The sequence below is a fragment of the Microcaecilia unicolor genome, chromosome 3, assembly GCF_901765095.1.
Source record: "Microcaecilia unicolor chromosome 3, aMicUni1.1, whole genome shotgun sequence".
Classification (NCBI taxonomy): domain Eukaryota; kingdom Metazoa; phylum Chordata; class Amphibia; order Gymnophiona; family Siphonopidae; genus Microcaecilia; species Microcaecilia unicolor.
In genome coordinates this window covers 45146731-45390523 of record NC_044033.1, presented here as the reverse complement: position 1 = coordinate 45390523, position 243793 = coordinate 45146731, and the positions used below count along the sequence as shown (strand labels likewise).

General features: G+C 44.6%; 2 protein-coding genes across 5 annotated transcripts; one reads left to right on the top strand and one right to left on the bottom strand.

The window, feature by feature from the left end:
* Positions 1 to 3772: 3772 nt before the first annotated feature.
* Positions 3773 to 118136, bottom strand: GTPBP2 (GTP binding protein 2). Its single transcript, XM_030195863.1, has 12 exons — positions 117878 to 118136; positions 88971 to 88997; positions 72115 to 72299; positions 69088 to 69196; positions 64606 to 64803; positions 48672 to 48846; positions 47371 to 47590; positions 38929 to 39064; positions 38495 to 38553; positions 38226 to 38397; positions 16517 to 16681; positions 3773 to 5084 (listed from the first exon to the last, which is right to left on the bottom strand). The coding sequence occupies exons 1-12, from the start codon at positions 118067 to 118069 to the stop codon at positions 4920 to 4922; spliced, it is 1803 nt and encodes a 600-aa protein (XP_030051723.1). The 5' UTR covers positions 118070 to 118136; the 3' UTR covers positions 3773 to 4919.
* Positions 118137 to 118557: 421 nt separating this feature from the next.
* On the top strand, positions 118558 to 239274 carry LOC115465411 (multidrug resistance-associated protein 7-like). 4 transcript variants are annotated; one of them, XM_030195856.1, is made up of 23 exons: positions 118558 to 118591; positions 132866 to 133073; positions 140053 to 140220; positions 158104 to 159484; positions 179071 to 179298; positions 180378 to 180534; positions 182216 to 182373; positions 182626 to 182705; positions 186262 to 186433; positions 190664 to 190762; positions 192399 to 192588; positions 195483 to 195560; positions 202046 to 202285; positions 208164 to 208281; positions 212048 to 212237; positions 214802 to 215145; positions 220790 to 220959; positions 226042 to 226202; positions 226833 to 227086; positions 228554 to 228699; positions 228825 to 228922; positions 233958 to 234070; positions 238726 to 239274. In XM_030195856.1, exons 3-23 carry the CDS (start codon positions 140060 to 140062, stop codon positions 238859 to 238861), a joined length of 4674 nt encoding a protein of 1557 aa, XP_030051716.1. In that variant the 5' UTR covers positions 118558 to 118591; positions 132866 to 133073; positions 140053 to 140059; the 3' UTR covers positions 238862 to 239274. The 4 variants fall into 4 exon arrangements, with proteins under 4 accessions (XP_030051716.1, XP_030051717.1, XP_030051719.1 ...); XM_030195857.1 differs by lacking the exon at positions 118558 to 118591 and having other exon boundaries at positions 132858 to 133073; XM_030195858.1 differs by lacking the exons at positions 118558 to 118591; positions 132866 to 133073 and having other exon boundaries at positions 140149 to 140220; positions 159359 to 159484.
* The last annotated feature ends 4519 nt before the right edge of the window (positions 239275 to 243793 follow it).

The window sequence follows — 243793 nt, the reverse complement described above, 5'->3', positions numbered from 1 at the left end:
CCAAGGACCGATCCCTGGGGAACACCAACAGATAAGGGGATGGGGTGGAGGAAGAACCATGAGAGTGAACTTTGAAGGTGCGGTGGGAGAGATAGGAGGAGAACCAGGAGAGGACAGAGCCCTGGAACCCAAATGAGGACAGTGTGGCAAGAAGTAAGTCATGATTGACAGTGTCAAAAGTGACCCATGCAGTCACCTACAAAAACTGCTAGTGTATGCAGCAGCTTAAACACAAACCATGTTCAAAGCAAACAGCCTTTAAAAAACATGCTTCATACCATACCCTACTAATTAGAATATGCTCAACATATAAAACTTGAAAATATACCTTTAAAGGACAGGCAGGGCTTACCAGTACTCACAGCATCCCTTTAGAACCATTAAATGTGAAATCCAAACAGTTACACAAACTACTAGTACCTGCAGCAACTTCAACATAGACTATATTCAAGAGGCAGTGGAGTGCATATTCAGCACCAACAGCCTCTTAAAAAAAGAAATTGCCTCATATCATAATCTGCCAGTTCAAATAACTTCCATCCTTTAAAACTTAATAATTTTCTTTGTTTTTTTAAGAGACAAACAGCAGCATGGACACAAACTGTTCTCAATAAAAACAGCAAACAGAAGCCATGCATGATGGGAAGGTTTAATCTAACACTTCCTGGTGTGCTCTCAAAAATGGGAATGCTATTTAAAACCATTATATGTATAAACCTTATATTTATTTCCTTTTTTTATAGGGGCTGTTTGCATTGAATGTGGTCTGTGTTTAAGCTGCTGCAACCACTAGCAGTTTTTATAGGTACCTGCTTTGGGTATTATTATATTCAATGGCTGTAAGTAATGTTCTCCGAGGACAAGCAGGCTGCTTGTTCTCACGACTGGGTTGACGTCCACGGCAGCCCCCACCAACCGGAACAAAACTTTGCGGGCGGTCCCCCACGCAGGGCATGCCCACCGCGCATGCGCGGCCATCTTCCCACCCATGCGCGACCGTTCCCGCTCAGTCTTTTCCGCGCTGAAGAGAACCGTGTTCGTCTCTCTCTCTGTCAGCCCCGGAAACTGGATCGCGCCCTTGACGCGAGCTTTTTTCTTCGTTTTTCTTTGTTTCTTTTGTTTAAATTAAAAAAAAAAGAAAAACTTTGTTTCCCCTCGTACTTTTAGCGTGGGCGCCTCGTTGCGGCCTTGTGGCCGCGCGGTCGATTTATTTTTCGAGGTGTGAGTTTTACCGCCACCATCGACGACTTTGACTTCGCCGACGCGATTTTTCCGTCGATGTCCTCGAAGGTCCCGAGTGGATTTAAGAAGTGTGGTCGGTGCGGCCAGCATATCTCGCAGACCGACACTCATACTTGGTGCCTCGGGCCGGAGCACGATACTAAGACGTGCACCTTGTGTCTCGGTTTACGTAAACGGACACAGGTGGCGAGGCAAGTTCTTCGGGACCGTCTTTTCGGAACTTGTGCCGGCCCCTCGATGTCGACTTCGACGGCATCAGTGTCGACGGCCGCATCTTCGGTACCGGTACCGATGTCCACGAAATTGTCACATCCGACAATGGATAGTCCCAGGGGGCCTGTATAGCAGGAGGCCTCGAGATAAGTGGAGACCCACTCGATTCCTCAGTGCTCCCAGCGTATCAAGGCCTCTCAGCAGCCATGTGTACCTCTGCTCCCCTCAATGCGTCCCTCTGCTCCCCTCAATGCGTCCCTCGATGTCGACGCCAGCACCAGCCCCAAAATATTTCTCTCTTTGGGCCTCTCGAGCAAGTTGGGTCCTTTTCTTCATATGAAGACAAAGGGCACAACGAGCTGGGCTATAGTTGGGCACAAGGCACTGGATACACCAAGAATGGGTATCTGTACCTGAGATGGTCCGGTTGCACCGAGTATGTTTGAAGCCGCTGGGTGTCTTCGATGACATGGAAGGAAGAACCGCACCGGTGAAATCAAAGGACTCTATTATACCTAATTTGTAAAAAGGGTAGAAACCTGACCGCGCAGCCTAAACCCGGCTGCCGTTGAAAAAGAAAGGAAACTTAAACAAAGGGGAAAAAAAGAACTTGGGAAAATAAAGGACTCTCTTTATAAATGAGAGAAAAAACAAACAACTAAATGTCGAATATCAAAAAAGAGAAGGCTGTTTTCCCGGGTACTAACAAGGAGCACAGAATTAAGTTGCCGCTCCTCATTGTGGAAAAAAAGAAACTGAGGTACGTGCTCGCACAGTGGGCGGGAAATTAGTCTGCGCTTGCTTGGTGCACGCTGCACATGCGCCAGAAGGCTCTGGCAAAGTTTTTCTTTTTGCTATTGCAAATGGCAGTTCCCCAGCCGACACGGACGTCGACCCATGTGTGACTATTTCAGCCTGCTTGTCCTCCAAGAATGTTTTTTTACTTCATGCACCATTAAGCTGCAGAATTTGTTACTGAAGGAGGAGACAAGGCAGTTAGCATATCTAGATTTTGAAAAGGGTTTAGAGAAGGTCCTGAAGAAAGAGTCCATAGACCATTATTTGCTATGTAGGCTTGGGGGGGTGGGGGAACAGCTTTTCTCTGGGTATAAGAAATAGATCTACTCTACAGCATCATGACAGATACTTGTGATCTGTACTGGCCACAACTGGAGACAGGAGGTCAAGCTCAGTGAATCTTTCATCTAAATTAATGTAGCACTTCTTATGTATTTATTAAAAGGCCTTCAATTGTAGATACCTGTTATATAAGTAGTCCAGGCTCTTTATGCAAATCCAGGGTTCAGTGCCACCAGAAGTGAAAGCCTGGAAAGCATGGTTTGCTGCTGGCAACTCAGGGTGTGTCTTGCAGCAAACTAAGGAAGAATGTTGAGGTTTATGTAACTGTGTCTCCTGCTGCCTGGTTATACTTCTTGATGCCATCCTTCTCTTGAATCCATTCACCTCCTGCCATATTGGAGAGGGAGAGTGAGGAGGGGAAACGTAAAGATGCTAGGCTACAAAGTATGAATGGAGACTGATAGATGAGATGGGCTACAAGGATGTAGGGAAGAGAGGGATATGCTTGGTATGGTGGAAACGTGGGAGAGATGAGTGAGAGGAGGATGGCGAGTACAGAGGGTAGAAGTGTGGTAACAAGGAGGCCAGAAAAGGATTGAGACAGGAGAAATGAATCATTAGAATTAGTGATACTGTTGTATGGTATATTTGCTGCATGTTAAGTAGGGATTTTTTTTTCAGGTTTTGTATTTCATAATGTGCCTGGTAGTGGAGAGATTTATGTTGCTATTACTCAGATGACATGAGAATCAGATATGTGTGTGTGTGTGTTTGTATGGTAGCATCATGGATAAATGTGCTAGTTCTGATCAGCACCTGTTGCTAAGAAGAGAAAGGGTTTTTGTAGATGCGGAGTATATTTAAATTTAATTTATAAGAACTGCCATACTGTGTCAAACCAAAGGTCTCAGGATCATGTATACAGTGTAACACATGCAAACATCATCCCCTACTGTAATATGGATAATATTAACATTTTTCTAATGCAGGGGGCATCTACCAGCAGTCTTATGTATTTAACAGAAAAATTCTGAAGATATTTCAGATACTAAGGATTGTGTGCAGTTCTCTCAGGTACCTACCAAGGGCTGTGCACCACTTTCCACCATAGGGATCTTGCTTGTTATTATTTACAATAACATAAGAACATACAGCAGGAAATGTGAGTGATCAAAAACTATTCTCCAATTTCATAATCCTATACAGACAGATTAAAAAAAAAACCCAGAAAGCAATCTTTCCAATAAAACCTCTTTATTCTGTACAATATATATGTAGTAAGAACATATTTAGACATACAAATCATAGCTATATTACTGCTTTTAAAGTGAAGGGCACAGTACCAAAAGCTGCCCCTTCTTAGATGGAAATGAACAGCAAAGGCAGAGGGGGCAGAATGCACCACTCAACATCCTTTCTAGCCTAGAAAACACCTGACAAAATGTAAGGAAAGATTACAGATAGTTGCTCTTTGACCAGTTGCCTGCTGCGACTGTAACCAAGCTTTGATAAGTGTGCTTGTGCTGTGCTCCAATGAGAAGCAGGCAAGTGACAGCATTGTGAAGGACACATGCCTTGCAAGAAATCAATCGACTCAAAAGACACAAAGAACATCTGACTACGTTTCTCAGTAATCACTCAAATTTTGAGAATGTTTTAATCCCATAGCTTGTATTCTTTTCAGTTACTAAGGGTGCTACTGTTGAGCAGATAATAAGATGAGAACCCCTTCATAACCCAGGGTCTCTGGCTTTTCAGTTACTGCAAAGTAAAAGATGTGTGTGCCACGACCTGTTTCACAAGCACACATGAATTAAAATAGATATCAAGATGCTGAAACTTTCAGTCCAGTAAAACAATTAACTAGTTAAAATCCTTCCAGATTTAAAATATAACGTCAAATTTACATTTCCATTTTTTTTTCATCTTTTTAATATTTTGAAATGTTTGTTGCTATCATATGGTGTATAAAACCAGCCATGCTAAGAGGTAAGTCTGGTATGAGGCAGAGTTGCTGGTGTCCTGTGTCTCTGCCCTCACTCCACTAGGGAAGGGCCTACAGCAGTACAAAGGGAACAGCCCAACACTCCCACTGCTCCACATGAACCTAACTAGCCTTATTAGAACAGCTGTGTAGCCTGCAGCACCTGCCCTGTATCTATTTGAGGAAGTTCATGAAGAAAGCTGGAACAGATCATAGTGCTCTGCAGTGGGAAGCTCAGAATGTTTCCTGATACTGAAGAAGAGCACAATGGCAGCAAGCTTTCACTGACATGTATGGACACTTCTGTAACACCAGGTCTCAATGCCTAGCAGCAGCTCAGCCTTCAATGTGGCGTGTGGACTCTACAACTGCGAACAGCTCAGATGCCTCTTGCAGACCCTCAGGCGTCACTAGCATCGGTGCCAATGCCCCGGAGATTTGTCACATGACCTATGCCCTTTGTGACCCCTTCTCTGAAGAGTAGTTTGGCTCCCAGCTTCAGGTATTCAGGATGCTTAATAAAACGGAAGCGGACAACTGCTTTTTCTCCTGTCCGAAGCTTGTCCTAATGGAGACGGAGACAAACGGCCATCATGTTAATTCTTCCAGCCCTCAATTAGCAAACAAAATAGGATAGGCAATGATATATATAGGTATAGGAGGACATCAAGATTGTCACACACACTGAAAATTTATTTTAAAAATGTGTTATTTGCCCACTTGCTATAGATCTAGGTGAGATACAGAAAAAAAACAAATAATTCCCGTATAAAATTTCAAATGAATAATGATGCAAAAACAACTTCATAATTCAAATGCATAAATGTTTTACATTTTTTTTCTGAAATGTATTCAAATCAGACAGTGCTCTCAGATCATTTGGGAATACATTCCATAAATCAGGTGTGAACATTGAAAATGCTCTTGAATTTGTAACCTACTTTCTACCTCTTAGTGAGGGGCCACTGATGTATTCTGTTGAACTGACATATAGCAATGTAGCACAGATAAAAATTGAGGAAAAACTGTGAATAGATTTAAAAATCATTAGCAAAATCTTATATTTAATGCTGAATTCTACTAGCAAAACAATAGAGCTATACCTGACAAGGTGTAATGTGATCAAATTTCAGTTTATCTAACAATACCCTTGCAGCTGAATTTAAAACCATTTGTAATGCCTTAAGGTAGCCCAGCAAACCACTACATTGCCATAGTCAAAACAAGGAAACAAAACAGCTTAAAGTATTATATGGAAATCAAATTCAGATAAGAAAGGATGCAATTAGCACAACGCCCTCAATCATATGGGGCCAGTGGGCCAACTATTTGGGAATGCTGAAGCAGAGAAGTGGTGAGGGAGAGCAGCCCTAGTTTGGAGAAAATCTCTTCCCCCCCCCCCCCCCCCCCCCCCCCCCACAAGGCTCTCAGACTCAATCTTCTGCTTTTTTTGATAGGCCCAAAGGCTTAAGCTGACTTGCTTAAATTGGTGGTGTACCTGAAAATTTGTTGCTGCTATGTGATTAAGGAACCAATTAAGCATATGCTAATTATTTAAAGAGGGATAATGAGTTTCTGAGGCCCCGATGATCAATTCCCCGTGGCTGTTCCAAAATAGCGCCAGAACAGCACAGGGAATTAACTCCCCAATGATAAACATTAATAACATGCAAATTTAGGTGTGTTATTACCGCTGATCACGGGGGGGGGGGGAGGGGGGAAGCGGGAGGATTGTGCTTGGGCATGCACTCGGCACAATCCTCCTGCATTTGACAGGCTGGGCAAACACAGGAGCTAGAGATCTGTAGACCCCCCCTCGGACACACCCAAAGGCAAGGCTCCCACACCACCCCAGACAGTGACAGGGGGGAAAGGGGCTAAAGGTCTGGTGGACCTTTAGGCCCCCTAACCCCAACACAAAAATTAATTCCCTGGTGGCCCAGTGGGCTACATACCCCCACCCACCCTGGTGGTCTTGTGGCCCCTCACCCCTTCCCCGTACCTTGTGGGTAAGTAGTGATGAGTAGGGAGAGCACTCCCTCCTTCCAGCGCTGCCTCCAAAATGGCGGCACCCTGCTCAGTTCATCCTACCACGTAAGGGAGTTGTGTGTCGTGGGGGGGGGAGGGGTTAGGGGGCCTAGAGGTCCAACAGAACTCCAACCCCCCTGTTGCTATCTGGAGGTGGGGGCTTGGAGTGGCACTAGGCCACCAGGGCCTCAGCCAGCCATTGGGAGGTCCTGGGATCTACTGGACCACCAGGACCAACAGCCCGGGCTGCCTCGCGGGGGGGGGGGGGGGGGGGAAAGGGAGGAACAGTCTAAAACCTAATGCCTGCTCCGAGCTAAGTCAAGTCGCTGTTTGGCCTGTAAGATCAGAGAGCACTGGTCTCATCATACGGGCAGAATACTGGGGAGCTACCTTATTTTAAATGAGCTCTGCGGTATTCGCTGTGCACTCATGGGTAAATGAAGCACTAGTGGCCTCTAGTGCCAGCATTTACTTTGATCATCGCACCCCAAATGCATTAACTTTCTCATAGCCATGTAACTGTAAGAAAATTAATGCTAGTGGTGTAGGACAGTGACATGGAAAAGGCTAGCATACTAGCTCTGGATCACTGGTATCACCCTCTTTGGCAACTATTCTAACACAAAAATGGCCACCTAGATGCTGACTGCTTAACTAGAATTGTGAATTCATGAGCACACATTTGGTTAGATTGGGAGCCTGTATGCACATATAGCTATGAATTAATGCATGTACAATCAATTTCCATGCTTAAAAGAAATACTTGCGAACAATGCATGCCTAAAATATAGGTGAAATAAACCCAAGAAAATACCTGAAAACTGAACAAATAATTTTAAACAAGCCTGAACCAAACTGATTTGGCTGTGCACACCCCTATTTATCTCTCTTCAATACACAACAAATTTATTTATTTGCATTTGTATCCCACATTTTCCCACCTATTTGCGGGCTCAGTGTGGCTTACAATACATTGTGAATGATGGAAGTACAATTGGTTGCAAACCTGAAAAGACCCAACATTCCTACTGATCCCCCAAACACAATAATGCTGCGCAGAGCTCCTGAAAATCTACCACCCAATTCCCTGGTTCCCACTCCACAGACAAGAAAACATCGCCTGCTATCTTGCTCGTCATTGACAAAATCATTATCAGTTCCATTCCAGCGCAGGCTCTGTCCATATGCAGAACAAAATGTGAAGCACTGCTGAGCAGGCACCAGTTTAACAGTGATGGGCAAGATGACAGAAGGTAAGCACCTCTCCTGCTGGAGGGAGGGAGAAGTGGGAGGCCTGGAGCCTCAGGCAGCTTGAACAGCCCTGCTACAGGTAGCCCAAGCGTGGACTGTCAACCTCAGAGTGATGGACCGGGGCAGGGTTGATAAAAGAAGCAAAAGTTAGTGTTATATACACATCACCTTCAAGGCAGAAAAAGTAAAAAAAAAAAATCATTAAAAAATATTGCTAAATACTTCAGGACAAAAATTAAAATATCAAAAGCAGTGCTGCCTATCTGAGGCCAGTTGTTATGCTTAGACATTCCACATGCATATGTAGGAGGTATCCCCTCAACTCAATGATATGTCTACACACCAGCCAATGCTAGGAATTAAAAGGAATTTAATACCGATAATATAGGATGACATAGCCACAGGGAGGCCTGCCCCCCTCCCCCCCCCCCACCATTTTGGGTTCAGGCCCCCCCTTCCCCCCCCCCCCAAAAAAAAAAAATTGTAGGACTGTTGCTACGGCAGGGGTCCCCAAGCCCCACCAGCAGAAGAGCTCTGGACACTCTCCAAAGCTCGTGGTTGGCAGCATTTTCCATGGGTCAGTACCATCCTGGGTCCCCCCTCCCCCGTGCGCATACTCAGTTTTTGCACAGGGTGGGGGAGGTCTGGCATGACTGCAGCCCATGGAAAGTACCACCAACTGCTAACTTTAGGGAGTTTCTGGCCACCAGAAAATCTCTTCAGCTGGCGGAGGTTCCCCACTAGCTGAACATGGCAGAAACGAATGTCATCTTTGATAACAAAAGGAGCATAAATCATGTCATCTGCAGAGAGATAATGAACTTCATGCAGCTTAATTTGCACACACGCTGAATATATAAGATTGAACAGCAAGGGCAAAGAAGGTAAAATTATGTATAATCATACCTGATAATTTTCTTTCCATTAATCATAGCTGATCAATCCATAGACTGGTGGGTTGTGTCCATCTACCAGCAGGTGGAGATAGAGAGCAAACTTTTGCCTCCCTATATGTGGTCATGTGCTGCCGGAAACTCCTCAGTATGTCGATATCAAAGCTCCATCCGTAGGACTCAGCACTTAGAGAATTACACCCACGAAGGGACACTCTGCCCAGCTCACCACCGCCGAAACGGGGGAGGGGAATTAACCCAGCTCATCCCCACACAAGTGGGGGAGGGGAATCCGTCCAGCTCATCCCCGCGGAGCGGGGGAGGGACACCACACCCGCCGATGCGGGGGGATCTGGCTTATCCTGCAACCGCAACCGCGGGAGGAGCTGACTGACCCTAACACCGCCGAAGCGGGAGGGGTACAAAGCTGCCCTACAGCCGCACGAAGCGGGAGGGAGTGCCGGCAGAATTTATGTCTCAATCCAGCCCCGTAAAACGGAGGGGAGAGGAATGCAGCAGCTCACTGTAACACAAACTCGTCTCAACTCTTGAAGAATCCAAGTGAAAGAACTTGAACACGAAGTCTTTCTGAAATAACTGAAGACTAAACTTGAACCTGAAATGCAACCAGAATAAAAACAGAACAGATATCTGGGAGGGGCTATGGATTGATCAGCTATGATTAATGGAAAGAAAATTATCAGGTATGATTATACATAATTTTACCTTCCATATCATCAAGCTGATCAATCCATAGACTGGTGGGATGTACCGAAGCAGTACTCACCCAGGGCGGGACATTGAAATCCCTGACCTCAACACTGAAGCTCCAAACCAGGCCTCCGCCCGTGCAGCCACAGTCAAACGGTAATGCTTGGAGAATGTATGAGCCGAAGCCCAAGTTGCCGCCTTGCATATCTCTTCCAAGGAGACGGATCCGGCCTCTGCCATCGAGGCCGCCTGAGCTCTCGTGGAGTGAGCCTTCAGCTGGATAGGCGGCACCTTCCCCGCGGCCACATAAGCCGCTGCAATGGCTTCCTTGACCCATCTTGCCACTGTAGGCTTAGCAGCCTGCAGACCCTTACGAGGACCTGCAAACAGGACAAACAGATGATCCGATTTCCGGAAATCATTGGTCACTTCCAAGTATCTGAAGATGACTCGTCTCACATCCAGATATTTAAGAGCAGAGTACTCCTCTGGGTAGTCCTCCCTACGAAAGGAAGGGAGACAGAGCTGCTGATTCACATGGAAGCGAGAAACAATCTTGGGCAGGAAGGAAGGCACTGTGCGAATAGTCACTCCTGCCTCAGTGAACTGCAGAAAAGGCTCTCGACATGAGAGCGCCTGGAGCTCGGAAACTCTTCTGGCTGAAGTGATAGCCACCAAAAAGACTGCTTTCAACGTCAGGTCTTTCAGAGATGCCCTCGACAAGGGTTCAAAAGGCGGCTTCTGCAATGCTCTTAGCACCAGGTTGAGATTCCACGCAGGCACCACTGAGTGCAGAGGAGGGCGCAGGTGATTAACTCCCTTGAGAAAGCGCACCACATCTGGCTGCGAAGCCAGGGAAGCACCCTTCAGGCGGCCCCTGAAGCAAGCCAGAGCCGCTACCTGGACTTTAAGGGAACTGAGCGACAGGCCTTTCTCCAGACCTTCTTGCAGGAACGCCAACACTGAAGAAATTGGAGCAGTGAAGGGAGAAAGTGAGCCTGCTTCACACCATGCTGCAAAGATACGCCAAACCCTGGCGTAAGCAGTAGAAGTAGAGCGTTTCCTCGCTCTCAGCATAGTGGCGATGACCTTGTCTGAGAAGCCCTTCTTCCTCAGACGCTGCCGCTCAATAGCCAGGCCGTAAGACCAAAGGGAGAGGGATCCTCCATCACCACGGGACCCTGATGTAACCGGCCCTGCTCCACTGACAGCCGCAGAGGATCGTCGACTGAGAGCCTGATCAAGTCCGCATACCAGGGACGTCTGGGCCAATCCGGACCCACCAGGATTACCCTGCCGGGATGCTTTGCCACCCGGTCTAGCACCCTGCCCAACATGGGCCAGGGCGGGAACACATAGAGGAGCTCTTGTGTCGGCCACTGTTGGAGAAGAGCATCTACTCCCAGGGATCGAGGGTCCCGTCCTCTGCTGAAAAAGCGCAGCACTTGGCAATTGGCCGATGACTCCATCAGATCTAGGCTCGGCTGGCCCCAGCGCTTCGTGATGTCCAAGAACGCCTGAGCAGATAGTTGCCACTCTCCGGGCTCCAAGGTATGGCGACTGAGAAAGTCCACCTTGACATTCATGACTCCGGCAATGTGGGCCGCTGAAAGCTGCTCCAGGTTCGCTTCCGCCCACTGGCAAAGACTCATAGCCTCCTTGGCTAGAGGGGCGCTCTTGGTACCTCCCTGGCGGTTGATATAGGCCACAGCCGTGGCATTGTCCGACAGGACCCGTACAGGCTACAACACCAGTACCGGGATGAACTCCAATAACACCAACCGAATGGCTCTGAGTTCCAGGAGGTTGATAGACCACTTGCCTCTGCAGGAGACTAGAGCCCCTGCGCTGTCCTTCCCAAGCAGTGGGCTCCCCAGCCCATCAAAGAGGCGTCTGTCGTGACGACAATCCACTCCGGGGTCACCAGAGGCAATCCTGCAGACAACTTGTCTGTCTGCGTCCACCAGCTCAGCGCCTTGCGCACTGCTGGGTCCACGGGAAGGCGCACAGCATAATCCTCCGACATCGGAGTCCAGCGCAGCAGCAGAGATAGCTGTAGTGGTCTCATATGAGCCCTGGCCCAGGGCACTACTTCCATCGTGGCCGTCATAGAGCCCAACAGCTGCACGTAGTCCCAAGCCCGAATAGGAGAGGCTACTAGGAACTAGTCCACCTGAGCCTGAAGCTTGACAATCCGATTGTCTGGCAGGAACACTCTGCCCACTTGGGTGTCGAATCGAACTCCCAGATACTCCAGGGACTGAGTCGGGCGCAGCTGGCTCTTCTTCCAGTTGATGATCCATCCCAGGGAGCTCACAAGAGCAACTACCCGGTCCATAGCTTTGCCGCACTCTGCATAAGAGGGGGCTCGGATCAACCAGTCGTCCAGATAAGGATGGACTTGTACTCCTTCCTTTAGCAGGAAGGCCGCTATGACCCCCATTACTTTGGAAAAGGTCCGCGGAGCAGTAGCCAACCCGAAAGGGAGGGCTCTGAACTGGAAGTGTCGTCTCAGGACTGTAAAACGCAGAAAGCGTTGGAGAGGAGGCCAGATGGGAATATGCAGGTACGCTTCCTTGATGTCCAAGGAAGCCAAGAACTCTCCTGCCTTCACTGCCGCTATAACAGAGCGGAGAGTCTCCATGCGAAAGTGCCTCACTTTCCAGGCCCGATTGACCCCTTTGAGGTCGAGGATAGGCCGGACAGAACCTCCTTTCTTTGGAACCACAAAGTAAATGGAGTAACGTCCCTTGCCAATCTGATTTTTTGGCACCGGAACGACCGCACCCAGGCGGATCAGGTTGTCCAAGGTCTGCTGCACTGCCACAGCTTGACCGGAGACTTGCAGGGAGAGAGTACAAACCCGTCTCTTAAGGGTTGGCAGAACTCTAGCTTGTAGCCGTCTCTGATGACTTCCAGCACCCACGCGTCTGAAGTTATAGTGGTCCACTCGCCCAGAAACGAGGACAGCCGTCCTCCAATCTGCACTGGGGCGTGGACCAAGGCCCCGTCATTGGGTACGAGACCCTGGGGGAGGACCTGAGGGAGCACCTCCGGGACGGCGGTCTCTGCGAAAGGAATGCTGCTTGGGGGAGAAATTCCTCTTGAAGGAAGAGGGGGCAGAGGAACCCGACTTGCCCGGGCGGTACCGACGGGCTTCCAGCAACCGTCCTCTGGAGGTACCGGGACGAGTACTAGCCCGAGCCCTGACCTCTGGTAACTTCTTGCCCTTAGACGTGCCGAGATCGGTCACGATTTTGTCCAGCTCAACCCCAAAGAGCAGCTTGCCTTTAAAAGGCAATCTAGCCAGGCGGGATTTAGAGGCGTGGTCAGCAGACCAATGTTTCAGCCAAAGCCACCGCCGCGCAGAGACTGTCTGAGCCATGCCTTTAGCTGAGGCTCTCAAGACATCATACAGCAAGTCTGCCAAATAGGCTAAGCCCGATTCCAGGGCCGGCCAATCAGCCCTCAAGGAAAGATCCGAGGGGGAAGCCCGCTGCACCATAGTCAGGCACGCCCTGGCCACATAGGAGCCGCAAACTGAGGCCTGCAAACTTAAAGCAGCTGCCTCAAAGGACGACCTTAAGGCCGCCTCCAATCTTCTGTCTTGGGCGTCCTTTAGGGCCGTGCCACCTTCCACCGGCAACGCCGTTTTCTTAGTCACCGCAGTGATTAAAGAATCCACGGTAGGCCACAGATAGGCCTCACGTTCACTCACAGCCAAAGGATAGAGGCGGGACATAGCCCTAGCCACTTTAAGGCTCGTTTCCGGGACATCCCATTGAGCCGCAATTAAGGTGTGCATGGCATCATGCACGTGGAAGGATCTAGGCGGGCGCTTCGTCCCCAGCATAATGGCAGAGCCAACAGGGGCTGAGGGAGAGACGTCCTCCGGAGAGGAAATCTTCAAAGTGTCCATGGCCTGTAAAAACAGGTTGGGCAAATCCTCTGGGCTAAAAAGCCGCGCTGCAGAGGGGTCATCCGCTCCATCCGAGCGGGGATCTATCTCCTCCAAGGAATCCGCAAAGGACCGTTGGGAGACCTCAGACACGCTGCCCTCATCTACATCGGAGGAGACAAAGTCCTCCAAGGCCTGGAAATCAACCCGAGGGCGTTTACCTCTGGGAACCTCAACCTCTTTATCAGAAGAGGGAGCAGGGGCAGCGTTTTGCATGAGGAAAGCCTGATGCAGCAGCAAAACAAACTCGGGGGAGAAACCCCCCAGACTGTGCACTTCCGCAGCCTGGGCAACAGCCCTAGACGCACTCTCAACCGGCGCTCGCAATAGCGGGGGAGAGACATGCTGCGCATCCAAAATGGCGTCCGCTTGTGCCGTCGCCCAAATTAAGGGCGTTCATGGCATTAATGTCTCCAACCTCAAGGGCGGCCCACGAAGAAGCCGTCCGAGCCGCGTGGCCGGCCAAGATGGCGGAGGCGAGGAGCGGGGGATGGGCGTTTATGGCGGGAAAAAACCGCCACGCCGGAGGAACGACCGGGACATTCATCGGTCACTAAACTGTCACCCATCAAGGGCGAATCAGGTTGTAAAACCCCCGCATCCCCTCTAGAAGCGCTCCAGCGATCCGGGGAGCGACCCTTTGCGCCCTCGTCCTCCGACGCCATATGCCACGAGGAGAAGAATCGGGGAACCCCCTGCCCGCTATAAAAAGGTAAAATTACCTGCTTGCCGCTCCGAGCTGTAACGAACTGGTGTCCCAGTGAGTAGCTGCAATGAACGTTTAAAGAAACGTCGAATTAAACGCCTTTAAAGACGTTTAAAATTTTTTTTTTTTTTTTAAACGGAGCCAGCGGGAGGGGGAGAAAAGGAGGGACCTGGCACCACCAGGTTTGCACTTGCTCAAAAGAGCCCTCAACCCCAGGCCTCAACAAAACCTAAGGATTAGGCTTGGAGGCCTAGCCAGAGCTGCTGCTGTGTGTGACCACCACCTGCTGAGATAGAGAACATACTGAGGAGTTTCCGGCAGCACATGACCACATATAGGGAGGCAAAAGTTTGCTCTCTATCTCCACCTGCTGGTAGATGGACACAACCCACCAGTCTATGGATTGATCAGCTTGATGATATGGAAGCCAACCTTTGAAAAATCTCCTGATCATCTGCGTACCAATCAGAAACAAAGACTTAATCCATATTTGTTATAACTATCCTGTCAAATACGCTGTAAACCAGTGCAGCACCTTAGACCCTATATCCAAGGCCATCAACTGCTCCACTAGGAGCTGGTAAATAATAGAGGCAAAGGATGAAGATATATCTAAAAATAAAATTATACAAACGCTGTTCCAGTCCATAATAGAGTAATAAGGCCGTGTTTCCTCACCATAACTTTTACAGAAACCACATTTCTAGCTATCCAAAGGATGATATAAATCTATAAAACTTTATAATTACTGTAACACCACACATACAATTTCACCAAAAATGACCATATGAACTCGAAAGAGTAAGGTCCAAAGAGCCTTTTTCTTTTTTTCTCTACAGCTTATCTACTGCAATCAGGAGCTAAGGCTGAAGCTATGCACAGAAAAGCACAGGGAGACATGGTTGTGGTTAATGGGTATATGTTGCTGTATGTTAGCATTTCTTTGAAAACCATGTGAAATGTTTTAAAAATACAATTATGGGGGGTGGGGGAGGAGGGCAGAGAAGAGCTAACATCTTAAGCAGCCATCTTGTGTGACATCACATCCCTCACCCAATTGTTTAATTTTTGCATGCTATTTTGGAACTTTACTAGACTTGAAAATAAAGTGGGATATAAATTGTTGAAACAAAAAGATAAATAAGTAGGACAAAAGTTAATTTTGTCCATTATGTCATGTCCTGCTTGCATGCTATTGGTACTTGTATATTTCACTTCAGAAATAAATTTTTAAGAAAACAAGAAAAGGTGGTTCAGGGTATGAGCATCTCCCCCCCCCCCCAAGGGGTATTGAGGAGTGGGTTCTCATCCACTTGGAATTTTTAACATCACTTTGACCAACATTGACTGGTGTGGCAGCTGCTGTATCTGAAAGTCAGGAGTCTTTTGACTTCTATACATGAAGCTCACCTTCTTCGTTTATTTATATATATTTGCATTTACTACTACATAGCATAAACAAGAAAATAAACCAGTACACATTAAGGAAGTTCACCTTCTTAATTTCAGGCTATAGACAGAGAAAAGAAGTCTCCCATATTTTTGTTTGTACATCCAAAGGATTTTGTAGCTGGCACCGTCATGCCATCCTTAGAGGGGCTGAGAAAAAGGAAACTATTCAACATTTCTGCCTTGGGCTCTTCATCCTCCTCAAATGTAAGTAGAATGGACTTAGCCATTATCTTGATGAAATCCACAGAGAGGTCTTCCAGTAGAGACTCACTCTTTTCCTGTGTACAGTACCATTCTGTTCAAAGATTATCTGATCTATATTCTGAAAACCAGGACTGCTCTGGCAGTCAGAAAAATTATTCTGTAGATGTCTGAGTGTGTGCCTAACTAGTAGACAAAGCCTTTGTAAGCACTTCCCTTGGCTGTATTCAGGCCTAAACTTCGACTGCATATCACTGCACTAGTTATGCTTCCTTCCTCATGCACTGGAGATTCCAACTGCCTTAGTTTTTACTAATACCTTAGAATCGATTCTATGCCTCCGCACAATGCCATAGTCTCGAAGATTAGTTGAATATGCATCAATGCAATTGATGTTGTTCCAAGGATCCAATCCAGATACAATGATATGAAAAAGTTACTCTCTCCTGATTTACCCTATTTTTGCATATATGTCACACCGAATGATTTCTGACCTTTAAACAAAATATAATATTAGACAAAGGGAAACTGAGTAAACACAAAACACGGTTTTAAAATGATTATGACATTTATTTAAGGAATAAAGTTATCCAGCCCACATGAAAAAGTAACTGCCCCACTTAAATAATTAGGTTCAGCTGATTTAACACAGCCAGGCTTGATTTAGAGCTTTGGGGGGGGGGGGGGGGGGGGGAGGAACCAAGGCTTCGCTCCTAATAATAGAATTAGAAGAAGGGACTATTGTATAAAGCATACCGATAATTCCCATCCCTATTAAAGGGTATCTTGCCTCTTACCTTGCCATGGAGCTCCTCCACAATGGCTGTCTGCCGCACATTTCCTACATGCACCGTCACCTGGAAACCCTTTCTGAAAGTTGTAGCATGAAAGAGCAGCACAATCTCTGCTTCAAATACTGAACAGATGGTGGGATTCATCTCAGGGCTCACCATCACCATACCCTGCCCAGGAAACAGACAACATTATTATTCCACAGTCTCACAAGCATAATGAAGCTACTCAACTGCTGCAGCTGTTTGCAGAGTTCCACACTGATGGGTGATATAATCTGCAGCCCTACACGGGATACACTCTCCAGCAATTTTGAGAAACCTTAGAGGGTGGCATACCATGCACGTGTGCGCCTTTGCGCCCACTGCCATCACATGGGACTAAGCCAGTCTAATAGTATAGCAAACAGAATACAACTGCAATGGGAAGTGAGCAGCGCAGTGTGGATATTCATCTTGCTGTCCTTGGAGAACACCTGCTACAGATGAGTAACTTTGACAAGCAGGATGAAAATCACTATGCTGATGGGAATTCCTAGCTACCAGGCTGTCTGAAATATATATTAAAAAAAAAAAAGAGAGACGACCTGCAATAAAAGTAAAGCTTAATGGAGAACTGGGAACTGAAATCTTTTTTTTTTGGACAGCCTGAAAAAAAAAAAAAAGGGCCTAGGAGGTTGTAGTTGGATTATCATCTCCAAATAAATTCTGAAGAACTGTCTGACCAAACCGGCTGCTTTGTCAGGAGTCTTGCATTAAGCAGTGGTGAGATGTGAATATGTGGACTGATGAACATGTTGCATCCCTGCAAATCTCCTCTATGGAGGCTGATCTCAGGTGGGCTACCAAAACAGCCATGGCTCAGACACTGTAAGCTCTGACATGACCCTCCAGAGTCAGCCCAGCTGGGACATAAGTAAAAGACATGCAGTCCTTGAGGCAATTGGGCAATATGCATTTACCAGTGGCAGCCCCCATCCCGTTGAGGTCAAAACAAAACGTTTTACTTGCTCCAGATAGGACAAGGCTATTTTGCAGTCCGTTTACACTATGATGGGCATGTGGTCTTGGGAAAAATGATGTCAGAACAATTGTCTGGTCAAGATGGAACTCCAAAATTACTTTGGTAAGGAACTTTGCATGCGTACACAGAATTGCTCTGTTGTGATGAAATCTTGTGCAAAGTGGATCAGCTACTAAGGCCTAAAGCTCACTTCCTCTGCAGGCTGAAGCGACTGCTACTAAACATAACCTTCCAGGTCAGGTACATCAGATGATAGGTGCAGGGGCGTATCTGCGTGGGGCCACAGGGGCCTGGGCCCCCGCAGATTTCGCCCTGGACCCCCCTACCGCCGTTAACCCTCTCCCGCCTACCGTGGTCACCTACCCCCGAGGTCCGCTCCTGCCGGTTTTTTAAAATATTACTTCAGCTGGCGGGGGACCCCAACCCCCGCCAGCCCAGCTGAGGTCTTTAACTTCTTCATCCTCGTGCTGTTAAACCTGCAATGCATCCTTCCAGTTAGACGGAGTTTGACGTCGCAGTTACAACTACATTGAGAAGTACAGAAAGGCAAGACCTCCCTTGCAAAAGTATTACAAAAATATGAAGAAAACTGCTAATAAAAAATAAACATGGAGATCGTTAGAAATATAAAATGGGTAAACCGGCGTTGATTAAAACCAGTTATAATCAAAAACCGGCAAAAGTATGCCAGCTAACACTTTACAGCCGCAAACGCTGAAGAAACAGAAAAAGACCACTAAATATATATATATAGAGAGAGATACCAGTTACTTACCAAGAGAAGGCGCTAAACAGATGTGGAAGCCAAAACAATCACATCAGTTGGAAAAAAAACTGACGAATACGTATCGTATTTTAATACGTATCTCATGCATGTTGATATGCCAGTGCTACGTATCACATACATATGTTAATATATCAGCGCTCCCATATTACACATAAACTGCACAAAATAAAAACGGTCAAATTGAAATCCGGTTAAACCAGATAAAAAAACCGGTTAAAATACTTCTACTCATAAAAGAATAAAAAATGAAAAAAAGCAAGGAGTAGGTGTTTCAACAGTATTGAATGAAGGATAATCACTTTATAGAAAATGTATAAGATCTAAATCTGTAATTAAAAACATTGTGGGTATAATGAATTCATATTGTAAATTTTCCTCTGTTCTTCTCTCAGTAATTGTTTATGTCCCCTCCTCTCTATGACAACTTCAACGTTTTGAACACAAAAAATACTTAATATCAGCAATTGTATGGTTATTATTATACCAGTGTTCAACCAAGGGTGCATTGACAACCTAATGCAACTTCTGTGATCAATAATACGAGTCTTTATGGCACATTTGGAGGGGCATAATTGAACACGAACGCCCATGTGTAAAAACGTCCATCTCCGGAGACGGCTCTGCGAAGAGGCGGAGTGAACCGTAAAATCGAAACGAGATGGCCGTCCATCTTCGGTTTCAATTATACGGTTCGGCCCGCTGAAATCCCATCATTTGTGTCGACTCTAGAGATAGACGACACAAATGGTGAGATTGCTGGACCTAGAGATGGCCGTCCGCGGTTTTCAGCGATAATCGAAACCGCTGCCGGCCATCTCAAAAACGGACCTAATCCAAGCCATTTGGTCGTGGGAGGGGCCAGCATTCGTAGTGCACTGGTCCCCCTGAGATGCCTCCATGCCAGCCTCAAATATCATACCTAGCTCCATGACAGCAGTATGCAGGTCCCCGGAGCAATTTTAGTTTAGTTGCTGCTGTGCGGGACCCATGCAGAGAGCAAAAATCGGAAGAAAAAAAAAAAAAACATGCAAGTGCAGTCAGGGACGTCCAAAAAAAAAACATGCAAGTGCAGTCAGGGATGTCCAAATTAAAACAATAGTAATAGGGGGATTTGAACCAGAGCAATTTTAGTTTAGTTGGTGCTGCGCAGGACCCATGCAGAGAGCAAAAATCGGAAGAAAAAAAAAAAACATGCAAGTGCAGTCAGGGACGTCCAAAAAAAACAAAACACGCAAGTGCAGTCAGGGACGTCCAAATTAAAACAATAGTAATAGTGGGATTTGAACCACCCACCTTCTGATTACAAGACCTGTGCTCTAACCACTGCACCACTTATTCAGCTGCCTAGACCTCTTTCCCTTTCCATTAAGTCCCTCCAAGTTTCTGTCAGCCAATCACAGCTCGTTTAGCTGACACTGGTCAGGTAAATGAGCTGTGATTGGCTGACAGAAACTTGGAGGGACTTAATGGAAAGGGAAGGAATGTCTAAGAAACTGAATAAGTGGTGCAGTGGTTAGAGCACAAGTCTTGTAATCAGAAGGTGGCTGGTTCGAATCCCCCTATTACTATTGTTTTAATTTGGACGTCCCTGACTGCACTTGCATGGTTTTTTTCTTCTGATTTTTGCTCTCTGCATGGGTCCCGCGCAGCACCAACTAAACTAAAATTGCTCGGGGGACCTGCATACTGCTGTCATGGAGCTAGGTATGGTATTTGAGGCTGACATAGAGGCTGGAAAAAATATTTAAACAGTTTGTTTTTTAGGGTGGGAGGGGGTTAGTGACCACTGGGGGAGACAGGGGAGATCATCCCCGATTCCCTCCGGTGGTCATCTGGTCAGTTTGGGCACTTTTTGGAAGCTTGGTCATGAAAAAAACAGGACCAACTTTGTGTGGACTAAATGCTCGTCGGAGACGTCTTGCTTCTTTCCATTATCAGGCGCGGAGGTCCATCTGTTAACCACGCCCTGGAACGCCCCTGTCCCGCCTTCGCTACTGTTCGGCCACGCCCCCGAGAATGTTGCCCGTCCCCATGACGGAAAGCAGTTGGGGCCGTCCAAATTCAGCTTTCGATTATACCTGTTTTTGAGACGGACGTCCATCTCCCGATTTGTGTCGGAAGATGGGCGGCCGTCTCTTTTGAAAATAAGCTGGTTAGACATGGGCAGATGATAATATAAACCACCTGGCTTGTATTGCAGTTGGATGAATGTTTCAACAGATACTCTCTACTGGTTTGTGGATGATGGAACTTAGGTCTTACAGTACAAACGTTTGCTCACATGCCTTGGAAATCACTGTGTCTCAAAAATAGATCTTCCAAAAGGTCTCTCTTGCCATCCAGGAGTGCCAAGTGTATGAGTCTCTCTTTTAAATTCTTATTCTTCGAATATTCAATCACAAGATTTTTGTTGCAGAAACAAGACTTTTTCACTGGAAACAACCCTGGAATCAGCATCCACCCAGAAGGAGAGGGAGATTTTATCCCAGGATAACACAAGGCAGGTTCCCCCCATACTGTAATCAACAACTACCGTGCAAAAACAGTTGGAAATAGATATTCCAGTTTACAATTTGTCCAAGGCTTCTCTATCTGATCTACAAATTCATATTTTGCGTAAAGCTTTGTCAATTGTACCCACAGCTAAATATAATGCTCTAAAAACCCACACTGATCTTTTTAAATTCTCCAGGAAATTACAGATCCATCCATACCTTTTTGAAAAGTATGACGCTACATATGATTACCCTCTAGGACCCATAGGTCCCCTCATACATACTTTTAATGATTGTGTTTAGTGTGACAGTTCTTGTTTAGAAAAAAAGAGGAAGGTAAAATTATGTATCATACCTGATAATTTTCTTTCCATTAATCATAGCTGATCAATCCATAGACTGGTGGGTTGTGTCCATCTACCAGCAGGTGGAGATAGAGAGCAAACTTTTGCCTCCCTATATGTGGTCATGTGCTGCCGGAAACTCCTCAGTATGTCGATATCAAAGCTCCATCCGCAGGACTCAGCACTTAGAGAATTACACCCACGAAGGGACACTCTGCCCAGCTCACCACCGCCGAAACAAGGGGAGGGGAATTAACCCAGCTCATCCCCACACAAGTGGGGGAGGGGAATCCGTCCAGCTCATCCCCGCGGAGCGGGGGAGGGACACCACACCCGCCGATGCGGGGGGATCTGGCTTATCCTGCAACCGCAACCGCGGGAGGAGCTGACTGACCCTAACACCGCCGAAGCGGGAGGGGTACAAAGCTGCCCTACAGCCGCACGAAGCGGGAGGGAGTGCCGGCAGAATTTAAATCTCAATCCAGCCCCGTAAAACGGAGGGGAGAGGAATGCAGCAGCTCACTGTAACACAAACTCATCTCAACTCTTGAAGAATCCAAGTGAAAGAAGAACTTGAACACGAAGTCCTCCTGAAGTAACTGAAGACTAAACTTGAACCTGAAATGCAACCAGAATAAAAACAATACAGATATCTGGGAGGGGCTATGGATTGATCAGCTATGATTAATGGAAAGAAAATTATCAGGTATGATACATAATTTTACCTTCCATATCATCAAGCTGATCAATCCATAGACTGGTGGGATGTACCGAAGCAGTACTCACCCAGGGCGGGACATTGAAATCCCTGACCTCAACACTGAAGCTCCAAACCGGGCCTCCGCCCGTGCAGCCACAGTCAAGCGGTAATGCTTGGAGAATGTATGAGCCGAAGCCCAAGTTGCCGCCTTGCATATCTCTTCCAAGGAGACGGACCCGGCCTCTGCCATCGAGGCCGCCTGAGCTCTAGTGGAGTGAGCCTTCAGCTGGATAGGCGGCACCTTCCCCGCGGCCACATAAGCCGCTGCAATGGTTTCCTTGACCCATCTTGCCACTGTAGGCTTAGCAGCCTGCAGACCCTTACGAGGACCTGCAAACAGGACAAACAGATGATCCGATTTCCGGAACTCATTGGTCACTTCCAAGTATCTGATGATGACTCGTCTCACATCCAGATATTTAAGAGCAGAGTACTCCTCTGGGTAGTCCTCCCTACGAAAGGAAGGGAGACAGAGCTGCTGATTCACATGGAAGCGAGAAACAATCTTGGGCAGGAAGGAAGGCACTGTGCAAATAGTCACTCCTGCCTCAGTGAACTGCAGAAAAAGCTCTCGACATGAGAGCGCCTGGAGCTCGGAAACTCTTCTGGCTGAAGTGATAGCCACCAAAAAGACTGCTTTCAACGTCAGGTCTTTCAGATGCCCTCGACAAGGGTTCAAAAGGCGGCTTCTGCAATGCTCTTAGCACCAGGTTGAGATTCCACACAGGCACCACCGAGTGCAGAGGAGGGCGCAGGTGATTAACTCCCTTGAGAAAGCGCACCACATCTGGCTGCGAAGCCAGGGAAGCACCCTTCAGGCGGCCCCTGAAGCAAGCCAGAGCCGCTACCTGGACTTTAAGGGAACTGAGCGACAGGCCTTTCTCCAGACCTTCTTGCAGGAACGCCAACACTGAAGAAATTGGAGCAGTGAAGGGAGAAAGTGAGCCTGCTTCACACCACGCTGCAAATATACGCCAAACCCTGGCGTAAGCAGTAGAAGTAGAGCGCTTCCTCGCTCTCAGCATAGTGGCGATGACCTTGTCTGAGAAGCCCTTCTTTCTCAGACGCTGCCGCTCAATAGCCAGGCCGTAAGACCAAAGGGGGAGGGATCCTCCATCACCACGGGACGCTGATGTAACAGGCCCTGCTCCACTGGCAGCCGCAGAGGATCGTCGACTGAGAGCCTGATCAAGTCCGCATACCAGGGACGTCTGGGCCAATCCGGACCCACCAGGATTACCCTGCCGGGATGCTTTGCCACCCTGTCTAGCACCCTGCCCAACATGGGCCAGGGCGGGAACACATAGAGAAGCTCTTGAGTCGGCCACTGTTGGAGAATAGCATCTACTCCCAGGGATCGAGGGTCCCGTCCTCTGCTGAAAAAGCGCGGCACTTGGCAATTGGCCGATGACGCCATCAGATCCAGGCTCGGCTGGCCCCAGCGCTTCGTGATGTCCAAGAACGCCTGAGCAGATAGCTGCCACTCTCCGGGCTCCAAGGTATGGCGACTGAGAAAGTCCGCCTTGACATTCATGACTCCGGCAATGTGGGCCGCTGACAGCTGCTCCAGGTTCGCTTCTGCCCACTAGCATAGATTCATAGCCTCCTTGGCTAGAGGGGCGCTCTTGGTACCTCCCTGGCGGTTGACATAGGCCACAGCCGTGGCATTGTCCGACAGGACCCGTACCGGCTTCAACACCAGTACCGGGATGAACTCCAAAAGCGCCAACCGAATGGCTCTGAGTTCCAGGAGGTTGATAGACCACTTTGCCTCTGCAGGAGACCAGAGCCCCTGCGCTGTCCTTCCCAAGCAGTGGGCTCCCCAGCACGACAAAGAGGCGTCCGTCGTGACGACAATCCACTCCGGGGTCACCAGAGGCATTCCCACAGACAACTTGTCTGTCTGCATCCACCAGCTCAGCGCCTTGCGCACTGCTGGGTCCAAGGGAAGGCGCACAGCATAATCCTCCGACATCGGAGTCCAGCGCTGCAGCAGAGATTGTTGTAGTGGTCTCATATGAGCCCTGGCCCAGGGCACTACTTCCATCGTGGCCGTCATAGAGCCCAACAGCTGCACATAGTCCCAAGCCCGAAGAGGAGAGGCTACTAGGAACTGGTCCATCTGAGCCTGAAGCTTGACAATCCGATTGTCTGGCAGGAACACTCTGCCCACTTGGGTGTCGAATCGAACTCCCAGATACTCCAGGGACTGAGTCGGGCGCAGCTGGCTTTTCTCCCAGTTGATGATCCATCCCAGGGAGCTCAAAAGAGCAACTACCTGGTCCACAGCTTTGCCACACTCTGCATAAGAGGGGGCTCGGATCAACCAGTCGTCCAGATAAGGATGGACTTGTACTCCTTCCTTTCGCAGGAAGGCCGCGATGACCACCATTACTTTGGAAAAGGTCCGCGGAGCAGTAGCCAACCCGAACGGGAGGGCTCTGAACTGGAAGTGTCGGCCCAGGACTGCAAAACGCAGAAAGCGTTGATGAGGAGGCCAGATGGGAATATGCAAGTACGCTTCCTTGATGTCCAAGGATGCCAGGTACTCCCCTGCCTTCACTGCCGCTATAACAGAGCGGAGAGTCTCCATGCGAAAGTGCCGCACTTTCAAGGCCCGATTGACCCCTTTGAGGTCGAGGATAGGCCGGACAGAACCTCCTTTCTTTGGTACCACAAAGTAAATGGAGTAACGCCCCTTGCCAAGCTGACTTTCTGGCACCGGAACGACCGCACCCAGGCGGATCAGATTGTCCAAAGTCTGCTGCACTGCCACAGCTTTGACCGGAGACTTGCAGGGAGAGAGTACAAACCCGTCTCTTAAGGGTCGGCAGAACTCTAGCTTGTAGCCGTCTCTGATGACTTCCAGCATCCAAGCGTCTGAAGTTATTGTGGTCCACTCGCCCAGAAACGAGGACAGCCGTCCTCCAATCTGCACTGGGGCGTGGACCAAGGCCCCGTCATTGGGCACGAGACTCTGGGGGAGGACCGGAGGGAGCACCTCCGGGACGGCGGTCTCTGCGAAAGGAATGCTGCTTGGGGGAGAAATTCCTCTTAAAGGAAGAGGGGGCAGAGGAACCCGACTTGCCCGGGCGGTACCGACGGGCTTCCTGAAACCGTCCTCTGGAGGTACCGGGACGAGTACTAGCCCGAGCCCTGACCTCTGGTAACTTCTTGCCCTTAGACGTGCCGAGATCGGTCACGATTTTGTCCAGCTCGACCCCAAAGAGCAGCTTGCCTTTAAAAGGCAATCTAGCCAGGCGGGATTTAGAGGCGTGGTCAGCAGACCAATGTTTCAGCCAAAGCCACCGCCGCGCAGAGATTGTCTGAGCCATGCCTTTAGCTGAGGCCCTCAAGACATCATACAGCAAGTCTGCCAAATAGGCTAAGCCCGATTTCAGGGCCGGCCAATCAGCCCTCAAGGAATGATCCGAGGGGGTAGCCCGCTGCACCATAGTCAGGCACGCCCTGGCCACATAGGAGCCACAAACTGAGGCCTGCAAACTTAAAGCAGCCGCCTCAAAGGACGACCTTAAGGCCGCCTCCAATCTTCTGTCTTGGGCGTCCTTTAGGGCCGTGCCACCTTCCACCGGCAACGCCGTTTTCTTAGTCACCGCAGTGATTAAAGAATCCACGGTAGGCCACAGATAGGCCTCACGTTCACTTTCAGTCAAAGGATAGAGGCGGGACATAGCCCTAGCCACTTTAAGGCTCGCTTCAGGGACATCCCATTGAGCCGAAATTAAGGTGTGCATGGCATCATGCACATGGAAGGTTCTAGGCGGGCGCTTCGTCCCCAGCATAATGGCAGAGCCAACAGGGGCTGAGGGAGAGACGTCCTCCGAAGAGGAAATCTTCAAAGTGTCCATGGCCTGTATCAACAGGTTGGGCAAATCCTCTGAGCTAAAAAGCCGCGCTGCAGAGGGGTCATCCGCTCCATCCGAGCGGGGATCCGTCTCCTCCAAGGAATCCGCAAAGGACCGTTGGGAGAACTCAGATACGCTGCCCTCATCTACATCGGAGGACACAAAGTCCTCCAAGGCCTGGGAATCAACCCGAGGGCGTTTACCTCTGGGAACCTCAACCTCTTTACCAGACGAGGGAGCAGGGGCAGCGTTTTGCATAAGGAAGGCCTGATGCAGCAGCAAAACAAACTCGGGGGAGAAACCCCCCAGACTGTGCACTTCCGCAGCCTGGGCTACAGCCCTAGACGCACCCTCAACCGGCGCTCGCAAGAGCGGGGGAGAGACATGCTGCGCATCCAAAATGGCGTCCGGCGCGACACTCCGCGAAGGAGCCGCGCGGGAAGAACGGCGCTTAACTTTAGCCGCTTTTATGCTGTCGCCCAAATTAAGGGCGTTCATGGCATTAATGTCTCCAACCTCAAGGGCGGCCCAAGAAGAAGCCGTCCGAGCCGCGTGGCCGGCCAAGATGGCGGAGGCGAGGAGCGGGGGATGGGCGTTTATGGCGGGAAAAACCGCCACGCCGGAGGAAGGACCGGGACATTCATCGGTCACGAAACTGTCACCCAACAAGGGCGAATCAGGCTTTAAGACCCCCGCATCCCCTCTAGAAGCGCTCAAGCGATCCGGGGAGCGACTCTTTGCGCCCTCGCCCTCCGACGCCATATGCCACGAGGAGAAGAATCGGGGAACCCCCTGCCCGCTATAAAAAGGTAAAAATTACCTGCTTGCCGCTCCGAGCTGTAACGACCTGGTGTCCCAGTGAGTAGCTGCAATAAACGTTTAAATAAACGTCGAAATAAACGCTCTCTATCTCCACCTGCTGGTAGATGGACACAACCCACCAGTCTATGGATTGATCAGCTTGATGATATGGAAACAAAGATTTTACAGTCTTTCTAGAGAAAAAAATGAAGCAGTACGCACTTTGGCTGATAATCATTCTATTGTAATTAAACCCACTGACAAGGGTGGAGGTATCATTGTACAAGACCGAGATAATTTATGTGGCACAAATTAGAAGAGAACTTGATGATAGACAATACTATACTCTTTTGGATACGGACCCCACCATTTCTTTACAGAGAAATCTAGAACAAGTCATCTCTCCTGCATCATCTATAGGCTTTTTAACAGCCAAAGGATGTGTTGCTGGTCAAACACCCCGTCATACCAACTATATATACCCTGCCTAAAATCCATACATCCCTTGGAAATCTACCCGGAAGACATATTTCCAGTAATGGATTGGTTCTTGAACCCTTGTCCGTTTTTGTGGGGGTTTTCTTCATCCAATGGTTCCTGAGATAGAATTGTACTTAATACATTCAGGACATATGATCAATCTCCTGTTACACTGATTCTCTATATACAAATATCCCTCAGTTAGAAGCCCTAAGGATAATAAAAACAGCTTTATATAATCATACAAAGTACCTCTGTATACCCAACTGGTTCATCATTACACTTGAAACAATAGCCTTAACTAAAAATTATTTTCTTAAGATATTTGTTCTGTTGATCAGTTTTATTTGCAGATATGTGGAACGGCAATGGGAGCAGCTATGGCCCCCGATATAGCCAATTTATGTGTGGCACACTTTGGAGAAGTTTTACTGCATAATCATCCTTACCAGCAGTACGTCATTTTTTTTTACAAGCATTACATAGATGACATCTTTCTATTATGGCGTGGAAACATTAATCAACTGAAGGAGTTCTTCACCTGGCTAAATGGAAGAGATCCACATTTGACAATCAAATTGCAATATGATAAATACCAGATTAATTTTTTTGGATTTGTTCACTTACAAAAGAGAATATGGTTTTGAAACTACCCTTTACAGCAAACCCACTGAGAAAAATGCTTTTCTGGAGTATTCAAGTTTTCATAACCTATCACTCAAATGTAAAATTTACCTTTTTGTCAATTTTTATGACTCAAGAAAATATGTTCCTGACTCGAAGATTTCAAACAGTCAATTTTTTATAAAGGAGAGGTTTTTGAGAAGGGCTACCCAAGCAAATGTGTTGAAGATAGATATGTGAAGGCCAGCCTCAAATCCCCGGAATGATCTTTTGGTGACACAACAGGATTAAAAAAATGTCCTGATCTCGTCTGTATGCTGGTACACTCATACTTGGCAAGCCAAATTCAAAAGATTATCAGAAAGCACTGGCATGTGCTGGAGGGTCATGAATGTTTTTGAAACAAGAATCTTGTGATTGCATATTCCACGAATAAGAATTTTAAAGAAAGACGCATACCGTTGGTGCTCCTGGATGGCATAAGATACCTTCTGGAAGACCTAATTTTGGGACACAGGTCTTGCAGTAAATGCAGTGTTTGCTCACATGCCTTGGAAATCACTAAGTTCCACCATCCACAAACCTGTAGAAAGTATCTGTTGAAACATTCATCCAACTGCAATACAAGCCAGGTGGTTTATATTATCTGACCACATGCATTGACCTATGTTCGAAAGACTAAATGTGCCATAAAGACTCATACCATTGATCACAGAAGTTGCGTTAGTCAGGTTGTCAGTGCACCCTTGGTTGAACACTGGTATAATAATAATCATACAATTGCTGATATTAAGTTTTTTTGTGTTCAAAACGTTCACATTGTCATAGAGAGGAGGGGACGTAGACAAATAATTACTGAGAGAAGGAACAGAGGACTATTTACAACATGAATTCATTATACCCACAATGTTTTTAATTACAGATTTAGATCTTATACATTTTCTATAGAGTGATTATCCTTCATTCTATACTGTTGACACAACTGTTTTAAAAGTAATTTGTATTTATTTTCTATTCCTCACTTTTTTAAATGCTCTTATTTATATAAGTATTTTAACCAGTTTTGTTTTATCTGGTTTAATGTTTAACCGGTTTTCAATTTGACCGTTTTAATTTTGTCCAGTGTATATGTAATATGGGAGCACTGATATATTAAGATATTGGTGAGACACACAGTGCTGGCATATCAACATATGCATGAAATAGATATAAAAATAGGATACGGAGGGAAGGGAGGGGTGGGGGGGTGTTCAAACTGATATGGTTATTGCTTTGGCTTCTGTCTGTTTAGCACCTTCCCTTGGTACGTAACTCATATATATATATATATATATATATATATATATATATATATATATATATATAAGCAGTAAAAAAAACATATATATATATAAGCATGCAAGTGGTCTTTATCTGTTTCTTCAGCGTTTGCGGCTGTAAAGCGTTAGCTGGCATACTTTTGACGGTTTTTGATTATAACCAGTTTTAATCAAAGCCAGTTTACCCATTTTATGTTTCTAGAGGTATTCTCCACCTTTACTTTTACCATTTTATTAGCAGTTTTTTCATACGTTTGTAATGCTTTTATAAGGGAGGTCTTGCCTTTATGTACTTCTCAATGTACTTGTAGCTAGTATGAGTAGGATGCAGTTCCACACCATGTTTTTTGGCGCCCTTTTTTAGCTGGCGTCTCACATATCCGGTTATTGGCCAATTAGTCAATGCATGTTTTTTTTTTCTCAACAGTTTTTCTATTCTGAACAGGTCCCTTTTGTTTTTATCTTAGGATGCATATGTTTTAAAAGGTTTTTAGAGAAATGGATTTTACAGTATTTTTTACATCTGGTTTAATATCTCTCACTGGGTTTTGGGGATTTGTGACAAATTAGAAACACAGATAAATAGATATAAAAGTGTCTTTAGTGGAGTATCCCTTTATATGTTCTATTATTTGGATGTTTATATAATATTGTATAGATCCTGAGTTCATTTTTTATACAATCTGCTTTTAACATTTGCATATGTAACTTCCTTCTCTTAGCTTTTCCTGTGATTACAAGCATTTCTGCATCAGTTACTATACACCTGTTGTGCCCACCAAGGTATGTTACAGTGGAGGAGTGGCCTAGTGGTTAGTGCGGCGGACTCTGATCCTGGGGAACTGGGTTCAATTCCCACTGCAGCTCCTTGTGACACTGGGCAAGTCATTCAATCCTCCATTACCCTAGATACCTATATGTACTATGTAACCTGCTTTGAATGTAGATGCAAAAACCACAGAAAGGCTGTATATCAAGTCCCGTTCCCTTTCATGTTCATGAGTCCAATTTTGGAAGTATACATTACATTTTTCTGTCATTTACATTTTGTTTTGTCATTTTATGGTATAGTCCACTAAGTTTTTAGATTTTGATTATTTACATCATTTTTATCTTTCATGTTTTTATGGTTTGTTGTCAACATATTGTATATTATGGTTTTTATTTAGCTACTAGTATTTCTGTTCTTTAACATGATTGTATATGTTTTTTTATATTAGTATTTAACTGCGACCATCAAGGCAGATGGTTTTCACCACCGAAACACAGCCAGTGTCAGGTCCTTCAATTGGTGCTTTGAATACAACTTTGAATGTGATTAAGCAACATCTCCTGTGATGATTCGTCCTTTGGTCAGCATCTGCTTCCCTTGGAATAAAATACCATCCATTTATCCCTGCTAGGATGAGTTCAATTGCATTGGCCTGCAAAAGGAAGGAGACAGTTCATTTGTAAGCAATTCCTAGTGCTGAGAGCTTAGCTTTGATGCTTTCAGTAGGCAATTTTGTGGGGTTGTTTCCAATTGTAGGGTGACCGTGTAGCCTTTCTGGACTATTTTGAAAATCCACTGGCCTAAGGTTACAAGAGGCCACCTTGCTTGGAAAAAAACTTCATCCTCTCTCCTTCCAGTAGGTCATCCAGAACAGCTAGTTTACTGTGGCTATGTTTTCCTGAAGCCAGTCAAAAGCTTGTCCCTTGCTTTGGCAGGGTAGCTGGCTGGGACTTCTCCTGAGTCCTCTCCTGCTGTGAATGGGAGCTCTGAGTATTCTGGGAAGATCAAGAGTGGGGAGGAAACCTACACCTTTGAGAGTTCTAGGGCTTCCATTGCTCTCTGCCAAAGAACCTCCTGGACGAGGTCGCCAGGAGTGGGCTGGGATAGCGACTTGTTGGTCTCAGAACGCTTCCTCACGAGGTCTACAACCTCCTTCACCTTGTCACCAAAAACATTAATCACCCTGACACAGAGCATCTGCCAACTTTTCCTGAACCACAAGTTGTAGGTCCAAGGCAAGCCTATGCAACCCAATACCCATAGAGACAGCCCTGGACCCCATATCAAAAGCATCACAGGTTGCCCAGACCATGTACTTTCCGCACGCCTGCTGATTGGCTACTAGCAGGCAGCTCTACAAGTGCATGCTCATTAACAGCTTGTAAGAATGTATGCAGGAGACAAGCACTGCATTCTGAAAAAAACTTTTGCCCCAAAAGATTCCAAAAAGTCTGAGTCTCTTTCCCCCAGTGCATCGGGGAATGAGTCTTGGAGTTCCTAGCTCTTTTGAGAGTAGATTCAACTACTGTGGAATGGTAAAGAAGCTGAAGCTTCTCGAATCCGGGAGCCTTGTGGACTCTATGAGCGGGCTTTATTATGAACAGGATATGCAGAGACAGGGGGTCTCCCACTGTTTCATCTGTATATTCCTAAGGATTCTGTGCATGGACACTAACAGCTACTTTAAAAGGAGTGAAGCCTGTGAAAACTGGGATTACTTTAATCAGTGGGATTTGAATTAGAGACTTACCGTATTTTTCGGACTATAAGACGCACTTTTTTCCCCCAAAATTTGGGAGGAAAATGGGGGGTGCGTCTTATAGTCCGAAGGTAGCGTTTTTTGACCTCCGTTCCGTACTTACAGGATTCCATGTTCCCTGGTGGTCTAGTGACGTCGGGGCAGGAAAGAGCCCCCTCTTTCCTGCCCATCGCGCTGCTCTCCGTGCTTCTCAATGCTTTCCGACGGTCTCGGCGAGATTCAAAATGGCCGCCGAGATTCTCGGCGGCCATTTTGAATCTCGCCGAGACCGTTGGAAAGCATTGAGAAGCACGGAGAGCAGCGCGATGGGCAGGAAAGAGGGGGCTCTTTCCTGCCCCGACGTCACTAGACCACCAGGGAACACGGAATCCTGTAAGTACGGGACGGAGGTCCAAAACCCGGACAAGACGCACCGGAGCACCTAGGTTTTAGAGGAGGGAAAGAGGAAAATTTTTTTTTTCCTATTTCCCTCCTCTAAAACCTAGGTGCGTCTTATGGTCCGGTGCGTCTTATAGTCCGAAAAATACGGTAAGTATATGTATTGTTAAATAACTTCTGGTTTTTAAAAGAGAAAGAATGTAATTAGATGTATTATTTCTAACTAATATTGGACAATAAGTATGTTTTTCAATGAAATGATTTGACTATTCACCATATTGGCCTTGAAGAAGTCAACCAGATGATCAATGTGGAATAATGAATTAGACAAGTAATATCTGGGGATAATCAGGTTAATACCACGGGGTTTTTTTTCTGTTTACTGTTTAATTGATCTCCTTATCTTGTTTCACTCTCCTTATTTAGTGGTCTAAGGAAGAGAATAGAATTACCTGACTGAAATAATTCCTACATATTACTTTCTCTGTATTTCCAGCAAGTTGTTTTATCGCTTGTAAAAATTTAAATGGTTATAAATAAAAAATTTTAAAAAAGTATCACTAGGCCTGCTGAAAGGGTAGGCAAGATGTATATATCCACACTACTTGTTGCCATTGCTGCAGCAGAAGAAAGCTCCTATGTGGCTGTGTCCTTGAAGTAGGACCAGCCAGCCAAACTGAAGAACGCTACGCCCCCAGGTGGCTTAGACATTGGAAAGAGACCAAAGCTGTGCAATTAACAGGTGGAAAAGCGAAGATACTTACCTGTAACAGGTATTATCCGAGGACAGCAAGCCTTATATTCTTACATGTGGTTAACGCAGGTCTGCATTGCCAGTCTGAGCTTGTAACGAACATAAAATATGTCTGAGTGAAAAACATGCTCCACTGTGCATGCACAAGTGCTTTCCTCCCCATCGCGAGAGTACGGAACCAGCAGTACAATATAAAGCATAAGAAAAAAAAGGAGACAGCTCCAATGGGAGGTGGAAAGGCATGTGGGAATATAAGGCCTGATTTCCTCAGAGAGAATACCTGCTACAGTAAGTATCTTCACTTTCTCCAAGGACAAACAAGGCTATAATTCTCACAAGTGGGGAGTCCCTAGCTACCAAAAACAACTATGGTCAACTGGACCATGCAACAACAAAGGCAAAAAAGTAATTAGCCTGAAACTATATACAATTAATTACTGCAGCCTAGAACAGAACAAAACAGGCTTAGGAGGGTAGAGTTGGACTCTAGACCCCTAACAAATTCTGCACAACCGTCTGTCCACACTGACCGTCGTGTCAGGTACCCCTGCTCAAGGCAGTAATGAGATGTGAATGTGTGGACTGAAGAATACGTTGCAGCCTTGCAAATTTCTTCAATGGAGGCTGACCACAAGTGGGCTACCAACACAGCCACGGGTCTGACATTGTAATCCCTGACATGACCCTCAAGGGTCAGCCCAACCTGGCCATATGTGAAAGAAATGCAATATGCCAGCCAATTGGAAATGGTTTGTTTCCTGATGGCGATTGGGATCAAAAGTAACAAAAAGCTGGGTGGACTATCTGTAGGGCCTAGTCCACTCCAAGTAAAAGGCTAATATTCGCTTGTAGTCCAAGGTGTGCTTTCGACAGGATGGGCATGAGGTCAAGGAAAGAAAGTTGGCAATACAATTGAGTGGTTCAGATGGAACTCTAACACAACCTTAGGTAGGAACTTAGGGTGTGTGCGGAGGACTACTACTACTAAGGCCTGAAGCTCACTGACCCTGCAAGCTGAAGTAACAGCCACCACAAAATATTGCCTTTCAGGTCAAGTACTTCAGATGACAGGAATCAAGTGGCTCAAAAGGCACTTGCATCAGCTGAGTGAGAACAACGCTGAGGTTTGACAGGGGGCTTTGACAGAGGCCTTTGTCAAAAGCAAACCTCTCATGAAGCAAACTCTAGAGGCCATCCAGAGGTGGCTTACCTTCTACACATTGATAAACAGTAATTGCACCAAAATGAACCCTTAACGGAGTTAGTCTTGAGACCAGACTCGGAGAGATGCAGAAGGTATTCAAGCAGGGTCTACGTAGGGCAGGAAACGGGATCTAGGGCCTTGTAAACCTCCTCTATTTGAAAGAATAACACCTCTTAGTGGAGTATTTCCTAGAAGCCAGCAAGACTTTGGAGACAACCTAAGGAAGATGCAAGGAAGCAAATTCTAAGCTCTAGAGACCAGAGGTTGGAATGCAGAAGAGATCCCAAATTCTGCGTGATGAGGGTCGGAAAACACTCCAATCTCCATGGTTCCTCAGAAGATAACTCCAGATGAAGAGGGAACAACATCTGCTGGGGCCAGTAGGGAGCAATCAAGATCATGGTCTTGCTTGAGTTTCAGCAAAGTCTTCCCAACAAGAGGAATGGGAGGATACGCATGCAGAAGTCCTGTCTCCCAATGAAGGAGGAAGGAATCTGACGCTAACCTGTCATGGGCTTGAAACCTGGAACAGAACTGTGGAACTTTGTGATTGGACTGAGTGGCAAACAGATCCACCGAGGGGGTGCCCCATGCTCGGAAGATCTTGTGGACAATGCCCATGCTGAGGGACCACTCATGCGGTTGCATGACCCTGCTCAGTCTGTCAGCCAGACTGTTGAATTGTTGAATTTGCCTGCCAGGTAAGTGGCCTTGAGGAGCATCCTGTGCTGGTGCACTCAACGCCACATCCAGACTGCCTTCTGACACAGAGTGTGTGATCTGGTGCCACTCTTCTTATTCACGTAGTACATGGCAGCCTGATTGTCTGTTTGAATGAGCACAATCTGGTTGTACAGCTGATCCCTAAAAGCCTTTACAGCGTTCCAGGTTGCTCGAAGTTTCAGATGGTTAAATTGGAGATCGGTTTCCTGGGCTGACCAAGCACCTTGAGTGTGAAACCCATCTAAGTGAGCTCTCCACCCTAGAAGGGATGCATCCGTCGTTAACACCTTCGTGGGCTGTGGAATTTGGAATGCAAGTCTCAGAGTCAAACTGGATCAAACTGTCCACCAGAGCAGGGACTGAACCAGCTCTGGCAGAACTCGGATGACATCCTCTAGGTTCCCTGTGGCCTGACACCACTGGGAAGTTAGGGTCCACTGAGCAGTTCTCATGTGAAGACATGCCATGGGTGTCACATGATCTCTTTTGCAAACCAGGATAATTTTTTGCCACCAAGTATCTCTTTAGTGGATATTTTTGGAAAAACTAAATATGAAAGCACAAAACCCCTAAGAGAGAAACTCCACTGGCTCCCACTTAAGGAACGCATTGCGTTCAAGATCTGCACGATTGTACACAAAATCATTCATGCAGACGCCCCAATCTACATGCTAAACCTCGTGGACCTACCTCCCAGAAATGCCACAAGATCATCCCGCAAATTTCTCAACCTGAACTACCCCAGCTGCAAAGGACTTAAATACAAGCTGATGCATGCCACTACCTTCTCTTACATGAGCACGCAGTTAGTATTCAACAATTTTTTATTGATGACATTTCAAAACAAAATCCACATTCTAAACGTTACCAACACAATCCTATATAAATACATGGATAAAACAGTTTACTACTTATAGTCATCAAGCTTTTATCATGTTATTTCCCCCCTCCCACCCCTCTCTCTGCCATATAGCCGCCTGGTGAAATTTTATATTTAAATCTATTATTAACAATCCAGATATACATCAAGAACTTGCAGCGAAACAAATGAAATCAGGTATACATGAGGCAACATACACAACTGCAACCTGAACCTACAAAGGCGACCTTTCAGGATCCAATTCAGTCCTACGCCTTCCCCTAAAGGCGTCTTCAGGGGAAGGCTTTCAGGGGAAGGCGTAGGCCTGAATTGGATCATATTGATGCAGTCGGGGCACTATTCCAATACACGATTCAGATAAGTGATTGGTTATACTTTATAACAGTTCCTGCATGGTTGTTAAGCTGAGATTATCAGCTAGAAGTTTTATGATTGATTGGGCACACACACACCAAAAAAAAAGCTATTTTAAAGAAAACTAAAAATATAGGAATGTGTTGCACCAATCTAACAGCACTTGAATTGGGATAAAATAAAACAAAATAAAATAAGGAACATCCCGATGAATGAGGTGCTGTACCACAAAAAAACCACAGTGATTTATCTGTAAGTTATTACAGTGGGAATATCTGAGGGTGCTCCTTAATATGTAGATAAAAATCAAAAATATCCACTAAAGAGATCACTTGGTGGCAAAAATTATCCTGGTTTGCAAAAGAGATAGTGTATATTTATTGACCAGAGATTAACAGATACTTATTTGGATTCTATAGGTGTCACATGAACATTAGAGGCCATGTGGCCTAACAACCTCAACATCTGCCGGGCTGTGACCTGCCGAGCTGCTCAGACTCGAATGGCAAGGGTGACAAGAGTGTGTGTGTCCTTGCCACAGGGAGAAAAGCCTGAACCGGCTGAGAATCTAGCAGGGCTCCAATGAACTCCAATCACTGGACAGGGAGCAGATGTGATTTGGGGAAGTTTAAAATGAACCCTAGTAGCTGTAAAACCAGAATAGTCCTCCACATTAACTTCTTGGCACCATCCTCCAACATGCTCTTCACCAGCCAGTCGTTGAGATAAGGGTTACACACAGACTCCCAATCTGCGTAGCGACGCTGCAACTACTGCAAGATACTTAGTGAAAACCCTGGGAATCGATGTGAGGCCAAAAGGCAACACATGATACTGGGAGTGACGTGTCCCCAGCTGAAATCAAAGATACTTCCTGTGAGCTGGAAGTATCGAGATAAGAGTATAAGCATCCTTTAAGTTCAGAGAGCATAGCCAATCATTTTCCTGAAGCAGGGTGCTCAGGGAAACCATTCTGAACTTTTCTTTGACCAGGAATTTGTTCAGGCACTTTAGGTCTAGGATGAGACACATCCCCCCCTGTTTTCTTTTGCAAAAGGAAGTACCTGGAATAAAATCCCTTCCCTTCTTCCCCTGGTACAACGGGTTCGACCGCACAGGCCTCAAGAAGAGTGAAGAGCTCCTCTGCAAGTACCTGCTTGTGCCGAGAGCAGAAGTGATGTGCTCTCGATGGACAATCTGGTGGTGTCTGTAGGCAATGCAGGGCGTAACTGAGATGGACTATTTGAAGAACCCACCAGTCGAAGGTTACAAGGTGCTACCCTTCTTGGTAAAACTTCAGCCTCTCCCCCGAAGTTATCCAGGACGGTCACGTTTACAGCAGCTACGCTCTGCTGCAGCCAGTCAAAAGCTTGCCCCCTGCTTTGACTGGGGAGCTTCCTGGGCCTTAGGTGCACACTGTTGATGAGAACGAGCACACTGGTGCAGAGTCTGGCAAGAATAATTGGTGTACCTATGACTCTGTGACTAATAAGTACTGCTCTTTGACTTGCCAAAAAGCCTCCTAGAGGAGGCAGCAAGTGCAGAAGCTGCCAGGCGGGAGAGAGAATTGATGGTATCAGTGTGTTTCTTGATAAGGTCAGAGACCTCCTCCAACTTCTCTCCAAAATAATTATCCTCCTGGCATGTGACATCCGCCAACCTCTATTGGACTGCCAGGATGAAGTCAGAGACACGCAGCCATGAGAGTCTGCACATTGCTATACTCCAGGCAGAGATCCTAGAGGCCATATTAAAAGTGTCATAGACACCCCTGGCCAAGAACTTACAACACACGCCTTCTGCTGCTTGACCAGTTGACAAACAGATTCAGCCTGCTCCGGTGGAAGAGTCTGCCAAATCAGACATACTGTGCACCATGGACCGAAAGTACAGGCTTGTGTAGAGCTGGTATAACTAGATATGGGAGATGAGCATGGAGACCTGTTACATCTTCCGCCCAAAAGAATCTTCTCTTGTGGCGGATGGGAAGGCACCCACACATGCGCTGTGGAGTGCGTCTCACACTCAAAGACCTATTTTAAGCTTGTCACAAGCTCCAGACCGGCAATTATAGGCCTGCTTGTCCTCGGAAAAACAACAGACCAGTACTACTATACTCCCAAATGCTGTGTCTGACCACCAGGCCTTGCTCTGCAACACTGTGCTATCCCATCACCAAATCTTACTTTGAAGCACGTGTTATGATCCCAGTCAAGGTCACCTAACCCTATCCTGGAAACACAGTATTATCATTCTATTTTGATCTGTTTGACTTGTAGTCAAAGAAAATAGCAATAAGCTATGCCTGACCCAAATATCCAAGAGAAGCGGTACTGATCTCTTTCTGAAATTCACAAAAGCTCACAAGAGGTAAATTACCAGGTGAATTACCTTGCGCAGCAGGGAGCGGTCAAAAGAGCCAAGAGCTAGAGTAGCAGCCTGCCCTGCCCGCAGGACACGGCATGCAGAGCGGTTCCTTTGTATACTGCACACCTTCAGTTCCAGAAAGTCTCCTTGATCTGTAGGACCTACTACAAGTTTCTCCCCCTCTTTGCAAATTCCACTAAAAGAAGAAAGAGAGAGAAGAAAGCAAAAACAAAGAGATAAACACCTCTATGCAACAGAACCAATGACAACAAGACCCACAGCAAAACACTTACCTGTATAAAGTGCCCCCAACCACTGTTCCCACCTCTGGTACTGTATAAATTTCATCCACCTGCAGAAGAGAACCAAAAAACAAAATCCATGAAACTCAATCAAAAGTCTATTCCACAGAGTACAAGCAGCCAAAACTACTTCCCTCTAGGTATATGTACCAAGGAATCCCTCCTTCCCCAAACACATGCACACTTCCCACGGGCTCCTGAAACCCCTGCCTTCTAACCACAGAAACTCCCACAGACACATAGATCCCCAGGACCCCTACAACCCGGTACATGCAGAGACCTTATAAATCTTCTTCTCTGATATACATGCTCATTTACAAACTCCAGTATCCCCACCACCCAAAGTGCATCCACATACAGACCCCAGAAAGTTCCTCTCTTCCAGCAGCCCAGCAGCCTATTTCTTCTCCCATATGTCACATTACCTGGAACTCTGTCAGCTGCTGCATCAGCTCCTCCTGTTCCTCACTGTTAGTTAGCGGTGGGAGGATATTGAGGAAAACCTTTAACAGATCGAGGTTATCCCCTGACACGCTGGACAGAGCAAAAATTGGAGTGATACTGCCCAAAAAAGGAGAAAAATAATTTCAGATGTTAATACTCAGCCTGTAACTAACTAGGCACTTAAAGCCATGTGTATCTTCCTAGACTGTCCCCCTGGGATCTAACTTCTCATTCACTGGGAAACATGCACATACTGGAGGAGTGTCAGGGAGGAAGTGAAGGTGACACTGCTGATCATAGGTAGAGGGAAAGAGGCATATATGTATGGGACCATGCATTGTTCTGTTCAAGCATAACAATGCAAGACAGAAAGGAATGTACAGTAAAAAGGCTGACATGAGACAGATACTAAGACCAACATCAAAACCAGGTACAGTAACGAAGGCATATACAGGTTACCTCCCAAACCTGATCTAGGACACATAATTGCTAAAGTGTATCTAGATTTTGCTAAGTTTTTGACAAGGGCTGTACGAGAAACTGATTTTCAAATGATGAATTTGAATTTCAGATTTACTCACTCCTTTTTTAAATCAGACTTCAATGGGAGGTACAATTTAGGTAGTCAAGTGGCAAGCACGTTAGGAAACTGCTGAAGGGAGATTATAGTTTATCAGTCAGTGTTATTTCGCCATTCACAGAATACTGCTTTTGCCTATTCTTATGTTCCAATGCTGACTTACATTAAGGGCCCACTTTAGAAAGCAATTTTCAAATAAGACATAAAGAAGGACAAAACCTTTATTATTTACTTATTTAAATGAGCTTATATACAGCTTAACAAAGCAAATAAAATAATGACATGAAGCAAAGCTTAGCATCTTCAAAAAAGGCAATAAAGACATACCAGACTAAAAATAACTGATGCAATATAAGTCATAGGGACTAACATTAAACCAAGCAGGTACATGTAACCAAATGCTTACTTAAATAGATGACAAGTTTTCTCATAAAGGCAAGTTAGCCTGCAGCAACTCTAAGGAAAGCCTAGATTCCACTATTTATTTATTGCATTTGTATCCCACATTTTCCCCGCCTCTTTGCAGGCTCAATGTGGCTTACAATACATCATGAGTGGTGGAAATATATTAGAAAATAGACATTTAGTGTTACAGAAGGATCTTGGGTAACATGATAATGAAAAAGAAAAACATGATAGTAGTATAACAAGTAGATACTATAAGACAATTCTGAATATATGTGGAGGAGTTGTATATGTTCACTATAATGGACCAGCTATAGAAAAAGCACACATTGATAACGAGAGCACATTTGAGAAACTTCTGGCACAGCAACTCCAAAAAACCCCTGATCACTATACCATAACCTTTGTGAAGGAACACGTGCAATCACTATTCTCTGCAATTTTACAGAGCCAAATCCTAAATTTAAATAGAATACTGTGTTGCACAGGTAGCCAATAAAGAGTAATTAAACTAGAAGAGATTATCCTAGCTGCTGCATTCTGTGCAGACTGCAGACTTAATAGCTGATACAGGTAACCCCAAAAATAAAGCATTAAAATAATCAAGTTTCAGTGAGGCAAGTGCCTGTATAACTGCATTAAAGTTTTAAAGAAGAATGTCTTAACAACTTGAGAGCACCTTGAAAGTTTAGAGTTTAACCACAGAATCAGCTGCACTGCTAGATGACAGAGGAGTAAAAGAGGCGATCAGGGAAGACAAAACCGTAGCGGACAGATTAAATGAATTCTTTGCTTCGGTCTTCACCGAGGAAGATTTGGGTGGGATACTGGTGCCGGAAATGGTATTCGAAGCTGACGAGTTGGAGAAACTTAATGAAGTCTCTGTAAACCTTGAGGATGTAATGGGGCAGTTCTACAAACTGAAGAGTAGCAAATCTCCTGGACCGGATGGTATTCATCCCAGAGTACTGATAGAACTGAAAAATGAGCTTGTGGAGCTATTGTTAGAAATATGTAATTTATCCTTAAAATCGAGTATGGTACCGGAAGATTGGAGAGTGGCCAATGTAACGCCGATTTTTTAAAAAGGTTCCAGAGGAGATCCGGGAAATTATAGACCGGTAAGTCTCTTCGGTGCCGGGCAAAATGGTAGAGACTATTATTAAGAACAAAATTACAGAGCATATTCAAAAGCATGGATTAATGAGACAAAGTCAACATGGATTTAGTGAAGGGAAATCTTGCCTAACCAATCTACTACATTTCTTTGAAGGGGTGAACAAACATGTGGATAAAGGTGAGTCGGTTGATATTGTGTATCTGGATTTTCAGAAGGCGTTTGACAAAATACCTCATGAAAGACTCCAGAGGAAATTGGAGAGTCATGGGATAGGAGGTAGTGTTCTATTCTGGATTAAAAACTGGTTAAAAGATAGCAAACAGAGAGTAGGGTTAAATGGTCAGTATTCTCAATGGAGAAGGGTAGTTAGTGGGATTCCCCAGGGCTCTCTGCTGGAACCGCTGCTTTTTAACATATTTATAAATGACCTAGAGATGGGAGTAACTAGTGAGGTAATTAAGTTTGCTGATGACACAAAGTTATTCAAAGTCGTTAAATCGCGGGAGGATTGTGAAAAATTACAAGCAGACCTTACGAGACTGGGGGACTGGGTGTCTAAATGGCAGATGACGTTTAATGTGAGCAAGTGCAAAGTGATGCATGTGGGAAAGAGGAACCCGAATTATAGCTATGTCATGCAAGGTTCCACGTTAGGAGTCACGGACCAAGAAAGGGATCTAGGTGATGATACGTTGAAACCTTCTGCACAGTGTGCTGCTGCGGCTAAGAAAGCAAATAGAATGTTAGGTATTATTAGGAAAGGAATGGAAAACAAAAATGAGGTGAGGATGTTATAATGTCTTTGTATCACTCCATGGTGCGACCGCACCTCGAATATTGTGTTCAATTCTGGTCGCCGCATCTCAAAAAAGCTATAGTGGAGTTGGAAAAGGTGCAGAGAAGGGCGACGAAAATGATAAAGGGGATGGAACGACTTCCCTATGAGGAAAGGCTAAAGCGGCTAGGGCTCTTCAGCATGGAGAAAAGGCGGCTGAGGGGAGATATGATAGAGGTCTATAAAATAACGTGTGGAGTTGAACGGATAGTTGTGAAGCATCTGTTCACGCTTTCCAAAAATACTAGGACTAGGGTGCATGCGATGAAGCTACAATGTAGTAAATTTAAAACAAATTGGAGAAAATGTTTCTTCACTAAACGTGTAATTAAACTCTGGAATTCGTTTCCAGAGAATGTGGTAAAGGCGGTTAGCTTAGCGGAGTTTAAAAAAGGTTTGGACTGCTTCCTAAAGGAAAAGTCCATAGACCCTTATTAAATGGACTTGGGAAAATCCACTATTTCTGGGATAAGCAGTATAAAATGTTTTGTACATTTTTGGGATCTTGCCGGGTATTTGTGACCTGGACTGCCACTGTTGGAAACAGGATGATGGCTCGATGGACCTTTGGTCTTTCCCAGTATGGCAATACTTATGTACTTATAACCGTGTCCAAGTAAGAAACCTTCTGAGCTATAGGAATGGTCACATCTCCCCAGACTAACAATTCAGAATGTTAGAACCTGAATGTGGGTCAGCAACTAATGCCACTGGTTATTTTAATTCAAGACCAATTTTTTTAAACTAATCAACACAGGAAAGACTATTAAATATGCACACTGGCAACCCATCCTCTGATAGAGAGCATAGTAACATAGTAGATGATGGCAGATAAAGACCTGCAAGGTCCATCCAGTCTGTCCAACACTGCATACTTAGTCTTCAGCTGTCCTGTCCAATTTCAGGGCACAGACCATTGAAGTCTGCCTGCAATTTTCAACTACTAGAGTTGCCATCAATTCCCACTCCAGCCCAACCAAATCTATACATCCATAATCAGGACACAGACCGTACTTCCCAACTACTGGATTGGCCGCTTAAGCACAGCTAAGTTGTTTGATTTCATTCTCTTTCTTTTTAGGAATTCTTTGTGCTTATTACTACTACTACTATTTAGCATTTCTATAGTGCTACAAGGCGTACGCAGCGCTGCATGCATTCTTGAATTCCGGTATCTCCCATAGGAGGGTATTCCTCTCTGTAAAACAGTACTTCCTAACATTACTTCTAAAATCGACACTCTCCCCCCCCCCCCCCCCCCCCCCCCCAGTAACTTCAATTCATGTCATCTAGTTTTACTGATTACCATTCTCTGGAAAGGTCTGTTTGATATCTTATTTATTTTATTTATTTGGATTTATTTACCGCCTTTTTGAAGGAATTCACTCAAGGAGGTATACAGCAAGAATAAGTCAAACATAAGCAATAGACAATTACAGCAGTAAAAATATTCAAACGAAGTATAGCATAATATGCTACATTACTATGTCAACACAATACGTAATAAAACATTTTCATAGACAGCCTAGAGTATAAGCAAAGATGGAACATATAGATAGATAAGACAGAGTAACAAGGGTAAAAAAAATAAGGGGATTAATTTAAAGAAGTTAAAAATGAGGTCAGAAAGGTGTTTGAACATTATCTTAGCTACGGTAGAGGTAGATAAACATGTCCTGCTTTAGTATGTGCAGCCTCAGAAAGGCGGTATACCAAGTCCCATTTCCCCCTTTCCCTTAATAATGAGGCTGTGGCCCCAAGGACTCAAAAGGGACAAATAGGGATTCCATATGAGCAAAAACTTCTTCTTGTGTCTAAGAGTACCCTTCACCTCCCTAGCTTTCCATGTGACCAAAAGGTGCACCTGGTTCCTCCAATGCCAAAAGGCCGGAGGATCTGGCAACAGCCAATACTGTAAAATAACTTTCCAGGCCACCAGGCATAGCTTCCAACTTAAAAGAATAGCAGATCCGGACAGGGGCCGAAGGCTCTGGGCACGTCAAGCAAAAATTGCTCTAATGTTCCCCATATGTCTTGATCAAATAAACGTGACAAAAATCTCCTAATCTGTTCCCGAAAGCTCCAAATTCGGGGATAGGCCCAAAAAGCATGAAAAAAAGTGTGGCACAGATGCCCAGACTTAGAGCAAGACGACTCCTTCTCACCCCCCACGAGCCAACTGAGCTTTGGGCATATACGCTCTAAGAATCACTCTGTACCCACATTCTCTGAGTCTCGCATCAGTGGTGAAAACATGAAGACCCTTAAGGGCGGCCAAAACATCCCAGTGCTCCGAGATCCCAGAGTCTATCCGCCCATCTTTGCTTCAATAAGGAAAAATCCTTCCGAGGATGACGTTTCACAAGGACCTTATAAAGCTCAGAATTAGAAAGACCCTTAGCCTCCACCTCCGAAAGAAACTCCCATACTCGAGCCCCCACCTTAATCTCCAAAAAAGATCTATCCAGAGCAGACACATAATGCTGAAGTTGTACATATGCAAACCTATCCCTCCAGGTAGAGCCCACCTGACCTTGCATGTAAATAAACAAAACTCTCAAAAGAAAGCATATCTCCCTCCCCCAACCACATGTTCTAGAAGGGTGATCCCTTTCTGTTCCCAAATCTCCAAAGTGGGATTATCCATCCCCAGGGTAAACGCCCCATTCCCTTGGATAGAGAGCTAATCTGTAGTGTATGCATTCCCTCCCACTCTTCCCACCAAAACCCTCCACATCTCACACAAGGGGCCTAGCAGTACACTATGTCTAAGGTGATAAGGCATCTGGGCAGTTGTGTAGCACATAGTACGCTCTTTCCAATTCCAACGGTGTTCATGTATATCCTTTAATGCAGTGCTGCCTTCAACAGGGACAGTGGTATGTTTAGTAACCACCATAATAACAGCATCCACCTTAGGCACAGCAAACTGCTCTAAGTCAGACCACAGAAGGGGATATAATTTCACAGCATGAGCCACACGGAGGTTAGAATCAGGGGTCTCCCACTGAACTGCAATAAGCTCCTGCATAGCCTCATGAATATGGAAAGATACAGGAGGTCTCTTAGTACCTGAAATAATAGATGGAGCAGGACCAGAGGACTGAGAAGCAGAGGAGGACATGTTTAAAGCCTCCATAGATTCTGTGATCAACAGAGGCATCTCCGCTCTCAAAAAATAGCCTAGCTACAGTAGGATCATCACCCCCGACTGCCTCTAAAATGTCCAAGTCAGGGCCATCAGCAGAACTAAGACAGAATACACAGATAATAAAACCTCCTCTAAGTCCAGAGGAGGGACACTGTCCAAATCCTGCGAAATGGAAAGTTTTTGTTTCTTAGGAAGCTACACCTCAAAAGCAATGTGAGGGGAAGTAGAGGAGCTTGAACTGACTTTAATAAGAAAACGGCAGGGCAGAAGCTTCTAGCCCACAAAACAAATGTCCTGGGACACAACAGCAGGCGAGGAACCCGCTGACAAAATAGCTGCAGAAGCCTCGCGGACAGCAGGAGCCGTTGGTGCTGAGCCTGTCAAAACCGCCATCAGAGCGAGGCCAGATTGAACTCCCGGAGACAGAGTACTGATGGCCAAAGTAGTCAAAAGCAGCATGTCCACACAAGTAAAGCAAAGTGTGCAGGAACTGGTAGCTGAGAGCTTACCCCCACATCACACAGAAGACTTAATGACTTACTGGGCTCAGACATAGAGAATAATAAATATAGAATAGAAAATAGCCAGTCTCGTGACCTCCAAAGCACTGAAGTCTCACAATCTTCCCACAACACATGCACTCTCAAAAATAACCACAATGGGTTTTGTTTTTAAGATAGAGGCAGGAGACAAAGAGAAGGGAAGACTGAGATAAAGTGACAACGGGCGAAGCAGGGAGGGATCTAGAGCACTAAGTTTACACCTGAGGCACTGGATATTCTCAACCCCAAACTCAACTGAACCTGCAGGCAGGACAGGAGGCCACACAGAAGTCACCAGCATATAGGAGCTGCTATCCTGCCTATTGGAGATACAGAATACTGGCTTGCTTGCTAAGCACAGGAGCTTATGAGGCTCAACTCATTAGAGTTCTCTATCTCAACCTGCTGGCAGATGGTCACAACCCATTTGTCTGGAGTGATCCTTGGGATGTAACAGAAAGTAAAATGATCAAATATAAATACAATAAATGAAGTAAACTCAGAAAAGTTTGTGTGTGTGTGTATTTTTTTTGTGTGTCTATGTATATGTATGCAATTATTTCCCCTCCCCTCCTCTGCCAGCCCCAACAAAACAACAGGATGAGATAATCCTCAAAGGAAGCAAAACACTGTGAAGGCAACGCAGCAAATTAACCATGCAGAACACTCATAGCTACCCATCAATTCAGTAACTCAACAGAAAAGTCCAAATCAGTGGTTCTCAACCAGTGTGTCGCAAATATTTGAATCAACCATGTGCACTACAGGTTGGGAAAAGTTGATAACCTAGAAATCAGGTGCATGAAACCTCCTTAACTAGTTCTTACTTCTGCAACCAAACTCAAATGGAATTGTTGCAGGCCTCCAATCCACCACTCTCTCTTCTCCTCGTAGTCACCACCATTGCTCCTCTATTTCCCTTGTATTATTGTTAGAAGCATTGTGTCAATGCAGGTTAACAATGTCTGTCAGGTGTGTCACAACAGAAGAAATGTTGAGAATCACTGGTCCAAATGGATGGTGTTAAAAAGGAGATCACTAAGCTTTTGAGAATTAGAACCAAGACAGAAACTGCCACATCTCTGGGCTGCGAGCTTACTCAAATAATAAGCTTCCCAGAAGGCTCCTCTCATCTGTAGTAATTTATAATCCACTAAATCAAATGCAGATGATAGATCAAACTGAATGAGATTATGGCCTGTTTGCTTTTACATAACAACCCTTTACACTAGGGTCAGATGTGCTAATCCAATAATCCTGAACTGAGTGCCACATTCAGTCAAGAAAAAAATTGGTTTCACTGTTGTTCACTTGGCTACAGAGGAAGATGGTAAGAAAAGGGGTAGACCTACACAAAAGAAATACAGACACAGGCAGATACAAGGAAGAGGGGGCATGTGGAAACGGGCAGAAGTACAGAGAGGAAGTAAAGGTGAGGACAGAAGTAGATTAAGGAAGTTAATAAATCCCGCTAAATAAATAAAAATAAGGGGTATGCCAGGATAATGAAAGTTAAGTATGCAAGAAAATACTTTATCACTGAGAGGGAAGTGGACACCTGGAAAAGATTTAGTAGAAGCCAAAACACTTGAATGTTTTAAAACAGGCATAAAAGTGGTGGAAAGAAGACAACTAATCAAGATTTGGGCCCAGAGAGTAGGCACATATACATGGGCAGACTGCTGGGACCAAATGCTCCTGTTTTTTTTTTTTTTTGGGGGGGGGGGGGGGGGGGGAAGCCAGTGATGGTTAGAGATTGCTGCTTGGGTCCAGGGTACCCTGCTACTTACCTGGGTGATTGAGCAAACTGCTGGGCTGCAGTGACAGCATCGTCATCTGAATTCACCAGCAGGGGAAGCTTGTTACAACCTGGCTGCTTCAGCACACGTTCCAATTGCCGCAGAGTACGCTCCACTGTGGCACGAGAGCACAAGTCCACCTTACTCACCACAATAAAAAAAGGAACTTTTAGAGCCATGGCCAATCCCAAGTGCTCCCGTGTTGTACCTGCTGTAAGAGACAGAGCAAAAGTGAGATGGGTGCACATGACAGAAGGAGGTGGTCCTTCTAGAGACATAGTGACAAACAACAGGGGGATGGGTAGTTGCTACACAAGATACGACAGTGAAATATTGTACAGGAGAAGGGGGTGGAGAAAGCGAGACAGAATGAGATTTTTACACTATTTTGTTTTCTAGGTTTTCAGCATTCTGTTCTCTTACTAAATGCAAACCATTTCCCTCACCCCAGTCTTTACCTCTCCAGCATTTCCCTTCAATTCTAATCCATCTTGGCTTCCTTCCACCCCAGTCTCATCCCCTCAATCATCCCTTCTATTCACCATATTATAGTTAGTTAGTTAGTTAGTTAGTTAGTTAGTTAGTTAGTTAATTCATTTATAACCTGATAAAGCCAACTGCTACTTCTTAGCGGATAACAATTCCATGAATACTAGATCAAAGAGCCAGGATGTAACAAAAATCATATGCTAACCAACACTGAAAAATTCATTCATCCAAGATGTATTTACGAAACAAAACTGTTTTCAGAACTTTTTTAAACATTAATACTAGACCCAGGGCCGCCGAGAGCCGGCGCCGGGACAAGGCCACCCCCGCCCCCCCCCCCCCCCCCCCACCCACCAGGCCCGGAACTAACCATAAGCCTCCTTCTTTCACTTCGCACAAGCAGCAGCAGGGCAGACTTCTCCTCCTTCCTTCCGTGCCCCGCCCTCGCGGACGTTACGTCAGGCGAAGGCGGGACACGGAAGGAAGGAGTGGCCTGCCCTGCTGCTGCTTGCGCGAAGTGAAAGAAGGAGACTTAAGATTAGTTCTGGAGCGAGGAGAGGAGGAGCGAGAAGGGCGGGCCACACTGCAGCGGCGGCGCCGGGCTCCCCCCTGCCCCCCCCCTCTCGGCGGCCCTGACTAGACCACAATTTTAGCAGACCATAGATTAACTGCTTGGTAATTAAATGAGGATATAAAAATTCTTTCAGAATTATCCCATCATACTGATCCATCTTCCTCCCACTACCATAATTTCCTAGCTTTTCTACTTTCGTTTCAGGAGTCTTTTGTGCTCTAGATCTTACCTATGCCAGTATTGGCGCTCACCACAAGCATAGCAAAGTCTGGGCAGTAACTAGTGAGGCCAAAGATGGTGGTTTTTAAGTACTTGTGGTGTCCAGCCAGGTCTATGAAGGTGATCATTTTGGAGGCACTTTCACAGATTTCTTCCGCTGTCCGAGAGTCACTGTAATTCACAACCTGAAGAACAGAGGAAAGTGTCTCAATATGTGTGGAACAGAGAGAGAGAAAGAGAGGGGGAGGGGGGAGTGAGAGTTGTTTTATTCCTAGACCACAAAAGGGGACTAACATCAGCAGTGAGCTAAGCTATAGAAATGCTATTAAAGGAAGGAATAATACAGCACCTTGAAGCGAGTATTTTACAGGACTTATCCAACATGGGATGAAAAAAAAAAAGGGAAATGGGACTTGATATACCGCTTTTCTGAGGTTTTTGCAACTACATTCAAAGCGATTTACATATATTCAGCTACTTATTTTTGTGCCAGGGGCAACAGAGGGTTAAGTGACTTGCCCAGAGTCACAAGGAGCTGCAGTGGTAGTCCTGGTAAACTAACCTGGACTTCATCAAAGAAGTGATGACAGATATTAAGATAGAGCACAAATTCCATCTGTATTTTTATACATTAGACTTGTACACAAACTGGCCAGTATGGAATTAGTACAGAAAGTTATTAACTGGGCGAGGAATTGGTGAAGCAAGAGAAATATTTCCTCCTGCCTCACTTCTCCCCCTTTGATTCTATGTAATTCAGATCTCCTATCTTATTGTATTTCTTAGTTCCATGTAAGCCACATTGAAACAACACTAGTTGGAAAATGTGGGATAGAAATGCTGTAAATAAATAAATAAATAAATCAGCACATGATAGTCCACACAGTCTACTCTAATGAAAATAAACTAACTAGTGGGAGCTCGGGGCATGTATGGTGCCCTTCTTCCTTTCGCTATTTTTTATTAGTGACATTGCAGAAGGATTTGAAAGAAAAATCTGCTCAATTGCAACGTTGTCAGTAGATGTGAACTCCCCTGTTTCAGTGCTGGCTAAGTAGTACTGATGCCATGCAGCACCTGATTGAAAGATTCAGAAACAACCCCAGTTGCCAGCATACTTGTGGTTAAGGGATGCAATTATCCAATATCTTCAACTGTCTGACATTGATGATGGATCTCTGAAATGTTTAGCATTTGGCCTGGTCCTCTTTGCAACTTAAGCATCAACCATAAGCAGAAAGGAGGAGAGGAGTCCACAGCAAAAGATGTCTGATACCTCCACATTCTTGAAACAAATCCACAACTGTACACATTTTTGAGGTTAGTTAGCAACATTGGCCATCAGAAGTGGTAATTATTTTACCACATGATAAATGTATCTTCTATCACCCTATTCACTGTAATAATCAGTTTATAATTTGGCAGAGTAGTACATTCCTAACACCAGAGATGAACCCAGTGATGCATTTTGTCTAAGTGCTGTGGACGGGCAACCAAAGTTGTATTCCTATTTCCTAGAGCCTTCTGCAATAAAATCACTGCCAAACCAAAGATTTGTAAAGACTTTAAGCTGGTGACAAAGTATCATTGCTTTCCACGCACTTAAAGATCCTTGAACAACTAAACCTTCAACAGATATCCTACAGGTGAAAACCATCCTTATTGTACAAGAAGCGGGATTCTAAAATTACATTTCACATGCAAACATGTACTGGGGCTAATCACCTCTACAAAAAAATAGGTTCCAGAATAACTTAACATGTGCTGTATTGATGACCTCAGTTACTTAAATCACAGTGCAGCACAATGGTTATTGGTGAAACTGTCCAGAGGTCTTCCAAATTGAGTCATGTAAACCACCAAGATATTGTCTGTCCAAGGTCAAATTAATCTCCTGTTACAGAAGGAAAGGCCAAAGTACAGAAGGAAAGGCCAAAGGACTACTACATGGCTCTGTGTTGCACTGGCTCTAACACTGTTCAGTCTGTACACATTATGATCTAAAAAGCAACTAAGTCTAAAAAGCAACTAAGTTTAACTAAGTTAAAAAAAATTATAAACAGACAGATGTGGTGCATCTACTCATGCTCCTTCATTTTGTCCCCTACATCAGGCCCTCAGTTAAAATTTATTTATTTAAAAGTGTGTAATCTGTACTATCCAATGTTCTAGACAGTTCACAAAACAAATATAGTATATTACATTCACATCACAAACAAAATCAAAAATATACTAACAGATGATTAACAGTAGATTACCTTAGTGGTTGGTGAGAGAACAGATATCCCCAATTATTCACTGAAAAGCTATCTTAAATAAGCTTTGAGATGTTTTCATAACGAAAAAAAGTAGCCATGCTATGCCATTCAAATGGAAGCCAATTCTATAGCAGAGAGTCATCAATGTTCAAAATTTATTTATTTGTTTGTTACATTTGTATCCCACATTTTCCCACTTATTTGTAGGCTCAATGTGGCTTACATAGTACCGGAGAGGCATTTGCAGACTCCGGTGTGAACAAATACAAAGTGATGTTGTGGTAAGATAAAGTTCATGTGGCACAGCCACATTAGGGAATCGTAGAACAGAGGAGTTGTGTTATCGTTTATCATTTATTTACTATACCGTTTCTAATTGCATTCACAAAACAGAACGATTTACATCTTAAAATAAAATATTTTTTAAAACATATAAGAAATCCATTGATCTGATAGAAAAGCACAGCAAAAACTAAAACAACCTTTCTAAAAGATGCTAATACCAATAGACATTGGACAACCATTCATAACATACTATATAAGCAAACATATTATTTTTACTGCGTATTCATTCTGCCTATGTCCCCTTTTTTATCCCAGATTATTATCGAAAGTATTTTGAAACAGATATGTTTTCAAAAGTTTATGAAACTGGACATAGGACTCTTCCAATCTAATAATTTTAGGAAGACAATTCCAATGAGAGGGAGCTAGAAAGAAAAAAAGCTGAGTTTCTACTAGATTCCCATCTAGCCTTTTGTGGTGGTGGAATTACTAATCTATTATCTGTGAGCGATCGAAGTGTTTGTGTAGGTGAGTATGGCAGGATACGATTAGCTAAATATGATGGAATCAATAAATATAAGGCTTTATGTGTCAGCGTAAGAATTTTAAATTTTATTCTGGCTTCAACTGGAAGCCAGTGAAGCTGATATAGGAGTGGTGTAGTCCATTACGTGCTTTAGTTTGGTTGTGTTGCAGAGATCAGGCATTTAAGTTGGATCGGTAGGATATGCCTTTTTAAACAGGTTAGTTTTTAGTGATTTCCGGAAGTTTAGGTGGTCATATGTCATTTTCAAGGCTTATGGTAATGCGTTCCATAGATGTGTGCTTATGTAGGAAAAACTGGATGCGTAAGTAGATTTGTATTTAAGTCCTTTGCAGCTTGGGTAGTGCAGATTTAGATAAGTTCGTGTTGATTTGGATGTGTTTCTAATTGGTAAGTCCATCAAGTCTGTCATATATCTCCGGGCTTCACCATAGATGATTTTGTGAACCAGGGTGCAGATTTTGAAGGCGATGTGTTCTTTGATTGGGAGCCAGTGTAGTTTTTCGCTGAGGGGTTTTGCGCTTTCAAAATGCGTTTTTCCAAATATAAGCCTAGCTACCGTGTTTTGAGCGGTCTGAAGTTTCTTTAAGGTTTGTTCTTTACATCCCGCATAAATTCCATTGCAGTAGTCTAAGTTGCTTAGTACCATTGATTGTATCAGGTTGCAAAATGTGTCCCTTGGGAAGAATTGTTTCACGCGTTTGAGTTTCCACATTGAATGGAACATTTTCTTTGTTGTGGATGCCACTTGGCTCTCTAGTGTTAAGTTACGGTCCATTGTGATGCCAAGGATTTTCAGGCTTTCTGAGATAGGAAGGGTGTGATCTGGGGTGATGATACTTGTGGGGTTGTCCGTGCTGTGTTGGGATGAGAGGATGAGACATTGTGTTTTTTCTTTATTGAGTTTTAGTTGAAATGCATTTGCCCATGAGTTCATGATGTTCAAGCTGAGCTTGATTTCGTTCGTGATTTCTGTCAGTTTGGTTTTTGTTAAATATAATGAGGAAAAAAGAAAGTTCCTATGGTCAGTGAAGTGCAAGTATTAAGGCAAAAGAGCTATGAGTCACAAACCTGTGAAAACAATAAAGGAGTCATAGAATCAGCCTTGAGCTGGGTAGCCTTGTGTGAAGCAGAGAAAGTCTGTGCAAGGAGGCAGAAAGAATGTTGCTGGCATTTGTAGATAAGAAAGAAAAGAAAGAACAGGCAGGCTTCAAAGGAAAGGGTTGCTGACGTGCAGGCATTGGGTGTAGTACGAATGTAAGTGTATATAAACTGAGGAGAATATATGTATCTTAAGCAAAGCAAACATATATCTCTGTATTACTGCTGAGCAAACATATATCTCTGTATTACTGCTGAATATATATATTGTGAGTATACTTTGCTTCCAGTATGATGTTCTCATACTGCCTCTGTCCAAGGGAGGACAGTTGAAAAAATAAAAATTATTGATTATTCTTCTTTATAATAGGTGTCAGTTTCTTTGTTTACACACATATAAGGTGTAAATAAACATTTTGTAAGGAATGTATATTGTGACATCGTCCACATATATGAAAGGGTTAAGGCCTTGGTTGGATAAGAACTTGGCAAGTGGGGGTCATCATTAAGTTGAACAGGATCGGTGATAGCGGTGATCCTTGTGGTACTCCAGAGTCTGCTTTCCACGGTTATGATATGTTTGAATTTGATTTCACTTGATATGTTCTTGTGGTTAGGAAGCCCTTGATCCAGCTAAGTATGTTACCACCAATCCCGAACTTGTCAAGTAATCTTATTAATATGTTATGGTTTACTATGTCAAATGCACTAGACGTGTCAAATTGGAGGAGAAGGATGTTTTTGCCTGTAGCTATTTACTGCTTGAATTTGGCTAGAAGAGTGAGGAGTGGCCTAGTGGTTAGGGTAGTGGGACTTTGGTCCTGGGGAACTGAGAAACTGAGTTCAATTCCCACTTCAGGCACAGGCAGCTCCTTGTGACTCTGAGCAAGTCACTTAACCCTCCATTGCCCCATGTAAGCCGCATTGAGCCTGCCATGAGTGGGAAAGCGCAGGGTACAAATGTAACAAAAATAAAAAAAATAATACTGTTTCAGTGCTGTGGAGGGGGCGAAAACCAGACTGTGATTCGTGAAATATTGAGAATTTGTTTATGTAATCTGTAAGTTGTTTGGTTACAATGCTTTCCATCAGTTTGACCACTAACGGGATAGATGCTACAGAATGGTAGTTAGTGATTTCGTTTGTTTTTTCTTGGTATCTTTTGGTATTGGGGTGAGTAGGATATTGCCATTTTCCTTAGGGAAGAGGCCTTGCTGAAGCATGTAGTTTAGGTGGGATGTGAGGTCTGCTATGAAGCGGTCAGGGGCTGATTTCATTAGGTAGCTGGGACAGGTATCTACTTTACAGTGAGTGTTGGAAAACCTGCTAATCGCCTTGGTAACTGTTTCAACGGTAAGGAGGGCGAAGTTGAGCCAGGTCCAGTCTGCCAGGTATTCTCCAATGGTTGGGTCCAACTCATTAAGGAAGTTTTCAATGTCAGTGTTGTTCTGAGGTAGCGTGTTGTGTAGGTTTACAATTTTTTCATTGAAATACTTTCAAGTTTATCTGCAGATGGGATGTCTGTATTCGTGGTAGTGACGTTGGTGTCTAGGAGTTTGTTCACGAGGTGGTACTCATCCAGGGCCGACATAGGGTAAAGCTGGGGCTCCGGCTGACAGACAGGTTGCAGGACTGTCTGGGTAGACACTGGAGCTGGCTGGTGGCTGCTAGTAGAAGAGTGCATCAGTACCTCCTGTATAGAGGAAGAGCAGTCCTCCCGGTATAGATGCTTCTCGGGTGCCGAATTACTCAATGCCATGGAACTCCCAGCACCTTGCGTCGAGGGGGATCGATGACTATGCTTCTTGGCCTTAGCCCGAAGCTTGTCACCGAGGCTCCTCGGTGCTGCTGCCAGTATATGCAGGTCTAGCAGCAGTCATGCTTACTGATGCTCCCGACAATGGTGCAATGCTGGAAGTCGATGCCGCCTCTGACCTTGATGCAGATGTCGATGCCGAGGAACCAGACTTGGCTCCAAAAAGTTTCATGCATTGAGCTTCTCTGCAAAGTTGGATCCTTTTCTAAACACTGGATACACCAAGAATGGGTGTCTGTTCCACAGATCATCCAACTGCACCAATTACAGTGCTTGAAGCTACTGGGAACTTTAATGGACATGGACGGCTAAATTAAAGGAACCAATGGTGCCTGAAAAAGGGGTGAGGCACCTGAAAAAAAAAAAAAAAAAAAAAAAGAGGGCGTGACAAGGCCCGAAAGCAGCCTTCTGATGACAAAAAAAATATGAAAAATTGGCAATAAACCCCTAAGAAAATAAAGGAAATGGAAAACAAAGTTCCGCGAATGGAGGCACTGCCAAAAAGGTAAAGAAAAACACGCTGAAAGGCACAAAAGCAGCTCTAGGACTGAGCAAATCGTGAAGACGGTGAAAAAGTACACCCTCTCCTCACCACAGTAAAAAAGCAACTGAGGTGACTTTGTTCACACTGTGGGTGGGAAGGAACTCGCACATGCAAGGTGGAGCGTGTCTTGCGCTCCACAAAGCTCTTTTATGCTTGTCATAAGATCCAGACCGGGCAACGCAGCCTGTGTTACCCACTTGTGAAAATAGATAGGCCTGCTTGTTGTCGGAGAAAAAAAATTCACAATCCAAACTCTATATAAGACCCCTTGTTATTACTCTCCCATCCCATTAAACCACTCTTCTCCCCTTCCACCCCCCCCCCCGCCCACACACTACTGTTGATATCCCCAAACCTAAGCTTATAAGGTAGAGTTAAAACTAATAGCTTAGGCAGTGTTAAGAAGGAATAAGAAAAAATAAAATTAAAAATTGATGAGAGGTAAGGCAACAACCCCCAACTAAGATGAACTGCTGAGATTGACATTACATCTAACAATTAGTGAAAGTAGTCATTGAGCAGGGGAATAAGTGACCTTAATCTTCAACAGACTGCAATAACTGACTGTGATCTTGCCCCTTTCCACACAACTCTTTAGTGATTTTATCAAATAGAGAAAGTTCTCTAATGGTAGGCTGCCATGTAGTCAGGGAAGGGCCAATTCATTTCTCCAAGATCTTGCTACACCCATCTTTGCATCTAAGGTCAGAAGGTAGGGGACTCTATTGGGGGGGAGGGGGAATCTTCTAACAAACAGGCCTTTTTGTTTTGGATTCAGTCCTCCCTTGTCCAAAGGTGAACTTTATTCCATACCCATTGCCTGTACTTTTGGACAACCAGACAATCCCACCATCAAGTGTTCCAAGGACCCTTTCATTCCATACTTCCTCCAACATTGTTCCAAGGTCTCATAACTTGCTCTCTCTCCTTTTACTGGGGTCCAGTATGCTCTACGTAAAATTTGAAATTGGAGATGACGTTTAATGTGAGCAAGTGTAAAGTGATGCATGTGGGAAAGAGGAACCCGAATTATAGCTACATCATGCATGGTTCCACGTTAGGAGTCACGGACCAAGAAAGGGATCTAGGTGTCGTCGTCGATGATACGTTGAAACCTTCTGCTCAGTGTGCTGCTGCGGCTAAGAAAGCAAATAGAATGTTAGGTATTATTAGGAAAGGAATGGAAAACAAAAATGAAGATGTTATAATGCCTTTGTATCGCACCATGGTGCGACCGCACCTCGAATATTGTGTTCAATTCTGGTCGCCATATCTCAAAAAAGATATAATGGAATTAGAAAAGGTGCAGAGAAGGGCGACGAAAATGATAAAAGGGATGGGACAGCTTCCCTATGAGGAAAGGCTAAAGCGGCTAGGGCTCTTCAGCTTGGAGAAAAGGCGGCTGAGGGGAGATATGATAGAGGCCTATAAAATAATGAGTGGAGTGGAACGAGCAGATGTGAAGCGTTAGCTTAGCGGAGTTTTAAAAAGGTTTGGACAGCTTCCTAAAGAAAAAGTGCATAGACCATTATTAAATGGGGAGAATCCACTATTTCTGGGATTAGCAGTATAGAATGTTTTGTACTTTTTTGGGATTTTGCCAGGTATTTGTGACCTGGATTGGCCACTGTTGGAAACAGGATGCAGGGCATGATGGACCTTTGGTCTTTCCCAGTATGGCAATACTTATGAATTGGTTATACTGGGTAATAGCAGTACAATTATGTGCACAGTGGTACACGATCTTCCAAAGTTCTCCCCCAAGGGTTCTTCCAACCATTCCTCCCACTTCTGCTCAGACTTTATATGCGTGATCAGGTATAGCTGTTGTAATTCCACATACAACCTACAGAGGACTTTCTTTCTATGCACTGACTTAAATACCACTTCTATTTTTGTAGGATCCCTATACATATTTTCTTTCACATCTTGACCAAGAAGAAAATCCCAGTCTTGAAAATATTGATAAAAAAGGGACCTTGCTGACCAAAAGTTCCTGCAATTCTAATCTAATCTGAGCATTTATATTCCACTTTACCTATAAGGTTCAAGGTGGATCCCATAACCAAAAGATATGTGAGCAACTCCCACCAAATTACAAAAATATTAGTCAAATCAAACTTGCTGACAGGTCAATTAAATACTGGTGGACCTCGGCCAATGATGGACCTATTTCTAGTACACAAACGATACTTTGACACAGGTGGCTCAGTTCATCTTAGTTGCGGGTTGATGCCTTACCTCTCATCAATTTTTAATTTTATTTTTTCTCCTACATGGACCAAAGATTTCTAGACACACAATACATAGAAATGGCCCCGGAAAGATAATCAGGAACCCTGACCATATAAAGTTTTTAAACACAAACATTAGTAATTTAAAATGAATTCTGGCTTGTACCAAAAACCAGTGCAACTTGATTAGGTAGGGGATAGTATAATCCATAGATCTGCCACCAAGAATAAGCTATTACTATTAAACCCAAGACCATTTAAGTTAAGTGGTACTTTACTCAGTTTTGTATATAAAGAATGCATGTTATGGCACACACAAAAAAAACCCCAAATATAAGGCCAAGATGGTCTGTGCTGGTCCTTAAGAAAACCTATGAGCACACAAAAATATTTACAAAAGAAAATAAGTTATTAATACATCACCTTGGAATAGATGGGATTGGTATATAGTGGCTTTTTTATCCCATAATTTTATTTAATTTTCCCTTTGTTTTGTGATGGTTTTTCCTGCACCAAAAATAAGCCTAGAAGCTGAGTTCTACACATGTTGCAGAGGTTGAATTTCAGCCAGGGATGCCTAATGAAACTATACTGCAGTAATCCAATTCACTAGTGATGGTAGCTTGCAGATTCATTCTCAGATGGAATAACTCCAAGAATGGTTTTAATCTTTAAAGAAACTTTAACTAAACCCAAAACTTTCAATACTAGACTGAAGAAAAATGTCTACACCGGACAGCCTAACAGGTATAGTAGAGATCACTTCATCTCGTCCCCCAACACACAAGAGATTAATCCAAGCAAAACCAATCGTCAGATCATTTACTATTATGATATCATATATGAAAGACCATTTATTTATTTGTTTGTTACATTTGTATCACACATTTTCTAGGCTCAATGTGGCTTACATAGTACCATAAAGGTGATCGCCAATTCCGGTATGAGCAATTACAAAGTGATGTAGTGGTAGAATGAGGTTCATGTGTAACAGTCCGAGCTGTTCTGAACCTGGTGCTTACGAATGGAGAGTACGTTTCTGACGTCAAGGTGGCGGACCATTTGGCATCTAGTGATCATTGTATATATAAAACAGAAGAGCGGGCTCACTCGAGATTGCCTGGCAGTCTCCGAGAAATTAAGCAAGACTGGAAAAAACAAGGTGATATAATTGGCATATGAGAAATAGGTGATCTTAGTGATCTCAAGAGCTGATGAAATTCACTCAAATAAACTTTGAATAAAATAGGGGACAATGGGGAAACCCTGTGGAATTCCCTGGTTCATGGTTCCATGACTGAGAAAAGGACCCATTCCAGACCACCTGCATACAAAGATGTTGCAAGAATCCTCTAAACCATTTGTGAACCTGCCCATTATTCCCATATCAGACAATCTCTTCAGTGAAATATCATGGTTGACCAAATCAAAAGCCGCCGAGAGATGTAATTGCATAATCACCATTGGTGTCCCCATATCCAGATTCCATATCAGTTCAACCATTGTAGCCAGAAGCACAGTCTCGGTACTAAAGCCTGGGCGAAAGCCAGACTTGCAACAATCTAAAATGTTGAACTGAGTAAGATAATTCTGAAGTTGAATCCCCACTGCAGCCTCAACCATCTTAGAGATAAAAGGGATATTAGCCACCAGTCCAAACCACAGACTATACAGCACTGAGAAGGATCTAATTTTACATTCTTTAGCAGAGGGGTAAGCAAAATAGCTTCTAATTAACCTAGCAAATTTCCTTCTGTCAAAAGTTGATTGACCAAAGATATCAAAACGGTCAGGAAGCCTGGTTCCATATCCTTAAATAGATAAGTTGGACAAGGATTCAATTTACATGCACTCTCAGCAAATTTAGAACAAAGCACCTTAATTAATGTAAATTCTACTCTCTGAAAAGTGCTCCTTATTCTATCTACCGGAAGGCCATCTAGCTGCTACTTCTGTTCAATAATCTCAACACTATCCATCATTTTATTCACTAAAGCCTGTTTTTCCTGATTTAATTCTAGTTGGATTTTGCTGATTTTATCCTTTTTAAAAATGTACTAAGTCATCCTGGAAAATACTTAAACTAATCGTCTGGAACTCTGAAGGCGCAGTAAGGATTCTGACCAAATTTTTTTTTTTAAAGTTCTCTGGAAGAATTCAAAGAATCCTCTTCTGAGCCAAAATCTCAGCTTTGTAGAAGGAGACCCGATGTCTCCATTGCTGTCTCAGCCCTTCTGTTTCTTCAGAATTGTGGTGAGGAGTGAGGAACAAATGGGGACAGTGTGGGGGGGTGTTGACACTGGTGTCTTTGAGATGGGAGCCAAGATTTGGGGCGGGGAGAGAAAATGCTAGTTTTGTGCGGTGGGAGCAAGCAGGCATTATGAACTTCCGGGCTGTGCTGCAGAGGGGGAGGGTGAAGAGTTTTGAAACGCTGTGCTGCATGTATAGTTTGCCGGGGGGAGGCAAATTTTCCTATATACAGATTCAACATTTCGTGGGGACATTGGGTTGGAGGGGAGGGAATCCTCAGGAGAGGGAAAGTTTGGAAAACGTGTGGCTTTTGTTGAGGAAGTTTCCCAGACCAATATCAGTGATATATAAATTTTTCAGGGGATATGATCACAGACCATTTGGTTTTCGAGGGGCTTAGGAGGAAGACTTGATTCAGCTATTTTCTATGACGTCCCAAACATTCCCAGGGGTTTTAAACAGCGCACTACATGTGGCAAAACCATTTTGAGAATGGACCCTCACAATTGATATTTGCCAAGCCTAGGTCCTAATCATGAAACTCTCGTCATCTCTGTCAGCAGATGATCAAAAGGACGCTTAAGAGCTGACAGCAGTGCAAAACTATTTTTGGCAGAAGTCAAGACCATCAACGTCAGCATCAGAGGCATTGGTCCTCACGGCCCCAGGAGCTACATCGGACACTGGGGATGTGGCAGAACTGAAGTCTTTGACCGCCTCAATGCTGAACATTCTCAGACCTGGCACTGAGGACTTTAAAGGATTCAATATTATTCTAATTGGCCCAAAGGGACCCGGATCTGGTGCATCGAAAAAGGATTTTACTCAAAGTACTTCCTGGTTCCCAAAGTCAGGGGGATTCCATCCCATTCTAGGCCTAAGGGTCTAAACAAATATTTGGTCAAAGCTCAGGATGATTGGCTATGCTCTCTGGGCTTACAGGATGATTATACCCACATTCATTTACATCCCAGTCGCAGAAAGTATCTCAGATTTTGAGCAGGGAAACACCACTACCAATCCTGTAACTACTTACGACTAGGATAGACTATTATGATATAGTTAGTTTACTTAGGTTGCACACAGGCTAACATCAAATGACTACATACTGTACGGAACATGGCCATCCGGTTACTATGCCACACTCAAACAACATGATCATGTCACTCCATTACTACAGAAATAGCATTGGCTCCCTATTCAACAGCAAATCATTTTTAAACTACTAACACTTACATTTAAAGCCCACAGACTGTCTCCAGCAAAATCTATCCACTCTTACTATCACGTATTCCCCAGTCCACCTCCTTTGTTCTTTAAATGACCACCGACTAGTTCTACCTGATCCTAAGTTCGCCCAACTAGAATCGACCAGGCACTGTGCATTATTTTTCACCGCCCCTTCATTTTGGAACGCCCTCCCCTTAAACCTTTGGGCAGAACTTGAAAGTTCTAAGCCGGACTGAAGGCCTGGCTTTTTGTCCAAGGATTTGGCCCATCCAGGGAGTAGCCACTGGGCTGTCCGCCATCGTCCTTTACTCTGGTACGTCACTGTCCCTCCCCTTTAGTCTATATACTGTTCGCCTCCTTCTACTCTGCTCTATTTCTACTCTATGTGTGTGGAAGTGTGAGTGATTCTATCAATATATTGTAGTTTCTTTCTTCTTCTATCCATTTTGGATTGTTGTATACTGCTGCCATCTACTAGTTAACCACAGCAGTAAAGCAAAGTCTAATAAACTATAAACTACCAGTACCATATTCTGCCTTTTGAACTTGTCAGCTCTCAGGATTTTTACACAATGTCTAGCGGTAGTTGAAGTGTCACTATGTAGACAGAGTTTCTGTGTTTACCCTACCTAGATGATTGGCTGATAAAGAGCACATCCAAGGAAGGTGCTCAAGATTCCATGTCCAGAACTATCCAGGTATTGGAGCTTCTAGGGTTCATCATCTGCTTCCTGTCCAAAGACTGGAATTCATTGGAGCCCTGCTAGACATAGCTCAAGGCCAGGCCTTTCTGCCAGTCCAGCGTGAGGAGGATCATGTCAGCATTGTAGATCCAGCTCAGGTCCACCAGAGCCAGCAGGTCATGCCTGGGCAGATGTTGAGATTACTAGGCCACACAGTCACCACCATCCACGTGACATCCATGGTTTGTCTCCATCTGAGAACGGCTCAATGGACCCTAGCCTCCCAATGGTCTCAGGCCACCGGGAATCTAGTAGACATTATCAGTGCCACTTCTCTACAGGAGTTTCTCATGTGATGGATAATTTGGTTCAATTTGATTCAGGGACTTCCATTTCAAATTGCCCCTCCAAACAAGACAGTGACAATGGATGTGTCCAACCTGGAAAGGCCAGCTGATATAGATGGCCTCCACACACAGGCCAACAGTCCTTGTGCGAGACCTAGTTACATATAAACTTCCCGGAACTTTGAGTAGTATGGAACGCTCTAAAAGATTTGCGAGATCGGCTGATGCACAAAATTGTTCTCATTCAAACAACCAGTTTGCAATGTACTACATCAAAAAGCAGGGAGGCACAGACTCATATTTTCTGTGTCAAAAGTGCAAAGGTTGTGGATTTGGGCCTCCTGGAAAGGGATGGTGATCAGAGTCACTTACCTAGTTGGGAAATAAATAGTCTGGCAGCCGGATTAAGCAGATTGATGCAACCTCACAAGTGGTCCCTCAGCACTGGCACAGTCCAGATCTTCTGAGAGTGGGGCACTTCCTTGGTGGATCTCTTTGCCACTCATCTGAACAAGGTCCCTCAGTATTGCTCCATACTGAGATTACAAAACAGATGTCTCTCTCCTTCACTGGGGAACAAGTCTTCTGTATACGTACCCTCCTATTCCTCTCATAGTGAAGACTTTGCTGAAATTCAGGTAGGACAAGAGGACCATGATCCTCATCGCCCTCTATTGGCCGAGGCAGATATGGTTTCCTCTACTTCTGGAGCTAGCTCCAGGAGAACCGTGAAGACTGAACTGCTTTCTGACCCTCATCATCTAGAACGAGGGATCACTGCTCCATCCCAACCTCTAATCCCTGGCACTCACAGCTTAGATGTTAAGAAAGTAGTAGTTGATTCGCTCCCCCAGCTACATGAAGTGTCTCCTAAGTCCTGCTTACTTCCAGGAAAAGAGGTCTTACAACTTTACGTGAAGGAGGTCTGTCATCTGGTGTGACAGCAAAGCCTTAGACCCTTTTTCCTGCCCTACACAAAAACTGTTTGAGTACCCTTCTGCAGTTGTCAGTTTGGTCTCAAGACCAACTTTGTTAGAATTCACCTTAGTGCAACTGGCACTTACTATCACTGTGTGGAAGATAAGCTCATCTCTGTAAAGACTCTAGTTGTTTGATTCAGGAGAGGTTTTCTATTACTCAAGCCCTCAATCAAACCTCCTGCACTGTCATGGGATCTCAATGTCGTTCACACCCAGCTGATGAAAGCTCCAAGCCACTTGATTGTTGCCCTCTGACGTTTTTGACCTGAAAGATATTGTTCTTCTCGGTGGTCACTTCAACCCACAGACTAAGTATGCTTCAGGCTCTAGTAGCTGACTTGCCTTACACAAGATTTCATCATAATAGAGTTGTTCTGCACATGCAACAGAAGTTCTTGCTAGAAGGCTATTATCTCACAGGTGTCTGTAGCGTCCAACAATTACTGGGCTTTCTGAAGTTCTACCACTGATCAAGATATTTTGAAAGCATTTATTATTTTTAGATTTAAGACTGGCAGGCACCTTTATTATTTTTCATTATAATTTGTAATTTATATAACAGTGAATGATGATATAACACACAATGATCAATCATCTGTTTACTATGAATTTTAATATTATGATCTGTACAAAGTTTCTCTCTCAGCTACTCTAATACTGCATGTAACAAACTAGATTTGAATATGCTGTCTATCCTAGAATGCCTTTTTAGTGAAAACCAGAAGTTAAAAGTTTTAAACATTGAAAGAACTTTATCTGCTCACATTCTGGTTTTCTAATCCTGGTATAAATAGATACATCTGTACTAAGGGCAAACCTGCCAACATCAGGGTTTTCCAAAGCTTATACCTTGGTGATTACAACTCTTAAACTCTCCTCAGAACAGCATGTCTTCATCACCTGGGAAGAAAAGCTCCTAGCACTCAAAACTAGATTTAAGAAGTGGTACCATGACTTGGAAGAAGCCCTGTTCTTCAAATAAGATTTATGGAGACAGGCGAGATAAATCAAATCTCATTTTATCTTGTGCTTATCATACAGAATAGCAAAGCAAATGTGCAATTATGAATGGAAAGTCAGTTCCAAATACAACTAAGCAGAGACTGAAATATCACAATCTTATGATAATAGATTTGGGAGCCAAATTCAGCAGCAGCAGATGCATTTGCCATACAATTGATTCAACTGGTATAGGGTACACTCACAGATGAGCACACCAAGCGATTCCCCCATAGCATAGCTGAAGGTCAAGGAGCAATCCTTAGCCTGGTCCTGAACAGGTCAGGAAAATTCCACCAGGGTGAGTTCTCCAGTCCCAGTAAAACTCTGATCTAGTCTTCTGAATCAACCGTAATGCTTTGCTAGAAGAGATATTCTGGATTGTAATCCTGTAATCAGGACCTGCTCCAATTCTGCTTCCTAACTATTCTAGCACCTTTCCGTGCCATTCTTTTCCTATTCCCTGTGGACAGAGTTCATGGTTCTAGTGTCAGACTGGTACTGAATATAAACCTTTGAACTGTCTCCTCAGTTACTGCCCCTGGCTAATTTTAATTCACTCTCTGCACACTAGGCTCCCTGAGCCTCTTTACTCTGCATCTTACTGGAAAGATCTCAGGCTTCCTTTTCACATTGTGCAGCACTGAGCTCTCTGGCTCCTTACTCCACTCACCTCTCCCTTGCTGTTGAAGCCAAGTATCTCAAAGCTAATGCTGGAAGTCCTACCGGACTGGATCTCATGCAGGTGGCGAAAGAGGTTGAGTCGTGCTCTTCCCCGTCCATTATCCAGTTCACCCTGTGTTAGGACTCCAAGCAATGTTGACTTGCCAGAGTCCACATTCCCAAGTACTGCTACTCGCAGATCCAGGAACTACAAATGGAGACAAAGATGCCAAAAAGTCACTCAGAGAAGGAAGGAACCCTCCAGGTAGTGTTCACACTGTTTAAAATAATGGAGCAAAATAATGCTTGTGCATGATATTTCCAGAAGCAAGCATACTGTTTTACCTGTTTTGGCTGCCCACGCAAACAGCAGATGGAAGGTGCATTTTGTGTACAAACTTTATAATAATTTTTGAAGACAACTACCTAGTTAGGTACTTCACAACTAGACAGTGTACTTTGGAAATTGTTCCCTTTATCTCCTTGCATAACTAGGTAATCAAAAAAACTGCTCCTCTAGGATATTTGAAGCCAGATATAGATGCCGTTATCCTTACAAGGTATTTGGCTGAATAAATAGAAATAAAACAAAACAGAGAAAAGAAAATAAGATTATACCTTTTTTTATTGGACTCATTTCAATACATTTTTTGATTAGCTTTCAAAGGTAACCCTTCCTCAGATCAGAAATGTGCTTTGAAAATGAGCTTTGGAAGTGTTTTAATAAGATGTTTTCAACTGTTTTCTATAATCCTATGTGGGTTCTTCAGTCAGTTTCCTATAGTATGTGTTGGTCCTATAGTATGAGAGCTGCTCGTCTCCTTTTTCAATGTAGTTTTGTGTGTCCATAATCACTACTGAGCCTCCTTTATCTGCAGGTTTGATGACAATGTTTTCATTATTTTGTAGGTTTTTTATGGCAGCTCTTTCTGGTGGAAAGAGGTTGTACAGAATTATTAAAACACTTCTAAAGCAAGTACAGCCACATCTAAAAAACTCATACCAACCCATCCTTCAAAGGGCACATTCTACATGTAGGAGTGTGTACCCAATAAACAATGAAACAACTTCCCACATCCAAAGAAGGGTGTGTGACCAACCTCCAAAGATGAGACCCAGCACCGCAGTCAGAGCTGGGATCTCACTCAACATCTGAAGATGGAAGTGAGCTGTAAACGCTGAGATGGAGCTGTGCTCCACCTCAAAATGGAGGCATCTCTGGAAGAATGCTCCCTATCCAAAGATGAACTAGACTGTACCTACACAGAAGGGTCTGAGCTCAACATTCAGAAAATGCTCTGTGCCAAGCTCCCAGAGATGGAGCTGCAGCCAACAGCCAACTAAAGGGCTGCTCTTAACATTCAGAGCATTAGCTGCACTCAACAACCAGAGATGAAGTTGTGCTCCACCCTCTGAAAAGACATTGTACTCAATAAGCAGGAAAAAAAGAAAAGAAAAAAAATCAGCGCTTAGCAGCCAGAGCTGAAGGCAAACTCGCCAACAATAATGGGAGCTGTGCTCCTGACCCCATATAGGAAAGGCAAGCTCTGCCTATGAAGAAGTGCACACTAAACTGGAGTGCTCCTTGAAACCAAAACAAGAGACAGGACTGCACTTTCCAGTTAGGGACAGAGGCAAACCCACAATTACACCCCTAGAAGATGGGAGATCCACCTTCTGAGTCAGGGCCATGGACTGTAGGCCGAGACTAACAGAAATCCCCAAGAACAGAGGGAACTGTGGTTCACATATAGAACTAGGCTAAGCACCTCTAGCAGCCGCAAGAGCATTATGGAGGCATGAAATCCTGAAAGCAAGAACCAAGCAGCACAGTGAAAAGGCTGAATGTTTCTGCTACCCAGCAATGTTTCCGCTGGCATTGGGACGCAGAAAACCACAGCACAGACATGGCACTGCTGAAACGAGGAGTCAGCAAACATGGAAAACAGTCAGTACAGGAGGTCATTATCGAGTGTGGTCTAGACACAAAATCTGGTAAGAACAAATGTAATGGTCTCCAAGGTTTCTGCCCATCCTAGTCCCATCACCCATCTAAATGGGAGCCCAAAAGCCAAACCCCAGAAAGCCCACATCGCGCCAAGCACAGCAACCATATCTGGGAATAGAAGGTGAAGAAACATAATGACTCTGAAACATAAGGGCTCTGGGACCCCTGGTTTGACTGGCGGGGATAGGGGATCCCCGCAAGCTGAAGCGATTGTCCAGTGCTGGTGTCCGACGATTGCCTGCCCTGCTCTTCCCCTCATGTCGTGTGCTTGCTCATTTTAATGAAATTGGGCATGTGAGAAGTTTCGCGCATGATTAGTTTCACTAAAATGAGCATGCACGCGACATGAGGGGAACAGTACGGCAGGCAATGCGGTGAGGACCCCCACCAGCCAAGGTACGTGAGGAGGTGGGCCAAAATGTGCCTCCTCACTTTGGGCTCTGGAACCCCTCCATGTTGAGGTCTGGCTACGCCACTGGACACAGGTAAGTATGGAAAAAGATGAGCCATACTATATGCAAGTTCACAATTTAGAATAAACAAGCTGACTCCATACGCAGATCAGTCAATAGAGAGAGAGTGATAGCAAAAACCGCACTGTGAGCATGTCAACCCGCGCCACAACGCTGACTTGGAAGACCCTGGAGCAAAACGATGAGCAGTTTAGTGCCAAAATAACCTGCTGGAAAAAACACCACCAGAGACCTCTAATGTGTTGGAACACAACAGCTAGAACAGCTAAGCATCCCATGAAAGAAACACGGGAAACAAAGACTGGGGGTGAACCTCCACAGCACTGACAGGCCAAACAAAACCCCCTAGGGACAAACCGGTCCAGCGCACAAGCTACGAGCATGATGCACCCGCAGCTGACGAAAAAGAAGGGAAGAAATACAGGGAGTAATACTTACTCGCTGACAGGGGAGACCAGGGAAGAGACTTACTTCCATAAGAAAAGGAAAACTTCAGTCCACATACCCACTTGCAGGCTGTTCAATACCTCCTAACTCCTCCTCAAAATTGCTGAACAGCAGGGGAGTGTTGGGGGGGATCGGCACCATCAGATGTCACCCTGCTCCAGCCAGAATAAAAGAAATTAAAGAAGCTAATATCCTCCAAGTGGAATCCCCCTGCTCAAATGCCACAAACTGGGTCAGGAGCAGGCTGAAAAAGACCATACTGAGGATGCCTGGCTGCACAATACCCTTAAGAAGCGAATCACAGGAACTATTTTTTCTCTGTTTCCATCCGCTGGTAGATGGGCATAACCCATTAGTCTGGACTGGTATATAAGTACTGCCACACTGGGACAGACCAAAGATCCATGAAGCCCAGCATCCTGTTTCCAACAGTGGCCAATCCAGGACACAAATACCTGGCAAGATCCCAAAAAAGTTCAATACATTTTATGCTGCTTATCCCATTAATAAGCAGTGGGTTTTCCCCAAGTCATTTTAATAATGGTCTATGGACTTTTCCTTTAGGAAGCCGTCCAAACCTTTTTTTTAAACCCCGCTAAGCTAACCGCCTTTACCACATTCTCTGGCAACGAATTCCAGAGCTTAATTACACATTGAGTGAAGAAATATTTTTTTTTACAATTCGTTTTAAATTTACTACTTCGTTGTTTCATCACATGCCCCTTAGTCCTAGTATTTTTGGAAAGAATAAACAACTGATTCATGTCTACCCCACTCATTATTTTACAGACCTCTATCATATCTCCCCTCAGCCGTCTTTTCTCCAAGCTGAAGAACCCTAGCCCCGTCAGCCTTTCCTCATAGGGAAGTTGTCCCATCCCTTTTATCATTTTTGTCGCCCTTCTCTCTACCTTTTCTAATTCCACTATATCTTTTTTGAGATGTGGTGGCCAGAATTGAACACAATATTCAAGGTGCAGTCACACCATGGAGCAATACAAATTTTATTTTATTTTTTTATTTTTGTTACATTTGTACCCCGCACTTTCCCACTCATGGCAGGCTCAATGCGGCTTACATGGGGCAATGGAGGGTTAAGTGACTTGCCCAGAGTCACAAGGAGCTGCCTGTGCCGGGAATCAAACTCAGTTCGTCAGTTCCCCAGGACCAAAGTCCACCACCCTAACCACTAGGCTACTCCATATAACAACGTCTTCATTTTTGTTTTGCATTCCTTTCCTAATAATACCTAACATTCTATTTGCTTTCTTAGCCGCCGCCACAGCAGCCGCAGCACACTGAGTAGAGGGTTTCAACGTATCAGCAACGAAAACGCCGAGATCCCTTTCTTGGTCGGTGACTCCTAACATGGAACCTTGCATTACGTCTGGTATGACGACAAGGAATGCTGATTTTGGCACTGTTACAAAACAAAGTATTAGTTCCCCTCATAAACTCAATCTGTAATATTCTTAATCTTTTGCCCTGTTTTCCCTGATAAACACTGAAAAAGCAAGTCCTCCTCCAAGAACATCCACACAAAACTTAGTAGGAAATTGCTTACCTGCTGATTATCTGGCACCTTCCTGACAAGCACCTCTGTGATCTTCCTTGGAAGGTCACCGTCATAATCCACTTCTCTCTCTCTCAGGATCGTGATGTCAGCACCAACCCTATAAACAGCAAGGCAGGAAGAGGTAGTAGGACAGTGCGCACAAGGAGACAGAGTTAAGTTTGAGTCTGTAAAGAGGAGGGGGGGGGTGTGAAAGGAAGAGTATGCTGAGGTAACGAGGAGGATAAGAAGGGGAAAGGGATAGGCAGCAAATATAGGAGGAGAAGAACATGTGAAAAAGAAAAAGGAGCAAACAGAAGAAAAGTGTATGGGGTGTTTGTGTGTGTGAGAGAGAAATTTCTACTTTAAAATGTTTAAAGTCTGCATTACACCTGCATCCTCATCCATACACAGTTCTATCATTTGTACTTAAAAGCAAAAAGGGGGCCATTAATGTGCTTTAGTCATGGGAAGGTGCAGTACAGCATAGCAAAAACTTGGACTGACACTTTCTGCTGCATGGGAGCACAAAGGCCTATCCCTGGGCAATGGTTCCTTGAGACTCCCTGCTGCATGAGGAGTATTCAAAAACCTATGCCAATGATAGCAAAAGTGCTGACAGAGCTGAAGACTTACTCACAGGTTTTTGGCTTTAAAGTAAATATGTGAGAAATGGAGGCACTTAATCTAACTCTGGATACTCCCACTCTGCATTTGGTGCAGGCATCCTTCCCCTTCCATTAGGAGAAAGAGGGACTGAAGTACTTACGGATGTGGCTAACTCCTCAATATGAGAAACTTTTTGATCCCATCCTAAACTGTTTACTACTATCAGAGCAGACCTAGAGTGTTGGAAAGGTCTTTCACTTTCCTGGCTCAGTAGGATAGCTACAGTCAAGATGAATATCTTGCTTAGATTTTTTTCCATGTTTTGCCCACTGCAGTGCTAAAAAGATTTCTTAAGTCCCTTCTTTAAATTCATTTGGTGTGATTTAAAAAAATAAAACCCTAGATTTACTAGGAAAGTTTTGTTTCAAGACACTAACAAGGGAGGGGGGGCAAGCGAGAGCAGCAGCTGAATGGTTTCAAAGTCACCCTTAAAAACTTTGAGTCAGGTGGGAGTGATACTACTGAGCTTTTTGATGTGGCTTCCAAAATGTAATTGTTTGCTAGAGAAATGTGTGCAACAATCTTGCATACACTGAAGATCTAGGATCCTATGGGAACCAAGCCACACCCCCCATTAGCCATTACCCTTTGTTTCATCCTGAGATGACACTGTCTATAGAACTGGGGATGACTGCGACTGGTCAGATGAAGACCATTTTTTGAAGAGGACAAGCTGGTGCTTTAGCTCATGTCTACCACTTTCCTCAAATGCATTCCTATGCATACTTGCAACTTACTCATCTTTTGGCTAATAAAGAACTCAAGGCAAGGTTGACAGGTGAGGTCTCCTTAGAAGTGGTCTGTGACGACTTCTTGAGAGATCTCATCCCCATAGAACTGGGAAACTGAACACGGTAGAGCGGAAACTGAGTGTCAGCTATACTCCCTCTGACTGAGATTCAATGGAGTTAGCCATGGTTAAGGTAGTAAGCGCATCAAATGTTAAGATTATGTACCGTTGGTATTTTATGCGGGATCACCTAAGCCATTAGTACCTCCAGGCCACTTTGCCTTGTTAGTGGACTCTGGGGTATGTTTGGTGGACGTGCTCCAAGGCTCGGGACATTGGAAGAGTATCCTGTTGTAGATCCACTGACTCACTGGTTTATGAGTCCCATGAGACCCTGGGATTTTCCCGCTCAACAGATATTCCTGGTTTTGCAAGCCACAGGTCGCACTAGTCAGGCACTTGCTTAATTGATCTTGGCAGCTGCCTGGAAAGATCCGGGATTTCCTTCATTAAGTGGCATATTAAGTTGCGTTACAGTTATAAAATGGAGAAACTGTTTTGCGATGTAATAGCATACAGAACTGGGAGAAAATCTGGGGTTCCCTTCCCAATATGAGTTTCATTTAAATACCCTTTCTTCCCCTCCCCCTTTCCTTTTTTTTTCTCCTCTCCGTCTCTTTATGGGCCACTTACTTTCAAAAAATGAAAATGTGTGAGGTTCCTTGGCTTTTGAATTGTACTGTAATATAGTAATCTTGCAGTTTCTATGTTCTATTCAGTTTTTGAAGCTGTTTGTTGTAATCTGCAGTTTTGATAATAAAAGACCTCTTTACCAAAAAGTTTTTAAAAACACCCTGTGTCAGCATAGGAGTTGACTGTGACTGTGTTGTTGCGTTAGATTGTAAGCTCCTTTGAGCAGGGACTGCCCCCCCTTTTTTGTTAAACTGTACAGCGCTGCGTAACCCTAGTAGCGCTATAGAAATGTCAAGTAGTAGTAGATGATGCAATATAAAAGCCTATCTCAGTGCAGAGAGGACAAAGATGCCCCTAGCAGGATTTGAGCTGTTAGATTTTGCTCTATTTTTTATTTATTCATTCTTATATTCCACATTATCCAAGAACACATTTTGGTTCAATGTGGCTTACAATGAAACCGTGTTATAACAGCTTACATGTAATAAACTGAGAATTTCTATTTAACAATTAGTTAGAAAAACATTTTTTGAACAGATAGGCCTTCAAAGCTTTTTTGAATATACAATAGGAACTTACAACTTCTGATTTCTTTTGGAATGAGATTCCACCATTTAGAACCTTGGTAATCAAATCCAGCAGAATAACAGACTTGTAAGTTACATTTCTACAACAAGGTAGATGCAAAAGTAGATACTCTCTTGATGTTGGTTTTGCATTTCTAGCCAACAGGTGGTCTAGGGTGCTATGATTGGGGAAGCCCAGAGCTGTAAAACCTGCAACTCTACCCATGTCTTTTACTCACAGTATGATCAGCAAGTCACAACCATTTTTGGACAATAGACATGTTTTGTCAGAGAATACCAGGAGCAGTAGATATTAAGAGAATCAGTAAAAGCAACAAAAGGGAGTAAAAATAATAAGGAGATGACACTATGAGCAGTTACTTCTCTGCCATCCTACGCAGTGTTTTCAGAGATGCTTTCATTTCCTCCTCAGATAGCCCCACTAGCAGGCCGTTATCCTCCACACCAATCTGATAAACAGCCTCTCCACGCCCTTCCTGAAGCCGCCATTTCATCTGCGTCACCAGGTGTTCAAAGCGGTACTGTGAGGGGTTTACCAGCTTTAGCTGTCAGGAGAACAGAGAAAACCAAGTTACTTACCTGAATTTTTAATTTTTGGTGGACAGCAGGATAAAGTCTTCACAAATGGGTGAAATCAGCCAATAGTCTATGAGAAAAAAAGTTTCTTCTAGCTTTACAACTCTGAAGACACACTGACTGATGGCAAATGCATATCACTTCCCATGCTGTGGGCCCACCTCAGTTCTGTTTTTTTCCACGCAGCCAGTAAAACATCTTCCCTATGCTCCATCATGGTACAATTGTACCTATAAAGAGTTTTTCTGCATGTGTTGCCTCAGTTTTCCTGAATGTTTTTTTTTTTCAAGTTTCATTTAATTCTTATACATATTATTTAATATGGAACAACTCTAGGGAGAGGTAGGAAGGTGATGCAAAGCCTTCTACAGGTAACTCACTCTCCCTCTCCCCAAAGGCAGGTAGAATAGTTAGCTCTTACCTGTGGGACTCCCTAGCTACAGATATCCTTCAATATAAAAAGAGGACAATCAGAATAAACCAACCAAAAGTCTGATAAACAGCATGTTTTTGTTGGCAAAATGGTTTTTCATGTTTATTTTTAAGGCAACCTGGACTTTGTTTTTTTTACCCTCATCTCCCCTTACGCTCCTACCCGTAACCTCCGCTCACAGGACAAATCTCTCCTCTCAGTACCCTTCTCCACCACCGCCAACTCCAGACTCCACCCTTTCTGCCTCGCCTCACCCTATGCTTGGAATAAACTCCCTGAGCCCATACGCCAAGCCCCCTCCCTACCCATCTTCAAATCCTTGCTCAAAGCCCACCTTTTCAATGTTGCTTTTGGCACCTAACCATTGTACCTCTATCCAGGAAATCTAGACTGCTTCAATCTTGATTGACTGCACTTGTTGTCCTTGAGATTGTAAGCTCCTTTGAGCAGGGACTGTCCTTCTTTGTTAATTGTACAGCGCTGCGCAACCCTGGTAGCGCTTTAGAAATGTTAACTAGTAGTAGTAGTAGTAGTAGTACATATAAGTGCCATGGAGGGGAGAATGGGTGAGATGGAGTTGGATTCTAAACCTGAGAGAGATTCTACAGGACAAATCAAACATATAAATGGCAAGAGGCATACTCACTCGCAAATGCACAGTAGAGACCCTCTCTGTCCCGCCCCCGCATCAATACGTAATGACGGGGGCATGACAGAGAGGGAACCTGCGCACCTGCGAGTGAGAGAACCGCCGTCGCCACCGCTCCCCCCACCCACCCAGAGTCGCTGCCGCCACCCACCCTCCACCCGGGCCGGGTACCTGGCTTCACTATTCAAATCGCCAGAACGCAGCACACAGCTCATCTGAGCTGCTGTTGGCCTTCCTTACCTGCCTGTGTCCCGTCCTCGCCAACGTTACGTCACATGAGGGCGGAACACACGCAGAGAAGAAGGAAGGCCGACGGCAGCTCAGATGAGCTGTGTGCTGCGTTCCGGCGGTTTGAATAGTGAAGCCAGGTACCCGGCCCGGGTGGAGGGGTGGCGGAGGGGACTCCGGGGGGGGGGGGGGGCGGCGGCGACCTATCCAGGGGGGGCCTTTCAAACCCCCCCCTTCCTTTACTAGCTCATTTTTACGGGCTCAACAGCTAGTCAATATATATAAAAGGCGAGTGTCGTACTCACTCGCAAGTGCGCAGTAGAGACCTTCTCTGCCCCGCCACAATACGTGATGACGGGGGCGGAACAGAGAGGGTCTATACTGCGCATTTGCGAGGGAGAGACACCGCCGTCGCTAACGCTCCCCCCACCCGGAGTCGCCGCCGCCGCCACCCACCTTCCACCCGTCGGGCCCTCGCTCCGCTACTGAAACAGCGAGGGTCCGGGAAAGCAGCACTGAGTTCTGCTGAGCTGCCGTCAGCCTTCCTTCTTCTTCTCTGCCTGTGTCACGCCCTCAACGACGTTACATCACACGAGGGCGGGACACAGGCAGAGAAGAAGAAGGAAGGCCGACGTCGGCTGCTCAGCAGAGCTCAGTGCTGCGTTCCCGGACCTTCACTGTTTCAATAGCGGAGGGGCCCGGCCGGGTGGAAGGTGGGTGGCGACGCGACAGCTCCGGGGGGGGGGGGCGAATTCGGAGGGGGGAGGGGCAGCGGCGAACTCAGCGGCGCGGGGGGGGGGCCTTTCAACCCCCCCTTCCTATAATAGCCCGTTTTTCGGGCTCAAAGGCTAGTTGATCCATAAATTAAAGTTGTCATCCTTTGGAAATGGACTCCCAATGAGGTAGCTGGTTTAGCCAAAGTCCATGTCACAACCCTAAAAATCTTCCTCATGAAGCCTGAATGACATTGCCATGGCTCTAATGTTCTGAACCTTATATGATCTTCTGCATTTAAGCTTGCTTGGTGTAAACAATGGAGATACGGTTTGCCAGAAATTTAGAGCAGAAACATACAGGAGATAGCTGCTACGAAAGCAAAACAAACAGCAGCAGCAGCGATCCAAGGAAGGACAAATACAGCAAGAGTTTATCCAAATGTCAACTTTAATGCAAACAGGACCCAACCTGGCTAAGTTTGAAAAAACATTTTTGTCAGGGGTCACATAGGTTTCCACAATACATTCACAGATTCTTTTACTTTTGATACTGGACCTCACTTTTCTTTTAAACACTGCTGCTGTTTGGTTGTCTGTCTTGCCAAAAAATTAAACAGTGTGTATTTGGTAATGGCAACCCTATTGTTACTGGGATGACTATATAAAAAAAGATTTTTTGTATGTAAGTAAATTACTATGGGTACATAATAGCCCTATGAAAGAGATAGGACCGCAGACACTACAATCTCATGCAGATATTGGAGTCTTGCAGGTCAGACCCTGGTTAATCCTTGGTCTCTGAGGGTTATACCCATTAATTAAAAACTTTAATTCATTCTACCCTTTGGGTTTTTTTTTGGCTGTTCACCAGTTTTTTTGGTGTCACATAGGTTTCCACAATACATTCACAGATTCTTTAATTTTTGATACTGGACCTCACTTTTCTTTTAAACACTGCTGCTGTTTGTTTGTCTGTCTTGCCAAAAAATTAAACAGTGTGTATTTGGTAATGGCAACCCTATTGTTACTGGGATCAAAAGAACAAAAAGCTAGGCTCTATTACAATCCCAGTATATAATACATATTCATCATCATGGGCATGTGGCTTAGAAAAAGAATTGGCAAGATGATTAATTGGTTATGAAAGAAATCAGACACCACCTTAGGCAAACATTGAATGAGCATGCAGAATCAGCCTATTGTTGAAAAACTCTGTGTATGATGGCTCAAGCACCAGGGCCTGGAGCTCACTGGCTGCTATCAAGAAAGTACCTTCCAGACTAGATACTTCAGTCCACAGGAGTCTAGTATCCAAAATGTAGCATTCATCACTTGGGTCAAAATCAAGCTGAAGTCATAGTACACATAGAAAGGCTTAATGAAGCCCCGCATTAAACTAAAGGCTGTTCAATGATAGGTTTAACTTCTACATCAGGGGTGGACAAACATTTTGATCAAAAAGCCACACTGAAAACCATGAATGGAGTGGGTGGGGCTGGTGGGTCTCTCTAACACCTAGTCTTTTCCACAGCTAGCCAGCATCCCCACTCCTATATGCCCCACTGACCACAAACAACTGAGTGGCAGCCAGTTTTCTTTCAAAGCTTGCAAAACCCAGGAGTCCTCCTTCAGTCATGCATGGCAGGTCTTTATTTTGGCTGCCCTAGCAATGTCATCACTGAAGGCCCCAAAATATGTACCTTTGATGAAAAGCATAATATCACTTCAGCCAAAAAAAAAAAAGAAAAACAGGTTTGCCAGGTTGGATCATATGTAATTTGGGAAATGAGGAGCTGGCTGCAAAACCAGATTTGGCCTGTGGGCCTTAATTTAACCTGCTCCGGTTCTGCATGATGGTGATGTGCCAATTGAACTAAGGTGAACCCTGGGCTGGATTTTAAACATTACTCTGACAGATGTAGAAGATATCCACGCAGTTTGTGTGGGACAAGAAAATGGGTCTAGGGCTTTCTATCAGACACTACTAATCTTCTCTATAGAAACTATGAGATCTTCAAATGCAGACCCTCCTAAAACCCATAAGGACCTGAGTCAGTCATTCTTATCAGGCAGATTAAGGAAAACTATGGTTGCCCTCTCAACATCAAGCTGTGAGAGCTTAGGACCTCATGCTAGAATGTAACATAACCCTCTGTGCCTATCCTGATTATTTTCGAAGGAGATCACCGGCCATCTTCCGACACAAATCGGGAGATGGCCGGCCAAATCGCAGAGCTGGCCAAAATTAAAGGGAGCGTTTCTGCAGGGTATGGAAGGCGGGACGGGGACATGGTTATGAGATGGCCGGCTTCGGCCGATAATGGAAAAAAGAAGGCCGGCTCTGACGAGCACTTCGCCGGCTTCACATGGTTCATTTATTTTTAGGACCAAGCCTCAAAAAAGTGCCCCAACTGAGCAGATGGCCACCGGAGGGAATGGGGGAGCACCTCCCCTTACTCCCCCAGTGGTCACCAACCCCTCCCACTCAAAAAATAAATTTAAAAATCGTTTTTTTGCCAGCCTTTATGCCAGCCTGAAATGTCATACCTAGCTCCAGGACAGCAGTATGCAGGTCCCTGGAGCAGTTTTTAGTGGGTGCAGTGCACTTCAGGCAGGTGGACCCAGGCCCATCCCCCACCCCTACCTGTTACACTTGTGGTGGTAAATGGGAGTCCTCCAAACCCCACCCCCATAACCCACTGGACCCCCATATAGGTGCCCCCCTTCACCCCTTAGGGCTATGGTAGTGTTGTACAGTTGTGGGGAGTGGGTTTTAAGGGGGGGATTTGGGGGGCTCAGTACACAAGGTAAGGATGGTATGCACCTGGGAGCAATTTTTGAAGTCCATTGCAGTGCCCCCTAGGATGACTGGTTGGTGTCCTGGCACGTGAGGGGGACCAGTGAACTACAAATGCTGGCTCCTCCCATGACCAAATGCCTTGGATTTGGCCGGGTTTTAGATGGCCGGCATCTCAAACCCGGCCATCTCTGACATTTGGCCGGCCCCAACCGTATTATCGAAACGAAAGATGGCCAGCCATCTTTTTTGATAATATGGTTCAGGACCGCTGTTTGCGGCGCTGGCCATTTAGATGGCAGGCGCCATTCGATTATGCCCCCACCTGTCAGCAATATGGGCAATTCCTCAACCTGACTGGTTACCTGATGGATAGTTTCTGAAGAAGAAACCAGATTTATCTTGGCCAACGGTAAGCTGTGAGAATTATAGTTCCCCAGGACTGTCTTAAGTTTTATAAGTATCTTTACAAGGAGAAGGATTGGAGTATATGCATAGAGGACCCATCCCAAATCCAGGAGACAGGCATACAAGATTAGTTTGGTAAGAGTCTTTATTCATGAGAAAAACTAAGGAACTTTTCTTTTAATGGGAGATACAAAAAGGTCTATCATAAGATTAAAAGATGGGTGGACCTTCACAGTCATGAAATATTCTCACTACTTTCAAGTGCAGGGACCACTTATATGGTTGTAGTATTCAGCCTGTCTACCGGCATATTGTCTTTTCCTGCCAGGTATGTAGGCTGAAGGTCATCTTTGAGAAATGGTCTACTTTCACATTCTGACATAGGAGATACAAACCTGTTCCTCTCTTCTTGTTGATGTAGCACATTAACTACCCAATTGCCTGTCTTATCTAGGGTAATTTTTGTTGGCTAAACAATCGCTGAAAACCTTGAGAACATTCCAGATAGTCCTTAGCTCAAGGAAGTTCATCTGGTGAAGATTTTTCTGAGCAGTCCATAGTCCCTGATGTCAAGCCCTTCTATATGAACTCCCTGGCCCAATTTTGACACACCTATAGATAGGACAACTTGAACAGAAGAATTTGGAGGGGAATTCCTTTTGCTAGATTTGATTGGTTCAACCACCAGGACAGGAGTCCCTGAGGTGCTTATTGACAGAGCTACATCTCACATGCTCTGAGAAGGATTAGATCTGATAGTCCCATTGCTAGTATCCCTATTTTAGCAAGATTATTAGAGACCTGCTCAACAGCTTTCAAATTTTTTGGATCAATTTGACTGCTTACTCTCTTCTCAATGGATTTAGAACTCATTTTAGTACTAGAGGTCAAATGATTCTAGTACAATTTGATATATCAGCCCCTTTGACACAATAAATTACTCTTTTATTGTTGTCTATATTGCGTGGGATAGGTATTGTAGGATCTGTCCTAAAATGGTTTGAAGAAATTTTGAACAATAAGAGTTATTGTGTCTATAAAAATGGCATTCAATCCATTAGTTGGTAGTCTTCTAGTGGAGCTCCTCAGGGGTTCTGCACTATCTCCAATGCAATTTAATTTATAAATGAGTTATTTAGTTTGTCATTTATGGTACCAGACTGCAAATTGGCTTATCTTTATTCTTGTTCCAGTTCAGATGGATTCTGTTAAACCTACCAAATTACTTAATAACTGCATTGCTGCAATTGAATGCTAAATAAGCAAAAAAATAAAATTTTATGATTTAGTAATATAATAGATATAGAAGAGTTGCTAGATTCTAGTACTATCCTTCCTGTTGTAAAAAAAAAAAAAAAAAAAGAACTTAAAGAGTCTGTGGCTTTATTTTACATAGTTATTTAACAACGAAGCCTCAAGTAAAAAGACCATCTAGTAATATCTTTTTAAAATTAAGAAAAATTTGCACAGATACGATGGACTTATGATTATAGATTATTGGTTCAATTGTTAAATCTTACTTCCAAACAGATTATAGTAACTTTATATTATGAGAATCTCATCAATATTATTCAATAGCCTTCAGTCCCTACACAGTACTGCAGCTAAATTAAATTTTTTGGAGTTTGGAAATACGAGGGAGTGTCCTCTTTGTTGATGAAGTTACATTGGTTACCAGTTTAGGCTTATGGGGGTTTTTTTTTGGGGGGGGGGTCCCCCCCCCCAAAAAAAAAGTAGCAAGTACAGTATGATTTTCAACACCTTATATGGTTTTGCCCCAGATTATTTTTCAAGTTCTCTAGTTGTTCTTGCTTCAAGTTTCTCTTCTAGGGGACTGAAGTATCATGTGTTGGGAGTTCCTGTCAATTAATGATATCAAACTTAAATAGTATTTTGCTTAGTCTTTCTACTTTCAAGCAACTGAACTTTGGAATAGCTTTCTATTGCGATTAAAGACCGCTTACATCTTATTTTACTTTTGTTGTGTTTTAAAAACATTTTGAAAAGTATTATTTAAATGCATGTTTCTTAAATAGGAATCATTGTAATCTATAATCTGTGACATCTATACTGTCCTAATATATTTTCCTGCTTCTTTTAAATACAAATTTAAGTAGCTTAGAACCTTTTTAAGGAGTGAGCAACTAATAAATGAAGTGAACAGAACAGAAAGCGAAGATACTTACCTGTAGCAGGTATTCTTCGAGGACAGCAGGCTGATTGTTCTCACATGTGGGGTCGACGTCCGCGTCGGCCCAGAAAACAACAAATTTTTCTAGCAAAAATAAAAAAAGTTTTTGCCTAGAGTCTTCTGGCGAGTGAATCATGCACACTGCGCATGTGCAGACGACTTCCCGCCCGTCAGGCGAGCATTTCCGTTAGTTAAATCAAAAAGCATAGAACTAGTAACAACTCCAAAGGGGATGTGGGCAGGTTTGTGAGAACAATCAGCCTGCTGTCCTCGGAGAATACTAGCTACAGGTAAGTATCTTTGCTTTCTCTGAGGACAAGCAGGCTGCTTGTTCTCAAATGTGGGGTATCCCTAGCAACCAGGCTCACTCAAAACAATTAACACTGGTCAATTGGGCCTCACGAGGACATAACATAGATTGACCTGAAACCATAAACAACTACAGAGAGTGCAGCCTGGAACAGAACAAAAATGAATAGGGGGGTGGAGTTGGTTTCTAAACCCCAAACAGATTCTGCAGCACTGACTGCCCAAACCGTCTGTCACGTCAAGTATCCTGCTGAAGGCAGTAGTGAGATGTGAATATGTGGACTGATGACCACGTTGCAGCCTTGCAAATCTCTTCAATGGAGGCTGACTTTAAGTGAGCCACTGATGCTGCCATGGCTCTAACATTATGAGCAGTGACATGGCCCTCTAGAGTCAGCCCAGCTTGGGCATAAGTAAAGGAAATGCAATCTGCTAGCCAACTGGAGATTGTGCGTTTTCCGATGACGACTCCCCTCCTGTTGGAGTCCAAAGAAACAAACAACTGGGCGGACTGTATGAAGGGCTTCGTCCGCTCCACGTAAAAGGCCAATGCTCTCTTGCAGTCCAAGGTATGCAAACTGCTTTTGAGGATGGGAAAAATGTTGGCAAGACAATTGACTGGTTCAGATGGAACTCCGACACCACCTTCGGCAGGAGCTTAGGGTGCGTGCGGAGGACTACTCTGTTGTGATGAAACTTAATATAAGGTGCATGCACTACTAAGGCCTGAAGCTCACTGACCCTACAAGCTGAAAATGACTTTCCAGGTCAAGTACTTCAGATGGCAGGAATTCAGTGGCTCAAAAGGAGCTTTCATCAGCTGGGTGAGAACAATGTTGAGATCTCATGACACTGGTGGAGGTTTGACTGTGGGCTTTGACAAAAGCAAACCTCTCATAAAGCGAACTAAAGGCTGTCCAGAGATAAGCTTACCTCAACACAGTGATGATAAGCACTAATCGCACTAAGGTGAACTCTTATGGAGTTGGTCTTTAGACCAGACTCTGACAAGTGTAGAAGGTATTCAAGCAGGGTCTGTGTAGAACAAGAAAGAGGATCTAGGGCCTTGCTGTCACACCAGACGGCAAATCTCCTCCATTTGAAAGAGTAACACCTTTTCTTGGAATCTTTCCTGGAAGCAAGCAAGACTCGGAAGACACCCTCTGAAAGACCCAAGGAGGCGAATTCTAAGCCCTCAACATCCAGGCCATGAGAGCCAGAGACTGGAGGTTGGGATGCAGAAGCGACACCTCATTCTGGGTGATGAGGGTCGGAAAACACTCCAATCTCCACGGTTCCTCGGAGGACAACTCCAGAAGAAGAGGGAACCAAATTTGACGCGGCCAGAAGGGAGCAATCAGAATCATGGTTTTGCAGTCTTGAGTTTCAGCAAAGTTTCCCTACTAGAGGGTATGGGAGGATACGCATACAGGGGGGGCCTGTTCCCCAATTAAGGAGAAAGGCATCTGATGCTAGTCTGTGGTGGGCCTGAAGCATGGAACAGAACTGAGGGACCTTGTGATTGGATTGAGTGGCAAAAAGATCCACCGAGGGGGTGCCCCATGCTCGGAAGGTTTTTGCGGGCTACGCCCATGTTCAGCAACCACTCGTGAGATTGCATTATCCTGCTCAACCTGTCAGCCAGACTGTTGATTACACCTGCAGATATGTGGCTTGAAGAAACATGCCATGACGGTGTGCCCAAAGCCACATCTGGACGGCTTCCTGACACAGAGGGGGTGAGATCCGGTGCCCCCCTGCTTGTTGGTGTAATACATGGCAACCTCACTGTCTGTCTGAATCAAAATGATTTGGTTGGACAGCCGATCTTTGAAAGTCTTTAGAGCGTTCCAGATCGCTCGCAATTCCAGGAGATTGATCTGAAGACCTTTCTCCTGAAAGGACCAGGCTCCTTGAGTGTGAAGCCCATCTACATGAGCTCGCCACCCCAGGAGGGATGCATCCATCATCATCACTTTTTGTGGCTAAAGAATTTAGAATGGACATCCCAAGGTCAAATTGGATCGAATCATCCACCACTGAAGGGAATTCCGGAAGTTGGTGGACAGTTGGATCACATCCTCTAGATAGTCCGCAGCTTGATACCACTGGGAAGCTAGGGTCCACTGAGCTGATCTCATATGTAGACGTGCCATGGGAGTTACATGAACTGTGGAGGCCATGTGTCCCAGAAGTCTCAACATCTGCCGAGCCGTAATCTTTTGAGACGCTTGAACTCTGGACACCAGGGACATGAGGTTGTCTGCCTTTGCCTCGGGAAGATACGCTCGAGCTGTCTTTGTGTTCAACAGAGCTCCAATGAATTCCAACTTTTGAACTGGGGTGAGATGAGACTTGGAGTAACTGATCACGAACCCCAGTAGCTCTAGTACCTGAATAGTCATTTGCATGGAATGTAGAGCGCCTGCCTCCAAGGTGCTCTTCATCAGCCAATCGTCGAGATAAGGGAACACATGCACTCCCAGTCTGCGTAGCGGTGCTGCGACTACCGCTAGGCACTTTGTAAACACTCTGGGTGCAGACGCCAGACCAAAGGGCAGTACACGGTACTGAAAGTGCTGTGTTCCCATCTGAAATCGAAGACACCTCCTGTGAGCTGGAAGTATCGAGATGTGTGTATAAGCATCCTTTAACTCTAGAGTGCATAGCCAATCGTTCTCTTGAATCATGGGAAGAAGGGAGCCCAGGGAAACCATCCTAAACTTTTCTCAGACCAGGAATTTGTTCAGGGCCCTTAGGTCTAGGATGGGACGCATCCCCCCTATCTTTTTCTGCACAAGGAAATAGCTGGAAAAGAATCCAAACCCTTCTTTCCCTGGTGGAACGGGTTCGACCGCTTGGGCCTTTAGAAGGGCGGAGAGTTCCTCTGCAAGTACCTGATTGTGCTGGGAGCTGTAAGAATGAGCTCGCAGAGGGCAATTTGGAGGTTTGCATTCCATACTGAGGGTGTATCCTAACCGGATTATTTGAAGAACCCACCGGTCGGAGGTTATGAGAGGCCACCTTTGGTGAAAAAATATCAACCTCCCCCCAACTGGCAAGTCGTCCTGTTCGGACACTTTTATTGAGGCTATGCTTAACTGGAGCCAGTCAAAAGCTCATCCCTTGCTTTTGCTGGGGAGCAGTACGGACCTTAGACGCACACTGTTGACGAGAACGAGCGCGCTGGGGCTGAGCAGGCTGCCAAGAAGCAGGAGTGTACCTACGCCTAGGATAGGAATAGGGAACACTCCTCTTCCCTACAAAATACCTCCTAGATGAGGAGGTAGTAGCAGAAGACGCTCGGTGGGAGAGAGAATCCATAGCATCATTATGCTTCTTGATCTGATCAACTAGATCCTCTACTTTTTCACCAAAAAGGTTGTCCCCCCGGCAAGGAACATCTGCCATTCGCTGCTGGACCGAATGATCCAGGTCAGAGACATGCAGCCATGAGAGTCTATGCATCACTATACCTTGAGCAGCGATCCTGGATGCTACATCAAAAGTGTCACATGTACCCCTGGCCAGGAATTTTCAACACACCTTCTGCTGCCTAACCACCTGTCGAAAAGGCTCGGCTTGCTCCAAAGGGAGTGCATCAGCCAAGCTAGACAGTTGCCTTATCGAGTCTCGCAAGTGAACGCTCGTGAAAAGCTGGTATGATTGAATCTTGACAGCGAGCATAGCGGCCTGATACGTCTTCCTCCCAAAATAATCAAGAGTCCTAGCTTCTCTGCCTGGGGGCGCCAAAGCATAGTCTCTAGTACTCCTGGCTCTCTTGAGGGCAGAATCCACCACCATAGAATTGTGGGGTAACAGACCTCATCAATCCAGGTTCACCGTGGATCCGATACTGGGATTCAGCTTTCTTCGGGACCACAGGGCCAGACAGAGGGGCTGACCAGTTTCGCATAAGGACTTCCTTCAGTACCTTATGCAGAGGGACTGTCACAGCCTCTTTAGTTACTACTACTACTACTACTATTTAGCATTTCTATAGCGCTACAAGGCATACGCAGCGCTGCACAAACATAGAAGAAAGACAGTCCCTGCTCAAAGAGCTTACAATCTAATAGACAAAAAATAAATAAAGTAAGCATATCAAATCAATTAATGTGAACGGGAAGGAAGAGAGGAGGGTAAGTGGAGGCGAGTGGTTACAAGTGGTTACGAGTCAAAAGCAATGTTAAAGAGGTGGGCTTTCAGTCTAAATTTAAAGGTGGCCAAGGATGGGGCAAGACGTAGGGGCTCAGGAAGTTTATTCCAGGCGTAGGGTGCAGCGAGACAGAAGGCGCGAAGTCTGGAGTTGGCAGTAGTGGAGAAGGGAACAGATAAGAAGGATTTATCCATGGAGTGGAGTGCACGGGAAGGGGTGTAGGGAAGGACGAGTGTGGAGAGATACTGGGGAGCAGCAGAGTGAGTACATTTATAGGTTAGTAGAAGAAGTTTGAACAGGATGCGAAAACGGATAGGGAGCCAGTGAAGGGTCTTGAGGAGAGGGGTAGTATGAGTAAAGCGACCCTGGCGGAAGATGAGACGGGCAGCAGAGGTGAAGAAGAATAGTCCAGGACTTCGAGCATCTCAGTCCTGGGCTCATCCTCAATCTCCACAGGGAAGGAAATAGCCGTAGCCATTTCCTGGACAAAAGAGGAAAAGGAAAGACTCTCCGGTGGAGATAGTCTCCTCTCTGGTGGAGGGGAAGGTTCAGAGGGAATCCCATAGGACTCATCAGAAGAAAAGTACCTGGGATCTTCCTCTGATTCCCACAAACGCTCCTGCTCAGTATTGGATAAGACCTCTGTCAAGGTACTCAGACACTGAACCTGCCTCAATGCTGAGGAACGATGTCCTCGATGGTGATGTCGAGAGGCTGACGCCCGGTCTGACTGCGGCAAAGCTCCCTCCACCGACGTTGAAGGGGAGTCAACCTGGGTGGCAGCCGATGCCGATGCTGCAGGCGGCACCGTGGTCAGGGACCCCACCACAGGAGAAGGACCAGACACCGCTGCAGTAGACGGTACAGAAGGCGCAAGCACCCCCTACACCGAAGCTGACTGGCGTCCCTCCAGAAGTTCTGGAAATAAGACCCGGATGCACTCGTCGAGAGCCACCATCGGAGAAGGCTGTGGGGTCGGTGGAACGGGTGGTGTCAGAATCCGTGGAGGCATGGGAGTAGGTACTGGGCTGCTAAGAGACCGACGCATCGGCATCTCCTGTATCGAGGGGGAGCAATCTTCTTGACACGGACGCTTCTTGTGTGCCGACTGTCGACGCCCCAGAGATCACGGTACCGTGTGTTGAAGAAGAATGATGATGATGCTTCTTCGCCTTCGCTCGACGCCTGTCATCGAGACTCCTCAGTACCGAGAACGTGGAATCCTCGCGTCTCCTCGGGTCCGGGTCCGACGAAAGTCGGTCCGGGGGGCCTGCATAACAGGAGGCTTCAAGGCAGGTGGAGACCCACTCGACGCCTCACTGCTCCCAGCACGAGTTGGTCTCTCAGCAGCCATTACCTTTCCTCCAGACGTCGATGCTTCGATGTCAACGCCGCCGACCTCGGGAACCGAAGTCGAAGGACCGGACCGAGCCCAAAAAGCTTTTCTCGTTGGGCTTCTCGAGACGCTTGGGTCCATTTCTTCATACGAAGACACAAGACTACAAGCAGCTGGGCTATGGTCGGGCACAAGGTACTGGATACACCAGGCATGGGTATCGGTACCTGAGATGGTCCAGTAGCACAGAGTACAATGTTTGAAGCCACTGGGTGTTTTCGATGACATGGAAGGGAAAACGGCTTCGGCGAAATCAAAAGACGCGATTGTGCCTGTTAATAGAAAAAGGGGCACAAAAAAATAAGGGAATAACCCAGCCACGTTGAAAAAACAAAGGAAATTTTAAAAGAGGGCAAAACTAAAAATACAGTACGAGAATTGTTTGGGGGTTTTTTTTATAATAAAATAAAGAAAAAATTAGAAGAAAAAAGCGAATAGTCGCAAAGACTCTTTCCTGGGCCTGAGAGGAGCGCAGAAAAAACCTACCGCACCTCAACACGGAGAAAAAAAAAAAACTAACGGGCATGCTCGAGTGACGGGCGGGAAGTCGTAAGCGCATGCGCGGTGTGCATGATTCACGCACCAGAAGACTAGGCAAAAACTTTTTTTTATTTTTGCTAGAAAAATTTGCTATTTCCTGGGCCGATGCGGACGTCGACCCCACATGTGAACAAGTAATCTGCTTGTCCTCGGAGAACAGTAAGCATAATTGATATGTAATCAGGGAGCCTTGTACAGTATGTCAATACAATTATCTTGAATTGAATTATGGTGGGCACTAGAAGATAATGACGCTGTAGCAACAAACACATGACACAAGTGTTATTTATGGGTTAAGAACAAAATATTGACAGTGGTATTTTGAACATATTGCAAGTGCTTCAATTCGACTGCAGAGATACCCAAATTATTTCCTGCAGCATGGAAACTAACGTGGCGAATCTTTCCAGTGGGAGAAAGGCCTTTGACCAAGTCATGTCTGGCAGAGCTTGAATGAATTTCAGTTGTGGTGAAAGGGTCAAATGGGATTTTGAGTAACCGATGAATCCTAATGAATCCAAAAACTGATAAAACTTCTTCCTGAGAAAAGCCCTTGACCATCCAATCATCCAGCTGGGGAAACACATGCACCCCAAATTTGTAATGATGTGTTGCTACTACAGTTAATCAGTGGCCTAGTGGTTAGGGTGGTGGACTTTGGTCCTGGGGAACTGAGGAACTGAGTTTGATTCCCACTTCAGGCACAGGCAGCTCCTTGTGACTCTGGGCAAGTCACTTAACCCTCCATTGCCCCATGTAAGCCGCATTGAGTCTGCCATGAGTGGGAAAGTGCGGGGTACAAATATAACAAAAAAAAAAAAAAAACATTTTCACTAGTACACATGTACCTGGTGCCGACATACATAAGTTTCCTTTAAATCAAGGGTCCTCAAATCCAATCTGAGGATTTCTACAATGAATACATACGAGATCAATTTGCATACAATGGAAGAAATAAATGCAAACAGACCTCATACATATTCATTGTGGAAATCCTCTTTTATTAGATCAGAGATTTGCTATTTAAAAGTTTAGACAACTTCTGGAAACTTATTTGGTAGGTTGTTTTTTTTTTGTTGTTTTTTTAATTAAATGTCAATTTGAACCTTTTCATTGTAATTTGCTGGAATTGGCTACCATTTCTCCTCTTATTGTTATTAATGCAGAGCCTTTCAATTTGAAGGAGAATACAAATATTTTATTGTATTTTGTTGTATTGCATTGTATTGTACGGGACATGCATGTCTTTGTGGCAGCCGAGGAACATCCATATCATAAAATGGCCACATAGGACATCCATGTAGAGGAATAGTCTAATGGTTAGAGCAGCCTGGAGAGTACCAGAGAACCAGAGGTTGCCAGTTCAAATCCCATAGGAGCTGTGTGTAATTTTCTTTTCTTTTATTAACTGTGAGCTTCCCAGAGACAGATTTCCCTTACTACATCCAGTGGAAAAATGCTCAATCAGAACACCTTTCTGTAACCTGGCCTTATAAAACTGGAATTTGGATGTCCAATGTGTACTAACCAGTTTTCACACAACCAGAACACGAATAGCACCTTAGCATAGTCAGAGATACTGTTACTTGGACCTAGGAACTGCAAGCACTTCTGTGTGTTGTTGCACTTTCCACATGTTTTTAAGCTGTTGGAGGCCGCCTTCTGGGACATATTGTGAAATCAAATGACTTGATTGTGAAAAATCAAAAATAACCTCAAATCATCCAAAAGCACTGAAAATCTGTGCAAATTACAAACATGGAAAACTTAAATAAAAAGATGTCCAGAAAATAACTAATTAGATAAAGACAACTGGGATGACTTGTGTGCAAAAAATAACTTTCAAATATACAATTATATTGCAACAGATAATAAGGAAGACGTCTCACCAGCACCATGGAAAAATGAGAACTGAGATGATCTCATGTGACAATGCAGCACAGGAAGGTGGTTTCTTTCAAGCTGTAAAGCAAGGCAAAGCTTTTCCTGTGGGGGTTCCATCAGATACCACCTCCATTTGTAAGGGCTTGCTATCCTGCTTTTCCTCAGAGAAACCGAGTACATAAATCAGTACCCATATTAGACAAAAGTAGATGGAGAGAGAAAAGGCAAATGGTGGAGTACCTCTCTCTCTGTCTCAGCACACACTGACCCCCCCCCCCCCCCAAAAAAAAAAAGCTGAGAGCCAAGTGATGGGCACTCTCTGATGTTAAGCCACGGCACAGATATGCACTGAGCGATAGGGCACTTCCGAGTGAAAGCAACAGCATAGACACCGAGGGACAATGCATTCTCTTACACTATGGCACAGTACAGAAACATGCTGCTGGGCACTGCAGCCTCTTGCACTAACCCCTGGCATCGTTATACCACTAATCAGTGGTTTACCACTACATTTCTCTCACCTGACAAATGCCCAAAGCCCTCTTGTTTTATTCCTCATCTTCTCCTTCTTTATATACCTTTTTCCTTTAGTGGCACGTCCTGTTGACTACAGATTATTGGAAGGTTAGAGGGGAAGCTTTTTCCAAGACACAAAGACCAGTGTTGGTCTATCTGCTATGATGGGGAGAGAAGTGCTGAAGTATGGCATCAACCCCACTATACATTTAAATTGCACAGGAGAGGTGACTTCAATCTAATTTGCCACAATGCACATAAGGCACTCCCTATCTAAAACTGTTCCTTAACACAAGAATACTTGAATATGAAGTGTTGGTGCATTCTGGGGTGCATGTGTGTGGTTCAACAACAACCTCCATACTAATATCACCTTACCCACACATGTACAGCTATATTCACAGCAGCACTCACCTTGTATTCTATATTTCCTTCTTCCGCCTGTAAAGAAAGAAAAATTCATTAAGCAGCTGAGCATGTCCTGAGTGACTCTTACAGAAGAACCTTTCTCTCATCCCTCTCCACTTCTTTGAGTTCACTGAAAGCCTTGTGCCATTTTAAAGCCCATCTCTGAACCGCTGATGTAAAATATTAAACAGATAATTATATCAAGCCTCACTCTAATAATAGCTGCCTTAGCAATGAAGGAGCAAATGTATTTGTAGCTGCCTTTGGTGCTTTCTCCCAGCTGACTGAGGGGCTCCTATAGCCCTTTCCTGTGTGGGGAAAGCTAGGCAGCCTAGCACAAACAGTGCACATGGATATAGTGGCGGAGGGCTGGACAACAACATTACCTGCCCACCTGTGCTGTAAAGGTTAAATAGTTAAATTTTCAATTTCAGTAGTTTAACCAAGACAGACACGTGTTCCAAATGCTTTCCTTATTTGATAATGATATTTACATCCTACACGGAACAGTTTCCATCATCCTTTGATACAGTTTTCATTCCGAATTACTTAATTTGATGTACAAAAACAGAATTCAATCTAAAGTTTTGCAATGGATTCTGTCTTATTTTTCACATCGGTTTCAAGTTGGAACCAAGAGTTGTTCCCTTCAAAGACACTGGTGAAAGGAGTACCACAAGGCTCACTATTCTCACCCATGCTTTTTAACTTTTAACTTCCTCCATCTGGCCAAGCTTCTTGAAAGCTGGGGATATACCTTCCACTTTTTTGCAGATGAAATTCAAATACTTCTTTTCATGAAAAGTGATCACTCTAAGTTGATGGCTGATTTGAATTGTAAATTGGATTTATTGTGTAAGTGGTTAAATGATCATGATCTGGTTTTAAATGTGGAGAAATCTATTGTGACACTTCTCTGCAAGTTGATAAATATATTGGTTCTGTGGTTAAATCATCTTACTTTCAACTTAGACTGATTCATCAACTGAAACCCGTTTTTAATAAATCTAATTTGATAACTCATGCACTTGTAACGAGTAGACTTAACTACTACAACTCTATTTCAAGGTCTTAAAAAAGGTATCTTATTTTCTTTTCCATGTTTTATTTTGTTGTATTTTTATTGATTACCTTTAAAAGTGGACTAACACGGCTACCACATCTCTCTACTCAAGGTCTTAACATAACCAATTTAAAACGACTCCAACTAGTACAAAATATGGCAGCGGGTTTGGTAGTTAATGGATAAAAAAATCAGATCATATTATTCTAATCTTAAGGGATCGACAATGGCTACTAATCTCTACCAGGATCACATTTAAATAGCTTTGTTTGGTTTTTAAAGCTTTCAGAATGGGAATACCTGAATTCCCAGTGGAAAAGCTGATTAAACAAGATCAGTAACATTCTTTAAGGACCTCCCAACATTTACTTATATTGGACCTTTTCTACGGAACTCTATGCCAACTATGGTCAGCAATTTGTCTAGTTATTTTAGATTTTCAAAAAGTTTGAAAACTTGGATTTTTGAAAAGGTTTTCAGCAATTTATAAGTTGCAATAATTTGATGACTTGTGTTAAGTTTTAAAATTGTATTCTTAAGTTGAATGTAATGGATGTTTTCTTTTTCTTTTTACTTCAATGTATTTTTTTAAAAATTATATGCTTTTTTGTAAACTGCTTTAAAATTTATAGTAAAAAACAGTACATCAAATCAATAAATCAAATCTCAATGTTCTTTCAAAAAGGTGGTCTCCAGAATTACTTAATAACATGACTGATAACCATGAGGTCATCTGAGAAAACAAGGTCCCTTTCCTGTTTGTCAGTTGCCAATAGTGCTTATTCTGCCCCAAGGGATTTACCCATTGTGTCCTAGACAAATAAGTACATTAGGCCCTACAGCCTATAGGGCTCATTTTCAAAGCACCTAGACTTACAAAGTTTCATAGGTTACTATTTAACTTTGTAAGTCTAAGTGCTTTGAAAATTTGCCTCTATATAATCTCCACCTTCCTCATTCTACCTATACCCTTACCCTTGGCATATTCACCTTTATTACCAACTCTACCCACCCTAATCCCCTCCGGCAGGCAGGGATTGGCATTGGCAAGCAGCATTTATGTGCTACTGCTGCAGCCACCTACCCTACTGGTTTTCCTCTGCAGTCGGGAACTTTGTGGGGCCAGCGGGTCTTGCAAGCATATGGGATCCTACAAGATTCAAACTGCCAAAGGAATCCTGAAGATGAAGAGGCAGCAGTTTCGAAGAACTACTCCCAGACTCCTCCTGCTGATGGGAGGACAATGCACAGATGAAGTGAACAGATAGAAAGGAGTAGATGGTCATACAGCATTTCATCCTTCCACTTCCAGCCCGCATGAACCTGTAGAAGAGCAGCATACACCTTGTCCTCACCTGGCACAAGGGTGACGTTTCTCACAAGGGTGACGTTTCTCACAAGGGCACTAAGCACCTAGAATAAAATGTCAACCTTGCAGCACCCACCTGTGCCCAAATTATCTTTTTTGCTCATCATGGGAGGGTCTACATTTCAATTTTAATTTTTTTCTCCCACCATAAAGCACAAACACCAATACCAATGTTCAAATACTCCAAACATCAAACACAACATTGTGAAATAATGCCACCCCCCCTCCCAATTCCCTCATTTATAATGAAAGCTCCCAGAAAATAGGAAGTCTTGGTTCTTATAACCTTCTGTTCCCAAATCTCTATACCAACCCCACCTATCCTCAAAGCCCCCTTTTCCCCCACATCAGTCATGAGATACTACTCCTTTCAGTAACAGTCTTCTGCCTTTTTAAGTACCCAACTAATTCAGAATGAGACTTCTCACTGTTAGAGACGGTCTGTATGCAGGATCCCCACATTTGAAAATAAAAATAAGCTTTTTATTTTTGGGGGTCTAATGAGCCTCTTTCACCTCCCATGTGACCAGTAAATGTATCTGATTTCAGCATCTCCAATAAGATGAGGGCTCAAGAGATGCCCACAATTGTAATATACATTTCCTACCCATCAGACTCAACTCACGAAGCAACAATTTCTTAAGCTTAACCCCCATCACTGAAACAACTATGATATGCAGCACCTCTGGCCTCACGGAAACTCTTCAGCCTAATATCTGAGCCAGATAAAGTGAAGATACTTACCTGTAGCAGGTATTCTCTGAGGACAGCAGGCTTCATATTCTCACAAGTGGGTGATGCTGATCCACGCCACCCGGTCTGGAATTTTGCCAAAGCTAAAAAATTGAGCTTTGTGGAACGCAAGCCGTGCTCCACCACTCATGTGCAAATGCCTTCCCGCCCATCACGCAAACGCGGTCTCCTCAGTTTAATACTAAAGCAAAAATTAAAACTAAAAATAACCAAGGAGATAACTGGTGGGAGGGATTGTGAGAATATGAAGCCTGCTGTCCTTGGAGAATACCTGATATAGGTAAGTATCTTTGCTTTCTCCAAGAACAAGCAGGCTTTTGTCTTCTCAGAAGTGGGGAATCCCTATCATCTAGGATAACCAAAAACAACAAACATTGGTCAACTGGGCCTCACAACGGCGAGGACACACACAGATTAACCTGAAACTATATACAGTCTGAATGAGGGTGCAGCCTAGAACAGAATAAAACGGGTCTAGGAGGGTGGAGTTGGATTCTAGACCCCAAACAGATTCCGCAGCACTGACTGCACGAACCAGCTGTCGCGTCAGGTATCCTGCTCAAGGTAGTAGTGTGATGTGAATGTGTGGACTGAACACCACGTCACAGCCCTGCAAAGTTCTTCAATGGAGGCTGACCTCAAGTGGGCTACCAACTAGAGAGTTGCATCAGCCCGAGAGCAAAGAGGATTAATAGTAACATAGTAAATGACAGGAGATAAAAACCTGGATGGTCCAGTCTGCCCAATAGTCATGCTCATTATCAATTCATAATTAAATCAACAGTGAAACTGTTATTATATACTTGATTATGGTCTTTCTTTGACGTTTCTGGGACATAGACCGTAGAAGTCTGCCTGGCCCTATCCTTATGTTCTAAGGATGCTGGAGTTGTCCTCAAAGCCCAACAACTATTTGACAGCTATTTGTCTTCTCATTTGCGGGAAACAGACTGTAAAAGTCTGCCCAGCACTGTCCTCATGTTCCAGCCACTAAAGTTGCTGTCTAAGCTCTTTCCAGCTCATCTTGACTCCAGCTGTGATGAACTAGGGCTGATACCGGACAGACTTGTATGGCAGTCTGGTTTAAGATGAGCTGGAAAGAGCTCTAATTAGAAAATGGAAGTTATAAAAAAAATCTAAACTTGAATGTCTGCATGTGTGTGGATGTGTCTAGTGATGCTTAGATGGTGACTCCAGCTGTGATGAACTAGGGCTGATACCGGGCAGACTTGTATGGCAGTCTGGTTTACCATCTAAGCATCAATATACACATCCACACACATGCAAACATTCAAGTTTAGATTTTTTTTTATAACTTCCATTTTCTAATTAGAGATCCTCAGTGTTCATCCCATTGCCTTTTTGAATTCCGTCACCATTACTGTCTCTACCACCTCCTTAAAGACTCTCTGCATCTGTGCTGTTAAAGCAAGGAGGAGGAGAAGACAGCACTCAAAGAACCTGATACTCGGTAAGTAAGAGCTGGCGTAAGTGCAGCATACACGTCCATGGGAACCCAATAGGAACGGCTTCCGTCCCCATGAGAACCCCGTAGGAACGGCTTCTGTCCCCATGGGAACCCTGCAGAATGGCTTCTGTCCCTGCGGGAACCCCGCGGGATTCCCGTGAATCCCATTACTGTGCAAGTCTCTAGTACCAACGCAGCCTTGGCTCTAACATTATGAGCCATGACATGACCCTTCAAGGTCTGGGCATAAGTGAAGGAAATGCAATCTGCCAGACAAATTGAAATGGTGCATTTCCCGATGGCGACTCCCAGCCTGTTGGGATCAAAAGAAACGAAAAGCTGGGCGGACTGTCTGTGGGGCTTTGTCCACTCCATAAAATAGACCAATGCTCTCTTGCAATCCAAGGAGTGAAAGCTGCTTTTGGCAGGATGGGCATGAGATCGGGGAAAGAATGTTGGCAAGACAATTGACTGGTTCAAATGGAACTCTGACACCACCTTCAGTAGGAACCTAGGGTGCATGCGGAGGATTACTGTGTTGTGACGAAACTTAAAGATGTAAAAAGACTGGAAGCGGTGCAAAGAAAAGCTACAAAAATGGTATGGGATTTGCGTTGCAAACCGTACGAGAGACTTGCTGACCTGAACATGTGTACCTTAGAGGAGAGGAGAAACAGGGGTGACATGATACAGACGTTCAAATATTTGAAAGGTATTAATCCGCAAATGAACCTTTTTCGGAAACGGGAAGGCAGTAGAACTAGAAGACATGAATTGAGGTTGAAGGGGGGCAGACTCAGGACTAATGTCAGGAAGTATTTTTTCACGGAGAGGGTGGTGGATATGTGGAATGCCCTCCCGTGAGAGGTGGTTGAGATGAAAACGGTAATGGAATTCAAACATGCATGGGATAAGCACAAAGGAATCCTGTTTAGAAGAAATGGTTCCGCGGAATCTTAGCAGAGATTGTGTGGCGACACCGGTAATTGGGAAACAAAATGGGAGCTGGGCAGATTTCTACGGTCTATGCCCTGATCGTGACTGAATAGATACGGATGGGCTGGAGTGTAAATTTTAAGGGGCTTCGACGTTAGCTTCAGAACTTAGTACAAGAACAGTGCTGGGCAGACTTCTACGGTCTGTGCCCTTAGAAAGGTAAGGACAAATCAAACGGGTATACATATAAAGTATCACATACCATGTAAATGAGTTTATCTTGTTTGGCAGACTGGATGGACCGTACAGGGCTTTATCTGCCGTCATTTACTATGTTACTATGTTAGTAAAAGGTGCATCCACTACTAAGGCCTGAAGCTCACTGACCCTACAAGCTGAAGTAACAGCCACCAAGAAAACAACCTTCCAGATCAAGTACTTCAGGTGGCAGGAATTCAGTGGCTGAAAAGGAGCTTTCATTAGCTGACCATGACACTGCTGGAGGTTTGACAGGGAGCTTTTGACAGAAGCAAACCTCTCATAAAGTGAACAACCAGAGGCTGTCCAGAGATAGGCTTACCTTCTACACGTTGATGATAAGCACTAATTGCACTAAGGTGAACCCTTACGGAGTTGGTCTTGAGACCAGACTCTGATAGGTGTAGAAGACATTCAAGCAGGGTCTGTGAAGGGCAAGTAAGGGGATCTAGGGCCTTGCTCTCACACCAGATGGCAAATCTCCTCCATTTAAAAGAGTAACACCTCTTAGTGGAATCTTTCCTGGGCCAGCAAGACTCTGGAGACACCCTCCAAAAGACCCAAGGAAGCAAATTCTAGGCTCTCAACATCCAAGTTGTGAGAGCCAGAGACTGGAGGTTGGGATGTAGAAGCGACTCCTCATTCTGTGTGATGAGGGTCATAAAACACTCCAATCGCCACAGTTCTTCAAAGAATGAATCCAGAAGAAGGAACCATATCTGCCGCGGCCAGTAAGGCACGATCAGAATCACGCTTCTGCCGTCTTGCTTGAGTATCAGCAAAGTTTTTCCTACTAGAGGTATTGGAGGATATGCATACAGAAGACCTGTCCCCCAACTGAGGGGGAAGGCATCCGACGCTAGTCTGCCATGGGCCTGAAGCCTGGAACAGAACTGAGGGACCTTGTGGTTAATCCGAATGGCAAAATGATCCACCGAGGGGGTGCCCCACGCTCAGAACCCTAGTAGCTCTAGCACCCAAACAGTATTTCGCATGGACTCTTGAGCACCATCCTCAAAGTTGTTCTTCACCAGCCAATCATTGAGATATGGAAACACATGGACTCCCAGTCTGTGTGGCGATGCGCAACTACCACTAGACACTTGTAGACCCTGGGAGCTGAAGCGAGGCCAAAAGGCAACAGCGATACTGAAAGCAATGTGTTCCCAGCCGAAATCGAAGATACTTCCGGTGGGCTGGAAGTATCAGGAGGATATGCATCCTTTAAGTCCAGAGAGCAGCCAATCGTTTTTCTGAATCATTGGGAGAAGGGTGCCTAGGGAAACCATCCTGAACTTTTCTCGGACTAGAAAATTGTTCAGGGCCCTTAGGTCTAGAATAAGACGCATCTCCCATCTTCTTCTTCACAAGGAAGTACTTGGAATAGAATCCCTGCACGTCTTCCCCTAGTGGAACAGGTTAGACTGCATGGGCCTTTAGAAGGGCAGAGAGTTCCTCTGCAAATACCTGCCTGTGCTGAGAGCTGAAGTGAGCTGTCGGTGGGCAATTTGGAGGTTTGAGATGCCAACTGAGGGTATATCCAAGATGAGCTATTTGAAGAACCCACCAGTCGGAGGTTATAACAGGCCACCTTTCGTGAAAAAATTTTAGTCTCCCTTCGACTGGCAAGTTGTCCGGGACACTTGTACTGCAGCTATGCTCTGCTGGTGCCACTCAAAAGCTTATCCATTGCTTTGACTGAAGAGCAGCAGGGGCCTTAGACGCACGCTGTTGACGCGAATGAGTGCACTGGGGCTGAGCCTGAGTAGGCTGGCAAGCTGAAGGAGTATACCTAGGCCTAGAATAGTAGTAGGGACCACTCCTTGACTTGCCAAAAACCCTCCTAGCTGAGGAGGTGGATGCAGAAGGCGCCTGGTGGAAGACAGAAAAGACTGTATCAGTATGCTTCTTGATTTGGTTAGCAACCTCCTCAATCTTCTCTCCAAAAAGGTTATCCCCCTGGCAAGAAGCATCCGCCAACCACTGCTGAACAGAGTGTTCCAAGTCAGAAACACGCAGCCATGAGAGTCTGCACATTGCTATACTTTGAGCAGAGATACTGGATGCCACATCAAAAGTGTCGTAAGTGACCCTGGCCAAGAACTTGCAACACCTCTTCTGCTGCTTCACCAACTGGCAAAAAGGCTCAGCCTGCTCCTGAGGGAGCACATCCACCAAGTCCAACAGCTATCGCACCGAGTTTCGCAAGCAGACGCTTATGAAGAGCTGGCAGGATTGTATATAGGAGATGAGCATTAAAGCCTAGTACATCTTCCTCCCAAAATAATCCAGGGTTCTAGCTTCTCTGCCTGAGGGCACCGAGGCATAGTCCTCCCCGCTTTTTTGAGAGAAGACTCCACTACCATGGAATTGTGAGGTAACTAAGGCCTAACAAAACCAGATTCACTGTGGATCCAATACTGGGTGTCAATCTTTTTGGGCACTACAGGGACCGACAGAGGGGACTGCCAGTTCCTGATGAGGACTTCCTCGAGTACCTCATGGAGAGGGCTAGTCACAGCTTCCTTAGGAGGACATGTATAGTCCAAGACCTCAAGAATCTTGGCCTTGGGCTCATCCTCCACTTCCAAAGGAAATGGAATGACATCAGCCATTTCCTTAACAGATGATGGAAATGAAAGGCTCACCAGCGGAGACAGTCTCCTTTCAGGTGGAGGGGAGGGTTCAGATGGGATCCCATAGACTCATCTGAGGAGAACCATCTGGGATCCTCCTCTGAATCCCATGAGTGCTCCTCCTCGGTGTCGAACAGTACTTACCTATGGGATTGCCAAGACTGAACCTGCTTCAATGATGAGGAACCGTGCCCTCGAGAGCGGTGTCGAGAAGTCAGCTCCTGTCTCGACTCCAGCAAAAATTCCTCCACCGACGTCGAGGGAGTACCAGCTTGGGTGGCAGTTGACACCGGGGTCCCAAGCGGTGCCAGCATCAGAGACCAAACCGCAGGCTGACAGCCAGGCGTGGCTGCTACGGGAGGTATGGCAGGCGCTAGCACCCCCGATATCAATGCACACCTCTGCATGAGGACATCCAGCAGCTCTGGAAGCAAGGCCTGGATGCGCTCATCAAGGGCCAACACTGGGAAAGGCTGGGGTGCCGGTCGAGGTGCAGGTGCAGAACCACTGGGGTTGACGCAGGAGCAGGATTTTGGCTGCTTGGAATCAGCACCTCCTGTATGGAGGGAAAGTGATCCTCCCAGCTTCGACGCCTCAGAGCTCCCGGCACCATGTGTCGAGAGTGACCAATGACGATGCTTCTTGGCCTTCGCCCGAAGCGAATCACCAAAGCTCCTCGGTGCTGACGAGGACAACGTAGAATCCTCAACTTGCCTGGATGATCCCAGGGGGCCTGCACAGCAGGAGGCCTCGAGACAGGTGGAGACCCACTCAACACCTCACTGCTTCCAGTGTCTATGGGTCTAGAAACAGTCATGCTTACCAACACTCCCGATGCCAGTGCGATGCTGATGTCAATGCCGATGTCGAGGAACCGGACTTGGCTCCAAAAATTCTCTCTCATTGAGCCTCTCAGGAAACCTGAGTCCTTTTCTTCATATGAAGACAGAAAACACAGTTAACCTGCACAAAGAAAAAAGAAGGGAAAGACCAGAACGAAGTCAGGGCCTAAAAATGGCCCAATGACAACAGAAAATAAAGAAAACTTAAACCCGGTCAAAATACAACTAAGGAAAAATAAAGGATGGGTTTGTAAGGCCCAATTAAAGGAGCCACAAGAGAAACAGAAAAAAAGATTGAAAGGCACTAAGAGCTCTTTAAAAAACCAGGTGAGTGAGGAGAGGACAAAAAAAACCACATCTTCTCCTCATGCAGAAAAAAAAAAGAGAACTGAGGAGACCGCGTTCATGCGATGGGCGGGAAGGCACTCGCGCATGTGTGGTGGAGCACGGCTCACACGCCACAAAGCTCTTTTTTTTACTATGGCAAAAGCCGGACCAAGCAACATGGATCGGCGTCACCCACTTGTGAGAAGATAGAAGCCTGCTTGTCCTCAGAGAAAGCTGCGTTCCCGCCAAACTTAACAGGACCAAGTGTCTCGCTGTCTCTGAGGAGGGAGTCTCCACAGACATCTGAGAACTGACCGATATGCTCAATACTGCAGGTTGCATAGTGCTGGCCGGCTGGCACACTTGGCCAAGTGGCTGGTATACTGAGATCTGCCAGTCTGCAATGGTTGACTGCGGCCCAGGACTGCAGTTTCCACTGTCCTCACTTCTTGCTCCTGTGGTTGTGCTGTAAAGGCAGCTTCTGGTTTTTTTTTTTTTTTATTACAGCTTACTTCCCTATGCAAAGGAAAAGCTAAACCAAGCAAACCCAGACAATTTGTTTGCCTAGAGTTGCATAGGAGCCCAGAAGGAGCACCCAAGAAGATGCAAGGGCAGCAAGGGAAAGAGTAAGAACCCACACCTCCAATGGTAAGGCCCTATGTGCTGAGCCATAAGCCGCATCTAGCACCCAGGTATGGTCCATGAATCCTGAAACCTGGGAGCCAGCCATTAGGCTTGACTAAGCTGTGAGGCAAAGGCCTGCACTGCTGAGCGCTAGGTCAGGAATCAGCACTACTAGCCTAAAAAACCCACTGCTAGAGGTAGAAAAATACTAGAACTTTGCTATGAGCACCAGAAAGTTATACCAGTGATGTCACTGGGAAAAATCAGTTGCTTTTTCTCCTTCTGCTGGCAGGAAGGGTAACACCTGTGGATCAGGATGATGCAGACAGGGAGATAAGAAATACTATATAGTGATTACATTTTGCATTTAACATAAATTCAACTTTAAAAATGTACTAAAACATAATAGGAAGCACGGAACTATAAATGGAGTTCTATTCCTCATTTAGCATATGGAATGTATTCTTTCTTAGACTCTAGAAACTTGCCATACAAGCTCTTTACTAAATTCACAGGAGTCAACATCAGATCTGTTTCTGGAAATCTCCACTTCTGACAAAGCAGATCCACTCTTCTAGGTGAAGTAGAGCTGTTAAATACTGGCTTTTTCCTGGAATTCAAGCATTAGGGTGGGTTGGGTGTGAATATTTGCGAGGAGATGCTAAACAAGGGGGATTGTAAACTGCTTTGGCCTGTTTTTGTTTTGTACAGAAAAGGCAGAATAGCAAAACATTTAATAAACAAACATAAGAAAATCCTGTTCCAAAGTTTTTAATCCAATACAGGACACTTAGAGACTACTAATATTGTGTGGCTCCTGTTTCTTTAGATATATTATTGACAAATTATCTGATTTTATCTAGCCAGGTTTTCCTAATGGCAACTTCTGAACATGCACAAAGCATACTGTATACAGGTCAAGTGACGAAGTCCAAAATCATAATCAAGGTAGGCAAACATACTTAGTGAGAGTGCTCCCTAGCCCACAATGCTTATATCAACTGAGAAATGTCCAATTTGTGTTGGGTTAGTTTCTCCGAGTGGGTTTATTCCGCACATACCGTGACAGGAATGAAGCCCACTCACACTACAGGATATGCTGAATACAATCTCAATCTTGCAATGCTAAAGGGAGCTAGCTTTCTTATAGAGCTTGTAGGATATAATGTATACAACCTATAGATGTTCTTTGTTATTAAACTGGAGGTGCCCAATATAACTGAGCTTACCTCTATATCTTTCTGTCATATTTCCTTGGGCTCTGATTGCATCTCTTGGTATTTGAGAATCTTCCGTCTCTCTGTACCTAATAGAGAATAGTCACTTCTATTTTTAATTTAACTTCATGTACTGCCTAATTGAAAACATTCACAAAACAGTTAACATTAACAAGGGGGAAAAAGGCATTCCTGGGGGAATTCTGTGTATTTTATTTTTAATTCGGCATTCTATATATGCAATTTTTGTTGTGTAGAATTCCCTCTTCATAAAAACAAGAATCCTCCATGCCCCGGGCCGGGCCAGACCACCCTCACCCCCCCCCCCCCCCCCAAGGCTTGACTGTCCTCACCATCCACACACACACCAGCAGTGTCACTCCTCAAGTATCTGGTTGAATTCCCAATATTTTTTTGTCCCCTTTCTAGGGTGGACACCTCCTGACTTTCTTTTTCTCTCTCGCCATCCGCTATCAAGACCCCTCCCCTTTTCTTGACATCTTTCTCAAACCCTACCAAAGAACACACATCCCCACAGCTGTCTCTCAACCCCCTCCACTCCTGTGAGGAAGAGAACAGTGTCTGACACCTCCCCCTCACACACATATACCACACTCATCACCTCCCATTAAGTTCTTTCAAATCATCCCTGCTATACACCCACTGTGGCATACACTCCACCACCATAGCTTCTCTCAATGACCACCCCACCCCCCATAGCTGAATCTCTCCCCTGTCCCTAATACATTGTCACCAGCTTCCCCTCGCCTCCTCCCAGCACAGCTGGACCTATAAATTAGCTACCATGTTTCCACATGGCATGGCTTTTCATCCCCTTCAGACTTATACATACAAAGGTGTTCCTGCACGTCACACCAGCCGCTTCTAACATCCTACACGAATTAGTTCCCAAACCTGGTCCTGGAGGCACCCCAGCCAGTCAGGATAAACACTCAAATCCCTCCCTCCCTCCCTCCCTGCTTCCTTCCTATGAGGAAAGGCTAAAGCGGCTAGGGCTCTTCAGCTTGGAGAAAAGGCGGCTGAGGGGAGATATGATAGAGGTCTATAAAATAATGAGTGGAATTGAACGGGTAGATGTGAAGCGTCTGTTTAAGCTTTCCAAAAATACTAGGACTAGGGGGCATGCGATGAAGCTACAATGCAGTAAATTTAAAACGAATCAGAGAAAAATTTTCTTCACTCAACATGTAATTGTGGTAGAGGCGGTTAGCTTAGCGGAATTTAAAAAAGGTTTGGACGGCTTCCTAAAGGAAAAGTCCATAGACCATTATTAAATGGACTTGGGAAAATCCACTATTTCTGGGATACGCAGTATAAAATGTTTTGTACTTGATAATTTTTCACATGGGTGATATAGGTGTTGGATAACTTTGTCCGTTAAACAAATGACATAGTAATTTAAAAACTGTGTTATGTGTTTACTCAGGTTCCCTTTGTCTAATACAGGGGTGGACAACCTGCAAGACCATGGGAAGTATACACAGTTTTTGTTATGCCCTTTGGAACCTTGCTCCTCAGAGAAGGTCACTGATTCCAGATCTTGAATTTTGTTTGAAGCTACCTTGCAAACTGCTAGTCAAGTCCTTTTAGATTTGTAACTCCTAAAGCAGGCATTTTTCACCGAAACATGGCTCCACGTCGAGTCCATCTGTAAAGCTTGTTTGTATCCATGTGCATGCTCCATGGTGGAATTTTGTTTTGTGGCCCATTTTGGCCTGTTGGTATTTGTTTAATAAATTTATGTATAGAGTTTTGATTGATCCTCTGGTGTCCTCTTTCTCATTACATTGTGGGGATACCATTAGTCACTTCACCTCTACTCGTTCTGGTGATTTTGAAATACTGTGATTCACAATTATTTTCAGAATAGCCACTCTAGCAGTTTGTTTCCATCAATTTTAGTTAATTTTTATTTATCATAGGTGGTCTATGGAGCTCTGTGCATTTCTGGTTTCAACATTATGTAACCCTGAAGCCCACTAGAGACAGAACTGGCATTCATGCAGCCCTCTGTATATAAAAGTTGCCCACCTCTGGTCTACCATCATATTTTGTTTAAAAGATAAAAAACCTGGGGGGGGGGGGGGCTGGGTGTAGGGAGTATTTTGGTATGTTAGATGTTGTGCATTTTGCCATATTATTTTTTCCTGTTCGATACTAATAAACATAAAGATTAGAAACCATTCTGTATGACATTTATGCAGTAGGGGAAATTGGGGAGAGGGGAACTTTTTCATAATTATGTTAAACCAGGCTAGTCCAGGTTCAGTCGTTAAGGGCTGCAGGCAGACCAGGTTTTCAGGCTATCCCTATGCCTTTTAAGTCAGCACTCACTCGGCCTGTTTTAAAGAAACTCAATCTGGGCTCATCTAGTCCCAATCTCCCACTTTTGTCCAAAGTCTTAGAAAATGTCTTTTCACTTCTCCAGGCACACATTGAAGCTATGAATATTTTACATCCCCATCAATTGGGTTTTCGTGCTGGTTACAGCACAGAAACGGTTTTAACATCCTTGCTTAGCAAGCTCCACAGTAAACTCAGTAAACTCAAATCTGGTTTTATTGCTCTTATTGTCTCATTTGATCTTTCAGCAGCATTCAATTTAGTTTGCCATAGATTCCTTTTAGACAGGCTATCCTCTATCAATATTGGTGGCACTGTATTAACTGGTTTACATTCTAACCGTAGGACCATACTTTTCAGGTTTGCACCTCTATGTCCTGTAAAATATGCAGAGTATGCAGTGACTTAGTTAGCATGTCTTCTAGATAATTCAGTACAGCCTGGGAAAGGGGAATTCCACCTTATATGGTATATCAGAGGCTGATGTAACCCAGTGTCCCTGGTCAATGTTTACCCAGGGACTTATAGGGCCATAAGAACTTGCATATAAGGCCATGGAAGGCCTCAGCTCAGCTTTATCTTCATGATCCATCTCTGATTTATCACCTGCTACCGGACATATTTCAGCTATCATTGGAGAGTGGAAAACTAACAACATTTACAGGTCATATACTTTAAGAGCTGTGCTCACACAGGGTAGTTAGTCGGTTTTATCAGGAATTGAAGTGTGTGTTTAACTGAAGGGCATTGTGCTTGCCTATGCTGGTTGTAGGTATTAGTGCTTGGAAATGTAAGGAATTATAGGAATATTTTCTTCTGTATTGCTTTGTAAATAAGCCTTTATCATAGTCCTCTCCTAGTTTGACAGACCAAAGGACCAAAGCCCAGCATTCCCCCCAAACACCTACTCGTTCCAACCAATAAAACCAAAGTCTAAGATCCAGTATTCACATATCTTCCAACCTCACCCATCATCAGATTAAATAATATCTACCCTACACCTGGACTTGGGACAGTGTAGAACCCAATTCAGAATACAGATCCACACAACCTCAACTGGAACCTCAGATCACTTTAAGCGCACAACAGCTACTATGATTAATCATAACCTCACATCAGAGTTCTCAAGATCTTAGGACCATTGAAATACATCCACAAATAAGGAGAAATTATGTCTTACTTGACAATTTTCTTTTCTTTAGTCAGAGACACTGTTCTGAACCAATGGGTTGTTATCCCCTACTACCAGCATATGGAGATAGGGAAAAATGAATTCTACCAGTGACATCACTGGATAAACTGTGGTGTTCCCTGACAATCCAGTATGCATCTGCCTAAGCAGCAGCTGGTCTCTTATTGTAACACACACCCAGCCCTATCAACCACTGCAGCTACAATGACAAGCCGGTGAGCAAAATGCTACAGAGTGGTAGTTAATAGCCATCTCATAGGAACCCCGTATGGCTACCAATCACAATGGGAATTGGACCTTTGTTTGTTCATTCATTTTTTTTCTTTTGCAAAATAAACTGAAAGGAAACACAGGACCAAGGTCTTCCAAGGGCGGGATTTCAGAACAGTGTTGCCAACCAAAAAAAAAGAAAATTATTAGGTAACACATAATTTCTCCATTCTTAGCATCAGTTTCCACTGTTCTAAAGCAATGGGATTTATCAAAGCAGATCCACTGGGCAGGGGAAGACAAGGCCCCCACAAATTACTGCTCTGCCAAAGTCTGAGCATCATGTGGACAAGGGCCTTGTTTAGGGGGTCCCATAAGGCCCTCCATCAGCAGATTCCCCCTATACAGGATCCGCAGCCAAAGTACTGAGCATGTAGAGAGCCCTAGTAACCCCAATCAACGAGACTGCTCCTTTCTACAGAAGAGACGGACCACATGGGGCTGCTCTTCTTCGTCTTCCTGAGGCAGGGGATCCTCCAAATTCGAATCTGCAGGGGACTGGGTATCTGACAGGACCACAAAGCTCTCTCTCGCCACCCTCACCTTGGTTCTACATCTTTTAACATCCAAACCAGGGCCCCCCCCCCCCCGTCTGACTGCAACTGCTGTCTAACCGAGCCAAGCTCTGGAGCCAAAATGTCCCCAGGGCCCCATCAGGACCTCCCCAAATGGAGCTAAGCAGGGTAGGGGAAGAAGACCCCCCCCCTCCAAAGCTCCAAGGTAGAATAAGCAGCAGCAGGAGAAGCAGAAGAGGAAGGTACACAAGACAAAATGGTTGCAAATTCAAATGCTGCGGGAGGGGGGACAGAGGTCACATGAACTCCACCACCACCCCCCCCCCCCCCCCCGGGCCATTTCCAAAGTCAGAAACAACCCATCACACTGACAGCAGACAGAGCGCCGGCTCCTGCAGTTCACACAGCACTTGAGGCCAGAATGCCCCAGCCACATGGCAGACATGCGTGAACCTGCCTCGACCTAGGGATCTGGCTCTTGAACTGTCCCAGGCTCTCTGGGGGTGCTTAAATAGGGAAATCCCTTAATCAAGAGTAAGGGATTTCCCTGTTCTGGGCTACTTTTTTTTTTTTTTTTTTTTAATAAACACAGATGTTTTTTTTAACTGATGTTAAAAAAAAAAGCCTTACTCCTTAAAGCAATCAACGAAACAACTATCTTTCGAAAATTGCTGAAAACATTTCTCTTCAACAAGGCCTACACTGTGCACCCACAACCTCACTAACTCACCTCACCAACCCTCTCAACTATGAAAGCTTACCTTATACAGCTATCCAATTCACTCCCTCCCTTCTTCCCTCTTCCCTTCTTGATCACTACATACTACTTACTAACTGTATCTGATATCCTGATATGACAATGTCAACAAATCTATGTATGCCACATTGAGCCTGCAAATAGGTGGGGGAATGTGGGATACAAATGCAATAAAATAAATAAATAATAGAGAATAAAGCTGAGCAGCGCAATTTAGATCAATTTTAGCACCTGGGAACTGCAGAGGGCCCATTAGGACACCTCTAAACAGGATGAACGGACAAGAGGATTGGGAGGATGGGAATCTGCACCCCTCCCCCCCAGGCGAGTTCCTATGGGGCCAAGCCAGAGCCTCACCCAGTGGCACTAAGGAGTGCAAATGAGGGCTTACGAAGCCAGGCTCTACACTCGACCAGGTATGGTCAGTGACCGTGAACCTTGGAGAGGCCATTAGGCTCAACCATGCTGTGCAGCAGAGCTAGCCCAGGGACAGGAGCACCAACAGCCGACCTACTACCTGCTGGGAGGTAGAGAAAAATATTGGATTGTTCCATGAAGCACCACAGTCTATACAGCGATGTCACTGGTAGAATTTGGTTTTCTCTACCTCGTCAGTATTAGGGGTCAAGATTTCTGCCAGATACATTAACTTCTGGATAATAGACAGTCTTAAGCATAATATCCCACTGACAAACAATGGATTTTCTGTATAAAAGTAACAATCTCTACTCTTTGTACCCATTAGGCGAGCGGTATTCTGTATGGCCTATACCCTCTAATAGGCCTCTCGGGAGTTGTGTTACAGAGTCAATTACGGTAATCAAACCTGATGATTACTAGTGCATGAATAATTAATTCTAATAGTGCTTTTCTTGTGTTCCTCTCTTTTACCACAATGTCTGGTTTTCTTGCATGGAAATTGTTAAATGGAATTGTGAATATTCCAGGGGATCACAACTTCTCTTCAATTCTGTCTGGGTTGTGTTTTTCTGGTACAGCTATGTTTACATGGTTTCCAGTAAAAGCTGTTTCCTTATTGTGACTTTCTCTCCATAGGTCTTCTGACATCAGCACATCATACTCCACAATAAAAGATAGCAATACTCTGGCAACCAGCACAAAGGTACCAGAATTTTCATCCATATTAAGTGCACACAATAATCTTCCATTAATAAAGTTATCCTGTTAAGTTACAAAGCTATTTATATAGGCCTACCGAGATAGATAAACACAAGCAGATAGTAGTACTATCTGATTTTTGTAGCCCTATCCCGCCTCCTAAATAAATAACTTTTAGTCAGCACTAAAATTTAGTTATTTTACCAAGCGTCTGGGTAAACTGTTTTGGGGTTTTAAATCAGTATTTCACTTACTTTCTGATTGTTTTCATATTGTACAATTTCTAGAGATATTTTAAGAATGCAAAGAGCAGGATACCGTGCTTACAAGAAGATCAGAATTTTAGAGAATAAAAACAAACAAATAAATTTGTTTACCAGCCCCAAATTAATGGGTTTAACTCCTTAAAACCCTTCTTCAACAAAAAAGTAGGCCTAGGTGAACTTACCACTCCCCCTGAATTCTCATCCTTCCAAGCTGATTCCAGGAACCACCTGGGTTCCCCCCCCCCCCCCCCCCCCCAACAACAACAGAAGAACAGAAGCCATAAACAATCCTGCGAAGTTACAACACCTGAGATCCACTGGCGACCCTCTCTTGTACCCTCAAAGACTAGCATGCACGGCTTCTAGCATAAACAAATGCTGCCCCTGGCCAAGGGGCAGAGCAAGAAACCTGGAAGAAAACTGTAAAGGATTGAAGACCAGCCTTCTGCAAAACACCCTCGCAGCTCCTCACAGAAAAGTGCTCAGTACAGGCAATGGAAGTGGGTTTCAGAACTATTGGTCCTTTGGGGGGGGGGGCTTCTTCCCACCACACTGATTACATCACTCTAGATCCCCAAGGAAACCACTACTACCATTACGAACAGGGCAAAGGATTGGCCACCCTACTCTCGCACCAGCCTCCAAGCATCTACCCTGCTCTGCTTTCCCAGACATATCTAGATGATGAGGAAGGATTTGACCAAGTCATCCACTGCTGCTCCCCCGCCCCAACACACACATTAAACAGGAAGAAGGCAGGTCTCCAAGCTATCCTATCTGAAGGCCACAGGCATACCAAGACGAGCGGCTGAAAGGAACAGTGCCTCTGTAAGCATGCTATTAAATGTTGGCTGCAGTGGAAATGAGAGAAAGCTGTGCCCATACAGAGCATGCTCTGATTATCAGCTCCAGAAACACAAGGCAGGTCCTACTAGGAGATGAAGATCAGCCAGCTACTGACTGTCATCGTCTGTTGCTTGAGGATGAACATCCAAATCATCTTGTCAGGCAGGATAACTAGTCAATGAAAGTCTTGCCTTTCCTATTTGCTACATTTTTTTTGGAAGGCGTAAACAAAACATGTGAATAAAAGCAAGCCAATTGTTATAGTGTATCTGTATTTTCAGAAAGCATTAACAAAGTATCTTATGACAAACTTATGAGGAAATTAAAAAGCAATGAGACATCATCACTCGGGAGAGATGCTTAAGAGCAGAGCTTCATCAGGGCCGATATAAATAGAGCATTTCCCCTGTTCCTGAAAAATAAAAGCACAAATTTAAGGGATAAGCGAGCGAGTAGATAGATGGCAGCTCAAAAGTGGCTGGAGAAATATAAGTACGCTGTGAAGAACGGAGAGCAAACACAGTCAGACCTGCGGAGGCACAGGGCAAAAGGAGAAAAAATGGCTCCCCGGCAGTCAGATTTGGAGAAGGAATGCCACATGGCTGGAGGTGACAACAAACATGAGGTGACAAGGAGATATGAAGCACTGACTAAAGGAATTAAAGATGGAGATGCAAGCAGTAAGAACCTGATGTGTACTGGCAGAGAACAGGTCTGAGCTTCAGGATATGAGGCAGCACATAAAACATCTTGAGGAGAGAGTAGAGGGCTTGAAAAAGGACATCAAAATGATACATTCAGTTACTAAGTGGGAACAGTTAGAGCAGCAGCAGATCTGAGATTTGGTGGAGGACCTTGAGTACTGATCAAGGTGCTGCAACTTCCGTTTCAGGGGATCCCCAAAGGACAGCAGTAACAAGACTGCACAGAGATGGTGCAAGGTATCAGTGCCATTCACTCTAGTGGACATTAGGTGAAGATGGGTTCAGCAGCAAATAAAAAATAGAGAGAGCCCACAGGAGTTTGGAGCCCGAGCTGACAGAAAAGGACATGGGATGTGATTTGCTTGTTTTCATAATCTCAACAATAAAGAATAAGTGCTGCAAAATGCTCAGATGCAGAAAGAATTAAATCTGGAGAAAGTGTAAAGTAACAATATTTCTGGACTTGGCTTAGTCCATACTCCAGAAGTGGAGAGCTAAAAACGAAATTTTTTTTTTGTAAAAAGCAAGTCTGAAGTATAAATGTCTCTACCCCTTTGCAGTCTGGTGGGCAGTGGACGGTAAATCCAGGAAGGTAAACACTGCAGCAGAATCTTACAGAGCGCCAAGGACTTGGAGGTTTTCAACCCAGTCTTTCAGCCAGTTGGAATCTCAACCGCAAAAGCTAAGTGAAAGCAATACTTATTACTTTTTTTTGCACAGAAGTAGCCCTATAAAGGATGGCACTCGGAGGCATCATTTTATATCAACAGAGATGTGCTGTGATTAAAAGCCTGGACAACTCTTGAAGATCTCGGCATCTGTGATTGTCCTTTGAAAACATACGAGCATGTCCTTATACACACAATTTATAAGTCTAAGGGGGACCTAAGTTTTTCAAGTGTTTTTTTCAGAATGGTATTTATGTCTTGTAGATGAGAACTTAACATTCTGTAGTAGCCTTACAATTAAGTCTGCAAAAATTCCTATACAAGTAAATATGCTAAGAAAGGAAGCATTTGCTTTAGTTGTGAAGGAGACTGTCTAGGGCTCAAAAATCATATTCAGATATGCAAGAGAATGGGCACTCTGATCTCAGGGGATGTTAAGTACTACTAAGATACGCAGGAAGTAGAAGACTGCCTCACATACAATCAGTACTATGAGAAAACCAGTGGAGATGAAAGCTGAGTGACAGGGAAAGGTGGCAGAATTGGAGTTAAAGTACAAAAGTGTAACATAACCAGCAAGGGAGTAGCCCTTCTGTCAAGATTTATCTCGATGAAAAACATCTGAACATGAGTAGCAAAATTCTGTCACAGTGACTGCTGTGAGCTCAGCAGACTATTGAGCAGCCTTAGCGGTGGTGTACAATCAAGAGGTGGAGTAAAAGAGGAATAGGAACATCAGACACCACAATGGAGTCTAAGCAGAGGCTGCTGCAATACCAAGGGACCAGACTGCAAGAGGCAGGAAAAAAAAAACCCAACAAAGACCACAAGGAAGTCTGAGCAGAAACTGATGCAATAGTGAGAGGCTGGACTGCAAGAGTCAGAATGCACCAGACATCACAAGGAAGTCTGAGAAGAAGCTGCTGCAATAGTAAGAGGCCAACATGCAAGAGGCAGAGAAACATAAGAGAAGAGCTTTGTATTGCTGTCAATTCAGTTTTCTTTTTTTTTTTTTTTACTTCATATTTATTTCAAGAAAACCACATCATTGCCATCATGATGTAACATTTTAGTTTACAGTAAAAGAATTCAGAGCCATTCAACACCAAACACTGCTATTTATGAACATAATCTTGTTTTGAAATATCAAAATCCCCAACCCCTCCTCCCACCCAAACCTCCCCAACAGACCTTCTTGTACACATAAGCAACTCAAGAAGTCTCAAGCAGAGCATTATCCATCTTCTAGTCATTTATTTTTTTTGTTACATTTGTACCCTGCGCTTTCCCACTCATGGCAGGCTCAATGCGGCTTACATGGGCAATGGAGGGTTAAGAGACTTGCCCAGAGTCACAAGGAGCTGCCTGTGCCTGAGGTAGGAATCGAACTCAATTCCTCAGTTCCCCAGGACCAAAGTCCACCACCCTAACCACTAGGCCACTCCTCCCTAATAAGTCCCAAATAACCTGCCATTGAGAATTGATTTTGTGTAAGGTTTGATATTTTAGCTGTCAACTTTTCCATTAGGAAAACATATACGTCTTTTCCTCCAGCTACTCTGAAGCCTGGGAAAGGGAAATGGGACTTGATATACTGCCTTTCTGAGGTTTTTGCAACTACATTCAAAGCGGTTTACATATATTCAGGTACTTATTTTGTACCAGGGGCAATGGAGGGTTAAGTGACTTGCCCAGAGTCACAAGGAGCTGCAGTGGGGATCGAACTCAGTTCCACAGGATCAAAGTCCACTGCACTAATCACTAGGCTACTCCTCCACTCATTCCACCAATAAGAGCCAACCTCATCAGTGATGTCACAATGGCTTGATTGCCAGTTACTTGGCTCACGTCTGATACTGTGATGTCATAAGGGAAATGGGGAAAGGGAAATGGGACTTGATATACCACCTTTCTGAGGTTTTTGCAACTACATTCAAAGCGGTTTACATATATTCAGGTACTTATTTTGTACCAGGGGCAATGGAGGGTTAAGTGACTTGCCCAGAGTCACAAGGAGCTGCAATTGGAATCGAACTCAGTTTCCCATGATCAAAGTCCACTGCACTAACCTGAATCAAATCAAATACAAATATTCAGTACAGTCCTAGTGAAAAACTAATACAGAACTGAAACATGACTTGAAGGTGAATTACGTACATAAAAAATATCTTCACTAATTGTGAAAATCTGATTGTTATTTACTGGGAGGAAAAGACCTCAGTAATAGCCAACCTTAAATCCAGTTTTTGAACATAAACAAGGGTGACTAAAGTTCTTTTCCTCCCAATTAAAAACAAATCAAATTTCATAATTGATGATGGTATTTTAAGCCAGTTTCTGTGAAGAACTGCCAGATTCACCACTAAATTAAGGACAAGAGGGGGAGCTATTTTATCTAGCCCTTAGTGGAATGCAAGCCATGGTACAAGAGGTAACTGTGTTAGATCTGTGATCAAAACATTATCAAATCTGAGCCGATATCTGGAGTGAACTCACTAAAGAAATCTACTGCAGCAGCACTTAATTTTTGATTATATCTGTCCTCTTCAGGGCACAGACCGTATAAGTCTGCCCAGCACTATCCCCGCCTCCCACCACCGGCTCTGGCACAGACTGTATAAGTCTGCCCAGCACTATCCCTGCCTCCCACCACCAGCTCTGGCACAGACCGTATAAGTCTGCCCAGCACATCCAACCAACAAATCTAATTGGCTGTTGTTTAAAAATAACATTGTGGATGCCCAGACCAGATGTATTCCACGTATTAACCAAAGGTGGAAAGAAGAGTAAACAACAAACAGCATGGTTAAAAGAAGTGAAAAAGGCTATTAGAGCCAAAAGAAAATTCTTCAAAAAATGGAAAAAGGATCCGAATGAAGAAAATAAGCAAAATAAGCACTGTCAAGTTAGATGCAAAGCACTGATTTAAAAAAAAAAAAAAGGCTAAAAGAGAATATGAAGAAAAACTTGCTAGGGAGACAAAGAGGCATATTTTCAAAGCACTTTGGGAGGCTAAGTTCCATATGTTTCTATGGAATTTTGGGAGGCTAAGTGCTTTGAAAATAAGCCTCAAAAACTCATAGTAACACCTTTTTCAGGTACATCAGAAGCAGAAAGCCTGTAAGGGAATCCGTGGGACTGTTAGATCATGAAGGAGCAAAAGGGGCACTCAGGGAAGATAAGGCCATAGTGGAGAGACTGAATGAATTCTTTGCTTCGGTGTTTACAGAAGAAGCTGTCAGAGATCTGCCTGTACCAGAAATGGGTTTCAAGGGTGACGATGCGGAGGAACTGAAAGAAATCTTGGTGAACCTGGAAGATGTACTGAGCTAAATCAATAAGTTAAAAAAAGTGATAAATTACCTAGGCTGAATGGTATACACCTCAGGGTACTGAAATAACTCAAAAATGAAATTGCTGATCTGCTTTTAGTGATCTGTAACCTGTCGTTAAAATCATCTGTAGTATCTGAAGACAATGTAACACCGATTTTTTTAAAGGGTTCAGGCATGATCCAGGAAAATACAGACTGGTAAGATTGATTTCAGTGCTCGGCAAAATAGTAGAAACTATTATAAAGAATAAAATTACGGAACACAGACAAACATGGTTTAATGGGACAGAGTCAGCATGTATTCAGCCAAGAAAAGTGTAGTCTCACCAATTTGCTTCATTTCCTTGAGGTTGTGAATAAACATATGGATAAAGGTGAACCGGTTGATGTAGTGTGCCTAGATTTTCAGAAAGCTTTTGACAAAGTTCCTCATGAGAAACTCCTGAGAAAATTAAAGTCATGGGATAGGAGGCATTGTCCTTCTGTGGATTAGGAATTCATTATTGGACAGAAAACAGAGGGTAGGGTTAAATGGCCATTTTTCACAATGGAGAAGGATGAATAGTGGAGTGTGCAGGGACCTGTACTGGAACCGATGCTATTCAACATATTTATAAATGATCTGGAAATTGGAACAACGAACGAGGTGATTAAATTTGCAGATGACACAAAACTATTCAACGTTGTCAAAACACATGTGGATTGTCAAAAATGGGAAGACCTTAGGAAACGGGAAGACTGGGACTGGGCGTTCAAATGGCAGATGAAATTTAATGTGGACAAATGAAAACCGATGCACATTGGGAATAATAATCTAAATCATAGTTACCTGATGCTTGGGTCCACACCTTAGGCGTCAGCACTCAAGAAAAAGATCTAAGTGTTATTCTAGACAATATGATGAAATCTTCTGCCCACTGTGTGGAGGCAGCTAAAAAAGCAAACAGGATGCTAGGAATTATTAGGAAAAGAATGCAAAATAAGATCAAGAATATTATAATGCCTTTATATCGCTCCATGGTGCAACCTCACCTTGAGTACTACGTTCAATTCTGGTCTCCGTATCTCAAAAAAGATATAGCAGAATTAAAAAAGGTTCAAAGAACAGCGACCAAAATGATAAAGGGGATAGAACTCTTCTCTTAAAAGAGGTTAGGGCTCTTCAGCTTGAAAAAGAAACAGCTGAAGGAGGGATAGGATTGAGGTCTATAAAATCCTGAGTGGTGTAGAACGAGTAAAAGTGAATCAATGTTATCTCTTTCAAACAGTACAAAGACTAGGGGGCACTCAATGAAATTATATGGAAATACTATTAAAAGAAATAGGAGGAAATGTTTTTTTACTCAAAGAATAGTTAAGCTGGAACTCATTGCTGGAGGATGTAGTAACAGCAGTTAGAGTATCTGGGTTTAAAAAAGATTTGGATAAGTTCTTGGAGGAAAAGTTCATAGCCTGTTATTGAGATGGTCATGGGGGAAGCCACTGCTTGCACTGGAATTGGTAGCTTGGTATGTTGCAACTAATTGGGTTTCTGCCAGAAACTTGTGAACTGCATTGGACACTGTTGGAAGCAGGATACTGGGCTAGAGGGACAACTGGTCTGACCCACTATGGCTATTCTTATGTTCTTATGACAAAGGGAAACAACTTTTAATCAACAAAGAGGGCAAAAGCTGTGCCTTTATGGAGCATGCTCATTACGAGATCCAGGAACCACTGGTCAAAGGGTAGACCCTCCCAAAGGTCAAGCCAGCTGAGTGATGCTTACAGTACAAAGACCCCCTTACTAAGAAGTCTAAATCAGACGTAAAGAAACAGCTGCACACAGCCAGAAACCCTTCTGGTATACAAACCTACAAGTACAGCAAGACATACTCCTCTCAACACCTTCACAACCATTTTACAAAGCCAACTTCAGTCCAAAAACCATTGAAGATTCTCAAAACTTAAGAACAGTAAAACAAAATTACAAAGAAAGTATAAAACTCTAAGATACTGGTTAATATCAGTTAGGTGTATGCCTTCTCACAATAAATTTAGGTATTTCCCTGCCCAAGTATATGTTTTCACATTTAACTCACTCTGAGCTTGGAGTAGAAAAGACGAGTAATGAAATCTAAAATCCTGAACAATATATTCAATACATGACATGTTATAAGCACCATTGCATAGGACGAACTTGATTCAGTTGTTCCCGATCAGTTTCCATGTTTTAAATCTAAGGCTGCATTTGTTCTCTTGTCTGAAGTCTTGTGTGTCTTAACTAGATTATAAAGTCCATGATACAGGATATGTATTGGTAAGCGCTGTGTACTTCTGGTGGCACTATGCAAATTATAATAGTTCATGGAGAGGCAGTTTCGATAGTGCATCTAAGTTGGACCAAATCCAAAATATACCCATTTTTGAAAAAAGAAAAATATCTTTTTTACGAAAATACCATTTTGTAAAAGGTTTTGTGCGTTTATCTTTCTAGCCCATTAAAAAAAAAAAAAAACCCATACAAATTTAAAAAGCCACAAAAATCAAGTCATTGGAATGTAGGAGGGGCCAGCATTTTTAACAAGCTGGTCCCCAGACTTACCATGAGAGCATTGGGGCACCCCAGGGGGCACTTCTGTTGCAATCATTATGTACTTCTGACTTCATATAAATGCTCCCAGGTAAACATCCCACCGTTGCTCCCTTATCTTGTCTGCTGAGCCCTCCAAAACCCACTACCCACAATTGTACAACACTACAATAGCACTTATGGGTGAAGGGGCACCTATATGTGGGTACAATGGACTTCTGATGAGTTGGAGGGCTCACAGTTTACACCACAAGTGTAACAGGTAGGGGGGGGAGGTATGAGCCTTGGTCCACTTGTCTACAGTGCACTGCACCCACCACTACTACACTACTCCATGGATCTGCATACTACCCTAATGGACCTAGCTATAACACCTGATGCTGTCATCAACGCTGGGGTGAGTACTATTTTTATTCACATCTTTTGGGGGTGGGAGGGGATCAGTGACCCCTGGGGGAGTGAGGGGGTCATCTCTGATTCTCTCCAATGGTCATCTGGTCATTTAGGGCATGTTTGTGTCTTTTTAGAAAAACAGGTCTAGATCAAAACATTGAAGTTTTCACCCTAGACATTTTGGTTTTATTTTTATTTATTTTATTTTTATTTTTGTTACATTTGTACCCCGCACTTTCCCACTCATGGCAGGCTCAATGCGGCTTACATATTGTATACAGGTACTTATTTGTACCTGGGGCAATGGAGGGTTAAGTGACTTGCCCAGAGTCACAAGGAGCTGCCTGTGCCTGAAGTGGGAATCGAACTCAGTTCCTCAGGACCAGAGTCCACCACCCTAACCACTAGGCCACTCCTCCACTCCATTTGATCCATTATGGCTGTAAAACGTCCAAGTGTTAGGCACGCCCTAATCCCACCTTCGAAACACCCTTGATATGTCCCCTTGTGATCTGGGCACACTGCAGACGAAATGCAAAACTGGTTTTGAAAATACCGATTTGGACATTTTGAGAAGAAATCTGTCCAAATGGTGCTTTATGACACTTTTTGGATGTTTTTCCATTTTGAAAATGAGCCCCATAGTCAGTCAAACTAAAACAAATCATAACACCTAATCATAAAACATTCACAACACACACACAGGAAATTACTCAGAATCCTAAAACAACCCTAGCATATTCCAACCTTCCTCTCTTATTTCTGTTCATATTATGTTTCTGGTAGCAGGATACTATGGCTATTTTTTCCTCTCTCTCTCTCCCAAGATTATACCCACATTGCAGCTCACCTACATGCATCCTCAGAAACAAATGCACAACATTTCTACACTTGTAGACATACAAAGCAGTCAGGCAGAGGGGGAGGGGTGAGAGGGAAGAATTTCTGTACCATTTTATCAGTACTGCAACTTGTGGGCATTAACATGACTAAATAGAAAAGTCCCACTGAATTAACAAAGCCTGCATTAATGAACATAAGTTCAAGTTAGTAAATCTAAATATTTGGATAATTTAGTTTACAGGAAGCAAATTATATAAACAAAAGAAACGTCATTAGAATCTTTGGGATGTTATGTCCCTCTTAAAATATATCAGGAAGGAAGTATAATAAGGTTAACATTTAAAGGTTTTTCCCATGTGAAGTAAAGCTTAAATACAGCGAGCACAGCTGGTCAGAGTCCCATACAGACTCTGCACTGAAACACAAAGGATGAGACACAGAGATGAAGCAGAGAATCAAGAGACCATTTTTAGAAAGGTGTGTTTCATAATAATGACAATACACATCAGAGAACTATTCAAGCAAACAAGGAAAAACAATTGGCAAACGCACATATACAAAGTGTTGCTACAACAACCACAGGTAGATAAAAGACAAACACAGTAATGGTTAAGGAGAGGTGAACCTAAAGATGAATACAGTACTGGTAATTGCAGTGCAGGACCATGGACTGTAACAGCTCAAAACTAATAGAGAAAGAGAACGAAAAAAAAAACATCTTTTGTAGCTCAGAACTGAAGTTGGTCACCAGTGCATATGAAGTGCTGATGTCAGAAGAACTGTATACAGTGAGGCACAATACGGCAGCATGTCTCATCCACTGGAAACTATATAACCACCTGACAATACCATCATTGTGCTAAAAAAAAATAAATAAACTACTAGGCATCAACCTCTGCCAGAAATGTGAAGAAATTGTGATTATCTGGGACATTCCTATTCCCAGAGATAAAAAGTTCGGAACAGAAAAGCCAGACATTGTGATACAGGAGAAAAGAACATGAACAGCAATAATTAATAGAAGTCTGTGTCGGTGCCAACTTCTCTACTACAGAAAGAAAAGATCTTGAAAGTACCTCAAACACACGGAATCAAAGAGAAGGAAAATGTGTCAGAACATGCAAAAATGATCCCATTTATACTAGAAGTCATCGGCTTGATTAATGTAGACATTTTCAAGCGACTCCACCAACTTGTATTTAAGGCAGCAGAGGGTGAAGTGTCAAATACAAGTTCAGTTGTAAGCCCCCTTGGGATAGAGAAATAAGGAGGAAGGAACCCTGAAAAGGCGTGAGATAAATCCAAATTAATACGTTATGAACTGCAGGAGGCAGTTCTATTTAGCACTCTGCAGTATAATTATGTTCTAGAAAGTAGCACAATAATAATACATTTGAGAAAGTCAGATTGTACCTAACATAGCCTTACACAACAGAAGACACCGTAACAGATGCTAACATTCCATTCCACTCTCCCCACAGTAGATACAGTCACAGAGAGGCTGAAAGGCACAGAAACTTGTTTCCCCTTCCACAGCTGGAACCCTTCACCCTCCCAACCGCGCGCCCCTCGCTCACCTCGGGCGGAAGATACGGAGGGTTGTTACTGCTACGTCCACCCCGGCTGCGGCCTCGCGACGTTTTCTTCCCTTTGGTGCCATTCTTGTTCTTCAGGCCGCCACCGGCACCAGACCCAAAGAGCTCGAACAGCCGGGGCTCCATCCCCCACACCCGTCCCGACCCACTGCCGCTTCCGCCGCGCGCGGGCATTGGTCCCCCACAGATCTCTCCGGCCACCGAGACAGAGGCGGGCCAGCCGCGGGCGGCACGTCGTCACTGCACACGACGTCAGAAACCCCAGCGCAGTACGACACGTGCCGCCGGACCAGACCCGTCACCGCGCAAGGAATCAAAACACCAATCCCAGCGCACCATGGGATATGGAGTTCCTGATGGTCCCTGGCGTCAGAAACCCTGCGCATTAATTGTCAGTCTGTTCAGGACGTGAAACGCGTCAGCCATCAGAAAACCCCACTGCACTCTGGGACATAGAATTTGTGTATGTACAAGCTTACCTTCTTCTCGTGACGTAAGGCATCAGGAACCAGAAAACCCCAAAGCACCTTGGGATATGGAGTTCTTGAAAGTGAGTGCCCTGGTTTTCTGACTTCACTGCATAAAAGTCATCATGATCATTGATCAGGCAATTCCGGAGCACCGTGGGACATAGAGTTTTTGGAGGTTACAGTGCAGGAGGTTAGAAATTGCCCGCAATATTCCAAGAGCCCTCAGGTAGGAAAGAGAAAGTGAGTTTTCTAAATCGTAATGGGTGTTCTCTATGACAGCAGGCGTAGCTAGGAGTGAGTGGGCCCCAGGCGAAAAAATTGAGATGCCCCCACCCCCATAACACCATCGCGCACCTAGCCACATAATGAGATAAACTATCTCTGGTTTATTAGTCGGTCTGGACACATGGGGGCGCTAAAGATAGAGAAAGGCATTGCTGATCTCTTTTCTGTTTTCCTGGTAGTTGAATTGAATCTATCAAATGAATTGTATTCATGCAGCACAACTTTACTTTAAGCATATAACATAGTAACATAGTAGATGACGGCAGAAAAAGACCTGCACGGTCCATCCAGTCTGTCCAACAAGAAAAATTCATATGTGCTACTTTTTGTGTATACCCTACCTTGATTTGTACCTGTCCTCTTCAGGGCACAGACTGTATAAGTCTGCCCAGCACTATCCCTGCCTCCCAACACCGGCTCTGGCACTGACCGTATAAGTCTGCCCAGCACTATCCCCGCCTCCAAACCACCAGTTCTGGCACAGACTGTATAAGTTTGCTCAGCACTATCCCCGCCTCCCACCACCGGCTCTGCCACCCAATTTCAGCTATGTTCCTGTGGATCCATTCCTTCTGAACAGGATTCCTTTATGTTTATCCCACGCATGTTTGAATTCCGTTACTGTTTTCATTTCCACCACCTCCCGCGGGAGGGCATTCCAAGCATCCACCACTCTTTCCGTGAAAAAATACTTCCTGACGTTTTTCTAGAGTCTGCCCCCCTTCAATCTCATTTCATATCCTCTTGTTCTACCGCCTTCCCATCTACGGAAAAGGTTCGTTTGCGGATTAATACCTTTCAAATATTTGAACGTCTGTATCATATCACCCCTGTTTCTCCTTTCCTCCAGAGTATACATGTTTAGGTCAGCAAGTCTCTCATACGTCTTGTAACGCAAATCCCATACCATTCTCATATCTTTTATTATTATTATTATTATTTATTGCATTTGTATCCCACCTTTTTCCCACCTATTTGCAGGCTCAAAGTGGCTTACATAGTTTTGTTAACACAATTATTCTTGGATGTCAGGTACAATTATTGTTGTACAGAGATTAGTTAAGGGAAGAAGTAGAGAGTAGAAGGGAGGCATTTATTAGGTATAGTGAATGGTAGGTTTTCAGCAGTGGATTAGTAAGGTTCTAGGTTTTCATTGTATGCTTTGTTGAAGAGATATGTCTTGAGGGATTTACGAAAGATAGTTGTTTCGTTGATTGTTTTCAGGTTTCTAGGTAATGCGTTCCACAACTTTGTGCCCATGTACGAGAAGGTGGTATCATGCATCAGCTTATATTTTAGTCCTTTGCAGCTGGGGAAGTGCAGGTCGAGAAATTTTCGGGATGATTTTGTGGCGTTTCTGGGAGGTAGGTCCACAAGGTTTAACATGTAAGTTGGGGCGTCTGCGTGGATGATTTTGTGTACCAGTGTGCAGATCTTAAATGTAATACATTCCTTAAGTGGGAGCCAGTGGAGTTTCTCTCTTAAGGGTTTTGCACTTTCATATTTAGGTTTTCCAAATATGAGTCTGGCTGCAGTATTCTGGGCAGTTTGGAGTTTCTTGATGTTCTCCTCTTTGCAGCCTGCATACAGTGCATTGCAGTAATCAATATGACTTATTACCATTGACTGTACCAGGGTACGGAATACGTATCTCGGGAAGAAAGGTTTTACTCTTTTGAGTTTCCACATGGAGTAGAACATCTTTTTCGTCGTGTTTTTCACGTGGTCGTCGAGAGTAAGGTTTCCATCAATGGTGACTCTTAGAATCTTCAAGTTTTGGGAGACAGGCAGAGAACAGTATGGTGTGGTTATGGTGGAGAAGTTTTTTGTGTTATGTTTTGAGGTGAGAACAAGACATTGTGTTTTTTCTGCGTTTAGTTTCAGCTGGAATGCATCTGCCCAGGAGTGCATTATTTGGAGGCTTTGGTTGATCTCGTTGGTGATTTCCTTTAAGTCATGTCTGAACGGGATAGAAATCATGACGTCATCTGCATATATGTAGGGGTTGAGGTTTTGATTTGCTAGTAGTTTAGCCAAAGGTATCATCATCAAGTTGAATAATGTTGGTGAGAGGGGGGATCCTTGGGGTACTCCGCATTCCGGTGTCCATGGGGGTGATCTGTCCGCGTTCATTATTACTTGGTACGATCTTGTGGTCAGGAGTCCTTTGAACCATTTGAGAACTGTGTCTCCTATTACGAAGTATTCTAATATATGTAATAGTGTTTCATGGTCTACCATGTCAAAGGCGCTGGACATATCGAATTGTAAGAGGAGTACGTTGTTGCCCGTTGCAATTGCTTGTTTAAATGAGTTCATTGTAGACACTAAAACAGTTTCGGTGCTGTGATTTGATCGAAATCCTGATTGAGATTCGTAGAGAATTGAGTGTTTATTTAGGTATTCAGTAAGTTGTTTTGTTACTAAGCCTTCCATGAGTTTGGTTATGAGTGGGATAGTTGGTTAGGTCCATTGTGCTTTTTTTAGCATCTTTCGGTAACGGAGTAACCGCTTTGCACCACTTCAATTCTTTTTACATCCTTAGCAAGATACGGCCTCCAAAACTGAACACAATACTCCAGGTGGGGCCTCACCAATGACTTATACAGGGGAATCAACACCCCCTTTCTTCTACATAGTAACATAGTAACATAGTAACATAGTAACATAGTAGATGACGGCAGAAAAAGACCTGCACGGTCCATCCAGTCTGCCCAACAAGATAACTCATATTTGCTGCTTTTTGTGTATACCCTACTTTGATTTGTACCTATGCTCTTCAGGGCACAGACCGTATAAGTCTGCCCCGCACTATCCCCGCCTCCCAACCACCAGCCCCACCTCCCAACCACCGGCTCTGGCACAGGCACAGACCGTATAAGTCTGCCCAGCACTATCCTCACCTCCCCAGCCCTGCCTCCCAACCCCGGCTCTGGCACAGACCGTACAAGTCTGTCCAGCACTATCCCCGCCTCCCAACCACCAGTCCCGCTTCCCACCACCGTCTCTGGCACAGACCGTATAAGTCTGCCCAGCCCTATCCCCGCCTCCCAGGAAATTCACTATCCTTTCCTTCAGCATCGCTTCCATTACTTTTCCAATAACCGAAGTGAGGCTTACCGGCCTGTAGTTTCCAGCTTCTTCCCTATTACCACTTTTGTGAAGAGGGACCACATCCGCCGTTCTCCAATCCCTCGGAACCTCTCCCGTCTGCAAGGATATATTAAACAAATCTTTAAGAGGACCCGCCAGAACCTCTCTGAGCTCCCTCAATATCCTGGGGTGGATCCCGTCCGGTCCCACTGCTTTGTCCACCTTTAGATTTTTAAGTTGTTCATACACACTCTCTTCCATGAACTGTGCTATATCCACTCCATTCTCACATGTACTTTTGCCATTCAATTGCTGTTCTGCTCCTGCTCCAGGATTTTCTTCTGTGAAAACAGAACAAAAGTATCTATTTAGCAAATTTGCTTTTTCTTCATCATTATCTACATAGCGGTTCTCAGCATCTTTCAGTCTTACAGTTCCCTTTTTAGTCTTCCTCCTTTCCCTAATATACCTGAAGAAAGTTTTGTCACCCCTCCTTACATTTCTAGCCATTTGTGCTTCCGCATGCGCTTTCACCAGACGTATCTCTCTCTTGGCTTCTTTCAGTTTCATCCAGTATTCCTCCCCGTGTTTCTCTTCTTGTTTTTCTGTATTTCAGGAACGCCAACTCTTTAGCCTTTATTTTCTCAGCCACTTGTTTGGAGAACCATATCGGTTTCCTTTTTCTCATGCTTTTATTTACTCTTCTTACATAAAGGTTTGTGGCCCTATTTATTGCTTCTTTCAGCTTGGACCACTGTCCTTCCACTTCTCGTTCATCCTCCCATCCCATCAGCTCCTTCCTCAGGTATTCCCCCATTTTACTAAAGTCAGCATGCTTGAAATCCAGGACTTTGATTTTTGAGTGGCCGCCCTCCACTTTAGCCGTCATATCAAACCAAACCGTTTGATGGTCACTGCCGCCCAGGTGGGCACCCACTCGGACATTTGACGCACTATCCCCATTTGTGAGCACCAGATCCAGCGTCGCGCCCTCCCTCATGGGTTCCGTCACCATTTGTCTGAGCAGAGCACTTTGAAAAGCATCCACGATCTCTCTACTTCTTTCCGATTCCGCAGATGGAACTTTCCAATCTACATCCGGCAGATTGAAATCTCCCAGCAACAGCACCTCTCTCTTCTTTCCCAACTTATGGATATCTGTGACCAGATCTTTATCTAGATCATCCAATTGTGTCGGAGGTCTGTAGACAACACCCACATGTACAGAGGTTTTATCATCTCTTTTTAAGGTGATCCATATCGCTTCTTCCTTCCCCAGGTCCCTGACATTTCAGTTGCCTCGATGTCATTTCTCACATACAGAGCTACTCCTCCACCTTTTCGACCCTCTCTATCCTTCCTAAATAGATTATAGCCCGGTATGTTTGCACATTTAGCCACGTCTCCGTGATTGCAACAATGTCTAAGTCTGCCTCCAACATCAGGGCTTGAAGGTCATGAACTTTATTGCTTAGACTGCGAGCATTTGTGGTCATCGCTTTCAATCTACATTTTCTGGTATGTGTTTCAACATTTGTGATTTGGGGGTGTTTTTTGTCTTTGGGTACCTTCATATCTTTTTGTTCCACCTCCATTGCTTTTTCTTCCGCCTCAGTTCTATTTTGAGGAACATCACAGTGCTGTAATGGAGCAAAAGAATTCTGTAGGGGCAACACTTGTGAGGGTGGATGCCTCTGTGTCACATAACAAAGTCTGCCTGAGCCTACGGTGAACCATCTATTCTTAGGTGGTTTTATCCTTTGAGGCAGTGGTGTGAATTTGGCTTGATTCTGTACATTATGATGTTGTGCAGTCTTAGAAGTTGCTTTAAGTGCATCTAATTCCTGTTTTACTTTACTGAGCTCCTGTTTTAAACTAGTGAGCTGATGACAGATAGGACAAGCCTTAAGGTTCCAGGTGATTGGCCTTGAAACTAAAGCACCACAATCATTACAGAGAATAAAAGTCATCCTGATTTGTTGGAATGGTATGAACAGGTATGCTATGATTGGGGGGGGGGGGGGTTAACAGTGTGCAAGTGGCCTAGTGGTTAGGGTGGTGGACGTTTGGTCCTGGGGAACTGAGTTCAATTCCCACTTCAGGCATAGGCAGCTCCTTGTGACTCTGGGCAAGTCACTTAACCCTTCATTGCCCTATGTAAGTCGCATTGAGCCTGCCATGAGTGGGAAAGCGTGGGGTACAAATGTAAGAAAAAACAGTGTGCAAGATTAATTTTACTCCTCAGCAAACTGAGGCAGTTGTAATTAGGGTGGAGTTAATTTGTGATAAGTAGTGTATTTAGAAAAGCTATTTAGGAAGTGTCAGTCTTGGGGTGGGTGGGCTTAAACTTAAAACCTGTGGAATGTGTTTGCTGCCTATCTCTACACAGCTGGTTGGGACAAGGGGAAGACAAGGTTAAGAAATGCACCAGAAATGTGCAAAACCACAGCTGTAGGAGAGTGAAAGCTAGGAATAAAGCCAGCACAATTCTTATCTGTTTGAGTTTTCTTCAGGCAGCAGACAAGCAAAGAGCTCCAGGCTGCCCAGCTCTCTCCACAGAAACAGAAACCACCACACCTAAGTGTTTAAAATGGCTGCTGAAAACCAGGCAGGTGGGGGAGCCAGCTAAAGTTGTTGGGGGATATCCACTCTTCTAACAAGTACGCTTTGGGCTCACAGTCATTTAAACTAAATCCTGAAATTTTTGAAAAGTAGATTTTCTACTGCTGTACTTACTATAAGTCAGTCACTGTTTGTATATTCATTAGCTGCCTAAAATCCATTTACATATTTGCTATGATTAAATATTTCTTTAGCAAAGGTAGCAACCATTTTTATTTTTTGTGTCCTCTTTTTTTCTCTCCCCAAATATGGTAACCCATGGGAGGATGCACATTTTCCAAAGCTGACATAAATTCAGAAAAAAATATTTGTTTTTTCTATCATTGCTGTCTGAGCATTGCTTTTAGTCCTAGCGTCTCTCTTCTGTTTTCAGGGGGGGGGGGGGGGTTTAAACTCTGTCCAGGGTTTTCTGTCCTTTTGACATTTCTCCATCTCCACCATCCATCTTTCTTCTGTGCCTCTATCTGTGTTTCACTTCTGTGTCCTTGTTCTTATGTTCCTTTCACAGAGAGGGTGGTGAACGCTTGGAATGCCCTCCCGCGGGAGGTGATGGAGATGAAAACGGTAACGGAATTCAAACATGCGTGGGATAGGCATAAAGGAATCCTGTGCAGAAGGAATGGATCCACAGAAGCTTAGCTGAAATTGGGTGGCGGGGGGAAGAGGGGTTGGTGGTTGAGAGGCTAGGATAGGGGAGGGCAGACTTATACGGGGTCTGTGCCAGAGCCGGTGATGGGAGGCGGGACTAGTGGTTAGGAGGCAGGAAATACTGCTGGACAGACTTATACGGTCTGTGCCCTGGAAAAGACAGGTACAAATCAAGGTAAGATATACACATATGAGTTTATCTTGGGCAGACTAGCTGGACCGTGCAGGTCTTTTTCTGCCGTCATCTACTATGTTACTATCCACCTTATAATTGAAAGAGAAAAACGCCTAGATTTCGACCCAAATCGGGAGATAGACGTTTATCTCACAAAAACGAATAAATCGGTATAATGGAAAGCCGATTTTGGACGTTTTCAACTGCACTCCATCGCGGAAGTGTACAAAGTTGACGGGGGCGTGTCGGAGGCGTGGCAAAGGTGGAACTGGGGCGTGGTTATCGGCCGAGGAGAGATGGACGCCTTTCGCTGATAATGGAAAAAAAGTATGCGTTTGTAGCTAGAATTTAGGGAACTTTTCCTGGACCCTGTTTTTTCCACGAATAAGGCCCCAAAAAGTGCCCTAAATGACCAGATTACCCCCAGAGGGAATTGGGGATGACCTCCTCTGACTCCCCCAGTGGTCACTAAAACCCTCCCACCACAAAAAATGATGTTTCACAACTTTTTATTTTCACCCTCAAATGTCATACCCACCTCCCTGACAGCAGTATGCAGGTCCCTGGAGCAGTTGTTAGGGGGTGCAGTGGACTTCAGGCAGGTGGACCCAGGCCCATCCCCCCACCACCTGTTACAATTGTGCTGCTTAATGCTTAGTCGTCCAACCCCCCCAAACCCACTGTACCCACATGTAGGTGCCCCCCCTTCACCCCTTAGGGCTATAGTAATGGTGTAGACTTGTGGGCAGTGGGTTTTGAGGGGGATTTGGGGGGCTCAACACATAAGGGAAGGGTGCTATGCACCTGGGAGCTCTTTTACCTTTTTTTTTGTTTTTGTAAAAGTGCCCCCTAGGGTGCCCGGTTGGTGTCCTGGCATGTGAGGGGGACCAGTGCACTACGAATCCTGGCCCCTCCCACGAACAAATGCCTTGGATTTATTCGTTTTTGAGCTGGGCGCTTTCATTTTCCATTATCACTGAAAAACAAAAACGCCCAGCTCACAAATTGTCGAATAAAACATGGACGTCTATTTTTTTCAATAATACGGTTCGGTCCGCCCCTTCATGGACCCGTTCTCGGAGATAAACGCCCATGGAGATAGACATTTTCGTTCAATTATGCCCCTCCACGTTACTATGTTTCAGAGCCAGCATCTCTTTTGTGCCTCTGTCTCTCCCCATGTCCAGCTTATCTTCCTTCTCTTCCCTTTCTTTTGTGCCACACCTCCTGACCCCTTCACCCACCCTCTGTGGTCTGACATCTCTCTCTCCCCCTTCGCAGTCAAAGTCCAGTCTCTCTCTCTCCCTTTCCTTAGTGCTCCCCCCCCCCCCCCCCCAATCAGCATATCTTTCCCTCCCTTTTGGTCTAGATCTCCCTCTCTCTCGTTCTCTTCCTTCAGCTTGCCCCCCCCCCCCATCTAACATCTGTCTCCCGCCACCACGAAAAAATATCTCAGCTGGCGGGAAAACACTTCTTTCTACCTTGGCAGTCTGCAGCAGGCTTACGCTGAAAACTGAGCATGTGCAGGTGCCAGTATCATGGAGAGTAGAGTTTCTGTTATCATCAGGGGGCAGTCTTCAGCTGGCGGAGCTTGGGATCCCCACCAGCTACTGCTAAACACATGCTACTGATGGGTGGGCCTGAGCCCTAAATGGGTGGGCCCAGCCCACCCAGGCCCACCTGTGGCTACGCCACTGCTCTTTGGTCTAGGTCTCTGTTTCTCTCTGTCTACCCTCAGCTCCCCTCCCCTCCAGTATCTCTCTCCATCTCCTTTGATCCAAGTCTCTCTCTCACTTTTGCTCCCCACTCATCTCCCCCTCCCTTCTCCATCCCCTTTGCTCCAGGTCTCTCCTACTCTCTTTGTTCTCTCCCCCTCCCTCGGTCCAGTGTCTTTCCCCCTTCCTGCAAAATCTGCAGTGGATTGTGGCAGAGGCAGCCCTAAAGGCTATGCAGTGGTGTCTTTCCTCTGCCGCATCCTGCCCACTGAAGGTTGCATCAGAAAATCAGGACATGGCAGAGGAAAGGCCCTGCCAGTCAGAAATCAGCCTTCATGCTGCTTCTGCACCAAGTGTTTGCTGCAGCTGGGGGGGGGGGAGGGGTACACAGAGGCTGGACCCCTGTGGGCATGGTGGGGGGAGTGCCCTGGGCATTTTTTCGGGGCTCACTCAGGGCTAGATGCACTAATCAATTGTTAGAGCCCTTCCCTTACTGATTCCCTTAGCGAATCGGTAAGGAACGGGCATGCATCAAGGAATAGGAATGCAAATGAGCTGCTCGTTGTAGCTCACTGGCATTCTCTATTCCGTCATTAAACAATCGGATAGTCAGCCGGTCGAGCATGCGCAGAGCAGCCAAGCGTTATGCTGGCTGCTCTGCACATGCCAAGGACGTCCTTTATGGACATCCTTCACTATAAAAAAAAACTCCCTCTAAAAAGACGTTCTTTTTACAGGCTACAAGCTAATGTATAGTTCAGAGGCAAGAGAATAAAAACTAACCTGACGATACGGAGGAGCCTTCCAGCCCAGAAAATCGGGACGTGAGAGGACACAAATCAAAACTTTTTGGACGTCCCTCCCTCCAGGTCTCTCTCAGCCAATCACAGCGTGTTTAGCTGATACTGGTAACGGCTAAACGCGCTGGGATTGGCTGAGAGAGACCTGGAGCTGATCAGTTATGCTATTACTTACTTGTTCTGGAGTGCTGTATTTTGTTATGCTGTTTTGCTAAATGTTCAATAAAGACTTCATACAACTTAAAAAAGTGGAAAAAAATCCAAGTGCTCTGCCATTTTATTTTTACAAAAACATTAGTGGGATTTGAACCCGCCACCTCTGGATTACAAGACCACTGCTCTAACCACTCGGCCCCAACTGTTCTTGCTTGGTTGGTTCTCCCTTACTTCCAGGTCTCTGAGCTGAGTGACGCACAGCCAAAAAGGACGTTTTTATTATTGCAGGGGGGTGGGAGGCCGCCCAAAATGGACATTTTTTTTAAAGCGAAGCTGTATTTAAAAAAAAATATCAAACAGGCTCCGATGCTGCAGGCTCTTTTTTGGACATTCAACCCCGCAATAATAAAAACGTCCTTTTTGGCTGCGCTGTGATTGGCTCAGAGACTTCCAGGTCTCTCAGCTGAGTGAAGCACGGCCAAAAAGGACGTTTTTATTTTATTATTCTAGGGTTGAATGATGTCCAAAAAAAGAGCCTGCAGCATCAGAGCCTGTTTGATTTTTTTTTTTTTTTAAAGCTTCGCGTAAAAAAAACACGTCCATTTTGTGGGCGCCCCCCCCCCCCGAGGTGGCGGGTTCAAATCCCACTCGCTTCTGTAAAGAGTGGGATAAAATCACTTCTGATCAGTGGGTCTTAGTTGTTATCAGAGAAAGTTACAAGCTAGAATTCACCTCTCCCATAAGCGAAGTGTTTCTGGAGTCCCGATGTGCCACAGCCTCCAAACAAGCAGCAGTACAGACCACATTGCAGTCACTGGTGGACCTGAGGGGGTAGTGCCAGTGCCCCTCTCTGAGACCCATTCAGGAGTAGCCTAGTGGTTAGTGCAGTGGACTTTGATTCTGGGGAACTGGGTTCAATTCCCACTGCAGCTCCCTGTGACTGTGGGCAAGTCACTTAACTCTCCATTGCCCCAGGTACAAAATAAGTACCTGTGTATATGTAAACCACTTTGAATGTAGTTGCAAAATACCACAGAAAGGCAGTATATCAAGTCCCATTTCCCTTTCTCTTAATATTCAATTTATTTTGTAGTGCCTCAAAAAGGGGGCTCATTCCTCCCCATTCTCGATCTCCAGAAGGTCAATCAGTGTCTCTCAGTGTGGCATTTCCGCATGGAGACTCTGTGGTCCGTTGTGGCGGCTGTGGTTTGTTGTGGCAGCAGTGCAACTGGGGGATTTTCTTACTTCCCTGGACCTCAAGGAGGCCTACTTGCATATCCCTGTGTGGCCACCTCATCAGCGATTCCTCCATTTTGCCATTCTGGGGCATCATTTCCAGTTTTGGGCCTTGCCCTTTGGCCTGGCTACTGCCCCTTACACCTTTTCCAAGGTGATGGTAGTGGTGGCAGCATTCCTTTGCAAGGAGGGCATCAGAGTGCACCCCTGTCTTGACGACTGGCAGATCTGCGCAGAGTTGAAGCAAGAGAGTTGCAAGGCCACCGATTGGGTCCTGGCCCTGTTACAGCCCTTGGATTGGGTGGTGAATCTTGCAGAGTCACCTCATGCCATCTCAGACCTTGGACTATCTGAGGGTCTGATTTGACAAGGTTCAGGGCTGTGTGTTTCTGCTGGAAGGCAGGAGGTGCAAGCTTCAGGCTCAGGTGCGCAACCTCTTGCAGTTGTTGAGGCTGCGAGCCTGGAATTAAGTTCAGGTGTTGGTCTCGATGGCGGCTACTTTGGAGGTGGTTCCGTGGGCGAGGGCCCACATGCATCATCTGCAGCACTCTCTGCCAGTGTCCCAGGAGTATGAAGAATTATGAACATAAGTTATGCATTATGGAATGGGTTAAAAGGTCAGAGATTGATAAAGTCTGTATGACTCTGGAGTCTGTCAGAGATATATGACTCTGAAGGCTGTCAAAGATTGATGAGCCTGCATGATCTCTGGAATTTATGATACCCTTAGGGGGCAGGCAAGCGGGCCTGGGAAGGAGACTAATGTAAACAGCAAAAGATTGTCGTTTTAATAGCTTAAGAAAACCAGATGTTGGTTAATCTGTGAGAAGGACATTTTGCAGAAAGAGAGTCATGTAAATCATTGTTTGAAACAAACGATATAAGCTGCCCTCTCAGAAGAATATTTCGGAGATGCAGACAGAAAACATCTTGTTATGTTACTGTGTTGATCTCTCATGAGAAACTAAAATTGTATCATAATTTGGTAAGTGAATAAAAGGACTTTCTCATATGCAATTAGCTTTGGTTTCTTTTACTCCTCCCAGTTGAGAATGGCTGGTTCATGCTAATTTGGGAGGGGATACAAGCAGCCTAAAAACAAGTATCAGTGGCATCTTCTGTGGCTGCCCCAAGCGTGACAGAGCATGAGCTGGTAGAGTCACGAGGCCCCCCTGTGGAAGGGGATGCCCTTGGCAGCTCCGCAGCGGGTGGTAGTAGTTACAGATGCCAGCCTGTCGGGTTGGAGTGCCCATTGTCTTTATCTACATGCCCAGGGGCTATGGACCGCGCAGGAAGTGGCGTGGCTGATCAACCGCCTGGAGCTGCGTGCAGTGTTGTCTGCATTGAGTACTTTTCAGGACTTTTTGGTGGGCAAGGCAGTTTGTGTTTTTTTAGACAACATGACGGCACTGGCTTACATCAATCGGCAGGGTGGTACCCAGCGTTGGGGCCTAACCACCGAGGCTTGTTGTCTCATGGAGTAGGCTCTATCTGTCTGCGACTCACATCACGAGTCATTCCAACAAGCAGGTGGATTTTCTCAGTCATCATCTCTTGGACTTGGAGAAATGGGAACTGTCCAAAGAAGTGTTTTGTCAGATATGTCAGAAGTGGGGGTGCCGGAGGTAGATCTGATGGACGCCCTTCTGCAAACCTGGATGGAGAGAGCTCTGCTTTACATTTTCTCTCATCGGCTGAGTGCTTCACAAGATCATGCTCCATTGGGGTCGCACCATTCTGGTTGCACTGGATTGGCCGTAGAGCTCTGCTGGTGGAGCCGCCTTTTCAGCTTCTGGTCAGTCCCGGCCTCCTACATCAGGGTCGAATTCAAATGGAGAATCCTTTCAGCTTTGGTCTTACGGCCTGGCTGTTGAGATGTCGCGTTTGAGGAGGAAGGGTTATTCAGGTGCCTTACTCAGGCTCATAAGCAGTGTACTTCGACTATGTGTTCTCGTGTGTGGCAGACCTTTGAGAGGTGGTGTGCGTCCCGTGCTTGTTCGCCACTGCTGCTGGCCTTTTTGCAGGATGGTTTACAGAAGGACTTGGCCTATAATTCCCTGCGAGTTCAGGTGGGTGCTTTAGCTTTCTTCTGGGGGAGAGTGTCGAGGCTCTTCTCTGGATTCACATCCAGATGTGTGCAGTTTTTGAGAGGGGTTCTCAATCTTTGCCTTCTGCTTCACTGGGCCTGTCCACCCTGGAGCCTCAATCTGGTTCTCTGAGCTCTTCAGATGGCGCCCTTTCAGCCACTGCGCAGGGCTTCCGACAAGGATCTTGCCCTCAAAGCTGTGTTTTTGGTGGCTGTTACGTCGGCGCAGAAATTCAGGCCCTTTCATGATGTGATCCTTTCCTGCAATTTTCTGAGTCTGGGGTCACTTTTTTTTTTTTTTGTTACATTTGTACCCCGTGCTTTCCCACTCATGGCAGGCTCAATGCAGCTTACATATACAGGTACTTATTTGTACCTGGGGCAATGGAGGGTTAAGTGACTTTCCCAGAGTCACAAGGAGCTGCCTGTGCCTGAAGTGGGAATCAAACTCAGTTCCCCAGTTCCCTAGGACCAGAGTCCACCACCCTAACTACTAGGCCACTCCTCCACTCTGAGTCTGGGGTCACTTTTCGTACGGTTCCTTTATTTTTGCCCAAGGTGGTCTCGGCTTTTTATCTCAACTGGCCTCTTTTTCTTCTTTCCTTTTGAGAGGAAGATTATCTCTCAGATTTCATTGCTCTGCAGCTCTTGGATGTTTGGCGGATTCTTCACCGTTATTTGCAGATGTCTAATGAATTTTGTCATTTGGATCATCTTTTTGTGCTTCTGGCTGGGCCTCGGTAGGGGGGTGCGGTGTCTAAGGCGGCTGTATCCAAGTGGATTAAGGAAGCGATTGCCTCTGTGGATGTTTTGGAAAGCCGCGTCCCGCTGGAGGCATTGAGAGCTCATTCCATGAGGATGCAAGTGGCATTGTGGGCACAGACAGTAGTAGTGCTGTCCCTAGACGAGATCTGTCGGGTGGCATGGGCCTCTTTGCACACCTTTTCTAAGCATTATAGAGTGGATGTGGCCACTAAATCGGATGCTTCCTGTGGTGCAGTGGTTCTGTCTCGGGGAGCAGCGGCTTCCCACCCTCATTAGGGATTGCTTTGGTACATCCCACCATTTCCTGGAGTCATCTGCTGCTGAGGCTAAGGAAGGTAAAATTATGCCTTAGCTACTGATAATTTGCTTTCCTTTAGTCGCAGCAAACGAATCCAGGATCCCTCCCATATTTTTTTTTTTTTTTTGCCGCGTGGTTTTCTGTGTGATTTCTCTCAGTTCTCCAAAGAAAAAAAATAAAGAAGAAGGCTTCGGGCATTTTTCTTCTTATCTGATCCTGCTCTGTAAAGACTAGCCATCTGGTATCACTGCCTTCAGTTCATTATCTCTATCTCCACCTCCTGGTAGATGGACACAACCCACCAGTTCCTGGATTTATCTGCTGCGTCTAAAGGAAAGAAAATTACCAGCGGCTAAGGCATAATTTTACCTTATCTGTACCCTTCACAAAGTCATGTGTCAAGTATAAAGAAAAAGCATGCTTGCCCTGATAACTCGATTTCTGTCTGATTGCATCACTCTAATGCTGAGACAGGAGCAGGCTGAAGAGCTGAGTCATTGAAACCTGACGCTGAAGATTTGTAGAAATGAGGTCATGGCAGGTTTGTTCTTTTATTTATGTGCTGTGACAGCCTTGGGAGTCTACTGATCCTTTTTCTCTGTGTGGGCTTAATCTCACCAGCAGATAGAGCACCAGGCAACTTTGTGCGGAAGAGAGCAGGTTGAACTGCCTGCTGGGACATAAGTCCGCCTTTTTGCTTTGGGGAGAGAACAACCTTTCCTCTGAGTCTATAGCTCATGAGTCATTCCAAGTGTACTACAAACATACTGTAGCATGGAGACCTGAGGCCTTAAAGAAGCAGACAGCAAGGAGGAATCAGTGAACCCCTGTAAGTATTAACTGCTTTATGTCAGGAGAGGGATGACAGAGAATCAGTGCTGCCTGTTGGCACCCTCTGCTTTATCTCAGGAGGCAGAGCATTAGGGGAAATCAGTACCCTCTGTCAGTGCTCTCTGCTTTATCTCAGGTGAGGGAGTGGTGGTGAATCAGTGCTGCCTGTCTGCTCTCTGCTTTATCACAGGAGATGGGGTAGCAGAAATGAAGGAGGGAATCACCGCCCTCTGTCAGCACTCTGCTTTATCTCAGGAGGCAGAGCGTTAGGGGGAATCAGTACCCTCTGTCAGTGCTCTCTGCTTTATCTCAGGTGACGGAGTGGTGGTGAATCAGTGCTACCTGTCAGCCCTCTTTGCTTTATCTCGGGATGGTGGTGAATCGGTGCTGCTTGTCAGTGCTCTCTGCTTTACCTCAGGAGATGAGGTGGTGAGAGAGGGAATCAGTGTTATCTGCTGTACCTCAGGAGGCACGAGAAATAAGTGCCCTCTGTCAGTGCTTTCCGCTTTATCTCAGGTGATGGAGTGGTGGCGAATCAGTGCTGTCTGTCAGCGACGGCGCTCTTTGTTTTATCTCAGGAAAAGGGATGGTGGTGAATTAGTGCTGCTTATCATGCTCTGTGCTTTTTCTCAGGTGATGGGGTGATGATGAATCAGTACCCCCTGTCAGTGCTCTGTGCTTTATCTCAGGTGATGAGGTGATTGTGAATCAGTGCTCCCTGTCAACGCTTTCATCTTTTCTGAGGAGAGGACGCTATGAGGGTGCCTGTCATTGATGCTCCCTGGTTTATGTTTAGAGAGGGAGTGATGAGGAGTATCAGTGTGGCTTTGATATTCCCTTAACTGTATGCTGGTTGTGAACCCTAGGACCCTGCTGGTCTCCCAGGTTGGTTCCTGAGGACAATTTCTCCAAATGGTTACTTTTCAGGATACCATGACAGTAATGAACCTTACTCCTAAACCAGGTTAAGTGGACTATGATTCACAATAACAACCAGCGCTCACTCTACTAATGATAGCTTATGCAAGTTTAAGAGAGAAAAAGAGGTCTCTGTAATCTTACTGTAAAGTTAAAATGCTATGTTCCATCAAATCTCTGTGCTTAATAATTATGTCCTTACCCCCGGATTCTATATAGTGCAACTTGAGTTGCACGCACAAATCCGGATGTATTCTGGATTGCGTGCACAACTTAATTGGGTTAATAAGCCAATCAGCGCCAATAATTGCCACAACAAGAAATTATTGACACAAACTGGCTTTAATTAGAATTTAAACACACAACTTGCTATGCTTGTTCTATAAATTGGTGTGCGTAAGTTCTACCACGTGAATCTCTGAAGTGGGCGTGGTCATTAAACTCTGGAATTCATTGCCAGAGAATGTGGGTTAGCTTAGCGGGGTTTAAAAAAAGGTTTGGACGGCTTCCTAAAGGAAAAGTCCATAGACCATTGTTAAAATGGACTTGGGGAAACTCCACTGCTTAATTCTGGGATAAGCAGCATAAAGTGTTTTGTACTTTTGGGGATCTTGCCAGGTATTTGTGACCTGGATTGGCCACTGTTGGAAACAGGATCCTGGGCTTGATGGACCTTTGGTCTGTCCCAGTATGGCAATACTTATGTACTTATGTCATCGGAGGAGCATGGGTGGGTCATGTGCGTTCCTGTATTTAAATTATTTATTGAATTTTTATAACAAGCAAAAACAAAATTTTTCTTGTACAGAAACACAGAGCCACATTATTACAAGAATTAATATAGCAATTAAATATTCTCTCTTCCTTAGACCACAACCTTGGTTGGGGGGGCGATAGGTAACAAAGGAGATTTTATAAGCATCAATTAAACAAAAAAAAACTCGGCTTAACCTGATGACCATATATTATTTATAACTCAAAGTTATTATTTCTCTAACGGACTGCTTAGTTTTTTCTGGTCCAAGAACAGCTGTAGCTGCGATGGTTCTAGGAAAATATACTTATTCCCCAAGTATGTGATCTTACATTTACAGGGATATGCCAACATAAATGTAGCTCCCAAATTTTTTAACTCATTGCGCAAGCTCAAAAACATCTTTCTTCTATCTTGAGTAGACCTAGAAACATCCGGGTATACCCAAACTTTTTGTCCATGAAATAATTTGGAAGTAGTTTTAAAGTATAAGTTCAGTACATGGTTCAAATCTTGCTCAAAAATAAATTGAACTATCAGAGTTCCTCGATCTTTAATCTCACAGGTAGAATTTTCCAGAAAGTCAGTTATATTTTGTTCTGTTTCTTTTTGACCTTTAAAGTCTTGGTTCTTAACAGGTATGTAGAAAACCTTATTGCACGGAGGAATACTAGTAGCAGGAATCTGTAATATTTCATGCAAGTAACTTTTAAATAGGTCAATTGGATTCAATAATGAAGAACGTGGAAAATTCAATAGTCTTAGATTCAATCTTCTAGTATGATTTTCCATTTGCTCAATCTTTCGTTGTATCTTAACTTTTTCTTCAATCAAGGCTCCTACTGAAACCTTAATTTCTTTCATTTCTGTATTGAACTGATTCACTTGGCTTGCGCAATCCATTTTTACCTGCTCCAATGAGGCATCTACTTTCTCAATCTTACTCACTATTTGGTGAATTTCAATTGTAGAATTCTTTACAGCCACAGTCAAATCTTGAACTGCTCTCCAAACAGCCGTTAGGGTTGCCTCCTCCTGAGCTCTCTCGGGCCTCCCGGCCTCCCCAGCCTCCACAGCAGACAATTCGCCGACTGGTAGCGCGGCTTCTGCGCCTTCCGCGTTAGTCATGCTCCCATCATCCACTGCACCGGCCGGGCAAGGAGGAGGATTCAGCTCCGGTGGTGTGAGCGATATCTCTAGTCCAGAGGATCCGGGTGCTCCTTCTCCCAGGCTCTTCAGCGGACTCACCAATCCGGTATCGAACGGTATTTGATGTAGAAAGTTATCCAGCGTTTGCTGCGAGGGGGAAGATGTTCTAGCCAGCGGCAATTGGCTTCTTATCACCCCTTTTCGTTTAGTATGAGGCATTTCTTCAGGAATCTAAGTAGCAGCGTTTCTGAACAAACTCTCCACACCGTCAGGCTGCCATCTTGACACGCCCCGATATGTGCGTTCCTAACATTTATGCACAGTGTTATAGAATATGCCTGTTCCACACCTGAATTAGGCATATTCTATAAACCGCACTGAAAAGGACACACCTAGGCATATTCTATAAACTACGCCTAAAGTTAGATGCAGTTTATAGAATATGCCTAGGCATATTTTTTTTCAGCGCTGATTTTTTTATGTGGGATATATAGAATCTAGCCCTTAATGTCCAATGCTGTTATGCATTCTTTTTCTCTCTATTTTTTGCACCAAAATAGTGTGACATTAAGGGGGGGATTCATCAAGCGGTGTTAGGGCTTTAAGTCACGTTAATTGGCCCTTAACGTGACTAAACATGGCTTTTCTAAAAATACCACGGAGATATTTAAGTCACTGTAGGTTAGATAGTAATGAGATGTATTATTCATTTGGCCTGTGATTAAGCAACCTGCAGAACCGCACCTTGATGAATTCCCTCCTAAATTGTTAAATCTCAAACTTAATTTTCACTAATCACGCCTAATTCAGAAAAGGAGAGAGCATATAACATGAAGCAAAGAGATTACTTTTTTTGAATTATTAAGCACAGAGGTTTTATAGAGTTCTATAGAGACTGATGAACGATAAAGGAACATATAGATGGAAGATATTTTAATCTTCCAGTAAGGTTACGGAGGTCTCTTTTTCTCTCTTGATATTGTGCATAAGCTATAATTAGTAGAGTGAGTGCTGGCTTTTATCCTGTATTCTACAATTATAGGCACTCACATTCACTGACCCCCCCCCCCCCCCCCCCCCCCCCCCGTTTATTAAGCCACGCACTAATGCTGACACAGCCCATTCATTTTGAATTAGCTGTGTTGGCATTTCCACACGGCTTAGTAAACAGGGGGTGAGTATGGTCCCAGTCTCTCAAATATTTTGCTAACACTTGCAGTAGTACTTGAATTTTGCTGAAAAAAATTTCCTTTTGGAGTTTGTAAGATGTCACATGTATAGGCAACCTGACTAAGTGTGCTTGAAAATAATTTTTAATCATCTAAAGTGATGGAGGAACAGAAGAGAGGAAATGAAAATCATAGTGGACTAAGCACAAAAACAAAAAAGCACAATGGGCCCCAAGAATCAATGCAGCAAACAAACTTTAATGAAGGACCCCTACACGGACCATGTTTTGGCAGAATGCCTGCATCAGGGATCTGTCATAAAAACATGTATATCATTACAAACATTCAAAAATACACAATAGTGTTATAAACAGTGCTTTTTTTTGTAGGAAAAAAGTTACCGGTACTCATTATGGGCGGGGGTCATCATCTGTGGCTCCACCCCTATGGTAGCCACACCCACAGTAGCCACACCTCTTATACAAGCCATGGTGCATTTGAACAGGCATCATTGAAAACACTATACCAGTATAGGAGAAAAAAATAACGTGTTTTTTTTTTCATTATAAATCATTTCTGTAAGCTGTTACATCTCCAGTATACCCAGTGCAAAATAAGACAGTAGATGTCTGATGACTGATGACTTTGTTTTTCTGATCATGTTTGTCCCAGTCTCTGATTCTGCTGCTCTCTATCTGTTCTCTTAGCTCCGTTTTCAGGGCTTCCTTTCCATTTATTTCTTTACTTTCCTCCTTTTTTCTTCATTTCTTGCCCTACATCCATAAGTAAAAGCTGGGTCCTCCGTGGAATTGACTGGAGGAGGTATAACGTGTATCCATCTTTTGCCTATTTTCTCCATCCATGTGCAGTTTTTCTCCTCTCTTACCTTTCCCTCATTCCATCCATGTTCATCTTCTTCTTTTCTCTTTCCTTCCCTCCATCCATGTCCAGCATTTCTCCTCTCTCACATCCCTTGCGCCAGTCTCCAGCATTTTCTCCTCCCCTCCATCCATGTCCAGCATTTCGCCTCTCTTCCCTCCCCTGTATCCATATCCAGCAATCTCTCTCCCCTCTCCTCCATCCGTCCAGCATTTCTCCTTTCTCCCCTGTCCACCCCTGCATCTATCCATCCATGTCCAGTAATTCTCCTCTCTCCCCTGCTCTCCTCTCCATCCATGTACAGCAATTCTCTTCTGCCCCCCTGTCCTTCCCTCCATCCATGTCCAGCAATTCTCATCTCTCTCCTGCTCTCCTTTCCATCCATTTCCAGCAGTTCTCCCCTCTCCCCTGCCCTCCCCTCCCATCCATGTCCAGCATGTCTCCTCTCTCCCATGCTCTCCCCTCCCATCCATGTCCAGCGATTCTCCTCTGCCCCCTGTCCTCCCCTGCCATCCATGTCCAGCGATTCTCCTCTCTGCCCTGCCCTCCCCTCTCATCCATGTCCAGTGATTCTTCTCTCTCCCCTCCCATCCCCTGCCCTCCCATCCCATCCATGTCCAGTCACCTCTCTGCCTGCTTGAGAATCTGGGTCCCCAGCATCAGCCAGTACAAGGCCCGGCACAAGCACTAACAAGCCTTGGTGCCAATTCCATGCGCTCAGGAAGGCCTGTTCCGCCCTCTCTGACATATATATGTGTCAGAGGGGCGGTACCAGCAGGGTCTCCACGAGCAGATAGGCTCGAAGGTTGAGTGTGCTGGTGCTGGCCAGGTCTTGTACTGATTGATTGGGGACCCGGACTCTGAAGCGAGGAAACAGGATCAGTGAGAGGGGGACATGGGAAGTAATAAAAGGTGCCGGTACGCCATACCAACGCATAAATATCTGAATTAAAAAAAACTTTAGAAAAACTTCTTATCAACTTATAAGTGAATTGTAGTAATATAAAAAATTAAAATGAAAATTAAAAATAAAAATTACATCCAAACACTTTAGAGCAGAGGTTTTCAACCCAGTCCTCGGGGCACACTCAGCTAGTTGGGGTTTTCAGGATATCCCCACTGAATTCAGTGTATTTATACAGGGTACCACAATTTCAATATAATTATACTCCCATTTACATATTAACCAACAATAATTATTATTCTTCCAATATAAGTCTTTATTTATCAAAAAACATTAATCCTATATAATAAAACTCACCCTCAACGTTCTGAGGACACTGACGCCACTGTCAGGTCCTCCGGGCATTTCCTTCGAGTTTGAAGGGTTCGTGGTGGTGAAGCCACTGAAAACACTGTGTTGACGTAGAGGGCGGACGTGATGACGTAGAGGGCGGAGCAATGGTGTCAGTGGCTTCACAACCAACGACTCAGCAGATTGAAGGTGGCGTGCCGAGCTCCGCAACAATGGCGGTCAGCGCCTTCAGAACGCCAAAGGGGTGAGTAGGGAGGGGGGGAGGTTCGGAAGGAAAACCGTGCTAGCGCCCGTTTCATTTGCGCAAGAAACGGGCATGTTTTACTAGTATTCTCATAAACATATCGCATATCAGTCAGTCATACTTTCCTCTTTCACTCACTACCTCACTCATACTCTGTCTTCCTCAACATTCACACCCCAGTGTCCCTACAACATTAGGTACTGTTTTCTAAAACGTACAACCACTTCTTAATTTATAAAAATGTTGTATACTTTACAGTTCAAACTTCCTACTCCAAACAATAATGTACAGTGTTCAATTTGGGCTGAATAATTTCCTAGATTACATTAGTTGGGAGGAAGTGGATGAATCTGACATCGGGCTAGCACGGGAAGAGCGGACAAACCTCAGCAGCTGGAACTGGAAGAGATGAGGTGCAAACAAGCTGCCCCCCCCACCCCCCCAGGGTGCTCAGCACAAGCAGGGCAATAGAGCAGCATCTTCTTCCTCTCCTCACCAGATGATATACAGTTTATAGGATGTAGGAAAATGCCTGGAGGTCTCTAGTTTTTATTTTTGAACTTGTATTTCTTTCCCTTCTGCTGGCTCAGTGCTACTGTTTCTTCACAGGTAGAAGATGGAGGAGATTCTGGCTGATCTCTGTGGTACCAGTCCCTCAGAACCGCTGCCAGTTTGGTTCCATGGCAGCATTGGATACTGTTTTAAACAGCTGGTGTTAAACTCGCTTTCTCATGCTATTCTTGCTGTTACGAGCGCCTGTTATGTGGGCACACCAAGGTAAGCTCTGACCCTCTGTTCAACCCTACCATCTGCACTCATCTTTCTGCCCCCCTCCCTATATAATGCAAGCACTTTTATTCTCTCTCTCCCTATCAAAACATTTTTGTCTATTACCCTAAGCATAGGTTTATGGGAGAGAGAGTTTACTGGAGGGGGGGAGAAGACTGAGAATGGAGGGAAGGTACAAAAGACCAGGAATGGGGATAATTGAGGGAGAAGCAAGAGATCCAGGGATGGGGGGGGGGGGGGAGAAAATGGCTAATGAAGCAGGAAATTGCTGCAGAAGCAGAGGAGAAGGCTGGAGGAATGGGAGTGTGGGATTAGTAGCAGAGAAGGCTGGAAGGGAAAGACAGATTGGGGATATATATGTGGCTTCCACTACTGTGGGAGGAGAAACAGAATTCCTGGAGCTGTGTATGTGTCTCCCCACAGTACAGGATTGCATGGGAGGTACAGTTCCAATTGCTCTCTATATGGCTGTTCATGGTGTGGGGGAGAAGGACAGTTCCTGAGGTTCTATCTGCATCACCCCACAGTGTGCGGTTGGAGGGGTGGTAGAGTTCCTGGGGTTATATATATGGCGAGTTCCTGGGGCTGTATATATGGCTGTTCATGGTGTTGAGGTGTGGTGGTAAAGGACAGTTCCTAGGGCTGTATATGGAGCTCCTCACAATGTGAGATTGGAGGGGAGGTATCATTCCTCTGACTGTATATAAATGTCCTAAAGGTGGAGGCAAAAACTGCAGGACAGAGAGAAGAAGATTCTGGGAAGAAAAGAGAGCAGAATAGTAGTAGGGTGAAGATAGGCAAGAGGACAAAACCTTTTAGGAGCTGTTGTGAGAGGAAAGGAGAGGACAAAAGAGCAGAGTAAGGGGAGGAAGAAATTATTTATTTATTTCAAAAATGTATATACTGCACGATCTTGTATATTTTACAAACTACTAATCAGAGGGTAGAAAAGACCAATTTGAATCATATAAGAAACCTCTCCTATGAATGCCAACTGAAATGTGCACTATTTAACCAATTGCAAACTTACAGATACAGAGTGTGATCAATGCTCGATCTGCCATTCTCAGAGGTTTGCAACAAAAACATACATAATAATAAAATACATTAAAGAAAATGGTAATACTGAAACAAATGAAAATAAGATCAAAAAGGAAAATACCCAAGTAGAAAAGGGGGAAAAAAAACCTTCACTTGTAGGGAGGATCATTTGAAAAAGCTGTTTACCCATCTATACATATCTCCCTTCCCCATCCCTGACATCCATATATACAGTCCCAGGACCTGTATATCCCCTCCCTCTTCCTGGGATTCATATTTACAGCACACAATATAAAACAGTGAACATGAGGAGAGACAAGACCAATTTGTGCTAGAACTGCAAAATCTGCTCAAAATATACATTTTCACACTATGTATCAGTCTTACACATGTAAATCCTTGATACACTGTGAAATATTGGAAAGAAAAATTCTCAGACCCTAAACATATATAATTTACAATTATCATTGGATTAAGAGAGCAGTGACTTTATCAACATTAGAAAACCTTCCAGCTAACACAATAATGTGCATACCAGCCCACAAAAAATGTCAAAAAAGTTATCTGTGCACATGGTGCTTCACAAGAAGTTTCAGACCAAGAATGTGATCCTGCTGACAGTGGCCAGTGTTTCACTGCACTGCTGTGTCAGGGAATTAGAGGACCAGATTCTCTACAAAAGAAACATAAAATTAATGACTGTGAATACAATATTACCATTTAGAAAAAGAGTTAAAAAAACTATACTTTATAGCAGTGCTACTAGTCTCCACTGCTTAGTGGCTCTCAAACCTGGCTGCGGGATGCCTCCACTACCTGTATCACTAGGCTGACATCAGATGATGTTTAATGTGAGCAAGTGCAAAGTGATGCATACGGGAAAGAGGAACCCGAATTATAGCTACGTCATGCAAGGTTCCACGTTAGGAGTCACAGACCAAGAAGGGGATCTAGGTATCGTCGTTGATGATACGTTGAAACCTTCTGCTCAGTGTGCTGCTACACTTAAGAAAGCAAATAGAATGTTAGGTATTATTAGGAAAGGAATGGAAAACAAAAATTAGGATTTTATAATGCCTTTGTATCACACCATGGTGCGACCGCACCTCAAATATTGTGTTCAATTCTGGTCGCCATATCTCAAAAAAGATATAGTGGAATTAGAAAAGGTGCAGAGAAGGGCGACAAAAATGATAAAGGAGATGAGACGACTTCCTTATGAGGAAAGGCTAAAGCGGCTAGAGCTCTTCAGCTTGGAGAAAAGGCGGCTGAGGGGAGATATGATAGAGGTCTATAAAATAATGAGTGGAGTTGAACGGGTAGATGTGAAGCGTTTGTTGACGCTTTCCAAAAATACTAGGACTAGGGGGCATGCGATGAAGCTACAATGTAGTACATTTAAAATGAATCAGAGAAAATATTTCTGCACTCAATGTGTAATTAAACTCTGGAATTTGTTGCCAGAGAATGTGGTAAAGGCGGTTAGCTTAGCAGAGTTTAAAAAAGGTTTGGACGGCTTCCTAAAGGAAAAGTCCATAGACCATTATTAAATGGACTTGGGGAAAATCCATTATTTCTGAGATAAGCAGTATAGAATGTTTTGTACTTTTTTGGGATCTTCCCAGGTATTTGTGACCTGGATTGGCCACTGTTGGAAACAGGATGCTGGCTTGATGGATCTTTGGTCTTTTCCAGTATGGCAATACTTAAGTACTTATGCAAAGCTCCTTTGATATTTACTCAAAAATGATGCCACACTGTCTTGAGATTGAGACCATGCTGTTCTTCCGTTTTCAAAGTGGATATCCAGTACAGTATTGTTCTCGCCACAGTAATGCTGTCCTCTAGTCACTCACATTTGCTTCAACATGATTCAGTGGCGTAGCCACAGGTGGGCATGGGTGGGCTGGGGCCCATCCACTTAGGGCTCAGGCCCACCCAACAGCAGCACATATTTAGTGCTAGCTAGTGGGGATCCCAAGCTTTGCCAGCTGAAGTCCTCCCCCTGATGGTGCTGAAAACACTGCTTTCCACTTCAGCAGTCTAAGCTTCCTAAGCTGCTGATACTGGCCTCATTGCATTGGGGAGGGGGGGAGGAGAACACTTGGTGCCCACCCACCTCGTGACTAGGCCCACCCAAAATCTGATGCCTGGCTACGCCCCTGACATGATTTAACACAAAACATGTCAAAACCGAGAAATCATTAGATTTATCTGAACAGTGTTGTACTAAAGACTCTTTCATTCTTGTCAAGGTCAAACAACTTTTATGCTCACTAATCCTCTGTCTCAACTGCCAAGTAGTTTGGCCAATATACATTTTTGGAGAGGGGCAACCCCCCCCCCCCCCCCTAAACAATGTAGTCAGTGGTGCAGGTAGTTGTATCGCAGCCAGAAACATAGAGTTGTGTTAGGTCAATAAACCAGGTTTGTAATTCGAACGTGATATTGCAGGTTGCACAACCCTTGCATTTCAAATGACTCCCTGAAACCATTTGCAGAAACTTTTCTATTTATGTCAGATGGACTAAGGATCTCTTTTCCAAGTTTATTCCAGTCTTGCTATCCTGCAAGTCAAATAAAATATCTAAGCGGCTTACTATTCTAAAAAGATTAAAGAGAAAAATAGTCGAAAGGGGGATAATAAGGGAAAAAAAGAGAGTATAAGGAGGGAGAAAACTACAATTAATGATAGGAACGATAGGATATCAGCAGGGATAAGGTAGTGATTGGTATGTCTGAGCTTGTTGACAGGCTCATCACCTTGAGAATCTACAGTATGTAAATATAAATTCATCCTCAATGTCAGACTTGTGAGTTCTTGTACCAAGTAGAGCACTGCTGAGCCAGGTACCCGGACCAGGTTCTGCTTGGTGGCTGGACAACCCCAGGTTTCACCTGCGCTGACTGCCGTTCCCCAGAGGTTGAGCCCCTAGGTGCGGGCGGCCTGCCTGCAGGACTTACGGGACGGAGCTGGAAGCTGGGTGGTGGACGTATTGGCCAGGAAGGCAGCAGGTCAAGAGAGTAATCCAGGTACAGGTGGAAGTCAGTAGGCAGGCGGCAGGCAAGAGAGTAATCCAGGCACAGGCAATGTCAGTAGGCAGGCGGCAGGCAAAAGAGTAATCCAGGTACAGGCAAAAGTCAGTAGGCAGACGGCAGTCAGAAGAGTAATCCCGGTACAGGAGAAAGTCAGTAGGCAGGCAACAGGCAAGAGAGTAATCCAGGCACAAGCAAAGTCAGAAGGCAGGCGGCAGGCAGAAGAGAAATCCAGGCACAGGCAAAGTCAGTAACAAGGGACAAGTAGATAAGAAGCAGACTACAGAGTTAGCAACACCTTCCAAAGTAGAAGCCGAAGCATGGAGTCCAGGAAGAGCTCAGCTGATAAAGTGCTGGCGTCTGACATCAGCAGGAACCAGCAGGGAGAAGGAGCACAACCATAGGACAAAAGCAGGGGAAGGAGGAACCAGAAGACCAATAGGAGAGAAGCAAGGGAAACCATGCAGAGAGAGAGAGAGAGAGCAGACTCAGGTGTGTGGAAGCAAAGTAATCAAGGAGCCTGGAAGCCAGGCAGAGAGAGAGAGAGCAGAACCAGGTGCATGGAAGCAAAGCAATCAAGGAGCCTGCAGCCAGAGAAGAACGACACACACATGGCTCAGGGCTGTGCCAGTCAAGTGTGTGTGTCGATGGGACCTGTGCAGCCCGAGGACGCCGCTTGCGTTGAGGTAGGGGACATGACACTCAAAGAGGAATGTTTTAAGCCCTGTTTTGAATTTTTCTAGAAAGGTCTGTGATCTGAGGTGAAAGGGCACAGCATTCCGTAAAGTGGGACCCACAACAGAAAAAATAGACTCTCGTGTAATATGGAGTCTAATATGATAGAAGGATGGCACAGCTAAAAGATGATGTTAGGATGAATGGAGTGCTTGAGAAGGGGCATATGGAGTCAAAGCGTGCACCAAGAAAGAAGGGATTTTGGATTTTCTAATTTTGAAGACTAATAGAAGAATTTTGTAGGTGATCCTATGTGTGATAGGTAGCCAGTGAGCACTTTTAAGGAGTGGGGTTACATGATCATATTTGTTTGACTCTGTAATGATTTTAACAGAAGTGTTTTGAATAATTTGAAGATGACGCAGATCCTTTCGTCTCAGACCTTTGTATAGAGAGTTACAATAACCTAATTGAGAGAGGATGAGGAAATGGACAGAATATTGAAAGCCAAAGGGTGAAGAAGTGATTGTTAGAATGTATTAAACGGAGTTTGAAAAAACAATGTCAAATTAGACATGAAAGTTGAGGTTGAAAACTTAGGGTATGATTGAGAAAAATGCCAAGAAACGTAAGGGAAAGGACTAGTGGGACCTGTATCCCACACAGAATAAGTGGTGCAACAAGAGGCAGCTCAGGTGTAGCAGAGAATAATACAGCCTTGGATTTGTCAGGATTGAGTTTCATTTTATTGGCATGTAGCCAGGTAGATACATATGTAAGTTTATTATTGTGGGAATGAATCTCTTGAGGATTATTGGGATCTAGTAATACCAATATTTGAATGTCAACTTCATACAGTATATGAAGCCGGTAAGTTCTATGGACTAAAGTAGAGTTAAAAGAGGTGCCCAATATATGTTGAATAGGGTAAGTGCCAAGATGGACTCCTGTCATACTCCACAAGATATGGAACAGGATCCAGAGAGCATTCATTAGGAATATACTTACCGTACCTTATCATACAATCTTATATCCTGCTAATAATTTTCAGTTCAAAGCGGGTAACAATACAAGACAAACCACAGCAAAACTCTGGGATATAATTTAAAAAAAAAAGAAAAGAAAATTATGTTAAAACAAATTTCTGAAACAGTAATGTTTTAACGTTTCTCCTAAGCATCATCTATGAGTCAGAAGAGAAGAATCTGTTTAAGCTCATTCCAGTTGTCATGGTTGTGGCTGTATCCCATGCCTACACTCGCCTCTCCTCCTGGTGACCAGGCCCTGTGGCTTCTGTGGACTGCCTTCTCCCTGTTTCCCCAAACGTGTTCCAGAGATCATTCCAGTCCTATTCTAATGTTCCTTATGTTCTTATAAGTGCGTAAGTGTGAGTCCCGCCCATGCTCCACCTATGTGCATTCCCACCTGTAAAAGTATGCACTATGTAAGATATGTGCATCTTTACAGAAGAGGTGGAATTTAGGCAGACTGTGGCATTTATGCATGTATGTGCACACAAATATCATTCTGCTAAATTATGCATGTAATCGGCACATAACTGATAGGGTGTACTTTACAAAATTGCCCTGATAATGTAAATGTGTTCAACATTCTAAATTATGCAAATTTTATGTACATTTATTCAAACCTATCACAGATTTGTCCCTCAGATTTCAAACACTTTTCTGTAGAATTTCCTCTGAGCTGCGCAGCAAGACGAGTCTGTCTATACTACTTTTCACAGACTAGTGCCATTATGTACTGTGACAATCTTGGTACTGTTTTTTTAAAAGTAGAATTTTTGCAACTTTTTCCTGAAAATATGTTTTTACATTCTGTTCCAATGGAACCAGTGTAAAATAATGTCCCTAGGAACATAACCCTCCTCCCAAATACAACGCTAGGAAAGGAGACACAACTCGAGATCAGATTGAGTTCTGACTCTTTTGTTCCAGTGATAGCAGGGATTCTTTGATTTGGGGGGGGGGGGGGGGGAGGGATCACCGCAAAGACCAAGGGCTCATGATTATTAAAAAGATGTCAAAAGGATTATTAAAAAAGTCAAAAGTGGTTTGAACCTGGGTCCCTTGGTTTCAAGTCTACTGCACTAACCATTAGACTACTCCTTAGACCTGCTCTGTTAAGAATGCCCATGATACTTGAAGCTATCATAGAGCCTGGTAGTGGTAACCCCTTTCAGTTTCAGCAGAGAGGGAGGAGGACAGCAACCACTGGGAGATTACAGAAATGTCAATGCCTTAATCCTTCCAGTGGTTAGCTGTTCAATCAGAGCACCTTTTTGTACTCTAGACGTGACTGAAACAAGTCTAACCTAGGAAGTCCTTCTTTTTAGGCTTGAACATTTCTTCCCGTTTAGTAATCGTTGTTGGACGTCAAAGCTACTCAGTGAAACAAAACAAAAACCTATCCAAATTCTGGTTTCCGAAATGCGGGGTTCCCCAAGGGTCCCCACCCTCTCCCATCTTATTGAACTTCTTCATGTCTTCCCTCACCTCTATTCACCTGGGACCAGGAGAACTATTACTGTCATATGCAGATAACATCATGCTCCTTCTTCCACTAACACCTTTACACCAAGATCCAACCCGATCTGCAACAAGCGGAATGAACACTATTCAGATCTGGGCTCTAGCAAGCAAGCTGAAATTGAATACCCAAAAGACTAAGATTCTTTGGATCTGGAATCAAGGAACCGAGGTCCCAACTTCAATAAAACTGCCTAACAACATCACCTTCCCGGTTGAATCAGAGGCTAGAGTGCTTGGAGTCATCCTAGACTCTTCCTTATCATACACATCCCATATTAACATACTATGGAAGAAAACAATGTTTAAAATAAGACAACTTCGTCTAATCAGGTCATTCTTTGTTCAAAAAGCCTTTTCAATACTGGTACAAATGCTTGTCCTATCACACTTGGACTACTGTAATGCCTTACTCCTTGGCATTAGGAGCAAATATTAAGAACATAAGAGTAGCCATACTGGGTCAGAGCAGTGGCCCATCTAGCCCAGTATCCTGTTTTCCAAACAGTGGCCAAGCCAGGTCACAAGTACCTGACAGAAACCCAAATTGTGGCAACACTCCATACTACAAATCCCAGGGAAGCAGTTTCTTCCCATGTCTGTCTCAATAGCAGACTATGGACTTTTCCTCCAGGAATTTGTCCAAACCTTTTTTTAAACCCAGATACACTAACCGCTGTTACCACATCCTCCGGCAAAGAGTTCCAGAGCTTAACTATTCATTGAGTAAAAAAATATTTCCTCTTATTTGTTTTAAACGTATTTCCATGTAACTTCCTCGAATGTCCCCTAGTCTTTCTACTTTTGGAATGAGTACAAATCGATTTACTTCTATTTGTTCTACACCACTCACGATTTTGTAGACCTCAATCATATCTCCCCTTATCTGTCTCTTTCCCAAGCTGAAGAGCCCTAACCTCTTTAGCCTTTCCTCATATGAGAAGAGTTCCATCCCCTTTATCATTTTTTTCAGGTATAGTAGTGAAAGAAAGAAGACTAAAAATGGAATTGTGAGACTGAAAGATGCTGTGAACCGCTATGTGGATATTGATGAGGAAAAGGCAGACATTCTAAACAAATACTTTTGTTCTGTTTTCACGGAAGAAACTCCTGGAGGAGGACCATGGTTGGCTAACAAAGGAATGGAGCAGATATTGCACTGTTCATGGAAGAAAATGTTTATGAACAACTTGAAAAACTGAAGGTAGACAAAGACATGGGACCGGATGAGATCCATCCCTGGATACTGAGGGAAGTCAGGGAGGTTCTGGCATGTCCTCTCAAAAATTTGTTTAATAAATCTTTGGAAATGGGAGAGGTTCCGCAGGACTGGAGAAGAGTAGATGTGGTCCCTCTTCACAAAAATGGTGACAAATAAAAAGTGAGAAACTAGTAAGCCTCATTCCTGTGATTGGAAAAGTAATGGAAGCACTGTTGAAAGAAAGGATAATAAATTTCCTGGACTCCAGGGGGTTACCAGATCCGAGGCAACACAGTTCTACCAAAGGTAAATCACGCCAAACAAATTAATTACTTTGACTAGGTGACCAGAGAACTAGATTGAGGACACACACTTGGATTTCAGCAAAGCCTTTGACACGGTTCCTCATGGGAGGCTCTTGAATAAACTTGACGGGATGAAGTTAGGAGCCAGTGTAGTGAACTGGATTAGAAACTGGTTGACTAACAGACATCAGGAGATGGTGGTTAATGGAATTCACTTGGAGAAAAGAAAGGTAAATAGTGGAGTTCCTCAAGTGCTGGGGCAGATTCCATTCAATATATTTGTGAGTGACATTGCTGAAGGGTTAGAAGGTAAAGTTTGCTTTCTTGCAGATGATACCAAGAATTTCAACAGAGTGGATACCTCAGAGGGAGTGGACAACATGAAAAGAGATCTGAAAAAGTTAGAAGAATGGTCTAATGTTTGGCAGTTAAAGTTTAATGTGAAGAAGTGCAGAGTGATGCACATGGGGAACAAAACTACAGGGGAAGGTACCACGGGGCGATAGTGTCTGAGGATCTGAAGGTGACAAAACAGTGTGACAAGGCAGTGTCTGTAGCCAGAAGGATGCAAAGCTACATAGAGAGAGGCATAACCGTCAGAAGAAAAAAGGTTTTGATGCTACTGTACAAGTCGTTGGTGAGGCCCCACTTAGAGTATTGTGTTCAGTTTTGGAGGCCGTATCTTGCTAAAGACATAAAAAGACTTGAAACGATTCAGGTGATGAAAATGGTGTAGGGTTTGCACCAAAAGATGTATGAGAAGAGACTGGAAGAACTGAATATGTATACCCTAAAGAAAAGAAGGGATAGGGGAGATACGATACAGACATTTACATAAACTTGAAAGGTATTAATATACAAACAGATCTTTTTCAGAGATGGGGAAACAATAAACCAAAGGACATGAATTGACGTTGCGGGGTGGTAGACTTAGGAGTAATGTCAGGAAATACATATTCATGGAGAAGATGGTCACAGTTCCTGAAATGCCTTCCTGAGGCAGGTGACAATTAAAAAAAAGGATGGTATAAAAATGAAAAATAATGACTGCATGCATGTTGATGGGTTGAGTGCTGTTTAAACAGCAACTCCAGCTGCAAAGTACTAAGGCCAGTGCAAGACAGACTTTTACAGTTTGTGTCCCATGTATGGCAAGACAGATTAGGATGTTCTGGAGAGGGCTTTCATGGCAAATCCAATATCGTTTTATCATTTATTGAATTTAATATATTGCCCTTTTTGAGGGACAAGTCAGAGTGGTGTATGATAAAATCAGTAAAAAATAAAAATATAAAAGCAGGTCGCTATAGTATGACAGGAAAGGGACAGTCACCCAAGAGGTACATAAAATAGACGTTCATCCATTCAGAAATTATGGCGTCACCACTGGGCACTACCGTGTTCTCCCTTTCTAAAACTGAGGGTTAAAAAGCAGCAAAGGTAGTTTCTAACAAAAAAAAGTTTTCAATTCATCATGGAAAGCAGTATAGGAATGTTCTAATCAGAGGTGTTTTGGGAGGGAATTCTATAAGGATGGAGCCAGAAAAGGCAGAGCTTCAGATAGAAGCCCACAGCTTGAGAGGGGGAGGGGATTACAAGTCTGTTATCATGTAGCAATCGGATCAGACTTGAAGGTTTATAAGAAATAACAAAGACAAGTACGCTGGTGTGCCATAATAAAGAACTTTATGAACCAATGTCAATACTTTAATCCTATATTCTATAGGTAACCAATGTAGATGTTTTAATAATGGGGGAGCATGATCATAACGCTTGCCCTGACAAAGTATTCTAGCAGCAGTGTTTTGAAGTGTTTATAAGCGCTTAAGATTGAATTTTGTTACTCCTGCATAAATAGTGTTACAGTAATCATACCTCAAATTAATATAAGCATAGAATAATATACAGAGGGAATTATTGTCTATATAGTTGGAAACAGCTCTTAATTTATGAAAAAAGTAAAAACCTGTTTTGAGTACACTAGAGGTTTGTAATGAAAAAGAAAGTGATGAGTCAAGGATGATGCCTAAATAGCAGAAGGATTTAACCGGCGGTATATGTCTATCAAAAAGGGTTGGGGCAGTAAGTGACAGTGGAGAGGCATCCCCGGAAATCCAACAGGCCACTGGGTGGAGTACAAGTTGGTGTTCCTTAAGCCAGTTAACTACCTCACGGAGACAGAGTTGTAGAGGTTGGAGGTCTACAGACGTACTCGAGGTATAATGCACTAGAAGAATGTTACCTGCATACGAAAATTAACTAATACCATGTGATTGGATTAAAAGAGCTTAAGAAAATATTAAACAGAAGTGGTGAAAGTACAGATCCCTGAGGTACTGTGCAGGATAGCGAGCGAACTGAAGATAAAGTTGCTGACTGTTTAACTTGAAAAGTATGAGAAGACAAGAAATAAAAGAACCAATTATATACCATTCCAGTAACACCTAATGCTGAAAGACACTGGAGAAGTAACAAATGATTCACCAAATCAAAAGCTGCTGATAGGTCTAGAGACACTCCCAGTGCTATACGGCATGTAGTAGTGTGTAGATGTGATAAAGTTTTCCCTAGTGCTTCTGATGAGGGAAAATTAAAATAGTTGAAACATAAGGACAATGCCAGGTGGACTTCTACGGTCTGGGTCCCATATAAAACAAGACAGATCAAAATAGGCTGGAGTGGACTTTGACAGCAACTCCAGTAGTTGGGACTTAAGGACAGTGCCAGGTAGACTTCTACAGTGTGTCCCAAAAGTGGCAAAGAGAGATCAGGATCAAGTATATGCATTTTATACCACATCCATTGTTTGTTTAATCATGAATTGATTGTTGGTTTAATCAACGAGTATGCCTGATGGGCAGACCTCATCTTCTATGTTAGTCACCTGTAGCATATGTTCTCCAAGAACAACGGGACAAATATTCTTACATACCCGCTCATCTCCCCCTAGGAGTTGTATTTTATCTGCTTAACCATCAAATTCAAGATGGGAGGTCAATCACATGTTATAAGCAAGTACTTTCTATGTTCCTAGAAGGTTCACAATCTCAGTTTTTGTAAGTGAGACAATGGAGAGTTAAGTGGTTTGCCCAGGGTCTCAAGGGGCTGTAGTGGGAATTGTAGTGGGATCAAAGCCTGCTGCACTAACCATTAGGCCACTCCTCCTATTATACTATCTGGGCCTGCATGGCAGGGGCAGGTAGGAAGGTGTGCACGAATGCGCAGTGCAGTCTCCCAAACATTTCTGGAAAAGTTATTGGGAAGTTCTCTGCCTGGGCTCTGTCAGATGATGTCACCCCTTTGTGAGAATATATATCCTGTTGTCCTTGGAGAATATCTGCTACAGGTGAATAATTTTACCTGATCTCCTTCTCTCAGACTGATACCTGGGTTTCCTGATCTCCTTCTCTCAACAAGCTACCAGTCTGAGAGGAGATCAGGCAATCCAGATGTGAGTAGGACAGAAGGAGATCAAGTAACTCGGGTACCATTCAGAGAGAAGGAGATCAGGTAACCCAAATGTGGGTCAGTGAGAAAGAGATCAGGTAATGCAGGAGTCTGGGAGAAGAAGATCGGGTAACTCAAGTACCATTATGAGAGAAGGAAATCATGTAACACAGCCATACTTAGCAGATCCTGCATAAGAGCTGTCTGTTATGCAGGTCCCAGTCAAGAATGGCTCCCACTAGAGGTCATGACAACCATTTCTACTATGGAACTGCTAGGGGCAGGAGCAAGTGTGGTTTGTTCCTGCCCCAGTTGCCCCATTGAATCACCAGGGAGTAAGGTAGGTTGGGGGAGCCTCCTCTAACCTGTGGGGGAGGGGACTGATCCTTATGTAGGGGGGTTGGGAGGGGGATTGGAGCTGGTGCCGTGTGGGAGAGAGGGCAGGAGATTGGAGCTGGTACCAGGGGGGTGTTGGGAGGGAGATCGGAGCTGGTGCTGGATGAGAGGGAGGGAGGTGGATTAGAGCTCACCGGGATGGGAGGATTGGAAGGCATGGCAATGTACATTGCAGGACAGTACCTAGAAGTTATATGGATGCCAGCCAGTATTCAGTGCTAGCACCCACATAGCTAACCGGGGCAAAGTTAGGACTTCTTTTTATGCAGCTCTACAGCTGTAGCTCCTGGCACTGAATATTACCAGCACCCAAATGTCTCTTGGCTTCTCCATGGCTTCCCGCTGTAATGCCTCTGATCTGCCCACTTGGGACATGACTGATGAGTACTGATATTCAGCAGCACTGTCCAGTTAAGTGCTGCTGAATATCAGTGGCTAGGCAGACATAAGTAATTTAAACCAAGAGGCTATCCTTTCCATTTCAATAATTTTGAATATCAACACCTTATAGTTTAGGCATGAGCACTTACGATAGTCATGGACTTGGTGTAAGTGCTCATGCCTACTGTATAATTTATGCGCAACTGTACACCCTTGTGATGCTTCACCCAAATACCATCCCTTTGTATGCCCATCTTCCAGCTATGCACTATTGCATTAGGTGCTTGTTTATAGAATAACGATTAAACAAAACAAACAGAAGTATCCCCCTAGCTGCAAACCACACAATGTACAAAACAAGAAGTAGGGTGTAGAACAGATGGTATCCAAACAGCAGTCGCACATACATACATACTCTTTAAATATGTGCATGATATATTCAATATTGAAATATTAAACATTAAAAGAGATCATAGTGAAACAGAGATTATAATAAAACAACACAGGATAATAGTATAACCTCATGCAAGCAGCCATTGATCTCGACATATCAATGCACAGATATACGATACAACATACCAGCCATTGATGATGATAACACATAAATGGGCTGGAGAATCTAATAGTAAATAATAACACATCAATAATAGGTTAAAATTATTATTATTATTAACATTTGTATAGCGCTACCAAATGCACGCAACGCTGAACACCAAACATGAAAAAAAAAACCCACATATTGCTGCCTGGAATAACAGAGTTGTTATAAGAGACTCAATAAAATGGTCACTTATTAATAACTAAAAATTAAACATGCTTTTTATGTTTTACTTGAATGTTCCTTATATTTTATTCAGTTTTTGATGTGCTACACTATGGAGTGGAGGAGTAGCCTAGTGGTTAGAGCACCAGTCTTGATATCCAGAGGTGACCAGTTCAAATCCCACTGCTCCTCCTTGTGAACTCAGGTACAAATTTCAGGGCTCATTTACTAAGGCGCATAGGTGTCTACACAAGTCCAACATGCACCAGATTGGAACTACTGCCTGGCTACCAGGTGGTAATTCCATTTTTGGCGTGCGCCCAAAACACACGGTAGAATATATTTTCTATTTTCTACCCGGGGCACTTACCCGGCAGTAATCGGCAGTTCCCTATCATCAAGCCGATCAATCCATAGACTGGTGGGTTGTGTCCATCTACCAGCAGGTGGAGATAGAGAGCAATCTTTTGCCTCCCTATATGTGGTCATGTGCTGCCGGAAATTCCTCAGTATGTTCTCTATCTCAGCAGGTGTGTGGTCACACAGCAGCAGCTCTGGCTAGGTCTCCAAGCCTAATTGTTTAGGTTTTGTTGAGTACCTGGGGTTGAGGGCTCTTTGTGAGCAAGTGCAAACCTGGTGGTGCCAGGTCCCTCCTTTTCTCCCCCCTCCCGCTGGCTCCGTTAAAAAAAAAAAAAAATTTAAAACGTTCAAAAAGGACGTCCATTCGCAGCTGCTCACTGGAACAAGTCGTCGCTGCTCGGAGCAAGAAGCAGGTAATTTTTACCTTTTACTAGCGGGCAGGGGGTTCCCCGAACGGTCTCCACGTGGCTATGGCCTCGGATGGCAAGGGCGCAAAAAGACGCTCCCCGGAACGCGTTCACACGCCTAGCGGGGAAGCGGGGGATCGAAGGTAGAGTCGCCCTTTTTGCGCGCCTTTTCGGAACCGGGAGAGTTCACCGATTTTTCCTCCAGCGCGGTGGCCTTTCCCGCCTTAGGCGCCCATCCTCCGCTGGCCGCCCTCCCGGTCGTGACCGGCCACGCAGCTCGGTCGGCTTCTTCTTGGGCCGCCCTCGAGATGGGAGATCTTAACAGCTTGGTCGCCCTTGAATCGGGCGACAGTAAGAAGTCGGCGAAATTAAAACGCCCTTCTTCCCGCGCGGCTCCTCGGAGTTTCGCGCCGGACGCCATTTTGGACGCGCAACACACCTCTCCCCCGCTACTGGGAGCGCAGATGGAGGGCGCCTCTAGGGCCGTGGCACAGGCTGCAGAAATGCACAGACTGGAGTGTTTCTCCCCTGAGTTCATTTTGCTGCTGCATTAGGCATTTCTTATGCAGAACACTGCCCCTGCCCACCTCTCTGATCGGGGTGATGAGGCTCTATGCTTAAGCGCCCTTGGGTGGATCTTCCACCCTCGGGGGACTCGGTCTCCTCTGATGTGGATGACGGCAGCGTATCTGAGTTCTCCCAGAGATCCTTAGCGGAACGATGGAAGAGGCTGATCCCCGCTCGGATGGAGCGGATGACCCTCTGCAGCGCGGCTTTTTCGCTCAGAGGATTTGCCCAACCTGCTTGTGCAGGCCATGAGCATTTTGAAGTTTGCCTCTCCGGAGGAAGGCTCTCTCTCAGCCTCTACTGGCTCCGCCATTATGCTGGGAACGAAGCGCCCGCCTAGAACCTTCCACTTTCATGAAGCCATGCAGACCTTAATTTCAGCGCAATGGGATGCCCCTGAGGCGAGCCTGAAAGTAGCCAGGGCTATGTCCTGTCTGTAACCCTTTCCTGAGGGGGAACTGGAAGCCTTTGTCTGGCCCACGGTAGATTCCTTAGTCACTGCCGTGACTAAGAAAACGGCGCTGCCGGTGGAAGGTGGCACTGCCCTGAAGGACACCCAAGACAGGAGAATGGAGGCAGCCTTAAAGTCGTCCTTTGAGGCGGCCACTCTGAGTTTGCAAGCCTCGGTTTGCGGCTCCTACGTGGCTAGGGCATGCCTGACTGTTTTGCAGCGGGCTTCCCCCTCGGACCCTTCCTGGAGGGTGGAATGGCTGACCCTGGAGTCGGGTCTGGCATACTTGGCAGACTTGCTGTATGATGTTTTGAGAGCCTCGGCCAAGGGCATGACTCAGACAGTCTCTGCGCGGCAGTGGCTCTGGCTGAAGCACTGGTCTGCTGACCATGCCTCTAAATCTCGCCTAGCCAAGTTGCCTTTTAAAGGCAAGCTCTCTTTGGGGATGAGCTGGACAAGATCGTGATGGAGCTCAGCATGTCAAAGGGCAAGAAGTTGCCGGAGGTCAGGACTCGGGCCGGCAATGCCCGTCCTGGTTCCTCTAAGGGCCGATTCCAGGAAGCCCGTCGGTATCGCCCGGGCAAGTCGGCCTCCTCTGCCTCCGCTTCCTTCAAATGGAACTTCTCCCCCAAATAGCATTCCTTTCGTAAGGACCGCCGTCCCGGAGGTTCGTCCGGCCCGCCCCCAGGGTCGCGTACCCTATGACGGGGACCTGGTCCATGGCCCAGTGCAGATAGGAGGAAGGTTGTCCTCGTTTCTGGGCGAGTGGACCAGGGTAACTTCAGACGCTTGGGTTCTGGAAGTCATCAGAGACGGCTACAAGCTAGAGTTCTGCCGACCCCTAAGAGACGGGTTTGTAAACTCTCCTTGCAAGTCTCAGGTCAAAGCAGCTGCCGTGCAGCAGACTTTGAGCAACCTGATCCGCCTGGGCGTGGTGGTCCCGGTGCCAGTAGATCAGCTTGGCAAGAGGCGCTACTCCATTTACTTTGTGGTGCCAAAGAAAGAAGGATTTGCTTGGCCTATTCTCGACCTCAAGGGAGTCAATCAGGCCTTGAAAGTTCGGCACTTCCAGATGGAGACCCTCCACTCCGTAATAGCTGCGGTGAAAAAGGGAGAATTCCTGGCCTCCCTGGACATCAAGGAAGCTTACCTACATATTCCCATCTTGCCGCCTCATCAGCGCTTTCTGCGCTTTGCAGTGCTGGGCCGACACTTCCAGTTCAGAGCCCTCCCGTTCGGGTTGGCTACGGCTCCGCGGACCTTCTCCAAAGTAATGGTGGTCATCGCGGCCTTCCTCCGCAAGGAGGGAATGCAAGTCCATCCCTATCTGGACGACTGGCTAATTTTGCCGCACATCCATTTTAGGTGCGCCTTAGTGAAAGGGCCTCTTAGATTGTGAGTTCTCCAGGGACAGGGAAATACCCAGTATACATGAATGTAACTCGTCTTGAGCTACTACTGAAAAAGGTGTGAGCAAATCTAAATAAAATTATTAGTATTTCTTTTATGTTTTGATGATATGTATATTTATGTTGCTCACATCGAGATACCTTGTATTGATTCCTGAGGCAGGTGCAGTTAGCACCAAAACGCAGGACTGCGTCAAGTCTTTTGACTTTATGTTTAAATAAACCTGCTGTTTGGATACACATCTTTGTATACCTGTCCTCTTTTTTAGAGTAACGCTTAGGCAGAATATTTTAATTTACACACATATGCCCCAGTATTCAAATTATTTGCATGCATATTCAGCACATAGATGTTGGCTTCCACTATACAGAGTTACCCCCATGATGGACTGTAATGTAATTGTTGAGGGTAGATGCACTATATTGACCCACCCTTCCCTTTAAACTTATGAAAGGACTTCTGTTCCACAGTACTGAATTGATCCACCCTCCTCTTTAATTGTGAATTTTCTCCCTAATGCTTCATTTTAGTACTTGTGAAGGAAGATTGGCTGGGACAGGGGAGGATATTTGGCATTTCTGGTTTTACTTAAATGACCACCTATCATTTGTTTGTATAGTGTCCAGGGCATTTAAGTGGAGCTGTATAGTCTACTCTTCATTTTTGTTATATGTGTACTGAAAAGTCCTTCATAATTGAATTTGAAGTTGACCTTATTGGTTTCTACTGGCAAGGTCCTTCTTCCTCAAATTTTCTGAGAGACTACAGTAAAAAGCGGTCAGGAGCCTCTCAGTGTTCTGGTGCCGAGATTAGGAGCTGTTACTGATTCAAATTCTATCTATAAAATTAGAGGATCCTTGTGTATTTCCCCCTTCTGTTTTGTAGATTCCCTGGCTATGACAACCTCTCCAGACCAAGCTGGAAATGCCGGATCGTTGTGTCCTTCTTCTTTGCCAGCCTTTCCCTCATTGATATAATCCTAGCAGCTGTCTTTCCACAGCAGGGTGCCATTTCTTTGGAGGTGCTGGCAGGTGCCATCTCAGTACTGGCGTGGGTCACACATGGCTTGGCACTGCTCATGCTCTTCAGATCAGTTTATGGCATCTCCAGAGGTCCTCTGGCTATGGTAATTCTGGTGCTTCTGCCTGTGCCAGCCCTGGTGATCACCATAGTGTCTTATTGCCAGTCTTGGGAATCAGCTTATCCACTCCAGCCTGGTTCCATCTCAAAGCTTGCCATCACATGCCTCCAGTTGGCCTGTTTAGTTGTATATGTAATTGCATTCATTGCCCCTGTTCCCAGCAGACAAGATTTTGGTTCCATCAATGATGCTTCTGAACGTGCACCCCTCCTTTCAAGCTCAGGAACTCTGACATCTGATGCACAAGTTGTTAGTGAGGATGGTGAGAGCTGGCTTTCACGTTTTTTCTACCTCTGGCTGAATCCTTTGTTAAAACATGGGTACCAAAAGAAGCTAAAACATCCTGAAGATGTCTATCTTCTACCTCACAAGCTTCAGACAAGGACAGTCTTCACCCATTTCAGCAATTGCTGGCAATCAAAGATGGCTGATAAGAAAAAGGCAAGCAACTTTACTAAAGCTGATGTCAGAGACAATCTACTGTGCTCTGGACTAACTGCAGCTACGAATGATACCATTGGCAGGACTCCAGATACACAGAAGAACGTGCGTCTCCTGTCTGTGCTCCACTCTTCCTTTGGACTCAGATATTACTCCCTGGGGTTACTTAAGCTGGGAGGCGATATGCTGACCTTTGCTGGCCCCCTTCTCCTTAACTTACTGGTAAATTTCATGGAGACCCGGCAAGAACCTCTTAGTCATGGGATATTATATGCGACTGGACTCTTTCTCAGCTCTTTCCTTGGTGCTCTCTTGTGTAACCAGTTCACATATGAAGTGGACAAAGTAGTTATAATGGTCCGAACTGCTGTTATTTCCTCCATCTATCACAAATCCCTGCGCGTCAACAGCACCACCCTGTCCCGCTTCTCAACGGGTGAGATTGTCAATTTCATGAGCATTGACACAGAGAGTCTGATCGCCTTCTGTACCAGCTTCCATGAAGTATGGAGCCTCCCATTCCAGTTTTTGGTCACTGCCTATCTTCTGTATCTGCAGATGGGGGTGTCCTCCCTTGGAGGGCTGGGCCTGATCCTGCTACTTGCACCTATCAGCAAATATGCAGCCGGCCGAGTTATGCAGAGCAGAATGAAGATGATGGAACACAAGGATTCACGAATCAAGGTAAAACAATTCAGATCACTTTCCAAAGGCACTTACCTGCATGAAACAGAGTTTTATGCACAGAAATTATTTTTTAAATATCACATCATGTATACAATTATGCACATATGGAGGGGTATTTTCGATATGACGCCTAAGTCCGATTTTGGATGTTTTGCAAAAATTGTCCAAAATCTGAATAGGAAAGAAGGTAATTTTCTAAACAGAAAAACGTCTTTTTGTTTTCGAAAATAGAAGGTTTTGTGATTTGGACGTTTTGTTTTTTGGTCCATTTTCAAACAAAAAACGTCCAAGTGCAAAATTCACAAAATCAAGCCATTGGGATGTAGGAGGAGCTAGCATTTTTAGTAGACTGGTTTCCTTGACATCCCAGGAAAGCAATAGGGCACCCTAGGGGGCACTGCAGTGGACTTCATAAAATGCACTCAGGTACACATCTCACCATTGCTCCCTTACCTTGTCTGCTGAGCCCCCACATCCCCCCCCCCCCCAAAACCCATTACCCCCAACTGTACATCACTACCATAGCCCTTACGGGTGAAGGGGGCACCTATATATGGGTACAGTGGGTTTCTGGTGAATTTTGGAGGGCTCACAGTTTCCTCCATAAGCGTAACAGGTAGAGAGAGGTATGGGCCTGGGTCCACCTGTCTGCAGTGCACTGCACCTACCACTAGACTATTCCAGGGACCTGCATGCTGTTCTAATGGACCTGAGTGTAACATCTGAGGTTGACATAGAGGCTGGCAAGTAATGTTTTTAATCACATTTTTTGGGGGGTAGGAGGGAGTTAGTGGCCACTGGGGGAGTAAGGGGAAGTCACCCCTGATTCTCTCCAATGGTCATCTGGTCATTTAGGGCACCTTTTTGTGCCTTATTTATTATAAAAACAGGTGTAGTTCAAAACATCTTAGTGTTAGTCTTGGACAATTTTGTTCTGTTCCATTATGGCTGAAAAACGTCTGTTAGGAACACTCAAATCCCACCCTTGACACACCCCTGACACGCACCCTTGTGATTTGAACGCACTTCTGACGGACTTCATAGAAAAATCTCTAAAAATTATCAATTTGGACGTTTTTGTGAGAAAAACGTCCAAATCCAGATTTATGCCACTTTTTGGACATTTTTCTCTTTTGAAAATGAGCCCAATAGCCAATTTGCACATTTTCCCAATTCAGTTTTTAAAGTGAAATCTTTTTCTTTAAAAATTGATGTGAAGTCTGTGGGTAAAATATTTCCCCAGACTGCCCCAACTTGACATTTCGTCCTTTAGATTGTAAGCTCCTTTGAGCAGGGACTATTCTTATTTGTAAAACTGTACAGCGCTGCGTAACCTAAGTAGCGCTTTAGAAATGTTAAGTAGTAGTAGTACTACTTTACACATATTCACATTGTTTGAACGATGTCTTCACACTTCAGTGTACCCCTTCTTGGCTTTGATCTGTGCATTAGACTGATTAATTGTCATCTGATATTAAGTCACAGTTCTATCCTTTGATTTCAGAGGCTGATAACTGAGAAAGAGTTTGGGGGTACGGCATGGCTTAGTAAATAGGGCTTCTATGCTTTCTTGATTTTGAATGTTTTCTGTCTCATTGCATGTGAATCAGAAATTACACCAATTCTGAAAAAGCAGACAAATGATATATTGTTATGTGTCAATTATAGACTTATCTCTAATTTGCCATTTATGTCCAAATTGACTGAGAAAGAAGTAGCTTCACAAGAAGATTTTCTTCAGGAAAATGTTTAGATGAGGGGCAAACAGACTTCAGAGAAGGTAATGGGACAGAATCCATTTGTGTGGGGCAGAATTCAGTCTATTTTCACTTGATAAGAATGAATCTGTATTGTTGATTGCTGTGGACCTAAATTCTACTTTTGATTTAGTGGAGTTTGACGTATTGCTTGAAAACTGTGCCTGACTGGGTCTGTAGGGAAAGTATTATCTTGGATTTAATTATTTCTAAAGGGAGAACATTTCAGATAAGGTTTAGATTTGGTCTTCTACAGGGGAACTGGGTTGGGATATTCCCAGAGTGCTTCCTTATCATCCCTGCTATTTAATATTTTTGCAGCCTCTTGATCAGATTATTCACTTATAGGATTCTCTCCTGTTTATTTATACAGATGATATCAACGTTTAGTTTCACTAGGAAACTTTCCTGATTTAATTACTGAACATCTCAATGGTTGACTTGCGTAAGTGGCTAACTGGTTGCAAGACACTGGATTGGTGCTCAGTGTGCTTAAAATGGAGCTTTTATGTTTTGGTAAAATTGATTCAGTTTTATTCCAGAGACCAACGTGGAAGGTGTTTCTGGATAGGGAGGGTTCATATTGGGTTTATATAGTGCTGGTTTCCCCTGGTTTAGATGAAAATGCCCTCCCGTCAGCTATAGTACCCTACTAGTAATTAGTATTTTAGACTATTGTAATAGTCTATGTATTGGGTTACCTGCTAGTGTTATAAGAACCCTGCAAATTATTCAAAACACAGCTGGTAGGATGCTGACAGGCACAAAAAAGGAGAGAAAGTGCTCGTTTATGCCTGGCTAGGTCTCGTCAGCTGCCAATGAGAGGAGTAGAATTTTAAATTGATCTTGAGCTTTAAGATTTTCCATCATCAGAAATCCAAGTACTTAAAGGATGGGTTTCACAGGTACAGGCCTTGTAGAAACCTGTGGTTATTTCAAGGCTGCATGCTGAGTATCACCCTTGTGAAAGTGATGGGAAAAGGCCTTCTCAGTGGCAGTTCTTATGCTATGAAACAGTCTTTCCCAAACTGTTATCTGGATCAAATATGTAGAGATTTGGAAAGAAATTAAAGGATTATTATTTCCATCTTGCTATCTCTGGAAATGGTCTGAAGTTAATGGTTGGAGATGATGTCTTCCTCTGACATTATGCAGGCTATTTTCATGCTGTTTATGTTTCATTTTTTTTGTTAACAGACTAGTTTGTAGTTTTTAAATTATGATTATTTATTTATTTGTAATGCTTATACCCCACGCTTTCCCACTAGCAGGTTCAGTGCAGCTTACATAGTATATCAGGTTAACAAAGTAACATAGAGTGGATGCAGCTGTAATATAGTAAGTAAAGAGGAGGTCGTTTAGATGTGGGTAGGTTAGATGGGCAAGAAAGGAGGATGGTAAAGGTAGGGGAATGGGTGTATATTGGGATTAGTGTGTTGTTAAGTATGGGAGAATGTATAGGGAGGGGTAGGAAGAGGGATATGTTAGAAAGGATTAAATAGGGAGCAAATTCCAGGTTCAGTCTTCATAGTCTGATCCGGGTAGCGCAGATGAACTCATAGTCTAAGTCAGGTCATTTGTGTAGGCTTGCTTGAAGAGGTAAGTTTTTAGCAGCTTCCGGAAAGGTAGATGGTCATTGACTGTTCGAATGGATCTTGGTAAGGCATTCCATAGTTGGCTGCCTATGACGGAGAAGTTGCATATGTAGTAAGTTTTGCTCCAGCGTGTTCCAATCCACCTGAACCAGCTTCTCCCTGCTTGTTTCAGTCCATCTGCTCCAGCCTGCTTGCTCCAGCTTCTCCCTGCTCGTTCTTGTTCATCTGCACCAGCTTGTTCCAGCCCACCTGCTAGCTTGTCAGCCATTGACTTACTTGCTTGCCTACTAGCTTCCTAGCTTGCTAACTCATCAGCCATTGACTTACCTGCTCTCCAGTTTCTCCCTGCTGGTTCCTGTCCTTCTGCATCAGTATGCTCCAGCCCGCCTGCTAGCTTGTCAACCATTGACTTGTTTGCCTGCCTGCTAACTTGTCAGCCCTTGACTTACCTGCTCTCCAGCATCTCCCTGCTCGTTCCTGTCCATCAGCCCCATCATGCCCCAACCCGCCTTCTAGCTTGTCACCATTTATTTACCTGCCAACCTGCTAACTTGACAGCCATTGACTTACCTGCCCCCCTGCTCGTTCCTGTCCATCCGCACCAGCTTGCTCCACCCTGCCTGCAAGCTTGGCAGCCACTGCCTTACTTGCCAGCTACTGACTTACCCACTCTCCAGTCCATCAATCCCTCCAATTCCAAGCCTCCGGCTCTTCGCTGTATCTATCTGCTTCTCACCTCAGTCACTACACTTACACCTGTCACACCGCAATCAGCAATCACTACCTATGGCCCCTGTCCACATCCTCTTCCTTGCCCTGTCCCTTCCTAATCTTTTTCCCCTCCCCTTACCGCCGTCCACCGCTGGAACTCATTGCCCACCTGTGTTCCCTCCCGTCCTGCCCGCTACGGCAATACCCTATTCACCCCCATCCCTCACCACCTCACCATCTCTCTTGTCCCCCTCCTCCTTCCTAGCCCTTAATCTCCAACACCTCCTTCCTACCATTAACCCTTCACCATTCCTCCTAAGTGCACCCCATCTTCGTCGCCTTCGTCGCCCGACCTCCCCCACCCTCCTCCACACTCTCTTGCTCCTCCTCCTGCTATCCGTGGGAGACATTAATCCTAATCCGGGCCCCCCTCACCTATCCTCCTCCTATCCATGCAAACGATTCCGTGATGTCTCCAACCTCGTCTCTATTCCCCTCCTCCCCCCTCCACCCTCCCCTTCTCATGCGCCTTGTGGAATTCCCACTCAATCTGCAACAAACTGCCCTTCATCCACGATCTCTTCATCGCTCGTTCTCTCCAACTGCTCGCCCTAACTGAAACCTGGCTCTCCCCTGACGACTCTGCCTCAGTCGCGGCCCTTTGTCATGGAGGTTATCTCTTCTCCCACACTCCCCGCCCAGATGGCCGCGGTGGAGGCGTCGGGCTACTTCTCTCGCCCTCCTGTAGTTTCCAACCCCTCCTCCTACCGCAGTCTCACTGCTTCTCGTCCTTTGAAGCTCACTCCATCCGGCTATTCTACCCATTACCACTCAGAGTTGCAGTCATCTACCGCCCCCCCTGATAAGCCCCTCTCTTCATTCCTTACTGACTTCGACACCTGGCTCACCGTCTTTCTTGATCTCGCATCTCCATCCCTCATTCTTGGTGATTTTAACATTCACGTTGACAACCCATCCAACTCCTACGCTTCTAAATTCCTCACTCTGATATCCTCCTTTAACCTCCGACTATGCTCTACCACCCCTACTCACCGTGATGGCCATTGTCTCGACCTCGTTCTCTTCTCTTCCTGCTCACCTTCCAATTTCTGCACCTCAGTCCTTCCTATTTCAGATCATCACCTAATCACCCTCACTCTTCATCACCCTCCCCCTCAACCTCGCCCAACTATAACCACTGCCTTCAGGAATCTCCAAGCTGTCGACCCCCCTACCCTATCCTCTCACATCTCCACTCTCTTCCCTTCCATCTCGTCTTCCGAATCTGTCGACACGGCTGTCTCTACCTACAATGAAATTCTCTCCACTGCTATGGATACCCTAGCACCATTTGTCTCTCGCCCCACTAAGCGCATTAATCCTCAGCCCTGGTTAACCCCTTGCATCCATTACCTTCGCTCCTGCACCCGCTCTGCTGAACGACTCTGGAGGAAATCTCGCACCCTGTCAGACTTCACCCATTTCAAATTCATGCTATGTTCCTTCCAGTCCTCCCTATTCCTTGCCAAACAGGAATATTATTCTCAATTAACCAATTCTCTTGGCTCCAACCCTCGTCGCCTCTTCGCCACCCTCAACTCCCTACTTAAAGTACCCTCCGCTCCCACCCCACCCCTCTCTCTCTCCTCAAACACTAGCTGACTACTTCCGCGATAAAGTGCAGAAGATAAACCTTGAATTCACTTCCAAGCCTTCTCCTCCCTGTGACTTCTTAACCCACTCCCTCAACCAACCTAACCTGGCCTCCTTCTCCTCCTTCCCTGAGATCACCGAAGAGGAAACTGCTCGCCTTCTTTCTTCCTCTAAATGCACCACCTGTTCCTCTGATCCCATTCCCACCAATCTGCTTACCAACATCTCTCCTACAGTTAACCCCTCAATCTGTCACATCCTCAACCTCTCTCTCTCCACTGCCACTGTCCCTGACACCTTCAAGCACGCTGTAGTCACACCACTTCTCAAAAAACCATCATTTGACTCCACCTGTCCCTCCAACTACCGCCCCATCTCTCTTCTACCCTTCCTCTCCAAATTACTTGAACGTGCTGTCCACAGCCACTGCCTTGACTTCCTCTCCTCTCAGGCCGTCCTCGACCCGCTTCAATCTGGCTTTCGCCCACTACACTCAACAGAAACAGCACTCTCTAAAGTCTGCAATGACCTGTTCCTTGCCAAATCCAAAGGTCACTATTCTATCCTCATCCTCCTCGACCTATCTGCCGCCTTTGACACCGTCAATCATAATTTACTTCTTGACACACTGTCCTTATTTGGGTTCCAGGGCTCCGTCCTCTCCTGGTTCTCCTCGTATCTTTCCCAACGCACCTTCAGAGTATTTTCTAATGGCTCTTCTTCCACCCCCGTCCCGCTGTCTGTTGGGGTCCCTCAAAGATCTGTCCTTGGACCGCTTCTTTTCTCGATATACACCTCTTCCCTGGGCTCGTTGATCTCATCACATGGTTTCCAGTACCATCTATATGCTGATGATACCCAGCTTTACCTCTCCACTCCCGACATCACAGTTGAAACCCAGGTCAAAGTTTCGGCCTGCCTTTCAGACATCGCTGCCTGGATGTCCAACCGGCATCTGAAACTGAACATGGCAAAGACTGAGCTCCTTGTCTTTCCACCCAAACCCTCTTCTCCTCTTCCCCCACTTTCTGTCTCTGTTGACAACGCCCTCATCCTCCCCATCTCTTCAGCCCGCAATCTCGGAGTCATTTTTGATCCTCCCTCTCCTTCTCTGCCCATATCCAGCAGACAGCTAAGACCTGTCGCTTCTTCCTCTATAATATTAGCAAAATTCACCCATTCCTCTCTGAACAGACCACCCGAACCCTCGTCCACTCGCTCGTTACCTCTCGTCTTGACTATTGCAACCTTCTCCTCGCTGGCCTCCCGCTTAGCCACCTATCCCCCCTTCAATCTGTCCAAAATTCCGCCGCACGTCTTATCTACTGCGTGAACCGATACTCTCATATCACCCCTCTCCTCAAGTCGCTTCACTGGCTCCCGATCCGCTACCGTATACAGTTCAAGCTTCTCCTATTGACCTTCAAGTGCACTCAATCTGCAGCCCCCCATTACCTCTCTACCCTCCTCTCCCCATATGTTCCCACCCATAACCTCCGCTCTCAGGACAAATCACTCCTTTCTGTACCCTTCTCCACCACCGCTAACTCCAGACTCTACCCCTTCTGCCTCGCATCACCTTATGCCTGGAACAGACTTCCTGAGCCCATACGCCATGCGCCCTCGCTGCCCATTTTCAAGTCCTTACTCAAGGCCCATCTCTTCTCCCTTGCTTTTGGTGCCTAACCACCTTCCCATTCCTGATACCTACACTGACTACATAGTTTTTACCTTTAGATTGTAAGCTCTCTTGAGCAGGGACTGTCCTTCCCCATGTTTAAACTTGTACAGCGCTGCGTAACCCTGGCAGCGCTATAGAAATGCTAAGTAGTAGTAGTAGTAGTAGTACTTAAGTCCTTTGCAATTGGGGAAATGTAAGTTGAGATAAGTTCGAGAAGATTTTGAGTCGTTTCTGGCTGGTAGGTCAATCAGATTGTACATGTAACCTGGGGCTTCTCCGTAGATAATCTTGTGAATTAGGGTGTGGACTTTGAAGTAAATTTGTTCAGTAATGGGGAGCCAATGAAGCTTTTCACGGAGAGGAGTTGCGCTTTCAAATCACAACTTACCAAAAATAAGTCTGGCTGCTGTGTTCTGGGCGGTTTGAAGTTTTTTCAGGATTTGGGCCTTGGATCCAATGAAAATACTATTGCAGTGGGTAAGTACAATGGATTGAACCAGGTTGCGGAAGGTTTATAGGGGAAGATATGATTTTATTCGTTTTAGCACCCACAACATATTGAACATTTTCTTTGTCGTAGCTTTTGCATGATTCTCCAGGGTTAGATGGTTGTCTAATATTACTCCTAAAATTTTTAGGTTGTCGGATATGGGAATATTAACGTCTGGGGTAATGAGTGTAGTTGGAATGAGGGTAGAGTACTGGGATGAGAGGATTAGACATTGTGTTTTTTCCTTATTCAGTTTCATCTTAAAAGCATTGGCCCATGAGGATAATATGTTAATTCCATTGATTATTTTATCAGAAATTTCTGCTAAGTTAGATTTAAAGGGGATGAAAATAGTGACGTCATCTACATAAATGAAGGGACTGAGGCCAAATTTAGATATGAACTTGGCCAGAGGGAGCATCATAAGGTTAAAGAGGATCGGGGATAGAGTCGATCCCGCATTTTGATGACCAAGGAGATGAGGTTGATGAGGATGATTTGACTCGATAGGATCTAGAGGTGATAAAACCTTTTATCCATTTAATAATGTTTCTGCCAATCCCTAGTTTATCTAGTAATTTTGTAAGAATATCATGATTCATCATGTCAAATGTGTTAGATAAGTCAAACTGCAGAAGGAGGATGTTGTTTCCAAATGATATTTCATGTTTGAATTTGGATAGTAAGGATATTTGGATATTATGTTTTAATTTGTTTGAAGACTGCTTTCGAATGGCTTGTGCCAGGTAGGCGATATATACATTTTATAAATAAATATGTTGTGCATTGCCTCAGGCGGGTGTGGAGCAGTTCCAGTGTTTTGAGATTCACTATTTTCTTTTTAATCTGGGTATAGCCTGGTCCACAGCTACCTGGATAAGTGCTGCTGAATATAGCCAGGGTTGAATTGATAAGATATAGGGCAGATAATCTGCTTTCTAATAACTTCATATAATGTTAGGGTCCCTTACTGTTACTATTTTCTTTCTCATCAGGATCTCTTTCTCTCTCCTTCTAGTGTTTCAATAGCTTATTCATCTATTAATCAAGCATCCCATAAAGTATTAACAGCAACCATTTTTTCCTCTCTCCCTTACCTAGTTTTATACACTTTTGCCACAAAATAGTGGCTGGTTAAATCACTTGTTTGGGGCTAACCGCCTATTTTTAGTGACACTTAACTGGTTAGTGCCACTGAAAATGTCCGTTTAGCACCTAATTCAAAGCTGGCTATTTTGGGGATGCTCAGAGTGTGGAGTCAACACTTAACAGGCCAAGGTAACTGCATAAAAGTCATTTCTATCTTTATGCGGATCGCCATAGCTGGTTAAGTGCTAAATATATCACTTAACTGGTGATGGCTTAGCCGGCTCCGTAAACCTGGAAGTTCAATGCCAGATCCTGGACATGGCTAGAATTGCATCTCCCCCAAGCAGACATGAAAGACTTCATGTCAAAATGGGATGAAATAAGTAAATGTATTCTTGATGATTTGGCTCCTCTAAAGACTAAAATTAAACCAATTCAAAGTTTCGCCCTGGTTCAGTCAAGCTGTTCTGACCCCCGACAGCTTTACACTAGTTTATAGTATGTCCCTAAAATATGTTTAATGCCTTTACTGTTATTCTCACTTCTAAGGATTTTTACTGCTGCAGTCCTCACTGCAAAGGTATACGATCAATGCATCGTGTAAAATATGGTTTCACATGTACCGCAACCACTCCTGCTTGTTTGTATAATAAATTCTGTTACTAGTTGTCTATTCTTCTGCAAAGACCTCCTCCCTTTCTTAGCCAAGCTTGGCTCCTTTGTTTACCTGCTTTCATTTCCTGATTATTCTTACTATCTCTGTCCTAACCATATTAATATCTAACTTCAGGAAAGAAATTAGCATGGGTAAAAAGGTTATTCTGACGCAATTTGATATGTCTAGTGCATTTGACGTAGTGGATCATGACATATTACTAAATGTACTTGATCACTTTGATTTAAATGGAAAAGTACTCCAGTGGTTCCAAAGCCTTTTAAAGGCCAAATCTTACCAGATAAAAATGGCAGGTTCCATATCATTTCCATGGTCCCCTGAGTGCGGTATGCCACAGTGTTCTCCACTCTCCCCAATATTGCTTAATGTTATGATGGCTCCATTGGGTAATAGGATTGAGGCCGCAGGGTTTCATACTTTTATCTATGTGGATGACATCACCATCTATATTCCTTTTAAAAAAGGCATTCATTAAATTTTAAACTCAATTAAATCGGGACTTGACCTGATGGAATCCTGGGCCTCTGAATTCAAACTGAAACTAAACAGACACAAAACCAAATTCCTGACAATAGCCAATTCGTATGATCACACTCCTTATAGTAATTCATTATAGATCAAACCTCTTACCCTTTGGAACCCACATTACAAATTCTAGGTGTGACAGTCAACTGTCCACTTACATTCAAACCTCATGTATCTACAGTAATAGCAAAATCTTTTTCAGCCTTCTGGAAATTGAAGCGAGACACAGTCCCTGGTTTTTTCATAAATGGACTATTACAACATCATCTATGCAGGTTGCAAGGAGTGGATGCTGAAAAGGCTCCAAACAGCACAAAATACAGCGGCTCAATTTATTTATGGAGTCCCACGCTTTGAAAGAGCCTCACCTTTATTAAGTTACATTGGCTTCCCATCAAATCTAGGGTTGCTTTCAAACTCTGTGTTTTCATCTTCCAAATTTTACATGGCTTGGCCCCAGATTACATGCACTATCTTGTTGAACTTCCCCTGCGTAACACTTTGCTTGGAGCCAGGGATTATCTAAGACTCTGTTTTCCAAATTATAAAAATGTTGTCTACACATCAGTTCTTTCAGCAGACTTCACTTATCAGCGCCCTAAATGTTGGAACTCTCTCCTGAAATCTAATAGACATCAATACAATTACATGCAGTTTCATTAGATGTTAAAAGCATTTCTTTTCACAGTTTCGTATTAATGGTTTATGAATTCCAGGATTAATTAACTTGCATGTTATCTTGCATATCACTTATGAACTATGTCCTTACTTATCCCAATAGTGCATGCTGTATCTTTTTTTTTTGTTTGTTACATTTGTACCCCATGCTTTCCCACTCATGGCAGGCTTACATGGGGCAATGGAGGGTTAAGTGACTTGCCCAGAGTCACAAGGAGCTGCCTGTGCCTGAGGTGGGAATCGAACTCAGTTCCCCAGAACCAAAGTCCACCACCCTAACCACTAGGCCACTCCTCCACTGTTGCTACTATTAGAGATTCCACTAGCAGCATTCCATGTAGAAGTTGGCCCTTGCAGATCACCAATGTGGCCGCGCAGGCTTCTGCTTCTGTGAGTCTGACGTCCTGCACGTACGTACGTGCAGGACGTCAGACTCACAGAAACAGAAGCCTGCGCAGCCTTCTACATGGAATGTTGCTAGTGGAATAGCAACATTCCATGTAGAATCTCCAATAGTAGCAACATTCCATGTAGAATCTCCAATAGTATCTATTTTATTTTTGTTACATTTGTACCCTGCGCTTTCCCACTCATGGCAGGCTCAATGTGGCTTACATGGGGCAATGGAGGGTTAAGTGACTTGCCCAGAGTCACAAGGAGCTGCCTGTACCTGCAGTGGGAATCGAACTCAGTTCCTCAGTTCCCCAGGACCAAAGTCCACCACCCTAACCACTAGGCCATTCCTCAACTCCACTTCTCTTATTTATCTATTGTTCAAATATTGACTGCATTGTAAAATGATTGTTGTACACTTATTATTAACAACAAACAGTACTCCTGTTCTATATAAATTACAAAATCGTTATTAGTGAAAACAAACCACTACTACTACTACTACTACTAACTAACATTTCTAAAGCGCTACTAGGGTTACGCAGCGCTGTACAATTTAAACATAGAAGGACAGTCTCTGCTCAAAGAGCTTACAATCTAAAAGACAAGAGGGCAAGTGAACAGTTAATCTGATAGGGTGGCTAGATTGGGCATTCTATATTTCTCAAGCGGTTAGGCGCCGAAGGCAGCATTGAAGAGGTGGGTTTTAAGCAGAGATTTGAAGATGGGTAGGGAGGGGGCATGGCGTATGGATAAAGGAAGATTGTTCCAGGCAAAGGGTGAGGCAAGGCAGAATGAGCGGAGCCTGGAGTTGGCAGTGGTGGAGAAGGGTAATGAGAGAAGGGCTTTGTCCTGTGAGCGGAGGTTACGGGTGGGAACATAGGGGGAGATGAGGGTGGAGAGGTAGTGAGGAGCCGCAGACTGAGTGCATTTGTAGGTAAGGAGGAGGAGCTTGAATTGTATGCGAAATCTGATCGGAAGCCAATGAAGTGATTTGAGGAGAGGGGTGATATGAGTATATCGGTTCTGGCGGAATATAAGACGTGCGGCAGCGTTCTGAACGGATTGAAAGGGGGATAGATGGCTGAGTGGGAGGCCGGTGAGGAGTAAGTTGCAGTAATCAAGGCAAGAGGTAATGACAGCGTGGACGAGAGTTCTGGTGGTGTGCTCAGAGAGGAAAGAGCGAATTTTGCTGATGTTGAAGAGGAAGAAGCGACAGGTCTTGGCAGTCTGTTGGATATGCGCAGAGAAGGAGAGGGAGGAGTCGAAGATGACTCCGAGGTTGCGGGCAGATGGGACGGGGAGAATTACCAAATAGTATCCCTGCAACTCACTCACACTGCCATCCACACCAGACTTATACCCTGATCACATATGTAAATCCCACAAAGAACATTGAACATAAAGCCTAAATTGCAGTTTCTTCAGACTCTGTGTATCATCAGAGCACAATCTCAATTAGATCAGTCAGTGAGCCCTAAAAAAACGCAAGGGCACACAAAACCCAGTTCTTAATAATTGTAGCAGGTATTGAACATTACTGATCTTTGTATCCAACAAGTTCTCAAATGAAGAAAGAAAAAAACTCCACTGCAATATAAAGCCACTGTTCTTATCCCCGTGATAAAAAAAAAAAAACACAGAGAAACACTGGGAATTGCAGAGTCACACAAATCTTCTGTGATCCTCCTGCACACTGTCAAACCTTTAAATTAAAGGCAGCCAAAGAATGCTTCAGGTAAGTGGGAGGCTTCCAGGGATAGGTAAATTAAACCCACATAGTTGGTATACTCCAAAGTACACTTATTGCCTACTTAATCTCAATTGTTAGCCACATTGAACTCGCGTATATCTTGAGATAATATGGGGTATAAATGTCATAAATAAATATAACCTGAACTTGTTTAAAACATAGAGGCTGTAGTTTGGACCAGGGAAGGCTGGGTCTAAGAAATATTATCGTTTTGTAACTGTGCTTCAGATCAAATTGTGCAAGTGGACTGTGGTAAATACACAAGTTGTTACTAAGAAAACCATGGTGAGCAAACTTATAAGCGTTATAAATAAAGCCTGTGAATACATCAGTGTCCTACCTCATTGAAGAAAAAGGGTGTTAGGGGATAGTGGAAGTCAGTGCTGGGTTCCTGCCCTAGAGAACTAGGCTAGAGGGGCTATTGCTTGACATCTGTACATACATTCAGATGTTTAATTTTTATGCAATTTTGTAAATTGCTTTGGTGCCTGTCGGCATAAGGCGGTATATTAAATGAATAAATCAAACCTCACGTGTAATCACTTTCTATTTTGTTTGAGAGTTTTGATTGTAAGGTTCTAAAACATTCTTCATCAGTGACCTGTATGTAAGGTGATGGGAGCGGAAATCTTTGCTCAGGTAGGAGAGAGCACTGCTGCCTTAGGGACTCAGTGTCCCCACCAATAAAGTGTTCCAAATTGACTGAAGTCTCCTTGTTTGTCTCTGGATTGCCTGGTCTATTTCCCACTCCTCTGTTTTCTGCTGTTTCTCCGTGGGATATTGGTATTCCCCTGCCCCTGCAGTCCTTCACCATACCTAAGTTTTGCTTTAGAACATATTTTCTGTACTTAGACGGTTTTATATACTGACCGGGTTTTATCCCAATGTTTTCACAGTAGCGGCTAACTTTTTTACTTATATATTAATATTCTTATCAATACATTGGCATTTTATAAGCAGTCCTCACTTTCAGTTTTTCATTCATTTTTCAATAATTTGGGTGGCACGTTTTTTAGATTCGGTGAGTTTAATCCATAGGGTAGCCGGTTTTGGCACCTAAGTTTAATCAGTTGTGGTGTCTTAACTGGCTTTCACTTAGCCTCATAACCGGCTTATGTCTCCTTATTTTTTACAACCACAGTTACTAATTCTGGCATCCATCAGAAAAGTCTGGATATTATTCTATTGCTTTTTTATTCTATAGCCATGCTCTCCACACACGTACATGCTTCTCCCTTCGTTTTCAACAGCTTACAATGTTGGTACGCTGTGTTGCACTTCTGCACCAGTCATCGTTGCTAACCACTTCAGCTACTAGAGGTAGGCAGGCACTTGTTTGTAGTTCTCAATCATAAGTACATAAATATATAAGTATTGCCATACTGGGACAGACCGAAGTTCCATCAAGCCCAGCATCCTGTTTCCAACAGTGGCCGATCCAGGTTACAAGTACTAGGCAAGATCCCAAAACAGTACAATACATTTCATGCTGCTATCCTAGAAATAAGCAGTGGATTTTTCCCAAGTCCATTTTAATAATGGGGTTATGGACTTTTCTTTTAGGAAGCTATCGAAACCTTTTTTAAACCCTGCTATACTGCTTTTACTACATCCTCGTTTGTCTCTGGATTGCCTGGTCTATTTCCCACGAAAATGATAAAGGGGATGGGACGACTTTCCTATGAGGAAAGGTTGAAGCAACTAGGGCTCTTCAGCTTGGAGAAGAGACAGCTGAGGGGAGATATGATAAAGGTCTATAAAATAATGAGTGGAGTGGAATGGGTAGATGTGAATCGTCTATTTACTCTTTCTAAAATTACTGGGACTAGGGGGCATGCAATGAAGCTACAAAGTATTAAATTTATTATAGATCAGAGAAAATATTTCTTCACTCAATGTGTAATTAAACTCTGGAATTTTTTGCCAGAGAATGTGTTAAGGGCGGTTATTATTATTAAATTGATTTGGGGAAAAGCCACTGCTTATTTCTGGGATAAGCATCATAAAATGTATTGAGCTTTTCTAGGATCTTGCCAGGTATTTGTGGCCTGGATTGGCCACTGTTGGAAACAGGATACTGGGCTTGATGGACCTTTGGTCTGTCCCAGTATGGCAATACTTATGTACTTATGAGAGGATGTGCGACCTCTATACAGTACCCTCATCTCTGGAGAAAACAATCCATCCAGTCAGAAGTGGTTGTACTCTATCTCAGAATTGAGGCAATGTGAGGTTAAGGACCTCATATGAAAAATGTACCTTTGTTCTTCTCTCAGAAGTTGTTTATCTATGTCACCCCTTCTCCAAGATGTTTTCATCACTTTAAAAACAAAAACGTTAAAGTCAGCTATGATGTGATCTAAAGTTTTTGGAAACTTTACTACGGTAAGCCAGTTGTTTTATAAAACAGGAGGAAAAACCTCAAGAAGCACCTTAATATGTTCTTAATGACCAATAGAAGGGCTAGGGCTTCTTCATCATAGGAAAAAACCTCCTGGATTTATTTAATTAATTTGATTTCAAAATTTACATATTCAAAAAATTTTTACGGCATTATTAGTATATAGAACTCATTCCGATGTTATACAAAACAGTACTTAGCTTTTAACTTTTTCCGCCAAACACCTCAATGGCTCCTTCATTCAACTGTTAAGACCGTGGTCGACGTGAGCTCTCGTTTCGCCACTGCTGTCTCAAAACCTCCGGTCTAAAAATCTGTCAGAAGACAAAAACTGAATGAGCCACTCAACCTCTAAAACATCGGACAAAACCTTTTAGTCTACTTACATTTCGTTCAGACTGCCGACGGACGCATGAAGGGCAAAATCAAAAGCAAGCATGGCGATTTTTAACTTCCATCTGACGTCAAACGCCATCCACTAACCCTCCAATCAGACATCTCGAGGGGAGGGGTTACATTGCCTCAGTCAAAAACTTAAGGCAAAAAAATTTAAGGCAAAAAAATGCTATTAAAAGAAATGAATCCACTCGATCTTGCCGTTCAAGCCATTAGGATGTAAAGAGTTCAACCTAAAGATCCATTTCTGTTCTTTTTTCAACAAAGTGTGACGTAAAATTTCTTCATTGTCAACATTGCTGATCTGTTGTAGCACTACACATTTCAAAGCCAAAGAAATTTTACGTCACACTTTGTGGGTCTTAGTGGGTACTGCAGTGCACTTCAGGTAGGCAGACCCAGGCCCATCCCCCCCCCACCCGTAACACTTGTGGTGGTAAATGGGAGGCCTCTAAAACCCACTGTACCCACATGTAGTTGCCCCCTTCACCCCTAAGAGCTATGGTAGTGTTGTACATTTGTCCCTCCCACGACCAGATGGCTTGGATTGGGATGTTTCTGAGCTGGGCGTTTTTAGTTTCCATTATCGCAAAAAAAAAAACCCGCCCATCTCAGAAGGGACTAAATCCATGGCATTTGGTCCATCCAAACCGTATTTTCGAAACAAAAGATGGACGCCCATCTTTTTCGATAATACGGTCTGTCCCGACTCTTCACATACCCATTTTTGGACATAGACGCCCATGGAGTATGGGCGTTTGCGTTCGATTATGCCCATCCATGTGATTCTTGTAAGGATGACTTCTAAGATAACTCTCTTCAAAGTGGGCCACATACAGGTTTGCTGCATCTGGGGCCATGGCTACCCCCATAGCAATACTGCAGATTTGTAGATAGAATCTGTCCAAAAAACAGAAATAATTTTTTGTCAAGGCTATTGTAGCCAGTGTAAGTATAAATCAGTTAGGAATACGGCTGTTGGATGTGCGTTCTTGTAAGGCAGTTTCTATGATCCGGAGTGCTTCTACTTGTATAAAGGGTATCAATATCAAGTGTTACCAGAAGTACATCAGATAATTTCCCATCAAAACTATTCAACAAATTAATCGTGTCCATAATCTCTAAGATAAAACTCAATCTTGGGAATGAGAAGATGTAGAAAGAAGTCCACAAAAACAGACAACGGCTCCAAACTGATCCTTTCCTGGAAACAATGGGCCTTCTGGAAGGGTTCACAATTGATTTGTGGATTTTAGGCAGTGTATATATTGTGAGGATAAAATCGAATGTTTTACTAGCAAAAAATCTTTCTCCTTCTTGGTTAAGAAGCCTCTGGATGATGCCAATGAGACTGCTTCTTCGATGTCATTCTGTAAAGGTTCAGTGGGATCTGAGTCAAGGGGGACTGTCATCCAACTCTCTTCTGATTTCGGCTACATAATCTTCTCTGTTTTGCACCACAATACCCCCGCCTTTATCTGTTGGTTTTATGACAATAGAGAATGATCATTGGTCAATGACTGTACTGCTTCATCTTCCTCATGGGACAGGTTGTAGAAATGTTGCTTGTTCTTCTCCAACACTGAAATCTCATGGTGAACATGTTTATTAAAGGTATGTATCAGAGGATCCATAGGACCTGAAGGAATCCACTGTGAGGGTTTCTTGACTACTGCAATGTCCGTATGTGGTGCTGGGTTCTTAGAAAAAGCCCAAATTATTTGTAGTTTGTAGGTGAACTTGAAAAGATCAATCCTTATCTGAAATGCATTATATCTTGCAGTTGGAACAAATGATAAGCCTTTACATAAGACCTGGATCTGTGTATCAGAAAGAGTAGTATCTGATAAGGTAAAAGTAGGGATATCATTTTCCAGCTGTTCCTTCTCTGATGTTGTTGATATTAGAATGGAGGGAACCTACTCTGGGCAAATGTGGGATAAGCTCACCCTCTCCTCCTGCCTGTGCTTCTGAAAAGGTGAATGTCTCCAGGGTGTCTTCAGGAGAGTAGACGCTCTCATATCTGGCATGTCTCCAGTGGTTCTTTGTCCCAAATTTCCTCTAAAAAAGAGCGTGATGGACCCGGAGAGGGGGAGACTGGACTGGTCAAGGGTGAAGTATATGATTCTCCTGAGTTGGTGCTAATGTGTTTCCTGCCTCTGGTGAAACAATATAGGTAGGGCCTGGGGTCACAGCTACTGCAGCAGGAATAGTCTCTCTGCACAGTCTGTTCTGATCTATACTTGTGCTTTTCTGTTTAGTTTGAGGTATAACTTGGCAATATGGATAAGTAGAACCTTTTTTTGTAATCAGCCTCATCCCTCCTGAATTTATTATTTTTAATATCTCTAATATCATGTCTAAAAGAATCAATGTGTTTATTTTTGTCAGACAAAACTGCATCAAAATGTAGGTCAGCAACTTTCAAAGTACATAATATTTTGTCTACTATGGGACGCAGTTCCTCACTCTTTTTCTTTGCAGTATCTGCCAACAAAATCATCAAGCAGAGAGAACATATATATCACTACTTTTTATTCAAAGATTATACTTCACTTTTTACATCAGTAGTCCATGTTTTATTTCAAGCAGTATATACATATTTATATATCTACTAGTAAAAAAGCCCTGTTTCTGATGCAAATGAAACGGGGGCTAGCAAGGTTTTCTTCTGTGTGCATGTGGGAGTGTGTGTGTCCCTGCCCTCTGCCCTCTCTCCCTTCCCCTGTGCTGTCTGTTCTCTCCCCCCTCGGAGTTGAGTCCTTCAGTGTTAAGTTTCCTGCTGTGCTGTGTTTGTGTTACAGAGATAGTGAGGGCTTCTGCCCTCTCTCCCCTCCCCCCTCTGAGTCCTTCACTGTTACAGAGAGAGCGATTTGATTTCGTGCTTTGCTGTGTTTTCCTTCACTGTTTGTGTTACAGAGAGAGAGCGAGGGCGGGGCAGACACTCATGGGGAAACCGGATATCTCTCCCCCTTCACACTTCCGGTTGGAGGCTTCATTTAGAATGTTGGTGGTGCCTTTTATTTATAGAGATATGTAATGTTAATGATGGATTTGATAAGTACATAGTTTTTTTAATGCAAATTTTTTTAATGCACGCTTTTTCAAATGTGTTTATTGTATTTATTGATATTTATCCTTTTTTCGTGTAGTTTTGTTTGTGATCCCCTGAGGCAGGCAGTTGTGTCTGCTGAAACACGGGGCCGTGTCAGGTCCACATTGTGGTGCTTTGATTAAAGAACTTTTAAGATTCACCTACAAAGCAGGAGAGAGCATGGCTGCCTCAGGGTCTCTGTGTCCAATATGTAAAGAGAGGGGAGCAGAAGTCTGCTCAGATAGGAGGGAGCACTGCTACCTCTGTGTCTACTGTGTAAGGAGAGAGAAACTGTGGTATGTGCTGTTGTGCATTTCTCTAAATGGTTGGCATTCAAAAGATCTAGGTTCCTAAATTAAGGAGTTTGCATAAATGGAAAGATTTTATGAAGCACCTAAATTTAAGAGCCTAAAGAGTGGGCAGAGGCAGGTTAGATGTTCATTGCTGATTTCCTTCACTAGGCAGGTAAAAAAGAGGCTATAATGTAGGTGCCTTTTTTAATTGCTCAGGTTTTGACATTTTTATAGCCTAAAGCTTGGGCCCCTAAATGTGGCTGAAATTATGTCATACCGTGTTTTCCTTATTCATTCTGAAATTCCAGCACCTCTGTCATTGCTCTGTTTCAAAGAACACTTTTGTGAATGTTAGGTTCACTTGCCATTGTTGTACTCATTTCTTCTCATGCCCCTAGCTGATGACGGAGATCTTACGTGGCATTCGGGTTATTAAGTTTTACACTTGGGAGAAGTACTTCATGGCCAAGGTGAACCACGTGCGGAACAAGGAACTGCATATGCTGAAGATCTGCTGCTATGTGGATGCTGCCTGCGATTACTTGTGGGATGCTCTGCCTGTGCTCATTTCCATTCTCACTTTCATGACCTATGTCTTGTTGGGGCACCAGCTCACTGCATCCAAGGTTAGTTCTCATGCCTTCCCTTCTTCCCATCATGGTCAGCTCCCTCCCTCCACTGTATCCAGTTCCCTCTCTCACCTTTACTCCCCAGTTCAGCCAGTTTCATCTTTCTTTCCTCTCCCACCATAGGTTCCTCCCTTATCTCTCTTCTCCTATCACAGCCAGCGCCCTCCCTTTCCCCAAGCAGCCAGTTTCAGCCCTTCTTCATCTTGCATCCTTGTTCCTTCCCTTATCTGTCCTCTACTATCACAGCCATCTCCCTCTCTCACCTTTCTCCCCAATACAGCCAGTTCTACCTCTCTGTCTTTTTTCTCCATTATCTGTTCTATATTATCATATGCAGCTCCTTCTCTCTGTTTCCTCTCCTAATCCAAAGACAGCTCCCTCTCTATATTCCTTCCTCACGTTAAAGTCAGCTCCATCCTTATATTCCATCATCAGTCTCAAAGCCCTGTATTTCCTGACCCCCCCCCCCCCCCCCATTCTCTCTGTCCTCCCCTAGGGTTAGCTCTTGTTTAAACATGCATAAACCTCCCCTTGACCCTGAGAAAACTACCTTTCACATCCCAAACTATGAAACAATCCCTTGGGTCAGATTCTAAGTTGTGTTAGCATCTTCTTGTAGAGTTGATGTAGTGTTGTAGAGTTGATGTAGTGTTTCTTGTTTAGCAGGTGAGAGTAACTGCGTTAGACAAATACTGACCCTGTCTTTAATGCACTTTCTGCTCTCCTTGGGAGCCTCTAACAGTTCTCTCATTGCCGGACACACCTGGACAGGTCAGCGGATGATGGAAGCTTTATGAATTGCTATATAAAATGTTATTCTGTTTGCCCACTTCTGCCTCACTACATCTCTCTCTGTCTGGCTCTTTCTTTACACCAAGGCTTACCATGTCCTGGGAGCCCCACAGCCAGGCAGGATTTCAGGATATGTATGAGTTAGAGCTGCATGCATTGCCTCCATGGTGAGCAACTTTATCTCCTGCATATCTGTTGTGGATAAATAAAGTTGACTGCTTATGAGGTTCCTGGGGCAAGTTTGGGACACGCTGCTTTATGCCATGCTCTCCTGTCTGCTGTAGGTGTTTACAGCATTGGCGCTGGTTGGAATGCTTGTCTATCCACTCAATGTGTTCCCATGGATGGTGAATCAAATCGTGCAAGCTAAGGTGTCTCTGGATCGAATTCAGCGGTTCCTTGAGCTCTCAGACCAGGACTTTGATAGCTATTATAGTTCTGGTATGTATGTGTTTATTTCTGGTAACAGCAGAAGTAATCGAGTTAGGTAAATAGTGAGAGTAAGGTGAAACATAGAAACACTGAGAGTCAGTTAAATTGGTAAAAAAGGGGTAAAGATAGCACCCTGTACACAAGTACCAAGTTGTGAATGATTTATGGGGCAGTCACTTGTCTTGTGGTTTCTTGGGTGGTTTGCCATTGCCTTCCTCAGTCATCTTTACTCCCCCCACCAGCTAAGGCTGGCTACTCATTTACTGACCAAGAGTGGATGGATGACTGAGTTGGCTAGAGGCCGGCTACCTGACAGAAATTCCAGCATGGGATTTGAACTCAGATTGTAGTCACAATAGAAAAGCGGCCTACCAATTGAACCATGAGGTTTGATTAAAGTGGGGAAAGGACAATTTGAAGAGGATGGTCCTTAGTGGAGATTGATAAGCGCGAAGAGTGGAAATTACTTTTTATGATTTGTATTTCATATGTTTTTAAGTTGTAACTGCATTGTTTTTAATATATATGTAAGGCCCTTTGTTAGTCATATAAGTCCAATAAAGTACAGTGCAAGTCCTAAAAACTACAACAGGATTCAGTAGTGTAGCCAGACCTCAATTTTTGGGTGAGCCTGGGGGAGGGACTGGGTGGGCATGACCCACACATTTCCTCTCTGTCTCCCCCCCCCCCCCCCCCAAATAAAAGCAGTAAAAATGAATACCTTGGCTGGTGGAGATCCTTGAGCCTCGCCAGCTGAAGAGTCCTTTCTGGAGTCCCCCGAGCAGTCTCATCCCTGCAGCAGTCAGCAGTGCATTTTCAACCACTGACACTGGCACTGTTAACCCCCCCCCCCCCCCATCCCCATCACATGCTCAGTTCAGCCACATCCCTATGCACGGGGGTGCCAATTGAACTGAGCATGTGCAAGAGGTGAGGGGCGTACAGGCATTGGCATCTGGAAATGCGCTGCTGACTACCATAGGATTGAGATTGCTTGGGGGATCCAGAAAGGGCTCTTCAGCTGGCAGGGCCTGGGGATCCCCACCAGCTACACCAATGATATGCATCACTACTGGGTGGGCCCTGCACTGGTAGGATCCTGACTATTAGGGGAAGGTTATTGCCCAGGAAAGGAGGTATCAAGATAAAGCAGGAAACCGGAGAGCTGCTTATTAATAAGAACCGAATGTGGGAGATGCTCAGTACTTTGGTAAAGATTAGTAAAAGAACTCACAAGTTTTCAGAGGAGTAGCCATGTAGCAGTAATAATGACCTAGAGAACAGCACCTTGTAGACTATGGACTCCTATCTTCAATAGGTCAGGCCTCAATTAATCTGTTAGCCTGTAAGGTGCCACCAGCCTTTGCTGTTTTCTCTAATGTGATAAAATTGCACCTTGGATTCATCACAGGTACAAGTGTAGTCTTTTCTAAAGCATGTCTCTGTGAACTGTTCCTCCATGCTTCAATTGAGCCTGTGCTCTTCAGAGGGCACACTGAGGGAAGCTGTCTATACACACACTAGCTCTATAAGACTTTTTTATTTTTACTTTATTATATTTTTCCATTAAATAGTCCCAGATGAGTTGCAATAAAACCACTTGTATAGATATTACTGGTTAGAAGACGTCAGTGCTTAATATAATGAAGACCTCTTGGGGTCTTGTTCCTACTTTTTACGTTGCTCTCAGATACTTCCTCTGATCCAGACATGGTGCTGGAACTGCACCAGTCCACGTTCTCCTGGTCACCTCCATGTAGTGTCAGTGCCAGCAGTTCCGAGTCTGGAGAGGAGCCAGAGCAGAAGGGAGGCCTAGAGACCTGCATCCATCATTTGGCAGTGAAGAAGGTGAGAAATGGCCCAGGAGTCAAGGGTGGGAATGAGTCAAAAGAAAACAATGCAGGTAGCAGAGGAAACACTTCACTTATCATTTAGTCCTCGCAATGACTCAAACATCTGCCCAGCCACTCATTCACCCATCCACTTACTCTGCTCATGCCTCCACTGACCCAGTAACATCCTTTCCTCATCTATTTATACAGGGTCTCTCTGGTTCATCACTGTGCTCATAATTGTAGCTATTTATTTTTGTTCTCTTAGGGAGCATTGGTGGGCGTTGTTGGGAAAGTCGGCTGTGGAAAGAGTTCACTACTTGCAGCTATCACAGGAGAACTTAACCGGTAAAGTCCAGAAAGAGTCCCTTCTGCTAATTGGGGGGGGGGGGGGGCAGTGCACGAGGGGGTGTAGTCTGAAGCCAGGGGCATGTGCAAGAGGTCTGAAGCCATGACATGAGAGAGGTGAGGATTCAGGTCAGGGTCTTGTGAAGAAGTGTGATCTCATGGGAGACATATGAGATCATATGGTGTCAGGTCAGGATTTCAGAGGAAAAAAAAGGGATAATGATTGTAGAAAGACAGGGAGGGATGAAGAATAAATGTAGAGGGTGGGATGGAAGATTTAGAGAGAGATGGAGGGGTAAACTGCATAGAGTTGAGTGAGAAGAATGTAAGCAATGCATGAAATACAAGGGGCTGGGAAGAAAGAGGGAGAGATGAATAATGTAAGAAGGGGATGGAGAATGTTGGGATTGATGACTATTTATGTATAGTGAGAAATGGTGATGTGGAAAATGTAGAGGGAGAAGGGAGTGAAGAATGAAGTGGGAGGGAGTGAATGGAGAATGTGGAGAGGCTGGCCTGCTGATTTGGTATGGAAAAAGCATCCTGGTTTGATCCCCAAATCATTCTTGCACTCTTGGTTTGCTGGGGATGCTGCAGAGAGAGCTTGCAAAGCAGAGAAATGCATGGGAACAGAAATCTAACCCTTCCCCGCTGGAATCTTACACGTCCTCATCCATCCCCACAAGAATTTAACCCATCCCCGCTATAATTGAATAGTGTTCTAATAAAGGATATTTCCCAGATGTCAGTCAATAAGCTCTGACAGCCTTAGTACTCTATAAAGATGTCACCAATCTCTTTTTTTTTTTTTTTTTTTTTTTGCTGCTTTGAACACAACACCTCCTCCCCTGGGCTCTAAACAGCACACAGTCACAGGCTTTATAGTTCCTGTTGCCAGAGTTTGGGCCTGGCTCCAATTCCTCCAGCAAGCTCACTCCCCCAAACTCTGGCAACAGGAACTACAAAGCCTGTAATAGTCTGCAGTTTAGAGCCCAGGGGAGACACCATCCTCACGGGTTAAGTATGTGTTGTCTTCCCCCTTTTCGAAACAATTCTCAGCCCTGAACACTGTATGATTCCTCCCACACCCGCATGTGAAACAGAGGTGCTCTGGTTTCCAGTGGCTGATTATGTAGGCTCGAAGGAGAGAGGCCCTGTCTTGTAGAGCTGCATTACAGCAGGTGGGATAGGTACAGTTTAATCAGTGATGGAGGGTAACATTGTGGGTATTATTATTGACCAGCTTTCTTCCTGGTCCTCCTCCTGGAAGCACCTGCCTTTAGCACTCAGCAGCAAACTCCTGTACAAGGCTGAGTAGTAAATCAGGTCAAGTAAGCATCACTTTACTATAGTTAGCATTTTTTTTTAACACAGACCAAATAAAATCTATGGGATGACAGTAAAACAACTACAAAATGTGTTTACAGAAGCATTAATATTCAAAGGGCAGAGTTAAATGTTAGAGATGGGGAGGGGAGAAGTAATAATAATAATAGTAATAAAGTAAGATTATGCTAGAATTTTTTTTAGACATGTTAGAGGATCACAGCCTTACTGTTCCTCTGCATCTGTGCTCTTACAGACTCTAAAGCTGGCAGTGCATGCAAACAAGGTGATTGAGCCCTTTCAAGTCAAAAAAATCTCCTGAAAAGCACATTTTTAAATCACCAAATCCAGGTGGCAAAACAACTATCCAGCAAAATAGCTGCCTTTTAATTGATAGCCCCACAAGCAGGCAATGTGCTATAAATAGCCTTTACTGACAACTCCACAGCAGAGTACATTAAATGGAAGGAAATTCATGAATGCCACTAAGCAGCCAAATGTTTTCATGCAGGCTTCATTTGGAGGGGGGGGGGGGTCTGTGTGGTTATTTTCATTGCCTATTCATTTGCTAAATATACCCCGCATATATTAAATCTAGGGATTATACCTGAGGCACTGGTCATTCTGCTAATCATCTTCCTGAGGTTGATCCATTCACCTGCAGTAAGACCTGACATTCAGTACCATCCATGGCGTGCCCCAGACCCTTTTTTTTTGTTTTTGTACCCTGCGCTTTCCCACTCATGGCAGGCTCAATGCGGCTTAAGTACTTATTTGTACCTGGGGCAATGGAGGGTTAAGTGACCTGCCCAGAGTCACAAGGAGCTGCCTGTGCCTGCAGTGGGAATCAAACCCAGTTCCCCAGGACCAAAGTCCACCACTCTAACCACTAGGCCACTCCTCCACTCCACTCCTTTCCATAAGGAAACATAATAATAAGGAGTGGAGGAGTAGCCTAGTGGTTAGAGCACTAGTCTTGAAACCCAGAGTTGGCTGGTTCAAATCCCACTGCTACTCCTTGTGATCTTGGGCAAATCACTTAACCCTCCATGACCTCAGGTACAAACTTAGATTGTGAGCCCTGAATGTAACTCACCTTGAGCTACTACTGAAAAAAAGTGTGAGCAAAATCTAAATTAATAAATAATTTGATCTCAAATCAAAATCGGAATCTCAATCCCCGTATCGCCAGCGCCGTACAGACTCCAGAGCAGTGGGACTGTTGGAAGGAGCAAGTAAAGCAGACAGTGATGATGACGGTGTGTATTGCAAGCCGGTCGCATGCTGCATGGACTCCAACACCAGCACTGGAAAAAGGCACGCTAAGCGGTGTGCCTGCATCAAACCATGCTGCTGAATTCTGATGTCTTGACAGGAGGTGTGTGTGCAGTGTACACACCTTGTATGGATATGCCTGTCCCTATGGGAACCCTGCAGGAATGCCTTCCATCCCCATGGGAACCCCACAGAACTGCTTCTGTTCCTGCGGTATTACCGCCAGTGGCGTAGTCACAGGTGGGCCTGGGTGTGCCAGGGCCCATCCACTTAGGGCTCAGGCCCACCCAACAGTAGCACATGTTTAGTGGGAGCTGGTGGAGATCCCAAACTCTACCAGCTGAACACTTCCCCCTGATGGTAATGAAAATGCTGCTCTCCATGATACTGGCACCTGCCCATGTTCAGTTTTCAGCTCATGCCTGCTGCAGACTGCCAAGATGGAAAGAAGCATTTTCCTGCCAGCTAAGATATCTTTTGGTGGTGGTGGTGGGGATGGTGAACATTTGGTGCCCACCCACTTCTTGCCTAGGCCCACCCAAAATCTGTTGTCTGGCTACGCCCCTGAGTCCCGCAGCCCCTTGCAGGTCTCTAATGCACAGCACTTTGGGGAAGATGACATCTAGAGCCTAGGTTCAGGGTTCATGATTGCAGCATTCTGGAAGGAGTTGTGGTAGATGACTGTCGCTGCAATGATCGGACTAGGTATATTTTGGGGAAAGATTCCCAGGTAGTTGTGAATGAAGAAGGATCATATCACAAGGATCCCAAATGAGCTGGAAGATCAAATGAACAGAAGGAAACTGTCAGGTAAAAAATGAGATTGTAAAGAGAGTGTAACACATAGAGAATGTAGAAAGATGTTGGGGCTGGAGAGGGGAGCCACAGCCCTCAATACCATAACTTCCCTTCTCTAACAAAAACCCTTGACTTCCTCCACACTATCTTTTTGCAGGAAAGATGGTTATATCCATGTTTTCGGCCTAGAACAGGGATTTGGTCTCGCAGCTCAAGAGCCATGGATCCAGTTTTCCACAATCAGGCAGAACATCCTGTTTGGGAAAGGATACAATGCCAAATTCTATCAGGAAGTGGTGGAGGCCTGTGCTCTGGATGATGATCTGAAGGTGAGTCCCTGGGGTCAGGAGATGACAGAGATCTATGCCATGTCTGATGAACATATAATTAGGAATTAGATTGGGGTGAATGATAGCTTTAATATAATTGGACTTTTCACAAGTGATGTCAAATTAGCCATGTGGCCAAATTAGCATGCACAACTTTAAGGCACCATTTATAGAATTTGGGGGTTCATGCCTAAGAGTTCCCATTCCTCCATTCCCCAAATACAGGTTCATTACTCCCACCCTACTGGAGTCTCCAGGAATTAATTTTATTGAGATTTTGCTTGAGCTTTTGATACAGATCAACACTGAATGCTTATTTTCACATGAAGGAAGATGGGGTTGTGGATAATATTTGCAAGTGGCTGAGAGTCACTTTAAAGATTTCTAATTGGAATAAGGTGAAGTTTGGGATCTCCAGGGCTATGTGCCGGGGCTACAGTTATTTAATAGTATTAGTGATCTAGAGGGAGCAATAAACATCAGTTTTGCCATGTCATACTATAAATCCACAGCAGGAGGCGCTGACATTATAGTTGGAATTAGGAATAGTTCAGGCAGATGGGCAAACAACCTTGTAGATGATATTGTGGGTGCGTGTATGGTGAGCTTTGGGGAGATCAAAAAAGGCAGGTGCAATATGTTATGAATGGGTCATCCCCCAGTGTATTAGCAGATAAGAAGAGCAAGGTGTGCTTTAAACAGGGGTTGGAGCAAGGAAAGAAAAAAAATGTGGATTTAGTTCAAGCCTTTTCAGTACTAGTTCAAGTTGTATCAGGTATTTTCCTATCCCAGAGGGTTCACAATCTCTGTTTGTACCTGAGGTAATGTAGGGTTAATTGACTTACCCAAGATCACAAGAAGCCACAGTAGTCCTTGAACCCTGTCTTCCCTGCTACTCTAACCATTAGGCAGTTTCTCTACTCGGAGGACTACAGGCCTTAGTTTTGAGTAGCCATTCTAAAAGAAAGTTGCATAAATTATGGAAGTACACGATAGAGCCCCTGGGCTGTTAAAAGTGATTCCTAACTTAGAACATGGTGTGATGAAGTATCTTACCAACCTGAATAGTTTGGGCTACAAAACTCAAGAACATAAAGAGAAAATGGCAGTTTTTGGAAATGTATGTAATGTAATGTAATTATCATTTATAGTCTGCCAACTCCCAGTGAGGCGCAAAGCAGATTACATACAAGACAATTTCAAAAACAGAACAGATAGCAATCTACAATAAATATTCTTTAAACAGATATATCTTCAACTCCTTCTGAAAACAAAATTAAGAGGTCCTTTGGCAAAGAATACCAAACATGCACAGCCTAATAGCAAACCTGATTTTATTTTTTTATACTGAACACTCACTAATGAAGGGAAATAAATTAATTATGTATCAATGGCTCTTGATGAATAGGAAAAGAAAATAAATCAACTAAATCCCCAGGGCTTGTGCCTTCAAATCTCTTGTGGAACAAACATGCTAATTAAAAATATACCTGTGCTTGCACTGGCAACCAGTGGAAGCAAATGAGAGACAGAGCGTCTCTATCAGACTTCTTCAGATGGAAAATAATTTGGGCTGCAGGTGTTTTGAAGAAGCTGCAATTTAGAACTGATCTTTACTGAAATAGTCGAGTACAAACTATTGCAGTAGTCTAAATGGGATAAAGTAAGAGTCTGGACTAATAACAAGAAATGTTCTTCTGAAAATAATGAACGTAAAGTACGAAGCTGATGCAGTTTCAAAAACACTGAGCTGAGCTAGCAACACGGTTAACCTCTGTGATTTGAAGGATAAAGTAGTGTCCAAAAGGACTCTCAAAACCTTGGAAGTCAACTCAACTCTAATGAACCACCTGGGAGTGTCAAAGACTGGAATATATTTCGTACAGAGGGGCATTTTCGATATGACATTTAAGTCCGACTTTATATGTTTTGCAAAAAACATCCAAAATCTGAATAGGAAGGAAGTTCATTTTTGCTTTCAAAAATACTGTTTCTAACAAGGTTTTATGCTTTGGACATTTTGTTTTTTTTGGTCCATTTTCAAAAAAAAACCCGTCCAAGTGAAAAAGTAGAAAATCAAGCCATTGGGATGTAGGAGGGGCCAGCTTTTTTAGCAGAGTGGTCTTCCAGACATCCCAGGAGATAAATGGGGCACCCTAGGGGACACTGCAGTGGACTTGTTACACATCTCACTGTTGCTCCCTTATCTTGTCTGCTGATCCCCCTAAAACCCACCCAAAACCCACTGCCCACAACTGTACACCACTAGGGGGCACATTTATGTGGGTACAGTGGGTTTCTGGTGAGGCTCACAGTTTCCACCACAAATGTGACAGGTAGAGGGAGATAGGGACTAGAGTCACCCATGCCATGGTGCACGGCATTGACAACTACACTACTCCAGGGACCTACATGCTGCTGTAATAGACCTGGCTCTAACATCTGAGGCTGTCATAGAGGCTGCTAAATCATTCACATTTGTAGGGGGTGGGAGGGGTCAGTGACCACTGGTGGGGGTAATGAGGGGGTCACCCCTGATTCCTTCCAGTGGTCAACTGGTCATTTAGGGCACCCTTTTATTCCGTATTCATTATAAAAACAGGTCTAGCTCAAAATGTCTTAGTTTTAGTCCTGGACACTTTTGTTTTATTCCATTTTGGCTGAAAACCACCCAAGTGTTAGGAACGCTCAGCTCCTGCCTTTAACATGCCCCTGACACTCACCTTTGTGATTTGAACGCAATTCTGACGGATTTCATAGAAAAATGTCTATAAATTGGTTTTGAAAATACCAATTTGGACATTTTTGGACATTTTTGTGAGAAAAACGCCCAAATGCAGATTTATGCCACTTTTTGGACGCTTTTCTCTTTTGAAAATGAGCTCTAGAGTAACTTAACAAGAGTAGTTTCATTTCATTTTATCATTGTTGAGTTTGAACCCTCGCATCTTCCTATGAGTTTGTACCAAAGTAATGGTATCATTTACCCTTAGTATAGTGGTGTTTAAATCATCTACCAGGACAAGAAGCAACACATCATCTGTATATGAATAACATTTAATATTGCAAGCTGAGAAATCCTGTCCAAATGAACTCATGTAAATATTAAACAAAATAGGTGAAAGAGGAAGACAACATATTTTTCATTTTGACTGTGTAATGTCTATTAAACAAAAAATTCTTGAAACGAATGTAAAACATGCTGAAATGCATACTAGCGAAAAAGTGCTGATGTTGGCACTTAACATGATGGGCGTACCTGGGCTGTTGAAGGAAGTTCTTTTATTGTGTCAGACTTGGTTACTGATATGCTGGTATCAGGACTGGCCCTGTCACTAGACAGACTAGGCATCTGTCTAAGGCAGCGACACTTGAGGGGGTGGAGGGGTTGGTGACATGGCAGTAATTCTACTACTACTACTAAACATTTCTAGAGCGCTACTCTTCTCCTCCTTCTCCTTCCCCTTCCTCTACTGCCACTCTGCATCTTCCTCACCACTTTCAGTAGAGGTCCATGCTCAAGCACTGCCATGTCCTGCTCTCCCCCAATGCATTTCTTGTAAGAGGGAGACCATAGCAAAACTTGAACACAGATTACTACTGTAAGGCCCAATGACCGTGCTGGGCACCTTTGGAGAAGAGGAAGGGTGGCAGTGCTGGTGGCAGGGGAAAAGGAAGCAGGGGGAGAGACGCTGGACATAGGATAAGGGTAGGGAAGGGGAGATGAAATGGTTGACCTGGGTAGGGTGTAGGGAGGGGAAAGGGAGATGCTGGCAGTGTTCTGCAATGCAAGGTCCCCAGAGACCTCTAGGTTAGTCCCCATTGTTTTTTTTGTTTTGTTTTGTTTTGTTTTCTGCTAATCTGCCTCTCTACCCAGGCTCAAGACAGAAAGAGGAAAGTGGATGGGGGAAAGACCCGCATGCTTAAAGGGCAAGGCATTTCGCTATAGACAAAAGAGAATGCATTTGGAAGTGCTCACAATCTTGAGGAGACCCCCCCCCCCCCCCAATGAAGTCTGAAAGTGGGTTGGTGGGGGATGGATGTCATTGACACTCACTGGTCAGTAGTGTTGTGGCTCTTTATGGGAAGATATTTGGCAGCTCTCCTTCAGCTCATTAGAATCCAAAATGGCTCCAGTTTAAAAATAAATAAAGACCACTGTTCTAAGTGATCAGATACTCTTCGATTGGCTCTGGCTGGGATATCTGAGTGCCTCTTTTCATCTTTCAGATTTTTCCAGGAGGTGACCAGACAGTGGTGGGAGAAAATGGAGTGACCCTCAGTGGAGGACAGAAGGCTCGAGTAGCCCTGGCCAGGGCTGTTTACCAAGTGAGTAGAACACATTCACACATTTAAATTCTCTCATCCTCTCAAACAGAAGTGTTATTACGTGCTGATCCTCCCAAAATCCTGTTCCTTATATCCACTGCACTATGGAGAGGACCCCTGAAATTTACCAGGAAATGCACCCTTGGAAGCCATGCATGCTAGAAAGATGCATAGGTTGATGTGTATGGTGTCTGTTTAATAAAGGCAACATATATGCCAGGGAAAGCAGGTGCACACATTACACCCATTCTGAGGCAGATATAACTTTGCTGCCTGAGTCTGTGTGGATACTTGTTTATTTTATAACAGAGTAACATAGTAGATGACAGCAGAAAAAGACCTGCACGGTCCATCCAGTCTGCCCAAAAACATAAACTCATATGTGCTACTTTTTGTGTATACCCTATTTTGATTTGTACCTGTCTCAGGGCACAGACCGTATAAGTCTGCCCAGCACTATCCCCGCCTCCCAACCACCAGTCCCGCCTCCCACCACCGGCTCTGGCACAGACCGTATAAGTCTGCCCAGCACTATCCCCACCTCCCAACCACCAGTCCCGCCTCCCACCACCGGCTCTGGCACAGACCGTATAAGTCTGCCCAGCACTATCCCCGCCTCCCACCACCGGCTCTGGCACAGATCGTATATGCATGTATCTCAGAACTTCATCCTCAGGAATGCCTATATGTGTGCTGTATAAACATATGCTCTTTGTTTCGGCTACATATCTCTTTGGATGTGTATAACCCCAGCAATTTTATGAGCACCTATTTCTGCATACATTGTCCCATAACAAGTACTTTTACCTGTATTTAGCAGAAATGTCTCCAGAAAGAGCATTAGGGTGGGGATTGCAAAAAACATGCAGACTTTAATGTTTTCAACAGCACATGCATTATTTACTCAGAAAAGATGCCTGATCTGCACAAAAATGAAGCACAGCATCTGCAGCATCATAAGAAACCTACACTTTCACTTTGAAAATTTCATTTCATTTATTAAAACTTGTATTCCGTAATTCTAGAATTCAGTGTGGATTACAATGAAACATACATATTAATATAAAACACATAGACATTAAAACACAGATACAATAGCAGATAACAAAAACAATCAATATATTATAATCAAATATTAACATCCACTAATGAACACTAAAAAAAAAAGCCACGTCTTCAGCTGTTTTGAAAGTCTAGCTAGTTCAGTAGGAAGTTCCGAAGGAAGTGAAAGTTCTAAAGTTTGCAAGTAAAAAGTACCTGCAGACTTAGCAGCTATGCATGTAGCATGGATATGGTCTCTATATGAAACAATGTAAGGGATCTGACTGTAGGGGGAACTGACAGCTCGTGCAGTCCCAGTCTTTTTCAGCAAGAGGTGTTGGCTGCATGGGGAAGCTCACAGTCCCTGCAGTCCCAAGCTCTCTCAGCAAGAGATGCTGGCTACAAGGGGAAGCTCACAGCCCCTGCAGTTCCAGGCTATTTCAGCAGGAGGTGCTGAGTATAGGGGGGGAGCTCACACCTCTTTTAGTCCTCTTACCGAAGAGAGGCAAAGACTGCAAGCACTTTGACTGCCTTTTTCTTCTTTTGGTCATTGGACAGATACCATGACACTCTCTTCTTTTCTTTTTTTTGTCAGAATAAGGAAATATATCTTCTCGATGACCCACTAGCAGCCGTCGATACTGATGTTGCCAGTCACATCATGGAGAAGTGCATTCTGGGAATTCTCAGACACAAGACTAGAATCCTTTGTACACATAGGCTGGAGGTCTTGGACAAGGCAGATATATTGGTGTTGATGGAAGATGGAAAAATAGTGCAGACAGGTAGAGTCTCTGGTGTTATATGATGGTTAGTTGTTGTTCTCCTTGGTGACCAGTGATATCCCTGAGAAGCTGCTGTCCAGCAGAAAGAGGAAGAATAAAACGAAGGTGCTGTGTAGATAAGGATGAAGCACCTTCTAGCCTGGCCTTATTACAAGGGTTTTGGAAAAAGAAAATTCTGTTCAGAGAGAATACTTTAATACTTCCCACACCCTTTTCTTAATCTTGTTTCCCATCTAGTCCTGCCTAATTATGTTATCCACCCTTAATTATTTGTTTGTCCTTGAGATAGTCTAAATCCCTGGTTACTTAATGCACAGGTATTAATTTGCTTCTTGAACTTATTGTAATTTGTGTTATATTCTGTACATTATTATGTTTTATTCACCTTATTGTTTGTTTGTAAGCCATATTGAGTCTATTTTGGGCTAATGTGGGGTATAAATGTCATAAATAAATAAAATAAATGTCATAAATAAATGTCATAAATAAATAAATAAAGGCTGTCTGTAATAATTCATAGATCACAACGTCACCCCAGGGGGAATGGGCATTATTAGCTAAAATACAATTTTAAGACTTAAAGAAATGTTTAAATAGTATAGGATCACTCAATATGTCACTACAACTGCGTACTCACAGGTATGTCCAAAAAGCAAATATGGAGCCTTTTTAAAGGCTATTATTGCTTCAACGAGTGAATGTCACTTGTTGAAGCAATAGTAGACTTTAAAAAGGCTCCATATTTGCTTTTTGGGCGCATCGGTGAGTGCGCAATTGTAGTGACATACTGAGTGATCCTATACACTAATTACAAATTTCTTGAAGTATTAAAATTGTATTTTAGCTAATAATGCCCATTCCCCCTGGGGTGACGATGTGATCTATGATTTATTACAAGGGTGACACTCCCATATTAAAGCAGTAACTCCCATTGTCTGCATTTAGAGCCTTCTGTAGTATTTCCCTAATCAATACAGGTGCAGTGTTCTAATTCACTCCTAAGAAGATTGCGGTACCCGTGCCACAGCAATTGTGTTTATAGACGAGTGTATTCAAGACCAAATTACTTTAATTTTTCTGTGAAAAACACTTGTATATTCCCTTTTGATGCAGTATGTAAGTGCATTTGAGTAGCCTAGGAAAGGGTTAAAGCAGGAATTCATTACATGTGTTCTCATGTATGCCCAATCCCCAATTATAGGATTATCTCTGTGTTTGGGCAGGTAGAATAGGGCTATGTCTCTGGAGGAAAGTGGACTCCCAGAGGCAGGAGGGAGAGCAGGAAAGCAGAGGTAGAGCTGTCTGCAAGTGGCTACCAACATCCAAGTAAATTGTTTACTGGATTTTATGGAGAAGCATGGATGTGAACAGGGTTAGAGGGTTTTTTAATAAGTCTTAAATATAAATGCAAGGAACCCACTGTTCTATTAGGCTATGGAGTTCTTTTCCTTCCTCTTTTGTTTTTACTATTGTAAACTGCCTTGCTAAGCCCCAGCAGGAAAGAGGTATAAATCATAATAGACATAAAATTTTAGTTCAAATATTCAGTGCCACCCCAATACAAATAATAAAAAAAAAAAGATCACAAAACCACAACCAAGTTCAGTAGACCTCTGAGAACCACATAAGCAAGATAGGAAAAAGAGATTTAGAAAAATACAGACAAGACAAAGAACTGTCAGATATTCCTTAAGGATCTACCAGACCCCAAATCACTAGAATGCAAACACATCATTTAAATCTAAATGTAATTTAATTTTAATTTAAACACAAAGGGGCCATTTTACTAAAGAAGAAATTTGCAAAAGATGTTACTGTCCCTTGTTGATTGTCTTGGTGTCCAGTTTGCTCCAAACATTACTGGTACTCTGTCCTGCACGGAACTGGGGAGGAAGTTGTAATGGGACTGGCAAAGTCCTAGGGCAAACATGACCCAACCTGAGGAAGAAGGCTCTTGCTTTCAAAAGCTAGTCAAAAATGCATTGTTAGTATCTTGTTTATTAGGCTTATTTTCTTTTACTACTACTACTACTTAACATTTCTATAGCGCTGCCAGGGTTACGCAGCGCTGTACAAGTTTAGACAAGGGACCTTTAAAGGAGACTAAGCAGCAACCACACTACTTTATCCATACGGCAAACCAGGGGATCACAGTGAATACATAGACCCCCTCCCCCCATTTCACCCCAATTGTATGCTCTAATTGATCTAGTTTCAGAGGAATGGGGTATATGTATGTAATATAATGGAACTAAAAAAAGGAAGGTTTTGACAGTAGGTTCAACAGTTCTCCCAAGCAAGCATACTGGACCCATAATTGCTTCTGAACTGGAGCAGTGTAAACAAAGATTATCTGCCCTGTGCCATTGTCTCTCAGACACAGTGATGCTCTTTGACTCTTCCTTATAGGGGTGTGGCATTACATACACCAGCTTTCCCCAGACTTTTATTGTGTGATCCCATTCTTAAAAATGGTAACCACCACAGCTAAACAGAAGTTCCACTTTCATTCCCCTTCCTCTCTCCTCTCTTATCTTTTTTATAAGAACATAAATGCCTACATTCTGCAACACAGCATAACCATCGATCATACTGGACATGATATAATCTTCCCTCTATTCGAACCCCTTTGTGCCTGACTCTAATGTACCCTATTCGACCACAACATCACCTGTATTCGTTTCTCTGCCGGACTTGGCTAACGCCTTACGGCACTATGTAAGCCACATTGAGCTTGCAAATAGGTGGGAAAATGTGGGATACAAATGTAAGAAATAAAAAAATAAGCTGGCCTCCACTCCTCTCTCCTTTTTTAGCTGACCTCCACCCCTCTCCCCTCTTTCAGCTGACCTCCCTCTTTGTTTCAGTGTAATCTGTTTCCATTCTCTTTCCAGGGACTCCATCAGCGATCCTTTCACAGGTGGAAGTGACACGCAAACTCCAAGATGAGAAGGCTGAGAGAAAGGAGGAAGGTAGGAACTGATTGGGGGACCCAGCAGTATGCATGGAGATTAGAAACGTTGCTCACTCCAGAGCTAACACTTCACGGGGGTAATTCTATAACACTGTGCCTATATTTAAGTGCCTAGAGGCACCTACTCTATAAAGGAAAGTAGGCACCTGCTAGCATAACAGGTCAAGTATGTGCCTATAGTTTAAGCATACCTCCCAAAAACACTAAATCCTTTTGGTGAGCTATCATAAACTACTAAACGTATTGGTCTCTCTTAACAATGATTACACTGCAAACCTCAGCGGTGACACTCACTAATTCACATCTTAGTTTAATGAGAATTACACACTCACTTCCTTATCGGGATGCGGTAAATTCTTTATATATAAAATGTTTAAATTTTTTTCTTTATTAATTTGTATCAATTTTTTAACTTAAGAATTCTTAATAGAGTTATAAATAATTAAATTATAGTACTCATCATAAAGATGTTCTTTTCAGCCGGGGGGTTGTTTCGTCCAAATAGGACCCCCTTGCTGAAAAGAACACCTTTAAGATGAGTACTATAATTTAACTATTTATAACTCTATTAAGAATTCTTAAGTTAAAAAATTGATGATTCACTATATATAAAGAAGACAATTTAGAAAATTTTATTTATAAAGAATTTACCGCATCCCGATGAGGAGGTGGGTGTGTAATTCTCACTAAACTAAGATATGACTTAGTGAATGCCACCACTGGGGTTTGTGGTGTAATCATTGTTAAGGGAGAGCAATACGTTTAGTAGGTTATAGTTTAGGCATGAGTCCTTATGCCAGCCATAGAGCTTGTGGAATTGCTCGTGGCTAAATGGCAGAAATACGTTCATATCTTATAGTAGTCTATAAATTCTGCAAGTAAATGTGAGTTCCATCCAGACTCTGCCATGTATTTGCTTACCTGTGAATACACAATATGTAAGATATGCACGTATTTACAGAATTAGTTGAAATTTTGGCATTTATTTGTATATGTGCTATTTTCCTAAATGTAGTTGGCGTGTAAATGTTAGCACCCATCTTATAGAATTACTCCCACATGACTAAACTACTGTTGTCAATATGCGATAATCCTGACCTGGACACCATCTGCCAACAGTTAATCTGGGAATTCTTACCCTGTGGCATTTTCTAGATATTAAAACTTTTTTTCGCAGCTGCTACTGTTACATATGAAGAAGGAGATTTATGTGAGTTTGAAGTTTATGTGTCATAATACTTTCACTTCAGTCGAGTGTTTGCTGATGTGAAGTTGGTAGAGAAAGCTTTCACTCACTCTGTATATTGGGTTAAATTAAATTCAGCCCAGTGTTAACCTAGACACGGCATTTGCTGGGGCTCTTCATTGTGATTAGTGCGATTTTTGTTTTTGCCTTTGACATTTTGTCAGATGTTTCTAACACATAAACATCCCATTAAGACTCCTGATGCAGGCCTGTTAGGCCGAAACACAGCTCATGTTGAGTCTTGGATGTCAATAAATGAAGTTTGAATTTTAAGGTCATCGTCTGGCTATTACCTTTGTTGCCTTTGCTGTGTTTTGTTTGTTTGTTTATAATACCAAGACACATAGGCGTAGTTTGACTGTTTCATTTGGGGGGGGCAAAAAAATGGGCGGAGCATATTAGCATATCATTTGCATATATACATATGCAAATGAATATGCTAATATGGAGGAAGGAAATGAAATTTACAGGCAAAATATCACAGATGCACATTTCAAAAAGCTGACACATTTCAATTAATAAATTATGAATAAATAAACTTTTATTTACCTTTGTTGTCTGATCATGTAGTTTTTCTATTCGCTTTGATCCCAGTGTCTTCTGTTTTATGCAGTGTCTTCTTTCCAGTAGGCTTCCCTCTGCTCCCCACCCTCCCAGTCCCATCCATCTCTTGCTCCTTCCCTCTGCTCCCCACCCTTCCCAGTCCCATCCATCTTCTGTTCCTTCCCTCTGCTCACCATCCCTCATCCCATCCATCTTCTGCTCCTTCCCTCTGCTGTGCCTGACCTCTCCCAATCCCATCCATCTCCTGGTCCATCCCTCTGCTCCCCACCCCTCGCAGTCCCATCCATCTCTTGCTCCTTCCCTCTGCTCCCCACCCCTCCCAGTCCCAACCATCTCTTGCTCCTTCCCTCTGCTCCCCACCCCTCCCAATCCCATCCATCTCTTGCTCCTTCCCTCTGCTCCCCACCCCTCCCAGTCCCATCCATCTCTTGCTCCTTCACTCTGCTTCCCACCCTCCCAGTCCCATCCATCTCCTGCTCCTTCCCACTGCTTCCCACCCTCCCAGTCCCATCCATCTCCTGCTCCTTCACTCTGCTTCCCACCCTCCCAGTCCCATCCATCTCCTGCTCCTTCACTCTGCTTCCCACCCTCCCAGTCCCATCCATCTCCTGCTCCTTCACTCTGCTTCCCACCCTCCCAGTCCTATCCATCTCCTGCTCCTTCCCACTGCTTCCCACCCTCCCAGTCCCATCCATCTCCTGCTCCTTCCCACTGCTTCCCACCCTCCCAGTCCCATCCATCTCCTGCTCCTTCCCACTGCTTCCCACCCTCCCAGTCCCATCCATCTCCTGCTCCTTCCCACTGCTTCCCACCCTCCCAGTCCCATCCATCTCCTGCTCCTTCCCACTGCTTCCCACCCTCCCAGTCCCATCCATCTCCTGCTCCTTCACTCTGCTTCCCCCCCTCCCAGTCCCATCCATCTCCTGCTCCTTCACTCTGCTTCCCACCCTCCCAGTCCCATCCATCTCCTGCTCCTTCCCACTGCTTCCCACCCTCCCAGTCCCATCCATCTCCTGCTCCTTCCCACTGCTTCCCACCCTCCCAGTCCCATCCATCTCTTGCTCCTTCCCTCTGCCTCCCACCCTCCCAGTCCCATCCATCTCCTGCTCCTTCCCTCTGCTTCCCACCCTCCCAGTCCCATCCATCTCTTGCTCCTTCCCTCTGCTTCCCACCCCTCCCATCCATCTCCTGCTCCTTCCCTCTGACCTCCTTTCCCAGTCCAGTCCAATCCAATTCCTGGTCCTTCCCTCTGCTCCCCACCCACCCCTCCCAGTCCCATCCATCTCTTGCTCCTTCCCTCTGACCTCCTTTCCCAGTCCAGTCCAATCCAATTCCTGGTCCTTCCCTCTGCTCCCCACCCACCCCTCCCAGTCCCATCCATCTCTTGCTCCTTCCCTCTGCTTCCCACCCTCCCAGTCCCATCCAATTCCTGGTCCTTCCCTCTGCTCCCCACCCACCCCTCCCAGTCCCATCCATCTCTTGCTCCTTCCCTCTGCTTCCCACCCTCCCAGTCCCATCCATCTCTTGCTCCTTCCCTCTGCTTCCCACCCCTCCCAGTCCCATCCATCTCCTGCTCCTTCCCTCTGCTCACCTCCTTTCCCAGTCCAATCCAATTCCTGGTCCTTCCCTCTGCTCCCCACCCACCCCTCCCAGTCCCATCCATCTCTTGCTCCTTCCCTCTGCTTCCCACCCCCATCCATCTCTTGCTCCTTCCCACTGCTTCCCACCCTCCCAGTCCCATCCATCTCCTGCTCCTTCACTCTGCTTCCCACCCTCTCAGTCCCATCCAATTCCTGGTCCTTCCCTCTGCTCCCCACCCACCCCTCCCAGTCCCATCCATCTCTTGCTCCTTCCCACTGCTTCCCACCCTCCCAGTCCCATCCAATTCCTGGTCCTTCCCTCTGCTCCCCACCCACCCCTCCCAGTCCCATCCATCTCTTGCTCCTTCCCTCTGCTTCCCACCCTCTCAGTCCCATCCATCTCCTGCTCCTTCCCACTGCTTCCCACCCTCCCAGTCCCATCCATCTCCTGCTCCTTCCCACTGCTTCCCACCCTCCCAGTCCCATCCATCTCCTGCTCCTTCCCACTTCTTCCCACCCTCCCAGTCCCATCCATCTCCTGCTCCTTCACTCTGCTTCCCACCCTCCCAGTCCCATCCATCTCCTGCTCCTTCCCACTGCTTCCCACCCTCCCAGTCCCATCCATCTCCTGCTCCTTCCCACTGCTTCCCACCCTCCCAGTCCCATCCATCTCCTGCTCCTTCCCTCTGCTTCCCACCCTCCCAGTCCCATCCATCTCTTGCTCCTTCCCTCTGCTTCCCACCCCTCCCAGTCCCATCCATCTCTTGCTCCTTCCCTCTGCTTCCCACCCCTCCCAGTCCCATCCATCTCTTACTCCTTCCCTCTGCTCTCCACCCTCCCAGTCCCATTCATCTTCCCTCTGCTGCCCCCCCCCCCCGCGAGGTCCAGGATCGTGACTCCGTTTACCCCCTCTCTTCCTCCCTCCCTCCGGTGCAGGCAGCAGTCTTCTTCAACCTTTCTGTGCTCCTGGCAGCGGTAGCGACGTATACACGCTGCCTTCGGTCTGCCCCGGAAGCCTTCTCTTCAAGTTCCTGTTCCCACCTATGCGGGAACAGGAACTTGAAGAGAAGGCTTCGGGGCAGAGCTGAAGCCAGCGTGTACGTCGTTACCGCTGCCAGGAACAAGAAAGGCTTAGAGAAGATTGGTGCTGCCTGCGCCGGAGGGTAGGAAGAGAGGGGGTAGATAGACGCGCTCGTCTCCGTCCGCTTCGCTGCTTCCCTGCCCTCTCTGTCTGCGTCCCGCCCAAAAGGAAATGACATCAGAGGAAGGCAGGACGCAGACAGAGAGGGCAGGGAAGCAGCGAAGCGGACGGAGACGAGCGCGTGCCTGCTTGTTTTTTGTTTTTTTTTCATTCTAGCGCCAGTCCACGTCCTCGTCGTTTGGGGGGGCATTGCCCCCCCTCGCCCCCCCAGTCTACGCCTATGCCAAGACACCATTAGGCATATTTTCAAAGCACTTAGCCTCCCAAAGTTCCATAGAAACTTATGGAACTTAGCCTCCCAAAGTGCTTTGAGAATATGCCTACATATGTCATACAGTGGTTTAGGTGCTTGAAAATATTTTTACAATGGCAGTGCACATATACAAGAGTAAATGAAATGTAATGCCTTCACAATTTTTGTTAAAATAAAGATTATTGTAATGAAAATGAAAATAATGCTTGACACTTGCTCTTTTATTACATGTATTCACTCTTCTGCATAGTCACCACCATTCATCACACATTTCTATCAATGATGGACAAGTTTTTGAAAGCTGTCATGAAAGAATTGCACATTTTGCCTCTTCAACCAGGTGCTCACAGTCCTTTCCACCTCTTAATTTTAGTCGAACAAATGCCCCCAAAGGGATTCCTTCAATTTTGGAAAAAGATAGAAATCGCATGTCATGAAGTCTGGGCTGTATGGCAGATGGTGTAAGACTGTGAGACCCATCTTTGCAATTGTCTCTGTGTTTTGTTTTGTTTTTTTGTTACATTAATACCCTGTGCTTTCCCACTCACGGCAGGCTCAATGTGGCTTACATGGGGCAATGGAGGGTTAAGTGACTTGCCCAGCCTGTGCCTGAAGTAGGAATCAAACTCAGTTCCTCAGGACCAAAGTCCACCACCCTAACCACTAGACCACTCCTCCTCCTTGCTGTGTGAGGCCTAGAGTTGTCATGTTGCAACAAAATTTTCTTCTTGTGCTTCGGAACTCTTCCAACTGTTCTTTCAAAGTTTTCAGTGTTGCAATTTAATGCTTTGAGTGATCCTCCAATTGTCCTTTATGAATTCATCAACCTTTCTTGTGTGAGACTCATCAGTTGCTGTCATGGGTCATGCACTCAGTTTTTGATCACACAAATCATCCCTCGTGGGCCACATCTTTACATTTTTTGGCCCAGCAAAGTACAGTACTTGCATCAGCACAGTCGTCACCATAAATAACCTGTATGCTGTGATGAATTTCAATTGGAAAGACTCCTTCAACAGTCAGAAATTCTAACACAGCACATTGCTTAAATTGCACTGATGGATGCTCACATAATAATCCCATTTCACAAGCAACAAAAAAAATAGCCACTTCACACAGACACTTCTTGCCAACTGAGGTGAAGGAAGAGACTTCAAAGAAGTGAACACATGTAGAATGTCAGTACTGCCATCTGTTGGTGAAATATGGAGTGGCGGCATTACTTTTCATTTAACCCTTGTATTTTAAAAACTTTCACCATCGCTTCAAGGCATGTGTTAAGTGTCAGCTACCTGCTTGTTTGGACCTGGGTCACCACAGTGATTGAGGCAATTGCGCTTACCTCAGTGTTGTTTCACACCACTTGAAAAATAACAACAATAAAAGAGTAGTTTAATTTAGTCCCTTATTTGGCTCTTGTATGTGCAGTCTTGTGAAATTTTGCAAATACATGTGTATATGCCAGACCATCACTTACACATCTACTAACTGGTGTTTACATGTGTAGAGTCCTGTGTGATGCTGCTCTGTTTCTGGAAAAGATTTTTATAAAATTGATGCTCCCGCTGTACATGCTGGTAAATACGTGTGTACTTGCTGGTGTCCTTATATATATTTTCCTTTGTTTTATCATTCTTAGAATTGCACAGGACGGATGAAGAGTGGGAGGCAAAGGAGTGTGGACATGAGCCTTTGGGTGGTTCGTATCCCAGTAAACTGGATGAAAAAGAGACAGAGGAAGACTGTCACTACAGCTACCATGGTGAAGATGAGGCTAAGAAGGAGGGCACAGTGTCAATCCATGTTTATCGATCATACTGGAATGCAGTGGGCACTGGTCTAGCATGTGTCACACTTGTCGCCTTCTTCTTGATGCAAGGTACGTAGACACTTTGGAGATATCAGAAGTCAAACATTGTCCAACCATAGAGGCCAACCAAATGTTGGTTTCAGCTTTGGGGCCAAAAGTGGCTCAAAAATTGTGCTTGGCCTTGTTTTGGTTTTGGCCCAAAATTCCAGTGCATTGTTGGTGGGAACCAAAATTCTATTCTGGGTCCCCTAACTCTTCTATCTCCCACCTCAAACAGTAGAAGCCTTCCTCCTTCCTTCTCTCCCCCCCCCCAAATGATGCCCCCTCATGGACTCACCTGTGGACCCCCCCCCCCCCCCCCCCAGGCCTACTTGTTTTGGTTTTGGCCCAAAATTCCAGTGCATTTTTGGTGGGAACTGAAATTTTATTCTGAGTCCCCTAACTCTTCTATCTCCCACCTCAGACAGTAGAAGCCTTCCTCCTTCCCTCCCCCCCCCCCCCCCCCCAAACGAGGCCTCCTCATGGACTCACCCGTAGACCCCCCCTCCCCCAGGCCTACTATACATGGTGATCTTGTGGTTATTCGGGGAGGAGCAATCTCCAGTCTCCCCTGCCCATGTCCTCTCCACTGTCAAAATGACTGCTGCAATCTCTAGCAGCAGAGACTGCCGCTGGAGATTGCAGCAGCCATTTTGAGATTAAGGCTGGACAAGGCAGTTGTTAGACATTCAGGGTCCAGGGTAGAAACCAGGGAGGGTGCCCAAAAGCTGGCCTTCAGCCTATTCCTCCTTTAGCTTGAGGCAGGTTTGGGGCCCCCTTTGGTGTGGGGGCCCAGGGCAATTGCCATGCTTGCCACCCCATAATGCCGGTCCCGGCTGGCATGAGCAGGAGTGACTGAGGATTGCTCCTGTGCTGACTAGCCACTAGATCACCAGGGGTGATACGGTAGGCCCGGGGGAGGGCTTCAGGTGGGTCTGGGAGGGGGGCCTCATTAAGGGGGGTGAAGAGGAAGGGAGGCTTGTTCTGTTCAAGGGGATGGTGGGGAGAAAGAGGGAGTAGGGGCTCATTCTGTGTGGGGGCTGGGCAAGGCCAGGCTGGCTTTAGTGGCCAGTTTCAATTTCTGCTTTGGCCAAAACCAATCAGTGAATTTTGGCTGTAGATTTAGTTTTGGCTGAGTCTGCCATCTTCCTCTTTTACTCTATAATTTGTATATTTTACTCACCCACTGCCACAACGTTTTGCCATTACCCCATCCCATATTCCTGTCTCTATGGGTGCTTTTACCACTGAAAGCTTGAGACAGGTGAAGGCAAGCTCAGGGAAGTTTAGGTTGGGAAGTGGGGCTAGTGCTGGGCAGACATATACGGTCTGTGCTGGGGCTGGTGGTTGGGAGGCGGGACTAGTGCTGGGCAGACTTATAGGGTCTGTGCCAGAGCTGGTGGTTGGGAGGCGGGGTTGGTGGTTGGGAGGCGGGGATGGGGCTGGCCAGACTTATACGGTCTGTGCACTGAAGAGGACAATACAAATAAAAAAGTAGCATATATGAATTTATCTTCTTGGGCTGACTGGATGGACCGTGCAGGTCTTTTTCTGCCGTCATCTACTATGTTACTATGTTTTATAGACTCGAGGAGGCATTGGCTCTGAGGCAAGCTACATTGCTTCATAAATAAATAATTCATTGCTTTCTTAAAATTCAGATTGTTTCAAATTGTACAGTGGCAAATACAGTATTTATTAACATGTATCAAATGGCATTCAAGTTATTTAATGTATTTCTGTGGTTTTAATGAAAAGTTTGAAAAGTTTTACGCTGTCCGTATAAGTAAGGGACAGGGGGAGGGTGGAACAAAATATTATCTAGTTATTGGTGATTTTCAGACACTAGCTGGGTAAGTTAGACACAATTTAGGCCTGCTACAACAAATCTACTTGAAAATAGTCTGGTGACTGCTTAATGCTTATATTCAGAACCGCTGAGTATATGTATGGCAGTGTTGGATATACATACACTTCAGTACCATCATTTAATATGGTCACTGCCTCTGCCAAGTATTACTACATAGCTATCAACTGCTCCTGCACAATATCTTGAATGACAAATTACTTAATATGAAATGCGTGCAGAAAGAACCATTGTTGAATTATGGGAAACATGGAGGCATCTACCTACCCTAGCAGGGTTTGATCTCCTTGCTTATGGCACCCGTTCATTACCACTGCATTTCTCTTAGGTCAGATCTGTCTGCTAATTGCTGCTGCATCTCTCGCAACTCAGGCCCATCGCTGCCAGCCTCCCTGATACGCTGACAGAAGACGCGTATCAAGGCATGCTGTGTGCCTTCTGCTGCTCATGCATTCTGCCACACTTTGGAGACCAACATGACCTGTACAACCAACTGTCTTTTATACACAAGGAAGGGTTAGAAATCCTAGTGAAAACATGGGCATCCACATGACTGGGTTTCTCTTACAGGATGCAGTGGTAGATTAGACTAGGAGTTAGGCAAGGGATGGGAGAGATTGGCACTGGAGGGTGAAGTGACTTGCCCAAGATCGCAAGGAGCATTAGTGAGATTTTGAACCCTGGCTTCTCTGGTTCTCAGCCCATTGCTCTAACTGTTATGATGCTCTCCCAATCCTAGGTCAGAAACAGAATGTTACAACTGAAAAGGCTAAATGGCCTATCCATTCCCTCCTGTCTTTCAAAGATCCTGGTGTTTGTCACATGTGTTCCTGAATTGTACTGTCCTTGTCTCCAGCATATCCACTGAGAGGATGTTCCATGCATCTACTTACCTTTTCCATAAAGAAATATTTCATTAGATTACTCCTGAATCTATCCCCTGTTACCCTCATCCTATGTCCCCTTGTTCCAGAGCTTCCAAAGAAGTGTCCCACCTCTTGTGCATTTATACCTCGGAGGTATATAATATCTCTATTGTCTCTTCCGTAACCCTCCTTTCCTCCAAGCTATACATGGAATCTGAGTATATCTGCTCAAAACAATAGTTAAATTACTTTTATGCTTCAAAAAGGGCATGGGAAGGAGTAACCTACATGGAGCAGCAGTTAGAACCCTAACCACTGCACCGGGCAAACTAGATGGAGCACATTGGTCTTTATACTGGATATTTACATTATTAAAGGGTTGACTTTGACTCTGAGTAAATTAATGGAATCTCTGCTAATGGATCTGAAGCAGCACAGTTTAACTAGAAATAGGAAAGAAACCACAAAGGGAATTTAAAAAAAAACCCTATCCCACAAAGTGATAATATCAAAAACAAAAAGGGACGGACATAAAGTGGGAAAAAAACCCTGTCTGAAGACAGATTTTTGGAAAGGAGAGGGAAACCATCATACTAGATTTTAATTTTTTGTTGCATTTGTACCCTGCACTTTCCCACTCATGGCAGGCTCAATGCAGTGGGCAATGGAGGGTTAAGTGACTTGCCCAGAGTCACAAGGAGCTGCCTGTGCTGGGAATTGAACTCAGTTCCTCAGTTCCCCAGGACCAAAGTCCACCACCCTAACCACTAGGCCACTCCTCCTTCAGGTCAAAGGACCTATTATAGCACAAAGTTTATGCAGTTTTTAAAGTCATGTTGGCATGTTGCTGTAGTAACGTGTCCAGCGGTCTTAAGTCTTGATCGCTTACCCCAGAAGCAGGCTGATTGCCAAAACGCCATTGATCTGTTGGCATCTTATCAGCGCTGCGTACTGCTATGCCAGTTAAGTGACTGCTTTTTATTTATTCAGATGTTTGCTTTGTGATTTTTTTTTTAAGATATGCTTTTTTGTATAAACCTATGTTGCCATTTTTTACATTCAGTTGGAGAGTTTGGAGTGACAAGTGATTTAAAACACGGTAAGGCCTGGACTTGGAATAGCTGTGCACTATAAGAGGTCCTTTGACCTGATTAAAATCTAGTATGATGTTCTCCCTCTCCTTTCCGAAAATCTGTTTTTAGATAGGGGCTTCCTACCACTTTATGCCCATTCCTTTTTGTTTTTGGTTAACTAGAAATAGATCGTGTCAGACAAATCCCAATTACTTTCTTTGTTCGAGTACTGGATAATGGTGGATTACAACAAGGCCTTTGATGTCATTCTGCATATTATAACAAATCAAGCTCCATATCTGTGGGTCCCAAAGTGACTGACCAGATTAGAAACTGGGTGAATGGGAAGAGACAAAGGGGTAGTGATAAATATAATTCACTTTGAGCAAGGAGGGGATTATCACTAGTGTACCACATGGACTGGTCCTCGTTCCACTTCTGTTTAACATTTTTGAAAGTGACATTGCAGAAGGGCTGGTGGGAAAGGTTTGCCTCTTTGTGGCTGAAGGTGTCAAAAAATATGAGAAGGGATCTAGTGAATCTCAAGGAATGGTCTAGCATTTTGGAAGTTAATATTAATGCAAAAACAAGAAAAATGCAGAGCTACACATTTAGGCTGCAGAACCCCAATATTGAGGGTGCATTTTTCTGTGCACAAAAGAAGAGAGGCATCTGGCGATGATTGTGTCTAATGATCTTTGAGATTCTACATGGAATGTCGCTACTATTGGAGATTCTACATGGAATGTTGCTATTCCACTAGCAACATTCCATGTAGAAGTCGGCCCTTGCAGATCACCAATGTGGCCGCGCAGGCTTCTGCTTCTGTGAGTCTGACGTCCTGCACGTATGTGCAGGACGTCAGACTCACAGAAACAGAAGCCTGCGCAGCCTTCTACATGGAATGTTGCTAGTGGAATAGCAACATTCCACGTAGAATCTCCAATAGGAGCAACATTCCATGTAGAATCTCCAATAGTATCTATTTTATTTTTGTTACATTTGTACCCCGCACTTTCCCACTCATGGCAGGCTCAATGCGGCTTACATGGGGCAATGGAGGGTTAAGTGACTTGCCCAGAGTCACAAGGAGCTGCCTGAGCCTGAAGTGGGAATCAAACTCAGTTCCCCAGGACCAAAGTCTACCACCTTAACCACTAGGCCACTCCTCAACTGTTGCTACTAGTTGAGATTCTACATGGAATGTTGCTATTCCACAAGCAACATTCCATGTAGAAGTCGGCCCTTGCAGATCACCAATGTGGCCGCGCAGGCTTCTGCTTCTGTGAGTCTGACGTCCTGCACGTACGTGCCGCACGTCAGACTCACAGAAACAGAAGCCTGCGCAGCCTTCTACATGGAATGTTGCTAGTGGAATAGCAACATTCCATGTAGAATCTCAAATAGTAGCAACAGTGGAGGAGTGGCCTAGTGGTTAGGGTGGTGGACTTTGGTCCTGGGGAACTGAGGAACTGAGTTCGATTCCCACTTCAGGCACAGGCAGCTCCTTGTGACTCTGGGCAAGTCACTTAACCCTCCATTGCCCCATGTAAGCCACATTGAGCCTGCCATGAGTGGGAAAAGCGCGGGGTACAAATGTAACAAAACAAAAACAAATAAGGCAGCAGTAATAGCCAGAAGGATGTTTGGATACATAGGGAGGTGATACTGCCTCTGTATAAAAACTCTGGTGAGACCTCATTTGATGTACCGTGTACAGTTCTGGAGACAATATCTTCAACAGGCTATAAACCTGATGAGGACAGTCAAGCGGGCAACTACTAAAAGGTCAACAGTCTTTGTTATACAGCATATGGGAAAAGGCTTAAAGATTTCAATGTATATACACTGGAGGAAAGGAGGGAAAACAGAGATATGATAGAGAAATGTAAATACTTGCAAGGTATAAATGCACAGGAGGTGTGCCTCTTTCAGTGGAAAGAAAGCTCTAGAAAGAGGGGTCGTAGGTTGTATTTTTAGTTCAGGTGTCGACTTTTGAAATTTCCTGGTGTCATTACAATAATATATTTGGCTTTTTTTCAGACTTGTACGTCCATGTTCATGCCTTAAGTCCTTCACTGACATCACTGTTTCTTCCACAGCTTCTGAGAACGTCTCTTCTTGGTGGATGGCATATTGGATCTCCAACTTGCAGAAGACATCCAATAGAAATGCCTCCGTGAGTGACTTTTCACCACCTTCCTTACCACAGAGTCTAATGTAAGTCCAGTTACTCTTAAGAAAGAAGTTACAATGGTTTTTTGTAGCCAAATGATGTGAAACACAATGACCACGAGTGTAATAGAAGGTTTCGGAGAGATTTGATTTTAAATACTTTAGAGAAAAAAGCTGGAGTTGAGAATTTGGGTGCTCTCTCTTCATAAGTTGGCAGTCGTTACACCTGCTTGAGTTCATGTGTGAATATACATGCAAACAATATGCATAATTGCATGTATGTTATAAACTACATGTGTAAATTGTGACTTCACTTATACTCTGCCATACTCTGCCCGTGAGCATGTCTACTGTACAGATACCTCTCAACCTCTCTCCTACCCCTTAAAATAGAGGGGAAAAAATTAACCAACAACACAACAATTCAGCAAAATAATATGCTTTTCAACCTTTATTTTTGAGAAATGTACAGTGTAAAAATTGCTGAAAAGACACGTAGAACTATACTGGTTACTAATAAACATTCAAAAGCTAATAACAGTTAACCAGTGAAAAAACGGGTACAGACAAAAAAAGAACAAATCCCAAAATGTATTTGAGTGGAAGATTTTCCATTTCTAAAAATGATCGCCTTAAAATTCATTAGTATAACAGTAAATGCATGCCAGTGCCTTCTTGGACAAGCTTGGCAATCTTAAAGTTTTAATTTTTCAAATAACTATCCTTAGGAAAAATATTTTTTTTCCAAAGAGTGATGATGGTTTTAACTGTTTTATGAATTACAGTATGCTTACATATGTATGAACTGTGTAGACTGCACTGAACCCTGGAGGAAAGGGGAAATTATTGGTATATAAAATTTGTTTTCATTTGATTTGATTTGATATGCACTGACTTGTATCACATGTACTTTTAGATATGACCTAATTTTACATGAGTCGATTTATGCATGTAAATCCATGTTTTACAAGCAAAAATAGTTTCCATGTGTGTATAGTTTTACATGTATTTAGCAGATGTGTACCTAGGGTTGGAGGGTTTACTGTTTACATTCATAATTTAAAAAATATGTACAAAGGTGCGTAAATTAACCTTCATAATGTGTATATGCTACAATAGCAGATGTAAATGTATGCACATAAACTCACTAGGCACAAGTAGGTACATACATTTTACTTGGAAGATTGTTGTAAGTGCACGCAGGGAAAAGTATGTCTATGACTCTGGGCAAGTCACTTAACCCTCCATTGCCCCATGTAAGCCGCATTGAGCCTGCCATGAGTGGGAAAGCGCGGGGTACAAATGTAATAAAAATAAATAAAAATAAAATATTCTTTCAGAGAGCGGTTTTCAAACAGGGAGGATAGAAACATAGAAAAATGAAGGCAGATAAAGACCATGTGACCTATCTAGTCTGTAGTCAAAAGTAGAGGCTGACAAAAGACGAATCAACACAGGAGATGTAAATCCAACAGTCTTTATTAATATCCTAAAAAGGTGGACCCGACACGGGCCGTGTTTCGATGCAAGCAAGCGTCTGCATCAGGGGATCAAACAGTAAGCTCTAAAATGGAGCACAGGATCGCAGTCCTGCTGAAGTTTAGAACTGTAGATCTTGAACAAATACTGTTATAATCTAAACAAACTGACTAGCTTCTTACAGTCACTGTCGGAGCTAAAATCGTGATGGTCCAAGGGGAGTCTCCAGAGTTATCTGGTTTGTGGTCAGGTTCAGTCTTTTTTTCTGGTTAGCTACCCTTATAGCAGGCTCAATATCTCCACTGTTCAGATTGTGCTGGCAGTGACTGTGCTAGCCGGACATTCAGCGCTGGGCACTATCTAGATACAGGTGCAGAATATTCAGATTTATTTTTTAAACTGCAGTGGCAAGTATTTATTAAAAAACAATTTTTGACTGCTGCATTTCAGTATTGACCTGAGATAGATGTTTTGTTGCTTAGCTCTTTATTTTCCATCACTTTTCTGTTCATGTATTGTAGGAACAGCAGGATATTTTCTAACTGCCATCACAAAGCACTCTAGGAACAGGGCTAGATTCAGTAGATGGCACCCAAAGTTAGGCACCGTTAAGATCCATGCTAAATTCTATGAAGATCACTTAGCTCTAAACAGCCTTTATAGAATAAGCTCAGCAGGGATTCCTGAGCCCAACTTCTGCCTGCTGAAACCTGGTGTAAATGACCCTATGACACTGCTCCTAAATGCCCCTTCCCTGGCTATGCCCCCTTTTGACTTGTGCGTGGGACAATTTAGGCAGGCAGTGTTAAAGAATAGTGCATAGGCAGATCCATGTTTGTCCTAATTAGTGCCAAGTAATATCAATAATTGATTGCCAATGGCTCATTAATTGTGCGGATCTGGGCTCTGAGTCCAAATTTGGGTGACCTTTACAGAATCCAGGGGATAGTGGGTACTGTTCTCATAGTAAAGTCTAGCACTGGTAGTCTGAAAATGCCTTTCATGAAGTGATCTGGTCATCAGAGTAGTACATTCAAAACCTAAGCCTCACAAAAGGTGTGGTTGACTCTGCTAGTAATAAGCTAAAGGGAGTTTTAGAAACCCTTTGATAAATAATGTTGTGAAAGTGTATGTGTAACAGAATCGATCAGAAGAGCCTTTGATTAGAAACTGGGATCATATCACTGAGTAACCCTGAAGAAACTGAATATGATTCTACAACAGTCATTAGGTTATCCTCTGAAGATGTTGTTAACTCTTAGATCTCACCTGAAGAAACTGTCCACATTTCTCAGCCTCCAGGCATAGCGACAGCCAGTGGCGTACCGAGGGCGGTCCGCCCTGGATGCACTCTCCAGGAGGGGTGCAGGGAGCAGCCATGTGGCTGCCAGTTCCGCTGGTTCCCCGCTTTCTCTGTGGTTACTTCCTGTTACGGGGCAGAGAGAGCAGGGAACCAGCGGAGCAGACAGCCGTGAGGCTGTCCCCAACTCCCACAGGCAGGAAGAATGGGGGGGGGTGATGCGCCGAGGGGGGCGCTGCTCCCGGGGGGGGGGGGGTTGAATGGACAATGCGCCACCCGGGAGGGGGGGTGCGCAGTAGCGACCCTCCCTGGGTGGCAGCCGACCACGGAACACCACTGGCTACAGCATTCCTGCTGGGAGTAATTCCAGGACCATGACAGCCACACAGACGAGTTTACTGCAACAAAAACTAGACTCTAAGGGGAAATTTCCAAACTCTAAAGTACTTTTTACCCCAGGTATTTGCACCAATTTTCAAGCAAAGACTTTCACTATTCACTTTCAAAAGTGCCATTGACACTGAATATGAGTGAACATTTTTAACCCGCTTTTTGTACAGATAGAATTTTGTTGGGTGAGAATGGACATACGTTTGAGAATTTTCATCTACACAAGTACTTTTCCTCCTATGACTTAGCATGCCCCTAGGAAAGCCTCCTTTCCACGCTACTAAAAGCGCATGCCTTGTACAACATTCATCCTTATAACTGCACTGAGCATTGTCAGTTTTCAGACACTCGATCAATCGCTTTGAAACGTTTTATCTGTATGTAGTTATGGTGAGGCACAGGGCAAATTGGAGCTCAAAGGAGACAGCTGAGGTTGCAGTAGTTTGTTAATTATTTTACAGCGATCACAGCTCTGACAGTGACTTTAATTCTGGAGGAAGAGATGGAAAAGTGAACAGGCAGGGACATAGCTGTCCGTTAGAATGCAAATTTTTGGTTTATTCTCATTTCTTTGGTTGCCTTCCCATTTTTCAAAATCCTTCTGTGTATGAGGTAGATAATTCTTATCACTTTTCCCACCAGGTCCATGGTCACTATGGCACCTGCAGGCCAAAGAAACAGCTCTTCAGATGTGAATTTTTACCTCACTGTATATGGCGGCATCGTGGTGGCCAATTCCATCTTGACCATCACTCGTGCATTCCTCTTTGCCTATGGGGTCATCCGTGCTTCAACAGTCATTCACAGGAGACTGCTGAATAGAGTGCTCATGGTAAGGGTCTGGAGTTTACAAGGGAGTTTGGGAAGTGTTGATACATTTGTTTTACACTTGATTATGTGATTCTGAAAGAATAACCTAAAAAATATTGCCAGTCGCAAAACAGAACTCCTGCATCAGCAGATCTTAGTGGATAAAATTTTGATACGATCCTTGGTTTCAATCAACAGACTTGTACAGGGACAGAAAACTTTGTTTTGTGAATAGTTGAAGCCCTGATACTTTCTAGGGTTAAAGGAAAAAAATTGTATCGCTCCATGGTACAACTGCACCTTGAATATTGTATGCAGTTTTGGTCACTGCATTTAAAAAAAAAAGCTATAGCAGAATTAGAAAAGATGCAGAGAAGGGCAATGAAAATGATAAAAGGGATGGGACAACTTTCTTATGAGGAGAGGCTAAAGAGGCTAGGACTCCAGCTTGGAGAAGAGATGGCTGAGAGAAGATATAATAGAGGTATATATGAAATACTGAGTGGAGTAGCTAAGGGTAGACATAAATTGTTTGTTTAGTCTTTCTAAAAATACAAGGACGAGGGTGCACACAATGCAGCTACTAAATAGTAAATTTAAAACAAATTGGAGACATATTTCTTCACTTGATGTGTAATTAAACTCTGGAATTTGTTGCCAGAGAATTTGGTAAAAGCAGTTAGCTTAGCAGGGTTTAAAAAAAAGGTTTGGACACATTCCTAAAGGTCCATTAGCCATTATTAAGATGGACTTGGGAAAATCCACAGCATAAAATATGGTGCAAAGAGAGGGGCTGACCAGACAAAGGTCTGAGCAGTTGACTACAAGAGTGTAATTTTGAAAAGGATTTTTCATGTGTAAACCCTGTTCTACATAAAATTACCCCAGGAGGCATGCACTTGTTTTGTATGACATACAGAGTCATGAAGTACTTACACACCCCCAGATTCCATTAAAGTCGCCAAATATTGTGTGCACAAATTTAGGCATGCTTTCGATTTGCGCGCAGTATTTAATAAAATAATGACCCAACTAGTGCCAATAATTGGCTTAACAAGCAGTTATTGGCACAAATTAGATTTAATTGGGACTTATGCATGTAAATTTAGCCATGGGACCTGGGTATAAACTTTATGAACGCCCTGAAAAAGGGGGCGTAGAAATGGGAGGGTCATAGGCATCTCAGGGTGGATCGGGGCTTGGTTTTGAGTTATGCACCTAATTATAGAATAACATTGCTCCATGTGTAAAATTTAGGCATGTGTGCATTTCCACCACATTTTCATTAGTGCAAATGGTGGGGTCTAAATTTATGCATGACCTCTCCGCTTGAGTTATTCTATAAACTGCGCTGAATTTTAGGCATGGCTTATAGAATACCAGTTAAACGTGGGGGGGGGGGGGGGGGGGGGGAGGGGTTGGTGCCATATTTTTTAGGTGCCAAATATAGAATGTAGCCCATAGATTACAAACTGCACACACACTTCAGCTGCATACATATACACCTGCACCCAAGCAGGAGTTGAAGCCACAATGTCTGTGTGATTGGTTAGGCTATCTTATACAAGACATATAGGTGTCTATGTTATCTTTATGGAATAGCTTCAAAATAGGCACCTACTTGGCCTACCAACCTAAACAATCTTTTATAAAATTAGTGTTCGCAAGGCCATTTCAGTTGATCAGCACTTCTGAGACCTAGTACACCACGGTGCTTATTTTAGAAGCACTATTCAAGTTTGATATGTAAAAAATGGCACTTAGACGTTTATATTGCATAAATATCTAAATCCTGATTTTACAGAACCGGGATATACAGGTCTAAAACTCTAAAACATGCACATGGTGAGGGGGCGTGGTCTGAGAAAGACTAGGGTGGGCTTAAAAAATTAAACATGTACTCCCCATTTCAGAAGGGGAATGTATGTCTCTGTCCAAAAAGATTTATATGGGATTTACACCTGCTAGGCTTCTGAAAAGTGCTCCTTTTGAGCAGAACTCCACTGGAGGGATTAGGGGAGTTTGTCCTCAAAGTTTCGGGCTCATTTTCAAAGCACTTAGCCTTCCAAAGGTTTCTATGGAACTTTGGAAGGCTAAGTGATTTGAAAATATGCTGTTTTTAATCACCCAGTGGTTGATGTCTCCTCCCCCCCCCCCCCCCCCCTCAAAAGCAAAACTGGCAAGGTATATTGGGCTCAGTGACAGCTTCAGGAATAATAAATGATTATGTTTCTAAAATGGTGGCCTGGATGTTTATGTTCTGGGACAAACACACTTATGTTGCAATTTTATAACCTAAACATTTATGTGCCTATTTTGACCCTGATCAAATTTTAGTTGTTTATGATTCTAAACGGGATATACTCTGCCACGTGAAACCAGCACATAAATGTCCATTTCACCAGGCATCTTACAACAGGCTTTATGTCAGCAGTTCCTGTTCTAAAATACTAGCAGAAATTGAGACAAGCTGACTTGGATGTCTCAATTTTGATTCGTACATCCTTTCTAAAGTGCTGCCCTGTGTCTGTAATTTGACAAAGATAATTGATCTCATCCTTTTAAATGCTACTTTTTTCTTGCCAGGCCACAGTGATGTTCTTTGATACTACTCCAGTAGGCAGGATCATCAATCGCTTCTCCTCTGACCTGGAGTGTGCAGACGAAAACCTTCCATTTAGACTTAATATGATCTTGATCTTCAGCTTTGCTCTGCTGGGCATGGTGGTGATAATAAGTTATGGGCTGCCTTGGATTGTCCTAGTGATGGTACCGCTCACTGCCCTTTACTTGTACATCCAGTGGTACTACCGTCACACCTCGCGAGAGCTGAAGCGACTAAATAGCATCACTCTCTCACCGATCTACACCCACTTCTCAGAGACCCTGACGGGACTGAACACTATCCGGGCAACCCGGGCAACAGACAGGTGAGCAGAGCAAGACCTTTTGGCCCAGCAGTCTCCTCCTACTGTTTCTTGTGTTTCCAACTCAGTCTCTTGAGTCTGTTGAGATATGATGTCAAGAGTTTTCATTCCCGGGTTTTTTTTGGGGGGGTGGGGGAGGGATTACCCCCTATTTTTTTTATTTCTCCCATTCAAATCAGCCAGCAGTCCTCAGCTAGGTACCACAAACTGCAATTCCCTCCAGAACTCAACCAAATATGAATGCTAAGTTTGTCCTTTAGGTGTTGCCTTTGTGCAATGACTAGGGCCTGCATCCCCTCTTAGGGGTTATGAATGTTGCCTTGTTGGCTAGCCTGAGCACAGAAAGCCTAGCCCAGGAACTGAACCCGTCTCTTGCCTGGAAGTGCACAGGCATCAGACCAGCCCTCATGCACTGATTTATCTGTTCAGATACAGGTGGTGTTGGCTGGTCACATATTCTCTGAATACTTTTCAGTTGTCCTTGGGGGTTCTAGGACAGCTTTTCCGTGCCTTAGGTGTTATATGGAAAATACCCTACATTCCCTCCTCAGACCCATTTTTACTTCTGAGACTTTTTTTTATTGCATAGTTATTACTGTGCAGGAAGCAACATGACTCAGGAATGAATTGCAAATAAGTAACAAGTTTTGTGAAGAAGAGAAATTTTTAGTGTATGTCTAGAATGGTCAGTGCACACCCTGCAGCCAAGAATGATAGTCAAGTAACAGACAAGTAATTAACTTGGTAACAGAAAAAAATTCTTGTTTTCTAAATGTATTCTTGTAAAACTCACTTTGATGGGACCAGCTAGCTAAAAGATGTCTGTGAATACAGCAACAGCACAAGCAGAAAGACATGTGAGAACATAAGAGTTGCTGTACAGGTACACCCCAAGGGTCCATCTAACCCATATCCTGTTTCTAACAGTGGCCAGTCCAGGTCACAAGTACCTGGCAGAGTCCCAAAAAGTAGCAAGATTCCATTCACCACCAACACATTCACAGATCTCCAGGTTATTGACTCTTGTGCTCTCTCCACCGGTGTCTCATTTCTCCTCTCATCCACAGCCTTGAAAACCATGGACAATCTAACCAACTTTCGCAGATCCTTGAAGACATATCTCTTCAACAAAGCCTACAAAATGAACCCTTAATGACACTATCACCACCCAACCCACCTAAGAATTAAAACACACCCTACAGCACCCTATATAACCCTTCCTTCTATCCCTCTTACATCTTCTGCTTAATATTGATTGTATCTAGATCCTGTCATGACGATGTCATAACAACACTCTGTAAACCACATTGAGCCTGCAAATAGGTGGGATAATGTGGGGTACAAATGCAATAAATAATAATAATAATATTATCGGAGTTGTCAATGAGACATATTCTTCCCTGCTTTGGACACTGTTGTTCGTGTCTTTCCTTGGCCTGAAAGTCATACCAAAACCCAGCCTTGACTGACTTCTAGAATTCACTCCCTATATTCCTGTGCCCATTCATCTGGCTAAAATCTCACGTTCATGCTGATACTGGCCTTCTTCAAGTCTGGTATTGCACTGACTAAGTAAGATTTATATTCTTATCTGACAAACTCTCTTGCCTTCAACCTTTGCCATTTATTTGCCACATTTAATAAACTTCTCAAAGTGCCTGTACCTCCAACCTCCCACCCCCCCACACACACTTCACTCTTCACCCAAACTGTGGCTGACAACTTCCATGACAAAAGTCACAAAGATAATCTTGAGTTCTCCACCAGGTCACTTCCATGTCCCCTTCCTCCACTTCATTCCTGCACTCTTCTTTCAACCCTTGCCAATATTTTTCTTCCTTATTTAAAATTAAAGCAGTGGACACGACCTCTTCTCTCCACAACAAAACTTACTGCCTGCCCCACTGATCCCATTCTCACCCAGCTAATCAGTTTTATTTCCTCTGGTGTTGTCCTTGTACCTATAATGTCCTCAGTCTATTAGTTTCCCACTGCAACTACTCCTGTTGCCTTCAAACAGGCTAACTACCGTGCTTAACTATCATCCCATCTCTCTCCTTCATTTCACATCCAAATTACTTGAACATGTTGTGCACCATTGTCATCTTGACTTTCTTTCATATCAAGCTATTCTTGTTCCGCTTTTGACAATACCAATCATAGTAACATAGTAAATGTCGGCAGTGAAAAACCTGCACAGTCCATTTAGTCTGCCCAACAAGGTGGCCATAGTTGTGTCTGACACGCTGCACAGGTTCTATTTCTTCATGATTAAACACTGGCATATTTAATCTGTGTCTCTCCCTACTAATTCTGGGGCACAGACCAAAGAAGTCTGCCTTGCACCAGTCCAACTGCCCAGTTACTGGAGTTGCCGTCGAAGACCACTCCAGCCTTGATGCCTACTCCTTGATACACCACCTCACTTGGATTTTGGAGGTTTTGGTTTTCTATTTATGGAGAGGGAAATGGAACTTGATATACTGCCTTTCTGAGGTTTTTGCAACTACATTCAAAACGGTTTACATATATTCAGGTACTTATTTTGTACCAGGGGCAATGGAGGGTTAAGTGACTTGCCCAGAGTCACAAGGAGCTGCAGTGGGAATCGAACTCAGTTCCCCAGGATCAAAGTCCGCTGCACTAACCACTAGGCTACTCCTCCACTTTGCACTTTGTGTATGCTTTCGTAGATTCTTCTTCCCTGCTACCTCACCAACAGTCGGTGTACCTCAGGGCTCTGTCCTGGAACCTCTTCTCTTCTGTCTCTATACTTGTTTCTTTGGTGATCTAATGTCCCTCTCATGGTTTTCAGCAGGGGCATAGCCAGACCTCGGCAGGAGGGGGGTCCAGAGTCCAAGGTAGGGGGGCACATTTTAGCCCACCTCCCCAGCTGCTGACCCACCTGCAGCCGACCCTCCCCTGCCACTTTCGACCCCCCCCCCATGCCACCGCCGACCCTGCCCCGCCACTTTCGACCCGCCACAAGGTACCTTTGCTGGCGGGGGTTGGGGACCCCCGCCAGCCTTAGTCTTCTTCAGCGCTGGTCTCCGGCATGTTCGCTGAACTGTGCTGTGAGTCCTCAGGACATCAGGACCCACAGCACAGATCAGTGAATGCGCCGGAGACCGGCGCTGAAGAAGACTAAGGCCGGCGGGGGTTGGGGACCCCCGCCAGCAAAGGTACCTCACGGCGGGTCGAAAGTGGTGAGGGAGGGTCAGCGGGGGGGGGGGGGGGGGTCGAATATAGAGGGGGCCAGGACTAAATATGTGGGGGCCTATGTCCCCATGGTCCCACCTAGCTATGCCCCTGGTTTTCAGTACCATCTTTATGCTGATGATTCACTAGAAGTCCAGTCTGAAATCTCATGTCCTGCTTGTCTAACATTGCCACCTAGATGTCTCCAACTTAACATGGCTAAGACGGAGCTTCTTATCTTTCTCTCTAAATCTATCTCTTCCCTTCCCCTTTTATTTATTTCTATATATAACAGTCATTCTCTTAGTCCCCTCAGCTTTGACTCTTCTCTTGCTTTCTCTGTGCATATCCAATACAGTAACAGATTTTCAGCTTGATACTGTAGGGGGTGCAATTGTACAACATAATTGCTAACATTTACACGTGATTGCATGGGGCAATTCAGTAAGCTGGAGCCTAGAGGTATGCACCACTTACACCTGTCAAAGGCACCATTAAGTTGACAATTAGGCACAATTCTATAAGGTAGCGTCTAAGTGGCATAGCAGCACCTAACTGCAAGGGGGTGTACGAGTGGGCGGAGCAGGAGCGGGCCAGCATGTCTCCCAGTTATGCATGTAGTTTATAGAATACTATAAATTACAAGCATGCGTGACTTGATGTATCTAGTTATGCCAAATTATGCCTGCCATTGACATGGTGTAAGAGGGCATGCCTAAACATGGATGCACCAATGCAATGTTTCTTCTATTTGGATTTCTGCCAGGTACTTGTGACCTGGGTTGGCCACTGTTGGAAGTAGGATACTGGGCTAGAAGGACCCAGTAGGGCTATTCTTACGTACTTATGCTAGTATTCTATAATGGAGTCTTGGTGCCAGGATGCTGTTTATGGAATTGACGCTAAGTGCGTGGCATTGAGACACCTAGATTGAGGTGCCAATTTATAGAATTGCCCTGTATATACATAAATGTTTAGAATATTAGCATATATGTGCATTTAAGCACATATATGCCAGCATGCCACCTAAGCGTTATTCTGAAAATATTCACTTACGTATTTCCAAGTGGGATGAACACTGAGGAACAGCACGCGCGGGACATAGGCAGGTCTCCCAATTACTGTATAATTTATAGAGTACGGCTAATTATGCATGCACCTGCCACACTTAGGTGCTTGTACTTACACCAGCTCTGTGGGTGATGTAAGTGCTCGCACTTACATGTTAGGTACATCAAAGTCTAGCATTTCTTTACAAAATAGGCTCTTATCGCATGCTTCCAGACACCTGTTATAGAATTGCCTCCCCCCCCCCCCCCCCAAATATCTGAAAATCTATGGATAAAGAAGTTTCATATTTACCAGGCACTGGCGAATATATAACTTCCTTTGAATATCGGGCCTTTATTTATTGGGATCCTGCCAGGTACTTGTAGCCTGGATTTGCTCCCGCTGGAAACAGGATACTGGGCTTGATAGACCTTTGGTCCGATCTAATATGGTAGTTCTTGGTCTTCTTTTCTGTCAATGCTGAAAAAGTAATCAAGGTGTGACATGATTGCTGTGGAAGGCATAGGGCCAGAAAGAACCAAACTGAGGCATCACTGGCAGGCCTGTGGAAAGCCAGAAAAGATGTGCTGAATGCAGGAACGCTAGAAACAAAACTATGAAACTTGAAAACTATCATGATTTCATCAGTTGTATAATGGGTGAATTGCTTGTACTCAGAACGTTCTGTATATACCCCTAACCAGTGGCGTTCCGTAGTTGCCTGACACCCAGGGCGGATCGCCACTGCGCACCCCGCCCCCCCCCCGACACAGTCCTCACCTGCCTTCCAGCTCCGTCCACACCAGCATGACGCCGCCCCCCCCCCCGACACAGTCCCCACCTGCCAACCAGGTTCCAGCTCCGTCCACCCCAGCGTGGCACCTCGCATCTGCAGCGCTGCTGTAAAAAGAAGAAAATCGCCTCGTCGTCAGCCCTTCCCTCTGTGTCCCACCCTCGAGGAAATAGGAAGTTACGTCAGAGGGCAGGACACAGTGAGGGAAGGGCCGACGAGGAGGCGATTTTTTTCTTTTTACAGCAGTGCTGTGCTGCATATGCGAGACGCCACGCTGGGGTGGACGGAGCTGGAACCTGGTTGGCAAGTGGGGACTGCGTGGGGGGGGAGGCGGCGCCACGCTGGGGGTGGACGGAGCTGGACGGAGCTGGAACCTGGTGGGCATGTGGGGACTGCGTCGGGGGGGGGGAGGCGGTTCCATGCCAAGGGGGGGTGTGGATGGACGGAGCGGAGCACCCCCCCCACCCGTTGACACCCAGGGCGGACCGCCCCCGCCACGCCCTTGCTACGCCACTGCGCCCTATGTGAGACTTTGACTCTATACGACTCATTAAAAATACATATTCTACTTTGGTATTGACCTTAGATTATTTGTGCCTGGGACAGGTTTGAACAGGAGAATGAAGTGCGATTGGAGAAGAACCAACGTTGTCTGTTCATCAGTAACACTGCTATGCAATGGCTAGACATCCGTCTGCAGATGATCGGTGTGGTTGTGGTTACAGCAATTGCAGTGATTGCCATCATTCAGCACCAAAGGGAATCTGGCGACCCAGGTTAACAGACTGTCTTATCTCTTTCTTCTTTCCTCAGCTGTACTGGATCTGAGCATTGCCTGCTTTTTCCACCAGGAATATCAGTAGAAATCAAACAAAATAAAACATGGAAAAGAAAATAAGATGATACCTTTTTTATTGGACATAACTTAATACATTTCTTGATTAGCTTTCGAAGGTTGCCCTTCTTCGTCAGATCGGAAATGACGAAGAAGGGCAACCTTCGAAAGCTAATCAAGAAATGTATTAAGTTATGTCCAATAAAAAAGGTATCATCTTATTTTCTTTTCCATGTTTTATTTTGTTTGATTTCTATTGATAACCTTAAGAGTGGACTAACACGGCTACCACACTCCTCCACCAGGAATACAATGAGAAGCTCATCTCTTGCTCAGGGCTGCCAAGAGGGGGAGCGGGGTGAGGGGGGCAAGATTCCCCTGACCCAGCCACCAAAGAAGGCCTGGCACCAGCAATCAAAAGAGACTACTCTGCTGGCCAGGTCCTTCTTCCTGTCGTGTCCTGCCTATGCGGAAACAGGAAGTTACTTTACTGGAGGCTGGACATGGTAGGAAGAAGGACCTATAGCCGGCAGAGCATTCTGTCCCGTTTGCTGCTGTGGGTGGGGGGCGGCAGGGGGGAGCAGCAGTGGTCGGGAGCGGCGTCGGCAGTGGTGGCGGCGGTGGGGCCCTGAAGATTGGGCACAGCTTTGTCTCTCAGCAGCCCCGCTCTTGCTTGCCCATCTCCTCATCTTCCTATCCTTCCTCATCCCTTGGGAAGTTGAGATGCCTGTATTGGGGGGTAAAGGAGACTAGTCTCTTACGTACTTTTATTCAAAAGCAGTTGGGGAAGGGTAGTAGATAGAAAGTATGGCCTGCCTGTGGTAGGGGCATGGAAGGAAATGTCCTTACAAAGAACTTTAGTTGATAGCTGAGGAATTGATTTTGGGTACATTGGTAAGTGAGAATGTACCTGGAAGGATAAGGAATTTTACAGTGAGATGGCTTACACCCATCCGTGTTGGGCATGGTGGTCCCTAGTCACTGAGCAGCATTTAAACTAGACAAGAAAGTGGGGTTGAAATTGCTCTTCCACATAAACAGAAAGAGATACAGTGAACAAAGTAAGCCCACAATTAATCAGATAACATGCAGGGGACTATGAGGAAAGATAGCTGCTGATGAAATTGGTGGAAACACAAATACTGGACCAGATGGCATACAACCCAGGGCACCAAGAGAACTCAAACATGAAATTGCTGATCTGTTAGACTGTCGTTAAAATCATCCATAGTAGCTGAAGATTGGAGAGTGGCCACTGTCATGCCGATGTTTAAAAAGGGTTCCAGGGGTGATCTGGGAAATTAGAGAAAAGTAAGCCTAACTTCAGTGCCAGGGAAAATAGTGGAAACTATTATAAAGAATAAAATTACAGAACACATAGACACACATGGTTTAATGGGACGGAGCCAGCATGGATTCAGCCAAGAGGAGTCTTTTGTACCAATTTTCTTAATTTCTTTAAAGGCATAAATAAACATGTGAATAAAGGTGAGCCAGTTGTATTGTATCTAGATCTTCAGAAAGCTTTTGACACAGTTTCTCATGAGAGACTCCTGAGAAAATGAAAAAGTCATTGGGATAGGAGGCAATGTCCTTCTGTGGATTAGGAATTGTTTATTAGAGAGAAAACAGAGGGTAGGGTTAAATAGCCATTTTTCTAAATGGATGAGGGGGGAATAGTGGAGTGCCACAGGGACCGTTGCTGATGATCAGAAAAACAGAATGACAAGTGAGGTGATTAAATCTGCAGATGACACAAAACTATTCAAAGTTGTCAAAACATGCCGATTGTGGAAAAACTGCAGGAAGACCTTATGAAACTGGAAAATTGGGCATCCAAATGGCAGATGAAATTTAATGTGGACAAATGCAAAGTGATGCACATTGGGAAGAATAATTTGAATCGTAGTTACCTGATGCTAGGGTCCACCTTAGGAGTCAGCACTCTTTCTTGACACCTAGATCTTTTTCTTGAAAGATCTAGGTGTCATTGTAGACAACACGCTGAAGTCTTCTGCCCATTTTGTGGGGGCCACCAAAAAAGCAAACAGGATGCTAGGAATTATTAGGAAAGGGAAGCAAAATAAGACCAAGAATATTATAGTGTCTCTGTATCGCTTCATGGTGCAACCTGACCTTGAGTATTGTGTTCAGTTCTTGTCGCTGTATCTCAAAATAAATATAGCATAATTAGAAAAGGTTCAAAGAAGAGTGAACAAAATGATAATGGGGATGAAACCTCTCCCCTGTGAGGAAAGACTAAAGAGGTTAGGGCTCTTCAGGCTGATGGCTGAGGTGGCTGAGGAGGTCTGTAAAATCTTGAGTGGTGTAGAACAGGTAGAAGTGAATCGATTTTTCACTCTTTCAGAAAGTACAAAGACCAGGGGACACTCAATGAAAATACATGAAAATACTTTTGAAACAAATGGGAGGAAATATTTTTTCACTCAATTAATAGTTAAGCTCTGGAACTCGCTTGCGAAGGATATGGTAACTGCAGTTAGCCTATCTGGGTCTAAAAAAAGGCTTGAACAAATTCCTGGCGGAAAAGTTCATAGTCTGTTATTGAGATGGACATGGGGAAAGCCACTGCTTGCCCAGGATTGGTAGCATGGAATATTGCTACTAATTGGGGTTCTGCCAGGTACTTGCGACCTGGATTGGCCACTGTTGGAAGCTGGATATTGAGCTAGATGGACCATTGGTCTGACCAGGTATAGCTACTCTTATGCTCACTATTTAACATTAGTTATTGCTTAATAACTGGGACACAAAAAATGCAGTCACATTCAGGCTTATTTTCGAAAGAGAAGGATGCCCATTACTACTACTACTACTATTTAGCATTTCTATAGCGCTACAAGGCATACGCAGCGCTGCACAAACATAGAAGAAAGACAGTCCCTGCTCAAAGAGCTTACAATCTAATAGACAAAAAAAAATAAAGTAAGCAAATCAAATCAATTAATGTGAACGGGAAGGAAGAGAGGAGGGTAGGTGGAGGCGAGTGGTTACAAGTGGTTACGAGTCAAAAACAATGTTAAAGAGTTGGGCTTTCAGTCTAGATTTAAAGGTGGCCAAGGATGGGGCAAGACGTAGGGGCTCAGGAAGTTTAGTCCAGGTGTAGGGTGCAGCGAGACAGAAGGCGCGAAGTCTGGAGTTGGCAGTAGTGGAGAAGGGAACAGATAAGAAGGATTTATCCATGGAGCGGAGTGCACGGGAAGGGGTGTAGGGAAGGACGAGTGTGGAGAGATACTGGGGAGCAGCAGAGTGAGTACATTTATAGGTTAGTAGAAGAAGTTTGAACAGGATGTGAAAACGGATAGGGAGCCAGTGAAGGGTCTTGAGGAGAGGGGTAGTATGAGTAAAGCGACCCTGGCAGAATATGAGACGGGCAGCAGAGTTTTGAACCGACTGGAGAGCGGAGAGGTGACTAAGTGGGAGGCCAGCAAGAAGCAGATTGCAGTAGTCTAAACGATAGGTGACAAGGGTGTGGATGAGGGTTTTGGTAGAGTGCTCGGAAAGAAAGGGGCGGATTTTACGGATGTTGTAAAGAAAGAAACGACAGGTCTTGGCAATCTGCTGGATATGAGCAGAGAAGGAGAGAGAAGAGTCAAAGATGACCCCACACAAATCGGAAGATGGGCGTCCTTCTCACAGGGTCGCCCAAATCAGCATAATCAAAAGCCGATTTTGGGCGTCCCCAAATGCTTTCCGTTGCGGGGACGACCAAAGTTCCCAGGGGCATGTCGGAGGCGCACTGAAGGCGAGACTTGGCCGTGCCTAACAGCATCCTTGACCCATAATGGAAAAAAAAAGGGTGTCCCTGACGAGCATTTGGACGACTTTACCTGGTCCAGTTTTTCTTACGACCAAGGCACAAAAAGGTACACGGACTGACCAGATGACCACTGGAGGGAATCGGGGATGACCTCCCCTTACTCCCCCAGTGGTCACTAACCCCCTCCCACCCTCAAAAAAGAACTTTAAATATATTTTGTGCCAGCCTCTATGCCAGCCAGCCTCAGATGTCCTACTCAGGTCCATCGCAGCAGTATGCTAGGTCCCTGGAGCAGTTTTTGTGGGTGCAGTGCACTTCAGGCAGGCAGACCCAGGCCCATCCCCCCCTACCTGTTACACTTGTGGTGGTAAATGTGAGCCCTCCAAAACCCACCAGAAACCCACTGTACCCACATCTAGGTGCCGCCCTTCACTCGTAAAGGCTATGGTAGTGGTGTACAGTTGTGGGGAGTGGGTTTTGGGGGGGGGGGGGTTGGGGGCTCAGCACACAAGGTAAGGGAGCTATGTACCTGGGAACCTTTTCCGAAGTCCACTGCAGTGCCCCCTAGGGTGCCCGGTTGGTGTCCTGGCATGTCCTTACCCTTCACTACCAATTATAATGTTCTAGTACATATTGTGTTGTCATTGCAAGTAATATACCATGCCATACTTTGTATTGTTTGAATATTTTTACTGCTCTAATTGCCTCCTGCTCATGTTTCATCTATTTTTACTGTACACCGACCGCCTTGAGCGAATTCCTTCAAAAAGGCGGTAAATAAATCCTAATAAATAAATAAATGTCAGGGGGACCAGTGCACTATGAATGCTGGCTCCTCCCACGACCAAAGGGCTTGCATTTGGTCGTTTCTGAGATGAGCATCCTTAGTTTCCATTATTGCCGAAAATCAGAAACAACCAAGTCTAAGGATGACCATCTCTAGGAACAACCTAAATGTCATGATTTGGGCGTCCCCGACCGTATTATCGAAATGAAAGATGGACGCCCATCTTGTTTCGATAATACAGGTTTCCCCGCCCCTTTGCGAGGACGTCCTCAGGAAAACTTGGGAGCCCCTTTCAATTATGCCTCTCTAAGGCATTTAGGGATCTTCTCACATATATACTCTGCAGACCCTAGTTAATGCAGTTGTAAGTTTGGAACTTCTATCTTGCCTCACATTCATTTTCAGTCCTTCCTGGTTGCCCAGGCACTCAAGTCGCTGACATTTTTTCTCTTCAGGATTGGTGGGCCTGGCACTGTCATATGCTCTATCCATCACTTTCCTACTTTCTGGGCTCATTTCCAACTTCACTCAGATGGAGACAATGATGGTGAGTCTGGAGAGAGCAGAGGAGTATTCCACTGAGATCCCCAAAGAGCCTGAAGGTGGAGTCATACAGGTAAGGACTAGAAAGCCATTGGGAGAGTAAAGCCCAGCAAAATGTGAATTCTGCATTGCTTGGATTTCTCTGCATTTTTGTGCATCTTTCCCCATGTTCTCTAGTTTCATGATTTATTAAATAATTTCCTACAGTGTTCTGTCTCTGTAATTTACAGTACAGTCAATATTTAAAAGGACTTATCCTGGTAGCTGCACCTCCTACTCAGATAATTCCCATCAAGACAGTACCACTGATTATCTTAACAGACCTACCTGGATAAGTTAGAAAAGCAGAAAAGCTGTCCTAAATCTGTTGAGATAAGCTATCCAGATAGTTACTGACTATTGCCTTTGGCCATGCCCTGCAGCCGTGCCACAGGGGCGCATTGATCTTTATCGGGTCTGCCAGATCACATTAGCACAGAGAGTCAGAAACCCCCTCAGAAGTCCTTACCTCTTCACCTCCTCCCCCACCTTCCTGTTGCCTGTGGACACCCAAAGCTGTCCTGGGCTCAGCTGCTTTGTTTGACTGTTAATTATGTCTATTTGATGTTCATTGATTCCCAATGAAAGATGGTCTTCATTGTATTACTGATAAAAATATATTGTTAAGAAACATTGAAAGATACTGTTATTTTTACTTTTACAGGCTGCCTCCGATTGGCCCAGGGAGGGTAATGTGGAGTTCAGAAATGTTGTGCTGGCATATCGACATGGCCTTCCGAATGCCCTGGATGTGGTAGACTTTACTGTTGCGTCTGGAGAGAAAGTGGGCATCGTGGGCCGAACTGGGTCCGGCAAGTCAACCATGTTCCTGGCACTGTTCCGCATGATTGAACTGAACAAAGGAGAGATCCTTATTGACAATGTCAATATCCGACTGTTAGCCCTGGAGGAGCTGAGGTAGGCTGGACAACACCCTCTTATTCCAATTTAAATGATATGTCATTGTGAGGGTAACAGGAGCATCTCTTGGCGATTCTCTTAGTCAGTTCTATATTCTTGTAGTCTGCTGTCTTTGTCTTGATCCCCATATGTCTTGGCCGTCTCAGTGAAAAGCTTTGGCTCAGATACAGTGATTGATGGGAGATCTGGTTTTCAAGCTCTGAGTTTTACTAGACTAGCTCTGGAATTATTTGGAAACATCAGTAATTTTTGCTATACTTTGCATGTGTGAATCATATGCTTCAGATCACCCTTATATAAAGCCAAAACACACACTCAGCACTGAGATCACCCTTAGCACTGAAATCACTCTTTGGATGCAGACCTCAACTTAGTGTTGCCAGGTGTCTGAGTATGTGCATGAGGTCTTGCAAAAGCCACCAGTGTCTCTCCTCACCTTTACTGTGTGATTTCCTTTTCTCAGGCTGTTCTCAGCACAGTGCCTTTGCCTTTGCGAATATTGGGTTGGGATGGCATTAATGGTTTCTGTGTATTTGCACTTTAGTCTTTGTGACACTCAAAGTATATCTTTTGAGTTTTTCCACTCTGCCTTCATCCTGAATTATGTGACCATGGCTTCAGAAATTTGCATCCAGCTTGCTCTCTGCTGCTTATGTTATTCCACTGCACTAACCATTAGGCTACTCCTAATGGTTAGTGCCAGGGCCTGAGAACCATTTTGAATTTGAGAGAAAGCACTGTGAAAAATGCCATTGTGGTTGAACTGGAACAGCACGAAGGCCCTGAGGAAACTTTACCAAAGTGAAACGGTGGCCCCATCGAGCATCAGAAGATAAGTGCTTGTTTTCTTGGTGTTGTAAAGGTCACCACAGTGATATGTGGATTTAAGATTTTTCAGATATTTGATTTTAAATAGTGAATTAAAGTTGTTAGCACAATAAAAATTGAGAGTTTTTGGGACCAATGAAAGAGGAAGGTTTGCATGGACATAACCATTTGAATTGGTCTCTGAAGTCCCTTTCTCCCATTCAAAAAAATATATGTATACATATGAATCAGTATTGCGTTTGAGCCTCTTGAGTGGGTCAACTATGACAGTGTTGATTCTCAGATAGAATTGTATTGCTTACCTTATTTTGCAATCAGCATGTGGCTGCACGCTTTGGATCAGAACCGAGTTCGATTTCCCACTGCAGCTCCCTGTGACACTTAAGCATCCATTGCCCCAGGTACAAAATAAGTACTTGTATATAATATGTAAACTGCTTTGGAAGCATATAAAATCCCATCCCCTTTCCCTTTTCTGTAGTTTGCACTGCCTGAATGTTTTCATACATGGTAATTCTTTTTCATCGGCAGGGCTCTGTGAAGATTGATCTTCCTTAGGAAGCCAGCCCTACTTTTGAGTGTCTTGCTTTAACAGTGGCCCTGCCCACATTTGAAACTCTGTTGTCTCTTTTTCAGATCCAAACTAGCCGTCATCCCCCAGGATCCATTTCTTTTCAGTGGAACAATCAGAGAGAACTTGGACCCATGGGGTCAGTACATGGATGCAGAGCTGCACCAGGTGCTGGAGCAGGTTCACCTGAAGGAGGTGATCACACGAATGGGTAAGTCCTAATTACCAGGGAGAATATAATTGGACAGAGGTGACTGGAATTACAAAGCACTTGAGTAAAATGAAATGCAAGCGTCTGGTCTTTATGATGCTAATAACTTTTTCTGCCTCTTGCAGGTGGACTAGGCTCAGAAGTGGGGGAGAGTGGAAAGAGTTTGTCAGTGGGACAGAGACAGCTGGTCTGCCTAGCAAGAGCTCTTCTTACCCAAGCCAAGGTAAGTTCTTTTCATTCTGAAATTTCACACCTACTCCGTTGGCACTGTCTGAGGAAAGGGTTGGAGTAAACCTGAAGATTGGAATAGACAACCAGTGAGATAAAAGTGACATGAGCTTGTGGAATACCATTTTCCATGCTTAAGTAGATATTTATAAAATTCCATAGGGGTTCTCCAGTCTTCAACTTAATTATGGGAAATCTTCAATGTTAAGGGTAGGAGGCATTCAAGGGAAGCTGCCATAAGGGGCAGAAGTGAGGGCAGTTCACTCCTGCCCCCATCACTCTCACTGGACCACCATGGATCGGAGGTAGGCCTTGGGAGGCCTGTTGAGACCACGGGGATTTGGGGCTGTTCTGGGGGTTGGGTGGGTGGGAGGGGGAACAGGAGCTTTTTCAGCAGGTCATCAGGGGGCTCGGAGATTTTAAAAAGGGTTTGGAAAGTTATACAGGTCCCAGCCAGTATTCAGCTGGGGCCCACATAACTGTCTTATCTGGGCCCAGCTGAATATAGGGTAGGACCCACATAAGCTATGACGGCCAGCTCCAGTGAAATTAGCCCACAATATTCAGTGCCAGTACCTGGACATGGCCTGGTGCTAAATATCTGGGGCTATTTAAATTATGCCCTCAGCTGTCAGTGGTTAAAAGAATGTTGTTGGCCGTTGGCTGAATATCTACCCCTTTGATTCTTAGACCCTTCTTAAATTAAATGAGATGATTCCTATGAAATTGGAGTGAATTCCCATTATTTCTGGGAGGGAGGATACAGTTAATAAAGATATTACCACCAATATGGCTCTATTTCAAAATTTCCCTGTGAGAATATGAAGAAAGGAACTGCAGCAGTGGAATAAGATAATAATAAAATTCCTATGGAAGAGGAGAAAAAAAATCACAGATGAAACTAGAGTTATTTACAGGTTCTGAAGGAATCTGGTATGAGACTCCCAGATTTCAAAAATTATTATATATAGCCTACTTGTTGAGACAAGCGAGGAACTGGATAGGCAAAATCATCAGTTTCTATTTGTTGCTGTAATTGCATAAGACCATACATGTTATTATATGGTTTACGTGAAAAGGGGAGGAACTTACCAACCAAAATCAGCAGTAATATACTCATAATCTTAGTTCGATGGGTGTGGAAAATGGGAGATATAGCAAGTCAGAGAATTGTTCTCCATAGTTTAGATCACTGAGTTAACTGAGACCTGGACAGCTCCCTGGATTTGGAATCTGCTCCAGTAGATCAAGCTAGATGTCCCTAGCAAACATAATGCCATTTTCCCATGTTATTTCCACCAAATAGAAGCCATGAGTATTGGGGAGGGGGTACCCCAAAGATCTTAATCTTTTGTCCTTTCTAATAAAATGTTTCTCTTGTACTAAGCTTATCAAAGCTCTCTAGCATGCCGTTTCTTTCAGAAGCAATTACTTTTTAACACAAGAGTTCAGCTCCTTTTGCATCAAAAGAACCTACCTTAACCACTGTATATTTCTAGTAGGCCCTCTTTAAAGTAGGACCCCCAGGAGACACTTGGGCTGTAGTGTTCATAACAACATTATGGAATAACCTTCCATATACTTCCCTTCCCCTCCTACCCCTTACCCTTCCATGCAACAAAATTCCCCTACATTCCACCCCTGAAAACTTTAGTCCTGCCAGCCCCAAACCCGGAAAGTCATCCCAAAAGAAGATGAACCACCCATCATCCCACCACTCCTGATGTCCATTCAAAACAACTCTCTCACACAGGTAAGATACACACATACACAGAGCCTCACAACCCCACAGTAATGCCATCTACCCCTTTATTGTAGAAAAATAAGAGAAATACAATATACCTGCTAAATTCAATATATCCCTTTTATAACTCATTGCCTCATATGTGATGTTACAAAGTCACATTGAACTCATGAAGAAGCCTCAGTCCGGGGCGGGGGGGGGGGGGGGGGGGGGGGGGGAGGGGTGCCATAGCAGTGATGGTCATGTGTGGAGGAGCACTTTTATTGGCAAGGCAGGGAGACCCCTGCCAGCCAGGATCCTATACAGAAATTGGGAGATCCCAAGGCTCTCCCATGGCTATGACCTTGATGACAACTTGGACTATAGCAATATTATCGTTGATATCCTGTAGCTGCTCCTGCAGCTCACCCAGTGTAACTTATGAATCTAGATTGGAAGCCACTGATTGAGCTCTTGATTACCACTCATCAACTCTAGACCTTGTGGCCAGGCCACCCACCATATTAGAACTCTTCTGTCTAGTCGTGCTCCCACCAGGGTTTGAAAAGTCCTGCAAATCTACCAGTTTTTTGCTGACAGTCATCTTGTGATTGGTTAGTTAGGCTCTGCAGGGGTTCACAACAGCCTTTGATTGCTAAATATCTTGGGGAGGGGTTCAGTGGAGAACTGAGCTCAAGTGGCTATTTGAGCTGGTGACATGACTTCCTCCTTCCAAGCTGGAACTTCCTGTGTTTCTATGTCTTTGCACAACTCTACCCAGCTATATTGTTTTTCTTTTACTTAATTACGTTTTTAGTACTTAGATTCATCCAGCGCTTCCTCTCTCTTTGAAGTGTTCACATCAGTGGCAAGAAAGAGAGAGAGAGAGGAGATACATGAGGCATATCTCATTACCTCTCGCCTGGACTACTGCAACTTACTCCTCACTGGCCTCCCACTTGGCCATCTATCCCCCGTTCAATCTGTTCAGAACTCTGCTGCACGTCTCATATTCCGCCAGAACCGATATACTCATATCACCCCTCTCCTCAGGTCACTTCACTGGCTTCCGATCAGATACCGCATTCAATTCAAGCTTCTCCTTCTTACCTACAAATGCACTCAGTCTGCTGTCCCTCACTATCTTTCTACCCTCATCTCCCCTTACGCTCCCGCCCGTAACCTCCGTTCACAGGATAAATCCCTCCTCTCAGTACCCTTCTCCACCACCGCCAACTCCAGGCTCCACTCATTCTGCCTCGCCTCACCCTATGCTTGGAACAACCTTCCTGAGCCCTTACGCCAAGCCCCCTCCCTGCCCGTCTTCAAGTCTTTGCTTAAAGCCCACCTCTTCAATGCTGCGTTCGGCACCTAACCCTTACCGTTCAGTGAATCCAGACTGCCCCAATTTGACTGCCCCTATCGGACCAACCGTTCACTTGTCTGTTAGATTGTAAGCTGTTTGAGCAGGGACTGTCTCTCTTTGTTAAATTGTACAGCGCTGCGTAACCCTAGTAGCGCTCTAGAAATGTTAAGTAGTAGTAGTAGTATATTTGAAAATAAGCCCCACAGTGACATAAATTCAAGCATATGTAGTGGAGCAGAAAATTTAACATTTTTCTATTATATTTTTAATGACTGAGCTTTACAACTGAAAGATTTATTTTTAAACCAGTGTTCTATATATTAATCCCCCAGAAAAGATCTTGAAAGGTCTAAATGGATTGGCCTGGTAACTGAGTGGTAGGGCTATGCACTATCATATAGAGGGCTAAGTCCTGTGTCAGCGTACTCGGGATGCTTCGGAGGATGGGGGAGGCATGTGTTCTAGTCATCAAACAGTGGTGACACACAGTGGCTAGATTTATAATTGCAGTACTCCCAAGAGAAGCCTGAAGTGTGGTATCAGGCTGCCACTTCCCTAGCTGGGCTGAGTTGGGGGAGGAATTGAATGAACATCTGTGGCATGGTAGCTCTACAGAGACTGGTTCTGATTGAGCTGAAAGCCCAAAGCACCAGGATTTATTTATTTATTGCATTTGTATCCCACATTTTCCCAACTATTTGCGGGCTCAGTGTGGCTTACAATACATTGTGAATGATGGAAATACAATTAGTCACAGTACGATTATGGGTTACATTGTGAAGAGTAATGGAAAGACAAAGTCAAAGTCGAAATATCATCTGGGAATAGAACAATGGGGAAATGATAGGGCGATAGAACAATAGCAAGAGAACATTAGGGTATAACAATTTTATCTGTGGGTAGAGTTTTAAGTGTGGTGAAGTTATGGGGGAAGAGAATTCAGAAGAGAGTGTATTGGTGCTTTTCTTTTAGTGTGTATGGATTCATGCGTTTTGGTCTTTGCAGTAAATATTCTCAAAGAGATGAGTCTTCAATAGTCTGCGGAAGTCGGTTAATTCGTAGATTCATAGAATACTGCAGGGCCAAAAACAATATAATAAGAATGATTCACCAGTGAAACGAGAAAATGATTGCAAATAAAGATCCTGTGGCCCTTCCATTCCAGCTACTAAGCTCTACAATGTCCTTTGTAGTATGTCAGTTTTCTTTCTGTTTTGTCAGCACAGTACTCCACCAGCTCCGTAGCCTTGCTTCTGTCTCCCCTGGCCCTTTTCCTCTTTCACACTAGCTCTTTCCTAAGTCCCTTGTTTCTCTCCATGTCGCTGCCATCTTAGGGTTACCATATTTTGTCCCCCAAAAAGGAGGACACATGCCACGCCCCACCCCCTTTCACACCCTGCCCCGCCCCTTTCACGCCCTCACTCTGCCCCCTGTCACATTTTTCCTTCCCCCCTGTCACAAACCCCATCACTCCCCTCCCCGTCACCCCCCTCCCCTTACCTTACTACTGCCCTGGTGGTCTAGTGACCTCTTCGGGGCAGGAAAGAGCCCCCTCTTTCCTGCCCGGAACGCTGCCCTGCATGCATCCTTCCAACTCATGGCGGCCATTTTGAATCAGCGCCGAGATCAGGAACAGGAAGGATGCATGCAGGGCAGCGCCCGGGCAGGAAAAAGGGGGCTCTTTCCTGCCCCGAAGGCGGAAGAGGTCACTAGACCACCAGGGCAGTAGTAAGTAAGGGGAGGGGAGGCTAGCAATTGGCATGCCCGTTTGTCCAGAAATCTGGACAAACAGGCAGATTGGCAAAACCCGCCCAGTTGCTCGGACATGTCCTCAAAAAAAGGACATGTCTGGGTAAATCCGGACATATGGTAACCCTATGCCATCTCACAGTTGCTCCTTTCTCCTTCATCTCTCACAAGATTTACCTCTTTCTTCTCCAGATTCTGTGTATTGATGAAGCCACGGCCAGTGTGGACCAGAGGACAGACCAGCTTCTCCAGCAGACAATTCGTGAGCGCTTTGCTGATAAGACAGTACTCACAATTGCCCACAGGTCAGTGTCTAGACTTCAATTTATTCACAAAATCAGTGTTCTTTTAGGACAGAAGACATCCAGAGTCAGCTACCTTGTGGGGAGTCAGTGAGAGTTCTCACTGCCATCTGCAGCTTTTAGTATGAGGTCAGAGAGAGGTTAAGCAAAGTCTGGTGTTAGCAGTGGCGTAGCAAGGGCGGGGCGGTGGGGGCGGTCGGCCCCGGGTGTCAGCGTGTGGGGGTGCTCCCGTCTCCTGCCACCATCCTGCCTGTTTAAAAAAAAATCCATGCAGCGACGCAGGCCTCGCGTCTGCCCTGCGTGTGCTGTGAAAGCAGAAGATCGCCTCGCTGGCGTCAGGCCTTCCCTAGCTATGTCCCGCCCTCTTCTGAGGTAACTTCCTATTTCCTCGAGGGTGGGACATAGCGAGGGAAGGCCCGACGCCAGCGAGGCGATCTTCTGCTTTCACAGCACACGCAGGGCAGACGCGAGGCACTGCCTGCGTCGCTGCATGGATTTTTTTTTTTAAAGGCAGGGTGGTGGCAGGAGAAGAGGGCTCTGTCGGCCCTCGACGGAGGGGGGACGGGACCGGGTGGGGAGCTGAGATGGGAGAGGGGGAGCTCAGAGGGGAGAAGGGGATTGGGGAGGGGGGAGCTCAGAGGGGGCTCAGATGGGAGAGGGGGAGCTCAGAGGGGAGAAGGGGATTGGGGAGGGGTGGGGAGCTCAGAGGGGTGCTCAGAGGGGAGAAGGGGATTGGGGAGGGGTGGGGGAGCTCAGAGGGGTGCGCAGAGGGGAGAAGGGGATTGGGGAGGGGTGGGGGTGCTCAGAGGGGAGAAGGGGATTGAGGAGGGGTGGGGATGCTCAGAGGGGAGAAGGGGACTGAAGCTGGAACTGGGGTCTGACAAGGGGGCAGGAGGGAAAATGGGTCCATGCCTGGGGCAGGTGGGAGAAAGGGTCTGGGGCTGAAAAGGGGGGATGCAAGGCATGTGGTGGATGAAGGGGGCTGGAACTGGGGGCTGAAAAGGAGGGTAGTTGGGATAAGGGGGCTAGTACTGGAACTGGGGGCTAAAAAGGGGCAGGGCCTGAAATTGTGGGGACTGGGGGCTTTAAAGGGGACAGGGAGAACTGACTGGGGCTGAAGCTCGGGACTGGTGAGAGAAAAGGGCTGGGGTTGAAACTAGGGGCTGAAAAGGGGACAGGGAGAAGTGGCTGGGGGCTGAAGCTCGGGACTGATGTGGACTTTGAAATGTATACGTTCCATAACAGGGAGCCAATGAAGTGATGATGGAGTGATGCACCTTTGGGATTTAACAAAGACATAAAAACACAATGTGCAATGATTGAAATAAAGTGGACGTTTCAGAAGACCTGTGGATCTGTGATAGTCCCTCGAAGATATATGAGCGCATTATAAAAAGTTTATACTCAGGCTAAGATCTATGTTATTTTCAGAAAAAGGTGTTTCTTCTGTGGATTATTTTCTTTGCGAGTATCCACAATCTAGGCACCATTTCTGCAGGACTTGTGCTCATGTTTTATTAAGGCACATATGTCTTTATGTAACAAGCTAAAAATACAGTGTCTTCCTTAAGCACTGGGGCTTACACATGTAAGCAGTAAGTTTGCATCTGACATTCATGAGTGCAGGGTTTTGCAAAACCGGATACCGAAAGGAGAGGCAATTAAAGAGCAAAGCTATAAAATCCTATATTTTGGAGGTGGATTTTAATGTCGGAGCAGAAAGCTCAATTGCATCATCCTATCATTCCTTCAAACTCCAAGTTGAAACGAGTGTTTAGCTAATACTTCCACTTACCTCAGTGTAGGTTGTAATCCACAAAATACGGTGAGGTTTGTAATCCACAGTATACTGTAATTCGCCCCAAATCCCTGCACTTGGCAGTCCTCTTACAAGGCAAAAACTAGGGTGGTTAAATATGTCTTCTCTCCTTTCCTGGTTTTAACTGCAACTTAAACACTCAGCTGAGACCTAGGCAGCCATCTACAACTGCTGCTGAGATCTTTGGGCTTCTCTAGCTGTCCTCTAACAGTCTTTTCCCACTGCAGATGACAATAGTTCCTTAGCGGGACGAATCTCTCAGTGTTTCACAGGGTCCACAATAAATTCCAAACCATATCCAATCCCAGACTGAGACAGTCCCTTTCCCCCAGCCTCTCTTTCTTCCCCTTCCTCTGTAAGGGGAACAGGGGCTGGGCTGCCGAGAGGGGGGGACAGGGGGGGCAAAATTCCCTGGGCCCGGACCTCCAGGGGGGCCCGGCGCCGCGCTGCGCCGACTCCGTGGGTGGTACGGACAGACACTCCCTCCCTCCCAGGGCCCGCCTGCCGTCCCTCCCTCCGAATTTCAAAGGCTGTCTCCTACCTCGTCCTCTTCGGGGTTGGTTACGGCGACAGCTGCCTGCACGCAGTGATAAGCGTGCAGACTCGCGCTTCAGCCTTCCTTTGTTGTCTGTCTCTCAGCTCTGGTCTCGCCCTTGCTGTAGGAGACAGCTTTTGAAATTCGGAGGGAGGGACGGCGGGCGGGCCCTGGGAGGGAGGGAGGCCTTGGAATTCGGACGGAGGGAGGCCTTGGAATTCGGACAGAGGGGGGGGGGAGAGGCAGTGACCTTGGGGGGGGGGGCACAGTGACCTTCGTGGGGGGGGGCAGGGGCAGCCTTGTCCCGGGCCCGGCCCAGTCTCTCGGCGGCCCTGAACGGGGGTGTTTGTGCTCCCTACCACCAGGTCCTTTCCCCTCTTAATCCTGTCAAAGTTCACGCTTGTCTATGAATATAAATTAATCAGCTCTCTTGCTTTTCTTTCCCCTTCTTCCAACATAGTCCAAGTATATACAATGCACCTTGTTTGGCTTCAACCCTTTCTTCATTCCCCTTCTTCCTTCAGCCTAGGGAATGAAAGGGCCCCACCCTTTCTTTGTCAGCACCATCTCCTGACAACCTCACACTTGACCCAGGCTGAAACCTTCATTTATTAGTTCACTGCTGTGGTAGTCACCTTTTCCCTCCCCTCATCAGGTCAGAGAACCAAGATGCCATAAGCCCTTTCAATTATTTACCTTTGAGTTAAGCCAGACAGAAATATCCATAGGCTTCTCTTCCAAGATCCCCTCTCTCTCCAACAACCCCTCACTCTCCTGTTTGCCAATCCATAGGCTCCTCTACAGCACTCTCCCCCAGCTGTTCCTTATCCTCCAGATTAATCCTCCCCAGATCCTCCCCCCTCTCCTTGAAATTCTGGGGCTGGTAGTGTGGAAACCTCCTGGTTCCACCCTGTGCCTCCCTCAAGGGTTGCTGGGAATTGTAAGTTTTGGATTTCAAGGATCTCTCTGGGGAAGGTGACAAGCTGCTCTCTTTGACATGTTTGACCTGGGTCTTCGTGGTCTGTACTCCTGTGAGGTTTTAGGGTACAAAGGGGACTTCCTCAACTGTTTCCCAATCCATGCTCCTGGACTCTTCACAAAGTGTAAATACCGACATCTAGATGTTGTAATGTAGATGTGCATTTCCTGCCCAAACCATGCCTAGGACATGCCCCTTTAAAACAATGGGAGCATAGACATACACATGTGCAAGATGCTTTTAGATATTATGTTTATTTTATGTTATATATGTTTTTTCAATTATTGTGTATGTTGGTTATTAGCTGCCCAGAATTGTAGATGGTGCGGGAAAGAAGATTTTAAAAATAACATACATAAATACATATATAAACATGTAAATAGTGGCTTTTCTGAAATCACTACTTGGATATTTTGGGTCATTTGCATGTGTGAATCTGCCATTCATAGGTGTTATTTATTTTTGTACTGTTTTATTTTTATTGTAACAATCAAATCATTAAAATGGTTACCAGGCTTATCTTTCCTGCATGTTTTTAAAATTGTCTTTAGAGTGTATCGGATACATCTTTTTGTTAGTCTAGTAAAATGTTTGATAATCTACAAAACTGCCACTTTTCTTCAGGACCAGTACAGGAGCTCCAGTTTTACTCTAGTGATCATCTATCCAGATGAATGGGGGTTGCGTTCCAGACACAAGCACGTCTGTTGCATACGTTTTCTCTTGAGCAGAGCCAAATAGTACATGGAAATATTCCAGTAAAGGAGCACTGTGCTGGCCTATACTGAGCATTATATTGCAAAAGTACATTTTAAAAAAAGTTAAAGCCTCTGGGGTTTCCACTAAATCAGAACTGTCCCTCTAATAGAACTATTGCACCATGGTGTTTTCAATCTCTTTTTAGCCCTCTTCCTTTTCTGCCGTAACCCACTATTGCAAGCAATTATCATTGGGCAGAAGTTACAGATCACAGCTGTTTTTTGGATGTTAATATTTGTGAACATGGCCAGTAGGTGTCTCTGTTGAGCAGTGGTTGAAATGTCCTTCCCTCTGCCATCAGCGACTATAAATTCTGCTATTGCAACCACAGCATCCCCAGACATCCAGGTTTGAAGCAGAACCAGGATCTCCATTATGGAATGAAAGAATGCTACTCTTGCCATCTGTAAATTAATTATGCTATGTGGCTATATTGCTTTTTCTTTGAGAAGACTGTTAAGAGATGCTTGGGAAGATGGTAAATTTGCGAAAGGCACTGAGGCAGAAACAAATCTGTCTAGTTATTTGGTCTCCTAACACATGCTGTTGTGCATTTCTCTGGGCAGGCTGAACACCATCATGGACTCGGACAGGGTACTGGTGATGAATGCTGGGAAAGTGATGGAATTGGACTCTCCCAAAGTGCTTTGCAACAACCCCGAATCATTCTTTTATCAACTCATCCAAAGTGGGGAGCAGTGACGGGAATCACTGGGTATCCAACTTCTTCAGACCTACCTCATTCCGGATCCGGAACAGATGTGCAAAATGATTCCAGGACTGAAACAAAAGACTGAGTACTGGAAGCCAGTTTGGTTTTGTGTCCTGAAATATTACTTCCCAGGTGGTGCCTGGGACCAGGGCGGAAAGGGAAAATAAGGAGCTGGTCCACAGGGACTTCTCTGTGCCGTGATGGAGAGCTAGTAACTAGCATTACTAGTGGCTCATGTTCCAATACAGAGCACTTGTTAGGCATGAGGAAATGCCAGGAATAAAATGCATAGTTTTAGGAGTCAGCATCTTGTCTCATTTAGTCATGCATTTCTATAAAGAAACGGCACAGCTTCGTGATCATTTTGACAATATGATGTCTGCTCCAAGGTTAATAACTCTATCACAACCCCCCCCCAGGGCCGTGTCAACACGGTAAGCGCGGTAAGCGCTGCAGGGGGGCGCCTGCCTTCAAGGGCGCCGCGCCGTCGCGTTTTTTTTTTTTTTAAACCTTACTCCTCCGCTCCCCTCCATCTCCGATTCCCCAGCGTTTTAAATTTACCTCGCTCCGCCTCCGACGTCTGCGCAGCGTCAGTGAAAGCGCTGCCTGTCTGACGTCTCTCCACCAGCCTTCCCTTTGCTCGTTCGTTCCCTCTGTGTCCCGCCCTCAAGGAAATGACGTCAGAAGAAGGCGGGGCACAGAGGGAACGAACGAGCGAAGGGAAGGCTGGGCTGGTGGAGAGACGTCAGACAGGCAGCGCTTTCACTGACGCTGCGCAGACGTCGGAGGGAGGTAAATGTAAAAGTCTGGGGGGGGGGCACGCACGCCAACTGATAGTCTGCAGGGGGGGCGCCAGAGACCCTAGGCAAGGCCTTGATTGAAACAAATGTATTTATTCCATTTATCTATCACCACGGTATAAATAAACAATGTAAAACATAAATATCCAAAATTATATTAGGAATGCATCACAATGCATAGAAAATTGTGGCAGGTAAAGACCCCAAGCCCCATCATATCTGCCTGTTCCTGAGGTAATAATTCAGAGCCTACTCCAGTCTTTTCTTTATCAGTACATCCTAAGGTCCTCTACTACTTAACACTGCCTCTCCTTGACCCAGGCCTTTTTTGAATTGTGTTAGTGTTTTGGCTTTTACCACCTTTACTAGGAGGCTTTTTGTGTCTCCACCTGTAAGGTTGGGAGTTCCGTTATTGGCCACACTTGGATTCAGCGTGTCAGGAAAGAGTTATCCGTACGAGCACATAACTTGAACATAAACACAACCTAGTTAACACACTACAGAATATTTTTGGTGCCTTTTTACTAAGCTGTGGCAAAAAGTGGCCTGTGGCAGTGCGAGCACGTCTTTTTGGGGCATGCAGCGGGCCATTTTTTGCCGCGTTTTGGGAAAAGGGCCTTGTTTTAAGGGGCTGGAAAATGGACATGAAGCAAAATAAAAACCAGCATTCGTCCATTTTCAGCCGGAGACCTTACCACCACCCATTGACTTAGTGGTAAGGTCTCCCGTGCTAACCAGGCGGTAGGCATGCAGCGCAGGCACACTGCCGTTTACCGCCGAGTAACGCCACGCAGTAGAAAATAGAAAACATTTTCTACTACGTGTTTTCGGCACGTGCCATATTCAGAATTACCGCCCGGAGCACGCAGTAGCCAGGCAGTAATGCTGATATGGCGCATTCTGGATGCGCATAGGCTCTTACGTGCTTTTGTAAAAGGGCCCCTTAGTTACAGTACAGATATTATATGTATAGCACCCCCTTGTGGATATCTCTGGGACCAGTACAGACCTGGCAGGGGTCCCCCTTGAGCAGGCTCCATCAGTCCCTGAATGTTTGGTACTTGGTGCCTCCACCTGGACAGAAAGGGCATTAGTGGATAGAGTTTCCCTCCCTTCCCCAAGGAAGAGCAAACAAATAAAAAAGTGAGTGTAACTGTGACCAATCCTGGCTGGTAGAATGAACAAATGTTATTAACCTACTCTACTATAGGCAGGAAGGAAGGCGGAAAAAAATGTACAAGACCTCCCCCTGCTAATCATCGCCACTCAGTCTGAATTCAGGACTCTACATGCACTCCTACGCTTTATGGTTAGGGTTGAGAGTCTGCCTTGCCTATGAAATACGTTCCTGTATCCTTCTCACTTCATACAAATTCCACTATGGATTCTTCCCCTTGCAGCTTAGACTGATATTATTATTAATGTGTGTCTATATCTATTTAGTAAGGGGTAAATATTCAGCCAGCAGCGGTCAGTGTATTTTTGGCTATCGCTGGTGTTATGGCCGGATATTCAGTACCGGGCCATGTTCAGGCATCAGCATTGCATATCCAGGTTTGTGTGGCTGACTGTCCCTTAACTGGTTAAGTGCCGTACTCAGCACTTTACCACCTAAGTGAAACCAGCAAAATCCCTAATGGAAGCTCAAACTGCCAGTGAGGAAGCAAGTCCATTATGACTACTGAAAATTAGAAATATCTCACACATATACCCCCCTAATAATATATAGTGTGCAACAAGTTAGCTGGAGCAGTAAAGACAGTGCAATCTGGACAGGACTGGCTTTTTAAGCAGGGGCAACAGGGGCAGCCGCACAGGGCCTCACACCCTGCCAGAGGAAGCAGTCCTGAATATCAGCACTAACTGCTATTATGTGAGTGGCCCAGAGGCAGAGTTGGCACTTAAGCGGTTAAGTGCCGACATCCAGCACTTAACCACCTAAAACACAGTCTTAGGTGGTTAAGTGCTGGATGTCGGCACTTAACCGCTTAAGTGCCAACTCTGCCTCTGGGCCACTCACATAATAGCAGTTAGTGCTGATATTCAGGACTGCTTCCTCTGGCAGGGTGTGAGGCCCTGTGCGGCTGCCCCTGTTGCCCCTGCTTAAAAAGCCAGTCCTGTCCAGATTGCACTGTCTTTACTGCTCCAGCTAACTTGTTGCACACTGTATATTATTAGGGGGTACATGTGTGAGATATTTCTAATTTTCAGTAGTCATAATGGACTTGCTTCCTCACTGGCAGTTTGAGCTTCCATTAGGGATTTTCCTAATATCCACTATTGTAAAGGAGGATAATTGGCCTCTATTCAAACTGCTTTCAGATTCTTTCTGAATAAAGCTATTCCGAGCATACAGAATGCAAGACCCAGCTATGCTTTTCAATATCAGGGTTTGCTTTGCCTTTGCTTCCACTCACAGCTGTCAGTTCAGACCCTAAATATGAGGCTTTAATTCATCTTCCCAAGGCCGGTACCCAAAACCGGTGCTACCATTTCTGCTGCCCTGTGAAAATGATTGTGCTTCTCCCAGCATGGATTCTAGTAGAGCCCATCAGGGGATTCTCCTTTGTCCCAAAAATAAGTTCAGGAGATGTAACACCATTTACAGGAGCAATGGGCTTAGTGTAAGGCTACTAGATATCTAGTCAGTAAATCAGGGAAAGTCGTTCCTTATAGTGGCATTAGTGAGCAAGCAGATCATGGGAGGGGATTGTGGCCCGTTGGATCATCCCCTTGGAAAACTTGAGTAATTTACTCTGACTGTACCTAAAAGCATACTCTTATAATATTTGGATCCAAAGATGAAAGCCTCAGTGCTGGTGGATATGCCCACATACAAGACAGGGCCAACCCAACCATGAAGAGGAGTAGAGTAGGCTGGCTCTTTCCAAACAACGAGGGAGACGTATGTACAATTAAGGTCTTTATTGAAAAGCAACAAACGACTCAACACCTCTGCTGTGTTTTGGTGCCTAAGCGCCTGCCTCAGGAGTCTTATGATGAAATGATATTTACAAGGTCAAATACAAAGAGAAAGCAATTGTCGTTGTTTTCTGGTTCTAATACAAAAAAAACAAAGCTAATGTCATGATCCAAATCACAGGATATACTGTGATAGGTACTGAGGGGGAGAGGAACCTTGGGGTGATAGTATCCGAGGATCTGAAGGCAACGAAACAGTGTGACAAGGCGGTGGCCGTAGTGAGAAGGTTGCTAGGCTGTATAGAGAGAGGTGTGATCAGTACAAGAAAGGAAGTGTTGATGCCTCTGTACAAGTCGTTGGTGAGGCCCCACCTGGAGTATTGTGTTCAGTTTTGGAGGCCGTACCTTGCGAAGGATGTTAAAAAAATGGAAGCGGTGCAAAGAAAAGCTATGAGAATGGTATGGGATTTGCGTTCCAAGACATATGAGCAGAGACTTGCTGACCAGAACATGTATACCCTGGAGGAAAGGAGGAACAGGGGTGATATGATACAGACGTTCAAATACTTGAAAGGTATTAATCCGCAAAAAAATCTTTTCCGGAGATGGGAAGGTGGTAGAACGAGAGGACATGAAATGAGATTGAAGGGGGGCAGACTCAAAAAAGATGTCAGGAAGTATTTTTTCACGGAGAGGGTGGTGGATGCTTGGAATGCCCTCCCGCGGGAGGTGGTGGAGATGAAAACGGTAACGGAATTCAAACATGCGTGGGATATGCATAAAGGACTCCTATGTAGTAGGAATGGATCCTCAGAAGCTTAGCCGAAATTGGGTGGCGGAGCAGGTGGGGGAAGAGAGGTTGGTGATTGGGAGGCGAGGATAGTGGAGGGCAGACTTATACGGTCTGTGCTAGAGCCGGTGATGGGAGGCGGGACTGGTGGTTGGGAGGCGGGAAATACTGCTGGGCAGACTTGTACGGTCTGTGCCCTGAAAAAGGCAGGTACAAATCAAGGTAAGGTATACACATATGAGTTTATCTTGTTGGGCAGACTGGATGGACCATGCAGGTCTTTTTCTGCCGTCATCTACAATGTTACTATGTTACTAGTATCTAGGCACCGAAACACAGCAGCTGTCGAGTAATTTGGTACTTTTCAATAAAGACGTTAATTGTACATATGTCTCCCTCGTTGTTTGGAA

Excerpts from the sequence above, each read along its gene's own strand:
- GTPBP2 (XM_030195863.1), bottom strand. The coding sequence starts at position 118,069 with ATGCCCGCGCGCGGCGGAAGCGGCAGTGGGTCGGGACGGGTGTGGGGG. Across the intron at positions 88,998-117,877 it reads CTCCGTATCTTCCGCCCGAG|GCGGAAGAAGGAAATATAGA; the intron begins GTGAGCGAGGGG and ends CTTTCTTTACAG. Across the intron at positions 38,398-38,494 it reads GTTGGGGGCACTTTATACAG|TGGAATTTGCAAAGAGGGGG; the intron begins GTAAGTGTTTTG and ends TTCTTCTTTTAG.
- LOC115465411 (XM_030195856.1), top strand. The coding sequence starts at position 140,060 with ATGGAGGAGATTCTGGCTGATCTCTGTGGTACCAGTCCCTCAGAACCG. Across the intron at positions 195,561-202,045 it reads GGCTGAGAGAAAGGAGGAAG|AATTGCACAGGACGGATGAA; the intron begins GTAGGAACTGAT and ends TATCATTCTTAG. Across the intron at positions 212,238-214,801 it reads TGCTGAATAGAGTGCTCATG|GCCACAGTGATGTTCTTTGA; the intron begins GTAAGGGTCTGG and ends TTTTCTTGCCAG.